The following is a 279,618-nucleotide window of genomic DNA, read 5'->3' as shown; positions in this document are numbered from 1 at the left end:
TACAGGTTAACCACATATCGTCGCTGTTGAGAGGAAACCACCTAACTCCATTATTCTTTCATGAATCAATGCTATTGAACACCTGTTATGTCGTCTGTGTGTTGGTTAAAAAAATATTGAACCAATCAAAAGTATTCAATAGCGATTCGGACAAACCTCTTAACTCCATTGTACCCTCAAACTCTCTGCTAAAGCAGCCAACTCCACCACCTCTCCCCCTCTCATGCAAGTAATTGACAATTTAAAACTGTGTGTCGTGTTGTAAAGACCCATCCCTTATGGGATTATAAAACATTCACTTCCCACACAGAAACTTATTTTTTTGACATGAAAAATCACTTCTAGATAAGAAGGTGGTGAACATCACACCAATCTGTTACCAGAGTGGTAAGGTGATGTGTCTTGATCTCTACAGTATGTGATCTTTATCACATAGAGATAAAGATCTCTATGTGATAAAGAAAATGCCGGTCTCATCAGAGAATTTCACAATGTAATTTGGGGCAGTTTTGCTTCACACACGCAATTCATATTGCGAATAGTGAATAGTAGAATAGAATAGTACAGATTTAAATAATGCTAAATACCATTGGTAATTAAATCTGAAAAGTTGAAGTAAAATCAATAAATAAAAAAAGTGCATAATTATGCCTTAGTGTCCTCCAGGTCAATGGTTCTCAATGTGGCGTCCGGGGACTCCCAGGGGTCCTTGGGGGGGTTCCAGGTGGTCCCCAGAAAATGTGGCTGCAGCAGATATACATCTGCTATTTTTGAACAAAAATTAAGAAATATTGGAAGTATTGGAAAATGGTTTTTTTTCTTTCTTTTATTTAACACAAATCTTCTTTTCTGGGGGTCTCTGCACAAAATATCTTTGAGATGGGGGTCCGCAGCCGAAAACAAAGCATTTTAGGGGTTCGCAAGCGCATCACATGAAAAGGTTTGAGAACCACTGTTCCAGGTGTCCAAGTGTTGAGTGGGAGATACTAGCAACTGCATCATCAGTCCTCCTTCCTTGTTTATAAGCAAGCTGCCAAAGGGTTTAACTCTGAGTTTACGTCAGTTTTTTGTAGTCAATATATTTTTAAAAACATTTCATCACAATCGTGATTAGTGTGACAGCCTGACAGGCCTATAATCATTGTTCTCAACTGGGAAAGACTTTGGGACTGGAGTAATAACAGTTTTTTCCCCCCTTAGTATACAGTGCAGACAGTGTGCGAGTATAGTGAGCACTATTCAGCACAGGTTTTTTAAAAGGCAGGCAGAAAGGTCCACTGGATCTTCTTAGTGCATAGCTGACGGAACAGTGTTGCCATTTGCACTCATTGTAAGAGACTTTGGGGTTCTTTTTCTGTAACGTTGCGTTTTTTGGGGGGGCTTGTTCCTAAAGTGTAGTTTATTATTTGGGCTTGCTTCCTAAAAATTATATCATTATTTAAACCTAATCTAATATTTCCTGACAAATTAATATGTATTTTTCCCTAACCCCCCCCCCCCATCTGAAAATGTTTTGTGCCAAGGAGCCCCATACCAGATTTGTGTTGTTTGGAAGATCCCAAAATTAACACATTTATTTCAAGATTTCATTTTTAAAGACCGTAGCCGATCTACAAGCTCACTGCACATCGTATCATGGTGTGTTGTGAGCTTATCAATTTTCAAATAGCCGATGTACTGTACAGTATATAGGTTTAAAGTGCTCATGTGGCCTAGTTGCTTCTTTTGAGCTTGTCTTCCTAGACCTGGTTGCATATTTCTCTCTCAAAAAAGATCTGGCAACACTGAACAACAGTGAGCGCAGGAGGAGAGTAAGCATCAACACGCGCACGCACACACACACACACACACACACACACACACACACACACACACACACACACACACACACACACACACACACACACACACAAGGTTTAAATATGGAGATTTAAATATGGAGGTTGTTTCTGCCCAACAGCAACGATATAGCCTTTGCACTTTGACAGGACACATTGCTGCATCCAACTATCCAACTCAGGCTTTACCAGGAGGGCTTTCATGTGGAGAAAGCTGATCAATGATCAGCATAATAATAAGGCATCCAAATGCTTGTTATGACCCTGGCTGTAAATGTCAAGAAGAACAGAGTCGTAAAATGTGTGATAGAAGAACATTGTATATATACTGCTAAAAGCTAATGACCCTCTAATGAATTGCTTCATCATTACAGTGAGCTCACCATTTCTTATAAATGAACTATTATTTCCATTACTACTTCCCTGTCCCTTTGCACGCATTGGTCTGCTGTTCTCCACAATTCATTGTCCTTGATCCAGTAGTTTCACTTCCACAAAAATGACACCAGGACACACAACTGTTATTGTTTGCATACACATCACCAGCTTGCTACTGAAGTCTATATGTAATATTTGTATTTGTATTCTATGATTTAGAATGCATTACATCATAATGTATTTCAGAACATTTCTCTGATGCAAAATAAAAGTTGTAATTGTTTTGTAGACACTAAAGATGATGATAACAAGATACCACACTTACCACAGTATGTCATATGATATGAAATGGGTTTTGGCACTGAAAGTAAGCAGAACTCTGCGCTACGTTCCCATGGATCTGATCCAGCTAAATCCCTTTGATACAGTAAGTGTGGTTCTACTATCTCCACTAATTTGCATTGCACGTTCTTATCAATGGGAGAAACGGGAGATCCCGCACACTGTCTTCACAGTGTGCGAGATCTCCCTTAGTTTCCTGTCTCAGTGTGAGAGAAATGCTTGTGGCTGCCAGAGTCAATACTTTTCAAGCTGTTCTTCGGAACTTATTACTTCATGTATAGATTCATGTGTGTGTCTCTTGGATGAGTCTGTGGATAGCAGCATACAGTATACAGTAACTCTGTGAAGAGCTGCACTAGATATTCACTCCTAAAGCCTTAGGAGACATTGGCTAAATGGCCTGTCCCAACAAGTTGGTTTCAAAGAGAAGAAGGTAAAAACATCTGCACTAGTTTCAACCTAAATATTTGCCTAATGAAGACCTTCATCAGGCAAATATTTGCCTATGAAGACCTTGCTCCATTAAAGAACATGTGTTTTGGATATTTTTAGCTTCTTCTCCTTTATTCTTGCCTTGATGTCCAGCACCTGGCCTAAATACATGGTACCGGATGTGCACACAGTCTCCTCTGCGTATGTTTGTTTGGACTGTTTTTTGTTGCATGCAATTGTATGTTTGAGTCTGTAATGAAGATATTCATTCATACATGCATTCATTCATTCAGTTCTTATCAACAAAAAGTGAAGTGTCATGTCACTGTAACATTCACTGTACCTGAACATAGTTTCATATCTATGTTGTCATTGTATTGCATGGATTTATATACTTCTAGAATCCACAGTGAAGAATGGCAGGTAGAACGGGGGAAGAGTTTGGTAGCATGAGCGACACACACACACACACACACACACACACACACACACACACACACACACACACACACACACACACACACACACACACACACACACACACACACACACACACACACACACACACACACACACACACACACACACACACACACACACACACACACACACACACACACACACACACACACACACACACACACACACACACACACACACACACACACACACACACACACAGTCACACAGTCACACAGGCACTCCAAGCATGCACACAAGTACACTTAACATTTGGGCCCTCCCAGATATTCCCAAGTCTGCAAAGTTTACAAACCAGTGTAAACAGAAAGGATTGCACCTTCCTCCTGAACGGACTAGACTACGGTACGTCCTCTCTGTCTCATTCATCCATTATGGAGGCTTCAAGTTACCTAGTTGGTTTAAAGACGTACATTTAACACAGCTTTCTAGGAAGTGAAATAAAAAACAGATGAGGAGTACAACCAGATATCTGTGGAACTACTGGCTGCAGGGGAACAACCAGATATCTGTGGAAATACTGGCTGCAGGGGAAATCTCTTGAAGACTCTGAGGACTGGGACTCATTTGGAAAGCCCAAGATTTATTTTTGACCAGCTGAAAAGTTTGTGTATCAGTACAATGACTTTTAACCCATTACGACCTGAGGCCAATTCTACAACTGCCTTCTAAATCAGTTTAGTTCTCAAACTTTTTTTTCGTAATTCAAGACACTTTTCAAGAGTTTTCAAACTCTTGAAACAGATGTACAGTCTTGCAGCATGGCACGAAGTAACGCACTGTGATCTTGTAGATCTGGTATTTTTGAGCAAAAATCTAAAATGTAGCTTTGCCGGTTTTAATGCATGGACTAAAGAGGTTGGTTTTAAGATGAGCCATCCCAGGGGTATAAAGTTCACACAGATAGGACATTGCTCTTATCACATTGATTTTTTTCCTATTTCTTTTTACAACACCTAGCCTGTTTTTGAACTTTCTAACCCGTCGTCACAAGCCAGGGGGATGACCTGTTTGTTATCTGCTGGACGTAAATCAGTGTCCATAAATATGCAGCAGATTCCTCCTCCTCTCCCTCTCTGCTCTCTGGCTGTCACTCTGGCAAGAGGCAACAACATCATAGTGGCTTTGAAGTGTCTCCTTTCTGACACCTGGAGTTGACTTCTGCGACTTCTTCAACGAGGCCGAGATGACAGAGTGCTAGCAGTTGCCTAAAGCGCTCCGTCCCATTCTTTTGATAAAGACTTTTGGACTAATGATTAGCCACCTGTGGGTCTGACAGCAGTGAGTGGTGATCTGGATGAAAGCTGCTGTTGGGAGACCCATCCCGGAGAAGAAGCTCTGTATTGTTGCTATTACTTGGGGGGGAGGAAATCCCATAACTGACCATCATCATCATCATCATGGGTAAAGGATTCTACATCAGCAAAGCAGTGGCGTTGGTGGCTGCCGTCGCCGCCGTAGCAGCTGTATCCGCCATCATCGCGCTCTCTGTGGTCTACTCTCAGGAGAAGTCCAAGAGCGACGTGGAACCCACCACCACCGCCACCACACCTGCCACCACACCTGCCACCACACCTGCCACCACACCTGCCACCACACCTGCAACACCTGCCACCACTGCCCCTGCTACCACCCCCTCCGGCCCCAAGGAACCCTGGGAGCTGTACCGTCTCCCAACCGCCCTGTCGCCGGTCTCCTACACGGTGACCCTGTGGCCTCGACTGGTGCCCAACGACGCAGGCATGTACGTCTTCAGTGGCGTCTCCACGGTGGTCTTCACCTGCCTGACAGAGACAGACCTCATCCTTATCCACTCCAACAAGCTCAACCTCACAGAGCTGGACGGGACAAAGCACCAGGCCCGGCTGAAAGGACTGGGCGGTGTCGAGGCGCCGGGCATCGACAGGACCTGGCTGGAGGTCCCCACTCAGTACCTGGTGGTCCTGCTGACCGGTAAACTGGAGGTGGGGAAGTCTTACCAGCTGGACACAGAGTTTAAAGGAGAGCTGGCTGATGACCTGGGAGGATTCTATAGGAGCGAGTACATGGAGGATGGACATAAGAAGTAAGTACATGTGTTACAGTTATCTTCTTTGGTATGGCTTGGTTTTGGGGAAGTGTATTCAGGCATTTATTTTCTTAATATTGTTTTTTTTGTGATTTCTTTGTCACATTTTGTTGTTCAGCTTAGTTTGGTTCAGGTGATTTATAGTTTAATATACGGTAGTTGTAAACAGTGGTTGTAGTATCAGTAGTCTGAATGAAGTTCTGTGGAATCCCATTAACTGAAAATAAATCTTGCGCTCGCTCGCTCTCTCTCTCTCTCTCTCTCTGTTTTGAGAACCACAATATAAACTTACAACATGCTCAGCTAAACTGAGCTAAAGCAGGCTGGTTTAAGAACGGGAACTTGCAGCATAGGCTACTGTCTTGTGTCTTATGTTCATTAATAACTATGGCTTGCTTTGGTTTAGTCACTTTGGGGAAGTGTATTTGCTGAGCAGCAGCAGCAACAGTATTAGTAGTAGTAGTAGTAGTAGTGGTCATATAGTAGTAATATATGTTGTGTTATCAGTTGTACTATAGTCTTAGTAGTAATTGTAGTGGTTGTAGCAGAAAAGTCACATTAGTATTAGCCTCGGTCCCAGGCTTACTTATCTGCGAAAAGCATTAGTATAGTGCAGTAATGGTACAGTAGTCTTGGTAGTAACAATAATAGTTGTAGTAGCATAAACAATCTACATTTATTCTGCCAGCGAGGCAATCAAACATTTCTATGGGTTTAAAAATATATAAGAATTAGGGTGTGGAATCCCATTTAATCTGCACCATGTAACTTTTCTCTTCTACCCTGGATTTGAACCCAGGTCTCTGTGCAAGTTCTGACATTTTTACCATTGAGATAATAAATAATAAATGTAAACTTGCCCTTCAGATCCTTTGTCTAAGTGACTGAGACATGACCTTTGACACAATCTAAATGTGTCAATAGAAGAGCAGTATAATAAGTAGTATAGACAAAATACAACCACCCCAATTTAATACATTATATTGTATTAACATACTCTTATATTTTATAAACAAATCATGCTCTCTCTCTCTCTCTCTCTCTCTCTCTCTGTCTTAAGAACAATATAATTTACATGCTCAGCTAATCTGAGCTATAAAGCAGTGACTGTTAATGTGTAGTGCAGGGTAGGCAGGTAAGTTTGGCCATGGAGCAGTTTTTCAAAGCCATATAATCCATTGCTAGGACGTAAATTTGCAACACACTTATCTTGTTTATACAATTGTATTGCTATATAAAAGTTAATAACTAAAGATTTGTGTGGTTTAACGTCACACTGATAGAGCTCAAATCTGTAATTAAACGTTATAACATATAAAATGCTTGTGTAATGATATATGATATGATATAGTACTTTATTGTCCATTCGTTCAGTGAACACCACATCCTTGATTGTGGCACTATTAGGACATTCATTGAAAACTTAAAAAATAACATCTGGAGACAGTTATAGTATGCTATTCCTTCTTTTCGAAAGTTCGAAAGTTGTTTTATTTTGCTTTACAGCCACTTTAACTCTTAAACAACTTTCAAACTTAAACACCTGTGTGAACCAAGTGGTGCAATTCTCCCCCCCCCCCCTCTCTCTCTCTCTCTCTCTCTCTCATTAGAGACACAGCACTACCCCTCTCTCTGTTTCTGGCGCCCCCTTCTGGTATAAATAAGTAACATACTCAGGCTCAAAGACACACACAGGTACACAGGTACACAGGTGGACAAAGCTGGATGTAGAAGTGGTTGCACCACTTAATAACACAACATGCATTGGTTTTATCCAGTATCATCAATGCAAACTAAAGCTGCAAAGCCACATCCTACCCTCTGTACCCTGCAATGGGAACCCTACTGAATCTGAGATTACTAGTTGCAACTATTGGTTGCCTTATCACCTCCTCACTGCCTGATTTCTATCTATATATCTATCTATCTATCTACAGTATCTATCTATCTACAGTATCTATCTATGCACATGAAACTTGTCCTCTGCGTTTACCCAGCCAATCAATGTTGCCATGTCTGCTTACTATAAGCGTCTTTGGCCTTGTTTTCCTGTAAAGTCGCTTGAATATGATTAGTTGTGGGTAGTTGATTGATTGAATACTTCAATAACAGTTTATAGTTAGTACGGGGGGGGGGGGGGGGTCTTTTTTCTAAAGTGTAGTGTTGCTTACTATAGTATAGGTGTTTAAACCAGTGTTTCTCAAACATTTTCATGTCAAGAGCCCCCAAATTAATAAGTATTTGTCCGCAGACCTCCTCATCGGAACATATTTTGTGCCCGGGACTTTACAAGCTCACAATGAGACACACCGTGACGCGTTGTGAGCTTGTGGTTTTCATAAACCCGGTTGCTTATTTCTCCTGCTAAATATGGCAACACTGAATCCTATAACTACTAGAGCAGCGAGCAGTATACTTGGGGGGCAATTAGGGGTTAAGAGTCTTGGACACATTGCCTGGCCTTGAATCTATCAGTCGTATATTATAAATGAGTAACAAAATAATTTGTCGGGCCATATATTACCGCTGGCAGGCCAGTTGCCCAACACTGTTCTGTTCTTTAGCTACATAGAAGTGTCTATTTGTATGTCTCTAAATGTTTTGATGAATTGAACAATGTGGACCCTGTTGTAAACAAGTGTAATGCTTAATTGGGTCGTCCACTCACAGTTAACAGTCTTTGTATTGAGTTTGTGCTTGAAATTTACTGTAATTCTGCAAACTGTTAATAAATATTTCAATCAATAAAAAAAACTGGTTTAGTGTTTAAGTCTTCTGCCTTCATACCTGTGACCCATATAGCTACATAGAATGGTATTGCTTGCTATCGTCTCTCTTGGTGTCCCAGTATATCCACACAGTATACAAATCAGTGGTTGTAGCTTCTGGCTCGCTCCAGTGGTGATCTTACTAGAGCAGTGGTTCCAAAACGTTTTAGCTCGAGGTCCAAAAGAGAGGTTAGACGTTTGAGCTTGTAGATCTGCCATTGTCACCACTTCTTAAACGTAATTTTTACATTTATTCATAGAAATAATTACATTGTTTAATTTCATTTATGAAATACTTTTGAAAAACGTTGGAATTTTTTTTTATTTCGACCCACTAGGAATCAAATGAAAGGAGGAAACAACGTAAAGAAGGGGCATTTTCAACAATAATCACATGCTTAGACGAGAGCTAATCTTACTGTACTGTAGGTGCCCTGGTGGCTTGGCAGTAGATAGGCAGGCCACCGCCACAGGCATCAATCTGAATTTGAGACTATAACTTGGGATCTTGTGCTGCATGTTTAACTGCTGCCTCTCTCTCCCTCTCTCTCTCTCTCTCTCTTTCTCTCTGTGAATATACCGTACACTCCTGTGTTAATGTCATTCAGAAACACTTACAATTAACACATGGTTATTGGTTTGTCGTGTACTAAATATATTATTCTTTATTGCAGAGTACTGGCCACCACTCAGATGCAGCCCACAGATGCCAGGAAAGCCTTTCCCTGCTTTGATGAGCCCGCTATGAAAGCTGTCTTCCACATGACTCTCACCCACCCCATTGGAACTGTAGCGTTAGGCAATGCTATGGACATCGGTACGTTTGCATTTGAAATTTTGAATCCTCAGTGATCAACTGACCATGTGAGATAGTTCAGGCAGACATACTGGAGAGGTTTCACACATGCACTTTATGTGGGTGTATACAAATGCATTACTGCTACGTGCATTGTTACTACGTGTAGGCTACAGTAGTTTGAGACCTAATAACTGCTCTTCCTCTAACACTAGTCTGTGCCCTTATTTCCATACAGAAACGGTCAACGTTACTATAGGCAGTGAGATTTTACAACAGACCAGTTTTAACGCCACCGAGGTCATGTCCACCTATCTGCTGGCCTTCGTTGTTTGTGAGTTCGGATTCATCAGATCTCCACCAGAAGACGCTGTTCTGGTAAACTTATACTAACATTAGCACTTAGCAGTGATGTAAATAGGTTTTCAATGTAATGGGTCCTGAGACCTAAGGGTGGTCTTTTAGATGGGTCCCAGCCTTCAGGGACATTTTATGAGTCCTACTTCAACAACGTTAGATTACAGTACTGAGTACAGTATTGCATACCAGGACCCCCGGAGGTTGACATGATTGCATCCTTTCTCAATTTAGTGAGTCTAATGTTGCGTTCACACAGATTAAACGATGCAGTCTACCATTCAATGTCAAAGGAAGCCATGCAGCGACATGATGTTGCAAAGGCGCAACGATGCATGTATCTGCTCCAAATCAACTCACAACGCGTCTTTGCATCGTTTCATCTGCATGTGTGAACGCAACATAAGGATGCAGGCTATTTACATCACTGCATTAGCTCTGTTCCTAATGCTAGTTCTCTATTAAACTAGCTAGTTAAATGGTTCTGCTCGACCAACTAGTTAATTACCTTCACCTGGTGTGCCAGGTCTAAATTTGTCTATGATTAAACAGACAGCATTATAGAACGTGGTAGAAAGGCGAGGACCACTATTGTACAGTACTGTACTGTATTTCTTTTGTATTTTATTAGGCTGTAATTGACAGACGCATGCAGCCAAGTGTATAGAAGATTGAATTTGGGTTTGACATGTTTTACAGATTTAGTTGAAACACAATCCTTAACGTATTATTGATGGTGTAGACTCAGAGCCACGTTTCCACCTCAACATGACAATTCTTAATTTCACAAATAAACGACTCCTCTAAGCGCATAGCCTATCTCCACCAGGCCGAGTTGCCTAGTAGTCAGGCTCGTGTTGTGGGTTGCAGCTGTCAGGTCAAGCTGTAGCGCTTAGTTTACAACATGCAATATTGCAAAAAATGTAATTACTTAATACTTAGTATACTAATTAATTCATATATTTTCAGGTGAAATGTCAGGTCAGGATTTTGTTCAAAACTCAATGTTGCCCTCTACTGAACATAATGCGGAGGAGTGTATATTGTATAACCATAGTGAATAATGCAGTTGTGTTTACTAAAAACGAATTGAAGATTTAGATTTCTCACTAAATACTGGAGAGGTTATTAACATGTGGCTGTGTATTCAGATTAGGATATGGGCTCGGAGAAAGGCCATACTAGAGGGACAAGGAGACTACGCGCTGGAAAAGACAGGCCCCATACTGTCTTTCTTTGAAGGCTACTACAACTCCACTTATCCCTTGACAAAATCAGGTAAGAACTCATGTTCTCTAAATACTAGTAGACACACTTTGCCAAATGATCAGAGAGACAATAATCCCATTCGAACTAAAGAATTGCTGTCGTGTAAATACTCGTACTGAAGTAGTGCTTTAAATGGTGATACTGAGGTGGCCGGGGCCTGAGCTCTAGGCCTACTCATTCATGTTTTCCTCCATGTTTCAGACCAGATTGCTCTGCCTGACTTCAGTGCTGGAGCGATGGAGAACTGGGGTCTGATCACCTACAGAGAGACAGCCCTCCTCTACAACCCGAACATGTCCTCTAACGGAGACAAAGAATGGGTGGCTACAGTCATCTCCCACGAGCTGGCCCACATGGTACAAAGCCAAAGGCCTACTCTTTGCTCTTTTGAAAAAACCTGACTTAAGGCAGAAACTTCACATTTACTGCTGAAATGAAATTGGTTCGGCTCTGTCCAGACTACAATATGACGTCATTCAGAGGTCAGAGGAACTCAGTGCGGACTTCGGTGCGAGCCGTGAGTCCGAGCCATATTAGTATGAATTAACTTTTATAGACCCAAAAATAAAATTGGGTCTGGGACCGATCCTGAACCGATTTTATTTTGGCTCTAAAAGTGTAGTATGCATCAGCCTTGAGTCTAACTTGAGAGTATGTTGAAGAGCAGAAAGGAAGAAAAGTAGTAACAAAACCTTTGGCATAATGGTAAATTTGTTCTAATCTGACCATGTTCTCCTCAGTGGTTTGGGAATCTAGTGACAATGAGATGGTGGAATGACCTATGGCTGAACGAGGGCTTTGCCACCTATGTCTCATATCTGGGAGCCGATTCTGCTGAACCAACGTGGGGTGTTGTAAGTCCTGCTGTTTCTAAGTCTCATGAATACACCCCCCAACACACACGCAGTCACACGCACGCGCACGCGCACACACACACACACACACACACACACACACACACACACACACACACACACACACACACACACACACACACACACACACACACACACACACACACACACACACACACACACACACACACACACACACACACACACACACACACACACACACACACACACACACACACACACACACACACACACACACACACACACAAATTACAAAGTCCTTTGTAAAAATCATCATTGATTTGAAAGTAATAAACATCATCATAATTCTTACTTACAGTAACTACTCACTGGTCCATAGCATTAGGAGTTCTCCTAGCACTATGCGACTGTACATGTATTTTCCTCAATTGAACGGGAGCTGCAGGGGCACAATATTTATACACTCACAGAAAGTTGTAGGTTGCTGAAAGCCTAATCTCTGTGGTGGGAAGACTTTCAGCCCCCACCTTTGGCCAGAAAATGTTATATTCCACCAGACAGAGAAATTCATGTATTTACTCCAGTGCGCCACCTACAGACAGGTCAAACAGGTCAATGGTATTTGTCCATTGACCTGGTCTGTATCTGGCGCACTTGAGTGAATAAAACCTTTCTCTGTCTGGATTATTACATTTTCTGGCAAAGAAAGTGGATTTTTCACAAAAGGTGAGAGTTTTCCCACTGCAGAGAATATAGGCTTTCAAAACCCAAATCGTCTTTGTTGCGTATAGTAGTTTATTGTGAGTGAAGTGTACATTTGACATTGTGCACCTGTTCAAATGGGGGATATACGTACTGTCACATACAGAGTTATGGACCAGAGCTAAGGCAAAACCATGAACAGCAAATCTTGCTGTGTTGTTGTCCCTCCAGAAAGATCTGATAGTTGTGGATGCGGTGCATAGTGTGATGGGTGTAGATGCCCTGGCCTCCTCTCACCCTCTGTCATCTAAAGAGGACGAGATCCAGAGGCCTGAACAGATCAGTGAACTCTTCGACTCCATCACCTACAGCAAGGTACACACCGCACACAATACCAACTTCGATGAGGCAGTATTGCATTGTTTTAAAAAACATAAAATAAGGTCTTCTTCATTTCCTGAATTTTTTGTATTTTTCATTTCATGAAAAATTAACATTTTGGTTTCTCCCCGACAGCAGAGATATAACAACAGGTCTCTAGTTAAGCAAAGAGCCTGAGGTTAACTCTGAGAAAGGCACTGGGACATTCATTAATGTGCAAACAGACTATGTGCTGATCTGAAGGCCCATTAGAGTGGCCATATGAGTGTTTATTTACAATTGCAAGATCTTTAAATGAGTTCATGTTGTTTCCAGGGGGCTGCAGTTCTCAGGATGCTCTCAGACTTCATCACAGAGGATGTGTTCTCCAAAGGACTCGGCGTGAGTATTATGGGACAAAGATTGAAACATGTTTCAAACAACTCGCGACACTAAGTAGTTGAGCCAAAAAAATGGCTTATCTATCAATTACATACCCCATGAAGCCTAGCCTGGCTCCAGCCCTGAATTGCTTGCCACGCCCATTAAAAAAGTTCTGGCGATGAAGTGAATCGAGATGAAAATCCAGCGTACAAGAAAGTAGTGTCAGGCTACATGAAGCCTTCAATTCGTGAAGATTCTTTGGTGTTACATTCCTGAGCCAGTACTTTGATGACAAGCAGAGTCGACTCAATTTAATCTCCTACTGACCAGACACCCCGTCATCATATTATTGGCTCAGCAATGTACGTAAAAACAAAAACAAAAAAAAGAATTCAAGGCTTCATGACATGGTGTGTCGTGTGTGTAATTCACCCTTTGTCAAGTCCCGCCCGTGGTTGTGGCCCTCTTCGCACCCATTGGTTGCCGTTTAGTTTTTCAGTTGCTTACAGTATATTGATATTCTGTGCACTCAATTGTTATTTTAAACTTGGTGTCAGTAAAAAGGAACACCACAGGTGCAGCATGGTGACTGGGCATCATGTTTGTTCTTAGTTTTTTCCAAAAATTATGTTTTAGCAAAACATACGAGGGCGAAACAAGGCAGAAAGAGCCTGCTGGTTAGTCAGTCAGGGACCAATCAGAAGGCTGACAAAGGGTGAATTGATAGAAAATAAGTATTTTACTACTCCTTTAAAGGGACACTTCACCCTTTTTGCTAAAAAAAATATAAAAAATGTTAATGACGTTTAGAAGATTTAGAACACTTTTCTTTTATGTGTGTAATATGTAGTTTTAGATATTTTAGCAGTGTCTATGATGTCATGGACAATGGACACAATTCCCATAATGCTTTGGTGCACTGCCTCTCCTTGTGGATAGGGGGAGGGCTGTCTTACTCAGACAACATGTAGTCCAGGGAGTAAGTGAGCCCAGTCTATGAGCTATGACATCATAGACACTGCTAATTTCTATTATCTAAAATCACATAATATTACACACTAAGACCCCAGGAAACCCCCAGTGTTCTAAATGTCATTAACATATATATTTTTTGCAAAAAGGGTGAAGTGTCCCTTTAACACAGATCTTTATACAGCAAGTTGCTGCATTAAGAAATTAATTTACTCTCACACCTTTTCCATATTATCATTGTTCATCTCTCTGCAGACTTACTTAAACACGTTCCAGTACAACAACACAGTCTATACAGACCTCTGGGAGCATCTACAAATGGTATGCCCTTTTTTCGTAACGAAAGTAGTCCTTTTTTTCAGTTTTCAACATACTGTATGACATACAAGAGGAAAGTTACATAGTGTGTGTAACTTTCCTCCTCTACCCCGGATTTGAACCTGGTTTCCTGCACAAGTGCTGACATTTTTACCTTTTAGCCAATAGAGCTTGCCTGCTTAATCAGGGGATACATTGAATCTTTAAATTCATGTCAGATCCTGTGTCTAGGTAAGGCATGACCTTTGTCACAATCTAAATGTCTCAGTATAGATGAGCGGGGAGACAACATATTGTTATATTGTATTATACTTTACCATATACAGACTGAATAAAATGACATTATATTAATTACAAAAAGGTTACATAGTGCTGCTGTTCATTGGCTGTGTCAGATGTGATGGACTGTAAAGTTTTGTTAGGTTTAACCCATTCAAATTGGGAAAGCATCCTTTTTTTAGATCATCCTTGGCACGAAAACATTGGCAACTACTGAAGTGTCCCCCGGGTTCTATGTTCCCCACGTACCCACTTAGGGTTAGGGGAAAGTTTAGGGTTAGATTTATTCTTATGTTAAGGGTTAGGTTTAAGGTTAGGTAAGCAGGGAACAGAACCCAGGGAACATAAAACCTATAGAAGTTGTTGACATACTGTGACAGTAAAATGTGTGTGGAATACAGTATGTATCCAAGTGGAAGGGGGGCCCAGAAGATGTTGCAGAGTGTATGATCTCCTGTTCTATTGTGAATATACCGTTACATGTGCTATAGGCAGTAGACAGTGCTTCTCCCAGCCTGGGGTTGACCTACTCTGTGGAGGATATCATGAACCGCTGGATCCTCCAGATGGGTTTCCCGGTTGTGACCATCGACACCCGGACAGGACACATCACACAGAAACACTTCCTGTTGGACCCAGACTCTCCAGTGGACAGACCCTCTCCGTTCGAGTAGGAATCCGTTTAATCTTTTAGAATGTGTGAATGTACCATCGTTGCTGTCTGTCATACAGAAACATCCTATCTCCATATTCTAACTTTAAAAAATAATTGGCTAATTCATTCCTACATACTACGTCAACTACGGCGTCACACAAAAGCATCAAAAGTAGCCGATCCACAAGCTCCAAAAGTGGCGTGAAGCGACAGGTTTTGAGCTTGTCGATCTGTTTAATTAATTAATCTGGATAATTAGCCTATATCACTGCATATAGATATTCTCTAATCTCCCCAGGTTTTTTTTTTACTGTGGCAGATTTGTCTGGTTTCCACTTTGTCTGGTTTCCACTCTACCGGATTAGAACTCAGTCAGGGTTTTACTTTAGGAAGATGTTTCAGAATTTTAAAACGTATAACTTCTGTAATGTATTTTATACATTTTGTAATACCGGTATACATTTTTTTGTATATTCCATATACTTTACAGTATGTATACCTGCTTATCTATTTATGCATATGAACATGTATTAATGTACAGCATGTACTGTATGTGCTGTCCTGTCCCTAGTTATGAGTGGATTGTACCCATTAAGTGGATAAAGACTGGCAAAGTGCAAGAGCAGACCTATTGGCTCGATAAGAAAGAAGGTAAGACCTAATTCAAATATATTTAAGCAATAAGCCACGAGAGGTCTCAGGTTACCGGGTATTTTACACTGGCTGGGGGCGTAGGCAGTCCCGAGGCGCAGCCGAGGGGCTTTACCGTGACGGTAACCAGCCAATCAGAATGAAGTATTGGGACTACCCGTTTTAGAAAGAACAATAATATCTGCACGCCGGTACATTACGTTCCACTTGTCGTGTTGATCTTTTGATCGAAACTGAATCACCAACAAACACATAAATAAAGCTAATTAACAGTATGCTGTTGCTGACCTTATTATAATTTTATTTTTTATTTATGTTGAACTTGTGTTTGTCCTGCACCTGACACTGAAGTGGATGTGCATGCAACCATCTCCCTTATCTAATATTTGACAGGGGCCGGTTTTGAGTTGCAGCCGTCCGTGCTCTTTGAAAGCGGTTTTGAAGGAGTCTAGGGATTCAAATGTCTTAATTTACCTAATCTGGGTTGCACGTGGTTTGTTGAACTCCCTCTGTTGTTGTGATTGTCGACTTCGTTGACATTAAGGTATAAAGTATTTTGACAGGTATATGGGTATCTGGGTGGTGTAGCGAATCTTGTAGAGTCATGAGGCCCATTATAAGGTGCTGTACTCTGTCGTCAACCCCAAACCATTCCAGCCTATCAACATGGGCAGGGGTGAGGTGGGTTCTGGGAGTGAGGCCAAGTATTAGCCTGACCAGTTTGTTTTGGGAAGTCTGGAGCCTTGTTTTAAGGGCCTTTGAGATGCTGTGGTACCATGAGGTGCATTCATAGTCGAAGAAAACTTGTACTGTATGAGGGCTCCGGTTCTTCAAGGTGTTGACTAGTGAAGAGATACAGGAATCTTGTTCTTTTTTGGACTTTTTTGATTACATTGGTTATCGTGTGATAATATTAACCCTTTAACTGAGAAGCCATCTTCCTTGCTGAGATTACAAAGAGAAAAATCAACTAAATCAACCGAATAAAATCTTGTCCAAACTACACCAATGATTCGCCACACAACTCCTTGCAACATGCAACTATTTCTAACCATTATCCCCAATGGCAGTTGCAAGGAATTGCATTGATGTGGTTGACCTTAAAACAGTTTTGTTGCAAGGAGTTGCAAGTTGCGACTAGTTGCAACTGGTGTAGTTTGGGCTTAAGACTAGACTAGAAGTAAAACATTCATATTTTATTCAAAAGACTAATCAAAATATGCTGTCAAAATTACAAATCTATTCCACATCAGATACCAACACAAACATGACACTCAACACCAACGACTGGATAGTGGCCAACATCAACGTATCTGGCTTCTACCGAGTGAACTATGACTCTGAGAACTGGGAGCGACTGCTTTCCACACTGCAAACAAGCCCAGAGGTACAGAACACACACGCACATCTATTGCATTTATGTTTTAGCCCTAGTCCAAAGTGCAGTACAGTGTTCGTTTTGAATCAAATTGTAGTTTTGGTCTTATTTTAGACATCTGAAATGTTTTACTTTTAGTCTGGTTTTAGTTGACAAATTATTATACGATTTTAGTAGAATAAATCTACAATCTACATTTAGGTCACAATCTCACCTAATACTTCGGTAGACTCAATGTGTATGGGCGGAGAATTTGGGATTCTTGCATATTTAATTTGCTGCGGTTTGCCTTCACACTGTCATACGCAGCAATTGGAAACGGAGCAGGGGGGACCTTTATCAATGTGTTCCATTCATAAACTAGCCTATACAATGAAATCTATGGTGATAAAATTATACTCATAACGTGCATGTGTCGTGCCGTCTGGGACTGGACCCCCCCCCTCCTCTCTCTCGCTCTCTCACTATATGCACGCAGCCACACACTGTTCTTTTGGGCATGGAGGCACAGCGCTGAGCGCACTGATATAACAGACAGCAGCGCAAAATGTTTACACGTTTATTGAGATGAAAATTCCTACTCCCCACTAGTCCCCACACAGTGACAGCACTCCATGTTTACACGCACAGACAGACAGAATATTCTGTAGGCTATAATACTATTACACTGCACTGCAGTGTTTGTGTTTTCTTAAGCAATTTTGATTAATGCAATCATCCTCATTTCGATCAGGACTTCAGTCTCCTCATTCGACCACGTCTATCCACAGTAACGGGACATCTTTGTGCTGCGTAAAATATGCCTTCTCCGTCTCCAACTGTGTTTAGCTCCTCACCCGCCACATTGTTTGCTTCATTTCCTTTATTTACTGCGGATTGCATTCACACCTGCACCGAATCGTAATCAAGTGCGATTGGAAGCGAAGCGAAACCCCCGTTTTTGCTCGGAGTATAATGCGGTTCTTTGATACGCATTACGATTCGAATGAGCCTTCACACCTGCCAAACGAAGTGCACTTTCTGAAAATGCGCAGCAGGATTCGTTTTAATCGCAGCAAAGCTCTCTGGTATGAATGTGACCTTAGTCGGCCTTGGTGGCGTCGTAGTGTCTGATTTATACTTAGCTGTGCGACGGGTTGTGAGCTTGTAGATCGGCCAACATCGGCCAACATTTTCATCTAGTTTTTTATTTGTTGTTGAAATTGTCAGTATAATTAGGTAATCATAGTTTTAGTCAACGGAATTAACACTGCAGCGTTACAAACTTTCAAAATGTCTGCCAATACACATTGACTTTGACTAATTATTATCATTATTTTGTTTCAGCAAATCCCACTAATCAACCGAGCTCAAATTATTGACGATGCTTTTAACCTCGTAAGGTGAGAACATGGTTTCATAATACTTTCACCACATTGTGCATTTGAAAGGTAAGAGTTCACAACATATGGACGATGTCTTCTTTCCAGGGCAAAGATTGTGAACACAACGCTGGCCCTGAGAACCACACAGTTCCTGGTGAACGAGAGAGAGTACATGCCCTGGCAGACGGCCAACCGCAACCTGGACTACTTCTACCTGATGTTTGACCGCAGTGAGGTGTACGGACCCATGCAGGTTGGTGGTCAATAACCTAAAATGACACTAAACAACGTATGCACTCAAGCATTAAATGTTAGTGTTTTAAGTTTCAGAAGTAAAATGTAAAAATGTTATCTGATGTTCATTCATTTAGTTCTGTTTAGCAGAGTCCTTTAATGCCAAACACATACTGATAATGATTATAGAGACAATGTAGCTAAGTAAGGCTTCCAGATGAATAATTAATAGGCTATCTGTTACTATTGAATGAGAATTCATCTCTTGTTGGTGACATCAGTGAGTCGATGTACAGTACATATGTGCCTCATATTTATAGCCTCGCCTGGCAAGACTATATTATTGCCGGCAGATAAGATTTGAGTCTGGCCACGCGAGGCTACCTCATTTATTAAATGGTAGATATATATCTCTTCTTGAATTGCAACTCTTCACTGCGGCTTTTGTATTTTCCTTTCTTTAATCAACATAGAAAATTATATAAACTTGAGGCCTTTTCATTCACCAGGCTTACATTAAGAAACAAGTCACTCCTCTGTTCAACTACTTCAAAAACATCACAGACGATTGGACCAAAATCCCAGAGCATCATCAGTACCAGTAAGGAATCAGGATATTTACTTAAGATTATACAGCTTTTCGGTCAGGCAGAAACCTTCCATCTCCATAATTTCACTTTTTGTGTTTTTCTTAACGCCCTACTTGATCATCCTACAGTGTCATGCAGAAGCATCAAAAGTAGCAGATCTACAAGCTCGAAACATGGTGCGAGGCAATACGTTTTGAGCTTGTAGATCTGCCCAACAGAGGCGAACAGGAGGACATTCCTGTGTGTGACGTTTTGCTCATTTTCTGCAGGTACAACCAGGTGAACGCCATCTCCATAGCCTGTAGTACCGGAGTGGAGGGATGTAAGGAGCTGGTAACTGGCTGGTTCAGAAAGTGGATGAATGACCCCACTACAAACCCGTATGTTCCACTTTCCTTTCCTTTAAAGACGCATTTCCAAGTTTGCGTGTTCTAAGTTTAAGTTTGTAAACAGAAGAACATGTTCTCTGCAGTGAGAACTGCAGAGAACATATGTCAAACCCGATCTAGAACCTGAATAATAGTGAAGCCTCACGAGCCTCTGTCGTGGTCAAAACAGTAGTGGTATAATATGTACGGATTTGGGGGTTTTCTATAAGCGTGTATACAGAATTTGGGTGTTTGTGTGAGATCTGGATGTATAGAGACAAGGCCTACATAGAGACATTATTTGCCACCATGACATTTATGAACAAATTATACAGCCACCCTGTCACAACAACTCACAACAAACCTCAGCAACCACAACACACATAACATTGATGGCTTATTATGGTTATAAAGCCCCAAACCTCTGGCTCGAACCAAAAGGAAATAGCAATCATAGGATTATTGAGTGATCAAGAGCCACATACACATGTACTGTTCCCTGTTACAACTCACAACTTCAATGGCAGATACACCACAACATACAAACTGTAGACATACAAACATACAAACATCAGCATTCAATTCCAGAGCCATAAACAGAAACAACATTTCTGTTTCATTGTCACCCAGTCATTAGGTCCCAAAATGACAGTAATAGTACAACCGTTTGAATCACTGACACTAGTATGCAACTATGCACACAGCATACAACACAATCCTGCTGTGTCTACAAGCAAAAACAAAACAAAGTTCCTACCTTGAGCAGAGCCGTCATCTACTTGGCTTCATCAGTTGTGGAACCCATGGATAGTGACTCCAGTTCTCACACTAGTTCAGGAAGAGCCCTCCAGCTGTCATCTTATCTTCATCCTCCATACATCTGGCTAGCTAGCCAATACTTTCCTCCCAGTATCAATGGCACCGACCAGCCTCATTATCCTGGCTGCCGTCTTCTCACTCAGCCTTCATTGGATGTTTAGTGCACAACTGCACATAGCATTCTGGTATAGTGCAGTGGTCAGAGATTTAGGTCAGCCGCAGGCTCTAGGATCCAGCATCCACATACTGTAGCATGTCACAGGAGAATGGACCCAGGGCTGAGAAGAAGCTGAGCTTTGGGTTCTGGGGTCATCACCTTGGCTCGTGCACCTGTGGAGCAGGTCAAGAGAGTAGTAAGTAAGGTAGAAATAAAGTGAGCTGACGACCCACAGCCATGCACATACAGTACATACAACAATGTACACTAAATGAGAAAAAGAGGTTGCACTGTTGCACATCAGCAATGTTTTTCAGTGCTAGACCAAAACTCCAGCATGTATCAAAAAGTAGGAATTGAAAAAATCCCAAAAAGCTAGAACATCCACAATTTCAAATAAATATAGGACAAATATGGAGGACTTGAATGAAAGTTTGGATTTGCTTACCTTTTGGGGATTTCTTTTTTTCAATTCCTACTTTTTGATGTACACTAGCTGTACCCTGTCACAACTCACGAGCAAAAAGCAGACAAACATACACAGCCTGTATACGGCCTACTGCATCCTTCCGGTTACAACATACTGTATACCGTACACGGCGTACAGCCTAGTATACAGTACATATATCCTGTCACAACAACACAGCCTTATGTACAGTAGGTGTATGTATATACGTAATAATGTTAGTTTTATATCAGATAAATAATAGATTTTAGGAAGGAAGCTGTGTGGACTTTGGACATGCCTACATTATTAGAAGTCTAGAATCTAGACTTCTAGACTTCTATCTCAATTTATTTAAAGGCATAACCATGCACACACTTCAATGAATGAGTCCATATCAGTGTGGTTTGATTTTATGATCGTTTTACTGGACATCAAGGAACTGCAACAAGACAGTTAAACACACACAAAATGAGTGAGACACATGTTGTCCAGCTTGTATCACATGCACCAACAGGATGTATTGGCTTCCTCATTGCCTGACTGAATAACTGGACACTAACATTCAGTTTAAACAAAATAACAAAAATACATGACACCAAATAGTTCTGTTTCCACAATAGCATATCACTATCACAGTGAGTTGGAATTATTACATCAATAACATCAGACAGTTGTTTTTTTTTCAAACTTAACTTATGGCTTCTGACTGTAGTTTGTAATCATCTCTCTTATCATGATATGATGACTCGCTGTACGGCTGTAGTGCATGTGTGTAATGTGTATAGTGTGTGAGCTGCTGTACTACCTAAATAACTCATTTTTAGGGGTTAGGGCATTATGTAGGCATTGTAAAAACGCTAAAATAATAAAATAAAGGTTAAAAAAATCGCCAAGCAGTCACACCCCCTGGCGTCAAGTTCAAAGTCCGCCTATGTTGGGGCCTCCTCCAGTCACTATCACAGAGTTAGCATTAGCTGCTAGCTAAAATGCCAAACTGCTAAGCAGAACATGAATACAGTACTCTAAAACATTGTGGAGACACACGGCCACCTTTTCCACTATCAACATATATCCCCTGTTCATATGCTACTTTATATGTCTAAATTAACCCACTCTCTTATATCTCACCTCACCTGCAACAAGACAGTTAAACACACACAAAATGAGTGAGACACATGTTGTCCAGCTTGTATCATCACATGCACCATATACAGGATGTTTCGCGCAGACGAAATTAAAGCCTGAGGCTATACCTGACTGGCAGAAACATGCTGACTCACTGGAGTATATTGCCCCCTTGTGGCTTAGAGGAGCTATCGCTCTGTTTTGTTCTTGGCAGGAAAGAAACACAGTGACTATTTGTATTTGAGTCTAACATTACATAGAACAATGACAAAATGAAATACACTTATGCATGAACTTTTATATTTTTAACTATTTGACTTGTAATCCCATTAACTGCATTATGAACTTGAGTAAGAATATGAATTATAATGAAATAAACAACCAAAAAATGGCTTATCCTACATATAACCAAGTGTTCACTTTACTCCTTTTTCAAACTGTCAGAGAGCAGTTTTCTCTTCCTAACAACCCAGACTACTCCACTCAACTTCCATGAGGTGTAAAGTTCACTCTTTTTTACTAAAGAGTGAAACAAGAGTGAAACAAACAATAATGGAAGCCATTATAGCCCCAAAAAAGAACAAGGAAATCTTATTTGAAAAAGAAGGAAAAAAATGCTAACGATGATATCACTGCATATGGTAGGCGGATTTTTGAACTGTCCACAGCTCTCCTATTTGACACAGCCAGAACCTTTTATTTTTTATTTTTTTAACCAGTTATCACACGCATTAGTGAGAAACAATTATGAAGATAGGTTGAAAATGGGTGCATTAAGGTAATGACTGTTATTGGTGTTATTCTAGCTGTAAACATATCTATATATCCACAGCATCCACCCCAACCTGAGGAATACGGTGTACTGCAGTGCCATAGCAGCAGGCGGTGTGGAGGAGTGGGACTTTGGCTGGTCCATGTACAAAAACGCCACCATCGCCTCCGAGGCGGACAAGCTGATGTATGCTCTGTCCTGCACCCGACAGCCATGGCTGCTCAACAGGTCTGCACAGCAGCATAATAGGACTGAGTGAACTCAACTGAAGGGGTTTTGATTGATTGAATACAGTATTTTATTATTAGTCAGAAATGTAAACAGCACGTGGTACAGTAAGACGTGTCACTGCACTGGTCCTATGTATTCAATTTATAGCATAAAAATGTAAACAAAGTACAACAGAACAAGTTCAACAAGTACAAACACTATATGTTCAAAAGAATTACGTTTACTGTAGTGTGCTGCGCTAGTAGACTGGTAACATAACGCACATCCAGGGTTCCAGATCTTCGCCTCCCGGCCAGCAGTATTACCGGTACCTCGCCACATGGTTTTTTCAGGCCAATTTTGAAAGAAGACATTTGATCCGATTAGTATTATTCTAAATGGCATTACTAGGAACCGCATTATCATTGTCCATGGAAGTTATTTTACAGTCAGCCTTCAGAACTATTTTTATGGTACTTTTTGACTTGACCTTTGACCTCTGCGGTATTCTTTTTTTGCAGATATCTGGAATACTGTCTGGATCCAGAGATGATTCGTAAGCAGGACGCCACCTATACCATCGTCTACATAGCCAGTAACAGCATCGGACAGCCTCTGGCCTGGGACTTCCTCAGAGCAAAATGGGACCATATCTTCAATGAGTGAGTATACTGACATAATCCAGTTCCATATCTTCAATGAGTGTGAAGTCCAATCAATGAGTGAGTATAGGGTGCAGTAACATACTGTACTGTCACTGTACTGTAAACCAGGTCAATGACTCCCAACATTTGTTATGGACACTGGTGGCTAATGCAGTGTTGAGAAGGTTTTTAACAATATTCATGCTTTTTGCTTTCCCTTGTGTCAGCTATGGAGGTGGAGCCATTTCCTTTGGCAGCCTGATCAGTGGAGTGACCAAACGCTTCTCCTCTGAGTTTGAATACAAACAGGTATAGCTGCTATTTTGTCTCCCCATTTTTCTAATGAGTTAACTTTTCAACTAAAGTGATCTATTTTTTTAGATTACATTTATTTTTTACTATATCATTATTATTCTTTTGTGAAATAATCACACTATAGAATGCTGCTATAATATGTCAGGTGGAAACCTCATTACAGTATGTCCAAAACTGTTACTTTTTAGGATTCAAAAGTATCAGATCTATAAGCTCAAAATCTGTATGCTTTTGTGTGACGCTGTAGTATGATCAAGTAGGGGCATTCATTTACCGAAAAATAAATACATAAAATAAATACACAAAGTCAAAATATGGAGATAAGAGGTTTCTGCCCGACAGCCGGCCACGCTATTCTGATGTACCCCTTTTACTGAAGTCATTTTCATTCCTTCATCCTTTGCCATACAGTTGCTTCAGTTTAAAGAGGACAATGCGGAAGGTGGATTTGGTTCAGCAACCACGGCCCTGGATCAGGCTCTAGAAAGGACTAAGGCCAACATTGCCTGGGTGGCCACGAACAAAGAACAGGTCCTCAAATGGTTCACTGACAATGCTGCATAACTCATTTATTAATCCAAAGGACACACACAATACTGCCTTGCCTGTAAATCTGACTGTCTGAAATACAATTTAGCATGTAAAGAAAACATATTTTGTATAATCTATTTTATTTAAAGATGAAACCAGACGTTTTATTTTCACATTGTTTTGTTAATGTAACGTGTTTGAAGTTGGAGGCTTTAAAAAAAAAATTATTCTAAAAATTAAAAGGTATTTTGTGGATAAAGTTTGATAATGGATGTTGTCATATAATGTTGTCAAAAAACTGGCCAGCAGCACAACAAACAACATAACGTTAACAATCTGTCTAATGACATATTTCTATATAATCCAAATCAATCACTCAATGAAGTCCACTGTACAGTACAGTATGTGTCAGCATGGTTGCAAGGCTACACTTCACAATCGTCCCTTCTCCCTCACCACAGGCAGTATCACACATCCACAGTATCTACATAATAATATAGGTCTACATATCTACATCAATATTATGTGTGTTGTGGTTGCTGAGGTTTGTTGTGAGTTGTTGTGACAGGGTGGCTGTATAATTTGTTCATAAAAATATACCCAAGAGTCAAGACTGTCAAATTCCATCTCAACTTCCCACTGGAATCTGGATGGCTTTACATCAAAATTTGGTAAAGTGAATCAAGCAGAAAAAACAAACTTGTATAACCATTTAATCAGTTGTACATGTTTCATAATTGAAGAAAGGAAAAGGAGGGTAAAATAAATCATGGAGCTTCCATTATTTCCAAGTAAGCTCAAAAGCTTTACCTGTCAGATGTTAGTTTTAGTTCTTTGTCTTCCTCTGTGCAATATTTCTGTCTATTGATTGGAAACTTTATTAACAGTTTGCAAAAAGTACAAAGGTAAAGTTAGAGCATACAATAATGCTAAAAGGATAACACAAAATGCCCTGAAGTCTCGTTTCCATTGTGGTCCTGTGCATTCAATTCATCAAGACATACTGTATAAAGACATACAATTCTATAAAATAAATCATCAATACTAGGAGCAGTAAAAGTATATTTACAGAAAACAACAAATTAAGGGTTAATTTATTTTGGCAAGCTAGAAGACTTCTCTGGGTCCATTTACAAATTGCAGACAGGTGCTCTTTTATGGCGGGTTTAAAGGATTTACATTTGTCTTACATTTGTTTATCACTTTGACTCGTCACGATTCCATCATAGCCGTGAATGCCACATTTCCTGCCGGCCACCTCACAACCATAGGTCAGGGCTTCCTGTACACTTCCCCCTTCAGACAAAGCAAGAGGAGGTGTTAATGTTGCTTCCATAATCCAAGAAAAATCTCAAATCCCTCGTATTACTATAATTGTTGCTGTCGGGCAGAAACCTATATTATTCTAACTTTTTTTTCACTCTACTGTGGGTACAGTATGATAAATTTTCTACCCGACATAGACTATATTAATGTGTGTGTGTGTGTGTGTGTGTGTGTGTGTGTGTGTGTGTGTGTGTGTTGAATGGCCCACATAAAGGATATGTATACAGATACATTAATTAAATGCATTTCATTTACTTTTTGTTTATCCCTTTTTTGTACAGGTGATGGGTTTTTATTTAATATACCGGTATGCAGGAAAATATTTTGGTCGAAAAGTCAACAGGAATATAAAACGTGAATAAAATGTTTTTTTTTCTTAATGAGGTCTTAACATGTTCTGACTCAATAATGTATAAAAAAGCAGGTGACTCAAGGTAAACTCCACTAGTCTAGAATTGCTCACCATTAGACAGAGTATAGATGACTGCTGCGTTGAAGGTGTCCCCTGCTCCCAGCGTGTCAACCACCGCTTCAGGGGGAAAGGCATCTGAGTGGACGACCGAGCCGTCAGGACCCATGGCGTCAGCACCTTTCTCTGCCCAAGCACAGATAAGAATGGCCCTGTGGGTGGCCAGGATGGATATACCCAACGATTATTATACCTACAGAAACTAAACGATTATACAAAACTAACCAAATTCTAATGGAAATCCAAGGCACTCTGTTTCAGTGAAGTTTAAAACGCCTTTATTTATGGCTTCAGCTAGGCAAAAAGAAAGGTTAAAATTAAAGACTCTTGGGCCCTGATGAAGGCTTGACAGCCATTGGTCGTTTAGCCTTTTTTGCCCAGCTGATGCCATTAAAAAAAAAAGGCTTTTTAAACTTCTCTGAGAGCCTTGAATTTCCTTTGTTTATCTATTGTCGAACCCTCTCCAATGAGCACCTTTTTGCAGTTTTTGAGATAACCCACACGGGCCATGCAGCGCTTCTTCTTCTTTGTATTAACTAGGCGAATGCACAGCACACTTGGTTCTTGTCGTGTGTTACGGCTGCCTAATGACGTCAAGTTATTTCTGCTCCAGACCGGATCAGAACACCCACAATGTGGTATTGATCCCCCAGGCTACCTGTCTGGTAGGAATCAAACTGTAGTCTGGTGTTGAGAAGTACTCACCCTTTCTTCACCCTGCTGTAGAGGCCCCTGGCGGCCGCCTCGGCTGAGTGGAACCCAAAGTGCACGGCCACGTCCTTACTCACAAACACCTGGTTACAGAAGAACAAGGGAATTCAATGCAATGAAGGGTACCAGAGAGCAGGCATTGTGACGTACCATAACACTCATTTAGGCATTTACAATTTAGGCATTTAGCAGATGCTCTTAATCCAGAGTGATTACACAAATAAACTGTACATTGAAACTATACAAACTACAGGATGCCAGCAGGTCAACACATGAACTTGACATCTGTCAATATGCCATCTAAATGATTTATTTTAACCTTTGCATAAAACTGCAAGGTCGTCATGGATACAGCAAGTGCTACGGGCTAATGTCTAAGGTGGAGTCTGAAGAGGTGAGTCTTCTTATTACGGCGGAAGATTTTGGAGTAAGTCTGCAGTTCTAACTGCAATGGGGGGTTTGCACGTGCCAAGTGCTGTGAATATGAATTGATGTTTATGATCAGCATTATTAAGTGTTTGCAACAGGGTATGAGGTTGAGAGGACTCGTACCACATCTCCGTGGGGAAACAGCTGATACAGAGGCTCTCTCGTCTTCTCTATCTCCACGGAGATGGTGATTCTGTGTTGCTGTGGCAATGGGTTGTTATGCAGCACCACCTGCTGGATCATCTGCACCTGCTCCTCTGCATTACGGCCCTGAAAACATTTGGATCAAATGGTTATTTAACTAACATCACATTTTCAATGTCGCATGGACCAACACATGGAATTAGTTATAAAATTGACCCTACAGCAGGGGTCTTCAAAGTTTTTCAGGCCAAGGACCATCTTAGCTGAGAAATAGATGACGCAGGGACCCTCACTACAGGTTGTATAGAATTGGTGTTGCCGATTAAACTTGGTCATAGTGTCTGCGCTCCCCCCCCAACCCCCCCACCCCAAACCGCTTTGCAGAACACCTGCTGTGCTGCTTGGATTTTATGCTGTACCCAACACGACATGTAAACAAACACACAATGTCATTTAACTAAACATTGCTCTCAAGTATGTTTTTGAAAACAGCGAGAAATAGACGATGCAGTACCGAAATTTGTTTCCGAGGCGACTCGTTGTGCTCTGCGGGTCAATTTATTAATTTATGTATGAAGTAGCCGCGTAATAAGCGAGATAATGTATGGCTAGGTGTTTATAGATAAATAACCCTGTTGGTGATTTATCTATCAACATTGACCACCTAGCCATACATTATCCCTTGCGTATCTCTTATGTTTATTCTCATGAACACATAACAAAGAAGAGCACGCACATCCAATCCCAAAGATAGGCCGGCGCTGAGCGGGAAATGAAAGACTAGGAAAAACTAAAGAAAAAACACTCACAAAACCAACACTCTTGTTAACTTTAAATGTTATTCTTGTGAACTAAAAATAAAAGGTTTACAATGCAAAGTGTCTAGCAAATACACTTTAAACATTGCTGTATGCCATTCTGATTTCACTAGCAATGGTGACACACAGATATTGGAAAATAGGAATTGTATTCATTTTAGTTTACCATGGTGGTGAAGGTTGCCTGTACCCCTCCCTCATAAGGTACAGCAAGTGCTTTACTGTTGTCACCACAGTACAAATTACAGTCTAAGGATGCAATCACACTGAAGTTTGGTGTCATTGCACCCTAATGACAAGCCCAGTCGGTACTCACCTCCCAGTGAATCCATCTGTACTGACTGAGGTCCACCTTGGAGAAATCTGCTACTGACACATCTGGTAGGTTCCTGGTGGGAGGAGGGGGGATGGAGAGAGAGAGAGAGAAAATATTTATAACACACAGGCCTGATTTTCGAACAATCGAATATTTTTCTACCAAATCAAACAGAATAGTATAACTTCTTTGATTGGAATATAAAGAATCGGAACAGAATGCGACGCAACTAGGACACAGAGAAGCCAAGTGAACATCAGAAGAAGAATTGAACGGGGAAAAACATGCTTTGTATTAATTTTTAATTACTGTACCTGTAACAGTAACTTCCTTAAATCATGAACACCAAAACAATCAGATTATATGTCATGCTCACACCTCAATCATGATGATTCTTGGTGCTGTAGTGATTTATTTCCATGTTTCTGACATTATTTGGCAGACACATGACAATTTGTCATGAAGGAACATGAAGGAAGGCAAAACATAAAATAAATTATCAGTGCTGAATCTACTGACACACCAATGTTAAAGGAGTCAATTACACACCCCATGAAGCCTTGAATTCATGGGAGATTATTTATTTATTATTATTTATTCCTTAGCCAATAATTCATTGCTGCTCAGTACCAGAGACTCAGCCAGTCATCAAATTATTGGCTCAGGAATTGGACCAAAAAAAACAAACAAAAAAAAAAAACATGAATTCAAGGCTTCATGGGGTGTGTAATTGATAGAAAATAAGTCATTTTTATTGTGTGAACTACTCCTTTAATGTAGTAATGGCCGTATAATTACGGTAAAATTACTCCCACACCACTACAGAGGGACTGCTACAGTGTTGGCTACTAACTAATCTGGTCCTGCACCTACACCTACAATGTTGGTCAGTCAAGCAATCATCTCTCTTCAACAGAGTTAAGGCTTCGAGAGAGTGTGCCGGTTTCCAGTCACTGCATGCAACAGACACAGATATTTTAGACTCCATCTACTAGTAACTAAATTAACTAGTGCTTATGCCAGCCCTCATATTTACTAGGGGAAGTCTTCTGCAAAAGACTCTCCCTGCCGCCCCTAATTAACAATATGGACGTAAAATCTCCTGCTAGATTGTACTTCTGTGCCGGGTTGCAAAATGTTGTTTTGTATCTTAGGCTGCATCATCATGGCCTAGGGATGTCACGATTACAAATTTGACGATTAATTGTCACACATAATTGCAAGTAATTGCAATTAAAGATTGAATGTGTTTTTGGCATTGAAGAAATTATATTAAGGCCCATCCTTTAATATAAACAATACAATATTTAATTAAAATGTATAAAACACTGGTTGAAACATTACGCACGTTTAAAATGCATCATTGTTTTCATGACTATAATTTGGGAAGCATATTGCTTTGTACTACGCGCCACGTTTCAAGCCTTTAACTGTATATGAGTAGGATCCAAGTCCTCCGAAGGTCTGATCAGTTGTATATTTCTTGGGCAAAGGCTCCTAAAGCAAAAGCAATGTCTCTCCTAGTGGATTGTATAACTCAAAGTCCACTGTCAATAAACCTTTACAATGTTGCACAGGGAATCAAACGTGTGGCCTTTCAGCAACAGGACTGTCTTTGTGACTTTCTCTCTCCTTCAGTTCTCTGCAGTGGTTTAGCCGTCTCCATTAGACCCCGGTGATGAAATCATCATGTAATGCTCCGTTATCACTTTCATGGCGTCATTCTGCACTTGGGTCAGTATTTATACATGGTTGTGTGTGTGTTTTAACTGCCATGGAGTGCCAGACGGGTGGGGTTTACCACATACAGCAGTTTATCACTTTGTTTCCTTTCTACACAATTGGTTTAAAACTACCATCATTATTTAGTCAAAAATGAATATTACCATTTAGACACCTCAAAAACATGTTTTATTGTTTTCCGACTGCTTTCATGTATTCTGGGTTTGTTTCTGTTAGAATCTAACCAAATCCTTTACAATTCTACTGACTACAGTAGAATCTACAGTTCTACACTCTACAATTTTAGATGTCAGGTTTAAGTGTATGTATCTCACCCCTGAGGCACTACATTGCACTAAAACAGTGGTTCTCAACTTTGATGTAGGGGGAGTCCCCAAATGACAGTGAAGTGAAAACTTCACTGTCTTTAAAGACCTTTTTAATACCTCAAAACAAAAGACCATTACTGCATCAAAAGTAATCAACAAACTATACAATAAAAACTGGTGAAACATTGGCCAAATTGTCAAATAATCGGCCAAAACATGAGAATGTCTACAATGTCTCACAATGCGAGGCGTACGTTGTGAGCTTGTAGAGATATTTTCACAATATCTATCTGTGGAACAGAGTCAAACAAATTGTAATACCTCAACTCCTACAATTCCAAGTGCTTGTCAGGTTGTGGGGGTGAATATGATTATTTTGGGGGGTCGCAGCCTAAAAGGTTGAGAACCACTGCACTAAAACCCAAACACAAGTATTTGTAATGTACTATTTGATGCCACACGTGAACCCTCCTTCCCATCGTCTCTGTCTTACATGTCAGAGAGCAGGACGGTGCGCGAGCCGGTGGTGGGACACACCACGCAACATGCACAGGGGGTCTCGCCCACCTGCTGCCAGGCCACGGCAGATATGTCCACCCCTCGCCGGGAGAAATCCCCAACAATGAAACTATGGCAGCAAGACAGCAAGGAGAACAAAAAGAGAGAGCAAGAGACAAGATTGAAAGAGTGCAAGAATGCAAAAGAGAGGAAAGGAAGAGCCACTTCATCGGATCCGAGGCCTCGTGAATAAAGCAGCTGCTCGGATGACATTGGATCCGTTTGGAAGAGATGTTAGTATAATAAAACTAATCGTCTCCGTCGGGTGGAAATCATCATGTCCAAAACTGTTACTTTTCAGGACTCAAATTCAAAAGCAACGGATCTACACACTCCAAACACGTCGCTTCACGCCACGTTTCAAGCTTGTGGATCTGCTACTTTTGTGTGACGCTGTAGTATGATCAGGTAGGGCGTTAATTTATGAACATTACGAAGGAGGTTTCTGCCCGACAGCAACGATATCCTTATAAAACATCATTATCATCAGGAGCATTTAAAATGATAATGATGATGATGATGATGGAGATTGTACCAGTTCCAAAGAGCACTTATCCCAGTTCCAGTCAAACCAGCAGGGGGCGGAAGTAAGAAGGCATCGCTGGGAGACAGAAGTAAGACCCCATTTACCTAGAAAGGGACCAAGTGTGTTAGTATGGCTCCACCTAGAGAGCACGCTAGGGACCACAACACCAGTGGAGCAAAAACCAAGGATTATAGCAGGAACAACTCAAGATTTTACATGCAAAAAAGGACACACAGTAGCACGAGTACAAATATACGAACACATTTTGCACACTTGGATTTACATGCGCACGCACGCACGCACACACACACACACACAGACCTGTTCATGTGTAGGATAGTACGACTGCCTGTGGTGACGTTGCTGATAACGACGGATGCTGGGAAGGAGCACTGAGCATGCTCAGACAGGAGAGAGATGTCGATGTTGTACTTCTGGAAGTCATTGAGAACAAAGCTACACCACGAACACAAAGGACGGACGGACGGACGGACGGACGGACGGACAGACAGACAGACAGACAGACAGACAGACAGACAGACAGACAGACAGACAGACAGACAGACAGACAGACAGACAGACAGACAGACAGACAGACAGACAGACAGACAGACAGACAGACAGACAGACAGACAGACAGACAGACAGACAGACAGACAGACAGACAGACAGACAGACAGACAGACAGACAGACAGACAAGAGGAAAAGACATCAGAAGGCAAAAGACATCAGAAGGCAAAAGAAAGACATAAACAGTGCAAAATGGAGAAAATAACCCATAGCAAGGTAGAAGGAGGGAGACAAAGGCCAATAAAACACAATGATACAGAAAGCAGGGAAATAAATATTGAACATATCAATCAGATCTCCGTCATGATTCTTCAGGAAATTAAAAAAAAAAAAAGGGAACACTGTGAGACTCCAGAGACTGGCTGCTTGGAGAGAAGTGGAAGCTGTTAATAAACAACCAAATAACACAGCTTAAATCATTATAATTTCCTGAGTGTCCAAAGTCATATCAAATCAAAATGAATATCAATATCAGATATATCCATCAGGGTCACCTCAACGCTAACAGGTCAGGTAATGTAGGATGCTGGTGTTATGCCATCACTGTTTAGAAGAAGTGTATAGTTAGTTAATATGCAGGCATGGGTCTTCACCAATCACGGGAAATCTCAAGTATACAGCTTTTCTTCATTTCTTCATTTTTTGAGGGACTATAAACAGCTATAGTGTAGACACACGCTTGTATATCTGCTATTTTTGAATAGCCAACATGCGGACCACACTTTGAGAACCACTGGCCTATGCTATATTTTTTATCTGCCCTCATAATGTGTTGGACTGATTAAAATAGCATAGTCAGAGGATATTAATAAAATCTGGGAATACATTTCTTACCAAGAATTTTCTTCACCAATGTGTTTGTAAGGGTGTCTACTAACATATCCCATATTGGTTTCTATTCAACCACCCTAGGGGAATTTTTGACAGCTGCTGAAAGTTGGGGTACCAATATAAGGCAAAATGTTCTAAATTTCATTATGCTTTAAGTAGCATGTGACATGTCAAACTAGGGGGTTTTCATGATTCTGAATCGATTCCAAGCATTAGTTTTGCATGAAAAACACTCCTTGGGCTAAAAACGGCCACAGCCGTCATCACGAATGTGTTGAGGTCAGCACCTTTAGGCACATTTGGATTTGGGCAAGTGGCTATGACCGAATTTAGCTCAAGGAGTGTTTTTCGTGCAAAACTAATGCTTGGAATGCTTGACCATAGACCCCCTAGTTTGGCCATAGCCACTTGCCCAAATGTGCCCAAATGTGCTGACCTCATCACATTTGTGATGACGGCTATGGTCGTTTTTACCCCAAGGAGTGTTTTTCGTGCAAAACTAATGCTTGGAATGGATTCAGAATCAGAAAAAAACCCTAGTTTGACATGTCACATGCTACTTGAAATTCAGAACATGGTTTTTGATGGTACCCCAACTTTCAGCAGTTGTCAAAAATTCCTCGAGGGTGGTGGAATAGAAACCAATGTGTGATATGTTAGTAAACACCTTTACAAACACATTGGTGAAGAAACTTCTTGGTAAGAAATGTATTCCCAGATTTGACATTATTCTCCCGGACTAGCAGAGCAAATTAGGTCAACCTTTTCCTAAGTGACAGTTAGTTAGTTAGCAGTTAAACGTACTCACTCAGCCACAGGCCCGGGGGCTAGGGACCCCATGAACGCGCACGGAGCCCCAAGAAGCGACAGCACAGTGCAGGAGTTGGACGCGTTCCCACCTCGCTGCCATCGCTGGGATGAACACCTACAGCAGCACATATGAATGCAAGGGATTTATTACTGAATGAACCACTACAATGGCAGTGTAAATCCTAACCACACCAGGCCAGCTGGTCAATATTGTAGACTGAAACCGCTGAATGCTGAATTTTGTGACAACTATAATATATTTCATTATAGGCCTACCGGTATATATAATATGTTTGTGTAGCTACTAGCTAGGGTACGATTTCAGCCAGGAGAGAGAACCCCTCAGCTTGATTTTTAAGTGTTCCATGTAATTTCACTTCAATGTCCTGTCTGAGTTCTATAATCCTGCTAAAATTGGTATGATGAGTCCTGAAAATGCTTTAATAAACAACTGGAGGTTACTGAACAAACACTTTATAGCAATGTAAAGTTATTTAACACATATTTTAACCAAAGAAAATCACTTTAACCTACTTTAATGACTGTGGTCTCATCTTGTTTTCCCAGACAGTAGTAGGCCACAGCGACCTCTAGAGTCACAGAATTCAATAGGTCAACAATTTCGATACACCTGTCCTGATTTATGAAGTTTCTCGTTTAGCGTCAGGCGACTTGATGGAATCTGGTAGCAGTCAGTCATTAGGGACTATAGTACCCACTCAGTGCACAACTGCAAAACAAACCATAAAGATCCTGCGCAGTGGCAGTGGCTTTCACGAAGGGCCATCCATGCACGTTTTTATAATAATAAAAAAAAATATATAATAATATAAATAATAATAATTCCCTATATCATAATACCGGGTAGTTCATCAAATCCGAGTTGTGGCCATGCAACTACTGTTGCTCACGCAGTCCATTGACTGACTGTCGGTCATGGATTGAATATCAACCACGTAGCTGTTTCGATTTCGATCATTATTTTGTTGCCCAAACCTGCTGTCTGTGTCCTCTTCCGGGTATCTGTCGACCACATTAATGATGTCCAAACATACCAGACCGATGCTGAGGATCTTCTTGTCGCCCATGTTGTTCTGTGTGTCTGACAGTGACACTTGACATCCGAATCGTTTGGACTTTGGACAAGGGACCTCTCATTATCTGTCTTTAGCATAGCAATGGTTTCGGCTTTGTTGACAGTTGTACGTAGGCCTACGGAAATGGCCGAGCTCACCCGAAGGTTAATAACGGGTTGTACAGGTTGTACACATAGACTGTAAAAAATATGGACAAAGCGTTCCGCGGGTCTAACATGAAGGTAAAATGAAGCCTGTCAGTATCCTTGCAATGGAAGTCGCCATCTTTCTAGATCCGTTTTGGCCCAGCTCAGGCCAGCTGGCCCATTGGCTGGCCCAGACAACGAGGCGGGACTTCCCCCTTCTTCTTCGTTGGTTTTTATTTTGACTCGAGTGGGTGGGGGATCCCGTTTATAGACTGTAACGGTAGCCACGCCCCTCAGAACATGCGCGACTTTATGGTCATTTTTTTTTATAAATGGGACCATACTTTTCCAAAAAGAATATTATGACATTAGAAATGAGACTTTAAACTAGTGACTGGAAGCAAAAAGTATTCATGACCATGTTTATTAAGGTAATACATTACAGTCTAGGTGAAGTTGGGCCAAAATACATGGACTTCTATGGGGCTATGGGTTTTTCTGTCACAACAGGCCATTATATGAAGGAAATTTCATTTCCTTAGTGGCTTCACAAAATATCTCTCTGACTGCCCCCCTTTTGGGGGGTTGTACACGATATTATTGTAGTGTACTGTGTTGGTCAATGGTGTTTGTGATAAAGTTTCCTCCAAGGTGGAAAGTAGCAAAGTAATTCCATTTCAACATCTCAGAGGCAAATTGGCCTATTATACTTTTACTACACTAATTATTTGAACTTTATAGTTACTAGTTTGTATATATATTGATATTACAAAACATTATTCAGCCACAATGCCACATTGTGGATGAATAATGTTGTACTCTGGGCTATTTAAAAAATATTTTATACATTTTAAAACTTGAGAAATGGGACATTCTGCACCATGAGTAGTTTTACTTTTGGTACTTTTTAGTATGTTTATGCCAATACATTTGACATACTTTTTAAGTGGTGCACTTCATTGCTTTGTGTGTGCCTGCCTGACTGGCTGGCTGTGTCTGAGCACGAAAATAGCATTTGGTCGGTTTTCAAAACCAAGTGTCACTGTTGTGCAGGTGCAGCACACATAGCCTATACATATTAACTGTATGATTTCAGGTGTATCAGTACAGTACAGTACAGTAGAGGGACCCCCTGGGGACCCTCACACGGTAACTGTCATTTCTCAACCATTTTGAACGCGGGGCGGCTCGCCGGAACTGGCCTGGCCCCCTGGGCGTGTTCCTGGGGGTCTGGATGTTCCGGGGACCCCCACACGGTGACTCTGTCATTTCTCGACCGTTTCGGACGCAGGGCGGCTCGCCGGAACCAGGCCGGCACCCTGGGCGCATTCCTGTGGGTCTGGAAGTTCCGGGGACCCCCACACGGAGTTGCACATGGGTGTGATTTTTAAATTCAGAATACCAGACTTTTACATGTAGCCTAAAAGAGTATTTCTAGATTGTGGTATCGATAATTGTAAAGGAAGAAGAAAATCACTAATGGTGTTATTTTGTCTATTGTGTTTGATTATTCCTCACACTGATACATGTGTGAGTCTTCCATAAAAATCCTTCTGGATAAACAAGATTGTGAAAACAATTCATTTATTACTCGTTTTCTTTTTTATAATAATAATAATAATAAAAAGATTACAGACAATTTTTACAAGTCATTTATTTTTTTTGACCAAGATGTATACATCGGCAAGTTACAAGTTCAAAATCACCTAGAGAAAAGTCAAACTTACACAGATCATTGGATCAGTATGTTCAGAGACCCAGTGCATACTATTTTCCTTTATAAACAAGAGCACAAACATTGTGTTTTCCAAAAAAAACAGTTTAGTCTACAGACAGAGTAGACTATCATTGTGAAAGAGTGACATACATGCTATCATCTGGTTTATAAGCACACTGTCAAGACCCAGATTATCTCGATATTACCAATAAGAGTATTGGTTAATGAAAGGCCATAGTCAGTCCAATAATTAGCACACTACAAGCCTGAGACATTCTGTAAGCGATACAGCAAACCATAGGCCTAGGGTTGGGATCCTTTAGGATTTTAAAACCCATTTTGGGCGGGAACCCCTTTTGGTGTTTTAAACATTATGTTGTAATTTAGCTATTGAAAAATAGCAGATCTACAAGCTCATAGCGCGCCACCGAGTGGCGTGCGACGAGCTTGTAGGTCTGCTATTTTTGAAAAATCGTGAAAATATTTATTTCAGAAAACTGGAGGATTTAGAAGATTCTTTATTTATTTCGTCGACAGGCCTAAATGGGTTAACGATTCCGGTTCCCTAACAATTCCCTATTAAAGGTCCGATTCCTTAAGGGTTCCCTTTAACGATTCTTATAGGGGGTTCCAAATGGACCCTATGGTGTACAAATGGAAGAAAATGGACCCCATAGTCCATAGGGGTCCATTTGGTTCCATTTGTACAGTTATCGTGGTCGTTGAAATTTAAAGGTTTGAGATGAGAACCACCAGTATTATAGCAGACGTGTAGTCCACATACCTGCTCCTTACAGTGTGATAAAAAACGGTTCTATAAACAGTTCCAAATGTGATGGAACTGATTCCGGTTCCTCCGATTCCAGATCATCCCAACTCTACTAGGCCATGAAATATTATCATTATGAGTGACTACAATTTTACAATGAATTGCTTTTGACCCAAGGGTTATGAACTGCGCTGTGACTAAACATGTGCTTACAAGACAGTACAGGGTCAGTCAGACTATATCAAACAATGGTAAGGCACCACATACATGCTCTCATCATGTTCATAAGCACACCGAAGATGAAACAAACGGCTTGTAAAAGTGTAAACTATGAACTTGAATAACAGTCTCCTTTTCTTCTCCATTATACTCTAATGCTTTTGAAATAAGTCACCAGTGGGTATATTACAAAATATGTACATTACTAACAGAATGTGTCTGATTCATACTGGAATCTCTTGCCTGTTATCTCACTGCAAACAATATGTCCAACGCTATTATTCAATTTCTGTCAACCAACTAATGCAATACAGGAATAGACTTTGCAATTTTGCCAACTTAACTTCAATTACCATCATAGCCCACAAGAGGGAGCAAAGATATTGACCCCTGACTAGGGACTGTGATATATTCAAGTGTTCTTGAAAAATATATATGCTTGGCTTGGTGTGTAAAAGAGGACCCGTATCCCTTACACTTTAAGGGTTGTGTATCATGAAATAAATTAGCATTTCTATCTACTGTAGGTAGAACAGCTTATATTTAAAAGCTGTTGGTGTTCATGAATTTAAGTGCTACAGTCATGCCATAAGTAAGGGGGCAGGGGTTCAATATTTGCATTCATTAAAGTACCTAGCCCGTTTAGCATCTGTATTAAAACAGGTGAATGGGTTTTCAAAGTCTTCCAAATTTTGTTCTACGGCTGTCCTCCAAGGAACTCTTGCAGGAAATAGCGCGAGTACATTATACTTCATTTGGGCATGCATCTCATTTGTAAATTCCTCCAGATCACAGACGACTGATGCAACTACATTAGTTGCTGCACCACTCCCTTGTAGTTTTGCAACAATAGCTGCACACATGTTTTTGATGTTTCCGGACGGAAGAATTGACCCACTGGTCTCAAAATGTCCCGTATCTGACAAAGACTCGTCAACTAAAGAATTTGGTGCTGTAAATTCCTCAAAATCAATACCCGAAGGGCCATCGGGAGGAAGCAAATCACACCTCAGAGCCGAATTACTCTCAAGGTAATTTTGAACCTGAAGACTAGTGTCCACATCCAGATTTCTAAATCCAGAATATGCACTAAACTGTGTTCTACACGTTTCTTGTGCGCGTATCAATCTGCTTTTTGGGTTGGGACAAAAGCCATGGTCAAATCTCAGATGTGTTAGGAGTGACTGACTATTTGTATACAACGCTTGACATTTAAAACAAGACAACATCCTAGAGTCGTTGTTCAGTAGTTTTGCCCGCAGCTCTTTTACTCTGGGGGATTCTTTTGTTTTTCCCACATCAATTTTGTAGATGGTTGTCTGAATAAAAGTGTAGAAGTTAAAGAGAGCATCGTCATAGTTTAAATTAAAAACAAAGTGAGCTTTGAAAAGCTCATCAAATGCACTGAGGGAACCAACCCCCTGACAGGGGATCAGTTTGTTGTTGACGGCTATGTAGAAGTTGTCAATCTGGCCTTGGCTTCTTCCAACAGCAAGGAGGTATGGCTGTCGCCCTCTTTTCCAAAGATGTTCATCAATGCTGCTACAAGACTATAAAGAAAGAAAAACAAGCATTCCAATTACATCCTAATGATCCTAATAGGTCCATGACACAAGCACTCACGGCTTACTCCTCTCAGATGGAATAAAGCTAAATTAAATCTCATGGCGGAAAATTTAATGATGATGTTTTAGGTATTAACGTTCAAAAACTTATGTTGCTGCTGTTCTACATTCAGCCAAACGATTGCTTTTATTTCTGAGACATTCATGTTTAATGGAAGATGCTTCTGAACATGTAGTATTCATTCTATTGCGAGTTGCCACTTCAAATATTCTTTAACCCATTCTGACCTGAGATCAGATTCATACGAGGTTTCCACTGGACACACACTGGTCTGATGAACCCATTCTGACCTGAGATCAGATTCTAAAAATGTCAGTCGTTCTTCGATTTTTCAAAAAATAGCAGACCTACAAGCTCGTAGCGCGCCACTCGGTGGCGCGCTATGAGCTTGTAGATCTGCTATTTTTCAATAGCTAAAGCATAACATGATGCTAAACACCAAAATGGGTTCCCGGTCTGAATGGGTTAATATTAAAATAACTAATAGTAAAAAATAGCCGGTCTACCAGCTCACAACATGTCGCTGTGCGGTGAGCTTAGCGTAGACCTGCTATTTATTTTGTGCGTAACATGAAATCAGTCGTGGCGACTGACAACTTTAATATATGCCTATGTGATACCACATACAGTAATGGCCTATATCTGTTTCATCTCACCTTATGGTGTACCACAAGCCTGTCAGCAGCTTCTGCGGCGCTGATCTTTGAAGCTCTCTTCCCTCCAGGTGGAGGCGGAAGGAGGTGAATGAGCAAAAGCAGGGTGGCCATGTCACTGTCCCAGTCTGAGAATGAGAGAAAGGCATCTATTACTATAACATACAGCATCTGTTAGATGTATTGAGTAGAAGACCGGTGGGAGCTAGCTCCACTGATCTCATTCCCCCACATTATTTCAGATTATATTCAATCAATAAATCAAAGACTTTTTAACTAGAATTAATGACCCGTTTTAACTTATGATGAGTTGACATGCTCTTGTCTGGTTGTACTACCGTAATTTCCCCATCATTAATTTAGTAAAACTGAACAGTATAATATCTCACTGGAATGGTCTTCACTATCCGTTTCATTTTTGGCTGACAACAGGAGCGAGCGCACAGGAGGAGTCAACGTCAGGCCCATGGCTTCTTCAATTATTCTTGGCTTGAATGCAGTGTCCCACCTTTCTAACATCCTAGCGGCCGTTTCAGCATTGAAGAGCAGTGTGATGTCTTGATTTATCTTTAAAAAGAAAATACAAATTAGACAATTATGTTCACAATCTACTATCATAATACACAACTCCCACCCAACTTACAAGTCCTTTGGTGTCCAGAAATCTGGGGAAGATTTGTATAACATCCAATGTTCTATCTGGGTCGTGGACAAGACCATGCCTGTGATGGAAGGTCTCCTTCATTTTGAGGAAGATCTGAGCTTCATCAGAAGAATGAGCCAAGAAGGCTATGTTCTCTCTCACAGCATCCTCATCAAGATGCTGGTCCTCCTGGTTGGTAGATCTCTTCAGCGAAGGTCCTCCCAATCCAGAGCAAGTGTCACTCCTCTTGGTGGCACGCTGAGACGTGTTCCTCTGCACTGTCTTAAGTCGCCATGCAAGGTAGCCAGTTCCACTCTCAGCGTCATAGAAATGCTCCTGTAACATTTGGAAACAACATTTTTAAAAGTGTAATGATCATGATAACTAGGGATGTGCCAAATGGGAAATTCTTGGCCGAAACAGAATGCCGAATATAGGAAACCGAATAGCCGAATGATAAATATTATATATAATTTATTTATTTTGACCAGTTTTTGTACCATTGTTGGCATGGCCCTACCTTTGCTGTAGAGCTACATGATAATGACAAAAGACATGATTACATTTGATCACGTCATCACACAAAACAGTAGTTTACGAAAGGTAACCCTGTTTTTTTTACTATTCGGAATTCCGAATATATATTCAGAGCATCCCTGAATGATAACTACCTGGTCAAACCGTACATGTAATAAATAGATTATACTCACATAGCCTTTATTTGAGAATGGATCCCGCAGCAATGGAAAAAGTGTCACAACACCAAGAGCATATTGCTCTCTCTGGTTCCTTGTAGGAATCCTCCTTGAAAAGCAAAAAACAAGGAATGTGTGTAATACACTCAAATGTATTCAATGACATTCAGCTCCAGGAGCATAATAAATATAAATAGAAAAATATATATTTGTGTGTACTTGTATTATATTCAAAATAATATGTGAAAAAAACAAAAAAATACATGTACGCACACACACAGCCAATAAACACAAGAGTATGAGCACAAAGAAATAAATCACTGCATAAAAGTGATGAATGGGCTTACCCATGCATCTCTATCATGTGCTCGACCAGTATGTTGACAAGAACTCGTCTCGTTTCACTCGATAACATGTTCTTGGTGCTGTATTCAGCAAGAACGGCATCTCCTCCCGCTTTCTGCTTTAAGGCAGATAGGACCACCTTAAATTGGAGAGTAAAACATTAAGAAAACTTTACACACACACACACACACACACACACACACACACACACACACACACACACACACACACACACACACACACACACACTCACACTCACACTCACACACACACACACACACACACACACACACACACACACACACACACACACACACACACACACACACACACACACACACACACACACACACACACACACTTTAATCCATGTACACAAAGAAAAGAAAGAAAGAAAGAAGTCCACTCTACCTCTTTTGCCTCAGATGCTGACAGATCTACCATTAGTGTTTTGGATTTCTTGGGAAGACGTACAGGAGGTCGGTCCAGACCAATAGATGATAGACTTGACAGAGCATCTGGAGTGGTCATAAATCCTGATACACACCAGTCCATTAGTTCAGTCAGTGGTTCTCAAACCTTTCCATGTCAAGAACCCCAATTGATACAGTACATCACCCCGTGGACACCATTTGAAAAGATATGCCAGGGAACACCAAAAGAGACCATTTTAAAGGCTATATAGCAGAGATCCTGAACCAAGAAAACACAACTAAATACGAGGGGTGGACACCAGAATATACCTTCATTGCGGTCTCTGATGGTGAGCATCATGTCAGGCTTCGCCTGAAGTAATTCTTGCAAAACGTCCTCATCCACCTCAGTTTCGGATTCATCATAAAAGTGCAGGATGGTCTCCGATGGCAGCCCAAACTTATTCTGAACTAAACAACAAAGCATGGATATTAAATCACATCAGGATATAACATTAGTACAGAAAACTAAGAACACGTAGAATCATACAGTGAAAATACTCACCCTCATTAATGAAGTCAGCGTAAGTAAATCCATCATGAAGCTTGAGGAATTTTTTGGAGTTCAGGAATTTAACCTTCACCAGCATGTTTCAAATCTAAAAAGAGAAAATTAGTATTGTCAATGTTACCTGAGGCTATAAACATTGACTTGACAATGTCAAATGTGCATATATGTGCAGCGGCACCGGCAACACTTCAGCCACAAACTATTACTGAAGCGAGAAATCTGCAAAACAGGCGCAGCAGTCTGTAACCTCATGTAACAGTCAGAAAAATGCTGTGTTAAGAGGAAAAATTAAACTTAAATTTAAAAAATTTAAGACGAGGGAGAAGAACAGACCATTCATGCAGGCTCAGCAATCCCTGCAGCATAAGGAGATGTACGCCTCCCTTTAATTTCCACATAACAAAACTTTCATATGACAACAGCCAAAAGTTAAATTAATATATGTAAGGAAAGTAGGAAACTGTCACAAATTAATACTGTACATCTCAACAGCCTGTGTCAATGGTGGATGGAACAATGTGGTGGATGCGCCTGCTGTTGGTAAGATATTAAGATCCATAAAAAGATATCACACACACCTAACACCGGGGGTGTTACCTAACACCCCACAATGTCAACATCGACCCGCAAGCTCACAGTGGACAAGTTGATCAGCCCTATATGTGTCTGAGGTTCTGACGCACGAAAGTGAGGTTCTGACGCACGTCAAAATTAAGATTAAACCAGACACCCAAATCACATCAATAAATCTGTGAAGTTTCAGTGCCACACGCGCAGACGTGTGCATCCGAAAACCTTTACCTACTAATTACCTAAATATTCTGTATTGTGAATGTGCTTTTACTGAAATATTAACTTTGAAAACATGGATCAGATTTTCATTACTTTCCACATATTCAGAAATGCAACTAGCGACCCCTCCAAGATTTTTGATTACCCCTCTGGGGCTGATCTAAAGATTCTCAGGATTATTATGATACCTTGATACCTATTATGACTCCTTGCCACTTTCAAAAGCAACATTGGAAGTCTTTAAATAACTGTCTGCCCTCACATTAGTGTGAATGGTTAGAATGACATAAAAATAATTTAAAAAAGAGAAGAAATGTATACATTCACTGTTGTATTTTGGGCCGGATTTGACCCAGAGGAGTGTGTTTTGGAGCAATTGTTTATTCTTCTTGTCCAATGAATTGATGTTTACAATAGTTTTTGTATATTGTGTTTGGATCCTAAACTACAGTATGTACTAGACTGAAAAGTGACAGACTGCATGTTGTTAGTACACTACATTTTAAATAGTTGACTTCATTGTTTTTGAAGATGTTCAAGTGACCTCTTGAACACCTGACAGAGGTGTAGCACACATGTCTCATGTCTGGGCCCGTCACAGACACTGATTTATTAAGGGCCCAGACATGTGTGCTACACCTGACCTCTGTCGGGTTGCATGCGTCAGAAAACAAGTCAGAAAAAACACAAATATTCATAACACATCATGCATCATAAATAAATGCATGGACGGGGGCAGATCATGCATGTAAACAAAGCATGTCCATTCAGAATCTATTATTCTGCCACAGTATTAAGTTTGCACGGTTATGGCTTGCAAGACACGTTAACGTTACACGTAATTATACCACCATAATCAAATCTGTGTTTGATTCGCTTTACTCATCATTTATAAATTTAACTTTTTTTACTGTTGAGCAAAGCTCGTAAAACATGCATGTCATGGTTGATTGAACTATCTCATAGCTAACTGTTTCCATTTGTTGTGCGTGCACAATACGTTGCACACTCGTTGCCCATATACCCAATAGCACTAAAAAGAATTGCAATATCGCCATCTTGAGCTGTCCGGCGACTGGCGTGAGCCTCCTGCAATTCGTAAGTGTGTGCATGCCATGTTTCTCATCACTACCTTCTCATAGAGCTCTGCTAGAACACCGTGTACCTTCCATCACATGAGCATCTTCCTCCTCTGCACGGCTAGTTCCTGCTTCTCCTCCTGCGTGTGTGTGCGTGCGTGTGTCTCGGTCTCCTCATGGATGGTCTGCTGGCTGACACATGAGGAGACAGGAGCGTGGAAAGAGCGGTGGGTGGGCGGGGCCCAAAAAGAGCAGATGTATACGCTAAAAAGGCATCGCTACCGCGACGCATTGTTGACTTGTAGATCTGCTCTTTTGGGTAGAGCGAATTTGGCATAGATTCGAATTGGTATTTTACCGCCATCTTCTGGAGTTTCATTATTCTTGGGACTTCATTATTATTATTATTTTAAAAAGACGAGATTTTAATGAAAACTATCCTATAATACAGGCAAGCATGATAGAAAAGAAAAGAAAAGAGCGACCAGAACTCTCAATCATGGCTAAATAAGTAAAACAAAATATCTGTACATGTTTTTTTTAGCCTAATTCATCTAGAAAATGTCTCAGACATGCAGTGAATGGCATGATGACAGGAATAAATGTTCTAAACATAGGGCGACCAGATGCCCCCCATTTCCAAGACTTTTCAGGCGTCCCACAAATTGAGAACCTGCACCTGTGACTGGCATGTCACGTGGCAGGCATCAGTGTTCAAATGCCCTGGCTTTCTGTTGTTGTAAAGCTCTCTTGTCCCTTTTCCTGCAAAGATGTTTTTTAGCCTGTTAAAATAACAGCCATTACCAAAATTATCATTTAAAACAAAACATGAGACGCCAGAGGGGTTTAATAACAAAATGATTGGCAATATCAGGCCATATGGTCGAATAGGTCATCAGGCATTAATAGTAATTTAAGTGGCCTTCCGAGCGGTCCACCGTCCAGGCACCTAGGCTGGTAATCCAGCCTGACAGCGTGTCACAGATTCGAGTCCAGATCCTGACGACCTTTGCATGTGTCTTCCCCCCATCCCTCTCCCCCTTTCCTGTCAAGCTACTCTTAATCTATCAATAAAGGCAAAAATATCATACAAATAATTTGTAACTTAAGTAATACGTTTCTAACCCCATCCCGCCCCCCACTCCACAAGCGATAATTCTGTCTCTCAAATAAACAGTTTGGATCTGGGACATTTATCAATCTTTCTTGGTGCAATTATTGGCCCTGAGGCTCAGTGTGGGCCAGGGATAATTGTTTTGTGTGTGTGACCCTCACACACACACACACACACACACACACACACACACACACACACACACACACACAAATAATACTGCGGGGTACTGCGCCCGGTGCGTTTTTAATTCACTAATAAATTCATTAATAATCATTAATGTGTCAAATCAAAAAAAGGGCTTCGTTACGCCCTCCATATGGTCAATGCCTGTGTGAAAAGTGGGAGCGATTGGTGCAGGCAATGAGGAGCTACGGCGGTGTTTCTGACACACACACAGACACTCAGACATTGTTAGAATTATAGTATGATGACTACAGAGATAATGTAGATTATGCGTGAGTTTTGGACAACATCTGTAGGAGTGGGAATGATATATCTTGAACAAGATCCAGGTTAACAAAATGTTGACTCGAATAAACAAGTGGGACTGTGGGAGCATATATCAGTGTGCAGACTTAATTATTATTTATTCATGTTGTTGACCTTCTGTTTGTCTTGGAAACTTAAGAGGATGTATAAGAAGCACTGTCTCTGTTAGGGTCAATGAGGCCCCTTCCCCACTTCCTTCACAGGTGTTACCGATGATACTAATGAAGGCTTTGTTCTGGTGAAACCGAGTCAGGGTGCTGCTGATATTGTTCACTGGAAACACTGCTATACACCAGTGGGTCTCAGAGTGTCTTTGAGTGGGCTCCAAAACTCTGAGAGTGAACAAAATGGTAAAAAAATAAGAAATAAAAACGCACGTGCATGCATGCGTGTGTGTGTGCGTGTGAGAGAGGGAGAGAGCTAGAGAGAGAGACAGACTGTCAAGAGCAGTGGGCAGTTAGATCCTGCCCAAGGGCTTATATAGCTCAATCATTAATCACTTAAACCCTATATATAATTCATTCACCCCAAGGGGTCCATACTATACAAATGCAACTTGTTGTTGTGCAACGTGTTGTTGTGCAGAGATGTAGATCGGCATTGTTTTTGCTGAATGTTTGCCCCCATGCAGAATGGTTCTTGTGGTTTAAAGCTGTGGTTTGGAGTGGAGTGCAATAGTGGTAGTTTAGGCAGCAAGTAAAACACACACAATGTGAAACCTGAAATAAAGATAATACAAGTATGGACAATAAAAGACACATAAAACAAATTAACAAACATTTCAACAAAACAACAACTGCTTGTGAGAAATTCACAAACTAGACTGGGATGATGCCACATGTGACCTTGACGTATGCCCCTCCCCCCTCGCGAAAGAAGAGGAACATTGTGGAATGATCATAATATACCTGAGTCTGAGCCTAATATACATTGAATCCTTGACTACTCGCTTGTCGTGTGAAATGTGCTATATAAATAAACTTGACTTGACTTACCGGTATGCTATGATCATATACCAATATGCTAGAGGTTCTCAGCAGAAAACCGATGGATTGTGCAGTCTCAGTCTGAATAAGAATGAGACATTACCCCAGGTGACGGAGTTTAAGTATCTCTGGGTCTTGTTCACGAGTGAGGGGAGGACGGAGAAGGAGATCAGCTGGAGAATCGTACAGCAGGGGCGGTATTGCAGTCGCTGTACCGCACTGTTGTGACGAAAAGACTGGCTGGCATGATTGGCATCTCCCTTAGAGATAGCGTGAGAAGTTCAGTCCCGCGAGAGAGACTCGGAGTAGAGTCTCGTCCTACTACTTCTTCGCTTGGAAAGGAGCCAGCTTAGGTGGTTCAGGCATCTGGTTAGGATGCCTCTCGGGCGTCTCCCTAGGGAGGTCCTCGAGGCACGTCCCAATGGGGAGACCCCGGGGCAGACCAAGGCGCATGTTGGAGGAAACACATCGACTCACTGGCCTTGAAACGCCTCGGGATCCCCCAGGAGGAAGTTACAAATGTTGCTCTGGAGAGGGAAGTCTGGAGCTCTCTGGTGGAGCTGTTGCCCCTGCGACCGGACTACGGATAAGCGGTTGAAGATGGATATATGGATAAAGGCTGCATGAAGTTTCATGCGGCAATATATTTCTTTCCCTCCCCAATTTAGTGACTGCTGTTGTATCGAGCCCTCGGGAGAGCGCAGAGCCTTCCTCCTACTCCTTCCGCCCAACACTCCCTCCTGAGTCCTGACAGGTGTCGGCCCAGCCAGTATAGGATTACATGCAGCGACTATTAATTTATCTCCCACCCCACCTGCATGGCTGAACACAGTCCAAATGTGTTCTTGCAGACGCTCGATAAAGCCGGATGCACCACAGTGGAATGGGTGGATTCGAATCCTCAAGATCCACGGTGGTGGGCAGGCACTTTACCGTTTACCACTGTTCCAGCCGAGCACCCTCCTGCTGCATATTGCAGCAAAATGAGAGCCATAGTCCATGGCAGTGGCAGGACTCAGGAGAGTATTTGTAAGTCCATTTTACCACTTGAAACCACAACACAATATCTACAAGCTCACAACTCATCACTCTGACTGACTGATGGTCAATGAAGTATAGAGGCTTTAGGTGGTTAAAAGGGAAGAAAGAATGGTCTGCCGCAGTGAGGAAGGTTGACAGTAAAGTGACATGACTGGGTATTGTGTCTGAGTAACTATCAGACAGTGCAGACAATGACAGAGAAGGCGAGAGAGAATAAGAGAGTGGTATAGACTCAGAGAGGAGCGGTGAGGTGAGAGATGAGGATAGAGATAATATCAAGGCCGGGCTTCTTTTTCTTGTGGAAACGAAACGCCTGCAGTCTCCGAGGCTATATCAAGGGAAGAGTGCACAGTAGAAGCCTTACAATTGAGCAAGTGAATTATTTTTAAAGATACATGCCTACATGATGAAGGGGAAATGGTAGGGAATGTCATGTTTTGTTTTTAATAATGTTCTCGTTTGTACCGTTCAATTATCTCGTATTCTTGTTGTTGTGTTGGGAGTGAAGCCCTGTATGTGTTTCTGTGTAAGAAAAAGAAAATGATCACCATTATGTCTAAGATCACCATATTCTCTATGCTGAAAAAAACTAACTCAATAGTGAAAGAAATAGAACTTGAGGCAGGGATAAGCCTGTCATTTATTTTAATGGCCGTGGCTAGACAGGGATGATGAAGCTTGAGGAGAGAGAGAGAGAGAGAGAGAGAGAGAGAGAGAGAGAGAGAGAGAGCAGCCTCTGCTGCTTCAGTTGAGCTACTGTAACTGGTACCCTAGGTTATTCAAGGAAGCTCCTGTTGCCTAACATTAGAAGACTGATGTTAAACTGGCCACTTCCAAGTTAGTATATAGTCAACAGTAGCCTACATTTTGCTGCATGCTCCCATGTTCAATGACTTTTGACCATTTTGACCTGCTTAAACAACTTTTTGTTTTTTGTTTTCTTTTTTAAAGATATACAGTATATATATTTCTTTCTGCCTATATGGATAGGATATAGTGGAGACTAGAGACAGGAAACAGGGAGAGAGAGACTGGGAATGACACGCAGCAAAGGTCATTGGAATCGGCACAATATGTGGTATGCGGCTATGCGCCTGGACCGCTAGGCAAGTGGGCGCCCCCAAAATCAACAGTATTATAATATAAAAAAATCACACACGTGTGAAGTGAGGGGAGCAAATATATTAAAGTCTAACTCATGTTGATATGGTGATGTAATGGTGATGTAAAACAAACGGTGCCAACACAAACATTAAATGCCATAAACATTAGAGACAATATGACGTAATGAGGGACAATATGACGTAAATTTTCCCTTCATTGTCAATGGCGTTTTAAAAACAAACATTAAACCTGTATATAGGCCCCTCAAAAATAAATAATCTGTACATTGAAAACAAACTATAGGATGTCAGGTCAACAAATGAACCTGCCATCTGACTACATAAACATGCTATCTGAATTACATTTGAACCTTTGCCTAAGCCTGCAAGGTTCCTTCTAAGCTGGAGTCTGACTCTGACGAGGTGAGTCTTCAGTTTACGGCGGAAGATTGGGAGTGAGTCTGCAGTTCTAACTGCAATGATATATCAATCACTCGTCAACAGTGCAGAATTAGCAGAATTTACTTGTGGCGATGTTCAGTGAGCAGATGATTATATAGTCCTGTACAAAGGTGAGCAGATGATTATATGAATAATGTACAAAGGTGGTAAGGAATGTCCAAACTGCCCAAATTAGAACATATTGAGTTTGCCACCCTCATCATGCTTCTATTGCCACTCCAAATGAGCCTGATGTCAGCAGTGATGCATCCTCTCTAAGCAGTGGTGGAAGAAGTTCTCAAATATCCAATACTGCAATGCAGAAATACTCTGTTACAAGTAAAAGTCCACAATTGAAAATGTACTTCAGTACAAAGGTATCAGCATCAAAATATAAAGTATGTACCAAAAGAAAAGCACTTATGCAGAATGTCTCATTTCACAGGTTACAAATGTATAACATTTTATTTTGAAAACAGGATATCTATACAAGCTCACAATGCGCACTGGCGGGACATGTTGTGAGCTTGTAGATCTGCTGCTATTTTCAAATAGCTGAAATAGGGCTGCAGTGGTTAATGTATGTTTTGTAATAATAATCAACAATCTACAAAGTAACTAGTACGTTTTCAAAGAATTGTATTGTAGTAAAAAGTACAATATTTACCTCTGAGATATAGTGGAGTAGAAGTAAAAGTATTGAAAATTGGAAATATTCAAAATTCCACTTAATTACAGTGCTTGAGTAAATGTACTTAGTTACTTTACACCACTGCCTCTTAACCATCAGCAGGGCCAGAACGTCTGCTAACTGTGACTGTGCATAAAACAAAGAAAGAACCAAAGCAATACGGTAGTGAATGGAAGTGTACAGTATATACTGTAGTTAGCCTAATTAGATGGATTTCCTATCTGTCTCTGGGCTGTAGTGATGATAGGGACTCCTAGAAGGAGAACAACACAATGTACTGTACGGTGGTACAGTAGGGGCCTGGGGTGTATAGTATGACGGTAGTCCAATATACATCGTTCCACAATACTCTTTTGTGGTATAATCATCTCAGTCGGGTGTAAACCTCATATGTCCAAAATGGTTACCGTAATTTCCGGACTATAAAGCGCACCTGAATATAAGCCACACAAGCTAAATTTATGGGAAAAAACGAATGTGTAGTTGTGTACATGTATCCGCACTGGACTATAAGCCGCATAGAGGCCATAGGCCTCACTCACACCTTCGCAACAGACTGATGTATGCTTGTTGTATACAAAGGTAAAAATCCATAGATTAGCCGCACCGTTATAGGCCATATAGGCCGCAGGGTTCAAAGCATGGAAATTACGGTACTTTTCAGGAAGGATTCAAATTCAAAAACAGCAAAGATCTAGCTTGTGCCGTGTTTCAAGCTTGTAGATCTGCTACTTTTGATACTTTTGTGTGATGCTATGTAGTATGATCAAGTAGGTTAGAATCTTTCCAGTTTTTCATGTGTCTATGAGGTGACAATACTTCATTAGACACCCTGGAGTCGTTTTTATGTGCAATGGTGTATTAACTTCCTGGAGGCTGAACAGGACAGTTAAACGGGCCAATGAAATAAACAGTAATATAGTGACATCACACTATCAGCCCCTCCCCTAACCCCTCCCCCTTTATCATACAACTACAGCTGTGGGTGCGGCTTCAGTTCAGGTGGATCACCACCCACCAGGCAAACCAGGCATACTTAATGAACTGGTGGGCGTGCCCACATAAAAACAACATTTTAACAAATACTGCACACTTTTTGGAAAAACATTATACGTCCTTATATAACAATAAGACCTGATGATCATGTTTTAGGGTGGAAAAAAATCACGGCACTCCATCTTTAAAATAGATTCATGATGCTCAGACACTATAGTGTCCTATAGTGTCGATGAAGCTCTTTGTAAGATGTAACTGCGGATACCCATACTGTCGAACCAATTCTTTCAATAGCCTAGTAATTATCTGAACCACACATGGTGGATATATATCTATCTGTCACCAGTACATACTTGGATCTACTATTGATCCAATAGTTTTAGGAAGATTGAGGAAGTAATTTGTTTCCTCTGGTAACAGTAAATGAGTACTGGAGATGTGAAGTCAGGATCAAATTGTAGTTTTCAGAGCTCACTTGACATTTGTATTCAAGAAAAATCATGTGAGCTTTGGAAGCCAATCATAGCCAATCAGGATGGAAGATGGGAAATGGTGCAGATACGTGTTGATCAGATGACTATGGAGATAGTGTATACCGAATTGTGTGATGTATGGATAAAATGTGTACGAGTAATCTACAGAAATGTGTTTTGCCTTAATCGGCCTCATGGTGGCGCTATAACAGGTCGTTGAGGAATATTTGGGGTGCATGTTGGCATCCAGGGAGTGTGTGTGCAAAGTTTGGCATGGTGGAGACAATAACAAACAATGGTGTGTGTGAACAAGTAACCAGCATATATTTTCATAGGAAAAATAGCAAAATATCAAGTAGGGAAAAAAAGCGTACCAGAAGGGATTACTATACTAACAGCATCTATTTTATCAAAAGCTGACAAGAGGAAGAAGAGATCCAAGGAGAATGCTGTGCTAGGGGGTGAGGTGGAGTCTGACGTGGTGGTGAGTCTTCACACTGTGGGGGGAAATTGGGAGTGAGTCTGCAGTTCTGACTGAGTAAATTTCACAGTTTGTGAACCAGGAGAGAAAAGAGTCTAGAATGTGCAAAGTATTGGCCAGGGTGTTTTAGGGGAGGCTCGAACTGTGAGTCTAGTATTTATGAGGTTAATTGAACATGGCCCACACCGCCCACCACTGTAGGATGAAAGAGGGTGAAATCAATCAATCAATCAAATCAAGCTTTAAATCAAATCAAGCTTTATAGAGTGCATAACTGTATATCCTCAATAGACTGGGCACGAGCCCCCTGCATTTTAGCCTGGTTGTATTGGAATGAAGGAAGGACGGACGGATGGACGGACAGAACAAAAGATGGAAAAGCTGTAATCAGTGCCTCCAGGGGAGGGGCACATTAATTAAAATGCTGCTAGAGGTGAAGTACATGCAGTACAAAGACTGACAGCCAAAGAGACAGAGAACAGGGACATACCAGAGGAAGCTTAGAAACAGGGAGAATTTGAAATGCAGAGTCTGATTTGTGAACCAAAGATTGCCAGGCACAAAAATCCCCATAACATTACAGAAAGAAGTACAGTATGAGCAGTGAGCACTCCTAAACCGTGTTATGTTAGCGTCACTTATGACACAAAAGGAAAACGTTTGGTATGAATATCATTCAGAACTATACAAACCTTACCAGTATCACTCTCCTTTCCTTTCGTTCCTAAACTCTTTAACTGTTTACTGTTCCTGATCAAGCTGTCTTGACTCCAACCAGTCAGGATTCAAACCGGCTCACTCCAAAACACTAAAACAGCATTTCATGCAGTCAGACAGGTTGACTCACAGTGGATGTCTGACTCACAGTGGATGTATTCCCAACACCTCGATTACTACCAACAACACCCTGGTTGCTCCGGTTTCAACTGTCAAACTATCCTTCAAGGCACTGAAGGTGTATTGTACACTGAAGGTGTATTGTACACTGAAGGTGTATTGTACACTGCAGCAACCACTCTATCCTGTACATTTGCACAAGTTACAACATTTGTAGGATCAGCCACTTCCTCAACAAAGAGATTGCAGCTCCTTATCCAAGCCTCAATCATCTCCAGACTTGACTTCTTGCTGGTCTGCCAACATGGTGTTTGTCACTTCCCCCTCTTCCCAAGTGGATCATAAGGATTCAACGACCTGCCTCTATCAGCACCTGTCTTGTCCGCCTGCTGTGCCTCGCCCAATGTAAGGCTATCTCCTTTATTTTCCTCAGTAGTCAGTTTGTCGCCAGATTGTTTTTGGGACAAACTTTCCTCCCTCCGCTGCAGGAGACCATCTTAGTGCAACCTTTTGATACAACAGCAGTGATTTCACATTGCTGTTGTAAAGTAGGACCTTTGTTCTTAGGGCGTACTGCTGCTTTGACCTTCCCTAGCCTGGCTCTGATGTATTTTTGGGTTGCGTTGTCTTAACTGATGATCTCCAAGGTATTGTGAACTCCTCTGCTGCATACTTGACAGTTTGTTTTGGATTCATGCCACTTACCTCAGCCACTCTGAATAAGCGCATCTACTAAATGCCTATATTGAAAATTAGTAAAATGTAATTGCATATCTCTGTGTCAACTTCACAGAGACAAAGTCTAGCTAATTACAGTGAAGGCATTTATCCAGCCAGTTCATGCTGAATAAAGTGCCTCTATGGTAATTGTGAGATAAGGATTCAGTTATGGCCCTGAAGCCCAAAGCATTGATTCAATCTGCAATACACAGTCTTGAATGTGCCTGTTTGAACAGCCTGAATTAAATTATCTGAGGGATCACTCACTATAGCTTTTGTCTGCACAGCCACGTACTGTACTGTACTGTACTGTATGAAGTTGACAAGATAATACAGTTCACAACATTAAATACTTTGCTTAGGCTTTAATGTCAGCTGCTATAGCTTAAATACAAATGCAGGCTTGTGATGGTCAGCAGTTCAAATTCCCAGGCTAACAGGGAAACTCACAATAATAGGGTTGGGAATGAGGAATGCTCTGCCCTTGAATGGTTAATTGCTCTAGGTGTTACTGTAAAATGTGATAAAGAATAGTGCTGGCTTGAAAAGATGTGGGTTGGGAGGGATTATTTATTATTTACGATTACTATATTTTTCTCTTTTTTTGTCAACGGTGGTTGGTGCTGGGGTTTGGGGGTAGGATTTAAAAAAATGAGGAAGGGTCAATAATAATAGTGTTGCTGCTTACCGGTATCAGTATACGTGGCCATTTGAAACATAGGCCTGTTCAGAGCAGACCAATTGCTTGGCTCCCGGAAGTGCTGCTTGTCGAGAGCTCTGGTAAGGCTTCTTGCAGCATTCTTGAGAAGCACTCATCCATATCCAATCGACTTCACAGTTCACACTTGACACTGTTATCCCACGGGCTCGTGGGTCGACAAACATTCTCGAGATATGCTACGGACAGACAGACAGAACGGTGGTATGGCTGCTTGAGAAGCACTGATCCGATCGACTCCACACTCGACACTGCACTCCCTTCAATTTACACAGCATTACACCCACAAGTGGGTAGTTGATCAAACAAACAGGTGGTATTGTGGCATTGTCCCTCACCATAACCAACCACGACTTGTGTCGTGTGCATCTTACTCAGTCAGAGAGAACGAGTTGGAGCAGACTTTCCTGAGACTGAGAGCAGCGAACAGGGGCAGCATCGAGCACTCAAGGCTTTGTTTCATGGTTGCTGGATGTTAAAATTAAGGAAACCTGGGAAGCTGGTTGTATTTCCGTATGTTTCCCTCTAGAGACAGAAAGATATTTAGCCCTGGAATCTATATGACAAGATGTATTTGATTATGCAAAATCTAGGACCCCCGGGCAAATTCTGATTCGCATTATACACTGGAAGGAATCTCATGGAGGCCAACCCTATATACATTATTATGTCAGCAGGGCTCCTGGTGCATTGGCACATTGTTTCACCGTACATTATGCAGTGTGCACATTCACTCTCTTTTCTCTCAATGTTTTTTTTATTGAGGCTCTGAGATTTCACATTTTGTTCAGTTGCAGTATACTATACAGTGCATATAGAACCATCCATCCATCTTGAACCGCTTATCGGGTCGCGGGGGCAACAGCTCCACCAGAGTGCTCCAGACATCCCTCTCCAGAGCAACATTAGTGACTTCCTCCTGGGGGATTCCGAGACGTTCCAAGGCCAGTGAGTTGATGTATTTCCTCCAACTTTGCCTTGGTCTGCCCCGGGGTCTCCTCCCAGTGGGACGTGCGTCGAGGACCTCCCTAGGGAGGCGCCCGAGAGGCATCCTAACCAGATGCCCGAACCACCTCAGCTGACTCCTTTCCATGTAGAACCACCCTTTAAAAAAACACAACATAGAAAAACAAGTACCACAATACAGACATTTTGTTAATAAAAAAATTAAAAGTATGTACACCACCAATCTTGACATGATTGTACATTCCAGGTTACCAGAATCTTTTCAGTTCTTCCACATACAGGTATTCCGTTCCGTTCAATAAGGTACAATGAAGCTCAGTCTACTGAGTCCACTGCATCCAACATACACTCTATCATGATTCATGCATGTCTGTGGAGCAATATGTTCCTTCCTTTCTTCTAATATTTATTTATTTATTGTTAAATATGTGCTCAGTATTTTGTGAATAAATTGAGTTGTATTCACAACTAAATGTTGTATTGGGTGGAAACCTCATGTCCAAAGATTCTAATAAAAAGATTGCGAAAGTAGCAGATTGGCAAGCTCAAAACGCAGCATATATCGGCTACTTTTGATGCTTGTGTGTGACGTTCTAGTATGATCAAGTAGGGCATTAACTAAACAAAAATATGGAGATAAGAGGTTTCTGCCCAACATCTTGGAACTGACATAGGGTTGTAAACATACATAGGATTGGAGCATTGGAAGACAAATGCATGAGCAAAGTGTTGGGGGAAATGCATAATGCATCGCTTTCACCCGTCCCAAAGGGGAATTTTTATTACAGCTGGCTTACCATGTCAAGTAATGCATTCATTTAAGAATCCATGTTACAGTAGCCTACATGGAATTCATGCACACTAATGACTATTAATTATTTTGTATTAACACTAACTATATTATTATTATTTTATCATTTACTATGAAATTGTGCATTTCCAGTCAGTCAGTCAGTCAGTCAGTTGTTTGCTTGGTTGGTCACCCCAGGACCATCACGTGACATCATCAGGGATGGAGATCCCTGAGTCATCAATATTAAGCCCCCCCAGGTTCATCTGCACTGGTGCCAGTGCAGATGAAACTTCTTCCTTCTCAACACTAGATGGACAAGGTGGAGTTGGGGGTGGAGGTGGAGGTGGGGATGGAGGTGGAGTTGGGGGTGGAGGTGGGTTGCTTGTTGCAAACTGAAAAGAGAATGACAAGTGTCAGAGGCAGTGATACTTAAAGGCAGAGTCCAATCGCCTGATTGGCTGACTGCAGATTGGCCAGATGTGCTGGCTTCTCAAGCTGAATGAGAACAGAGATCTTCCTCATTGAACATTCGCTAAAAGCTACATTTGTTCAACATCAATGGTCTCCAAGTCCACATCTCTCCAGCTCTTTAATGAACAGAAAACACATTTCCAGGCTTCGCATCACATATAGGCTATGATGCAGTCTGACAGCCTGTGGACCTTTGCTGTGTGGTCTTAATCCAGAGTGATTTATAGTAAGCAAGGTAAGCACAAGGTCAAACGATAAAATGCACAGCAATAGTAATCCACAGTAGGATAATGTAGGAAAACCAAGAAACTTTCCTGGCAATATATAAATAAAATAACATGGTAGCTAAAGTAGTAAAGTATCTTCAGATTGGAACGATTGAGAGTGAGTCTGCACACACACACACACACACACACACACACACACACACACTTTGATGGGGGAAAGGAAGCTCCTCAATCAATATTTACATTTTACAAGCAACTTTACAGAAAAAACAAGTGCAAAGTCGCTTATAATAAGCACATATGGCAACACTGGTTGAGACTAGATAAATAGAGTATTTCTTGGCTTCTCAGAAATGGGACCACTATAGTTTTGTTTTTGTTTGTTTGTTTTTACAGCATCCAAGAGTGATGCTGGGCCGGGGATTCGACTTTCATTTTCTCACTGCTGTTTTCCTGCTCTGGCCCGTCTCTCCTGCCGGGCCTGTCTGACTCATCGCCAACACACACACACAGGACAACGCTGAGACAAACAGCTGACAAGACAGGGCTGCCCACGCCTCACCACAACGCATCTCAAATGACACTGAGGTGTTAGGGCATGCAGAGAGAGGGGGGGATGGAATGCTATGCTAGTAGTCAGAGAGAGAGAGAGAGAGAGAAATATGGCATAGATATATAGGTACAGTAAGGTGAGACAGAGAACTATACAGAGTCAAAGACAAAAACAAGACATGCAGACAAATACAGTACACTCTTTTTTATCATGCATGTTCCTTTCTATTATGTATTAAATATTTTCTCAGTATTCTGTGAATACATTTGCTTGGACTTCTACTCAATTTAGCCTATACCTTCATCCATTTAAAGGTTAAAAGTTATTTATTTTATTTTATATATAGGCCTACCGTATATGTTTTCACTGGCAGAGGTCTGAATTAAGCCATATCAGTATGAAGTCAGACGACTGGCAGACTGCACTCTTTGAAGTAGCTTTGTGGGTCATTTCCAGATCCTACATCTGGGAAGATAGAGATATGCAGCCACAAAGAGGATGGTATGAATGACCTTTTTCTTTATTTCGTTCTAAGGCTGCAAATGTTATTATTTCAATTATGCAAACTGCCATAAACAAATCATAAAATAAAAAATAAAAAATGAATACTCTACTGTCTAGCCTGCCAATTTTTATTGATCCAGCCTGTTCCAATTTTTCGTTTACTTTTTTTCTGATTGCCTGATTATATTAAGTGTGCCTCTCTCTTTGGCTCTTGCCTTTGCCCATCCATGAGTGATTCTAAAACCTTTAAGCTTTTCATGTCAAGGACCCCCAAATTGATGTATTTTGCACCAGATGCCCATCTGAAAATGTTTTGTGCCAGGGACAGAAGAGAAGATTTGTGTTTAAAAGACGTACAAAAATAAGAAAAATAGCAGATGTGCAAGATCGCTGCTATTTTTTTAAATAACTAATACATTACATTAGAATAATTAAAATGTATGGATAAAGGGGTTCTGTCACAGTAGCAGAATGTACAGTAACTAGATAAAGTGCCCCTCGGGGCACAGGTCTCCACCAGGGCAGGTCAGGTTGTGGCCTCCTGGTGGCGCTAATAGGCCAATGTGAAAAGGGTGCCATTTCTTCTCATGTCTTGGATGGCAATTGGATGATATGAGGCATTTTGTTCCAAAAATGGAAATTGGAAAAGTCCACCTGCTGGTATAACAGGCCAATGTTAAAAGGGTGGGATATATTCCTCAGCCTAGTAGGAAAGTCTGTGAAAGATTTCACGTAAATTGCACCGGGTTAACGGTGCCGGAGATTAGCTGGTAACAGACAGACGGACGGACGGACGGACGGACGGACACACACACAGACACACACACGGACGGAGTGCAAAACATACTCTCTCCCCATGACTTCGGCCTGGTGGAGACAATGAACCCAAATAATGCACATTATCATGTGTAGCAGTAGTTCTCAGGGTCAGGGTCTTGTGGGGTTTCCAGGGGGTCGCAGCTACATGGGTTAACATTTTAACCTGGTTTTGCACACACACGTGCGCGCACACACACACACACACACACACACACACACACACAAACATGCTATACATACATGATTCCATTTGTATAGTTTATATACTCAATATTGCAAAGCGAGTACATAGCTACATATTATTATTATTCTTCTTGGACCGACAATCTTGCAGCCAATTAATAAAATTGCTCATTGGCCATTCTCCTATACCTCAATCAAAGCAATCATATCTTTCATGAATCAAAATACCTCTGCTCTGACGATGTTATCTGAGGGCGCGGACATTTTGAAGAGGGCGGAGTCTGTCGAGTGTGGGATGGTTCTTCTCCACTGAAAGGGACAGTCCGTTTGAAGCGAGCACTGCAGTAGGAAGAGGCACTGGAGACATTTTTAAGCCCTGATTCGACGACGACGGTCCTGTGAAAAACTACTCAGGGTAAGGTCTTCTATGTCTCTCTTTTCCTCAATTAGAACGCAGTTTTACATTATTTCAACTCTCGATCTGCCAGAGAGTCTGACTTTGATCGTCTAGTTCTTCGGTCGTCGTATTTTTAAGCCAATTCTTTTAACCTTCATCATCATGTGTAGTTGCTTTATAAACAATTGCAAGACTTATGGGCTGTCCTTTCAATTTGCTTTTTTTTAAAAAATAGAACGGTATCTAGGTTGTACAAATGCTTCTTAACCTAAAACGTGCGAATAGTAGCGAAAGGCAGTTGGTGAAACATATTTCTCTCGTACCGTGCTGCATGGTTTAATTCCCTGCAAAGCCAGCGGGCTTATCATGTGCTGTTGCAGTGGGCTTCGGTTCAGCACCAGGGACAGCGCATGATGCGCATTTCAGCCTCTATACAACAACGAGTTGGACTGGAACAAATCACGGCAAAGACAGGACACTGTCACCAGAACACACTGAGATCAAGCTTTAGGCTACCTTTGGGACATTATCACGTGCTGTTTTTGGTGTGTCCTCCCTGAATAAAGATATGCTGCATATTGGAATTCTCTCTCTCTCTCTCTCTCTCTCTCTCTCTCTCTCTCTCTCTCTCTCTCTTCAGTCGGGGTGGTGTGGGGGTTTGAGTCTGACACTGGCCTGTAGAATAGAAAGTAACGTTGTGTCAAGTAGATTCAAGTGTCTGTGTCACCTGATCAACTGCAAAGGAAAATATCAGTTTTTTGTTAGCCCTCTTTTCCCCTCAGCTTGTTGCAATCAATCTGTAGAATGAATGTTGTGCTGTTCAGATTTGGGCAATAGGTACAAATAATAAGCGCTCATCCAGCCAACATGGCAAACAACAGAAAGAGGTTGTTTGTTAAGTGCGCCATTTGAATTGTGGGCCTTATACTATATCTACTATAGAGTGGGCTGATTGCCAACTGCCAAGGTGTCTGTCTGTCTGTCTGTCTGTCTGTCTGTCTGTCTGTCTGTCTGTCTGTCTGTCTGTCTGTCTGTCTGTCTGTCTGTCAGTCAGTCAGTCAGTCAGTCAGTCAGTCAGTCAGTCTGTCTGTCTGTCTGTCTGTCTGTCTGTCTGTCTGTCTGTCTGTCTGTCTGTCTGTCTGTCTGTCTGTTCCTCTCTACTTTTCCTCTCTTTTTTGGTTTTAGTCGGTTTTCACAGAGACAGACTGCAATTCCCAGAAAACACCAACAGGGTCGCTACAATATGGTGCTAGAGAGAGCTTGGGAAAGACTGTGGGCAAAGGCATGTGACGCAGGTCTTCTTCAGGCAGAATGGGAACTGCAGCTATGCTGTTGTTGACACAACTATCTGGTCGACTAACCAGTGCAGCCCAGAGTTTAGAGGCATTTCATTAGCCAATATGGGTCTGCTAAGTGTCAGAGCAGAAAAGGACTCAGCTGATTTAAACAGATCAATAGTGTTTTTATCTAAACAGCGAGGCTGTGATATTTTGTAGGATAGCCCATTCAAATGAGGAAAGTATCTGTCATTTTAGATTTTTTTCCCCGCATTTGGTATTCAAAAATAGCTGCTGCAAACTTGTATATCTTCTATTTTTAGAAAATCTTGAATCTTGTGAGAGAGCGACTGATTTAGGAGGAATTTGTAGAATCGATCTCAGGTCTTAATGGGTTAAAGGGCAAGTTTTCAACTGCGGGAGTTATTATTATTATTATCATTTATTTCTATTCTATAATGCTGCACATGTTTGTGTATGCTGAGGTTCTCTGCCAGCCCTTATAGGCAAATGATGATTCATTACTCCGAGGTCATTTGACAAATCCTTGGTTGGTTGGTGGTTGCATCATCAAAGTAGCTCCAAGCCCTCTTGGAATGAAAGTGTGCACAAGTCGCCAATTGGCAGGTAAACGGTAATTCTGAGCTTCATGTTAAAATCAGAGAGTGTAGACAAAAAACAATGCCCTGTGCTGAGTCTAACAGAGAGCTTCACTGGAACAATTGCAGTGAAAATGCTAGATATCCGCCTACAGTACTTGGACCTGTTTTTTGCAGCAGGCAAATTGAAAATGTAGACCCTATTGTAAACAATATAATAATTGTAAACAATTGCTTTATCATGGTGTCGTCCACAGTAACCGTTTTTATATTGACTTGTGCTTTCGTTTGAAATGTATCCATTCTGCATACTGTTAATACAATTTTCAATCAATCAAGGGGCACCCACTGGTCAGGTGGTTTGGGTCGCGTGCTGCGTGTGAGCTCTGGCCTGGCGGCGCGTCACGTGTTCGAGTCCCGTTCATGACGACCTTTGCTGAGTGTCTCTCCCCCTCTTCCTCCCCCTTTCCTGTCTGTCTTTACTAATAACTATCAATAGAGGAAAAAAGCCAAAAACTAATCTTAAAAATCAATCAATCAATCAGGCAGTTTAGGAAACATGATAAACAGTCACTGTTGAAAATCTCACCCTCAAAAATTTTACACCAACCTCAAAACACTTGCATCATGCTGCATCATAGCACAACCCCCACACTCTGCATGCATCGCCATACTGTACCTCAACCACTGCATCCAACCTTAGAACTCCATACTTTCTCTGTCATCAACCCCTGACCTCAAACTACTGAATCAAACCCAGTGCAGCCTTTAATATTGAACCATTCCAACCCCTCCCCCCTATTACAGCGGTTCTTAAATTTGTTCATGTCAAGGACCCCTAATTATTTACCTCAAAGGTTAGTGACAGGTATGTAGGACAACCAGGAAGTTATAAATGTTCAGAAAGGGATCATGATATCAGATCAAAGAAGAATTACCCCTAAAATGAATATAATACAAATGTATTTGGCTGCAGACCCCCCCCCCCCATTAAAAAGAAATGTGCCGCCTGGGCCATGGCTCAGTGGTCCAGGCACCTTGGCTGGTAATCCAGTCTGGCAGTGTGCCGCGGGTTTGACTCCCGATCCCGACGGCCTTTACTGCATGTCTTCCCCCATCTCTCTCCCCATTTCCTGTCAGCCTACTGTCTGTCCCTCCATAAAATATATAAAATAAAGGCGAAAGCCACAAAAAAACTATAGAAAAAGAAATGTGCCAGGGACCTCCAGAATCAAAGACTATACTAAATATATTATAAAATCCCCAACCTCAACTCCGTACTAATCAACCTCAACTCCTGCATCAAACCCCACTCCCCAAACTGTGTAGTCAATCCTAACCTCAACCACGTCTTCAAACCCCCTACCTCTTAAACACTGCATCAAATCCCATCCCCCAAACTCTGCAGAAAACCCCCAACAGAAACGTTATCAAATCCCCAACAGAAGCACTGTATCAAACCCCCATCCTCTCCAACACTGTATCAAACCCCCAACCTCAAATACTGCATCAAACCCCAAACAGAAACACTGTATCAAACCCCCCAACCTCACATACTGTATCAAACCCCCAACCCAAAATGCTGCATCAAACCCCATCTTTAAATGCTGCATCAACAACACCCCACCCCAAACTCTGCACCAAACACCAAACCTAAAATAATGCACCTAACCCCCCAACCTAAAATCCTGTATCAAACCCCAACCTCCTCAAATACTGCATCAAACCCCAACCTCAGATGCTGCGTCACACACCACCCCTGAACAGCACTGCATAAAACTCCAACCTAGAATGCTGCATCGCACCCCACCCCCAAACTCTGCAACCAAATCCAGCCTCATCTACCGTAACCACAGCCTCAAAACACCAAGCAAAACGCAGCCTCAAATACTGCCTTCACCACCACCCCCACCACACCCCACCCCACCTACCACAATGCCTCAGCACCATGCCGGGACTCATGCACACGCACACACACACGCACCGACACATGCATGTACGCCGTCGCACACACATGCACAGGCAGGACAGGAACCTTTTTGTATTATTTCTTTGCTAATGACCTAGTCTCACTCCCAGGGATCAATCAAGTTTTATCTTATCCCATTAGCAATCATTATGTGGCGTGTGCGCACGCGCGTGCATGCGTGCATTCGTGTGTGTGTGTGTGTGTGTGTGTGTGTGTGTGTGTGTGTGTGTGTGTGTGTGTGCGTGTGCGTGTGCGTTTGCATGTGCGTGTGTGCGTGTGCATGTGCGTGCGTGTGTCATTGTGTAAGCTTATACTTTCAGCACTTTTCTCCAGTGTGTAAACAAAGAACCAACTAGAAAAAGTGCCCCTCGGGGCACAGGTCTCCACCAGGCCAGGTCAGGTTGTGGCCTCCTGGTGGCGCTATAATAGGCCAATGTGGCCAATGTGGCAAAGGGTGCCATTTGTTCTTACACCATTGATGGCAATTGGATGATTTGAGGCATTTTGTTCCAAAAATGTGTTTTGCAAAAGTCCACCTGTTGGTGGCGCTATAACAGGCCGTTCTGGAAAGTTTGGGGCAGAGGTTCATCGTTGGCATCCAGGGAGTGTGTGTGAGAAATGTGGCATCGACCGGGTTACTGGTGCATGCCGGAGATTAGCTGTTCACAGACAGACAGACGGACGGATGGACGGACGGACGGACGGACGGACGGACGGACACAGAGTGCAAAACATACTCTCTCCCCATGCCTTCGGCCTGGTGGAGACAATTACAGTACAGGCTATATTACAAAGTAATGTAGCAAAGACAGATGTTTATTGAATGCGACATTCTTCCAAATGGATGTGCAAAACAGTTTTCTTTTTTTTCTTAAACTTTTTTCTTTTTCTTTTTTCTTTTTCTTTCCATTTTAAACATGCCTGTATCCATCCATATGTACTAGAAACATCTAATATTGAATGCAACATACAGTTTAATATCTTACTGATATTACTGATCAATAATACCAAGCATCTGATACCAATCAGTGCAACCCAAGACAACAGAATGTTATTACTCCCACGCACGCACGGACGCAGACACACACACACACACACACACACACACACACACACACACACACACACACACACACACACACACACACACACATCTGAGGCCCGTGGCAGAGGTTTGTTTTCGGAGAAGCCATCAGAATGTGATCCTCCTCCCTCGCCTCTCTCACCCACCATTGATCTGAATGACAGTGCACAACACAGCAGCGGTAAGCTGATCTCCATCTGTAGACAGTCTGGAGCAGCGCCCAGGACAGCTCACCCCCAAAGGCAAGGGCACAGCATGGATGGATCCATCCATCCATCCATCCATCCAACTATCTCCATTGATCCATCGATCAGTCGATCACGCACGCACGCATGTGTGTGTGTGTGTGTGTGTGTGTGTGTGTGTGTGTGTGTGTGTGTGTGTGTGTGTGCGTGTGTGTGTGCGCGTGTGTGCGCGTAGGGGTGGGGTAGAGCGTAAAGAGAGAGAAAAGCTGAGTGAGGAAATACCATAGAGAGAGAAATGAGAGAGAGACGTAGAGGAGGGAGGAGGGAGGGGGCGTTATGCAAGTGATCCTTACCTTCTGCTGCAGAGGTTGCTGCTGTTGTACGTGCACCCCCCCACACACACACACACACACACACACACACACACTCACACACACTCACACACGCACAGCTGATCAATATGAGATTAGGGTGCTGTGCTGATCTGTATTTCCTCGGTCTTGTGTTTAACAGCATGCAGATGTTCTTTACTGGTCAGTTCTTTGCTGTGCTGTTTTCTACATATTTTTTTTACATATATTTCTGGGGCTATAGACCAATTCTTTGTTTAAAACATTGGGACTGAGCGCACGGGTGACTGTTTCATGTAATCAATTCCCAACAGATCTCCAAACCTGTTGTTTTGGGGAGCGCTGGTTTCAGTGCATTCAACCTCCTCTTGTGAGTTGGCTAGTGAGGTGCACCCTAGGAGACATTTATACTTCAAAGCCCGACAGTATTGCGCACAGAGAACAGCTGATATACAAGCTCACGTCGCATCGCAGATGCGACCGGTTGTGAGCGTAGAGGTCTGCATGCGCGACACCATCGTGGGATGAAGCATGAATTATACTTGATGGGCTGCAGGTGTGCGTGCAGCAGTGCACAAATAGGCTCTGCTGCCGTGTTGTTCATGAGCGTACCTCCCGTTCTTATGACTGGAGGTGTGGTTTTGAGGACAACTGTTTTGAATTGCTATTATTGTTCAAACACAACAGAAACCAAGGATTATATATTTCAAGGGCGAGAGATCACAATAAAAATCCTAAAAACAGCATCTGAAAGTTTGATGGGGCATTTTTTACACGTGAGTGCAGTTAGAACTTTTCCATTGCATCTTATGAGAGGCAGGGTTCTTGTGCTGCCGCTATGCACGCGCATGCTGGTGCTTATCAGTGTGACGTCGTCTGTTAAGGCGTCTATTCTGCCTTTATTTGGACTAGAGCGGTGCCCGTTGGGCACTGGTCTACTTGGAACAATTTGCAAGTTGGAAATTAATGCCTATGTCCCTTTTATGCCCATATATTGCCCCTGTTATCTTTCAGGCATGCCCACATATGGAGTATATGCAGATGTCAGAACAACATTGTGATGTCAGAACAGGCCATCTCCATACTATGGAGATGTCCAGAGCCCGGGCAGAGGCTTTTGTGACGGTTCTGGACAACCGGCGATCCGACACCGGGCACTGCACTGAGCTCCCTGTGGTGGTGTCGAACGTGTGTGCCAAATTTAAGTCGGTGGGGTGAACGGTTCTCGAGTTACAGTATGTGGATTACAATAATACGCATCAACGGTCGTCAGGCTTGGTAATAACTCGCTGTCAGGCTGCATTCGAGCCTATGTGGTAATTGTGGTATGTACCTTAAACGCTAGGCCAACCGCCCCTTGCCACACTGTTTTCTGAACTGTTCTGTGCCATTCTCTTCTAGCATCGGAGGGAAAGCCAGTGGGAAGGAAGGGTTAATATGTCGTCTTAGCAATAAACCTCCTGCTGGGGGGGGAAAGGGATTTTCTTTTTCTTGGAACATACAATAATGCCTACAGTCTTGACTTTGGAATAATAAAATTTATTTTAGACAAGGGAGGCTAATTGGCAAAATGACATGATCTGCTCTGTTCAGTGTAGCGCCTGCGTGTATGTGTTTGGTTGAGGACTACTAGTGGCACAGATTAGTAGTGGCTCTTTATCCCCAGTGAATGGCACACTGGCTTTACTAGCTCTAATCCCTCCGGGGAGAGATGATTGCTTTGAATCTCCTGTACACTACCAAGCTCCGTTCTGCCTCGACACTTCCTCCCCCACTCACCCCTCTCTGTGTATCTGACCGTTCCGTACCGCCCCCCCCTGCTCATCTGGCTCCCTGGTTGGCTCTCTCTCTCTCTCTCGCTGGGCGTTGTTACCTTCCCTTAAGGCCTATTCACTCCAGTTTTAGGTGATAAGGTGACTGTTAGTGTTAGTAAAAACAGAGATGTGTTCGGTGTGCAGTGAGTTGCTTATCACAGCGGCGTGAGGTCATGTTGTAGTTTTCCCAACCACCGTGGTGGTCCCCTTATCACCTAAAACTGGAGTATATAGGCCTTTCCTTTGCCTTATTTAATATCTGAGGTATAGCTACTGTACCTACCACAATCAATCAATACATCCCTTTTATTTTATAGTGACCATGACAAATCATGAGAGGTTCATCTCAAGACGCTTTGAATATGGGAGACAGTTGACCATTTCATTTTTGGTTTTAGTGGGTTTTCACAGAGACATACTGCAATTCCTAGAAAACACCAACATCACAGCATTATATAACCAGGACATGTAGCAATCTGCTATATCATCCTTGTTTATTACATGGAATGTGGTAATTTATGGCAACCCCTATAAGTGCAGAATGGATACATTATCAATTAATGATTTGTTTGTACTAGTATGTCTAGTATTTCTGTATGTATTTAATTTACAGGTTTTTTTATGTTATCCCAGAATCATTATAAATGAGGGTGGTCCCCTCCTCAGTGTGTGGGCTTTCTATCCGTGGAACCCCAAAATTGTCGACACGGCTATGCCTATTAGGAATGTGATGACATGTTGTTATTTGTTGTTAAATGTCATTCGTTTTATGACTAGGACACTGTGTTTTTCCAGAGCAGATGTCTCTATGTGTCTCTTCAGTGTCTCCCTGGGGAGCGGCCATATTGTCCCGGCAGGCATGCTGCATGTTGACTTGGGACTGTTATCTCATGAATCCCTTGTCCTGTCCTTCGCCCACATTCCTCCACAGGCTGCCTGGCAACAAAACAGCAGCATCTTATACTCCAAAATCGTCCTTGATCTAATTCTAGCCTAGATTTTATTATGAGGAAAGTCGTTCAATCAGCTTGTTCAAGGACCTCAGAATGTGCCCTTTGCTGGGTTCAAATCACTCTCAATCTCGTATGTCTCACCCCATGTTTCTCTCTATTGTACTATAATAAATCAGATGTGACTTATAATTGAATATGAACATTAATTTTCAGTTTTTTGTAGTACACTTATACTTAAAGGACTGCAACTCCCATGAGTTTTGCCACTGACATGCTTTGGTTCAGGTGTGACGCATTCATCAATCATATTGCTCTATGCCTGAAGGTCTATGATCTATCACAGTTGTGTCTCTTTTTAATTGTTCAGCTTTTTGTGTTAAATTGAATAGAGAATGTGAATTAAGCAGACAGATATGTATTGTAGATAGTGATGAAGACAAAATGAAAGAGCAACAACAATTCAGAGAGAAAGAGAGTGGAGAAGGAGATTGTAATTTAGGCTAAGCATCCAATCACTGATGAGGTATAAACACCTTGAAGGACTTTGACCCAACCGTATTGATATTAAGTGTTTTGTTTCAAACAGCTTAATAGTGAAAAGGGTGGGGAGCTATAGTGGCCCCCTGGGGACCAGCATCCATCCTCTAACTTCTAAAAGGTCACTTGTGAAGAACATGGTTGTTTATCCCGGAAGATCACCGGTCCAGTTAACACCTGTCCATTGATGATTGCTGATTGAAACTGGTGTGACTGAGTGAGTGAGTGAGTGAGTGATGAGCTGTGAACTGATGCAGTACCTGTGACCATACAAATGCATGCATACTGATGCATACAACCAGATACAAATACAGACATACAATAAACCTGGGTTACAGTGTTACATGTTTTGTGCCAGGGATCCCCAGAGGAGATGTTCAGAAGCCTGCATGCCGTGCTCATGTGAGCTTTATCTGCTTTTTATCTGCTGTTTTGGAGAACCACCGTTCTAAACCAATGTTCTATTTTCTGAAAAAAACATGTTGCTATATAAATATATATATATATATATATATATATATATATATATATATATATATATATATATATATATATATATATATATATATAGCTAAATTATAAAATGACATGTATGCTTTCCCAGTTTTAATAGGTTAATAAAGACAATAAGGTATTATAAATGCATGGCATTTATTTATTTTTGCCCCCCTGAAATTAAAGGGAAGAGGAATATTATTTTCTGTAATATTTTCTGCTGAACCTACTTTTAATTTACCATTTCAGGTTTAGATCTTTCCTTAAGACTAGACAATTCTATAAACTAGGCACAGCAGATTCTGACAAAGAATCTTTGTTTTTTTAATTTGTTCTCAATTGTAAAATGCCTCTAGACTTTAAACAGATGGGTACAGAATTAGCTGCTGCATGTATTCCTGTGTGTGTGTCTGTGTGTGTGTGTGTGTGTGTGTGTGTGTGTGTGTGTGTGTGTGTGTGTGTGTGTGTGTGTGTGTGTGTGTGTGTGTGTGTGCACTGCACGTGTGTGTGTGGGTAGTAGTAGTAGTACATTGGGTAGTAATCACTATGGGTAACTGACTGATTGACAGAAGACTATCCACTCCCTCACTGTGCTGCATCCAGTGATGTTACTGTATCCCATTTCTTCATTCTGCTTTCCAGCTATAGCTCAACACAGAACCATGCGTCGCCATTTCCCCCACAGCCAGCCATATGTGCAGTTGTTTTATGTTACTGGACGAGTTCATTCAAATCTAAAGAAAACATTGCTTACTTTCTACAGGCCCGCTTTGAAGCCACTTTTTCGGCAAATTCAAATCCACCATCTTGAAGTTTCCGGTCCTGAAAAGCGACCGGAAGTGACTGCTATTGGATGCAACCACAGCGAGGCCGGGTCTTCTTCACTCGGTAGAACCAGAGCCATAGAATAGAATAGAGTTACGACAACTCCGTTCACTTAATGGGTCCAAGCTCTTCTACATAGACTTCTATTGAAAAGGGACAACCGGAAGTTTACAGAACACATTGGAGTCTATGGGCTCGCGCAAGTACATGAACCACGTGATCAGGCTGTTTTCTGCCCCCTCAATGTCGTAACTCTGTCTTACTCTATGGCTCTGGGTAGAACCAGCTAGCTGCTAAAGTCCGGCCCAAACCTCATTCACTTGAATGGAGTAAAAATGCTTCTGCAGCCAACATCTGCAGGGTCATTAATCAGAACTGCATGCGGATAATAGCAGAGCTTCATGCCGGCCGTTTTGTAACAGTCAAAACAGAGGCTCTCTGCAGGAGTGTGCTCATTTAGTTCAATTCTGTGATTTATATGCCCCAATGGTGTCAGTAAAGTGTTTTAATTAGTCCCCGTCTCCTAGACTGTTGACTAACATAAATCGAACTAATGTTACACCTTCATTCACGCTCTCTAATGCTCGACATTTTAGAACAAGCATAAATCCATGACCGTCTAATTGGACCAACAGAGCAGTCAAGGGAAGCAAGAAAGTCCTTAGTTAGTTTAATTACCATTAGCCACATGAATGTCCCTGCACTGGGAAAACAAACATTTGCCCAAAAATAGCACATCTACAAGCTCACAATATCTCAATTATAGCTAGCCAGCTGTAACCATGCGTCCAGATGAACTAAGAAGAGTGGGACATTTTCCACAACATGTTATAAAATAAAACATTTGAAAAATAGTCTTGTGATGTAAAGTAAACATAACATGATTAGAACATGCTTGAACATTCGCCAATTAAGGCTAATTATTCCTACAACAGCAACAAACTAGAACTGCACTCTGTCGAGTGCCTACTTGTGCGTTTCACACAAGTAGGCCATAAATGGCCTACTAGTGTACTGTCGACCGCTACGAACTTTCAAATCTCAATTCAATATTGAGTTATTAGGTTTAGCTATGTGCTACGTACCTAGTCATTGGAGATATATAAAGATATGTTTCAGTGTCGGGTGGATTAAAGGTAATGCTTCTATGTATGTATTTAATCTGAAACCTACCTATATTACGTCACCATCGAGAGCCAGTTATACCCTGGCATTGGTACATAGCTTCATTACGTCACTCTCAAATCATGCAGCCACGGCATACGCATCGGAGCACCGGACAAACAACTTTACTTGCGCGCTCTGCACTTGCGCAAGTAATAACTATACAAAACCTGTTTATCTAATCATTTTGGGCATATAGACAAGAAGTTGAAGGATAAATGTAGGTCTGGTAATGATGTAGGCCTACCGTCCATGTTCACATCATAGACATTATAAATTATACATTATAGCCTACATTATTACAGTCCCTTCAAATATTTTATTTTTTACAGTACAAAATAGCCCATTTTACAGTAGATCAAGGTGTCCACTCTTCCTTTGTTCCCACTTCCCACTCTTCTTGTCTGTTTGTTGTCCGTGTCCGTGTGTGTGCGTGTGTGTGTGTGTGTGTGTGTGTGTGTGTGTGTGTGTGTGTGTGTGTGCGTGCGCGTGTGCGTGTGTGTGTGTGTGTGTCCATACTATGTAATGTGTATATGTGTGTGCATGCTGCAGGCGTGTATAGCGGTGTGTTGTGGTGTTTGAATAGCTTGGCTTCTCCACAGTGTGACAGTTCCAGGACAACAGCCCAGTCTACTGGCTGCTCACGTGTACTGCCATGTGTTCATATAGGTCAGCTTCACTATGTCTGGCCCATGCATATATTACACAGTTTATGTACAGCTGGTGCGTGCGTGTGTGTGCGCGTGCGTGCGTGCGTGTGTGCGTGCGAGAATGTTTTAACCGTGAAAGCATTCATCTTAGATTTATTATTCACAAACGGCAGAAATACAAGCTCATAGTGCGTCACTTCATGCCATCCTGCGAGCTTGTCATTGGTTCGACAAATGACTACCCACCTCATCTCCTAACCTAACCATAACCGCAAGCACGGGAGCAGACGCTAGTCCGACATGTGGATGAATGTCTGACTAATGCCCTGTCTGAAAAGCGTCCACCCCCCTGTCAAAGTCAAAGTCGTACGATTTGTCACACACGTTACCGCAGATTTGTTCTACGCATTTGACCCATCTCTTGGAGCGGTGAGCCGCCACCAAGGAGCAGCCTGCTGCTGCTTAGTTGATTAGTTGATTTCACCCCCCAATCCAACCCATTGATGAGTGTCAAGTAGGGAGGCATTGGGTCCCATTTTTACAGTCTTTGGTATGACCCGGCCGGGGATCAAACCCCGACCTCCCAGTTTCAGGGTGGACACTTTAACCACAAGGCCACTGAGCTGGTCTGAGCTTGTACATCTGATAGTATTTTAGTTTAGCAAAGGTTGTCGGGATTCGGACTAGAACCTGTGACACATCATGCTGGATTACCAGCCAAGGTTCCTCGACCGCTAAGCCGGCCGGCTCAGGCCACATCTAACATTTTTGAACGTTGAATCTTGAAGGTGTGAGAACTACTGATTTAGAAGGAATTTGTAGAATCAGCCTCGGGTCTTAAATTGGTAAAAAAAAAAAAAAAAAGGCTTACGGTTAGGCTTATAATTAGGAAAAGATTCAAGTTTTGGGCTCAGTGGTTGGGGTTACCGTTATTATGCCTGATTAAATCAGGCATAATGATAATAATAATAGTAATAATAGTTTAATATATTAATTAAAATATATACCGGTATGTATATATATATATATTACACATTATGTGTGTGTGTGTGTGTGTGTGTGTGTGTGTGTGTGTGTGTGTGTGTGTGTGTGTGTGTGTGTGTGTGTGTGTGTACACAGCGTGTACACAATACCAGTGCGGAGCTGTCCTACTTTCTGTCTCCAGTGCTGCGTGCGTGCGTGCGTGCGTGCATGCGTGCGTGCGTGCGTGCGTGACCCATGTAAATGATAAGGTGAATTATTAAATGGTTGTCACAGACTGAAAATGGCCGATTTACAAGCTTGGAGATCTGCTACTTTATATGATATATGATTTCAGTTGAACACGTGATCCAGTGTGTTGTTGAAAAGGAAATATGGGACAGATTGGAGAAAACGTTCAACAAAACAAAATCCAGAATAATTCCTAACATCATATTTTTAAATCGAGGGCTGAACCTCAAGTGGATGCTGGTTGAATCCCACGTTCCACCAGTTAGCCTATTTGTTTAACAACTGGATCTGTCAGCCGATCATTTTGTTCCTATTCAATATGAATGGAAAAGTACTGGCTGGCTTGCCTTGGAATCCAGCCAGCACACACTCTATCCCATAATCTATAACTGTTACAGTATATTATAGTAGGCTATAGGTAACATGGGTATAAATAATAAACCCTATTGATCTTTGGTGCACCAAGCTCAGCACGCTTGTAGCTTGAGTTTTCTATTTTTTTATTTTGTGTAATGCTGCATTCTCATGGAATCAGGCAAGCGGTAGACAGCAAACAGCAAAACCTGCTGGATGGCACGGAACGGTAAAAAGATAATTTTAACATTTTTGTTGTCTGCCGTTACCGTCGCCCGTTCCGGCTGCCGTGCCGTCCTGTTCCGTTTATCGTCCTACTCCCGTCCACAGAAATTACTTTAGAAATGGCTTTTTAGCGATTTCTTTTTTACTCAAATCTATGCTTCTGGAGGTCCCCTGGCACAAAAGATGCTGTTGTAACATATCACTTTGGGGTGTAAAAGTTTGAGAACCACTGGCCTATTATACTGTGTATTTCATTGCAACCCCCCCTCCCCCCACAGACACACACACACACACACACACACACACACACACACACACACACACACACACACACATGCACGTACAGTATGCTGTTGCATTAATAATGTGGAGCCAGCACCATCCAGTGAATAATAAAACATGCCTTTCCTTTGATATGAGACAGACAGATGTGACATGGCAAGATGGTGGCACTCTGGCCCCTCCTCCCTACTGCTCTCTCTATCTCTCTGTCTTCTTCTGTCCTTGACACATTTGCTTGGCTTTCTAACTGCCCGGTCGTAGGGGTGAGGGGTCGAACAAAGACACCAGAGGAGGGGGGTTGTGTTCTGGCTAATAACTATAAAGCTGGGGTTTCAATCCACTGCAGGTTGCAATTCATTCATGTGAAAACCAAGGCTTATTGAGTGACATCCGTTTGTGGCCCCCGATGATGATTACAAATTTAAAGCTGGCGATTAATTGTCATACAAATAATTGCGATTGATATTTAATTATCTTTCTGGCATTGACAATTAGGCTGAAGCTCACAACATGTCGCAAAGTGATGTGTTGTGAGCGTCTGAGTGAAGAAATGGTGTAGAGGGAAATCAGGGGGAGGGGTACTGTTGTAGACCCCTGGGGCACTCCAGTCAGCAAAGTATAGGGTTGTTTTCAATTCATGCAGTGGACGTGTGTGGAGAATAGAATAGGGTCGAGGTTTTCCCATACTTCTGAAATGTAGCCTTTGATCTTTCTAAAATGCAGTATGCTTTTCAGGAGTTCATTCTGAGAAACTATACTATTTTACATTGTCCCAAGGATGCCAGTGATGTGAGTCAACAGAAAGATAGATAACTTCTATTCTAACTATTATTAATATTATTATTACTTGCGCAAGCAAGTAATATTTTTCGTCCAGTGCTGTGTATGTCGCCGTTTGATGTGTATGCGCCGTGCCAGCGTATGACGTACTGACTACTTGATATGGCAGTGGTGTCAGATTACATACATGTATACATAGGGGCATTACCTTTAATCCTCCCGACACTAAAAAATATCGTCATTACGTCACCATCGAAAACCAATTAAACCCTGGCATTGGGTCCTTTAATCCACATCTTTATTACGTCATCATTGAGAGCTAGTTGTACCAGTTATACCCTGACAGTATACCGCTAATCAACTTACAAATTACATACACATATACATAGAGGCAATACTACTTCTTTACCTCCAAAAACTAGGTACAAGGCAAATAGCTAAACCTAATAATTCAGTATCTCAAACGTTCTTTCACAGAGAAGCTGAGATTTGACAGTTTGTAGCGGTCGACACTAGTACTTGCGCACTCTGCTTGCGCACTAGTAGGCCATTTATGGCCTACTAGTGTGCAACAAGCAAGTAGGCACTTGACACAGTGCAGTTCTAGTTATTATTATTATCAGTAAGACACCCTGAGGGCGAGAAGCGACCTCACCCTTCAGACTGCTGGGCGAGCGCTGGCACTTTGGCAATCTTGACCATCAGGGTGAAAATTTGTGTCAGATCCTGTCTTGTGTAGACAATCTGTCACAAATTCCAAATTCAGACCAAATACAACCACCCCAATTGTATAAATGATATTGTATTAACATACTCTACCATACAGATTGGATAAAATGACATTTGACATAATTGCCACTTTAACATGCGCACACACACACACACACACACACACACACGCACCACGAAAGCGGCCAAGTTGACCTCCTTTTCCATCAATGGCAAACACACACACACACACACACACACACACACACACACACACACACACACACACACACACACACACACACACACACACACACAAACATGCACGCACGCACATACACACACACACACACACACACACACACACACACACACACACACACACACACACACACACACACACAGACGTCCTATTTTCTTCCAAATCTCTGTTTGTGTAAACAAACCATGGCAAGTGATTGATGGTGGAAGGGAGGGGTTGATAATGCCGGCAGTTTATCACTGACAGCCTGTCTAGATGGAGAGAAGGAAGCAGGATGTGCTCTGACCTTCACCATGCAGACTGTCCCGTTTCAGCAGAAACATAGTCACTCCCGTCCGTCACCATCCAGTCACTGCTGAAGACGAGGGGTCCTTCCTATAATTGATTGATTGATTGATTGATTGATTAAATACTTAATTAACAAGCCCGGACGGCTTGTTTCTATTGTGGAATAGGACCACAATTTGTGGTCCTATTTATTTAATTAATCAAGACATAAGCCATACAATACTATGTATACAAGATCATCGATTCTAGGAGCAGTAACAGTATTATTTACATAAACACAGTGGGGAGTCGGGGAGGGCATTTATTTTGGCAAGCTAGAAGACTTGTCCGGGTCCAGATGCAAATTGCAGACAGCTCTTTATGGAGGTTTTAAAGGAGGGTATTTTGATGGCAGCCGATCGCTACAAACAATGCAACACGTTGTGAGCGACACGTTGTGAGCTGGTAGATCTGCTATTTTTGCCTAGAGTCCTATTCCCCAGAATAGGAATGCTGCTGGGCTTCATGTGGTTCAAAGATGCTGCCTGTAGGTTCTAACTGATGTAATTCATTATTGTCAAAATATGTACAAAACTATACTGACGGATGTGGGATAGGGAACCGAAAGCAACATGTTTATTGTAACACAACAAGGGCCTACCAATATTCTAAATGATAAACTCACTAACTGTGCAATATTTGACTTCATAGACACTTTGTGAAGTAAAATATTGCACAGCTGACATTGTGTGTTGTTACTCCACTAACTTGTAATGACTGACACATTGTGTGCGTCAGCTCATCTAAACATTGACAGTTATTAGCAGCTACAAAGCTCCCCAAGCCCCCATGCCTCATTCATTTGTCCTGGCCTTGGTGGACAGACTGCCGGCAGTATGGTGAGTTGGCGATTAGCCAACTAGCTTGGTAAGAATGAGACAGCATGTGTATGACGCAGTGCTGCAAATTATATGGGGGGGTGTTGTTGTTATCAGTGTGACCTAACAGTACACTTTCATTCCTGTTTTCTTCTCTATTGTACCACACTTTCATTTATTCCCATAGGCTTCCCTCACCCCCCCCCCATCTCTCTCTCACTTCCTCTCTCTCCTCCTACTTGACCTAGCCTGGACGACCATGTGGTCTTATACAAAGGTTAAAATGCAAACTTAGATAGCATGATATTTAGACAGATGATTAGGTTCATTTGAACTATTAACTATTGCTACATTCTTGGTTTACATATGATCCTAGATTACTGGGGCACTACACTATCTCTATGCTTTTGATGTATGTGTTTATCTGTGAAGTCGTATTGTCTGCTAAATGCCTAAGTTGTACATTGTAATAATCATACACGTGCAAATAGCTCATTCAACAGCAACCTCTAATCTTAATATTTGAACATCACTAGATGTTTCTCCCCCGCCCCCCTCGCCCCTCCAGTAGGCCTACTGCTATGACAGCTGATTCCGCTCCATTCACCTGCATGCCTTAAGGAGAAGGCTTTCTTACCTTTATTTGCAGTTGTTACGTCCCCACCAAAGAGGTCCAGGTGTTATTTTGTGCAAAAGTGCATTAGTGGCTATTTCCCCTACCATAAGCCCTCAATGAATTGCATTGAATTGAATGGGGCTACGGGGTGTTGTGCTAATTTGCTTATCTCTTCATAATGTCAATAGTATCCCAAGCGGCACACTTTACTACTTATTTCGATGGAAATAAGCTAATTAGCACAAAAACCCAACCCCCATTGAGGGCTTATGGTAGGAGAAATAGCCAATAATGCACTTTTGCACAAAATAACACCTGGACATCTTTGGTGGGGACGTAACAACTACAAATAAAGGTGAATGAAGGGCCCATCATATCACTATGCTGGACATCTGTCTCATTCTGCTCAATGAAGGGCCCATCATATCACTATGATGGACATCTGTCTCATTCTGCTCAATGAAGGGCCCATCATATCACTATGATGGACATCTGTCTCATTCTGCTCAATGAAGGGCCCATCATATCACTATGATGGACATCTGTCTCATTCTGCTCAATGAAGGGCCCATCATATCACTATGATGGACATCTGTCTCATTCTGCTCAATGAACGGTCCATCATATCACTATGATGGACCAAAAATATCTTCTAAAACAGTTTTCAGCAAAACGTATGTTACTATATCTGGTGCTCAAACTCTGTCATGTCAATGACAAATAGGCCCACGGGCTATTTGGCAGTGGGCCCCCAACTTGGGCCCCCATTTTGTTCCAGGCACCCCCAGAAGCAAATAACTGCAAAATGTTTGCTCTGAAAAATACATGCAAAGATGTGCACACATTTTCAAAAAATTTGGAAAATAGCAGATCAGTTCACACAGTAGGCTTGTAAATCAGTAGGAGTTCCAGTTATATCTAAATGAACATATAGCCAACGCATACACGCCTCATCAAACCAGGGTTTCCAGGGGATTTCAATGTAGGCTACAGTATATCGTTTCCCACGTCTGCAGTGCGTGGGCAGTATTTCTCTTTGTTGCCTGAAATAGCATAGCCATTGGATTCCCGGAGTTCCATTGGTATGCTGCTGTATGTAGATGTTTTTAATCATGTCAGACTCTAATCCACAAGCCTTCTGGAGTCACTCTAAACTCCGCTCTGCTCTGCTCCCCTGTTCATGCTTCCAACTGAGGACAGACAGACAAACAAACATATACAGCAGATACAGTGCACACAGCGTTAATACACTTTTAACATGGAAAGTGCGCACACACATGCATGCAGCAGCCATGCACACAAATATGCACACAGACACATACACATTGATGCCGGACTAAGTTGATGTCAAAGGCTGGAAATTATAGTTTCTGTAAATGTACATCATGTATGAAATTCTAATAACCAATAGGACATGCTGTCTGATGCAGCTGTGTTGACAGCCATACAGATGGAACGATGTAACAGATGTATAAGTAAAGCAAGCCTTGCAGAGCCATGAGGCCCATGGGGCAGGAGCCTATCTCCTGTTTCTGTATAGTGTGAGGCAGCTTGATATACAAGTACACCCCCTGGACATGAAGCTACAGTAGTATGTCACAGGGAGGGACTTAGCCCCATTCCAGCCTTGATGCTGAGTGCCAAGCAGGGAGGCATCGGGCCTCATTTGCATTTGGTGGAAAGACAGATGTACAGTATGAGAAATATAAATGGATACATACGGTATACATAAACATATTGTTACATACATACGTACACACACACACACACACACACGCACGCACGCACACACACACACACACACACACACACACACACACACACACACACACACACACACACACACACACACACACACACACACACACACACACACACACACACACACACATTTAACATCTTTATTTGTATTCACATTTTACAAGAATATCTGGTGTATTAGCTGTGACATCTGAAAAAGCATCATTTTCATTATTGTGCATGAACATGGCAGTTGAAACACGTGAGTGCTTATACATTTTGGCAGATGATGAAACATATGAACTTATGTCCTTAAGTAATAGGTAAACAATTATGTCGTGCCTAGCAATGTACATTCCCTTTTATACATAGCAGCCATTAAGAATACTAGAATTTCGGCCCCCTTCGGGGGCCTCATCCCAGTGTCGTTGCAGCGCAATATGGGAAGAAAGAAATTGCTGGAGTTGACAGACTCCACTTCATGTTTCAGCTGTGTTTTTAAACTCAGTAGTGTGGCCTGCACACAGCGCACACTCGCAATTGCAGCTGGAGGGCGACGCGACACACACACACGCCAACACACACAGAGCGATGTGTGGATAAATCACTGAGATTTGGGAAATGTGTTCTGAATGGGCCTGAATATATGTGTGTAGGCTGCAACAATGATTTCATAAAGTGTAGTTTAGTTTGAACAGGCAACTAATGTAGTGATAGATTAATTGAATGGGCCTGAATAGATAGATAGATAGATTTCTTTATTTTTGTGTCATGCACCAAAGGCGCCCAGCCCACATGGGCTTACAGGACACACCATATCATTGCATTGTGTACAATAAACAGATATGTTTTGTTGATATTCCCTTTTTTTTTTTTACACAAACAAAAGATTCCACTTCATGTTTTAGTCTAGTCGCTGGAGGGGGGTCTCCTGCACCCCCCGGAAATATACTTCTAATCAGTGTTTTCTTATTGGAAAAAATGTGCTGAACATGATGAGCTATGATAAAAAGTTGTCAAAATGTCCCACCTACCTCAAAACCCCCTTTTTGGTATATGGCTCTGGCGAAATTGTGTAAAGGCAAATATTAATTCACTAAAATTACATAAATAGACATGGTAGTCTGAAATTGGTCATGAAGTATCTTGACACATAGGGGTAAGTAGCAGAACAGGATTTGGGGGGTTGCTACCATTATATTCTGAATTATGACCCACATCATCCTCAAAAACACAAAATAATATGGTGTCCGCTTGGCTAATAACAACAAAGATGGTTATTTTCCAACACATTATGCTGAGAATCACTGCCTCACTTGTAGAAAACTTCCCATATCCCTAAGCTTCAATTTGAGCCAAAGATAACCTTTCTATCTTGTAAATTACTCTTTCTGTAGCCAAAATTCTGAACTATACCTCAAATCGGTGAAAATTGTATATTTAGTCAGTATCAGCTATACATTTGGAATAAATTAATGAATGACTGAGTTTGAACTGACTCCACATCATGGAATATGTCTTACTTGAATAAGCTATGTTAAAAAGTTTGCAAAGTGTCCCATCTACCATTTTTATGCAAATGAGTGGCTCCATTATCAAAATAATGGATTTTCACTATAGCTCAGCCAATATTGCACTTAAATGAACAAATAAGGTGTATAGACCTATGTTTTGAGGGTCAAGGATCTCAGTGAAACTATTCTTAAAGTGACCACATGTGCCCGTGGCATGCTGGTGTACAAATCAGTGCCGATTAAATATCTATCTCGTCGGCTTCGACACACACACACGCCAACACACACAGAGCGATGTGTGGATAAATCACTGAGATTTGGGAAATGTGTTCTGAATGGGCCTGAATATATGTGTGTATGCTGCAACAATGATTTCATAAAGTGTAGTTTAGTTTGAACAGGCAACTAATGTAGTGATAGATTAATTGAATGGGCCTGAATAGATAGATAGATTTCTTTATTTTTGTGTCATGCACCAAAGGCGCCCAGCCCACATGGGCTTACAGGACACACCATATCATTGCATTCAATATTGCATTGTGTACAATAAACAGATATGTTTTGTTGATATTCCCTTTTTTTTTTTACACAAACAAAAGATTCCACTTCATGTTTCAGCTGTGTTTTTAAACTCAGTAGTGTGCCCTGCACACTGCGCACACTCGCAATTGCAGCTGGAGGGCGACGCGACACACACACACACACACACACACACACACACACACACACACACACCCACACACACAGAGCGATGTGTGGATAAATCACTGAGATTTGGGAAATGCGCACGCAAGCACAGAATGCACGGCGTTACACATACACGATGTGATTTGGGAAAAGCACTGAAAGAACAAACGATGCACGGGCGTGCAAGCGATTAAGCACGCACAGGCAAATGTTTACACACACACACACACACACACACACGATGTGATTTGGGAAAAGCACAGAAAGAACAAACGATGCACGGGCGTGCAAATGATTAAGCACGCACAGAAGCACGCACAGGCAAATGTTTGGAGAAGCTGAGAAGCACACGCATGCAACATGCTGTGATGACCTGTTTTGGTTTCTTTTGCGTGACTGGCTCGCAAACGTTTGGCGTGTGGCGTGTATTGAGAAAGTGCGGAGCGTTTTCGTCGTGGCATGATGTATTCCAGTCCAGTTGTTGGCGGTGGCAAGCATGAGTCTTGTTTGTTCACTTTGTTGTTCACGTTGTTGTTGTTGTTTGTAGAGTGGGCGAGTCCGTTTAGTAGTACAGTGGGTCGGTCACACACAGCACAGAGGAGCAGTGAAAGGGGGAGGAGGCTCTGTGCTGGTGGAGAGTTTGGCAAACATGACGATTTTGACGTCACAAAAAGTTGTCCCATGGGATCGTGTGGTGATGTAAAACAATATTTATAGAGTAATTAAGACATTTCTTTCAATTAAATGTAGCCTATATGTATTCTGGGAGTGTGCCGGATTTATTTTGCATATAGAGATGTGTGGTAAAAGTGTGGTTCGGTCGGAGAAAGCTGTTGGATAAACGGCCACTGTGCTTATGTACCCCTGTCTATTAGGGTAGCAGGATACTGTACTGCACTCCTTAGTATTGCACTGTACTGTAATGTTGTCCTCTGTACTGTACTTTACTGTACGTCTTTACTGTACTGTACTGTACTGTTGTTAGTGTTGTTATTGTTTTTTTTCTTATAATGATTATTATTATTATTGTTATTATTATTACATGCATTATTGTTCTGATGTGAGCTTGTTTGTAAATGAGTGAGTTTACAAAGAAGTTTATTGTTATTATTATTATTATGATTATTATTATTAGTATTGTTATTGTGATTATTACATGGATTATTGTTGTGATGTGAGCTTGTGGCTGACTCACTATCTAGAAAATAAAAACATGGCACTTCATTTAAAATAGGTTACAGACCCCTGTTATATGCGCTTGTTTTGGGATTATTTTTATAGACCTATTTACTTGTTTCTATGAGACATGGCAACGCCAACAGCGCAGCGAAAGGCATCCACGTCTTTCTCTTGTGAAATGCTGAGATTAGAAACGACCATAATTATTTAATTTCTCAACCTTTAAAAAAAATAGACATCTCCATAATCCTTGGGAAGTGTGTGTAGCAAAAGTAGTCGGCATTGTCATGGTTGAAAGTATTCATGCAACACTGACGCTGTAAGCTGTGTGATGCTAACGCGCTAACACCGTTAGCATGGTCTGTGTTGGTCAAAGGAAAAAGGATAGATATGAAACTACTGGCCAAAGTGTCATACAAAACACAACACCTAAAATCGGAATGTGATGGTGACCTATTGAGCACAAACAGACAATCATGATTTGCTTGCTGGACCTATAATTAATTTATGTGCATTACATTTCCACCTCGCACATATAAATCAAAAGCAAGATGGATGCTAACGCGCTAACACCGTTAGCATGTTCTGTGTTGGTCGGAAAAAGGATAGATATGAAATTACTGGCCCAAATAAATGTCATAAAAACACAACACCTAAAATCGGAATGTGATGGTGACCTATTGAGCACAAACAGACAATCATGATTTGCTTGCTGGACCTATAATTAATTTATGTGCATTACATTTCAACCTCGCACATATAAATCAAGCCACAGTGCAGTCAGAGAGTAGTTCACAGGTCACACACAGGAGCAGTGAAAGGGGGAGGGGACTTGGGATGGCAGTGTAGAGTAGGCACGACATTGAGGGGTAGAAACCATCCCGGTCGCGTGGTTGATCTAACGCGTGTGTCACTGTGAAGGACTGGCCCCATTAAGTGAACGTAGTTGGCGTAGTAGACGGCAACATGACGATTCTGACGTAGGCTGTTGAGGTTGAGCAAGAATAGCGTGTTTCAGAAAAGTAATATTTAAACAGTAAAGAAGACATTTTTGGCGAATGCAATGTAGTCTATGTCTTTTGTGGGAGTGTGCAGGTTTTTTTTTGCATAGAGAGATGTGTGGTGGAAGTGTGGCTTGGTCGGAGATAGAGCACGAATGAACGGCCAGGTGCTCATGCACCCCTGTCTATTAGGGTAGCAGGATGTGACAGTGTTTCTGTAACTGGAGTGTGGTCATGGTGCAGACAATGAGGTGGAAACATGTTAGGGTACCACAGAGAGAGATTGAGTCTGGTTGGAAGGACCTGTAATCTGGCTTTGACTGTAAAGGTGACTCCTCATCGACAGCATAATTCTTGAATACACACACACACACACACACACACACACACACACACACACACACACACACACACACACATACACACACACATACATACAGTACATACATACATGTGTGCTGTATTTATTGTGACACACGCACGCACTGTACAGACCTACTGTATACAGACATTAAAACCATAGCCACAACACTGACATGCTCATCATTGCAGACATGTTCATCTGTGCTTGCAGCAGGGTGCAGCAATAAAGCAGTGGGGCTGCAGCTACAGCAGATATGCTGCAGGTGGTGCTGCGATTTGAGCATGTAATCACATTCCATGTTATATCATATTAGGTCATTCAGAGTGCTTTGGAGGTGGTTGGTCTTCTACAGAGCAAAGGTGGACATATATAACATGGGTATGGACAATAATTGTCCCTGTTTATGCTGTGTTAAAATGAACAGACTTGCATTTAGAGAAGGAAGGAGACTCCCGCTGTGCAGAGCAGGAGGTTTCTTCCCGCCAGAAGCCTTATCTCCTGTCAGGCACTGACGGTGCACTTTCAGGCTGGAAGTGCAGTGCTCTATCTGAGCTCTGCGGGACCCAGTACTGGCTCTCCCTGCAAGAAAGCAGTCACGTTGTTACTGCAGTGCAGTCAAACAGCGTCTCCTCTCGCTCAGACAAGCTTGCTATGGGGGTTTAGGCAAATCAGATCGCGGCTCGTGTGTAAACAGCCTCTCTCTGAGCCAATCCAGGACTATAGTCTGTTGTTTCACCCACATTCAGGTCGGTTTGATGGTTGTATAGCTGAGATATTTTTGATGAAAAAATGATACATTTCCTGCGATTAATTGACTACTCAACTATTTTTGGGGATCATCATCATCACCATCATTATCTTTTACAATGAATAATCTAGACAAGGTTACAATAATATGTAAGAATGCTGCAACCAATGCCCTAAACACATACACATACATACATACATACATACATACATACAGACAGTCAGAATGACAGTAGAGTGAGAGGAAAGAGAGAGGATAGAAAACAGTGATGTGCAAATCCTCTTTTCCATGCTGCCTTTAATCTCCTGATGGGCATGTGTGCGTGCATACGTGCGTGCGCTCGCGTGTGCGTGCATGCATGCCTGCGAATGTGCATGCACACTGTACACAGACACACACACGTGCATTTTAATAGGCTATATATAGGCTATATGTAATGCAGTGGCAGCAAGAATTGGTTCTTGCCACAATGTTGTATACATTTCTATGAATTCGATTAACCTTTATTTAACTAGGTCATGCTATTAGAACTTGTCAGCCCATTATGAATTATGTCTTTTTCAGGGCTGACAAATCTCATTGCGTGGCATTAACATGCATGGCTGAGTTTGGTTGGCGATGTAAACATCGTTTAGCTCACCGGTAGATGATATTTAGGTTGTTCCACATTAAACCTGAAAAGTCACAACGCAAATATCCAACCAGACACAATACAACAACACACACGTCAAAGGAGGGCGTGCCCTAACCCTAACCCTTTGAGAAAAATGGTATAGGAACGGTTAAAAAATACTGGATATTTACTCGCGTTTGGGAAACACTGTCCTTAGAGCAGAAAGTACAAGACTGCAGAAAACACTAATGTGTGTATTATTCTCTGTCTCCAGACAGAGCAGACTAACATACAGAGGAGCTGCTTACAGACAGCAAGCAGTGTGAGGTTATACAGCAAGGCTGTAGGCCTATAGTGACTTTAACAAGGAGATAAAGGTCAGATCTATAGAGGCCAGTAAACTGGTACAACGGCACAAAGGCATTTGCTGAGCAAGGCTTTTAACCCCAAACGGATTCAAAGCCGTTTCTTACAGCTCACCCTCCCACACCCTGTGGATTTGCATAATTGTATGAATATGAAGGACAGTGAAAAGAGAGAAAAAAAATAACATTTAAGCAGAATTGTTCCTCAATGAGGTAAAAAAATTATAATAATATTGTTTTGTGTTTGAGTCACACTTACATAACCAAAAACATATTTTGAGTTTCATGTGAAAAACTAATTCAGGATTCCTAGCACGTAATATTTTACTCCAATAGCAACTGGTGATTTTCAAAATTGCCTCAAGCTTTGTAATCACAGAAGGAGTCTCATAAAGATGAAAATGGAGAGAGAGTAGTGCATTACTTGTGCCTGTTGATGCATAGTATTCTTGTCTTGCAGGGCTCATGAGTTGTACCTGTTGTTTCTTTGATATACTGCTACATTATTACTGCCACAGGAGGTCAATGAGGTGTTCAACAAGCCATGGGGAAACAACTCTCACATATGAGACATAATGAGAGAGAGAGAGAGAGAGAGAGAGAGAGAGAGAGAGAGGGAAGGTAGAAATGTAGAGATAGAAATGTCGAATGCATTATGGGAGAAGAAATCAGGAGAGAAAGGAGAGAGAAAGCGAGAGAAACGCAGGAAGATTGAGTGCAGACTTCAAAGCAATATGATGAAACATGATGAGCTATTGACTCATAAGGGAGACGGGAGAAAATTGCATTGGAAGGACGAATGTGATGAGGACGCAACAGAGGAAATGGGCGAGGAAGGAGATATGACGTGGAAAGGCGAGAGGCGAGACAGTGAGAAAGAGTGGGAAGATGAGAGTGAATTAAAGCGCTGAACACGTGATGTTTAATGGCTTCCCGTTCGGCGCAGTTGCTCTGTAAAGGATGCTGGAATTCATTCAGCACACGTGTCCTCACTATAGTCAGTGTTCTCATCAACAAAGAACGCAGCCGCATAACGATATCATCTCTTTTTAGCACTTACTGTTACTGTGCATAAATCAAATACATTTGAGTCAGTACTCCAATGGTACTGAATGTTGAACTGCTTCAGTGGCCGTTCTGAAAGTGTGCCCCATTTGGATTGGACCGATTGCATAGCCCCACCGGACGCTGAGCTTGTAGATCTTCTATTTTTGTCGAATGTTCACATATTTTCACAATTGTTTTTTTGTCTTTGACGCTAGGAGGGTTCATGGGTTAGTACACTAGTAAACCTTATCAAAATACATTTCCTGAATGAGTTTGAACTTGTGGAATGTGGATGTTACCGTTTTGTTCATTACCGCCCCGGGCCCATCCCCCACATCTTCTGTAGTGATATTTTTGGTGGCTACTATGGTGCTAAAAATAGACAGTGTGGCTTGATGTCTTTTTCAACAACAAGCTATCCGATGGTCGAAGCAAGGACCACCGGAAGCCGAACGGAAGCCCATCAAGCGTTGAAAGCCTTCTTAAAGATGCTTCCCTACAACTTGCGACCAGACACAACAGTGTACCCCCTGCCCATTTAACAGCAGATTTTACAGTGTGTCTGCTGTCAGACGCCGGTGGCAACTTAGACCATTTGCAGGATTTGTGTACCGTTTCGCCTGTATTGGCTCCAATCGGAATGGTGTATCTTCCTAAATTAACCATCATTGATATAGAGCCTGTTGCCCTGCTTCTCAACATGTGTACCCATGATAGACCAAAGGGATGTGGACCAGGGAAGATACTATAGACTTTTGAGGCCATCAGGCAGAGGCTCTGAGCCACTCTGCTACACCAGCGGAACTGCATCTCGTTTGGGCCAAGAGGCCAACCAATGGTGTAACTTCATCAGAGTCAATGGCTTTATTGTGTTGTTCACACTGTTGCGGTCCAGCCAAACATATGTGGACGAAGAGAGAAAGAGAGAGAGAGAGAGAGAGAGAGAGGAGAAAGCTTTTAACTGGCTGTATTTTCGCTACATGCCTCGTTTCCTTTCCCGGCATACACTGAATTATTAAACACCCTGCATGACTCCTCTGGAGAAATGGAGTGATGACGGAGAGAGGGAGAAAGAGGAGGGGCTGAGAGAGAGAGGTGGGGCTGGGAACATAATGGGAGACAAAATGAGAGAGAGAGAGAGAGAGAGAGGAGAGGATGAGAGCATAATAAGAGACAAAATGAGAGAGAGAGATGATGGTGAGAGATAGAGAGGTAGAGAGATAGAGATACTAGGGAGGGAGGGGGTAGATGGAACGATAGTTCACCCATGGAACACCTCTGAAAAGAACTGTGTGTGCATGTGGATATGTGTCTCTGTCTGTCTGTCTGTCTGTCTGTCTGTCTGTCTGTCTGTCTGTCTGTCTGTCTGTCTGTCTGTCTGTCTGTCTGTCTGTCTGTCTGTCTGTCTGTCTGTCTGTCTGTCTGTCCGTCCGTCCGTCCGTCCGTCCGTCCGTCCGTCCGTCCGTCCGTCCGCCCGCCCGCCCGCCCGCCCGCCCGTCCGTCCGTCCGTCCGTCCGTCCGTCCGCCCGCCCGTCCGTCCGTCCGTCCGTCCGTCCGTCCGTCCGTCCGTCCGTCCGTCCGTCCGTCCGTCCGTCCGTCCGTCCGTCCGTCCGTCCGTCTGTCCGTCCGTCCGTCCGTCCTTCCGTCTGTCTCACTCTCTTCACTGCACAACCCCAGACCTTTGGGTTTTTGAGTGGTGCAACCACTCTTATAGACAGCTATGTGTGTGGCTGTGTCCCTGGGTCCCTGGCTGTGTCCGAGCACAAAATTTGAGTTATAGCGTTTGTTCACCACCAAGTGTCCCTGTTGCACAGCCTAACACACAGACACAGTACAGTACAGTACAGTACAGTACAGTACAGTACAGTACAGTACAGTACAGTACAGTACAGTACCAGGTCTGATTTATCTAATGTGTATCAGCCTGGTGGGAAGTCTCTTATGAGAGACACGATGAGAACAGATTGCACCAGCTGACTCCAGGGACTTCATTAAAGGTGAAGAGAACAGGAGTAGGAAGTGGGAACGAAGGAGAGCGGAGCACTGGACAGAGAGGGGAGAACATTTCTCACTTTCAGCTTATTGACAGTCAGTCTGACTCTCAGTCTGCTGTCAGACATCAGCTCTGTCATTGGCTGAACAAAAACTCCTGTGTGTGTCTGCGTGCGTGCTGGCGTGTGTGTGTTCATATCTGCAATGGTGCATGTGTGGCACACAGCCAGGTGAACAAAAATAGCCCCATATTCTTCATCTTGATTCCGTCCACTTGCTGTGGCGCTCCATGAGAGGAAAGGAGGATGGCGGATTATGCGTATGTGCTCTATGCACAGCAGCCATATTGGAAAGACATTTTACTTAATTCCTTCACAGGTCTTGCCAATATTACTGATTAAGGCTCTGTTACATGTCTGGTCAAACAGAGTTAGGGTGCTGATATTGAACATTGCTCACTGGAAACACTCTGCTACACTAGTGGGTCTCAAAGTGTGGTCCAAGTACCCTCATGGTTCCTTGAGGGATAGTATTTAATTTTCCTGGGAGCAGAGAATCAGTGTGCGGACATCCTTTTCAGGGTTCCAAATGACCCCTTACAGGTGTGTAACTCTGAGAGTGTACAAATGGAGCAGCTGTGAGCTGTACATGCTAAAATGAAGCACCATCCCAGTCTTGAGGCTTAAAAGCTCCCATGTTCATGTGCACAATGTCAACAGTATGGTCGGTGAAATCCCTGCAGGGTGCCTAACGTGAGTGGGAGTACACAGAGCGTCTTACATAATCAGCCCTGGCTGATGTTGTCGAATCCCTCTGACACAGCTCGCATGAGTCACGATGGCGGTTTACTATCCTTGTCCATTTGTTATTCTGGAAGTCATGTTCTTTGTGCTTCACTTGTGTCGTATATTGTTGCATTTAGTACTTTTTAACACTGAAATAATACAGTTAATACAGTACAACCCACTCCTCTGTGAGCATGTGTTTAGATGCATTACTGTATTTCTGTGAAAAGAAAGGCAATGTCCGCACACGATAGGCCGCTGCCCTCCCACATTTTATGTAACTGACAAAAGCAACGCTTCGCCCAGGGCTTCATCAGGTTTTTGTTGCTTATTGTCACGTTATCAGTCTGTTGTATACTTTTATTATGTAGTCTTGTCCTAGTGTTTCCTGTTTTCCCTAGTTACTGTTCTGCCTGTCTTGTCTCACCTCCCTGTGATTACTAGTTTTCTCCACCTGTGTCCCAGTCAGTCAGCCAATCCCAGTGTTGATTGTTGTTCTGTTGCACCTGTGTCTAGTCTTTATAAACCTCCCTGTGTTCAGTGTTCCCTTGTCAGATTATAAATCATTGTTACTGTGTTTGTCCTGCTGCACTTGAGTGCTACTGTGAGTTTATATTGGACTGCATCAGTTTGCCTGCTTGGTTCTGCTTCTGGGTCCTCACCTGACACACCGTGACACTTATTTTCAGTTTGGGAGAGCAGTCTGTCATGCACAACACATTCCCTTGTTTTTCGCCAATTTTTTGGACCATGCACTGTTTTGAAAGAAATGTGAGGATGTGCATATCTTATCCAAATATTTATTGTAGCACTTTGAGATTTGTCCATTCGATTGTTGTATATCCTTTTTTTCATAGATGTATATCTCCCTGCTTCTAGCAGTGTGCTGAGCAGGGAGTGATATATAGCTGAGCCTGATCACTAAGATCAAATATACAGTAATATGCATTTACAAGTCACACTGTCCTCAGTCTATCTGTGGGTTATCTGACTGATCTCTGTGAGCACGCATTATCTCAGACAGAAACGGAATACTATGATCTAAAGCATTTGGTGATCTATCAACCGATTTGAAAGATTCATTCTTGGGACACGTACAGCTAGACTCCTGCCGAGCCAATGCCGTAAAGGAACTGTAGCTTGCCAGCATTCCATGCTGCATCTCCTCTTGGTAATGAGTGTGGAAACGATCCATATTATAGCGCTACACCGTGCTGTTCAGCATTCTGCTGTTGTTTCCCCCTTCCTTAATCCTCCATGGCTGTGTGTGTGTGTGTGTGTGTGTGTGTGTGTGTGTGTGTGTGTGCGTGCGTGCGTGCGTGCGTGCGTGTGCCAGTAAATCGTTGCTGTCGGGCAGAAACCTCTTATCTACATATTCTAACCTTTTGCGTTTTTTTTTCAGAAAATGAACACCCATACTTGATCACACTACAGCGTCACACAAAAGCGTCAAAAGTAGCAGATCTACAACCCCAAGCTTGTAGATCTGCTACTTTTGATGCTTTACAATTTGAGTCCTGAAAAGTAACATACATATTAATGAGGTTTCCATCCGACAGAGAGATATATATATAGATAGACTGAGTGAAAAGATCTGTTTTATTGAACCGAGGAACTGGGTGAACACGATCCTCAGTGTTAATTACAGTAAACTCTGAGCGTCTACAAATAAGACCTGTTTGACCCTTAGGGGTCCTGTTTTTCATTCCATTCGTGCACACATTTCTGCATAATGACAATTTAATTTAATTTTAATTTTAATGTTGCGCTTCATGTGTGTGTGCGTGCACTTAATTGGATATTCTTGTACATGACCTACTAACCACCGCCTCCTCTCTCTCTCTCTCTCTCTCTCTCTCTCTCTCTCTCTCTCGCTCTCTCTCTCTCTCTCTCTCTCTCTCTCTCTCTCTCTCTCTCTCTCTCTCTCTCTCTCTCTCTCTCTCTCTCTCTCCCCCAGCAGCATCCAGACCTTCTGGTGTAAAGATCATCTGTCATCATGGCTGACGAAGCTGATATGCGTAATGAGCTGACTGACCTGCAGGCCCGTGCCGACCAGGTGGCTGATGAGGTAAGGCCCGCATGCACACACACACACACACACACACACACACACACACACACACACACACACACACACACACACACTTTTAAGACATTCCCCCAAAACAGGCCTTGTTGAAAGCTACGTTTTTTTATTGTTGTTTTAGACCAAAAAGACCCTTATGTTACGGGCGGGGCTATTCAGACCAAAAAGACCCTTATGTTACGGGCGGGGCTATTCAGACCAAAAAGACCCTTATGTTACGGGCAGGGCTATTCAGACCAAAAAGACCCTTATGTTACGGGCGGGGCTATTCAGACCAAAAAGACCCTTATGTTACGGGCGTGACTATTCAGACCAAAAAGACCCTTATGTTACGGGGAGGGCTATTCAGACCAAAAAGACCCTTATGTTACGGGCAGGACTATTCAGACCAAAAAGACCCTTATGTTACGAGTGGGGCTATTCAGACCAAAAAGACCCTTATGTTACGGGCGGGACTATTCACACCAAAAAGACCCTTATGTTACGGGCAGGACTATTCAGACCAAAAAGACCCTTATGTTACGGGCGGGACTATTCACACCAAAAAGACCCTTATGTTACGGGCAGGACTATTCAGACCAAAAAGACCCTTATGTTACGGGCGGGGCTATTCAGACCAAAAAGACCCTTATGTTACGGCTATTCAGACCAAAAAGAGCAACATCAGGCATTTCGTTGCTGTCGGGCAGAAACCTCCTGTCTCCACATTCTTAAGGTGGTTGCACACTGGACACGTTTTTCGGGGAAAAAACTACGGAAAACGCAGCTAAAAATCCGAAAAACGCAGCAGTATGCAGGGACCTTAACTGTTTGTGTTTCTTGGTAAATTACAGTAATACCCTACTTGACTCATACTGCTGTCTCACACAAAAGCATCAAAAGTAGCAGATCCACAAGCTGGAATTGCGGCATGAAGCGACGCACTTTGTATTGAGCTTGTACTGTACATCTGCTACTTTTGTTTGCTATTTTCTTATTTGAATCCTGAAAAGTAACAGTTTTGGACATAATGAGGTTTTGGTTTCTACCCGACAGAGACGATTTACTCATTTCTCAGTCCGTTTCTCCACAGTGGCAAAGTTCCATGGCAGTTTGCCAAAAGATATGATTTGGGAACAGTTTTGAAAGGTTTCATTCATTCAAGGGTCCAATTATTTTTTATAGTGTACCAATTCTACTACTAGCCCAAACCTTTAACGACAAAAGAGAAAATCGAAAGTACTCTGACCTTCTCTCTGTAAAGAACTTGAAAGCCTGTGGTAAATTCAAACCAGAGGACCTTTAAGCAATAATGAGAAAACTTTTCAAGTTGCCCTTCACTAACATATCTTGGACAAAATCCTATACTCAGGGTTTATGACTGAGTTTGTCATATCCATTGAAATGACTTGCTTTATACAAGCAGACATACGTACTGTAGGCACTACTACAGATTATTTGTGGTATACTTGTTCATATACTGCTCTCTTTCTAATAGGCTACATAAGGTTTAGGCTATTACAGATAAGCTGCAGTACTATGAATTTGTTTAACGTCTTGATAATTAAGCAGGCCTTGTTTTTGTTTTTTTTAGATTGATGGCAATGCAATTGAGAAACTATGTGATGGTGTTTGGGAGGGTTGCATGATTTTTTTTTAAATTAAATAATTTTATTTATGCCACGTTAAATCTGCGCTGTAACTGAACCCAGTTTATGTAAGGTGACATTATTTTACCATTAATGAGCTGCTTGCTTGCTCAGGGGATTAATTGAATCTTGACTATCAGGTCAAAATCCGTGTGAGATCATGTGTCTAGGCCAGACATGACCTTTGATACGATCTAAATGTCTCCATATAAGAGCAGGGAGACCAAATACAACTGTATATGTTACAGTATATTGTATTAACATCATACAGATTAGACAAAATTACATTTTATTCATAAAAAAAGTTGCATGCGGTAGTTCCACTTTAAGGAGTAGTAGAAAGGGCCACAGGTCTTGAATTGGATTAGAAAGCAGGACTTCACGATTGTGTGACCAGTCCCCCTATGTCATTTTTGAGCAGTTTGCTCTCTAACTTTCACCTCTAGGAACAGAGATAGTGTGCTCATCTGTAATGAGATGATAGAAGCCCAGGAAAGGCAGATAATTCTGTGAGGCAGAATAATAGACTAGACTCATTAAACATTCATGAGGAGATAATGTAAGAGCATGCAGCAGAAGCTCCTCAGCTATAAGGGCATTAAGGGGAGACAGGAAGAAGGCAGGAGGGATGGAGAGAAAGACTTTTGGAAAAGAAGAATGCAAAGAGATGGATAGAGGTTGGGTGGAGGAGAAGAGGAGCAGAGAGTTGAGGAGATTGTGAAGTGAAGGAGTTGAGGCTGGGTCTAGGAGAAAGGGGAGAGAGGTGACAAGCCAAAAGGCAGGGTGGAAGAGAGGAGGGAAGAGGGTGCCTGAATTAAGAGGGATAATATTAAGAGGGTTACTGGGGAAGGAGGAGAGGAGAGGAGAGGAGAGGAGAGGAGAGGAGAGGAGAGGAGAGGAGAGGAGAGGAGAGGAGAGGAGAGGAGAGGAGAGGAGAGGACTGCTATTCATAGGATGAGAGTTAATCAAATGACTTTCACTGAAATATGAGTAAAGGTTATTCTAAAATAGAACTCCGTTCCACATGGATAACATGATTACAATTTCATTTTTCATTTTCATCTTGGTCAAGCATTAACTTTCATGTTTTATTTGATAATATTGTCTCACACCAAACTCAATACACAAGAGAGATTGTTATTCACTTCAACCAATTTGCCTCTTTATGTGGAAAAAATGCTATTTTCCATTTAAAAACAGATGACAAACAAAAACAAAAGGGTGTTGAAAAGTAATTTGTCAATGAAACAATGATGCAAATGCTTTCGTTGAATACAAAATTACATAATGACTCTGTCCACAGTCACCTCACAAAATTTGTGATGTACTGTATATCGCTCACATGTGTGATTTTCTTAACTATGTGTTCATTGCCCATCGGCACAGATGCACCAAATTAGCATTATATGTTGTTTATTTTGCAGTACGGAACAGTCAACAGTGTCATTGACATTTGTCTTTCTGCACAACAAAGTTTATGACTGTACTGTATTTGTCCTTGTGTGATGCTTTCACTAACTCTCTCGCTCTCTCTCTCTCTCTCTCTCTCTCTCTCTCTCTCTCTCTCTCTCTCTCTCTCTCTCTCTCTCTCTCCGACCAGTCTCTGGAGAGCACTCGTCGTATGCTGGCTCTGGTGGAGGAGGTGAGTCCAATGACACACATCACATTATCTACTGGACTACAATAGTCTACATGATTAAACACATCCTCTGCTCCACTCCTCTCCTCCACACTCTCTCTCTCCCTTACTGCCTCTCTCTCCATCCTCCCCTCTTCTCCTCCACATTCTCTCGCTCCCTTACTGCCTCTCTCTCTTCATCCTCCCCTCCTCTCCTTCACACACTCTCTCTCTCCATTACTGCCTCTCTCTCTCCATCCTCCCTTCCTCTCTTCTACCTCCTCCTAGAAGCGACTATTATATAGACCACAAACATGAGCACTTTATACATACTGAATACATGGGCTATTTGAAAATAGCCAATCTACAAGCTAACTACAAGCTTAAGCTAACTCATAAGCTGTTGCGCTTATTATTGCGCTTAAGATGTTTTCCTACTACTTTGTCACTGCGTAGATAATAGATATCAGTCTGGAATCTCTGTGTGGAACCATGCATTTCCAACGGGCGGATCTAAAAATAAAATTAAAAAAGCCTGATATTGGTGCCCCACAACTTCGGAAGCGAAATCCAATCACAACCGAGCGGGACCAGGCTAATCTGTAGAAGGCAATTATTTTTGGTTGCACTGGCATATTTGTCTGGTTTCCAGGCTTTCTTTGTCCTACCTGACACCAGGGTCTAAATGTCTCAATGGAAGAGAAGAGAGACCACTTCCAACAACTGAAAATGTGCCACTATACCTGCATAAACCATACAGATTTTAGTTGTTTTCACGCAAATATATTCCGGATGGCCTTTCACCTATTTGCTGTGCAAAGGTTGCAGCTTACAATGAACATAACCAGCAATATTGTATCTATGTCCTCCTACTTGCCTATACTTGTTCCCAATATTAAGACCACTTTCTTCATATCTTTTCTCCAATTAGATTTGTTATTTTACTTCAAAGAGACACACACTCAGATCTTTGCGAAAGTCATTAATTATTTTGAGGTTCCAACGTAAGGCACAAATGCAAAAAGAACCACCGCTCATCTGCTGAAAAAACTTAAGTGAGGTGCTGGAGTCACAAAGGGGTAACGAAAAGAAATAAAGGGAAGCTCTGCACACTCAGATCTGTGCACAATCAATGTATTTATTTAGCAAGACCCTCAGGCATAATCAAAAAGGACAAAATATATGTTCATCACTTGATTGGATGATTGTTCACACCTGTGTCAAACATTTCAATTAGAATGATAGCTCATGGGAGTTGTAGTTCTCAGTGAACCACAAGTCACCCAAAAAGACACTAAAGGCTCATTCATAGTCTGGATTTTCGGTGGTGAGGTAACCACCGAACTACAACATGACGTCACAATATTATGATTTTGATCTTTGCGTTCAGGATCTGCTTATACATACTCCCTGTTCAGCCTGTAGAAATACATCTATAATAATGACGAACCCCCCCAGGGGAACAGAACCCTTAGGGAAAGCAGAGTCTACTGGTGGTGCTGGGGTGCACATACTGTACAACATCAGTGGCAGCACTGACAGCAAGAGGAAGTACAAATAATCAGCTGAGCTTAAGTAATACGTTCATTATTAACTAACTAATTAATACTAATAGTAATTTAACTAGTTAATTAATAACTTAATTAGTGACGTCTCGACTGGGGCCAGATCAAGTCAAAGAATAGCCCAGAATATCACCTGATTTCAACCAACATAAATTCTGCCCACTAAGACGGATGTCCCTGGATGAATCAGAGAGAGTCCGAGTGAGGCCAGAACAACTTAAGTCATATCATAACTAGTCAGATCTGGCGCAGAATAAGCTATATTATTATTTCTGGTGAAGACGTCCTGGAAATTACGTAAAGATCATCCCCATATGGGCTGTGATCTGGCCTAGTCCTGTGTTGTGTGTGTGTGTGTGTGTGTGTGTGTGTGTGTGTGTGTGTGTGTGTGTGTGTGTGTGTGTGTGTGTGTGTGTGTGTGTGTGTGTGTGTGTGTGTGTGTGTGTGTGTGTGTGTGTGTGTGTGTGTGTGTGTGTGTGTGTGTGTGTGTGTGTGTGTGTGTGTGTGTGTGTGTGTGTGTGTGTGTGTGTGTGTGTGTGTGTGTGTGTGTGTGGGGCCCCTCAGCACTGTCTGTGACACTTGATATTTGGGGATACTGTCAGGAGAATGTTGTTTGGTCACTAAAAGTAATATGACCCTTGTCCTCTCCTGGAGGAGTTCTGTCCTCAGTCTCTTTTTATAACAATGTTTTGATGTATGCAGGCTGTCTATTTAAAAGTATAGACATAAAGTTAACTAAACTGAGAACTGAACCCTGCAGCCCATAAATATGACTTTGCTGTTGACCAAACTGTCTACCCAGACACAACCTGTGAACTCACTAACATTATTGATTGTACCCGTTCATTGTAGTGACATATTTGATCTCTCTTCAAGCAGACAAGGGTGGGCATTTCTATTTCAAGTAGAACATACAGGGGGAGGCTACATTAAGCCTAAAGCCACCATTAATATACAGTATTTGAATAATAACTTACCGGATAAATGGACATTACTATACTACTGCTACAACTACCAGGGCCGAATTAAGACTTATTAGTGCCCATGAGGCAATGTTTCAGAACCATGGAGAGCACCTTCATTTTACCTAACCAAAGTCAGTCCACTTGTATGCATCAGGCCCACTTTTCACATGAATTACGTTGCGATATTTGATAATTTCAGAGGGACTGCCCTTGGTAGTGCATGGGCAAACCAGTGATAGCTCAGAGGGACTGCCCTTGGTAGTGCATGGGCAAACCAGTGATAGCTCAGAGGGACTGCCCTTGGTAGTGCATGGGCAAACCAGTGATAGCTCAGAGGGACTGCCCTTGGTAGTGCATGGGCAAACCAGTGACAACTCAAAACTAAAAAACCTTTTCAGGAAAATATCAGGGAAGTGTGAAGAGTTGAGTTGTCTTATCTGTACGTTACATGCGCGACTGCTGTCAGTAAAACGTATGAAATAATTACACCATAATAATAATAACTAGTCCATACCCGGCATTGGCTGGCAATATGTACTGTACACTCAAAGTTGGGTTATGCGCTGTCTACACAGTATGCTGAGTTTGCTCATTGAATCCTCATGGTGTAACAACCTGGTCATTTTCATGACGTTGAGTCATACGTAAGTCGTTACCACAACCAGTAGAAGTCTGTGCGTGTTTCAGCGAAGCTATCTGTGCAAAGAAAACGACGTCCATGCAAACATTGCGTGTGTGAGTAAACTATCTGTGTGAGTGATGTGGACATGATATATCATTCCAAAGTGCTCCACCGCTCATAAATGCATTGTGTTGACACGGCTCTAAAATCTAAGTCCTTTATAAGTCTGTCTCTACTACTACAGTACAGTAGCAGGCTACAGTACTACAGTGTAATATATAGTACCATGCATGAAATATAGTTTTATTGTACTGTAGAGTTATTATTGCTTTATGGGCTATATGCCTTTATATAGCCTGTCGGTCTTTGACTGAGTGTACAGGAAGCAGCTCAGTAATGCATTCTAAGTTAATGTGTCTTAAAGGACGAACTTCCTCCATGTTCACCGGGCGGTGGTGGCTCAGGGGTAGAGTGGCTGGATGGTAAACGCAAGGTTGCCAGTTCGACCACTCCCCCAGAGTTAGTGTCCTTGAGCAAGACACTGAAGCCCTAATTGCTCCTGAGGTGCTGGTTGGTGCCTTGCATGGTTTCCGCCGCCATCGGTGTATGAATGTGTGTGTGAATGGGTGAATGTAATGCACAATCTATGTAGCGCCTTGGATCAAGACGCTATATAAATGCACCATTAATATATAAATGCACTATTAATATATAAATGCACTATTAATTCAACTTACCTTCAGAGATATTGCTGAGACATTGCTAATACTGTTTTGGCTGCTGACATGTGAGCAGACCACTAGACTTTGTATGATTTATTTCATTAGGTTGAAGATGCTTTCGTCAGCAGGCTATCTACTCCACACTGTTGATCTGGAATTCCTTTAGTTTTTTCATAAAGGACATGACAGAACAAAAAATACCTCTTTGGTCTCCAGGCAACAGGAGTATACTGTATTATATTCACTCCAACTAGATGTAATGTATGGGTTGTTACACACTCTGCAGGTTTAATTTGCGTAGTATGTGTGATAGCACTGCTTTATACAAACCTGACGTGTTAATAGCATTGTCGTAGTATTGCCAGGAGGTAGGTGTGTGTGTGTGTGTGTGTGTGTGTGTGTGTGTGTGTGTGTGTGTGTGTGTGTGTGTGTGTGTGTGCGTGCGTTTGCAGCCTGTGTGTTAATCAGGCCCTGACGCATGATTTGGGATCGCACTGAAATTATTGGTACACCACGCCCACCGAGGCGCTGCTAGAGTCCACTCCGCACCAACGAGACCAGCTCCATATCCAGCCCTCAGTCAGGCTGACTAATGCAACTCCGTCCTTACTCCCGGCAATGGTGACTCCATTGCCCCTCCAAACAATCCAGAATGGCACACCTCGTCGTCGTCCCCCCCCCCCCCCCCTTTATGTTCAGTTCACTGCCTTCCGGTTTTGTGAAGCCTCAGTACAATTACAGACATAAACCAACTCTGTTCCTCAACACAGGAACGCTGGTCGAGCCTTCCTTCCCAAACTTTTTCATGTCAAAGACCCCCAAATTGACACTAATTAGCCCACGGACCCCCATTTGAAAATAAATGCCAGGGACCCCCATAAGAGAAGATTTTTACGGCTCTAGCAGTGATTCTCAACCCGTTTAATTTCAAGGACCCCTAGTTTGACATGCAATAGTCTCTGGGTTCCCTAATTTTAGATATGGAAGTCAGTAGTAGAAAGCCTCAAGAAGCAACATGCTGAGAAACATTTAAAACATGTTATCCTTAATTTAAGACTCACTCGTACGCTAGAGTATAGTAGCACTGATTACAGTCAATGAGCGAAACGTTTGCAGCACAGATGTCCTACATTACAAACAATTTTGCGTTAAATCCAAGCACTGCCTGTAACAACTTTGTTGTTCATGAATATTCAATTTTCTAAACATAGCCTATAGTTGACAGAAACATCTTAGCACAATTTACAATTTAAGAGAGTGACACATACAGTAGAAGTGAAGTGATGAAATGCAGAGAGACAGTGTAGTGCCTCAGTAATCTAGGATCACATACAGTAGATAAAATGCAGAGAGACAGTGTAGTGCCTCAGTAATCTAGGATCACATACAGTAGATGAAATGCAGAGAGACAGTGTAGTTGTAGTGCCTCAGTAATCTAGGATCACATACAGTAGATGAAATGCAGAGAGACAGTGTAGTGCCTCAGTAATCTAGGATCACATACAGTAGATGAAATGCAGAGAGACAGTGTAGTGCCTCAGTAATCTAGGATCACATACAGTAGATGAAATGCAGAGAGACAGTGTAGTGCCTCATATACAGTAGATGAAATGCAGAGAGACAGTGTAATGCCTCAGTAATCCAGGATCACAGGTAAACCAAGAACCTAGCATCAGTCTAAACAATAATATAAAAACATTATCTGTGCTTTGACAATTTTAAACCATCCAAGCCCTCTGCTCAACCAGTGAACTTTCAGTATAGCAGGATAAGACATGTGGAATGTAGGCTACAGAAGAAAACAGCAATGGGGCGAGTCCATCGGCTCTAATGAAAGCAACTCCTCCTGAAGGATTTGATTATCCTCCATTTTACAGGCTTGTGCTACATAATGCCTCAGCATACACTCCACAAACTCCTTGGTGACTGTCAAAGATCGTCGGCGACTTGGCGCACAAATATATTCCCATGTTGAGCTTTACAAGCAACATGCCTGAGATTTCTCTGCGATTGGATAGTTTGTTGTTAGGCCAACTGGGCCAACCGGAGACATTTTGTGCTCATTATTAAGGCCTGACCACTCTGTTGCGGGCAGGCCAATAAAGACAAGTATAGGGAGAGGGAGAGAGAGTGTAAATCAGACGGAACACAGAGAGAGAGAGAGGGATGGCAGGGGAGAGCATGTGAAGGACATCACCAGATATCATGTCAGTAAAATGTTGATGTTTCAGTGGTGGAAAGTAATGACGTATATGTACTCAAGTACTGTACTTATTTAAGTACAATTTGAGGTACTTTTACTTTACTGGAGCATTCCCGAGATTCAATACTTTTACTTTTACTCCACTATTACATCTCAGAGGCAAATGTTGTATTTTTTTGATTATTATTATTACAAAACATACTGTACATTAACCACCATTTGATAGTAGCAGTTCACAACAAACTTGAACTTATAGATCTGCCACTTTCAAAATGAAAGTGATATGAGACATTTTGCATTATGAGTACTTTCACTTTTGGTACTGTAAGTATATTATCTCGATGCCAATACAATTTTGTACTTAAATGTAAAGACATCTGAGTAGTTCTTCCATCTACAGTGTGCAGGACATCACCAGTTGTCCTCATAGAAACCATTCAGTCCGTGAAATGTTGATGTTTGTTATTGGAATGCAGGGAGTCAGTCAGTCAGACTACATTATGTTAGATGCACGCTTTGCATTATTGCACTGCAAAGCTCCCAGATGCCCCCAGGAAAAGTCTTTCTAAACAACAAACGGTAATTCAGTTGATTTAACTTTCAAACTCAGTTCATTTTTTGTGCGATAATTCCTTTAAACTGCTGTTCTACACAAAATGTGAGTGTAATGAGGAACGCTAATTATATTCCGTTGTGTTTAGGGCAATATATAGTGTATACAGTATTTGCATACTAAAGTGAGTTGGCTAGTATGCAGCAGTAGGCAGGCTATTACTTCCAAGTACTACTGTATACGTTGTCAATAAAGATTGATTATGACAATCTCTTATGGCCAAGGAAGGTTTATTCTATGTCGTACAACCCTGTACCGAAAGGGCATTTTGTCCCAATGTGCTTCGCCTGCACTGCACTTCCCAATCCCTACCCATGTATAATCTGTAGTATAAAGATCACAACTATTGCAGAAACGTGATACCAGTCAGCAATATATGAATGAATCTATCGTTTTTGTCAATACACCAATCAACTGATCAATCATCTTTTTTTTTAAGAACACTTGATACCAACCTGCCTAGTCATGTGATTCACGAGTATCACATGATGGCTTTGGCATTGGGATTGACCAATAACAGAGAGCAGTGGGAGGTCATGTGTTGGAGGGGTGTGGTGGTGAGGTCATCTTCACTGTAACCCAGTTAGAATAGATCTGCAGGTTTAGGAGACAACACTGTAACCACGGTGATAGAAAAATCAATTGCAATCTGCTGAGGAGTTACTGTCGGTGGACTGCATGCTCTGTGTGCTTCACGGTTCTTTGTCTTCCTTTATTGTCTTTGTCGGGTGGAAACCTCACATGTCCAACACTGCCCTTACTTTACTTTTCAGGATTCAAATTCAAAAGCAAGTAGCAGATCTACAAGCTCGAAACGTTTGAGTTTGCGGATCTGCTACTTTTTTTTGTCTCCTAAAATCCCAATAACCCATTTTTCACCCAGTGCCAATTGCCTAAAATGTAATCCTGGGTGCTACTCTCCCTTTGTCAACCTGGGGAGAGCCCAGAACTGAGCTCATGCTTCCGTCAATGCATGAGGAGTGAAGTGAACAGGCCGCTTCTTATCACCTGACAGGCTGTCTATGTCTATCTGTCTGTCTGGTCTGTCATGTACATGGGGATTTTGGGAGGAAACCGCAATCCAACAAACTTCACAGCAGGCCCTGCACTTATTGAGCTATATAAGAACTAGAGTGAAATTAAAACCCTGTCCCCAATCATTTCAATGAATGTTGCTCACACAGCTCATGCTCCCCCAGACGTACAGTATATATATCTCTCTCCTCCGGCCTGTACAGAGCATGCACAGCAGTGTCCTTAGGCTTTATGCGTCCTACATCACAAGCTACCCTCATGCCCGTGGTGGCATGAGTCAGTCCAGCCACCCGGATGTGGGCCCAAATTTGCCCTACCAGAGTGGATTTGATTATCCTCCATTTTACAGGCTTTTGCTACATAATGCCTCATCACACACCTGCACAAACGCCTTGGTGAGATTGATCTGTGATTGGCTAGTTTGTCGTTAGGCCAACTGGGCCGACCGACATTTTGTGCTTATAATTAAGGGCTGACCGCTCCGTTGCGGGCCATAAATACAAGTATAGGAAGAGGGAGGAAGAGAGAGAAGAGAGAAGAGGAGTATAAATCAGAGATATACAGAGAGAGAGAGAGAGAGAGAGAGAGAGGAGAGAAGAGAAGAGAGGAGTATAAATCAGAGATATACAGAGAGATGCGAGAGAGAGAGAGAGAGAGAGAGAGAGGAGAGGGGTTAGAGAGGGAGAATGTGAAGGACATCACCAGAGATCAGTTGCCTCCATACATCGACCATTCAGTCAGTAAAATGTTGTTTGTCATTGGAATGCAGGGAAGTCAGAACCGATCTCTTTATCTACATTACGGGTTAGATGGATACTCTGCATTACGTCACAAACTACCCGCCCATGAGTCAAGCCCATTGGTCGAGCCACCCGGGTTTGTGGGCTCAGATTTGTGGTACCAGAGTGGGCCACCTATTGCTTTAAAGAAAAGTGTTGTGTGTGTGTGTGTGTGTGTGTGTGTGTGTGTGTGTGTGTGTGTGTGTGTGTGTGTGTGTGTGTGTGTGTGTGTGTGTGTGTGTGTGTGTGTGTGTGTGTGTGTGTGTGTGTGTGTGTGTGTGTGTGTGTGTGTGTGTGTGTGTGTGTGTGTGTGTGTGTGTGTGTGTGTGCGTGCGTGCGTGCGGCACGCCATCAGTCTGTCAACATGAGTGTTTACATTATCTTTTTCAACAGATTACATGCCAGACATCTGATACAGACACATGGCCGCTGGCATATGTTTCCCAGTCGATTTGATTAATACAAACAGTCATATCGCTCTGCTTGTTTAGAGGCTTCGAGCACACTGTTCTGTCTATCACTCGTCCTGGAGAGAAGGTCAAACCACAGTTTGATACAAATTAACTGATGCAGAACATTAATGGCCTTTAGGCATTAACAGTGCTTCAGGGGACAAGGTTGAAATGTGTTGCTGTTGCGTGGAGCCATTACAGTTGTTAATGCCATTAGTGTAACACACAGGGCTCTAGATGAAGCAAGGACCCTCACAACCTAATGTATAACATTGTGTTGCAGATTAAACTTTTTAATAGATTTAATAGATAGCTTCATAGACTTATTTGACAGTACTGTCGTTGTGTAGCGTTGTGTTGGATTGTATTTTCAGACGACTTAACTTAAACCCTCTATACTAAAAAACTTGTACTTGTTCTGTTTTTTTCCCACCCTCTACAGTACACCAAACCTCTTAGCCGAGTTGTATTTTCAGATAATGTTCCCCTCAGAGTAGTTCCCCTCGTGCGTGCGTGCGTGCGTGCGTGCATGCGCGATAAGCAAGGAAAACAATGTTTTACCATCTACGGATTTGTTTCACTCAATAGTGATTTATCCACTCACTCACTTAACACACAATCAATATTTCAAGTGACAAATGACAAAACATTGCTACAAAGTGAAATTAAATATTATTGGAATGGATGAAAAAGACAGCAGATATCAATAATTTGATTGATTATAAGAATGGATTAATTAAGTGATGGTCACAACAAACTGTCTGTCTGTCTCTGCACTCACTGTATTTTTTTAATTTCAAATACTATTCTGTTTCTGGGTCATTGCAATCTTGTCAAAAGAGGCCGGTCAATAAATGTTTCAGTAGGTGGTTGCAAATGCTTAGAATGCCTCTTATTTCTTTGTTATTGTGTTGTCACAAATTTTAGGGACAAAACCAATATTATAATTTTTTCCACAATCTGTTTATTGAAAAAACAACAATAAGCAAGGCTTTCACAAAGACAAATACTGTAGACACAAAACTCAAATCAAAAGGACAAGACAAACAAGAATGAAGGGAAACAAAAAATATATAAATACTAAAAACAAAATAATTATTATAATAATAAACTACTGGTAGAAGTTATATGAATATTAGTCGATCCGCCATCTGACATGCCTCCGCATTATAAATGACTGACTGAACAATTAGTCTGAAATATCCGGGAGTCTCAGCTCATTACAATGTTTAAAAAACGGGTCCCACATTTTACAGAATTATTTCAGGGAGCCACCCAGCAAGCATCCGATTCTTTCCAATTTGACAAAGTTAAGTATATCCACAAAGTGTGTGATGGGGGTGTGGGAGATTTCCACCTTTAATCAAACGTCTCTAGCTAGTAGGGTAACATGTTGCTCTCTTCCAAGGAAGAGAGCAACATTGTAGGGAAAATTACACCCAAAAAACATCTATATTCAATGTATTTGTATTATTAGACTTAATTGCACAATACATGGGGATGAAACAGAGATACGTACAGTATCATAACGTTTTTGATATCTCAGCATTGTAGTTTTCATGTTGCCCTGGTGCTCATTAGTAGGTCGGAGTAGTCAGCCAGAGTGCAGGAGAGGCACTTCACAATGCACTGACTAGACCCTGCATGGAGATCGATTGCTGAGGTGGAGCGCCACACCTAATTGTGTGTATGGCGAGTGCTGGTGTCCCCTAGGCCTAGGGTCTGTACTTGGCCAATGGCCAATCTACAAGCTCACAGCAGTTTGTAGATCTGATATTTCCATCAAATCTATTTTCGATGAATATTTGCCTGTTATCACCCACAATAAGCTAGCGTTCATATGGTTCAAATATAATAGAAATTATTCCCTCCCTACTTTTCCCTACTGACTCCTAAATAAATAAATATCAATACAGTACTTGTGTCACTTGTGTCACGACACTGAGAAGCATTGAATGAGAGGCCTATTGAGACAGAATATGTGTTTTTCCACTAACTTTGATGCCAGCTAATGAGCATATTAATAATACTCGCACTCTTCGAATGCAATCCATAATAGATGACCCTAGCGCTCTCTGTGCTGTGCTAGCTGGGTCTAGAAGAGCATAAGACAAGATCAATCGCTCCCCAGAAAGAAAAAGAAGAAAAAAGAAGATTTTCAGATGACAATTTGACACACACAGCTCTGTTTGCTGCTCTGACTGTTCTGTTCTGTTCTGTTCTTGGTCTGTTTACTGATCTGTCATCTTTTTTTCCCTTCTCTTTTCCCCTTCCTCAATTTCTTCTTCCTGGGCTCCCCTCTCCTCCCACTGTCTGTCTGGGCGTCTGTCTGTCTGTCTGTCTGTCTGTCTGTCTGTCTGTCTGTCTGTCTGTCTGTCTGTCTGTCTGTCTGTCTGTCTGTCTGTCTGTCTGTCTGTCTGTCTGTCTGTCTGTATTAGAGTAAAGATGCTGGTATCAGGACTCTGGTCATGTTGGATGAGCAGGGAGGTAAGTCAGTAGAGACAGAGCTTCCACCCCGGCCTCTACTACTACTACTACTACTACTATTCTTTCAGCACTTTGTTTCCCTGCAGTGCATTATCGCTGATATTCTATGCTTTGCAAGCTAAAGACAAATCGGCATGTCCCATATATACGCCTACAGTGCATTCTGTTTGAAAAGGTTCATCCTATATTAACCACTTAAACCCCATAATTTGATCAGAGTCCCTCGGGGCTATAGTGTATGTTCTGTTTTCTGTTATCGTAGGGATCAATAAGCTCACAGCGCGGTGGCAACGCGTGCCGTCGCAGCGCAGCGTTTTGTCAGCTTATCGATCGGCAATACAGATACTGGCATTTAAGTTGTTAAAATTGCCTAGTATTTTACAAATGTACTATTTCATTCAATTTCTAATGAAACCCAGCCACACAGTAGGCTATTGAATGTAGATGTTTATTTGGCTACTGTAAGAAGCTTGCCAACCTCTTCGCCTCCCTAAGCTATGCCTGGTTCTTAGTAATGCTAATGCATTACAATTGCACATACTGCAACTATATTATTATTTATAAAAGTATTATGATTTACCGGTACCTTTATATACAGTAGCTTGTTACTACATGACTTACAGGTTTTTTTTGGCATGTATGATGCATTCTAAAATTCTTTGAGCTAAGTTTAGATCTTGCATTAACCCGATCAATGCTTCTAACCTCTGCTTCTTCATCTGCTCTGTCATTGAAAACCTGGTTCCCATGGTTACCACGGGGAATCATTTCCCCCCTGATCGACTACGGGGTCAGGGGTCACACAGTGATAGATACCTTTAGCGCCGTCCTCTTTAGCGAGGAGGGACACCATGATCATTTTGACTGGTAACGACAAACACGCCCCACTCTCATTCACTCTCCATCCACTCCAGTACAACCGTTGTGTCAACCGTTGTACGTTGACCCTTCACACACAGTCACATCCTTGCTGTTACGTTAACATCAGAGGTTGTGCACATGGAGCCGAATGGACCTGTAGTATGTAATGGAACACAGGGGTTAGTATGTAATGGAGCAGAGGGGTTAGTATGTAATGGAAGTTATGGAACAGAGGGGTTAGTATGTAATGGAGCAGAGGGGTTAGTATGTAATGGAAGTTATGGAACAGAGGGGTTAGTATGTAATGGAGCAGAGGGGTTAGTATGTAATGGAGCAGAGGGGTTAGTATGTAATGGAAGTTATGGAACAGAGGGGTTAGTATGTAATGGAGCAGAGGGGTTAGTATGTAATGGAGCAGAGGGGTTAGTATGTAATGGAAGTTATGGAACAGAGGGGTTAGTATGTAATGGAGCAGAGGGGTTAGTATTAATTAATGGCGCAGAGGGGTTAGTATGTAATGGAACAGAGGAATTACTATATCTCGGCTGCTGTCTGGAAGAAACCACCTAACTCCAAAATGTTCATTTTTCATTTGGAGTTGGGAGATTTTTGTCGACTAATACTTTTCATAGTAGGTTTCAATATTCTTTTAACCAACAAACAGACATAAAGGGTATTCAATAGCATTGATTTATGTTTATAATTATTAATATGACATTTTTTAATTTTCAATTGAGTTAGTTGGAACAGAGGAGTTGGCGTCAGTATGCAGTGTCACAGAGTATCAATGTAATGAAACAGTGGGTAGTAAGTGGGTAATCTAATAAAGGAGGTAGGCTACAGTACCGGTGCCTATAGAGCGTCGCAGTCCCTCCCCCTTTCAGAACGACGAGTGGCCCAGGAAATGAAATGCAATGCATTTCTCCCATAGGATTTTCTTTAAGTATTTATTTAAAGACGGTTACGCCGCGGACAAAGCCAACTCGGATCGTGACAAATCATGACAATGAACACAATGTTTTGGGCCGATCAAATAATTTATAAGAAGAAAAACAAAACAAATAGTGTTGTCTCCTGCCTTTATTTTCTCCGAGTTGGCTTTGTCCGCGGCGTAACCATCTTTAAATAAATACTTATAGAAAATCCTATGGGAGAAATGCATTGCATTTCATTTCCTGGGCCACTCGTCGTTCTGAAAGGGGGAGGGACTGCAACGCTCTATAGGCAGGTAACAGAGGAGGTGCCTGAGTGCACTGGATTGAAACAGAAAAGAGAGCAAAACAAGTAGGTTGAATTTGACATTTTAAGCATGGACAGGAAATGAGGACAGTTTCCTTGTCCTCTTTTCTCAGTGTTCTTTGGTTTTGACTCAGTCCTTAAACATTAGTAAACATTTAATTTAAACAGAAATAGCTGAGTCTGTAGAGAGGACGTCTGAGAATCGAAAGGTCGCCATGCAGTTCAACCCTCGGCTTCAAGAATCAAGATGTTTGTATTTTTCACTAACAACTAACTAGCAGCAAAATGTTGTTTTGCAAAAGAGTGTGCAACATCCTAGAAACCTATAGGCTACATAATACAATATTTTGTAAGACAAGAAATAAAAAAAAAATATATATATACGGTATACTGTGAGAAACAAAGGTACAGGTACAAATTACTGTAGGCTACAAATCTAACGTCCCTGAGCAAGACGCTTAAACAGCGCCATCAGAGCCATCTGATCAGCATTCTGTTGTTTGAAGCTGTAAATGCAATCTCTTCTCTCAGAAAAACTTACAGTCGAACGTTTGACTTTGACGTTTGGTCAAATCCTTCCCAAGACGTCACTGACCCGTTTGCTGTCTTGGTTAGCGAGAATGTGATTTATTTTCCATGTAGAATCAAATGTATTTCTTCCCCATCAGAATCTGTCATCTGAATCAGTTTTATTGTCACATGACAAGTTTACAGAAGTAAAGAAGCGGGTGGGGGTCCCCATAAAAGAGCATTGATTTATTTCCAGTGCATTTGTGCCCTTCGCCTTTGTACATTTGTAGCCTTACAATCACAGAATCAGTCACAGTATATAGTGACATTGTTTATAGATCATATTAGGCCAGTGCAAAGTTCTGGCCCCTGCTGTAGTTTGGCCTGTGAGGTTGAAAGACCACTGACTCTGCAGAATGCATTGTGCTAGACTAGAGAGATCCCGCAGCTGCCAGTGGCCAGCAATGCCCAGCATCACCGGTCTAATTCTCCCACACTGCTGCACACCGGGTTTCTGTTATTAGGAAGTTTAGTGTCTTCCTAATTCATTATGTCAAATTATTTGAAATAATTACTAAAATCCCCGTCCAGCAGTGTCAGCAATAGAAGCGACTGTATACATAAAGATTAGAAATAGCTTTATTTGTGTGTGTGTGTGTGTGTGTGTGTGTGTGTGTGTGTGTGTGTGTGTGTGTGTGTGTGTGTGTGTGTGTGTGTGTGTGTGTGTGTGTGTGTGTGTGTGTGTGTGTGAGATGTTAGACAGGGTTGATAACAGAGTTTAGGGGTGAGGTTTTGATGCAGCAGTTTGAGGTTGGGGTTTGATGCAGTGTTTCAGGTTGGGGTGGGTTGCAGTCAGAGTTTGGGGGTGAGGTTTAATGCAGCATTTGAGGTTGTGCGTACGTGCGTGCGTGCGTGCATGGACGTGTACAACCAAAGACTTGCTCCTCTCCCTGTGCGTGACCCAGCAAACGAACTGGTCTGCCGAACTTCTCTCCTCTCTCTTCTCTGTCTCTGGCTTCTTTCCGTCCGTCTTGCCTGCGGTCCCCAGAGTGGGATCCGGCCCACTCCCTGCTGTTAACACGCAGCAGCAATCAATTCATAGAGTCAAATTACTCCAGCATCTCAGCACATCACCTCTGCCCCATGACTTCCTCTCCTCTCTCTGTCGCCACATCTCAATCTGTCTTTCTGTCATTCTGTATTTTTATGAGTCGTCGTCGTCCCCCACACACACACACACACACACACACACACACACACACACACACACACACACATATACTGTAATTCCCTCTCGTGTGTGTGTGTGTGTGTGTCTCTCTCTCTTCTTCTCAGTTTGTCTTTCCGCTCTACCGTCTTTCTTTCTCCCCCACTCTCTCCCTTCCATGCCCCCTTCACTCTCTCTCGTCACATCTATTAGATTTGGTACAATTTAATGAGCTTCGCTGGCATTGAAGTTAAAAACAGATCATCAATCAATCTTCGTGTCTGTCCTTACTCTGAGCATATACTACTATAGTCTGCAGGGATGTGAAGCATGGCAGGCTGGGTAGTTTACATCAGGAAACCAATGAGTCAGCAAAATTAGTCCCTCCCTACTATTCCCTATTGGCTCAGAAAAACACTGGCCTCTTAAAAAACGTGTTGTCTGCCGTCTGCTCTGAACAATAGGTTACAGCATATAATTATGCTGTTTCATATATAGACTTGCTGAGACGCAAAGGCTGGTATATCAATTAGCTCTCCACCTCCGTTATCACACAGACTTGCGTACTGTACAGTACCTGCAAGCATGATCAGAAATACACATGCACACACCCACATGCACTTATACATCATGCACATATGGATTTGCACATACAACACTGTACACACACACACACACACACACACACACACACACACACACACACACACACACACACACACACACACATGCGCTCGCAAACAACATCCATATGTAAAATGTATGCTCTCATGTAGTGGTGAACGACCTTTGTTTCCGTCCCAGCAGTAGCTATGTAATGTAATGAGACCTTAACGTCCACACTCATCCGTGCATGATGACCTGAATTACACCTCAGTCAGCTCTGATAGATTACCTCCTGCCTCAAGAAACATGGCATGAAGAGGCACACCATTTGCGTCGCCCACCTTCATCCAAGTGCGTGCCTGCGTGCGTGCGTGTGTGTGTGCGCTCTTAGTAGAGTGTCAAACGTTAGGTTTAAAGGTTAGGATGAAGAGAAAGGTCATTTCTAATTATTCAGGGGGGTTAAGTTAACATTATGATTAGGCATAGACACGAAGCGAACCCACACAATAAAGTTGATTCTGAATCTGATAGCCCTATATTTGTACATATCAAGAGCTTATTGCCATTGTGCTCAAGACTATAGATACTGTACAGTATAGATAGCAGTGAGGATAGGTTTAGAGTCAGAGTTTAACAAGCTATACACGTACACACAAGATCCACCCTTTCCAATTGGCACCCTGATGCCCCCTGGTGGCACTTTGAAAATGTGTGGGCTAGAATGATCTCATGCAGCACTGACTCATCCCACCCAGGGACTAGGGAGGGACGCAATGCCTTGACTCAGACCTGAGTCCAATCCCTCTTGTATTTAGATCAGTTTTAAAAATAAGGCGTTAAACGTTATCAACGTTTTTTAGGCCAAGCCCCACCCCCCCACTACAAACATAACATTGTAGATTATACTTTTTCACAGATAGCTTCATAGATGTGTTTGACAGCAACTATCAGTGTTGGATTAATGTTAATCAATGTGTATTGTACAGACATTTAACCACATACCTCAATGCTTTGTAAACTTGACCTGGTCTGTTCTTTTTTCCCCTTTACACTAAACGTCTTTGCCAAAAAATGCCGATCGACAAGCTCACAACACAATGCCTCGCAGTGCAAGGTGGTGTAACTTGTGAGCTTTATGGTCTCTCCGTAGTGACTCTGAGGACCCCCTAGGGATCTTAGATCCCCTGTTGAAGACCTCCAAAACAAGGTATGACTTAAGTATAAATCAGGCTTTATTCACACTCAGCTACAGACAAGGCAGTGTTACATTACGTATTCAACAGGGTTCCACAGAAATGCAGATCAAATGTAATATCGTAGGATTATTGGAGAATTATGTAACCATAGCAACTCAACAATAACCCAAGTCTGTGCTTTCTGCCGATGCTGCAGCGTCCCACACCCGCCCACCAAAGAAATCATAAATAAATAAAGCATAACTCTTGACGCCAGGCAGGGTTGATTTTGTGAGCACATTGTGTGAAATGTCTTCTCATGCACACTGGGGGTTGAACAGCTAAGTATACAAGCTTGGGGGCAAAGGTTTGGACACTCAGGTAGGATTTAAAAATGAATTGTAGCATAAACCTTTCTGTGTCAAATAACCTACCTACCTGCTGCGTTGAGTCACGCTGTGAGCTTGCAGATCAGCAAAGACATTTAGTGGAGAGGAGGCCAGGAGGGGGAAAAATGAGGGGACCAAGTATAGGCCTGGAGAATAGGGGTTTAAGTGGTTATATGAAACCGTACAACCCAGTGGTCCTATTACCCATCGCTCACTCTGATTGGCTGTGTGACGACCACTTACGTAGTCCCATAATCCATAGAGGAATACATTATGGACAGGCAGGTGTGGTGGAGGTGATAAACATGCCTCTCTCTCTCTCTCTCTCTCTCTCTCTACATTCATCCTCTCCTCCAATCCCTCGCTCTGCCAGGGATTAGCGGGCAGGGCTAATTAAGGATTGTGAGTAGTAGTGTGCCGGGGGAACTCCAGCAGGGGAAAACCTCTCCTAATGCCACACATTAGACCCATATCTGGCACACGTGGTTCATCTGGATAGCTTCTACGATACAGCCTTCACTAAAGTTGCTGCATAGCAGTGCTACTGGACTCTACTTGTTCTACTTTACTTTGTCCCCGTCTCTATCTTCATTCTTATTGTTCACAGAAAGTAGTTCAATAGGCCTACTTTCCCTAGAATATAATTACCCAGGAAGAGAGATGCATTAAATAGGTGCCATGCACGCAGGCACCTATTTAATGCTTACTGCCTTGCCCTTAGTGACCTTGCCTACACTTGCATCGTGGCGCTGTAGAGCACAGCAGACTGAGCAGACCCCAGACACCCCAACCCAACCAAACCCAACCCAACCCACCCCCCCACCCCCTCCCCAAAAAAGCAAACCAATCAAAATTCATTTCACTACTCTCATTGCCTTTGTCCTCACCAGAACAACTTGATCGTGTCGAAGAGGGCATGAACCAGGTGCATGCAAACATGAAGGAAGCGGAGAAAGATTTAAAAGATTTCTCAGCAGGAAACTGCTGTGGTCAGATATGCCCATGTATCCAAAAGTAGGTACCGTTGGGGTGGAGCCCCGAGCTCCAGCCTGTCCAGTCCAGTGCTGTGGTGCTGGTGGTTTTTGGTGGTGATGTTGATGTCTGATGTGTCTCTTGTCACAGTCAATGTCTTTTTTTTTTTGTCTCCACTTCCTTTGTCTTCCTTTCCGACCCTGCTCTTTTCTCCCTCTTCTTCTTCTTCTTCTTCTTCTTCTTCTCTTCCTCACGTGCTGTCGTTCTTTTGATGTGGATAAATTACATTGTGTTGGTAATCAGAGCAACTGGAGCGCATCGAGGAGGGGATGGACCAGATCAATAAGGACATGAAGGATGCAGAAAAGAATTTGAACAATTTAGGAAGCTTATGTGGTCTTTGCTCATGTCCCTGTAAAAAGTAGGTGCAAGCCTGCGTTTTGCCCGACTTGCATGTGTTTCAGTGGTGCCCGTTCGGCCTGCCTTTCTATCTATGTGTCTGCCTGCTTCCTAGTAGAGCATGGTGTGATCCATGGTGAGAGGGAGCCAGGCCAACAGCCAAACTTAATGCTGTCCACTCCAACACTGTGTGTGTGTGTGTGTGTGTGTGTGTGTGTGTGTGTGTGTGTGTGTGTGTGTGTGTGGGGGGGGGGGGGGGGGGGTACGTGTGCATGGCTCCACATGCTTGTTTTCATTCTTGCATCATGCATGTGTGCGCATGCGGATTGTGAGCCGCACTACACTATATAACACAGTGGTTTTCAACCTTTCAATCATGATTTTTCTTTTTTCCCCCCTTCTTTTTGTAAGAAAGACGCAAAAGTGTTCCCTTTGAGCTTGTAGGATGCTATTTTCACAATATTTAACTGCGGAACCGAGTCAAGGAAAATCCTCAATTCCTACATTGAGAGCTTCGGGGTGGGTGGTCCCCAGTTCAAATATTATTATTTTGGGGGGTCACGGCCTGAAAAGGTTGAGAACCACTACTATAACACACATTGCACAACAGTCCACATCATTCACTGATTCCAACCTCTATGGCTGCCATTCAGAGCCCTTCATTCCTCTGTGAGATGAGAAATGATTCTCTTCCAGGCTGGGAAGCAGCATTCGGGTCACAGTGTTTCCTTTCCTACTGTATAACCCCTTTCTCTCCGGATCTCCTGTCAGTCGCCTCACACTGCTCCGCCAGGCACTAACATTGTTGAATCTTACCAGAATTCACCAATGTAATTCCAGTTACGCAAACATGAAGATCTCCCAAGTGGACTCTATAAATGAAGGAGATTTTCATATTTGATTAATCTGTCTGGCTCTAACCAAAACATAGCACAAACCATGTTTACCCTACATGTACTGTACCTCATGTCGCGAGGAAACATTAGGGAATTTCTGCTGTTTTGGGGGATGTTTTGGCACAACCATGGTCACCAGGAGCGTACCTATGTTCCTTCAGCCCTGTGTTCCCTCATAACTAACACCAACCCTAAAGCTAACCGCAAGCCTAAACCTAACCTGAAGGAACATAATATAGGACTGAGGGAACATAGGCATGACCCACAGTCGCCCATATTTCCTGGCCAAAGAAACTGTGTGCCATTCCCTCACCTCAACAACAGCCATGGTTTGAGTCTGGTAAATACAAGGAGACTTCTTTGGTGATTTTCACCTCCAGGCGCTGGAGGTGAGGCGCAGTCTTTACTATGAGGGAATTAATTGTTTTCACCTGATATCCCAGGTCTAAATGAGTCCCTGACTAGACATTTGCAAATCATTATGCCTAACTTGAACCTTGTATTCCAGGAGAACAGTGTGCCCATTTCACACGCATCTTTCCACCAGGAACATAACCCTGAAAAACAACGTGTTTTTTGGTCGAAGACAAACTGAAATGTCTAAGGAGGTTCTTTAGTGTCTGTGCTGTTTTAATCAATAATTAAACTGGACTCCTTACTAAAACAAAACTAAACAAATATTATTTAGACCAATGTCATTCTGAGGTGGCCACATAACAGCTGACATATAAAAATAATGAATTCGAGCAATGCCCTTCATAGATTCTAGAACAACGCAGATATTTAAACAGTATTTCCACATTGATTCTCCATTTAGGTTCTGTTTTCTGCCACTCTTGAATTAGGATCTTGCTAAAAAAAGTGCTGGGCCCTTTGGCTTGATATAATATACTTTGGTTGCACACTGCCGAAAATAGATGATTATCTCACAATGTGTCGCACTGCAGCGTATTGTGGGCTTGTAGATTGCCTATATTACTAAATATAACAGATTATATATTATTAAATATTAACTTCATAAGTCACATGATGTATGAAGTTAATATTTAATTATATATTATTAAATAATATCTTCCAGGGCCCCCTGTCAGTGTTTAAGTCTCAAACTGAAATGTATAATCAAAGCCAGAAAGAAAAAGTGACTATTTTGTTTTTATTTTATTAAGACCTCCTTAAACATCCGTTTCCCTGGTAAAGCTTCTGATGTGGATGTAACTATTTGTTATTGAGTGTCTTTGCCTATACCTTCAGGACCATCCTGTTCAGAGTCTTAATCATACAAGGTTCGGGGCCAACTTGTCAACAACTTTGCATAAACAATATAGGATGCTTCCGTTTTAAAAGCCCAAGCTCTAGAATCACGCACCGCTTGTATGTGTATGCAGTTTCTGATTCTAGAATTTATAGTATATTACATCGCAACCCATAAACATATTGTCTCATATTGTCATATGTTCAAAACACATTTCAAGCTTGTATATCCGCTACATTTTATGCTTTTGTGTGATGATCAAGTAGGGCGTTCATTTACAAAAATTAGTATGGAGATGAAAGGTTTCTGTCCGATATCGACAATATTACATTGCATCTAACAGTAAACAGTAGGCTAATTGACCATGTACAGTAAACATATGGTGGCCATTGTGCTCTTGCTTCATACTTGAGGAGGTGGAAGAGGAGAGGGGAAAAGAAAGACAGATTATGTTATCACATCTTCCTTCCTGACAAGAAAGCTTGTGCCAAGTTTGCCACGCTCTTGTATGATGCTCTCTGTTGTACGTGTGAACAGCCAAACTATGGCCACTCAGCCATGTCTGAGCACAGTGTTTTTTATGAATGAATGGTTGAGGCTGTTAAACCTTGTGATGATGGTACAGTACACTATATTGATGCCTGAGTGTGTTAATCATTAATGCATTTACAGTGTCTATAAAACTAGTGCATGAATGAATCAGGCATCAGTGTGCAGTTTGCTGTCGTTTTGGCTTTGACCTTTTTTCTTCTTTCTTTTTCTTTTTCGTTCATTTTGTTTTGTTTTTTGTGTGAATTGTCAGAAGGATATGTGTACTATATGGCAATTCATGAAAATGACCAATCAAGTAAAAAAGCTAATGATTATGTAAGGTTTGCCTACCTCAAGTCTATTCCAGTGGTATCCACTATCCAGCTCTCGTCCTGGGGACAATAGTGCATTTTTTTTTAAATTCAAATTCATAGCCATTGAGTGGAAGCTTTGTATGTCCAAATCTGTTACTTTTCAGGACATGGGAAAAATAACTAAGCTGTCACAGATCTAAACTAGAGCGACTGCCTGGTGAAATACAGAATGAAAACCAACAGAATTCTGGGTCCCCAGGACAAGGATTTGAGAACCTCTGGTCTATTCTACATCTCTTGGATCTACCTTAGTGACTCCCAGTCATGATGAGCTATGTGAGGTTCATCTGATCTATTAGACTCCATTAAAGTAGCAGCTGGTTCAAAAACTGTGCTGTTTCTTTTCACCTGCTTGGAGCACGGGATGGGTGGATAGTATGTGGGGTCAGGACATTGCAGATGCTGTGCACCAGGAAAGGCTTTGAAATCTTTCTGGCATTCGTGGTAGAGTTTCCATGTGGGAAAAGGCCAACCCCATCTAGTACCCCACCTCGGGTGAAAATAAACACAGAACATTTATTTTCCGCTGCTATTTTGACACGAAGCTGTCCATCCAGTTGAAATGAAGGGCTGTATACTCCTCACCATTATCACCCATGTTTTTTTTTTATCTTCACAATGCCGTACACTTTGGGATGTATGTTGTTATTGATTTTGTGCAGTGGCTCCGAGGGGATTTATTATTATCTCAGTAGAACTGAGGATAATTTAAAATGATACTGTGCTCTGGTCCTGTTCCCCTCCATGTGTGATTTTATACATTTCTACCCTTCTCTGTTTCTCTGTGTGGACATGTCCCCTCCTTCTGTGTCAGTCCAACCTGTGTGTGTGTGTGTGTGTGTGTGTGTGTGTGTGTGTGTGTGTGTGTGTGTGTGTGTGTGTGTGTGTGTGTGTGTGTGTGTGTGTGTGTGTGTGTGTGTGTGTGTGTGTGTGTGTGTGTGTGTGTGTGTGTGTGTGTGTGTGTGTGTGTGTGTGTGTGTGTGTGTGTGTGTGTGTGTGTGTTTGTGCGTGCGTGTGTAACATGAGAGAGAGAGCGAGAGAGAGAGAGATTATACTGTATGCTATTACGTCTTTGTTGCTTGTCACCTTGTCGTTGTGTCTGTCGTCTTTGTGTTCATGTTGGTCTATATGTGCTTGTGGAAGAAGGTTTAATAAAGCCTTCTTTTTTTTCTCCAAGTGCTAAACTAAGTGCTTTCTAAATGTTTTTGAAGTAAAGTTACTTTCTGACACAAGCAACATGTGAGCTTTTTCCTGCTCAAATTCAATTGATCAGCACACTTGATCAATTATTCACCAATAGCACTAAATTGCATGTACATGTCTCAAAACCTATGTTGCCTGGTGTGTTGCTTTGGTAGGCAAATTGGCTGAACAGTACATGTCCTGTATATGTTGCATTGTACTGAATACATTTTACATTTTTTTAAATTATTGTATGATGTTTAATAACACTGCCTGTCCGTGTGTTAGGATTAAGGGTGGGGGACAGGCATGGGGTGCAAACCAGGATGGAGTGGTCAACAGTCAGCCAGGGGCCCGTGTTGTGGATGAACGTGAACAGATGGCCATCAGTGGGGGCTTCATCCGCAGGTGTGTAGAAGGGAGATTGTAGACGAGTGTGCATGAATAGCTGTGTGTAGCGTGTGTGCTGTGTAGCCTACGTGCTTGCGTGAGGAGAGGTGTTCTGGTGAAGATGGCATATATACTATACTGTATATGCCTTGTCTTATCTTAAAGTTTAGCCGCTCGAGTCCTAGAATCTCTATTATGAGGGGGGAACGTTCACCGAAAATAGCCAATCTACAAGCTAGATCAACTTTTCTGGTATGTTCTATGGTAGCTGCATAGCTGGTGATCTGCTCAAACAAAAATGCTCTTAACTCGCTGAAATCTTGACAGATTTACGGTTTGGTTTAATGCAAAGATTATCAATGTGGCTATGATTCAGGATGGTTCATTTTATTATGAAAGTATATTATAAGTATGCAGTATCATGACTGACATTTATAACAAACCAAGCCGTTTGAAAATCGGTTGAAAATTGAACAAGTTATGGTTACATGTACCAGCGGCGTATACTGTATCTATTCTACGTCCAAGCATAGGGGCATACGCCCCGCCTGCCTCTGATTGGCCTACCGACACTGCCGGCCTTACCAGACTTTCCTCCGAGGTGGATAGCTATGCTACTGTAGTGTAGGCTATATGTTGGATAGTCTGCCAAGAGGTTACTCTGTGGTGGGATATACCGTAAATAAATACTACAAGTACGATATAATACAAGAGAATGACAGCTTGGCACGCGCGACGGTTTTGTAGAAGAGGCAAACTAATATATTGTTTATGCTGTTTATTTTACATGTGTACAGTGTAAACTTGAAACATTGTAATGTAAAAAGGTCTCTTTTCCCTTGATCTTTATCTTTTTTATTATAATAGTATTAGTTTACTATAATTAGATTAATACACGATAATCAACAGTAACACTTTCATTTAGAACACACCCAAATCAAATCATAAAAAATACGTGACGTGTTCAATCAATCAATCATTCAATCAAAGCAAACGGCATAAACAATATTAGTTTGCCTCTTCTACAAAAGTTACTGTTACGCGTGCCAAGCTGTCATTCTCTTGTACTGCCTTTATGGTTAATTTCATCTGCTCCTTTGCGTTGCCAGGGTAACAGACGACGCGCGGGAGACAGAAATGGATGACAACCTGGAACAGGTGGGCGGGATCATCGGGAACCTGCGTCACATGGCTCTGGACATGGGTCAGGAGATAGACACCCAGAACCGCCAGATCGACAGGATCATGGAGAAGGTACGGAGGAGGAGGGCACCCTGCATGGGACACATTTAATACAGGATCATGGAGAAGGTACAGAGGAGGGCGGCACCCTGCATGGGACACATTTAATACAGGATCATGGAGAAGGTACGGAGGAGGAGGGCACCCTGCATGGGACACATTTAATACAGGACCATGGAGAAGGTACAGAGGAGGAGGGCACCCTGCATGGGACACATTTAATACAGGACCATGGAGAAGGTACGGAGGAGGGCACCCTGCATGGGACACATTTAATACAGGATCATGGAGAAGGTACGGAGGAGGAGGGCACCCTGCATGGGACACATTTAATACAGGATCATGGAGAAGGTACAGAGGAGGGCACCCTGCATGGGACACATTTAATACAGGATCATGGAGAAGGTACGGAGGAGGGCACCCTGCATGGGACACATTTAATACAGGATCATGGAGAAGGTACGGAGGAGGAGGGCACCCTGCATGGGACACATTTAATACAGGATCATGGAGAAGGTACGGAGGAGGAGGGCACCCTGCATGGGACACATTTAATACAGGATCATGGAGAAGGTACAGAGGAGGAGGGCACCCTGCATGGGACACATTTAATACAGGACCATGGAGAAGGTACGGAGGAGGGCACCCTGCATGGGACACATTTAATACAGGATCATGGAGAAGGTACGGAGGAGGAGGGCACCCTGCATGGGACACATTTAATACAGGATCATGGAGAAGGTACGGAGGAGGAGGGCACCCTGCATGGGACACATTTAATACAGGATCATGGAGAAGGTACAGAGGAGGGCACCCTGCATGGGACACATTTAATACAGGATCATGGAGAAGGTACGGAGGAGGAGGGCACCCTGCATGGGACACATTTAATACAACCAGCATTGGCCGAGTGTGCTTTAATCTTCTGACTGCAGTACGTCACCCCGTTACTTATCTGCCATTCGCCATGATGTTGCCTTTTTTATGTCGGCCAACTACATTTGCGTACTTGTCTTCAGTCAATTGCGGCAGGACGTCATAAGCAAAAATCAACACTTGTGGATGTAAAGAATGTCCATTAACACCGCCTGCCGATGCAGCATCTCATTTTAGAGGGGGTCCAATACACAGGCAAAACATTATACAATACAGTGCAGTTACACAATAGACAGTATACAATACACAATACAAACATGTACAGATAGTTAGCTTGCTCATCCTCTCCCACCCACTCCCCCATCCCCCCAACTCTTTTTAGACAAATAAATGGTGTACAGTACAGTACAGTACAGTACAGTACAGTACAGTACAGTACAGTACAGTACAGTACAGTACAGTACAGTACAGTGACTTGTATAAAGGTAAATACACAGTAGTACAGGCAGTGTTAGTAGCATGAACACCAGGAAATCCTGAAGCGGCCAGGAGAGGTCACAGATCTGAGCAAAAGAGTCAGATTGTTCCAGTCAAATGGGGCTTTGTAGTGCAATGACCTGCGTCCAGATTCAGACAATATTCTTTTGGGAATAGTAAAGTAGGCACGTTGTGTATGTCCAAGTGGTTATGGGGATGTACATAATAATAGCAGTGACTGTTTCAAGTATGGAGGGCAGTTTAGGTGCACACATTTAAAGAGGAATTGGTACCAGTCTTCTTGTCTTAGGATGCAGCCATTCAAGTGAACTGTATAGGGAACAGTGGTGTGTTCTGTATGAACAGCTCAATACAAATCTGCAGAGGGAGTTGTGTAATACATTGAGAGGTTTGAGAATAGTTTCTGTGGTGTTCTGATAGACAGCGGAAGGAGTACTTGGGGTTGATTGAGGGGTATAGTGCAAACACAAACTGCCATATGTATTTTTTATGGTAAGATCCAATGTTTAAAGGAAAGTTCTTGGTCAATTGTGATACAGAGGTATTTAAATGAGTCCACTTTTTCCAGACGAGAACCATCTTCAAACTTAATCTGTAGATCAGAAGAACTTTCATCACTGCGTGAGTGGCCGAACAGCATGCTACAGGACTTATTTTTGTTCAATAAAAGCTTGTTGTTTTGAAGCCATTTTTGCAAATTATCCCAAAACATACTGATAAAGTTCCCCCATTTTCCCCACATTCTTTTATTTACTTATTTTGTCTTAAAATGTCCAAGTAGCATTTGACAACTTTGACAACAAATGTCCCTTGATTATATGATTATTAGCAGAATGATTGTATACAAACTTATTTTTACCAGTTCCATCCCAGGTCTGAGGTTGTGAGGTTGTGAGGTCTGAGGTTGTGAAACAGAAGGGGCGGTAGGACACATTAAAAGGGGGAAGGGTGCAGAATGCAGGGGTGAAGAGGTAAACAGATGGTCGTGTACTAGACAGGCGTACTGGGACAGGACAACAGGAGATAGGTCATGGCATTTCCTCCCACTGTGGGTACAGGCCAGGGAAGGCTTGATAAGCTGTGTGCCATAACGGGCCCGACCTCTCTTATTTTCTCCTTCCTTCTCCAAAAAACCCTCTCTCGTTTTCCATCTGTCTAGTAATAATATTATTTATTGTCCCCGCCTCACGGATATTCATCTTCACAGTCTATTCCAACAGAAAAACACAATATAAATGGTGCATTTACATAGATTTATTTACTTACTGCGCTTTACGTAGATTGTGCATTGCATTCACCCATTCACACACATACACCGATGGCGGAGGAAACCTTGCAAGGCACCAAGCTGCACAACGGGAGCGGGGGTTCGGGGTCTTGCTCAAGGACACTTCGACACTAACTCTGGGGGAGCCCGGAATCAAACTGGGAAGGGACCGCCCCGTAGCGGATGATTATCCTTTTATCTGAAATGGCTTTATTGTTCATATTTATTTCCGTCTCTCTTCCAGGCTGATTCCAACAAGACCAGGATTGACGAGGCCAACCAGCGTGCCACAAAGATGTTGGGCAGTGGCTAAACTGAGAATCAAGAAGAAGAAGTGCTTTCATCTCATGTCCCAAACCCTCTCCCCAATAAACCCCCTCCACCCAACCACTCACACATCCACCCAACCGCCCACCTACCACCACCACCACCACCACCTGCACCCAGCGCTCTTCACCCTTGCTTGACATCGGGTGACGCTTTTATCGTGGTAATGTACTCCATAGAGGTTTGCACACATGCACATATCAGACCCTATTCCTCTGCCCTCCTCCTCCTCATCCTCATCCAGCCCCTTCCTCCTCCCCTCCCTGTCCTGATGTCAACGTCGTTCAGTGTCGTCTGTCTTTGGCTTTTATTAAAGAAAAAAAACGATGATGATAGTCCTGTTGTTCCACGTCCAACACAATCTATGAACCGACCCCCCCCCCCTCCCCAAAGCTGCCCTTCTCTTTGTGAGGTTGTATATACTGTAGTGCTTCTGTGATGGCTTTTAGTTGACCTGTTCTATCTCTTCATCATGTCTCCATCTCCATCTGTCTATCCATGTATCTCTTCTCTCTCTGTCTGTTACTCTCTTTATGTCTCTCTTTTTTAAGTTTATGTGTAATATAAAACCTTATATCTCGTTTCAAACGAGTTCGACTAAATGCAGGAACTGCATTTAACCTATTATCATCCCCCCCCTGTCAGTTTTCCACTGTTGTCCATGTAAAACACACTGAGTATGTATCTATCTATCTATCTATCTTAACTATCAGCATAGATGTTGTGATGCTAACTGATAATAACACCACATATTCACTAATATGATTATAGCTCTCACACCTTCCGACTTAAGCTCTTTTCCCTGTGACACTAAGTAAAAACCCTGTTATGCGTAGTTAAATATAACAATTAAGTATATATATATTATATATATTGCCAACCATGTTCAGTTGCCCCAACAACAAATCTTTGTTCTTCTTTTTGGGCGGCAATGCACTGTTTTAGAGGAAGCAAAGCGACACTATTTGAGCCATGTTGACAGTGAAACTGCTTGACCGTGTTTATCATACCAGTGTTTTAACCAAGTCTTTGAATGAGACAGTATGCTTATGTTATTGGATCGTACACTATTATTCAGTGTTCTTTATCCTCAGGGAACCAAAACTGATCATCTTAACCCATTTAGGACTGAGGCCGATTCTAATTCCTGACCTATAAGTTTTCTGAAAAACTTCAAATATTTATTAAAGAATTACAAAAATGTTATGCTGCTATATATACTGTACATAGCAACAAGAACCCCAAATGGCTTCCTGTCCTAAATGGGTTAAAGAAAGGGTTGAAAGGTCAATTTGATGTATTGTTTGTTCTTTGCAATACATACAGCACATTATGTACTGTAAATTATTATATTGTTGCATGTTGTGCAGAAAAGTTGGACTTGGGCGTGGAATTTGATATGCAGTTATTGAATACAGTATGTAAATAAAGTAAATAATATTGGAGGATATTATCCACATTATAACAGTACAGTATACTGTACTGTTATAATGTGGATAATATAACACATTATAACACTATCGAGTGAAAAGGGACAGAGCTTAGTTGAGTGTGAGATTCATGACCACAAACCAAAGCAGTGAAGCTGTGCAGTTAGGATCACAGACAGTCAGTCACACACAGACATTGGCAGGACTACATTACCACCGATTCAAATCCTGACAGTTATAAAGCTGTGCATTTAAGTGTGTTATGCATGTCCAATGGCTGCTCGATATTACTGAATAATTGATTTTAGCTTGACGAAAATGTCTTAACATGGCGACCGCATGCTCCGTATCTAGAAGACCACACAAAGGAGAGACCCATGTTTCCTGCGACCTTTTGCAATAGTGCCACTCTTTTTTTTGTTTCACGAATATATACCTTTCCAGACTGTGACCATCATTGTAAAATAATAATATTATGGGGAAATGCCAATAATAAAAAAATGTCATAACTGTAGAACAAAACAAGGGGTCTCTTCTGTTTCTGCGTTATTGATATGACTGTGTACGGCGTGGTATTATTATTGCTTGTTAAGCTTTTGTTTTAGCTGGATACTACAAGGAAAATTTACCTCGAGATAAACCTACAGGGAGCAACGTGGTTCAGATTCTACATCACTATTGAAATAGCTATATCTGATTCTTCCACATTTGATATATTATATCAAATCAAATATTGTCTCTGTCGGGTGAAAACCTCATGTCCAAAACAAGTTTTCAGGAATAAATAGCAATAGAAAAAGTATCAGATCGACAAGCTCAAAACGTGTTGCTTCGTGCCACGTTTTGAGCTTGCAGATCTACTATTTTTGTGTGATGCTGTAGTATGATTAAGTATGGTGTTAATCTAACAACAAAACAAAAACAATTGTTAAGGAGATGAGAGATATCTGCCCGACAGCAACAATATAATATCTACTATAAATTGGTCATTGTCAAAAACAGTGGGAGCAGAGTTTGCAGTCTGTGTTTAAGTCCCGGCCCACATGGCTAAGAAGCACTGTCTGCAGATAGTGATATCTGATCCAGGAAAATCTGGTAGCATTAACATTCCTCAAACTGACTCTGGAGGTCATCTCCCTTCAAAGAAAGCACTCAGGTCCACCGTCCACAGTCAGATATCACATTTTGTTTTTATCTTAAGCCCTAATTTATACTCTGTCACCCTGTATTGCTCACTGGAACATTAAGTGAGCGATTCAAGTATAAATGATAGGTTTATGGATCTCTATGAAGAGTAGATGAGGTAATCTCTGTGTCACTTTGCATCTAATCTTACATCTTCACAGGAAATGTGATGATAACAATGTCATAATAAATTGTATGTAGAGATAGATTATTAGATTCATATATCAAACAAAAGGAAATGCATGGCATGTATTTAATTCAGTCTGACACGAAGCAGGGATATAACATATGCCACACCTGCCATACAGATCAATGGCCAAAGGGAGAATATCAAAAGCAGAGACATGGTCCATGGTTGTAATCAGGTGAGCTTAGGTAGACCACCTATTTGGTCAGCTGCTTGGCACGTCAGCCTACATCGGCCACAACGTGTATAGGCTATCTCATCGGGCAGGCTCGCAGGTAATACAATGCATCATTTTATTTGTCTTGTAATACAGCATCTGGGAGGTTCTCCTCTCGTGACGAAGAAAAATAGAGGAGAGAGAGAGAGGGAGAGGGAGAGAGAAAAAGAGAGACAGACTGAGAGAGAGAGAGAGAGAGGGAGGCGGGACAAGTCAGACATTAGTCTAATGGACATCCACTGCAGTGGCCTGGGCTTAGGGCAGATTACAGTTAGCCACGTCACTAAGAACATGGATACACAAAGTATATCGCCCGCACACGCACGTGCGCACACACACACACACACACACACACACGCACGCACGCACGCACGCACGCACGCACGCACGCACGCACGCACGCACGCACACACACACACACACACACACACACACACGCACAGGCTTGAGTAAACATCAGATATACACATAAAAGGGTAATCCTCTGAACCTGAACCAAGTCATGTTTTACATGAAGGATAATGTAAATAAAATGTAAGAAATTTCCAAGTAGCCTACATTAAAGAATATAACACAGCAAACATGAACATGCAGTGTAGAGAGGGAGGGAGGGAGTGGTTAGTGGTTTATGGACAGAGGCCCAAACCAAATTACCTCATCCCCAGTAGGCTTACACTACACACAACATATGCTGACCATGTAATAAGCAATAGGGATATGTGTGACCGACCAGAATCCTTTTGGAATAATCTCCTGTTCCTAAGAATTCATATTTAAATGTTGGGGACGTACAGCCATATTTCTGCATGCCTCTTCTGGTCTTGCTGCATGTCTGCTGCTTTAGCAACCCCCACACTGCTGCAGTGTATAAGTCATGCATGACAACTATAGGTCTTGTCAACAAGTACCTACAGCGCCCCCAGCTGCCGATCTGCTGTAGGTGCAGTGATGCTTTTATTATCAGCACTGTGGCTAGCCTGAAACCGTCCAAGATCATGAAGTCTTCACTCTTCAGTGATGCACAGTGTTTGTTTTTTGTAACGGCCAATTTTCACCTTTGTCCTATTGTTCTTAATTGGCTCGTTATTTCACAGGTATGGGAGTGATCTTACGCAGGCTAACGCAGCAGTAGGACATAACACAATTGGAGGTCCAGTCGTTATTCTGGTTTGGGTGTATATTGGGCCTATAATATATAGGCTATAGGCCACCTATAGGCTATATTGAACAAAGTTTGCTCAGTTGAAATGAAATGAATAATGAACATATCAGTCGACAACATACCAGTGATATTGTATAGGCATTAGCAATTATCTTCTGTCTGTCTCTCAGAGACAGACAGAAGATCTCTGGCTTCTGCCTGCTGGTTATTGGTATAGGAACAGTGCGTATGCCCACTGCCCAGGGATGGCTCGTATGTATGGGCAAGGGGGGCTGAGCCCCCCCTATCTTATGGAGTAAAGATGATAAATTATTATTAAAATGTTTTAGAATAGATACTTTTATATTCTGGTATAATCTAAAGCAGCAACAGCATCAAATAGATACAAGAAAAAAACAAAATAGGTCAAAATGGGCTGATTTTTTACAGCCCAAAATGCTTCCATTGGCTTTCATTGCGTTGAATGATTGACAGCTGCCAAGACACGCCTGCTTGGTTTACTTGCCATTGGGGCTAAAATCTCTCAGCCCCCGAGCCAATAGAGGGCTGTGCTCAGCCCTAATGCCCGCCTCAGACCGTGAGGTCATTGGCTATTGACCAATCACAGCACCTGCTCGTGTGTGGTTGTTTATGTGAAACTGAAAGAATGGCGGGTGGAAGTATTTTAAATGAAATGAGTTTATTATTTACTTTATAATCCGTTTTGTCCCGTGTCCGTGGAGGGGGAAATGAAGTTAAGAGACTGGGAGCATATCGTCCATTTTGGATCATATAACAAAAGGAAAGGATACGAAGAATACGTTTTGTGAGTTTGAAATTCTTGCTTGGGGCAGACAGCTGACCGGTGACCGCACACCGGACCCACAGAAAGGTATTGTGGTCTGCTTCATTCATCTCACAAAGTTAAGAAACATAATCGCTGGTTTAATCACATTGAAAGTGGCTCGAGCACTCATTGAGTTGGGGAGAGAGAGAGAGAGAGAGAGGCTGTGGCACTGCCCCCCAAACCCTGTGTCCACTGCACCTTTGTGACCCTCGCCCCGGGCCTTGTGTTATGTGTTGATCACATAACATATGTTAATTTTGTATACTATGTTGATGACTTGAATTAGAGTATATGACTTTTTTGTGATATCCTTTAATAGGCTATTCAATCAATCAATCAATCAATCAATCAATCAATCAATCAATCAATCAATCCCTATAAGGATAGGGTTGACATTGCTCTGTGACCTTGACCTTTGTCCAATTTAGAAAGAAGAAATCACACCTGTGTGAATTGAGGGGCGCTCTTATCGTACATCATCATACATCATCTCATTCCGGCCAATATTGCCAATCACAATTTGCGTCCCCCCCTTTTGTCATCAATGTTTGTTACGCAATGTTTGTGTTTATACACAAACACTCAAAATTGTCCATTCATTGTCAATGGCATTTTAATGTTTGTGTAGGACAATGTTTGTGCACACACACCAAAAGCTGGACATAAAACAAAGTAATAAGGTAGTTCCTGACCCTTCCCCAACTCATCTGCCAATTTGGAGTTTGACCCAAATCAGATTAAGACTGTGAGTTGCCGGAGTGACATAAACAGATACGGCATTATACTGCATTACACTGGATGTCCTGGTACCTCTCCACCTCTACGCCAAAGTCCATCGTCCATGGAGTCCTGGATTATACTACAGCTCAGCTACAGGAGAAATGATGAGACTCATGAACTGATCCAGGACCGTGAGGACACTCTCACAGGATCCAGGCTTTTGATTCCAAATTTCCAAATGCAGACAGAGGACTGTCTCTGATTCGGGAGCCTCAAGTGTTGGTGTTCAGCAAATCACTTCCGGCGCTCCATAACAGTTTATTGTCAGACTCGGAGCTAGCCTACTATAAAGCCTGTGAAGTGAACTTAAATAATAATAATAATAATAATAATAATACATTTGGATTTGTATAGCACCTTTCATGATATAAGATGCAGCTCAAAGTGCTTTACAGAGCAGTAAAGAAGAAAAGAAAAGGCATTAAAATTAAAATATTATTAAAATAATAGCAGTGAATAAGGCAAAACAGTGAGGACATGAATAACAAGGATTTTAAAAGCAAGTGTAAAATGTCTACATAGCTGCCTGTCGAAGGTATAGTGGGAGTTCATTCCATGCCATCGGCCATAGAATTGCCTCAAGGTCTTATTAAAAATCTATAGCTTGAATGTTAATTCTGTCAGACCAAATGTGGTGGGTGGACAGATTCATTTTCACCAATCAGTGATTCACCTGTCAGTGCACATGGGAGGAGCTTGCAGAAGGGGTTGGGTGTGTCATGTCTGAGTCTGCCACACCAATGAGTTTGTTTGAAGATTGTCCATTTGTTACAGCTATGTGACTTCCTTGAACCAGTTTGATATACAGACCTGAAATATTTGGAAGCAGATAATGCACTATTTGGTAGTATTATTATTGGACACATGGTGGTAGGCTTTAGATTGTCAGCACTGAGTGTGTACAGTGTGGTCACAGGTGCGGTAATTAATTTGGTAGGACGCAGGTAGTGGGGAGCCAAACCATTCTTACCAGACAGACAGAACCACAAAGTGAATCGGAGTGTAATGTTTTTATAATTACTATGATATATGTGATTGGCAAAGTTTTATTTAATAATAATTAATTTTATTTATATTGCACTTTTCATTCACAAGGAATCCCAGAGTGCTACATGGTTAAAAACATATAATCTATCATAGAAGGTTAAAAACAGGGTTAACAAAAAACAGTGCAAAGCGACAGTTCAACACAAAAAGGCCTTCCGAAACAGGAAGGTTTTCAGGCCTGTTTTAAAGCATTCCACAGTCTGCAGCACTCTCAGGTCCATGGGGAGGCTGTTCCATAGGTGTGGTGCTGCCGAGCAAAAGGTGTGGTGCGCAGTTTGGTGTCAGGAACCTGGAGTAGGAGTTTGTTTGCAGATCTGAGGGTGCGAGTGGAGGTTGTTTTTGGAGGGTTGATTAGTGTCTGTAGGTAGGGAGGGGCGTGTCCGTTTATGCAGTTGTAAGTGATCAGCAGGACCTTGTAGTCGATCCTGGCTGTAACAGGGAGCCAGTGCAGTGTGAAGAGGATGGGTGTTATATTAAATGTTTTAAATTCTATTTTTAGTGGTTAACCATTACCATTCATTACCATATAGCCTACAATACATCATTTGTTGACTACATTGGACATCAAACTCACAATCCTGACACTGGAAGTATTTCACTTTAAAACACTTGTGACAGTGTGATTTTAACATCTACTAGTTTCAATCCGGCGTCCCTATTTTGGGCATGTCATTGTCTACAAGCTATCACTGAGCTATCACAGTAGGACATTATGCCCTCTCTCCATTTGGCTCATGTGTCATAAAGTATACATTGTGGTTTGGTTGTTTATAGGCACCAACTTGTTTTCCAACTTTATGTTGAACTTTTCTTTCAGAACGTGCTCCATTTCATCATCTGCTATGTTCTTCATGTCTAGAATATCAACACCCTCCTCAGGCCTGAAGGTGACCTCACTGTAGGTCCAGCCAATGAGGGCTCGGAATCCTGTGGCCGTCTGCAGAGAACAGATCGTCTTATTGGTGAAAAGTGACTTTGGATCTGTTTGCAGACGGTGGGTGGTCTCCAGGAAATGATCAACGCCGCGAGGCACCAGGGAGAAGCAGTAGATCGTCTTTGTTGGCTTCTTCTCCACAAGACTTGAAATGGCAAAGTCCGGATTCAAAACCACAGGCTTTCTCATCGTTTTCTCCAAGACCCAAATGTCCCCTTGTTCTGTGAGGCGAAAGACACCGGCGGCTTGCACTTGATCTTCTCCAGAAACAAGCTCAAGGGGATCCCAGATTTGATAAGACACTCCAAAGCTCACATCCGCTATGTACGCCTTCCCGTCAATGACAACTTTGTTGATGAGGTGAGATTCCATGGGGTTGTAGTCGTTGTTGAGGCTGTTGAACACCCTCGCGCCCAGCGTTGTGGGGTCGTAGCCCAACTCCTTCAGCACCCAGGAAAACAGAAGGTTGTTTTCACAGCACCAGCCGCCACGGCTGCTCCTGATAATTTTGTTAAAAATGACCTCGAGGTCCATCGTGTTCTTCTCTCCACAGTGGATGCTGAGGTTCTCGAACGGGATCGTCATGACATGCTGCCTGTGGATTGACTTCAGTGTTGCGAGGTCTGGTCTTTCATGTGGGCCGTGGAACCCAATCCTCTTGAAGTACTCCTCCAGATTCATTTTGCCCTACAAAATATATGACATGAATTTAGGTCCTCTTTCCTATCGCACCCCCCACCTTCAAGTATTCTACTTTTAAGTCCTGCTCCCGTTTGACTTATACTATTATGGGAAGAGAAACTTTTATATTCAATATATTCAATAATATATTTTATATTCAATTCTCCCAGTAAGACGCCTGGGGGTGAGAAGCGACCTTGCGTGCGATGTCACGAGACCTGGGAAACGAGACCTGGGCACCATATGGGGCTTTCCCGGTATAGGGATTTTTAATGATTAATATCGATCGTTCCATCGCTCCATCGATCGAACGATTGTTCCATCGATTGAAACGATTGTTCCATCGATCGAATGATTGTTCCATCGATCGAACAATCGAACAATCGTTCCATCGATCGTTCCATTGGAGAATGAACATAAAATCACATCAAATAAATAAATCCTTGTGGAACTTAAATGCAGTGCAAGGCATGTTGGGTTACAGGTGCATGATGGGAAGCTGAGTTTAAGTGTAAGAGTGTAAGTCATGTATTATTATTTTTGTTTTGTTTGTTTTTGTACTTTTTAAATGTATTATTATTATTATTATTATTGTATTATTTTTTGTCAAAAGAATACGCGCAGTGTTAGATGTGAGCACACCGAAGGCGTGTGAGCTATACGTTATATGGTTAATCATGGTTGATCAACTATACGAAAGACCCAAACAAGCACCCAAAATCTGCCGGAATCAGTCACCAAAAGATATAGCAGCGGAAGCTTATTATAGAGATTTATATTCAGACTCAAATGCTGCCTTAGGAAATAATCAAATTCTTAAAATGTATTCTCTAACAACATGTTTACAATCACTATAACAGAGGAGGAAGCATTTGATATGATTAAAAAAACAATAACAGAACAGGAAGTTTTCAAAACCATACAATCGCTGAAAAACCAGGAACAGATTTCCTGTGGTGGAATTCTCTAATAGCATGATTTTTACATGGTGGTAGCCCACCATCTACAGCAGTGCTTCTCCCCTCAACCTGTGGGTTGGGAAGACGACCCCCATTGTTCAAGACTCATTTGTGGGAAAAGAACATTGAATGTCAAATAGTCTAGTCCCTGATGTGTCTTTCTTACAGGGCTCTGTGGATTAATTTACCTAATTCCTTTGTTGCAGTTGCTGTTGAATTGAATAGGAGGTCCAAGCAGGCATATTTCCTTCTTTCCATTTATTGATCAGCAATCAGTTACAGGTTACAAGCATTCGTTCCATGGTTACAGCATATTGAGGCCTTCGTCCCAGGCAGAGCCCCTAGGTTCCCCTTCTCTCTCTCTGCTGTCCCTCACTCTCAGTTCTAACTGATTCTCCGTTCCATCTTATACATTTCTAATCTGTGGGTGTCACCTTGTTCCTGTGTGTGTGTGTGTGTGTGTGTGTGTGTGTGTGTGTGTGTGTGTGTGTGTGTGTGTGTGTGTGTGTGTGTGTGTGTGTGTGTGTGTGTGTGTGTGTCAGTTGACCCTTAAGACTCTGTCAATAAGTTACCACAGGTGATCTTATTTTCAGAGCATTCTTCAGTGATAAAACCTCATCCTGTCCACTATATGCTAATATGACAGGATGTACTCACAGCTGTTGCCAGCTTTATCTTAAAGTGCCCCTAGGCTATCTTAGTGACTATCCTAAATGACCTCTTCACTCAGGCTTCCCTGCGTGTGACCTATAGGCCGAAGTGTTAGGCTATGTGAACAATTATGACATATGTAGAGAGGCATAAGCTATCAAAATATACATCATATCCCCCCTTCTGGGGAATTACATATTCCCCAGACATAATTCATATTTCATAAATGACCAAAATTATTTTTCAAAACATGTTCACTTTTTTTTTTCTCAAAAAACTCAAAAATGTTCAAATTCCCCAAACTGTCTCCCTTCATAGGTAATTACCCTCTTCCCCCCTGGATACTGAGAAGGTAAAACACAGTCAGGTTAACACAAAACTCAAAACAAAACGAACACAATCAAATGCTATGTTATTTGACATCTCTGTTAGACAATGACCCTATCAGTCTTATCTTGCCCTGCGACTGTTTTAGACTCACATACTGGTCTTGACATAAATGTCCTGATTTGAGAATTCCTCACAGCAAATAAAACTTAAAATATTAAAAGAAAACTGTATATATAATTAAACAGAATGATTAAAATTAATTCAAATATATAAATGTTCCCCAACATTCTTTCCCATACAGACAGGCCTGGCCAGGACTTCAGTATACACTCACAGACACACAAACACTCCTTGCACCTCTGACCCCCCTTCCCCCCTGCCAGCTGAGCAAGGGAGAGGGAAGAGAGGCCGATCCCTGTACCTGTATGGACATTAATATTTGTGTGGAAGTGGATTCCAATATCGACTTAATAAGAATAATATTCCCTTATAAATATCCCCTTCTCCCCCCCTTAGTTTGTGAGTAACTTTCACAGAATAATGGACAGACGAATGGCCCTGCAGAAGCCATCATCTAACCCATGATTTGGAAAGGCACACACAAACCAAGAGCTAAAACAATATTTGTATTACTAATTAGAATATAATTCTTATTTCGGGATTGGATTTCACTGTGATATTCAAGGAAATTCTAAAATACTCATCTGATCACTATTAACCTATCTTCTTTTTTTTGTATGACAATGAATAGAACTTATAAAGCAAATAAAACCGTTTAGGACATCATTCCTAAACTGAAAGTCATTAGAAAGTCTTTCTTTCCCTAAACTAAACCTCAAAGTATCAAAAAAGTATCAAAAAACAAAACAGGGTGACAATACATTTCCTCAGTGCCCCTAGCTAGAGCAACATCTAGAAAAGGTCAGTGTCGGATGACAGCTAGATGACAGATCTAAAACCATGCTTTCAATAGCACAGAGAGGGGCGTGTCAAGTCAACTGTCTCCTTTAGCTGTCCAACTCATTGTTCATGAGATCCGGTCAACTTGACTTCCCTCAAAGTTTCCCGATGTGGTTTCTGGTCACATTGTCCAGAAAAATGACCATACTGACCACATTTATGACAAACTCCTCTCATTCTCCAGCTTTCTGGGCTGTGACGTGTCAGTGGAATATATCCTTGCTGAGATGCAGCCCACTGATAGGGTGGCACAGGTGGCTGCCATCCCCCCTGTTGCCATCTCTGCTGTGGCGGTGGGTTTTCCCACTGCGGCCTCTGTGGTGGCCCCAAAACATCAGGTGTCGCTCGTACTCTCCATGGCAGAAGTGGTCGCTGAGGTGCTGTAGATTGTTGCTGACCCATCCCCTGTTGAGTCTGTGGCATCGGCTGCTGCTGGTTCTGCTGTTGTTGAGGGACCCCCTGCTGGTTCTGCTGTTGGTTCTGCTGTTGGTCACCTGTCAAGACAACAGTGCAGTACCACTGCAAGTGATTCATCCCGCCACATCGAAAACAGCCTGTGTAATTGGAGCTACGTGCAGCATTAAAGCGCCGACCCTTTTGACCTCTTGGGGGTCCAAACTGGTTTTGCGGAGTTTCCATCATAGTGGTCACAACTGTTTCCTGTACAGCTTGTTGCGCAACTTCCAGCTGGGTCTTGGCCAACAGTCGAATCACCTCTGCGTGACTCTGTTTCTGCTCATCTATTTTCTTGCGGAACAGTCCAACCCAATGCACAATGTGATCGATGTATTGTACGAAGGGCAATCTCGCCAGACCAACCACTGTCTCCAAGTTGGCCCTGACCTTTTCAGGAAGTCCCAGTTCAATTTTCGAGCGGACAATAGCCCGTTCCATCTCATTACGCTCAGGATCTTTTCCTGTGACATCCATCCATTTTTGAGCAACCCTGGCGTAATAGTCACGTGGATTTTCGGAGTCTCCCAGCGAATCTATCGTAAAAGTATCCGGATGCATATTGTAAGGAAAAATATATTTCAGTGTACTCCACAAAACATTTCGGTGGACTGAAAAAAGGTCCGAGTCCCCCAGGGTCGAATCCACATGCTGTGCAGCTAGGCCAGCATGGATCAGAACGTTTTCCAGGCCAAGTGTGCCAATCTTACTTGAAAGTAATTTCTTAAATTCTGCCATAGTCAACTGAGTGTCCACCATCAAGGCATCAAACTTCCGACACCACTGATATGCTCCTTCCTCAAGTGTTGGCAACTCGTTCTGGCTGTACTCCATATTTCTGCTCTTCACCATCACCGGGAGCATCCTGTTGTCCGCCTGTCGTTCGATCTCCCCCCTGGAGTGTCGTGGAGAGCTCGCCTGCCAGTCTGCAGGGCCCCTGTAGGTGTCGGAATGGTAGCCCTGCTGTGTACGAGCTCCACTGTCCTCCTCCTCTTTCTCCTGTTGAGTTGATCCCACACGTCTCTCCGTGCGTCCAGCAGCTCTGTCACTGCACTGTCTGCGCTCCAGCTCTTTCAGCTTCTTAGAACGGTGATTGTATAGCTGGACCAGGTCACTTTCTTGACCTTTCAATCCAGCCAAACGCTCCTCACAGTACGTAGTAGCGGCTGAATCCGCCCTACTCTCCCGCATAGTCTCCATCGTCTCATTAATCTGCCTGCAAAGAACATTGAGACTATTGCCCAGAGAGTTCAGCACCACGACAGCGTCCCTCCTCTCTTCCTTCTGCGACTGGCTGTCGCTATTGTCACTGCCACCAACAGAAATGGTGCTCATGGCCGGATCGGAGCTTGTTATCTGGCTATCATGGGCAGAGGTACGGCTTCCCTCATCCCCTGCATGTACTGTACGTCCCTCCACTTGAGCTATAATATCCCGAATGTGCGGGTCATATCCCCCAAAAGTCAAAGTCTTTTTGCCCCTTGGCGCAGCCACCGGAGAGTAGCTTCTGTAGATGTCGTCACCTCCATGTAAACTGTCTCTGTGGCTGTGGCCAGCCTCATCCTGCAGGTCAGTGAGGTCACCCAAATCGAGGATCAGATGCGCCTCTTTCATCAGAATTTCACTCAACTGTGTTTCTATAGCACGCATAGTGTGTCTCTGTGTCCTTAATGCACTGGTCAAGTCCTCTTTCAGGCAACGTACCCGTTCCAGCTCTTTCTTAACAGAGCATCGAGTGTCGCTGTCCTCTGGCCGTTGCTTTGATGTCCTCATGTCTCCGCTGTCATGAACTTTCACCTCAGCCTTTGCTGAGAGCACATTGCTGTGGTCCACAATGTCAATGCACTGTCGCTTCTTGTCCGGTACTGACTCACTGACATTGGGGCCTTCCTTACAGAACATATCTAATACTGATAATTCAGTCTTGCGTTTGAGTTTCCGCTCATTCGTTTTCTGATCTGCTCTGTATCCATGCACAAGAACCCTTATGGCATTGATGACTTCTGCATCAAAAGTACCCTCCAGAGGCCATGGTCTGTCAATGTCCGGCCAACGCTCATTAAATTTCTTTGAAATCTTCAAAATATCCTTGCATGAAACTGAATATTTCTCTTGGACAATGTCCACTGGGATTATCCCTGTGTCCATCATATCTACTAAATAGTAAATAATCTAGACACTAAACACTAAACTTTCACACAGTCACACTGTGACACACTCATGCTGTGTCTCCTCTCACTCAGTCACAGACATGCATACTCATTTGCATATACTATCCCCACAGAATGAGTAGATAGCCTAGTCAACAAACTCACTCCAAGGAAAACATGCAATACTTTCTCTAAATGAGAAAACTACTGACAGTAACAATCTGCAACTCAAAAAATAAACATAGAAATGCCTCTATTTTTTTAGACTAGCAAGTCAAGTCACTGACTGAGGGAAGAGATTGACCCCCCCCCTGCATGCACTCCACACAGGCTTCAAATGCACTCAATCACTCCCTCATTTACATTATTCTCAATCAAACATCGTGATCTCACTCACACAGGCTTGTAATCTTCTCATTTAAACCCCTGGCCAGACTACCCCAATTCAAGCTTCATATGACCTGGCAAGCAGTTGCTTCTTCTGACACCTTTAAGATGTACCAAATCAAATTTCACCACCAAAATAAAAAAAATGTCAACCGTAGACAATGTCTACCATCGCTATGCCTTTTTAAATGAGAAGATACCATGCCGCAGACACTCTCATACAGAGACGCTTGAAATTACTACTACTATTTAGTAACATTATTTTCCAACCCTTCAAACATAACACATTCACATCACACAATAGTTTCTTAGACTACTACCCTTGACTCAATCACTCAAAAGCTACACAATGTGCTTCTCTTACACATATTGGAAACCATAATGGTCACCCCTACATCCCACACACTCATTTGCATACAACCAAACTCATGTAATCAGTAGATTAGTAGATTAAACTCACTCAAAGCAACGGTTTTATCCTACTATCAAATTACTCACCCAGACTATATATTTATTTTTATTTGTACTACTAAAAAACCTGCAGGATTAACAATCCTTAATTAAACTATATTTTACCTAAATGTAACCATTTCCAATGAGAAATGCCTTCTCAGTTACCTTCTAAATTTAGCTTGGACCCCCAAATTAAACCCACATTTTTAAACCTGAATCGTCCCCAATCTCTGAGTTTTGGAGCACAAGACAACAAGCCATAGAGCTGTTGTCTCCGTCAAATTGCACATGAACATCCGCCATAATATCTATATTATCCTTTTAAGAAAAAAGACAATCTACTTTTTTAAACACCCACTGATCAAAAAATGAGGTGATAACCATTCCGTTCAGACGATCTGATTTGAATAGCCATCCCAGCTACTATTTCTCCAAAAGGCCTAATCCCAAACCATATTACTATAGTGAAGTTAATAGTCTCCTATTTTGATTACTATATGCCAAATGAATACTTTAGCTCCACATTTTAACACAGAAAATGTCCATTACTGCACCTTAAATAATTTCTTAAATTTAATTTCACACTCCTATACACTCTAACGTATATGACTAGCCATTTTATAATTCCCTTATCTAATTTAGTTCATTTATCATTTCTTAACCTCCTACTAACCTCCCCCCTTGAGCCATTTCCATCATATGGCTCATGACAGGAATCTCAAAGAAAACAGTGCAAAATCACCAGGCACACCCTGTATCATCACATGCCATCTATAAATCAACACATCACTCTCAAAAACGTGTAAGTCACCGGACCGCACAATCAAAATATCAACAAAATACTTAATCGAGAATTCTTTGGCATTCAACCATAACTCACAAAGATGCCCTATACCAGCACAGACTCATAGACAGACTTATAACCAAACAAACAAATGAATGAAGCACATACACGCACAACCATACCATGCATAGGCTACACTACCATTTAACTCCTAAACTCTATCCACTCCCTAACAGAAGCAGACTCCAATAACCTAATCACTAACCTAATCAATAACCTGCCTAACACAGCGTCCAGATGTACACTATGGTCCTAACACGTACGCTTAACACAAGAATGATAAGCCTATTCCATCACTCCAACTTCACTTCAGTCCTCGGGTCCCATCCAAACTCACGTCAAAGGCAACAAAAAAAAATCCACAGATACGCAGGTCCGTTTTGCGTGGCGCAGAAAATCTTCACCAACATTTCTCCAACATCGGGGCGCCATTTATGATGTGTCTTTCTTACAGGGCTCTGTGGATTAATTTACCTAATTCCTTTGTTGCAGTTGCTGTTGAATTGAATAGGAGGTCCAAGCAGGCATATTTCCTTCTTTCCATTTATTGATCAGCAATCAGTTACAGGTTACAAGCATTCGTTCCATGGTTACAGCATATTGAGGCCTTCGTCCCAGGCAGAGCCCCTAGGTTCCCCTTCTCTCTCTCTGCTGTCCCTCACTCTCAGTTCTAACTGATTCTCCGTTCCATCTTATACATTTCTAATCTGTGGGTGTCACCTTGTTCCTGTGTGTGTGTGTGTGTGTGTGTGTGTGTGTGTGTGTGTGTGTGTGTGTGTGTGTGTGTGTGTGTGTGTGTGTGTGTGTGTGTGTGTGTGTGTGTGTCAGTTGACCCTTAAGACTCTGTCAATAAGTTACCACAGGTGATCTTATTTTCAGAGCATTCTTCAGTGATAAAACCTCATCCTGTCCACTATATGCTAATATGACAGGATGTACTCACAGCTGTTGCCAGCTTTATCTTAAAGTGCCCCTAGGCTATCTTAGTGACTATCCTAAATGACCTCTTCACTCAGGCTTCCCTGCGTGTGACCTATAGGCCGAAGTGTTAGGCTATGTGAACAATTATGACATATGTAGAGAGGCATAAGCTATCAAAATATACATCATCCCAAATATAATATAATATAATATAGTTTCTAGAAATACAATATATCTCAAGTATTTAGCTGGCATTTTAATATTATTGAATTTGCATTATAGTGTAGGACATTATAGTGTGTATAGGTCTATGCCTATGTTAAAGTATCTAAAGTAACTAGCTGTCACAGCTATAGAGAGCCTTAGAAACTGTGCAAATAAACCATTTCCACGCGTGACAAAACTCAAATGACACATCTTCACAATTTTCATCATTTTTTCATCAATTCGCCTGCACTAAAAACAAAAATAAAACAAAAACACACTTTACCTTTTTCTTATTCGTGTAATTCTCGGAACGTTTCTGCAGCTCAAGGTTTTAGTTTCACAGACTTTGGCCTTGAAGAAACGTTAACAAGTTAATAGGTTAGATATAGACAGTAATAGCGTTACTTCAGTACTAAACCCCATGGGAAACATTAACACCCTGAAGACACATGATTTGATAACACAATTCGGTACATATGTCATAAACATGTGGCATAGTCTGCATATAGGCTATTTCCACCTGCTTATAGTGCAATCATAGCCTATACATACCCCAAATAACAAAGACAGATAGCAAAATAGTCCGTTTCCAGATAGGCCTAATCATAATGTGAATACCGTGGACAATGTTAAACTGAGGAGCGCATGCGTTTCCTTCCCCCTCAGCCCTCACATGACTCTTTTCCTCATAAAAGCGGTTATAGGCTACACTACTATACAGTAGGCTATAGCTTTTGACAACCAATATTGGTTAAATATATATAGGTTAAATATTCATATTTAACCTAAAGATGAAGTGTGCCAAAATTGTGACATGCACGCTGTCTGTCGAGTCTGTCGACACACTTTGAACTATTACATCGATGGCTATATAGCCTACTCAGCTGACAAAGTGTGACAATTCAACTTTTTTTCAAAGTTTTAAACTAATAATTCTGTCAATCATCGTCTTGCATTCCGTATCAGGGGCTGGATGCGTAGCCGTAGGCTACTTCAAAAACTGCAGCTTACCTCGGTTGTCGTTTGATTTGTCATTCTATCATGTCTGTCTGTGTAATTACTAATGTTCAATAACTATAACAGTCACAGTTCAGTTGTAGGTTTTAGTGTACTGCACTGCCCTCTACTGGACACGGACGGAGCATGCATTATTTTAACCTGATTCCCTTCACTCAGTGCAGTGTGAAAACCTTTCACATTGAACCTTTACCCATTTTGTACAAATCGCCACAACTACTCAACGCAGCGTCCGATTGCGGTGAAACTGTAGCCTGGCTAATAAGCCAGACTAATATCACACAACACTGTCGCGGCTGATTCCTATGGAGTGCTTTTAGTGATGATTTAGTTTAGAATTATTTAGATTCAGTCTGTTTTCTTTTCGCAGATAAGTAAGCCTGGGACGGACGTAGCCCAAAATTTTAGATTCTCGTAGAGGTTTTTTAGAATCTAAAATTTTGGGCTAGGACCGAGGCTAGATTCAGTCTGGTTTATTAGCCAGTCAACGGGAGTGTCATTACTCTCTCCTTCTACTACTCTGGGTTACGTAAACCTACTGGCCAATCACAGCGGCCGGCGATGGCGCAACCGGCTGTCCTTGTCCTGAGTGTCCTCCTTCCGGGTTGGTAAATAGTAAATGTGTGTCCAATCGACCGTTAAATACACATTTTATGGATATTTATGCTACTGTGTAATCACTCTTCTTGTGGGAATTATTCAAGTTATTTGGTCTCGACACAAATATCACTCGCTGGGCCTGGGTGCAAGGTTTGTAAACTCACGTATCCCAGACCTATGGCTGCATGGCTTTATTATTAGCAAACATGTTATGTATGTTTTCCATTGCTTCATTTGTTGTGCTTGTTTTCCACAGATACAAAGAGCGCCTAACCCTAACGCATCTACAATGGAAAATGCACGAACAGACACATTTTTGATAACCGGGGGAAGCGGGTACTTTGGTTATCGGTAAGAAATATTTAAACCCTTCTCTTTCTCTTCGTAACGATAACAACAGCACGGAACACGTTTGATTCCGACTCTACAGTCTGGACAGCTTTCTCCACTTAAAAAATGAAAAAGCTCTGTAAATTCCACAAGGGGGCATTATAACACAGGTAATGAAGCCCTCACACTTTGGAGCTAATGCTAGGACTAGGAGGGGTTTTACGTCTAATAATAACAGGCTAATATAAAGCACAATTTATACAGTGCTTTTCTTGGTACTCAAAGTCACTTCAGTTTAGTAGAATATAAAAGTAAATAATCTGTACATTGAAACTAACCCAGGTCAACAATGAATGAATTAGGTGGGGAATGCATGTCTGAAAATGTGTGTTTTAAGGGAGGCAATGGTGGGCCTGGGGGCAGGTAACGGTTTGATGTTGATGTGAGCTGAGAGAGAGTTTTATAGGCGGGTAGCAACTGAAAAAGCCCTGTCACCCCAGGTCCGTTTCTTAGTCTTAGTGATGTCCAGGAGTTTGGCATGAAGCCATTTCGCTCTGGGGGCCCACAGCCAGTCGTTAGTGTTATTTCTGGGGTCATTGACATGGAAATGTTGAGAATCCCATTAATGCATGAGTTGTGTGTTTGGCAGTTGTCTTCCAGTACGTACATTAAAGCTCTGTTTCCTCTTCCTGTAGCCTGGCCTGTTCACTATGTAAAAAAGGTACCAAAATCATTCTGTTTGATGTGACACCTCCAAACAATGAAGAAATGCCAGAGGGCATTGCGTTCCTGCAGGGGGACATACGTGAATACGCACAAGTCGAGAAGGCTGTCACAGGTGTGGACTGTGTGTTCCACATCGCCTCTTACGGCATGTCTGGCAGAGAGCAGCTCGACCGCCGTCTGATCGAGGCGGTGAACGTACAGGGCACGGAGAACGTGCTGAAGGCCTGTGTGGAGAAGGCCGTGTCCAGGCTGGTCTACACCAGCACCTTCAACGTTGTCTTCGGGGGCCAAATCATTGAGAACGGAAACGAGAGCCTGCCGTACCTGCCTCTCCACCTCCACCCCGACCACTACAGCAGGACCAAGTCGGTTGCCGAGATGGCGGTGATGAAAGCCAATGGTTCTCCCCTGAAGGAGTCTGATAGCGCTGCCCATGCGGTACTAAGGACTTGTGCCCTGCGTCCCGCGGGGATATATGGACCCGGAGAACAGAGACATCTTCCCAGGGTCGTCGGCTACATAGAGAAGGGGATCTTCAGATTTGTTTATGGGAACCCGAGCAGCCTGGTGGAGTTTGTGCACGTGGACAACCTGGTGTCGGCCCACAAGCTAGCTGCCCTGGCCCTGACCGCAGAGCACGAGCACCGCTCCGCCGGTCAGGCCTACTTCATTTCCGACGGCAGACCCGTCAACAACTTTGAGTTCTTCCGGCCTCTGGTTGAGGGCCTTGGCTATGATTTCCCCAAAGTACGCCTGCCTCTGTCGCTCATTTACTTCTTCGCCTTCCTCACAGAGCTGATTCACTACCTCGTCGGGCCATTCTATAACTTCCAACCCCTGCTCACTCGCACAGAAGTGTACAAGACTGGTGTGACGCATTACTTCAGCATGGCGAAGGCCAGGGCAGAGCTAGGCTACGAGCCACGGGAGTACAGCCTAGACGAGGTGGTGCAGTGGTTCAGAAGCAGAGGGCATGGGAAGAAACACCAGAGCTCCACATTCACACGTCTGCTGTTGGACGCTCTGATCATCGCAGGCTTCACCGCTGCCGTTCTCTCCTACCTCCCCGTGGTTGGCAGCTGGTGATGGTGCTGCAAGCCAGTAATGCTAATTCTACAGTCTGTTGCATCAAGATCAATACACGTGAAGGCTTATTTTTTAACTGTGGTGCCTACAAGCAGGGCTGTCACTAATATGAAAATTGACGATTGGTCTAATTGTCGCGCAAATAATTGTGATTAATATTTTAATGGTGTTTCTGTTGTTGAACACTGGAACATTATGAATTGTCTTTTAGGCTTTGTAAACAAAATGTGCACATTTATTCGTCATGAATTACGACAAATAACTGATCGTTTTGAGTTTGTAGATCTGCTATTTCAACTATTTTTGAAAATGTTTAAAAATATGTGAACATTTTTCGACGGTCGATTATGCAAACAATAATTGCGATCAACTGATTATGTGATAATTGTGACAGACCTAGATGACCGCACTGTAAGCCAGTAATGCTAATTTTACAGTCTGTTGCAAGTCAAGAGTTTTTTAACTGCGGTGTAGTATAATTAATGAATAAGTAAAGAGATACATTTTCACCCTTAATTCTAGATGTCCAATTAAGAGTTAATTTACAGATATATTAGAAATTATGTATTCAGGCAGTAGAATATTATGTATAATTGTAATGTGGAATTATTTTTAGAAGCAAATGTTGGACAGAGTACATTTTGGAGTGTGTTAGATGGAAATGGAATACATAAATTGTGCTTTGTAAAAAAGCAGCCAGATGTAAGCCAACTCGATGAATGGTTAAATGGTGTGCATGTGAAAAATAGTAGGTACACAGTAAAAACCTCAGTGTTAAATTATTCATTTGTAACTCGGGGTGTGCAAACCCTTCTGGGTTCATTTGTTTACACATGTATACGTAGAGTTAAATAAACAGTGATGATTTTACTGTGTCTATGTATACCAGCATTTTTGCATTTACCATTTTAAGGACAGCATTTTACTGTCATAATTAGCTATAGCTATATCAACTACTACCTCTTTCTCTGAATCATTTGGGTATGAAACTTGTGTGTTCTGTGAGTGGGAGTCATGTGGACCATCATGTATACATGATCTAATTTCTTATTTAGACTTATTCTAGCAGACTACAGTACAAACTAATTTCTGAAATGAATAAGCTTCATTCTAAATAAAATTATATGAATTGTATTTGTTTTGTTCCATTTTAATTTGATTTGCTCTTACCAAACTGGAATGTTGTTACAGTATACTGTTTTTCATCTAATTAATAACATTCATTTGCTAATTTGCCAGTAGTTCTAGTAGGCCTACCTCACATAAAATATGGAAATATCTTGGTCATTGTAAAAAATCAAAACTGTTTATGTAATTGTAATGATGACAAACTTGGAAGGCTAGTGGACGGTCAAGCCATCTAGCAAATGTAAGGGATCTATAACAAAGACTTCATCCACCTTGACTTTAATGGCCTCGTGTGTATCATCACATTTATAAGAATGGCATAATGCACGTTAAGTGTATTATATGCAGTAAATAAGTTGGGACAAGGTGAACAGTCCTTTGTGCCATTTTAGGCTGCCTGAGATGAATGCACAAGTACCTCTGAACTATCCCTTTATTGCTGCATTGAAATGTGTGATCTATTGAATTCCGTGACTCTAGAGGTCGCTGTTGCTCAACGCTGGCTGTCATTGGTTACTGTTATTAGTTACTACTTCTATGAGGGGTTTCTTTTTAAATACACGATTACAACAATATATTTTTGATATAATATATTGTACTTAATGATTTAGCATGATGGTAATGACAAACATGTTTTAGTTGTGTCTGCACTGCAGTAGCTAGGATTAATGCTAGATACATAGAGGTCCATATTGGACACTCACACTCAGTTGTCATTCCTTCCTTCACTATGAACAAACAAAAATACTAACGGTGTGATTGTCATTATCTTCGACTGCTCTTATCTGTTGTCGAATCTGGTCCTCAGATGACAGTGAAGTGAACAGTGAAGTGACTACCTAAAAAATACCAAATTGTCAAATAAACGGGTGGAGGTCCCAGTTCAAATATGATTATTTTGGGGAGTCTAATATATAGCCTAGTCGTATTATCTTGTCTGTGCATCAAATACCCCAAACTACTTATTTTGTTTCGGATACAAAAAACGAATAAGTCTGGAGTGAGAGGGGTCGCAGTCCTCAACAGGTCACTAACTTCGGTGTAACACCAGGCTCCCCCTTGCTGAGTTGGTCTCAGTCATTGTTTCTATCCAACATTAAAACCACATTCCAGAGAGGCGCAGAGCGTCCCGGTCTACATCCTCACATTCCTCCAACACGAACCAGTTCCCTGCGCCCGACGCTCTAGATCACCCTTTTCCGGACGCGTGGTGCGTGCAAACTTTTGTGCAATCGCCATTTGCGACTCTCAAAATTAATTACTACGACTTTTGATTTCTTTATTTAAGGAACCCAAAAGGAAATCTTGGAGGTAAAAAACTAACACGAGTTGAAATTCCTCCGCGCAGCGCGCCATTGACTGTAAAAGACCTTTCAACTTAACAAAAACTGAAGTTGACAAACGGATCCCGAAACTGTGAGAAGCGAGGATTGTATTTTTTTTTTTTTTTTAATTTTTTTGGTGGGGGCGGGGGGGTTGTTTGTTTTTTTATGTTTTGGTTTTGGAGAAGATCCGAGGACGATGCAGCGCACGGTGGTTTCCGCCGAGTACATTGTGGGTTTGGCTGCTGTTGTAGAAGGCAGCGTTTTGTTATGATTTCCATGTGAAACCCACCGTGGTCTGGTCTCTGGTGTCTCAGAAACATGGAGCAGTACGAGGAGGATCTGGGACTCCGGGCCAGTAAGATGATGGAGGACCTTTCCCTGTACGAAGCTTACAAAGACGGGATGATGTACAAGAACGCGCGGCGGGGAGGAGACCTGGTTATCAGCCCCGATTTGGATTTCTCCGCTCCGGAGCACAAAAGTAAGCCGATGAACGGCACCTCCGTGCTGCAGCACAGCACGGTGGAGAACAACTACTCGTGCGCGAATAAAGTGTACACCGCGGCCACGGCTCGTCCCGTGAACGTCCCCGTGGATTTCTGTGCTCCTCAGAGAGACATTTATAACAACAACAACAATAACGACGGCGAGAGCTGTTGCACCACGACGTCCGAGGTAGCTCTGCCGTGCTACGGCGGCGCTCCCGGACCCGACCGGCACCGGCGCTACTCCCTGGAGGTGCAGGCACACCGCTACAGCACCGGCTGCGCGCTGGACACCTTGTCTCTCTCGAACAAGCCGGTGGCTCTGCCCGGCAACAGGTGCAACAGCGTCTGCATCACGACCAACCACGACGGCAGGTACCACGCCACCAGTCCCCGGTCCAGCCTGGCCTCCTCGCTCTCCTCGCACGAACAGAGCAGCAAGCACGCCAGTCCGAGGTCCAGCATCAGCGCCGGTCTGGGGGTCCCACCCGGCCCCGGGCAGGACCGCTACACGAGCCCCCGCTCCAGCCTGGTGCACTGCGAGGGAAGCAGCAGCGCCATGAGTCCCCGCTCCAGCTATGCAAGCACGGCCAGCGACACGAGCAAGCACTCCAGCCCCAGGACCAGCCTCAACAGCTACGACTGCTACAGCAAGCCCAGCAGCAACCGCACCAGCGGTATCAGCATGGGATACGACCAGCGGCACACGAGCCCCAGGTCGAGCACCGCGAGCCAGTACTCTTTCACCACCAGCCCGCGGTCCAGCTACTCCGACTCGCGATACGTGCCCGCGGGCAACCACGACCTGGACGGGGCCGTTCTGCACGGCATGCCGGTGGCGAGTCCTCGGTCGAGCATCTGCAGCCAGGACGGCAGCGCGAGGGGTCCCGGGACGACGGCGAACTGCGTCGTGAGCCCCCGGTCCAGCATCTCCAGCCACAGTTCCAGGAGTTCCCGCAGCTCCAGAGGGTCTATGAGCACGTACCCCGATCTCCAGCTGCCCTCGCCGAGGTCTTCGATGCTGGGAAGTAGTTTACACGAAGACACGCTACTCCAGGATTTCGGAGACTCCAACGGGATGCACTGTCGCGTTCAGCTCCAAGCGGAGTCCCAGCAGCAACAAGCCCCGGCACCGGCCGGAATGAGCGCGGAGGTGACCTCGGGTTGTCCCTCTTCCTTCGGTTATGGCATGTCTTCGAAAGCAACTGCCCCCGGCCAGAGGTTTAAGCTGCCCTACCAGGTCACCCCGTGCCGAGAAAGTGGCCCTAGTCAGGCGGAAAGACGGCTAGAGGCACTTACACTGGAGCTGGAGAAGGAGCTGGAGATGCACATGAAGAAAGAATACTTTGGTGAGTATTTTAAAGAATAAGCAATTGTGTGTTTTGACAAACTGCTTGGTGCGTAATCGGCGCAATTACGCGCAAATGCGATTTGCTATAGGGCCCACATTATTAGATATTTTGCCTATATGTAACCACTAATACAAAGTCGTTAAAATCATATGAGGGTGAGAAAATTAAAATATGTTTATTATATTCATTCCTATTAATGAGGAAATAACTTGAGCTTGAACTTGTCCTATGACCCTTTGGAGGATCAGCACCTCGGGGTTAAGCCCATGGGGGCTGGGGGCCTGGGGTAGCTCCGTTTGGAACCTCAATATAGCTCCTAGATGAGGTTCCGTCCCGTGATATCCCCTGCACGGATCGAAATGGGGTCGACCGTCGAGCCGTCCACAAACATTGATTAAAACCTTTTCACAGTATAGTTTCCAAAAAAGGTATCAGAAGCAAGATACAGTTGTTGATAAACGTAACGCCGGCACGTAACATTTTACGTGCTGTGCTGCGTAACAGACAGCGTAGATATTGAGGTTACAAACGGAGCTTGGGCTGGGGTTGAGGTCATGTCAGCCTCATTCACACAAATCACACACACAAGTGCAGAAGCGCAATAATTTACACGTAAAGGACAAGGTGCTTTGATTTAAAAAGTTGGCTTCTTGGCTCTAGTCTGATAGTAATCATGCATTGCTATTGAGGGCTTCTTCAGTAAATATGTCTTGTTTGCTGAAGACCTGGAGAGACAGGGAGACCCCTGTTATTGAGAAAAGACTATATTCATGAGTTTCACCTGCCATGTTGGGGACCAACACAGGTGTTTCAATTTGTCTGATTGGTGTAGCCATAGATAGAACATTTCGTTTTGTGCAGTTACAAGAGGATAAGAGCATGACAGGGAAGAGGAGAGTGGGGGAGAGGAGACACAAAGTGCAATAGTGCATGATATATAATCTGCATCATTACATTAAGAGTAATTTATGTGTGAAGAGAGACCATTAAAACAGTTCAATCCAGTGTCAATAGGCTTAGCTCTTCTTTGGGCAGTCTGATTGCTGCTAGATACAAACAGAAGAACCCCAGTGTTGGGTATTTATATACTTCCTTTCTAGATACAATTTCCCTAACCCTATAGCAGACATGAAGGGTGCAAAGCTCAGGTAAACACACCCAAAGAATGAAAGTCACCTGGTTGCATCTCCAGTATATTAATAAGAGAAAAAATCACACCTGTGTGGAGGTGCGCTCTTATAATACCAATAATAGTGGTCCCATTGGCCAAGGGTCTCCACCGACATACCGACAGCTGATTTGGTAAAGCACATATGACGTAAATTCTTCATTCATTGTCAATGGTATTTAATGTTTGTGTTAACTTCAGACAGAATCTACACTATAGCTGTTATAGGATGGGCTAGCCCCTCAATAATCACACCCGTGTGAAGTGAGGGGCGCTTTTACCATCGTACATCATCCTTTGTGTAGGACAAAAATAGCAGATTTGCTCGTCTACATATGACGTAAATTGTCAATGGGAATTTGTTTAGGACAAACTGCCGAAAAACCTATGATAAATGATCAAAGTTGTCACTAGTCTGAAAATTCAGAGACAAGAACTTACTAATAATTCAAAGTAATTCAGTAATACATTTTCCCTTCTGTCCTTTTCTTTTTCTTTGTGCATAAGAAGTAGCATCTCCATGGCAACTATTCGTGATGTGTACTTTTATGACTGTGAAACATTATATGCTTTTTGTCGATAATATCCTGTGCTTTGAAATAGTTAAAGTGACACCGGCTTCTTAACCACCACAACAACGCATTACTATGTTATTACTCTTGCTATCTTCCTGCAGTTTGTTACCATGTTATTACTCTTAATCAGTATTCCTGCTATCTTCCTGCAGTTTGTGCCAAAAGGGTTTCATTCAAGAAAAAACAGCCATAGCTTTGTTAGTTTAGCAAGGTCTGTAACCTGCATATCGTTGCTGTCGGCCAGAAACCTTGTATCTCCATATTTTTGTAAATTAGTGCCCTACTTTGTCATACTACAGTCAAGTGTCACACAAAAGTAGCAGGATAGCCGATCTGCAAGCTCACAACACGTCGCAATAGCAGTGAGCTTGTACATCTACTACTTTTCCAATTTTTACGTTTTTAAAGTGAAAGTGGAAGTGTGTGGGTTTTATAAAGAATACTGAGCCAATGACAATTATTATCAAGGGCTGGTTTTTTCATTGATTGATACATTGATTGAATACTTTATTGACAGTACAGAGGTACAGTTATACAAGAATGCTAAAAGGATAACACAAAAAGCCCTGAGCCCTTGTTTCCATTGTGGTCCTGTGTATGCAATTCATCAAGGGGGGGGAACTAGTTGCAAATTGCAGTTGCTCTTTTACGGCAGTTTTGATGGAGTGGAGGGTAGGGCTATTTTGTGACTTCCTAAAAAGTAACAGCTTTGCTGCTTTTTCACATACGTGGTTTCCGCCTGACAGCGGACGGTATAATTCGACATTATCAGCAACAGGTCCTTCTGTGGCCAGTCAGATAACGGTGCATTTTGCAGGGCAATACTAATTTCTGTCTTGGCAGAGCTAACGTTTACACAGCACTGAATGGAACCTTCTGTTCTGCCGGAGCAGATACCCTTCAGTGATTCAGCAGCCAGCAGCGGTGTTAGTGCTGTTGAAAGGGAGCGCTGCAGTCAACCTCTGGAAGACCTGGCCGATCTACAAGCTCACAACGTGTCACATTCGTGACGCGTTGTGAGCTTGTGTTTGTGTATCTTCTTTTTACAGTCATGCCACACCGGTGTGCACTGTGCAGCAAAGTATAAATCAGGCTTTAGAGAGGGACTGGTACTAACAATGCAAGGGTTAGACATCCCATTGCTTCTTGTATATTCTCATTTTTGGAAGGCTGGAAGACTTGTCTAGGTCCAATTGCTGCTTACAGGTGCTCTTTATGGAGGTTTTGAAGGAGAGTCGGAACTCTCACTTTTTGATGGCTGTCGATAGGGCATTCCACATTTTGGTGGCATAATAGTGGAATGAATTCCATCCCCATGTTTGTGCGGAATCTGGGGGGAATGTGATCAGTGGAGCTCGCTCTGGAATTGTGCTCGTGGGCGTGAGTCACTTTCTTAAAGTATTCAGGTATAATACACAACAGATCAATTTAGTAGTCATGGAGCGTGTTGTCATAACCTAGACATTATAGATAACCCTGGTCGAAATGGTCCAATACAGGGGTTACCCGATAGCTGACTGGTTAGGGTGCATGATGCCACATGGGCTCTCTAACATCTGACAAGCAATTCCCAGGTTCAATTATTGGCTGGCTGTACCATTTGCTGCATGATGTCACTCCTCTGCACGCTCTCTCTCTCTCTCTCTCTCTCTCTCTCTCTCTCTCTCTCTCCTCTCTCTCTCTGTTTAATTTCTCTCACACCATACCTGTAAATAAAATGACAATGCAATGCAAAATGATGTCTGCTATATGCAAGCCAATATGTCTACCCCCAATATGATACTGTTGATTTGGGCTGCACAGTAGTATATTGTGTAGTATTCGGTGTTAGTATTGGAAATGCTAGTTTCCATGGCAATATATTTTAAAGTTTAGAGCAACCCGCTATGGTATTAAATCAAGCACACTGTGGCTGTTCACATTGAGCACTGAAGTTCACAGAGTTCCATTTCTGCCAGGAAGGTGCATAGTGGAAAAATGTGAGCAAAGCAGTAGGCCTACCCCTAAAATACACTTCTACAGATCATAGTGAGACATAACTGTCAGTGGCATTTTTAATAAAACTATCCATCAAATGCCATCTAGTTCACCTTCAAAAGTGTATAGTGAAATTTCCACCATTGGACATAAAGCTGTTAGACTAATGTCACTGACTGGTCAGAGAACAGTGGTGTGTTTTGTATGCATTGCACTTGCACAGACTAAGGCTGAGACGGCTGTTCATCTGTACCACAGGAGCAGGTGAGAAGGAGGGGAGGGAAAGAGAGAGGGGGCGGGAGGACGGAGGGAAGAAGAAAGAATGCAGACAGAAGCCAGTGTTGCCATGTCTGTTTATTATAAGTAGCCCAGAGGGAAGCACGCACATCTATAAAACAATATCTTCAGGTGCTGAACAAAAACATACGTACAGGATTAAAGAAAGGAAGTCCACACACTGTTCTACAGCTCCCAGGTATAATTTATTAGAACAACGTTTCGACCTACAAGAGGTATGAAGAAGAGCTCTTGTAGGTCGAAACGTTCTAATAAATTATACCTGGGTTTGCGGACTTCCTTTCTTTAATCCTGTTTATTATAAGTGACTTTGGGCTTGCTTTTATGTAAAGTTGCTTGAAAATATTGATAGTTGCGGGTTATGGTTGTTTTGGGCTTGTTAAGTATAGTTGCTTAAGAACACTTTTTATGCCGGGGAACTTTTCAGAATAAAGGCGCTAGACGCAGAGGTGCCCACACTTTTTTGACTTGAGAGCTACTTTAAAAATAAACTAGATCTACCCACCAAAGAAATCCAATTGCTGCAAATAGTTAAACAATGTCCTTGAGTGGGCTTTGGAATAGTGGCGATGGCGTTACATATAAGACTAACGCACTTGGAATGGGAATACAGAGGGAACATTTTGAATTGGTAGGGTTTTCTTGCTTGTATAACAGGCCCTTTACATTTAAATAATATATTTTTAGGGGCATGTCATGTGGTCTACCTGCACAGGCTTTATGAGATCTACTGCAGGGGTTCTCAAAGTTTTTGGCTGGGGCCATGTCTCGCGATTTTGATCACAGATTCTCCTCTCTGTCAGTCAGTGTTGCCATGTCCACTTATTATAAGCGATTGTGGGCTTGTTTTCCTGTAAAGAAGTTGCTTGTAAATATTGGTGGTGGGTTGCGTGTTTTTGGGTTTGTTTCAAATGCGTAGTTGCTTATTTGGGCTTGTTTTCATAGACCTGGCTGCTTGTTTCTCTCACAAAATCTGGCAACACTGCTGCCAGTGTGCCCACACTGGTTGCCCCGCGCTCTGCCCGCTCTGCCTGCCCGGCCCCTGTGTGGCCTCCTGTTTGTTGTGGTGGGCGAACGAGCTGTGAATCAACAGCTGGCCCAACACAGACTGCCATTGAAGCCAGTTCAGTAAGAGCTGCCCCACCCCCTTTATACCCCGCCCAAGTCCCCTGCCAATCCCTTCATTAACCAGCCGGTGGGGTGTCGGGGAGCACCAGACACTTGGCACACGGCCTTGGCTGGCGGGCCAGACATTGGTTTGTGTGTGTGTGTTTGTCTGTGTGAGTGAGGGGTGGGGGACTTGGACTGTTCACCTGCCCAGAATTATAATCATTAGTAGTCATGCATGCACGCACGCATGCACACACGCACGTCACATGCACACACAAACACACACACACACACACACGCACGCACACGCGCACACACGCACACGCACACACAGATGTTGAGTTGTGTTGTGTTGCCTTCTATACTGCCTCCCCCTGGTCAGCTCGGGCGCCTGATGGAGGGGAAACGTCCCCCTGTCAGCTAATTAGAAGCGGCCTGCTCACTCCTCATGCATTGAAGGAAGCATGAGCTCAGTTCGGGGTTGGCTGAGGGAGAGTAATGCCCAGGATTACAGTTTAGGCATTGGCACCGGCCCGGGTGAAAAAATGGGTTACAGAAATTGTGGGATTAAAAGTTTAGAAAAAGCTAAATATAAAACAAGGTGTTTCTCAGGTGGTATTCAGACAGGGATTGTGAGTGATTATTTTGTTCAAATAAGTTCTAAATAGCTCTATATTTCATAGTAATCAATAATCATCTGTATAGATTAGGGAGGCACGATATTGAAAATTGATACAGATATTGTTTCCAGTAGGGTTGACCTTAAACCTGTGTACTGTAGTGCAGTGGTTCTCAAACCTTTTTATGTCAAGGACCCCCAAATTGACACTAATTATCCTGCGGACCCCCATTTGAAACGATATGCCAGGGACCCCCCATAAGAGAAGATTTTTACGGCTCTAGCAGTGATTCTCAACCCGTTTAATTTCAAGGACCCCCAGTTTGACATGCCTTAGTCTACGGACGCCCCATTTAATGGCATTTCTAGCTCTGGAACCCCCAATTAAGATTGTAAAATCAATGTTAATTTAACTCTGAGAGTGTTATTACTGTCACAGTCACAGACTTTTGTCATTTATTGTACAGTCTAGGTCTTGTATTTCTATGTATTGTTCCCTGGTCTAGTTTTCTTGGTTCTATGTTTGTTTGCTCCAGCTGTGTCTCATTTTGTAATCAACCCTCATGTGTATATCTGTCTTGTTCCCCAGTCAGTCCTTGTTGAGTCATTGTATCCTGTCACCTGTTTCAGTTTGTTTTAAGTTGTTCATGTTCACCTGTCTTCTGAATTAAAACACCAATTCATGGTTTTGAACACTATACATGCCTGGCTGTCCTGCGTTTGGGTCCTTACCTCACCTACACATGACAATTACAGGCCCATAAGGGTCCATTTGGTTACAAACTATCATTTAGCTGGGGACCCCCTAGAACTCCCTCAAGGACCCCTAGTGTACATGCGATTCTGGTAGCAGCTGCATAGTAAACAGTCCATTTACTGATTTATTAGGCAAATCTATCTCCCTCACATGTAGGACCCTCAATTATTGCATAAATCGCAATTATTTGAGATAACCGTAATTCTTCTTTACATAATCGTCATGATCATTACCATGTCAAAAATGCGCATATTGTTTTCAAACGTAGTGGAAATAGCAGATCTACAAGCTCAAAACCTGTCGCATCGACTAATACCACTGTTGAAGTATAAAGGTAATTCAATTATGTAGGTTATTTGTCATAAGAACTGCCTTCTGCAACTTTTAGCCTAAAAGCCAAAGAGAAATTAAAATAAAAAAAGTTATTCTCTTCCAATGTTCAACGTCAAACACAATTAAATCGTTATTTGCAATTATTTGTATGGCAATTAAATGTTGTAATGGTGAGTATAGGGCTGTGAAGGTGCGAGACCAAGAATCACAGTGAGATGAGTACTATTTTACTTTTAAATGGAGTGGGTGTTCTAGTGTTTTGTCTTCACTGTCAGAGAGACAGACAGTAGGAAAGCTGAGAGGGAGAGAGTGTAACCATGAGAAGTCTCTGGTATGATTTGATCCTATGCCTAGATGTGGTTTTAAACAGTTCAATATGTATCTCTGTCGGGTGAAAACCCCATATGTCCAAAAGTAGAAGACCAATGAGCTATTTGAACTTGCAGATAACTACTTTTGATGCTTTAGTGTGACGCTGTGCGGCTGTAGTATGATCAAGTAGGGCATTTATTTCAGAGAAAACACAAAAAGTTAAAATATGGAGATAAGAATAAAGTAGAGGCTGCCAGTGCCTGCCAGGGCCCACAAGGGGTTGCCTTGTTGTGGGCCCGCGGCCTAGCAAGTTTGTTTCATCAAACAAACTGAATAACACTGAGTGACTGATAACAAAATGTCACGAAATCTAGGGAATCTCAGGAATGTTTTGATGGAGCGTGACATGCTTCAGTGGGGATATTGAATCGCGTGTTTTCCAACACTAGTTACAGCTTATGGCCCCTACACACTGTAGGAGTTTTAAAGTTGTCGGCGAGTCATCAGATCGTTATGTATTTCATCGTTGTGGCTTTCACACTAAACGATTGGTCGCTGACTAAGCATCACACACTGCAAGTTCACCAAGATGCGATCCAGACCCGATATAGGCTACATCATTTGTTTTTTATTCCAATTAATTTTGACATCTCACGCACGTGCAAGATACCGTGATACAAGCGCGAGACCGACACAGGACGCTGGACGCATCTCTCTCTCTCTCTCTCTCTCTCTCTCTCTCTCTCGCTCTCTCTCTCTCTCTCTGCGTGTGGGACCATCTAGCAGTAAACACAACCACGATATCTTGACATATCAACGTAATAATCACTCGCTCATTTCTCAGTTACGTTGTTCTTTATGTAAACCACAAATTGAAGCACAAAAAACACTCTATGATAACTGCTGTCCATTGAGCTAAAGATAAAGAAAGCCTATGGATAAAAGTTTTCAGTCGCCATGACTGATTTGAGTCATTTTGATTCCATAGAAGCCAGCATGTCTTCTAATGGAAGCATGCCGTACACTGAAAATGTGCCGATCTATAAGCTCACAGCATGTCAGAGATCTACAAGCTCACAGCATGTCACAGATCTACAAGCTCACAGCATGTCACAGCGCCATGTGTTGTGAGCTTGTCGGCTATGTCCGGTTATTCGTTATTTTAAGAGCATTTGAAGTGGTCAAAGTAGCGATAGGCTATAATACACTTTTATATTCCCTGAACATGAATGGTCTCATAAAAGCAAAGGCTTAAACCTCAATGTGTGATTTCTTCAATTACTGGTTGACTGTATGCAGAACAGCAGCAACGTAGGTTTAGAATGACACCTAAACATCATCATTACATTTTCAGTCAGAAGAGAACACAATTTATTTTTCTCACATGCTTACAAGATGAGAGGTATTATGAAGAGATATTCTATCAGTAAATAAAGTAAAGCTATTTCACTTTCTCACCCACGCCCCTCTCTTCCCACAGCTTGTCTCCGTGCAAATAAAACGGTACTTGCCCAATTCAGTATATTGATAATCTTGGGCCAGATCATTAATTGTAATTTTTTAACACCAGTTGAGCACTGGCGCTTTGGCATGGGGGGGGGGTTCAGATCAACATATGAAATAATTCAGTACTGGCCATATAATTGTGTCTTCAGTGTACAGGGTTTGATGAGGTCAGATCAACAGGAGTTGCTGGCCGGCTCCATATATGCAGATCTAGGTGATGATCCATGTATGGTTATCCAGGGTTAGATGAGGTCAGTGTCGTGATCTTCATATATGGAGATGGCCATATATGGTGGCGTGACGTGTCACGAGGTGTGACTATATGGAGGCGTTAAAGTTTTCCAAGATGTCACGTGATATGGACCATATATGGAGGTGTGACGGACGGATGTGAGATGCAGGATTTCATAGTAAATGCGACCTTCAGTCACAACAAGCAACAATCTGCTAATATTGCTTTTTACTCTTTTCAAATAGAAGATAGGCCTACCGGTAGGTTTGAAGTGCTCATGTGGCCTATAATTGTGGGCTCTTTTGGGCTTGTTTTCATAGACCTGGTTGCTTATTTCTCTCAAAATCTGGTAACACTGGCGACAAGTTAAAGTGGCATGAAACTACAAATTGATAGCCTATACATGTTGCTGTGTGACAGGCGTGGCGCTCGCCGCTACAAGGAAAATAAAGTTGATCTGTCCGAAAGTTTTGTTTCAGTGCTCCAATGACGCAGTGAAGTGTCAATCAATCATGTTTTGGTTTCACTGTTTCCACTCTACTCTCATTTTCTCCCACCCTGTCATTTCTCTCTCCCACTCTCTCTCTCTCTCTCTCTCTCTCTCTCTCTCTCTGTCTCTCTCTCTCTGTCAACCTTGAACCTTGAACCTTGTCTCTCTCTCTCTGTGTACAATTCCTTCTCCTTTCCGTAAATGGAAGAACAAAAAAATAACCTCCTTGCCAGTAAGCAGTACCCTGTGCTGCTATTGGACCCTTCTCATGTATCCAGTGTGTCTTGAGCAACACTTCCAACTAGCGGTGAGACTGGTGACTCAGCAGCAGCAATGTAGTGGAGTGCGCTTGGTTGTTTGTTGCTGTTATCGCCGCCAGTGTGAATGCAGTATTACTCAGGTAATTACTGGAGTAAAGTCACTGCTACACACTACACAGGGACATTGACAGACCCATCACACTGTACAAACGAGGGGCTGTATAATTATGTCTAGATAATAAGTAATATGTAATGTCCTGCGTGATTTGATTGTTCCACTGTGAGAGGGCGAGATGGGTTCTGGTTATTAATCCTTGTGTAATGGCGAGAAGATGAGTGCAAGGTGCAACAGCTGGCAAAATAAGATGTTTTTAGTTAGTTGACATGATTCACGATTATATGATTGTGTACACATTTTGATTACTACTGCTGCTCTCTAGTATGAACATAATATACACAGACAGAGAGACAAATTAGAAAGTGCATATAAGGGCGCTCATGTGGAGCAGTGGTAAAGTCCCTGCCCTGGAGGTTGTGGGTTTGAATCCAACATGGCGCATCCCGGCTTTGTCGGGCGTCTATGCGAACACAATTGGCCTGTGTTCGGGGAGGGTAGCCGGATGGGACGGGGAGGGTGATATTGGCCCATACTCCTACAGTTTGGGCCGGCACCTGTCAGCAGGGAGTGTTGGGTGGAAGGAGTGGGACGAAGGCCCTATGACGTTCTCCTGGTGGGGGCTCCTCACTGGCAGGTGAGTCAGTACTAGGAAACAGCAGTGACAACACAGAAATGTGTGTGATGGGAATTAAATGGCATAACGATATGGCTACTCTTAATCAAAATTTTAATGGAAAGTACAGTATATAATTAAGTAAAGTTCCGTTAAACTTGGTAGCTGTTAAGGAATGCGAGCAGCTGACAGACAACTGTCAGCTGAGCCTGAGGTGACATTATAAGTAGAGTTACTTTCTGATACCACCAATATCACAGTGCCATCTGGTGGAAGGCTCAGAGTGCTGCACATGCATTTTCAATGGCGAGCACCTTTAGTTCGAAAGCCGAATTGGCAGGATACTGCCAGTCAGGAAGTAAAAATCCACTATGTAACATGTCCCGCGATTGTCATTTAATCCACCCAAAACATACTTTTTGTAAGCTAGGATCATATTGTTTAGAGAAATGAGCCGCAAATCAAGCTTGTTTTTGGAGCTTGAAAAGGCGATCTCTGCATCCGGGGCCTTTGGAAGACAGGCACCAAAAGGCGATTTCGGCGACCAACAAGTTCATGATGATGATTTACAGTAATCAATTATTTTGTATTTTGAATGCGTCAGTTGATGTTACACTACTGTTTTCTACTTAACCCTTGAACTCCCGTTGATGGTTTTGACGTAATTAACGTCAAAATACAGCACTCCTGTTGACCGAATTGACGGAATTGTTTTATTCCCTATAATCGGGGGATTCTTTTTTAATGAATTAGCATGTTTATAGCAGGATCTCATCCACCTAAAATCTCAAAATGCGATATTCGGGGCTTATTTAGAGCTTAATTTGACTTAGATATGACGATCGCACGGAATGGGGGACAGATCACTGTAACACACAGTGAAGAAAGCTAGCGGATGTTGACATAACACCCGTTGAACCGGAAATGATTGACGGTCAGATTCGGAATTCAGACTTTTATGCCGTTATTGATAGGACTTTAGGCTGACAGGAAATGGGGAGTGACATGCAGCAAAGGCCGTCAGGATTGGGCCTCAAACCTACACCTCAGCCTACATTTTAGCCTAGGTGCCCGGAACGCTATAGGTCAGTGGTCCATGCCTAGTTTTAGTTTTTTAACTACAGTAGGAGTTGAAACGTTTAGCTTTTAAGCCAGCCTGCCCTTTTTCGGACACCGACTTTGAGGTTAAAGCCATTTGTATTCTTACCTTGAGGTTTCACTGCATCTCTCACTATAGCGAGCATAGACTGGCAAATTAGCAATTAAAGTGGAGGCAGAGCTACTACAGCTCACAGGGCAGCAATTTATTTCCATCTGTTTGCCAAAGGCTATCAGTGATATTTATTTTGGCCCAGTGGTTACAACGATTAAGATGATTCAACTCTTAAGCCTTTCTCCATATCACAAATAAATTGCCATCGTTTTCTCGTGTTATCTTTGCTGAGTGCAGGAGTTGCAGTCACGAGTTCAGGCTGCAGTAGGAAATGCCAATATTTGACTATGATTCAGCTGAAACTGTATGTACAAAAGGCCCTGATTTTACAGTGAAAACATGTAACCTTTAGTTAGTTTTCCAGTGCCCTTGTCCCTTTATCTGTTTTCATAATGTCACGTGCTGTAGTACAGTTGTTGGGAAAGGGAAATTATAGCTTGAGATAACTGCCGACAAGGGAACCAAAAGGAATTTCCAAGATTACATCACCAAGAGCGGAGCTACAGTAATCTGTGTTCTTTTACATTTTGACAATGACTTAACCGTCAGATGTTACTTTTTCTTAATTTTCAATTTCATTCATCGTCGTGAGTGTGTGTCGAACGGTCAGACTCGGACGGGGGGTGGGGGGGTTGGGGGTGATGGTGCTGTCCTGTACACGTTGTGACCCTGGACTAACCCCACCCAGGCTTTGACCCCACACTCCCTGTGGAATGTGACCCTGGTGGAGGCAGTGCTCTGTGTGAGAGTTGGGAGGTCATTAGTCCACTCAGTGCCTCTGCTGCTGCTGCATCAAAACAGTTTAGTGTCTTTTTCTGCATGATGTTTTGTCCTCACAAAGAATCACCATAGTTTGTTGGGTTACATACATGCAGTGTTGCCATGTCTGCTTATTATAAGCAGACAAGAGTTAAACAACCACATTGTACAACTCATCTCTCCTTCAGCGTCGAAGAGCCACGATAAAATCACATCTATTTGGCCAAATTTATGGCACCAATTGTAGCAACAAAGGTATTCAAAAAATGAAAACCAAATAACTATAATATACAGATTCCGACCCATAATTGCCTATCGGTCAATACAGAGTACCTATCCAATGATCTAGGAATAAATAAGAGGAATTCCATTCATAATTGGTAAAGTGCAGCTACAATTAAGTTAGTAAAATAATAATGTAAATAATACAGCAAGAGTAAACATGATTGTCACTCATACTTTCAAGTTCAAAATACTGTTAATAGATGTACATTCTTAATCCACTTGCAAAACAATAAAGTGACGGATTAATGATGGAAATGATCACATAAACCTTTTCTCCCAGTAGCTATATGTTCCAGGGCTAAAGATGTCATTATCAGCACCTGAAATGTAACTAAATGTAAAAAAAAAAAAGAAATTACAGTTCTCAGCTACCTCACCATGACTGAGCATGTTTTGCAGAGAAAATAGCACATCTACAAGCCCACAACGTACAGTAACATGTGTTATACTGTACATTTGAAAACATGTGAAATGGGGCTTTCTGCATAAAGAGTACGTTTACTTTTGTACCAATACTCTTTTGCTTATACATTTTGAATACTGGACTATTCCTACAATAGTGTATTGATACTAGAGCTGTCAAACGATAAAAAATGTTAATCAGATTAATCACAGCTTAAACATGTATTAATCATGATTAATCACCATTCGAACTATGTCCAAAATATAAGTTTTCCTGATTATTGTTGTGGGAAATGGAATGTAAAGATAAATGACAGAAGGCAGATATATACATTTAACATACGTATATAATTTATGTATATTTTATTCTTTACAAATCCAGTGTGGCAGGATTGTCTCTCTGTGTCTCACCCTGTTTTCGTGCTATGTGATTTGAGCCTCTGTCTATGTAAATTGTGCAGCCTTTTATGGCAATTGCATTACAATTTTTTTTTTTTTATATATATATTTTTTATCCCACGATTTTGTAACCCATTTTTCACCCCTGTGCCAATCATCTACTGTGATCCTGGGCTCTACACACCCTCCGCCAACCTGGGGAGAGCAACGGACTTAACTCATGCTCCCTTCATGCCTGAGTGTCCAAGTTGCTCCTTTACACCTGACAGGGGGGAGTTTCCCTGGTTGGACGTAGCACGTGGAAGGAACACGTTATTCCAACCAGTTCCTTTCCCCTCCATCAGGCGCCCCGGCTGGCCAGGGGGAGGCAGTTTAGAGACCAGGATTACTGCATGTTTTTGTGAGGGTACCTACCCTACAATTTTTAATCTAATTATTTTCACAAATTAATTAAAGTCAGTTAATTTGACAGCCCTAATTGATACATTTCCTTTTAAGTAACAAACTTACATCACTGTTTAACCAATGCGTCTCTCTCCTGCAGGCATCTGTATTAAGTGTGGGAAGGGAGTGTACGGAGCCAGTCAAGCCTGCCAGGCCATGGGGAACCTGTATCACACAAACTGCTTCACCTGTTGCTCCTGTGGTGAGTGCCGCTTATTACATGTACGCTGCTCCTGTGGTGAGAGAATAGCCTTTTTGTTGCTAAGCTACCACACGCAGCAGCTCCACTGACTGCACTGACTGCACCTCCTTGAGTGCATCCATGGTGTAATTGAGTCTAATTTATATCTACTTAAAAGCAGTGGTCTACTCTTCAATGTTTTTTCAGGCCAAAGGACCCCATAGCTGATTGAGAGATGAAGTAGGACATACATATTGTGTAATATTGTGTTGCAGATTAAAACGAAAAGGTTTCTTTAGAAACCCAGGTTTTGTAATTAAAGTGAGCGAAATACTGTTTCCCTTGCGCAGCAAAAGGGCAGAAACTTAATTCATGAACTCCCTCAGTACATGTAATGCAAAAATGTACTGTGGGTTTAAGAGCGATGGCGTCAGACGCTCTGCTCCTGGAAGCATGTAGTGAGTGTCTACGTCACCGCATCTTCATTCGAACACTTTCCTTCTGCCGAGCCAAGACAGAAGGGTGTTCCGAGTGAAGTATTTCGCCCACCGCGGTCCCGTCGCTAGTCGCGATAGAATTAACCATGCCTCCCGTTGTTGTCGATCGCCTCAAGAGTGTTTTGGCCAAATCTAGCTACTTCAGGATAACATCCGGTCCGTCGCTAAATGTGCTCCGCTGCTATAAACCGCTGGGTGCTATGATTTAATGGGGTGTGTTAACGTCAAGTTCCATATATGTTGCCCACCTTGCCCACGTAATGTTACAGTACCTTAGTACAGAGTTATTTGGTTACAAAAATGCTTAGTTGTAGCCTATAATCCATCGCGAGTCATGCATCATTGATTATGTGTCCAAAAGAACAGATCTGCAAGCTGTCAACACGCCATGAAACGGCGTATCTACAGCTTGTATGTCTGTTTTTTGGGGGGTTGTTGGCCTGAAACATGTTACGCATTGGAACAGGCCATGTGTTTGATAGGCTGATTGATGTAAACCATAAACGTACAGTATTTGATATTTAATAGCCTAAGTCACTTGTCCCGACAAATCGACGATATAGCTGTAGCTCTGTTTTGGACCATTGCACGAATAAGAGTTGGCGTTACTTCAGTGGAAACTAAATGGAGATACCTATACTTTAGACTCCTGTCCTGAAAATGGAACCATGAGAAGGTTGGAACTTTAACAGTCAACGTGAGTAGTACCTGCCTTTCCTCCTGAAACTGGCTGTGGTGACTGAACAGCGGGGAATCGTTACGCACAGGGCAGTGTGCAATTGTCATTGATTTTATTGATACTTAGAAGCAAGGAGCAGCGGAGCCTGAATGAATGTCTACTATTCTGATAAACATTCATTATGTGCATTTTTCATTTCGGGTTGGGTATGTAGATCATCAACTGTATATCGCCCTCTCTCTCTCTCTGGCTCTCTCTCCCACAAACACATCTCAATCTCGCATCAGGGCCCGTGGGACATTCCCTCCGCCAGTGCTCGTGCTCGTGGCTAAAGACTCGAGACTCGACTCGTACTCGTGGCTAAAGACTCGAGACTCGACTCGGACTCGACCCCAAAGACTCCTGTTTGACAGCACTGTATAAGTGTATGTTGGATAATTTGTCAGTTTAACCACCTAAACCGCCAATACTTGCAGTAAACTTGACTTTCACTCTGTGCTTGGTCCATGCTTTAAACCTGACTTTCACTCTGTACTTTTTTCCACTGAGTCTGCACCAAACCTCTTTGCCTAAAATAGCCGAACTGCAAGCTTATAGATCTGGTTCGGGTTGACATGTGAGACAGACAGGTCATGAACCAGATTCAAACCCAGGATGTTATATATGTGACATGTAGTACACGAAAACAATATGGTTGAATTACCGGAAGAAGGAAGGCTCATCATCTTGGATCTGTTTTCTGCACATTAATTGGCAATTGCCAAATGTGCTACATTCAAAGGGGCACACAATACATCAAATCAGCATTAGTATCATCGTCAGCCATGTTGTCTCAGTGTGTGAGTGTGGCCTAGCTAGAGATTGTTCTTTAATGCTTCCTCAGGGAGAAGTCTGCTCAGTAGAACTGTGTTGTTTACACTCCGACAGGAACAAACTAATGAGGACAGAAAGATATCAAATATTCCTACATGTTTTTTGTTCAAGACAATGAAATGAAATCAGTCCTTCTCTAGCTGGAGTGAGTGTGAGTGTGTGTGTGTGTGTGTGTGTGTGTGTGTGTGTGTGTGTGTGTGTGTGTGTGTGTGTGTGTGTGTGTGTGTGTGTGTGTGTGTGTGTGTGTGTGTGTGTGTGTGTGTGTGTGTGTGTGTGTGTGTGTGTGTGTGTGTGTGTGTGTGTGTGTGTGTGTGTGTGTGTGTGTGCGCGTTTGTGTCCGTGCGTGCGTGCGCTGGGCTTCCCTGTCACCTGAATCCATCCCTTGTCTCCTGTTTCCATTAGAAACAAGAGGAAGATGTCGGCAGTGAGTTTTTTTTGCCAGTTTACCCCTATTCATGTGTGTGCCATACACGGACACCGATCCCCTTTGGCTCGGGAAGGAATGCATATAATTTACATGTAACTGAATGCCCATACTTTCCGATTTATTGTGCGCTTGAAGAATGAGGGGCAGTGTCCAGTTCCCGAGGCTGGAAAAAAATGTACCCTTGACCTGATTTCAGTTAGAACTTCTCTCTTTTGACATTCTTGATTATGTTTGGTCGGTATTATGTTCGGTCGGTTTGATCAGAAGTTAACCACTGCTTGTTTTTCTATTATTATTATTATTTCTAACATATTCCCAAACATAACTATTCCTAAACATGTTGTAAGTCCAGGCTATGCAAGTAAATTGTACTGCGCATGTGCTCATGCAGAGAGAATTACAAGTACAATCGTGCAATGTGCTTCAATTCCTAGTACATCCGCATTACAAGCATGACAATAGTAATAAATAAATAGATGTAAGTGTAAGTGTTCAGATTTTCCTCTGATCCTCAAAGATCACATAAGTATGTGTGTGTGTGTGTGTGTGTGGGGGGGGGGGGGGGGGGGGGGTACCAGACAAGAGGACAGATGGGAGCCTGAATGAAGGTTTTGTTTATCATTTGTTCTGAATCAAAACATGGGTAAAATGATTGAATTGAGGGAAATTAGTTTTCCAGCTGGTTTTGATATTTCCCACAGAGTTTCACATTTGTCACTTTGTTTGGGAATCATTAAACATCATTAAACATGGTCTCCATATGACTGTTATGATGAACATACTATGAGAACTCTTGTTAGTATTTGCTGGACAAATTACATCCACAATTATCGAGCAAGCTATAGCCTATTCGGGTCTCTGTTGATCTCTTCACAGGCCACCTCTCCTCTCAAGTTGGTTTATTGCTAACGTAAACTCTTTGCTGTATCATTTGACCCCTTCTGAATGGGAATGTTTTCTTTTGAGCACTGTGTTTTGGAGGCCTCTGAGAAGTTTAGTTTCGAAGTGCCTACACTTGTCATAACATAATCCAGTGATTTATCAGGAACTACGCTCTTTGTTGCCTGTTTTCTTTTTTGCCCTTGTTTTTTCTTTCTTTCTTCTTCCATCAACTAAAATCTACCAAGGAGAGTACTGTCCGAGAGTCTGGCATTCCAGAGAGAGAGAGAGAGAGAGAGAGAGAGAAAGAGAGAGAGAGAGAGTTTGCTGAGACATTGCTAGCTGGTAGCCTTGGGCTTTGTTTAACCATGCATAATTGAGCCCTCCTCTTGGCTTACTCCCATGGTTGCACCCTTTTTTCATGAAATGGCCAGGAATGCAAACTACCCCCCTCCACTTCAGTCGGCCTTCCCTGGAGGAGGACCTCAGTCAGACAGCCGCAAAGTGTACTAGACTTTTCTTATCACTGACGGGGCAAGCCTGGCATGGGCTCTGAGCACACAGCTTCATGGACACATGCTCACATTTACAGCTCACATAATATACATGTGTGCGTGCACACACACGCACAGAACAAGCACACATTCTTTGTAGCTGTGATGTAGTCTAGTGACGCGAAGCGACGCGGTTTGAGTTTGTCGATTATTTTATTTGAATCCTGAAAATAACAGTGTTGGACATATGCGGTTTCCACCCGACATATTAGACGATATGTTTCAGACAAATTTGGATTGAATTAATTCATTCATTCATTTAAATCGTGTCTATACTTGACATGCTCGCCATTATTGTCCTGGTCTAGGCGAAAGGTTACATAGAAGGAGGCTTGTGACAAGTATGACGGTGGTTACTTTGAATCCTTTGGAAAGAATCTGAAGAAGGAAAGTGAATAAGTAACACCCCGTCACTCAACAACTCTTGTTGAGTAACTCTTGAGTAAGGTTCGTCTTGCCTCTCGTGAACAAGAGGCAAGGCAACACCCAAGAGTGAGCATACTTTAGGTGACCAAATGTATCATGTGAATCAAGGTATTGGTGAAAAGAGTGAGTACTTACCAAACCTCCCCTGAACATTCAGTTATTTTTGGAGTTTGTATACTATTTTCTCATTGCATGGCAGCCCATTGTCTGCTGTGAACCTGATGGGGATTCACCTCTGTTCCAGTAAAGCCCTGCCTGCTCATCAGAGAGCTGACAGTACAAGAACAGAGCTCCATGCTTTGGGCTTCTGAAGTCTGTTTAGTGTTTAACGATGAAGCCGGTTCACTCACCAACACCAGGCTGATCCAACCACCTGGCACATACAGTAGGAGCTTTAAAATCGTGTCTATTATCATGTATTATCATGTTAAAGCGACATTGATCTTTGATAGAACTTTGTGTAGCTAGCACTATAGCTACCTGGTAATGATATAAGACCAGATATTGTCTGTCAACCACCAGCAGCAGAAGCTTCTGTGCCCTGCCAGGGGGCGAACAAGGAATTGCATTTTTATTTTATTTTCTCTCCCCTTGCCATTCGCCCTCATTGTATGGCAAAACTGGTCTCGAAATATCGTTGCTGTCAGGCAGGAAACTCTCCATATTTTTCGTCAATTAATGCCCTACTTGAGCATATACTACAGCGTCACACAAAAGCAATTCTCTCCATATGTACTGCAGTCCCTGCTGCCAACCCCCACTGTTGGTCTGTTGACAACCAGCATGCCTCCTCCGATACACGTAGGCTCCAACCACTTCCTTCTCCTGACAGTGAGAAGTTTCAGTGGGAGAGCGAAACGTAACACAATGCATCGGCTCGCTCCCCAGTTCCTCTCCCTGCCGAACAGGCAGTAGGACTTATTAGTGCAGACACAAGGACACAATCCCTGTTGAGTTTTTTTTATTTATTTACCTCTATGCCCTCCAGAGACACCTGCATCCTAGTACTTACTTTTGGGAAGGGGAAAGAAGTTCTCTAGTGTCACAGAAATTGAAAGATCACCAATGTTCATGCTGTACATACATACTAATAGACAGAGAACCAGGACTCATTTGTGTGTGTGTGTGTGTGTGTGTGTGTGTGTGTGTGTGTGTGTGTGTGTGTGTGTGTGTGTGTGTGTGTGTGTTAAAGGGAAAAGCAATGGACAGAGAGGTTGATAAATCATTCCCCCAGACAATGAAAGATGCAACGGAAATATGTTATTCAAGAATGTTGCCAAGCCCTACACCTGCTCTAAAGAACCACTCCCTTTTAAAGTCTACATCTGACTGAGTGCCCCCCTCCTCTGCCTCTGTCAACACATCCATCCATCCATCCATCCATAAATCACAGAACAGTTTGTTTTGATCTCCGGCTTCTCCCTGTGTTCCTCCTCTTCATTTCCCTCCCCTCTTTCTCCCCTGTCCTTTCCCCTGTCCTGCCACTCTCCACTTTTCCCTCTTCCTTGCCTGTCATTTTCTCCCACCCTGTCATTTCTCTCTCCCACTTCTTTGTCCGACCAACCCCCCCATCTCTCTCTCTCTCTCTCTCTCTCTCTCTCTCTCTCTCTCTCTCTCTCTCTCTCTCTCTCTCTCTCTCTGTGTCTTCCTCCTCTCCCCTGATTCCTAATCTGTCTCTCCCTTTATCTGCGGTCTCTTTTCTCACGTCCCATTCCTCATGCGTCTCCTGTCTCTCCCTCCTCTTCCCTCTGCCTCCTGTTTGGTTCCCTCCCTCCCTACATGGGCTGCAGGTAATAAAGGTCCATTTGTTCTGGAGGAGAGAGGAGGACAGACAGGGTGGGGCTGGAACTTGAGAGGTGCCTCTCTCTCACTCTCTCCCAACAAGAGGAGCCCATCTATGGCCCCAGCCAGTCAGTCAGTATGTTGTATGTCTCTCCCGAGCCACACTTAAACATCACTTTATAGCCTTTATGCAAGCAAACATCCTTGATTTTGCGAGCAAAAGCCCTTGATTATACAATGGAAAATGCAGGGGTTTTATATGAATTCATGCAGTGAAATTGTGTGGGAAGGTGGAAAAAAGGTGATTCTCCCACTTTCTAGGCTACTATAGTGTTTCATACGGCAGTGGTTCTTAAAGTGTTGCATACGGCAGTGGTTCTCAGAGGTCGGGTCTAGGGGTCCTTGATATATTGTTGTTTATGCACTTTTAAGGATTGCTTGTTTGAAATTTCGTTGTACCTGTACAATGACAAATAAAGTTCTATTCTATTCTTCTATATATATATATATATTTTTTTTAATGTCGCTGTCTGGCAAGACCTTTGTTTTGATTGATTGAATAGAACAGTTTGCAAAACGTACAGAGGTACACAGTTGTACAACAATGCTACAAAAACAGATACCTACAATAAGCCTCTCCAACCGACTTACTTACTTACTTACCGCAACACGTTGTGAGCTTGCAGGGTCAGCTATTTTCCCTACTTTTTGAGTGACACTGTCGTACGACAAAAAAAAGATAGAAATATGGACAGATACAAGATTTCTGCCTGAGAGCCACAATATAATGAGAGCGTGGAGCCAAAACATCAAACAGTGTGTGTGTGTGTGTCTCTCTCTCTCTCCCTCCCTCCCTCACGAGGTCTGTGTGTGTTGTGGTTGTGAAGCTCTCTGAGGGGTGAAGTCACTGGATGGCTGTATATTGAGCTCACTGTGCTGCTATCTCTCTCATGTGGTGTGTGTAAGAATCCACCATGAATCCCTGCTATCTGCACACTAGGGCTGCATGATATCAGTGCATTCTTACCACCAAGACAGCAAACGGGTGACGGCTTGGGATGGATTTGACCAAACGGGGCTACGGGCACCGCAGCGCCGGGGTCACACGTTGACTAGAGGCGAGGCGAGGTACAATTTCGTCCTTATCCGGACATATCACGAGTGGCGCTGAGTCGGCTGAAACGCTCAGCATGGCGACTTGCTTGGCGGTGCCTCTCGTGACTCAAGGCCACTTCAGACGGCACACACTTGTTTCTTGTGAAAAAGTTATATTTCACTAAAAACACTAGAGACACTAAACACTAGAAAATAAACTATAAGAAGGCGTCTATCTCCGTTACAATGCGCTAGACCCCTGGGAGATGGATTGCTGAGGTGGAACGCCACACCTACCATCAGCTTCCAGTACTTACCACACCCAAGCCATCGTACTCACGTGCTGCATTCACATGGCACCAGGCAAGCGGTAGACGGCAAACGGCAAAAACAGCTGGAACGGCAAAAATATTAAATATTGTAACATTGATGCTGTCTGCCTTTACCGTTGCCGGTTCTGGCTACTGTGCCACCGTGCCATCCTGTTCCGTTTACCGTCCTACTCCCGTCCACTAAATGACTTCCGGTTTGCCCGATCCCATGTGAATGCAGCAATACACTGAGTTGGCACTGCCCAGGATTGAACCCATGCTCTACCGACTGAGCTACTCCGACCTAATATCAAATATTCAATGGGCATCCCATCTGTACAGAGTGGTGCAACTCCCCTCTCTCTCTCTCTCTCTCTCTCTCTCTCTCTCATTAGCAGGCAACAGTGCAGCACTGTCTCTCTCTCTCTGTTTCTGGCACAACAGTGCCCCTACTGGTACTCATACTGGTGCTCATTAACCAACACATAGGTGAACAACACATAGGCGGATACGGACATTGCTGTTCCTTGGAGTGGTTGCACCACTCAAAAAGGTATTCCCATTAGCTCAAGTGTCTGTGTCTGTGTGTCTGTGAAAAATACGTGAGTCATGGGAAACAAATGTGGAGCCACAGAAAAAAGTGTGGGGGAAAAAAAAGGAAAAACCCAAAGTATCTGGAGTGTAAAATCCCAATCCGGGAACCATTTGGTCCCCAAATAAACTGCATGGAAAGAAAATGCCACATGTCCCTCAGTGCTCGCTCAGAGGCTGCAGAGTAGGGCCCATAGAAGAGGGAGTGATCATTCTTGGTGTAGCAGCCTCTTTTTGACTTTTTACAACGGCTAGGCCACTCTTTACATGTGGCGGTTGTGGTGGTGGAAGCGGGGCATTACAGTACTTGATGTGTTCGTCGCAGGGGCATTGAGGCTCAGACCGTCGGAATGTTCAGTACAACGGCCACCGGAATGCTCCGCCAAACAGCGGCCTCGCCATGGCAACGCACCGGCCCCTGTGTGTGTGTGTGTGTGAGTGAGTGCCCTCGGTGGACCAACCTCTCTCACTCCTCCCGTGAAAACATTATCAAACCGCTGACAGGCAGCCATTTTAGGACTATTGGGCCAAATAACCAGTTTTTTAAATTGTCGATTGGAGTGGGAAATTCCTCGTTCTATAAAACGTAGCGCTAGGAGGATGAGGCCCAGCCCTCTGCAACGCTCTCTGCTGACAAAGAGCCAGAGGAGAGAGAGAGAGAGAGAGAGGGAGAAAGACATGGAGCCCCCTACCTCTCTCTCTCTGCCTCTCTCTCTCTCTCTGTTCGGGGGAGGAGAGGGGGGGGGGTGATAGAGGGGTGCAGGGGGCTGGAGGGGTGGGGGGGTTTGAATGGGACCAGCTAGTGACCTCAGTCAGAAAGAATGTTCCCGTTTGCTCAGTCGACCCGCTCCCCATAGCAGCGCACCACACCACACAGTCATCAGCTCTTTGTGTTCACCTTCCATCCAGACCTTTGCTCTGCGGCACGGCACAGGCCAGCCAGAGAGACAAAACTCTCTCCACCGCTACGGCCCACGTTAGAATGAATGGCATGGTTTTCCATCCGTTTAAAAGCTATCCTGCTAGCCCATCACACTCTTATCCTTTAGTAGTCCCGTGGAGGAACAGCTTGTTTTTCCCCTTTCAGTTGGAAGCCCCCAAAATGCTAATTACTCCTCAGTCTCAAAGTCTTAAAAGTCTCACCTATTGTGCGGACGGCATTCTTGGGCCGCTCTGGCCATTTATGTGGGTGTTAATGTATTGCCGTCGGCCCGGCATTGTGACACTGTGTGTGCGTGTGTGAAATACAGCGTTTGCATAAATTTTAGTGTTATAAAAAAGGAGGGATGGAATGGGGTGGGTGCGTGGGGGGAGTCTTTCCCATGCCGGGACACCCATTAAACCAGTGGCAGTTCAGGACAGCAATTATTTAAAACAGATTAAGCCTACAGATTTATGGAGTCCATGTGCGTGCTTTGACTGAAGACATGGCAGAGAGCGTGGTAGAGCTAGGTGTCACCAACCACGGTAGTGAGCGTTGACAAAGTGTCATCAATATTATCTGTTTTCTTTAGAATTCCTTAATCACACTGTACCACGCTATGCTTTGTCGTACACCACACAATTGGAATCTAGCCAATATATAAGCTCGCAACAACACGCAACACGTGATCTTGCAAAAGATTGGTTATTTTAACAATTTGGGCAAATTCTTTAATTTGTTTTTCTTTTTTAACTTGAAAATGGTTAGGATATGCCCAAAATAGGTACACCAGGGTTCATTTGGTTTAAAGTAGTATAAGTGACGTTTTAAGTTTAAATTTCATGTGTTAAATGTATATTCTGAGTAATTATAGACTCTATAGGAGAGAAGGGAGACCCCTGTTACTGAACAAGCACTCTAGCAGTGGTTTTCAACCCTTTTCATATCAAGGCCCATTATTTATTCTGCATTTGAGCCACAGACAACCATTTGATGAGATTTAGCCTTAGACCGTAAACTAAAGAATAGGTAGGCCTACACATTTCTATGCTGTATTGATGTTCCATAGGAGAGATAACAGGCGAACCATGATCAAAATAACAATTCTGCATTCTCTAATTGTGTAGACTTCTTGTAAATGAACTTAAGTAATGCAGATATTTAACAATCATTTAACTCTTGAGAGTGTACAATGAAACCAAATGGACCCATAAGCGTCCATTTAGTTTCATTTTACAGATGGAGGTTGAGGGAGAAGGCTTCATATGGTGCTTGTGTGTTACAGAGCTGCTTTCTAAAATAAATGACTCGCCTGTTGCATCTTCTTCTTCCTTCTCTAGGGAGGCGGCTGAGAGGGAAAGCTTTCTACAACGTTAACGGAAAGGTCTACTGTGAAGAGGACTTCCTGGTGAGTGCAGTGGTGTGTGCGTGTGCGTGTGCGTGTGTGTGTGTGTGTGTGTGTGTGTGTGTGTGTGTGTGTGTGTGTGTGTGTGTGTGTGTGTGTGTGTGTGGGTGGTTTGTAGTGATTGACAATGGAATGGAGGTGAATGGAGGTGTGCGTTGCCTTTATGTTTCCAGCAGCTTAAGGTTCTGTATCTATCAATGACAAAGGCTACAGTGCAGTGCATGCACATCCAAACTCACAGTTGCTGGACAAACAAAATAAAGTCTGCAACACTTGCTATTTCTCAGCTCCCCTGGTTTATTTCTTCAACGTTTTGATCCCGCTCCATCTTCCATTATTCATGAAGAAGATCCAGCAGGAAGCTGGATCTTCTGAAAAACAACCGGTTATTATTTATTTCCTGTTCTTCCACCTCTGTTCTGAACTGATGGATGGGGTGGTGAATAAATCAGCATGGATTCTTTCAACTAAAACTATGACAAAAAATGTTCGTCGACTACCTTTTTTCACTGACGAAAACTAAATAACAACGAAGCTACGACGACTATAACTAAGACTGAGTATTGACAATTTCGTCAACAGATGGAAACTAGACTATGCTAGGGGTGGAATTAGTGCAGAAGAGATCCGGTAAAACTAAAAGACAAGTTTGGTTGCGCTCTTGTGTTGTGCTCTGAAAATAGCAGATCTACAAGCTCACATCATGTCGCGCTGTGCCGTGCTTGTAGATCGTCTATTTTCAGCATGCAACCAAGTGTAAAATCAGGAATTACGACGCCATCGAATCCTGCCAAAATACATTTGTGTCGACAAAATCAACTGTAGATTTAGTTGACTAAAACTAGACATTTCAGATGACTAAAATATGACTAAAACTAAATTAAAATGTATTCCAAAGGCTACGACTAAAACAAATCAAAATCTGCTGTCAAAACCCACACCAGTGGCGATCACGCTGGATGTATTGGCTGCAATAACCTCCAGCCCTCTCTGGAAGAAACAGACAGACGCCGCCGCTATTAGAGAGCCCAGCTCCGCCCAACCAGTTCACACTAATTTCCCCTAAAATTACCGCACAAGCTGACCTCTGAACACTTACAATTAAGAGCTGGAGGAGGACCCTGCCAACAGCTGGAGCTCTCAGGGCTTGTTGCGGTCCATCTGTCTCTGCTGCACTAAGACAGCCTGCTCCTCATGCTGCCTGTATACATGTAGACAGCCTGCTCCTCATGCTGCCTGTATACATGTAGCGTACACCTTCCAAATGTGACGCACGCCGTTTGAAACATTCGATATCGACTATCGAGATATGGAAAAGGTTGTTAATTGGAAGTCCGATCACAGTAAATAAAGGCATACACAGTATAGCGTGGGGGTCCTGGGGGAACATTGTGGAATCATGTATTGTGCATAATTTGTGGAAGATTAGATATAATTGTGACACTGTCAAAATTATGTATTGAACAAGAAAACATTTCCCACACACCACTTCTGGCCAAGAACCCTTTCAGCAGTGATTCTCAAACGGTTCCATCTGTACACTCTCAGAGTTACAGACCTGTAAGGGTGCACTTGGCTTGGGACCCCCTCAAGGAAACCCGATGGTCTTGGACCCAATTTAGAGAAAAACCGCCTTACAGTAAACATACCATAATTCAAAAAGCTTGATTGTCTCCACCAGGCCGAAGGCATGGGGAGAGAGTATGTTTTGCACTCCGTCCGTGTGTGTGTGCTTGTGTCCGTCCGTCCGTCTGTGTACAGCTTATCTCCGGCACCGTTAACCCGGTCGATGCCAAATTTTGCACACACACTCCCTGGATGCCAACGATGAACCTCTGCCCCAAGTCCCCAACTTTTCCAAAACGGCCTGTTATAGCGCCACCAGGAGGCCAACTTTTGAAAAACATATTCCTTAATAATAATAATAATAATAATGAAAGCCTTAAATCATGAACAGACCGTGAAATCTTTTACAGACTTTTCTACTAGGCTGAGGAATATATCCCCCCCTTTTCACATTGGCCTGTTATAGCGCCACCAACAGGTGGATTTTTGCAAAACACATTTTTGGAACAAAATGCCTCAAATCATCAAATTGCCATCCAAGGTGTAAGAAGAAATGTCACCCTTTTCACATTGTCCTATTATAGCGCCACCAGGAGGCCACAACCTGCCCTGCTCTGGTAGTTTATGTCAAACCTGTTGCTCATTTAGAAATGATTTGCCAGATCTGTTTTGCAAATGTACGCTAGCTTCTTGTCAGTGACGTAACAGGACAATGAAACGTAACTTAAGGATTACCAACATGGGGATGTTGAGCATACACAGTGGATCACATTCCCATCAATGCATGGTTAACCACTTAATACATACATAGGTCATTGACCAGAGACCCCTAGGGTTCTATACTAGGCCCCCTCCTTTTTGAGGGGCATCCAGTTTTAGTGTATGTGCCAAAGCTTTGTCCTACACAAACATTAAATGCCATTGACAATGATTTGACAATTTTAAGTGTTTGTGTAAACACAAACATTGCGTAACCCAAACATTGAAGACGAAGTTGAGGACGCAAATTCTGATTGGCCGGAATGAGATGATGTATGATGATGATAAGATTGATCACTTCACACGGTTGTGATCTTTTTCCTTCTATAACAAATATCTTCACCAAAAATAGGTGATATTCAGGTCACACATTGTGCAATCTGGGAAGCCATTCTTTCTACATGTGTAGAAACAGGAACTCGGTTTATCTCCTCTTCGTTCTTAGTCCACTTCATCTCGGGTGCTTCTGTGTTTATTCCTACTAACAACAACACTACATTTGGTCAGTTCAGAGGAATGCTCCAAAATGCTTTTAACCGTGATTGCACAGTTTCAATTGACTTGTTGTTCTGCTTAAGTTTTTTTGTAATTTACTTTGTATAAATGATTTGGATTGTGTTTTATTGTAACCTCAGCTACAACTGAGGGCTTACCCTCAACTGTACTCCTGAATATAAATGAAGGTGGTGGTGGTGGTGGTGGTGGTGGTGGTGGTGGTGGTGATGATGATGACTACATGTTTAGGGAAGTAGTGCTGACAGATTCAACTAGTAGCAGCATCTGTCTGTCTTGAGTGATTTTCCATTCTGTCTTGAGCGATTTCCCATTCTGTCTTAAACAATTTCCCATTTTACCCAGCAGCTATTTCAGCTGAATGTTGTTCACCCAGAATATGGACACCTTTGACGTGGTTCAGATTGATCCCTGCTTTAAGACGAGGGGGATGTGACTAAAACCTTCCGCCTGCTTCATCTGGCTATAGTATTGACGAGCAGTGCCTGTCGAGGGGGACGGGCTGATTGGGGAGTTGAGAGGGGGCTTGGAGGGGGGGGGGGGGGATCTGGCAGATGGTAGGTCTGGAGCAGTGGGAAGGGAGTAGGGGTCAGATCCATACGGACCCACTCTGCCACCACCAACCTCCACCTGCTGGTGAACTGAGACGCCACTCCATTTAATCCCCCCCACCACCACCGGCCCTCTCCCCAGATCCACAAGTCATCAGATCATGACCCCCAGGAGCATGTGCCTCTACAGATGGCCCCCACTAGCCCTGCTGGATCCGAAGAAATCCCAGGAGGAGGAGGCCTGTGTGGATGTGTCCCACGTTGTTTTGTTTCCTGTGCCATCCATCAGACCGCTAACCCCAGTGGAGCAGCTCCCATTTGCCAACAGTATAGAAGACTGTTATGTTATGTGGTTGTACTGGGAAGAAACCGTTAGCCAACGGTAGAAGTGTTGTTAAATAAGAAAATGATGTTGCGCAATGCACATCAACAATGAGTTTTCTCAGTGGACTGCAGTGCTAGACCCAAAATCCAGTATACATTTAAAAAAATCACACCCGTGTAAAGTGAGGGGCACTCTTATCATCATACATCATTTCATGAACAACTGAATTTATGTCTTCAGTTAGCCGATTTGCTCGTCTACATATGACGTAAACTTTCCCTTCATTGTCAATGGCATTTAATGTTTGTGTTGCCACACATGTACGTCATATTTGAGGCACATATGACCTAATTCCGCCTTTCATTGTCAATGGCAAATATGAGATGTGAGGGGACAAAAACAGGAATTTAAAGAAAATGTCTGGCCTCCAGAGGCCTCCTCTGCTGCTCTTCCAACTCCTGTATCCGTTCCTTTACATGCTGCTTCCTTAATAACAAGCTCCACATGGCTGGCTGCCACCGACGCAGGTTTATAATGAAGGCCAGACCTGGAACTGCTTTGTGATGGTGGGCCAAAGAAGGAGTGAGAAGGATCACAGCCAAACATTCTTCATTAATAGGATTGTGCACTTCTGTGCCATCATATTCATCATACATACCGTACCCTCCCCCGCTCCTCATCGTATTCAAGGATTGTTCATGATTCATGTTTGTGTTCATGCAATTGTTCACCAGATCGTGGTAGTGTAGTCGAATTCAGTTGATGCCTCAGAGAAGTCCATTTTGTTGCAGGTATAGAGAAGACAGCGGGCATTGGGTGAAACGAACCCCTGCTTGTTCCCCTTCCAGCTAGGTACTAATTTTGCTTGACCGTGACGTAGCTCCTCTACCACCAAGCCAGTTTTATTTTACTGCTGCCATCTTCATCCCCATACTGGCCGTCAGCAACTCGAACGTAACTCGTACGGCGCAGAGTCGGCTCAATCGAACTTCGCAATGTTCGGTACGTCGACTCGCTCACTTTAGCTCACCCGGTGGTGCTTCTCGTGGCTCAAGTACGCTTGAGACGGCACGGCTCGGTCACGTTCAAATACTATACTTTATCGACCCACATTTTGTCCGCAGGTGAGAGGCACTTCTGCGTTGGCCACAGAAGCGGGCTGTGGTTATAAGCACAAGCGGTTTAGGCTTTACTACTGTATGTCGCGCCTCAGAGACCTGATGTTTGCATAGGAAACCCTTGTGTTATCTCAAGGACAACCCACTGCGGTTCCCTTACAGGTTGTACCATGCAGCTTAACACAAGCACCTGTTTGGACATCCTCCAAATACTACTATAGGCATCCAGTGTGTACGGCTGAGTGAGGGCACTCAAGCCCATCCTTAGAAAAATTGAGTTCTATGCATCATATAGTATAATATAACCTTTCCATTTTAGGCATTTAAAAAAGGCTAAGTGCCTTTATAGGCCAGTCAATCTAAGCTTAAAAGTTTTAAATTGCAATAGTAATTGTTTTTGTATGATCCTTAGGGTCATCCAAATAACATATTAAAATTTGATTATTATATAAATTTTGGATCTTGGCATATTCAGGGGTTGAACATTGGGGTACCATTGAAAACCTATACAAGGCAAAAATGTCACATTTGAATTATGCTTTAAGTAGCATGTGACATGTCAAACTAGGGGTTATTCATGATTCTGAACGCATTCTAAGCATTAGTTTTGCATGAAAAACACTCCTTGGGCTAAAAACGTCCATAGCCACTTGCCCAAATGTGCCAGACCTCATCATATTTGTGAAGACAGCTATGGCCATTTTTAGCCCAAGGAGTGTTTTTTGTGAAAAACTAATGCTTGGAATGGATTCAGAACCATGAATAACCTCTAGTTTGACATGTCACATGCTACTTAAAGCATACTGTAAGAGTAAAACATTTTAGTTTGGCTTCCTTCAGACAATGCAACAGCATAGATAACATAACATCAAACATCAAACGTAAAGTAAAAAAAGAGTAACATATGTACTGTATATGTGCATGTTTTCCCTGTAGTAGCAAAGTTACCCATATGGAAAAAAAAGTAGAAGAAACATATATGTTGTCCTGTTGCCTCCAATAGTAAGTATTTACATTTTTTATGTATGTCATTTACATGTATGTCATGTAAAGTACATACTAGATTTTATATGTGAACTCTTGAAAGTGAATCCTCATATAAGACAATAAAGTGAATCATGTATGAATCAAGTAAACAACATGTATGTGATCTATGAGGTAAGTACATGGCAAACTGTATTTTCCTTACATGTTCCATACAATGTTTGTAGTTTTAAATTATATGAGATATATCCTTTCCATATATAAAAAAAATACCATTATAGTATGTATTTTATAGTTTGTAACCATTTCATTTACAAGAAAAGTATGCTTCTTTTATATGATTTTTATAACATTGTTATATGTCAGCCAATACATTATACCTTATAGTTATAAAAAAAACATATGTTTTATCTATGACTATATATAAGTTTTTATATGTGAAGTGTATGGTAGGTATAAAAAAAACATATGCGCTATAGACCCCTGGGAGATGGTTGCTGAGATAGAGCACCACACCTACTATACCATCAACTCCCACTTCCCGCATCACTTGCCGCACCCAAGCTGTGCTACTCATACGCTGAGTTGCCAGTGCCCAGGATCGAACCCACGAACTTGTGGTCTTAAGGCGAGAGCTCTACCGACTGAGCTACCCAGACACATCCTGACATATGTGAAGTGTTTGATATGCTCTCTTTATGTTTTTTGGTTTTTTTTAGAAGATTCTTATAAGTTACCATAGCAGTATAAAATAAAATGCATTGGGAGGTACATGGGGGGACAATGGTGGTGACACTGGCTGGGGGGGCACTGGCTGGGGGGGCACTGGTTGGGGGGGCACTGGGGGCTTGTGTCACACTGGGGGGACACTGGCTGGGGAGGACACTGGCTGGGTGGGGGGCATCACACTGGGGGGACACTGGCTGGGGGGCACTGGGTGGGGGGTGTCACACTGGGGGGTCACTGGCTGGGGAGGACACTGGCTGGGGGGGGGGGGGGCACTGGGTGGGGGGATCTTAAATAATGTAGGAGTCATAAAATGTAAAAGGGAATACAACTCATTATTTTGTCATCTCATGTTATTTCATTGTAAGATTAGGTTTTGTTTAATTTGGATGTCTCTGTGACATACATGGCCTGTATAATGTATTGTATGGTTTCTATACAATATCCTATCAGATTTTGGTTTCACTGATGTTTGCCCAACTCTACAAGTTTGACAACACACAATTACTAAGGATTTTGTATGTTGATTTACTGCAGTAATTATTTATAAGTTCATATGTATTTCAATTTATACTAATTTACTAAGAATATTGTATGTGGATTTACCGTCACATATAGGTCTTATAAGTTACAAAATTATATAGGTTTCACTTTACAAAAACTTTATATGGCTCTTATATGTGCTTTGACTGTTATATAGTTCCTATAAATGACAAAATTATATAAGTTTCACTTTACAAAAACTTACTATGGCTCTTATATGTGCTTTGACTGTTTTATATAGTTCCTATAAATGACAAAATTATATAAGTTTCACTTTACAAAAACTTACTATGGCTCTTATATGTGCTTTGACTGTTTTATATAGTTCCTATAAATGACAAAATTATATAAGTTTCACTTTACAAAAACGTATTATGGCTCTTATATGTGCTTTGACTGTTTTATATAGTTCCTATAAATGACAAAATTATATAAGTTTCACTTTACAAAAAAATACTATGGCTCTTATATGTGCTTTGACTGTTATATATAGTTCCTATAAATGACAAAATTATATAAGTTTCACTTTACAAAAACTTACTATGGCTCTTATATGTGCTTTGACTGTTTTATATAGTTCCTATAAATGACAAAATTATATAAGTTTCACTTTACAAAAAAATACTATGGATCTTATATGTGCTTTGACTGTTTTATATAGTTCCTATAAATGACAAAATTATATAAGTTTCACTTTACAAAAAAATACTATGGATCTTATATGTGCTTTGACTGTTTTATATAGTTCATATAAATGACAAAATTATATAAGTTTCACTTTACAAAAAAATACTATGGATCTTATATCTGCTTTGACTGTCATATATATTAACTACAAGTTTCATGTAAAACATATACAAATTTAGTATTTTTTTTCCATATGGGTAGTTAAACCGTGTGTGTGTGTGTGTGTGTGTGTGTGTGTGTGTGTGTGTGTGTGTGTGTGTGTGTGTGTGTGTGTGTGTGTGTGTGTGTGTGTGTGTGTGTGTGCGTGTGCGTGCGTGCGTTTTTAGTTTACGGGGTTCCTCAGGCGTCCATCCTTGGCCCCCTCCTTCTTTCCCCCTACAATACCAGGTCCACAAGCTTGCGTTGTGAGCTTGTAGATCTGCTGTTTTTGCCCAGTATTCACGTATTATATCATGAAAAGGGATGCTATGGTTCAAGTGGTCAAGGCCACTTTACCCTCTAGAACTGGTCCATGCTGCCATTGGATGTATCAGCTGGAGGAAAATGGATGGTAAAAGTAACCCTCTTGATGTCAGTTTAAGAGCGCTGTAGCACCCCCTATGGACAACACTATGGCAGAAAGTATACAGCCTCCCAGTGTACTCTATTACAGGCTAGGTTGTAGACATTGTTTTTAATTTATATATTTATTCTCAAACCATAAAGCAACCATTGCTCTCTTGCGACGACCAGGAAAATAATCCTCACAATGTCTATTTCTAAAATTCTACTACTTGTGTCCATTTGGCCCTCAGTCACAAGTACACATGTGTGCGCGTGACACACACACACACACACACACACACACACACACACACACTGAGTGGGGACTGGAGGGGAGGAACAAGGGGTGCGCTGCCTGGAGCAATGTGGTAACCAGGTCTTCGCAGTGGGGACCCCATGGAACCCACCCGAGGACCCAGTGGCGTAAATTGACCTTTTTCCGCATGGGTTTTCAGATCAAAGGGCCACTGCCATTCGCGTGGCCCAATAGCTCAGCATTTCTGACTTTATTTATATATGTGTATATATATATTTATATATGTATGTATATGTGTAATTATTATTATTATTTTCCCTTAAATTGCAAAATAACACATTACAAGCTCCCAACGCATCACAACCATAATTGTGTCTCACCTCACACATTTTAACCAAACAACTCAAAAGGCCATATTTGACTGCAGAACCATGAATGTGCTCTTTCCTATCTGTCCTCCCACAGTACTCTGGCTTCCAGCAGACAGCAGAGAAGTGTTTCGTGTGTGGTCACCTTATCATGGAGATGGTAAGAGCCTTATCAAAAAGTATACACAATAGAAGAGAGCCCACAGGACTTAGGGGCCATGGGAACGTGAGTCGTGAGCTTCCAATTCAAATGGGATACAATGTGTGCGTGTGTGTGTGTGTATATATATATATATATATATATATATATATATATATATAGTTGCTGTCGGTGGGCAGAAATTCTCATCTCCATATTTTAACTTTTTGTGTGTTTTTTAATTGTGTGTAAGTAACACCCTACTTGATCATTATACTGTATACATAATGTATCATAGGACATGAAAAGCCTCATTACTTCACCTACGAACAAGCCTCCGGAGTTGTTGGTGTTATCCTTTAAGCAGAACATTTAACCTGTGTTGTTAGTAATCACGTGTTCAATAGGAGGGTTTGTCACAAGTCACAACACGTCGTTTTTCTACATCCGTTACCCGGTTTTCGGCTTCCGGTGGAACCTTCAAAAAATACTGGCGGTTAAGCGATAATTATTGAATTAATAGCTGGCAGTGAATGTGAACCTCAAATCTGTGATTTCCGGTTGGCTGTATGTGGAACAGCAGCAACATATCAACATTGTTTAGAAGGATAATGCCTAAACATCCTTGTTAAACTTTAATTCATGAGATTATTTTATTCCATGTGTGTGTGTGTGTGTGTGCGTGCCCAGATCCTCCAGGCGCTGGGTAAATCCTACCACCCTGGCTGTTTCCGGTGCGTGGTGTGTAAGGAGGGGCTGGACGGAGTGCCTTTCACTGTGGACATGGAGAACAACATATACTGCGTCAAGGACTACCACACGTGCGTACGGTACACGCACACACACACACACACACACACACACACATCACCATGCCCACCATCCATTATGTCGTCTCTGTCGTTTGGAAACCACATACTGTATGTCCAAAACAGTGTAACGTTTCAGGATACAAATTCAAGAATAGAAGAAGTAGGAGATCGACAAGCTTGTGGATCTGCTACTTTTGATGCTCATGTGTGACCAGTGTTGGTAAATATTACTTAGGAGAGTAATATGTTTACTTTACTTATTACTCCTTAGAAAAAGTAATAATATTACATTACTTATTACTTGGAATCAAGATATTCCTTTATATTATTACTTTATTACTTTTCCACCCACAAAAGAACACAATCTGTTTAGCCAGCTCCTTTTACAACTGAATCCCATTCATTGAAGTCTAAAAGTCTCCTATCAGCCAAACTGAATAATTGCAGGATATAAAATAAAAATAGTCAACAGTCTCTCATCAGTCTTTTTCTGCTGAATATTCCACATTTGGAATTCAACATCAACAATCTGAACTGCACAGTGCACACACATCTCAAAACGGACAGTATATATTGTATACATAAATAACAAACAAAATAAAGCAACAGTCTCTGACCTTTTTGAGGCAACCTAGTCTCTTTTTTTTATTTTTTTATCAAAGTTTTTTTATACATTTTTCACACATGAAAATATTATACAACATTTTTCGAGAAAAAAAATTCCCCCCCCTTTTTGATGTAAAACATCATTAATCCAAGATTTAAAGGTTGGTGGTATTTTCTCCTTCCATTTAAATAGTATTTGCCGCCTAGCCAAAAGAGATGCGAAGGCTATCATATTCTTGTTTTGCAACCTAGTCTCTTAAAGGGATAGTTCAGATTCTTTTTAACTTAAACTATGAAATACTTGCCATTAATATACAGTAGTGGTCAAAACTGTATTCATTGATTGCCCAAGTCCCGTGGTGGGAGTTCTGCTCTGGTTTTGGTCAATATTAAAGTTCCGGTCATTTTGAGGGGGGCACAGGGGGCCACGCAGTAAAAGTAAATTAATTCACAAAGCTAGCGTCATTTTTATTGTTGACCTATTTCTAAAATACTAGCGCAACTTTCGTTCAACTTTGACCCCTCTAGTATCACACAGAACAATTTTTTGGACGTAATGATATGGACACAAAAAACATAGTTCTGTGTGATAGAGGGGTAAAAATTCACGAAATATTTTAGAAATAGGTCAACAATACAAATGACGCTAGTTTTAATTTTAATGCGTGGCCCCCTGTGCACCCCACAAAATGACCGGAACTACTTAATATTTCACCAAAACCAGAGCAGAACTCCCACCACGGGACTCAGGCAATCAATTAGTACAGTTGCAACCACTATATTAATGGCAAGTATTTCATACAGCTTAAGTTTAAAAAATCTGAACTATCCCTTTAAGACTGTTGACTCACGTCCAACTCCGTGTTGTGTTTCTCGTGCGAACAGATGCTTCAACACATTGTGTTTTTTTGCCCACGAAAAGTTTACAACGGACATTAATATAATTTCTTATACGAATTTGTAAACTCGGCCAGTGTTTGTATTGGATGAAGGACTAATGTTTAATTCATGCGTAGTTGCTCGCCAGGTTGTCATGTCCCTACATTTAGCTGATCCACAAGCTCACAACGCGGCGCAGTGCGGTGCGTTATTATGAGCTTGGAGATCAGCTATTTCCGGCGGGCAACAACCGGCCCGCAACTACATCTGAATCAGCTTAAATGTCCAGATTGTAACGGGAGCTGTGCTGCTGTTCCTCCGCAGGGTGTTTGCTCCGAAGTGTGCCTCCTGCAATCAGCCCATCCTCCCTGCCCAGGTAAACACCTGTGACCTCTGACAGTCTCTCAGCCCATGGTCTGGCTCAAGGCACCGTTTCCCAAACACTGGGTCGTGAGTGACCCATGTTATGGTCACGGATTAAATATCAATTTTCTTTCCAAAAATGTCTCTACAAAATTTGTATTATGATTATTGATTAAGAAGTCCGAAATTAAAAAGACATTTGTGAGCTTTTATATCAGGTGGGGTTTTTTTTGCTAAAAAAAGTTTTGGAACCACTGGCATATAATAAGGGCCTGGGCATGTCAGATTTTCACCTCATTGGTTTTTAATTGTATATCGATGTCTTTTCACATCACCTCTTGAGTACTGCTGGTGCCAAATGTAATTCTGTTAAACTGCTTACATTTCTGCTCATCAGTGTCCTGAAAAGAATTCTCTGCGAAAATGATAGGCTACGGTTTGTGAAGCCGGCGGAGTATGTTGCCATAGCAATGGTGAAAGGCACCCTCTCCCATTTGTCCTTGCTTTTAAATGATGGCCATGTTTACTACCACTGGTGTCGCGTTGGCATCTCACATTTATCAACATGCAAACAGTGTGTATAAGAGACGGTCACAGAGGCCACGGCCGGGAGTGACAAATGTGCTCCAGCATGCCTGTCCTCTAGTGAAAATAGCAGATCAACAAGCTCACAGCGTGTTGCCTACGTTGTGAGCTTCTAGAGCTGCTATTTTCACTATTGTAGTTTGGTTGGGACACAAGCTAAAAAGGTCTCAAAACATACACAATACTCTTCCTACTTTGCTGGGCCAAATCCATCTTTGTCCCTGTTGCTGGTGTAGAACAGTCAATGTACCTTTACTGACTGTACTTACTAGAGTTGTTCCGTTGTTACTCCCTAAAATGCTGGTATCGGCAGGTATGCCAGTCTATGCCATTCCGATACCACGTAATGTGTCGCATGATGACATGACATTTTCAGTCATAACTTATTTTGTATTTTTGAATGATTCGGTTGATGTTGCACGACTGTTTTATACTCTTACCGTACTAGCTACTATTTATTCCTAGATCAGTGGTTCTCAAATGTTTTAATTTCAAGGACCCCCTATAACTCTGAGAGTGTGCAAATGGAACCAGAGTTCTCAGAGTTACACAGCTGTAAGGGTCCATTTGAGAATCACTGTCCTAGATACTTTAAATTAGATACTTACCTGTTGTTGAAACACGCATGCGTGGAAAATCACTCCCTCGTCCTGTGTGCAAACTAGCAGGTATCTCGTTCCCATGCCCTGGCCTCATTCCAACGCAAATACATTTTCATTTTCCCAAAACACTGTCAACCGCTCTGATCATGGAAGCCAGTTAATGACCTTATTTTGCATTGTGCTGCATTGTATACCGTATTCTATTAATGTATGGTCTGGATGTCTGACTGTTTCTCCTGTTAGGGCTCAGAGGAGACCATTCGTGTGGTATCTATGGACAAAGACTACCACGTGGAATGCTATCACTGTGAGGTGAGGGGGTGACCCAGGGGGGAGGTGACCCAGGGGGGTCAGCCTGCATGCTATCACTGTGAGGTGAGGGGGTGACCCAGGGGGGAGGTGACCCAGGGGGGTCAGCCTGCAGGCTATTACTGTGAGGTGAGGGGGTGACCCGGGGGGGAGGTGACCCAGGGGGGAGGTGACCCAGCGGGGTCAGCCTGCATGCTATCACTGTGAGGTGAGGGGGTGACCCGGGGGGGGAGGTGACCCAGGGGGGTCAGCCTGCATGCTATCACTGTGAGGTGAGGGGGTGACCCGGGGGGGAGGTGACCCAGGGGGGTCAGCCTGCATGATATCACTGTGAGGTGAGGGGGTGACCCAGGGGGGTCAGCCTGCATGCCTAAAGCCTCACGTATGCTTTGTCACAGTGTTCATTTTGACATCACCTTTACGTTTTGTTGTAGTCATAATCTTTGAACAATTCCATTTAGTTTTAGTCACATTTTTGTCATCTGAAATGTTTTTAGTTTACTAAATATTATAGGACTGGCTATTTTCAAAGCGCGTCACACGTGACGTGTGGCGGCAGCCAAGCATAAAATGACTGCTTTGTTGTGTCCCACATGATGCTGTTGCTCGGCAGGAATAACATATTCAAGTTCAAACGACTCATCTCCTCGCAATGCTGTGCTTCTGTCTAGACTAGGCATGTTTATAAACCACTGGGTGATTCATCATGCCAGTCTGAAGGACTAGAGAAGTTAAGCCCACCACACACCGGCAGCCGCCTCCATTATTTTCAATGAACCTATCGCACACCGGCTCCGTCCGCCGCGCCGCCGACGGTGTGCGATGGGCTTCAGTCAGATCCATACTATACGGACAGTTATTCAGAAACCTACAGTATGTAATGATTTAGAGTTGTTCACAAAAACTCACACATACACAAACATAGGTCTGTTATACACAGACCACCAAGCATTCGTACAGTTATAGACATACTGTGCAAGGCTTAAGGCATACATGTTTGCGTGTGCATTTCACAATTTAAGAACTGCACCTAAGGGTTCACACAGACACACACACGCGCACACACACACACACACACACACACACACACACACACACACACACACACACACACACACAGAATAGAGGAAGCCTGCAGTTGTGCTAGGCAGATCCCAGGTGTCAATGTGTGATGGTGTAACTGAGCTCATGGTGTGCATGTTCAGCAAAGCCATGGATTCCTCCTTAGATTAAGAAAACATGAAACAACACCCGCACAATTCACACGCACGCACGTACGCGAGCACACACACACACACACACACACACACACACACACACACACACACACATACACAAAGAGAGTGTACAGCTAAGTGAGTCATTGATGAGGCACATTCCAGTGTTGAGTGCTGAACTCAGCTGGGGATGTGTTGTTTAACCTGGACTTGTGAAATCCCATCAGTCTGGTCATGGAGGTCCCTGAGGCGTATCTATCTATCCACTGTGTTCCCACACACGGATTCATGTTCAGTCAGCTCACATGGACATCTGACTAATAATAACCATCCATGTGGTTCTGCTTTCTGCTTGACGTGTGTGTGTGTGTGTGTGTGTGTGTGTGTGTGTGTGTGTGTGTGTGTGTGTGTGCGTGTGTGCGTGTGCGTGTACGTGTGCGTGGCTGCGTGTTTTAGAGATGCCAGACATTAAATAAGGAGGTATTTAAAACTTCATAAGCTTAACATGGTAATGGAACCAGGAATGATGTAAACCGTGGCTAATCATCAGCTCAGCTCCGAGGGCCAAATGGTCAGAGGAAGGCTAAAGTCCAGATGAATCACCCAAGTTCCAGAACATTCATTACATATTTAAGGATATATAGGAGGTTAGATAAGGTAATAGCTGAAGGGGTCGGGGGCATATTCTGCTATTGTGTAGATTTGAGCAAATTGGCTGTTTTCGTCCTACACATTGACAATGAATGGAGAATTTACGTCATATGTGTCTGAACAAATCGACATGTTACGTCATGATGACGTACGATAAGCACGCCCCTCACGTCACATGGGTGTGATTTTAAGTCAGAATTTAAGAAGAATAACGCTCGCCCAAGAACATGCTCGCTCGGCTCAAATCCGCCGACCACCACGTATTCCTAAACGTAACCTCAGCAAGTATAATGTAAATAGGTCGGCCAGGCTTATTGTCGGTATTAGCCAGACCAGCTGGGACATAGATTGATAACCTCAGTAAAACTTTGCATAAACCTAACCTTATTCCTAAACTTAACCTCAGTAAAACTATGCTTAAACCTAACCTAATTCCTACATTTAACCTCTGTCAAACTATTCCTAAACTTAACCTCAGAAAAATTATGCCTAAACTTAACCGTATCCTAAACATACAGTAACCCACCGTAAAACTATGCCTAAATGTAACCTCAATAAACCATGCCTAAACATAACCTTATTCCTAAACTTAACCTCAGTAAAATCGCAGAGCGGTCCGTGGAAAAAATGGGGACGATAATGTACAAGTAGCTGCTTGCATTCTCATCAGATTCTTGGGGCTTTTATTTATAGTATAGTACAGTCTACAGTGTAGATATGACAGGAAGCAAGAGACGGGGAGTTACACGCAGCAAATGTCCTTTGGGCTCAGGAATCGAACCTGTGACTCACTGTCAGGCTGTATCAGAGCATATAATGATATGCGCCTTAACCACTAGGCCATTGGCGCTCCGCATTCTCAATACAGTTAAGAGTTAACATGAACTGTACATAATGCCGTTCATGAATGCACCAGGTGAATTCATGCCACATTGTTCACACACCTCTCTCCCCGTCTCCCTCCCAGGACTGTGACCTCCAGCTGAACGACGAGGAGGGCCATCGCTGTTACCCGCTGGAGGGCCACCTGCTCTGCCACAGCTGCCACATCCACCGGCTCAAGTCCGCCTCAGTCCCCGGCCACCCTCCGCCCAGCTACCCCCTCCACGTCACCGAGCTGTGAGAGAGGGAGGCGGGGTGAGGCGCCGGCGGCTGGACGCCCGACCCGAACCAACCTCGACTCCCAGGTGGCCTGAGCAGGAGGAGGAACCCCCGTGGTGACTGAAAGATGGGGCATGTGGAACCCGCTCAGCTCTCGCCAACGAGCACAACGCTCCCAGGGATAGGAGGCTTCTTCTTCTGGCTGGCCTCTGCACTTCTCCGTGGGCCAGTTTACCCTCGAGGGAAGGGAGAGCCCAGGCCAGGCCACAGAACTGGACTGCTCCCACCACAAGCCCCTGTCATCATCACATGACCATGGCTGGGAAAGAGTCCATGGCACCCCGTCCTCCCACCTCTACCCCCCCCCCCCCGTTCTGCGGTTCCTTCTTCCCTCTCTGACTTGGATCTAAAAGCCGAGGCCTCCGGGGGCCTCTGATGACGTCACAGGCCTGACCCCTTGCACATTCATCACTAAGAGAGGGGGGCCTGCGGTTGGTTGGCGAGGGAGAAAAGCAAATGATTTCTCTCTGTGTTTGTCTCCCTCCTTCCTACCGCTCTTTTCATTTCGCTGCGTTGGACTGAAGCAGTTATGGTGAAAATAGTTTCCGGGCCTCTCTTCTCCTCAGTGAGAACAACACACTGCGCTGCTGCGCCACCTCACTTGGAGGGATGGCGCTGCTGCCTACATTCCATTGGCTGATTGGCTGGACCTGGCAGGCAGCACCCAGGGTGAGCCTGCTGGGTGCTGGACCTGGCAGGCAGCACCCAGGGTGGGCCTGCTGGGTGCTGGACCTGGCAGGCAGCACCCAGGGTGGGCCTGCTGGGTGCTGGACCTGGCAGGCAGCACCCAGGGTGGGCCTGCTGGGTGCTGGACCTGGCAGGCAGCACCCATTGGGCCTGTGGGTACCTTCGAGAAGGCTTCTCACATGGGCAGCTGTGCCACACTGGCCTCTGTGCACACCTGGCATTAACAGAAATATTGAGATTGAGTCCATTTACACTTAGCAACAAGCACGATTATCTATACGGTCCTCCATCCAGAACAATTATTGCAGGCTGTCTGGATTTCATGTTCCATTATGCTCTTACTGATAAAAAATGTATTTTTTTGATAAATTATTAATCTGAAATCGCTCGGAACAGAATCGCCTGTGTGCACTTCCTAGTTACAACTGTATGTGAATGTGTTCTTTCCCATTCACATTTTTATGTGGATTGGACTTTGGACACACATCACATTTACATTTTCCTTTTTTACATGTTTCTGACCACATCTGGAGAAGGTTTTGGGGCGAATGGATGTTCAAAGCTTCCGACGTACATTTAATTTAAAACAAATGATTTGTTTTTTTTCTACAGTAGCTCTATCCAGGTACAATCTGCTCACCCAGAAATCGTTAATATCAGGTGTGTAAGAGGGCCTCTGCTAAAGGCACCAGACATCCAGCATGGCAAACGGTCGGACTCTGAGTGACATTCAGCCACCCTTAAACCTCTTCAACCATATGTTGTTGAGCGGAGTCCCTCAATGCTCTATACTAGGAACCTTTCTGTTTTCACTCTACATTGGAATATCTTAGCTGAAAATAGCCGATCAACGTTTATAGTCGATCGGCTGTTTTCTGCTAAAGTCTCTCCCACAGATTACAGATGCTGGGTTTTAAGTGGTTAAAACCCTATTATATTTCGCTGACAGGGGTCCCCCCCAGCCCAGGGGTCTGTACTCAACCCTCCCCCTATGCCAAATCTCTTCGCAGGAAACAGATCTAAAAGCTCACAACGCGTCAAATAATTGCGACGTGTCACGATCTGGTCCACCTGCAATTTTTCACTGATGTTTTTACCGAATGTTGCGCCTATTATGCTATGCCCAGAATAGTGAAGCTAGAGTTCATGTGGTTAATACCCGAACCCTCTGCTACACAACAAACGTATCACAGGCCCCTGGAGCGGCGCCCCAACCACCACAGACATTCCAACCTGGTCGTCTAGACGTGACCTCCAGACATTCACAAGCAGTGTCTTAATTAATGACTATTATTATACGAGAGGAAAGAAAAGGAGACAAGAAAAAAAATACCTTAGATGCACATAGATTGTCTTTTATATATGAATATATATTTTGCAGATGGTTTCCACATACGATCTTTAGAAGTAGTTTCTTCTGTTGTTCTTCTTGTTGTTACTTTATTCTTAAATAGGCAACACATACTGTAATAACCAGAGAGCCGTTGGGGTGATGTACCATTTCATCGCTGTCAGACATAAACCTTGTATCTCCATATAAAATGTTATGTTTTTTTCATAAATTAATGCCCGAGTGTTAAAAGTGTTTCAGTGTGGCCGTGCTTTTTTTGAGGGGCCTCCTATATTCAGCTATTAGTGTAGATTTTCATCCTGCACAAACATTAAATTCCCATTGACAATGCATGGAGAATGTTACGTCATAGTGTCTGAGCAAATTGGCATAGTCATAGTGTATAGTTTACGTCATGATGATGATAAGAGCGCCCCCGCGTGTGATTTTCTTTTCCCATTTCCTGGTAAAAGTAACGGTTTCGGACATACAAGGTTTCCTGCACCCGACAGCGATGATTTCTCTGTGCTCATAACTTGTGTCAGACACAGATCCACAGGCCTTTTTGAGGGCCACACCTGAGGGAAATATTGTACTGTATACAGAATCGCAGCTAGTTTTGAACCAACACGGACTACTACACTAGGGCCCCTTTTCCACCAAAAGAACTTCTATAACTCGTTCCGTTCTTTATTTTTTTATGATGGTTTATATCACATCTGCATCTTCCAACCTGAATAGTGACACGCCCACTTTGGTTCACATTTTAGGGTTAGGGTTCCAGTTCCAACTTTTAGGGAACTGAAACAATTCATTTGGTTCAAAATTTGACAAGGAAAAAGGACATAACCGGTTCAACCATGGTGGAAAAGGAGCCTAGGTGTGTTTTGGGGAGTTTGTGTCAGGAAACAAAAGAGTTCAGAACAGTGGGTTGCCCACATCCAATTTGTTGCTGGTGCTGGACACAAAGTAACAGTTCAAAAGAGTAATACACATCCGCACAACAGCATTGCTCGTAGGTTTTAACAGACAACATTCCGTGGTATAATGTTTTCGGCCACTGCTGTGGCCGAAACGTTGTACCATATAATATTTTCGGTGTTTAAAGTAAACAAAAGGGTACCAGAAAGTTCAGGAACACTGATCTATTTCATCGTTTCTCAACACCAATGCTGTCTCCCTTTACGGGTATGTAACCTTTGAGATGGTGTAAATAGGACCAAATGCTCATGGGTCCATTTGGTTCTATTTGCACACTCTCAAGAGTCATGTGTAAAATTGTGAGGTCCCAGAAAAAGTCCCAAAAAAAGATTCAAATGTGGCCTGATAATGAAAAAGAATCATTGATGTATTTGACGCTCAATTGAGTAAACATTTCTGTGGATGAGATCTTGACCTGACATTGCCCAATATGACAGACAGCTGGTACTCCAAGCGAGTGAAAATCAAACACTGAAGGGTGATTTTATTTTTTGCCGAGATATTATAATCTGACAAAGGTCTGTTGTTTGTGACGCTGATTGTTGGTGTGTTTTCCAGACACTGGTTTATTAGTCTAGGGCTGGGATATATCTATATTATATTAAATCATATCATATTACACGCTTGAATGCTTGATTCTGATTGGTCAATCACTGAATTCAGCGGTGGGTTATTTTTGAATAGTGACCGCTGAACTCAGTCACAGACCGTTATCTAATCAAAGGCTCAGAGCACCTGGCTCATATCAATCTGAGCTGGTTGATTTTGTGCTGTTACGAACATGGCAGCCATGTAAACAAAACAATGTCATTTACAGATATACATTACTGTCGAGAATGTTTTTGAAAACATTTGAAGCGAGAAATAGACAATGCAGTAACCGATTGTTTTTTTTAAACAGCCGGTCCTTGCATCGCGAGCTTGAAGATCAGCTATACGATTTTTTTTATCCCAATATCGAGGTATTTAGGTCAGAAATGTAGTAATATTTAGTCCATATCGCCCAACCCTAGTTTAGTTATACAAGCACTGAGAGTAAACAGAGATGCCATTCGTCCTCTTCCTATCCTTGTCCAGCATTATGGGTTGCTTACTTGTTTTGCGAGGAGGTCCCTGAAAACTCGGAGTTGCTGGTCCCACCCGTGTCTCCAGGAAGGCCCCCTACACTTGTATTGTGTGTGTGTGTGTGTGTGTGTGTGTGTGTGTGTGTGTGTGTGTGTGTGTGTGTGTGTGTGTGGGTGTGTGTGTGTGTGTGTGTGTGTGTGTGTGTGTGTGTGTGTGCGTGCGTGCGTGTGTGAGTGAGTGAGTGCACGCGCAGGGACATGGCACATGCAACTTACTGAAAGCAGGCCAGGCAGCAACACAGTATCCATCAACACACACACACGACAGTGAGTACTTGCTCTTACAGATCTGCATCAAGAAGTATTCACTAGCAAGAAGCTGCATTGTTTTGTTTTAAGCTGCATGTGGTGCATCAGATGGAGTTTGACTTTTGCATTTGGGGAATCGAGACACTGCTACTTTTGATGCTTTTGTGACGCTGTAGTATGATCAAGTAGGACATTCATTCACTAAAAGAAACGAAAACGTTTATATGTAAGAGGTTTCTGCTCGACAGCGATGATATACACTATCTGCCATTATTTGCTACTTTCAACCTGGTGTTCCTATTGACATGATAAACAATTGTCATTGTTTAATTGCAGATTTACAAGCTCACTATACTGTAAGCTCTACCTCTGGTCCCATGTGACTGTCCTATGTGTCAGACCTCACCCATCTGGTACCCCAAACAGATTAAAATAAACACCAGAGATGTTCAGATATGCTTTTTGACTCAAGTCTCTGGTTCACAGCAGCACACACACCAGTCCACATGAAATACTACTGACTCTGTTAGGAAATGGGGCTGAAATAGAGATTAAAAAGCCACAGGCATAAAGTACTTTCTGACAAAAGCTCTGATGTAGAGATTAATTTTTTTCTTTCCCCCGAATGTAATTTGTGTGTTTGGCAAATCCCACCCCCAGCAGCTGTATAATTGGAAAAGCTAAAGGAAAATGAATTCCTACATATTTTCATTGAGACATTTGTTCCCCTTGATTGTGTCATTTGTGACATAATTATTTAACCTCAGAAAACCGTAGGCCGTACACGGTTTCTCATCAAGGAATGTGTTTTGTACTTGTGAGGACGTTTGAACTGAACATCAGTCTGTCTATAATAGCACAATGTGTCTTCTATATCCAATCCCACATCTGGTCAGTTAAAGGGATATTACACTTTCAAACATGTTTGGGGTCTACTCAGGCATTTACAGTGAGCACTCCAGTTGCTTGATTCAGTATTTAGATATTTGATATTCATTTTTACATGACACGCCCCCTTCTTGTAGTAGACTACCCATTGTAGTAGACCACAAACACGTTGAAAGTGAAATATCCGTGGTCACACTGAAGTTTAATTCTACCTATGAGGGTGGATATATTTTTTGTTTTTGTTTTTTTTACAAAATCCACAGATGGCAACAAACTTCCCCATTCCAGTTGAGGAATCCGTCCTCATAGGTGACATTCCAGTTCGGTGTGACTGCGCCCTCCAGCAGAAAAAAAGAGCTCAATTATGGCAAGATTGTATCCCTCTAAAAGATGTCTTAATTCACCTCTTTTAAAACTACTACTTCAGTTTCTATGGCATAGCACAACGCTAGTATCCCTGTATATAAAGAGCCTAGTTTTTGTTTTTTATATATATTATATTATATTTCATTTTCTTTCAGAAATCACTATGAAAGAGAAGACTTCTTCTCTTACTTTTTTTAGTTCCAATAAGCACATCATTGACACCTGTCGTCACATGACTTTTGTATCGTTAAATGTTTTGATTACCTAGACGGTTCATAAAAAAGGAAACTAGATCTATTTATCTAAACATGGAAAAAGTCTAAAGTTATTTAATGTATTAAAAAAATCGGGACGTATCATTTAACTGTAGATGATATAATCTGCTTTTTCAATAAAGTGGTTTTGTAGCTAACTTCAAACGCCGTTTTGTTGTCTTTGCTTTTGTTTCTGTTTTATTTTCTTTCTTTCATTATTAATTTATTCCACCTTCTCTCAGCAGGGCTGGCACCTCTGAGGGCCTCTGGGCACTGAAGCTCGAAGGGCCAAATGATCAAAACTCTTGGCCCTAATATGGCTCCATAACCCTGCACATGTTGGCGGTTTTGAATATCACGATATTCGATATATTGCGGTATTCAATATATAGCAAGAGATTTCATCAACGATATATCACGGTATCTGAAAATGAAAAAATATCCTGAAATTTTGTATTTATTCCAAAATCAAACTGGCCAAGAAGTACATGAATCTTGCCTCCTCCAAACAGTAAAACACTAACTGCAACTTTGCAACTAGTCCACAACTTGTCTGTCCACAACAACTGCTAGCCTACTACTACTAACTTACTAACAATATCACGTTATTGGGAGGACAATACATATATCGCGGGAGGAAGTATCGTGATATATTACGCGATATCGATATATTGGCACAACCCTATTGTTTTTGTGACTGCTGCTGCTGCTGCGTTAAAATAAGTTTGAAACTTATTTTGTGATTGTGTGGAATGTTCACCCGAATCCTTTGGCTGTACTTACAGGTACCTGGTTGTTTGCCATTATATGCTATCTGTAATTTGAAGTGCTTGGGTATTGTTTCAGATGACATGCATGTTTTTTTTGTCAACATAATGCAGGAAGTAATAAAATGCATGAGGTGTCTTGAGTCTTAGATACTGTTTCACCACTTAACACAATTATTATTTTTAGGGCAGCGGTGGCCTAAGGGTTAGAGGAGCGCCCTTGTTGCCGAAAGGTTGCCGGTTGACCAAATACATATCAATTTGGGGGCCCTTAACTTGAAAAAGTTTGATAAGCACTGCCTAACATTTTGCTCTTTCTGTGGTCACTAAGATGTTCCTCCTACAGTGGTAGTTAGGGACCTAGGCCTCCTGCCCTGTCTTCCTGTTGGGTCATGAGGAGGAGCTGATGTTTGCTCTGGGAATGATATCGCCTTCAGATCAAGACTCGTAAAAATGTTGGTCCATAATTACCTCCACACACGCATTGGCCTCTGGCACGTCATGTAAGGACTTAAACAAACCCCTGGGCTGGGAGATGCAGGCCCCCAGCTCTGCCCCGATGGACAGATAAACCCTGAGTCCGAGAGAAAAACACATAATGGTCTGCAATCTAATCACCTAAATACAGTCAATTGTTACAGGAATTTGTTTTCGTGGCACTCTCTGTGGTTTTGAAGGAAACTTGACTCGAAGATGAAAAACTGGTGGTAGTTGACAAACATTAAGTTAAGTTGTAACACAAATGTAAAGAAAGAGTACCAATTCACAGCAGCGAAGTTCATGAACAGAACAGCCACAAACAGAAACTGCATATAGTCCCTTTGGTAGGCTACTGTGGAGTCTGACAACCCAAGTGTCTGTCCTGGGACTACTCGCTATGGTAGGCCTACTACTCTCATACTTTGTAGAGAAAGGTCCTTTTGCACACCTACTGGGACTGTTGTGTAGGAGCAGGCAACCAGTGCAGCATGAAACAATGGAAGTCCCGCACGCTGTCTTCACTTATAGCAGTAGTTTACAATGTTTTGGTCTAAACTACCTTCATCAGGTATCCCTGATCCCTGATTCAGAAGGCTAGCTGTGGCTTTGATAGAATTCCTTTGTCAAATGACAATGCACCTCAACAGTCAGTCCATTATAATGTGTGCACTATGAATACCGGTAATCTTTTATGTTTGCAATTTAGCCTAACAAGCTAAAGACTTCTCTTCAACTGCAGTGTTTGGTTCATATAGCTAAAGAGTCTGATCGTTTACTTAATCGTAATGAAGCAGCTGAACTATCCCTTTAAGCAGCAAACAGCACAGGTTTCTATTACTTGGTTGATGGATGTGTCCATGGCACCCCTGCTGTGCCATGTTGTACAAGATTTGCGCTAATTGGAGTATAAAGTAGGATGATTACAGTAATGCTCCGGTTAATCTCTTTAACCACATAAACCGTGTCTACTTTGTTGACCAGGGATCTACAGCTCCTTTTTTTGTGAATGTCATATTTGCACTTGGTTCTTTGTGACTGCGTTAATAGTGAGGGAGGTGGTTAAGTTGGCATTCAAATTAAAGTACTTTTAGATATCTTTGAATCATTATCTATAATTTACAGGTATATAGCTGCAAGAAGATATGGATGTAGGAGAATTAACACACACACACACACACACACACACACACACACACACAATCCCTGACTGCTCCAGCTTTCAAATTAGTGACCTTCTGGTAAAGGAAGGCTTTCGAAATTCCCCAAAAATTCCACATTTAGCAAACAAATTAAAAATAAACAAAAATAGGATCTAGAAGTTCACACCGCATCGCTCTGTGACACATTGAGAGTTTGTAGAACAGCTATTTTCGGAATAAGCGACCCCGTACTCTATTAGAGCTGGAGAGGTGGCATACATGAATTTCTACACATGTAGGAATTATTATTTCAACGCAAAATACTGCGTTCAAGTTCAGGAGACAATTCTCCTGAATGCTTGTCTTCGGGTATGGCATGGAGACGGGGGCATTTGCATTTCTTTCACCATTATAGTAAATGCTGCATTCATGGTCTGAAGATGGCAGTTTTTACAGACAGGTAAAAGGGCAGGAGCTTGAGCCCCCTTTGATGCCTGTGTGCATGTGCCTGGGCCTGCACGTTACATAAGTTAATTAGCACCTTAGTTATTTTAGTTCAGGCATACAATTTGCACATGAGTTTACGTGTGTATTCCCTGTGTAGGATATCAGCCTGTCCTACTCTCCCTCAGTGTATTCCCTGTGTAGGATATCAGCCTGTCCTACTCTCCCTCAGTGTATTCCCTGTGTAGGATATCAGCCTGTCCTACTCTCCCTCAGTGTATTCCCTGTGTAGGATATCAGCCTGTCCTACTCTCCCTCAGTGGATTCCCTGTGTAGGATATCAGCCTGTCCTACTCTCCCTCTGTCCTACTCTCCCTCAGTCCTCTTCTTCCGGTGGTGCTCCTTTGTTTTCCTTCCTAATAAATGAAAACAAAACTGTTACTTTAGGGAAGTTGTTTGTATTTATACAACGCAGTTTCGGGAGAAGAGACCTCCTTCTGCTTGACCTTAATCACTCCTCCCTCCTTATCAAACTCACCTGCCTGGCTGCCTTTCATTATCACCCTGCCAATCCCCGGTGCAATCACCACAGTATAAATACACCTGCGATCTCTCAACTAAGTTGTTTGTTCTGCTCCACGACAGACCAAACATGGGTTGTGAGTACTGCACTTGTAGATCGGCTATTTTCACTGTTCTTCAAAATCTCCATCCTCCTCCACCCCAACCTCCTTCCGCCTCGATTCTCTAGGAATCCAGGGGGGGCAGTGACAGAGACTACGCCCTCACCCTGAGTCTCACCCTACCTTGGGTTCCTCACTCCACTCCGCATTCATCTCATTCTGTTTCAATAAACTGAAGGCGAAGGTGTGGTCTCTTACTAGTGAAGGATGCAAATAAATTAAAAAAATAGCAACAAGCTCAAAATGTGTGTCTTCGCTCATCTTTTTGAGCTTGCAGATCTGTTTTTGTGTGACGCTGTACACTATAGTATGAGTAGGCCTAGGGAGCTAATTTACGAGAAAGACGTACAGGCGGTTAGAATATGGTTTCTATATAGGTTTCTGCTGATAGCAATGATATATTAGTTCTATTCATTCCACTCATCGCCAAATCATTGAACAATAACCTCAGTTGTAGTCGTAGATGCTTCTAGCCAGTGAACGTCACGATTCCCTAGTGATATTCCTAGTTTTTGCATTTTGGCTTTTTGCCTGTACTCCTCTCCTGTGCCTCAGATTTCACCTACCACCTTGTTGCTCTGCTCTGCCTGCCTACCACCTTGCCTTCCGCATTCCCAGTTTGTGTAAATAAACACCCTTGAACTTTTAGTACTTGTCTGTAAATTCACTAAATTGTCTGTGTCTGCATTTGGGTCCACCAGTTATTTATTTGTATACTGTGAGTCTGTGATAACGTCCAGTTGTCAGTGCAACCATGAGAATTAATCTCATGCCTACTGAAACTAAATAGAAAAAGAACATTACTAATGTTCTGCATGTGCATATTGCTGACAGAATATCACAGTAAACATCCTTAGTGTTCTTTATACCCATTTGAAAGTCAGAGAAATGTAATCAAATGGACATGTACTGTAGGCCTACTGTGTGCAGTACAACAATAGATAAAGCAGTCAGGGGAAGCTGGAATGCACAGCCTGTTGCCAGAGCTTCTCATCAGAGAGAATGGAGATGAAAGCCAGCATGGTGTTGCCTTTGAGCGGTATTAATAATAACTCAACATTTGCAGGCGAGCAGCACCGATGAGGTGTTATTGTGAGGAAGTAATATAGCCTACTTTTACTTATACATCTCAGGAGATGATATTGTAGGCCTACTACTACTCTCTATATATTTTTTTAAATCTTTAGTTACTATAGTTACTTTTGAATTATTATTACAAAACATACATTAACCACCTCAGCCGATGGGACATTCTGCATAAGGATTGAGTACTTTTAGTAAAGTACATTTTGAATAATGGGACTTATACTTGTAACAGTGTGTTTCTACAATACATGGCAGTATAGTATTGATACTTTTATTAAAGTATAGGAAATGTAGTACTTGTTCACCCACTTGCGGATGGGTTTCAAAACTGTCATCACTCCAGACTCTCTGCCGGTACAAAGGAGGCGCTAACGCAGAAAATGCAAAAGCCCCATTTTAACCGTTATTTCAAATGTGCCGAGATAGCATCTCCTCCAGTATGTCTGACTGACACGCTGTGAGTGGACAGACTCTGTGTGTAGGTGGTGGTGTGCGTAGGAGTGAGACTGCAGCCTAGCTGCCCTCCCTGTGTGTAAAAAGTCCTCCTGAATCCTGAACAGTGGCGTTCAGTGTGGAGGAGAACTCTGGTGTTGGTTGACAGCTCTGTGAGTTGCGGGCACAAAGCAGTCTTTATGTGTAGCGAGGGTACCGCCCTGTGACTCAGGGAGCTCTCTTGTGTAGTGTGTGCATGTGTGTGTGTGTGTGTGTGTGTGTGTGTGTGTGTGTGTGTGTGTGTGTGTGTGTGTGTGTGTGTGTGTGTGTGTGTGTGTGTGTGTGTGTGTGTGTGTGTGTGTGTGTGTGTGTGTGTGTGTGTGTGTGTGTGTGTGTGTGTGTGCGTGCGTGCGTGCGTGCGTGCGTGCGTGTGTGTGTGTTTGCATGTGCACATACGTGCGTGCGCAGGCCCCAGGGGACCCAGTGAGAGGTGAGCTCTGTTACACTGCACAAAAGGAACACCTTCCCTTCAGAGCACACTGGTCCCTCCAAACTGCCAGGAAATGGAGCTAAAGTATGCTCACTGCAGGATTACCTCATTCCCCTAGAATCTTTGGTTACTGGCACTTTTCTTTTTTCCTTCCTTTTTTTGTCCAAAGAAGCAGTGACAAAAGACAAAAAAGAAACTCTGCCACCTGTTCATCAGCTGCCCGACTGTAGCTTCATATTATAGTAAGCTTTTCATGAATCAAATCTTTCTCCAACACGTGGTGCCGGTTTTATTTCTATTGTGCATAAGAGAGTTTACTTTACATCAAGAGTAACTTGTATGGTGGTGACATAATGTGCCTTTTGTTGCCCTCTCTCCAGCAACATGGAGATTAAATCTAATTAATTTAGACACTCTATAGCCCACCTTTGGAGTAGAGTAGAACCACAACCAATGTACTGTCTGAATCCAGTGGCGCTGTGGAGTTCGGGTAGCAGCAGTAGGCCTGTTTACAGAAGGATGTTGGCTCAACTCTCTCAACCAGCAGGGACGTTTTTGCGATTGAGGAAAACAAATGAGGAACACCCAACCCCAACAATTTGTGTTGAAATGCCCTTGAGCAAGGCACTCAACACAAACATTGCTAGACTGAGATTGAGACTGAGATTTTGACCATTGGTTTAAAGAAATATAAGAAATCAGAATCACCTGTATCACTACTGTTTGCGAAAAGGAACTTCTTCTTCATCTGGGTTTTCTTTTCTGAAACATTCACGCCTACACTACCAGCACAATCAAGGGGTGCGGGAAGGGCACCAGTATACAGTCTACGGATTAGCATGAGTTTTTTTGGGCCGTTGATATTATTAAGGTATTTTAATAAATGCATAATAAATGGCAAATGGCGCAGGTCACTTCAAGATGTTAGAGCTTACCGGGGAGCAGATGCCTATAGCGACCACTACCTAATCACTGCTACCATCAAACTCAAGTTGAAGAAGTCAATCCCTCAAGGCCACCGGCAGAAGAAACTGGACATTGCAAAACTGGACATTGCAAAACTCCAGTATCCAAATAAGAACAAGGAGTAGTTGAACTCGGCCGAAACGGCTTCAACACACTAGAGGCTTCTTCTGAAATGGAAGAAGAACCCACCATAAACAGCAAATGGAAAACCATCAAAACCATATACACCGAAACAGCACAGAAGGTCCTGGGCTTCAAACAGAAGGGGGCCAAAGAATGGACCTCGGCTAACACCTGGCAGAAAATTTAAGAGAGAAAGCAGTTGAAGGCAAAGGCTCTGAATACCAAGTCCCAACGACTCCTTGAGAAAGCCAACATGTCGTATAAAATCACACCTGTGCACTGAGTGGTGCAACTCCCCCCCCTCCTCTCTCTCTCTCTCTCTCTCTCTCTCTCTCATTAGCAGGCAACAGTGCTGCACTGTCTCTCTCTCTGTTTCTGGCACAACAGCGCCCCTACTGGTACTAATACTGTCATACTGGTGCTCACAGTCATATAGGTGCATGGGTGGGTTAACGTCACATAGATAGGCGGACACAGACATTGCTGTTCCTTGGAGTGGTTGCACCACTCAAAAACAAGGACAGAGAGGTGAAGAGGTGTGCCAGGAGAGACACCTGACAAGTGAAGCTGAGAAGGCTGCAGCCTATTATGGAAACCTGGGCACAGTGTACAAGATCACCAAGCGACTCTGTGGCAAATGTACAAACCAAACTGCCCATGTTATGGACAAGAATTACCTAACAGAGCACGAGCAAGCAGCCAGATGGGTTCAACACTTCCAGGAAGTAGTCAATCTCCCTGAGCCAGAACAACGAGCCAACATCACAACAACAGACAATATCCTGGAAATCAACATTGACCCCCCTGACTCTGCTGAGGTTAAAGCCGTCATTCAAACCCTGAAGAGTGGCAAAACATGTGGCATTGATGCAATCCATGCTGATATGCTGAAGGACGATAAATCTTGAAAATCTCCAATAATGAACTGTATAAACAAACAGGGAGCCAGAGCATCACCCAAAGAGATTACACATCGACGCCTGAGATGGCTGGGACATGTGCTGAGAAAGGAGCTGGACCACATCACAAAGGTGGCCTTAAGATGGACACCACCAGGCAAGAGAAAACCTGGGAGGCCCAAGACCACCTGGCGCAGAACTGTGACGCAGGAGCTGGAACAGATGAACCTGTCCTGGGGAGAGGCGCAACATGCTGCCAGGGATCGGATGCAATGGAGAGCACTCATTGAAGCCTTATGTCCCATAGGGGACGAAGATTAAGTAAGTAATATATGGGCATAAAAAGGACAGACAGATGGACACATCGTTCCTGAGTACCATACTGTATCCACCCACGCACGCATGCACGCACGCATGCACACAATTAATTCTACTATCATGGCATAAAAATGTGTAATGCCCTACCACCCTGGCACCCTCCGTCAAAAACTATAGTGACACACTATAGTACCTCCTTCAAAACTAGTGCAATTTGCAACTGGACCTAGACCAGTCTTCTGGCTTTCCAAAGGAAATTACCCCCCCAGGGCCCCCACTGTTATTCTGTATATACTTTCACTGCTCCTAGTATTGATGATTTCTTTCAGTGTCCTTATACTGTATGTCTTGATGAATTGAACACACAGGACCACAATGGAAACAAGCCCTCTGGGCGTTTTGTGTCATGCTTTTAGCATTACTGTACAAGTATTCAATCAATCAATCCATCAATCAATCACAACAACATTCTGCCGTCACTTCACCTGCCAACTACTGGGGATCTGAATAAACTTGAACTTGAATCTGCATGGGAGAGAGACTTTTGGCCAGCCATAGAACGACAGAAGGGACCACCCAAAGATGCCTGCATCATCCCCACAGGGACTGACTGACTGCTGCTACTGCTGGCTACACTAAAGCACCACGACAAGCCTCTGCCTACGCACTTAAGATAATCTTTATATAACTCCAGTAGCCGTGGGAAAAATGGAACAGGGCCCGACTCAATGGCCCTCCCTTTCTTGTTTTTGGGGGTTTTTTCTCAGTTTTTTTTTTACAGCCTGCAGGCACACAGTCCAGTATGTATATGTCACCACCACAGCCTGCAGGCACACAGTCCAGTATGTCTATGTCACCACCACAGCCTGCAGGCACACAGTCCAGTATGTATATGTCACCACCACACAGCCTGCAGGCACACAGTCCAGTATGTATATGTCACCACCACAGCCTGCAGGCACACAGTCCAGTATGTATATGTCACCACCACACAGCCTGCAGGCACACAGTCCAGTATGTATATGTCACCACCACAGCAGTGTCAGCCAGAGCATATGCTCTGCCTGCCAGCCAGGAGAAGTGGGGAGGCACTTGTGGAAAAAGTCAAATATTTTATTTTACTTAAAATCTTTTGAAATAATTAAATGTAGGAAACGAAAAAAGGTGGATATTTACTCACGAGCTACAAAAACGAGTCCGAGAACATTCATTCTTAGACTAAAGAATGTTAAATTAGTAATGTCCACCCTTCCATCTCTCGTCGGAGAAGCTGTTGTAGAAGCTGTAAGTATCGTTGCCATAGCAATCATGGCATCGGGTTGGAGACCCTGATCCGGCTTGGGGTTAAGGTGTGTGTGTGTGTGTGTGTGTGTGTGTGTGTGTGTGTGTGTGTGTGTGTGTGTGTGTGTGTGTGTGTGTGTGTGTGTGTGTGTGTGTGTGTGTGTGTGTGTGTGTGTGTGTGTGTGTGTGTGTGTGTGGGTGTGTGTGTGTGTGTGTGTGAGTGAGTGAGTGAGTGAGTGAGTGAGAGAGAGAGGGGGGGGGGGTATAGAGAGAAGATGACTGTCAGGGGCCAACTAATAAAGCATGAAGAGGAATGTGAGGGCATGCAGCACCATTGTTCCACAAACATCTCAGGAACGTGCTTGTTGAGACATTTTCATGTTAGTTCAGGGGTCTTCAACGTTTTTTCAGGCCAAGGAGTGAGAGAGAGATGAAGAAGGCACTACTATTGTATAAAATTGTGTTACAGATTTTTCTTATCATAGCGACTTGTTTGACATGAGCACCATCATCAGTGTTGTTAATGCTCTCTCCCGAATAGTGATTCTAGGGTTCAAGAGGTTAATGTAAAAATAAAATAAAAAAAGTTCTTGTGACTTTATTTGGTGGAATTTAACTCTGAAGACCCCCTGTTGAAGACCACTGTGCTAGTTGATTCTGGCTTCCAGCGACTAAACCATTAGTTAAGGAAGGCCTTTATTCATGTCTGCTTACTGTTGAGTTAATTTAAAATTCAGCCACCATGGCCTATATATAGTATACAGTTATACAGTTAAAAACAAAGTAGTAAACATAAACCTGTGGTTTGTTACAGTTTCTACACTACAAACTTTATAATTCTAGACATTTAGACATTTCTGTTGGAGGATAAGCCCTTGAGATGTAATTGAGGTCATGAAAGAAAAACGAAAAATAAAAATATTAATTTGTATATTGTGGAATTCATAACTTTTAAGAAAGGATATTTTATCCTCAAACCAGATTCAGATTATTGCTTCAATAATGCGCAGCATTGTTTGTAGTAGGAAGTTGGGAGCTGTGTGCTGAGAGGGGCAGACATAAATATCATATTAACAAAAGGAAATCCACATCTATTAAGAGCTTTTCTCTATATGCTGCTCGGTTGTCAATCCTTCCTTAGTAAATGCATTGATGACAGTCCCCCAAGTGTCGTACTGCACAGTTGGAGAGACTTTCACATGTTTTATGGCTACGTTGTACTCTCGTACCTTGGCCAAAGTTGTAGAAGCATAGCTGCCATTGGTGGTGCCTATAATGATGACTGGTCATATGTATATAGGCCTATTGAGAGTGACAGAGGATGCCAGATAGTTATCATACTAATTGCGAGGCAGGGGATGGATACAAAATGGCTGAGCTCTATATGGGAGAGTTTGCAGCTAAATTGTGATGATTATTGTACTTGGTGTGATAAATATGTTATCATTTGTCTTCCTTTTGTTCTTATGTCTATTTATTATGTGGTGCTATGTGCCCTATGTGTTGTCATGTTCATGTTGTATGGTCCAACCTTTTGTTTAATTAAAATATTGAAACAGAACTGGAGAGCATATGTCAACATATTCATGATGTTTTGTATCTTCATCAAAGACAGAAATAAAAAAGGTCCAAATAACAGTGTTTGGAGTCAAGTATTGTTGCCCGGCAACACCATGGTAGCCTACTGTCAGAGTCTAGTTTTCCTTTTCTTTTATTCTCTCTCTCTATTCCTCTCTATTTGTCCTCATCTTTGCTCCAGTAATTGGATCCAGCAGCTGTTAAGAAGAGGAGGACATATTTGAGAGTTTTGGGGAGCGTATGGAAACAACAAACACATCCCAAGGGGGCTCAGCTCAGGGTCAACAAAGACCCTAAACTGTGAGCTCTGTAAGAAGTGGTATGATGTGTTGAACAAATGTTGTTTGGACTTCTATCCAAGTCTTAAATAACTGATAAGTAATGAGAACAAAATGCAACACCCAACAACTCCATGATATTGATGAAAGATCTGGACGCCAATAAGACTTTTTGGAGATTATGCCTCTTAAATTGTGAAGTGTTTTTCAGCTGTGCCTCAGTACGCCCTTATCCATTTATATAGCTCTGCTGTCGGGAAGAAACCACTTAAAATATTTTTTTCAGGAAATGAAGAAAACCATATATTTTTAACACCTCATCAAAGTTGGTGTTGTGAATTTATATATTGTCAAGTCGGAGGTCGGAGAGGTGGCTCTTTTAGCAGACAAGGTCAAATGGAGTTTTTGTGCGGTTTTGTCCCACGTGCACGTTTAAAATTACTACTTTTGGTTTAATATCTTCGAAACAACACACAGACAGTGTTCAAACTGATTTATGGAAGAATAAATCTAAAATAAAAAAATGTAGTTAGGTGGTTTCCTCCGAATTAACATTTCTCAATATAAATTTATAATGTATTCATTGACTTAACTACTAAAATACATTTTTGTCACTTTTTTTGTATTTACTATGGAAATATAAGACCTTTACTACCTGTATGGACTGTCCTTTCTCCATGGCGTGGGTCCCTGCTTGGACCTCGCCTCTCTGCATGCTGCCTTCCGTCTGTTGACCCAGATACCTGAGGAAGGGCAGTTGGACCAAATTGTAGCCTATTGACCTTATGCACACGGCTGCCATCTTGCCAGCAAGGTGCTAACTAGGTGCAACTTCCCATTGACAGCCCATTCATCCAAACAGAAAAGTCTTATCTAATTGTATTAAACAACGTCAAACTCACCAACATTGCAGCTGTACAAAAATCTGCAAAGTGTTTGTTTCATAAAAATCCACCGTAGACTGTTATGAGCTACTTCCTGTCAAGAAATATCTTGCAGGCGATTTATTTTCGTTATCAGTAAAGCAACCTCCTGCTGCCTCCTGCATTATGTGGCATGGGCCACCTTAGATAACTACATCTCCCAGAGTGCACCAGCAAGATGGCTGCTCATTTGCCTGAGCTGAAACACCTGGAAAGGCTGGAGGGAGCACTCTCACAAACAAAGTACCAGAGACAAATCCAAGGAGGCCAATGGTCGGTGATGTTTGTTTTATTATATATTCATTATGTTGGCAATACTGATGTTGGCAATACTGCTTAATGTGGTAAAAGCTAATGTGTTTAGTATACTAGTTTGGATCGGGAAGGAATTCACATGGCATAATTGCTTTCATCTTGTGTTTGGAAGTCACTTTGACATGGGGGGTCAGATCAACATATGGAATGAATTCTGTACTGGCCATATATGGAGTGTGTCTTGAGTGGTTTGATGAGGTCAGATCAACATTATGGAATGTCAGATCTCCATATATGGAGCTGACCTGTTCTAAGGGGGGCAGTGTCTTGAGTGTACAGGATTTGATTTAGGCCCAGGTATAGAGCCAGGACTTAATTTTCAGGCCTGTTGAGAACTCTTTCACCGGCTGCAGGGCGCAGCTGCAATAATACCTTTGGGGCAGGCCCGTCTATAATTTTTAAATGGAGGTTTGGTTTGAGGTCAAATGTAGAGTTGCTGGCCAATATTGATGACATCAGGGATCCCCATATATGGGCTTAATATTGATGAAATCAGGGATCAATGCCTGGGGTGACCAACCAACCAAACACACTGATGGGAAATGCACGATTTCATAGTAAATATAAATACTTTGATGCTGTAAGTGAACCTGCATTTTTTAAAAGACCTGTGAGGATCTCCATTTTCACCATGCAGGCAGGCAGACAGTGTGTGTGTGTGTGTGTGTGTGTGTGTGTGTGTGTGTGTGTGTGTGTGTGTGTGTGTGTGTGTGTGTGTGTGTGTGTGTGTGTGTGTGTGTGTGTGTGTTTGAACCATAGACTGTAAAAAATATGGACAAAGCGTTCCCCGGGTCTAACATGAACGTAAAATGAAGCCTGTCAGTCCTTGAATTATAAAATGCCATCTTTCTAGATCCGTTTTGGCCCAGCTGGCCCAGACAACGAGGCGGGACTTCCGCCCTTCTTCTTAGTTGGTTTTTATTTTGACTCGAGTGGGAGGGGAATCCCGATCATAGACTGTAACGGTAGCCACGCCCCTCAGAACATATGCGACTTTATGGTCGTTTTTCTAGTAATGGGACCATAATTTACCAAAAAGAATATGATGACATTAGAAATTAGACTTTAAACTAGTGACTGGAAGCAGAAAGTATTCATGACCATGTTTATTAAGGTAATACTGTCTAGGTGAAGTTGGGTCCAAATACATGGACTTCTATGGGGCTATGGGTTTTTTTGGGCCCAATGACAGCGCCACAACAGGCCATTATATGAACTTTCAGGAAATTCCGATTTCCTTAGTGGCTTCACAAAATATCTGTCTGACTGCCCCCCTGGTTTGAACAGTTAGTGGGAGTTAAACAGATTCATGTTTTACATCTAGTTGCCACTAGATGACACTGTCAGTGCTGAAGTAGCATATTTTGTCAAAATGGTCAGAACTGCCATTCTGGATAACATTGTTTCATGTGGCAGTGGACTTATGTAGACCTATTCCATTGTGTATAATGTCTTACAAAACTATCATATTTATAATTTAGCTTTACACTATTGCTGGATTTGAATTATAATTTTGAGGTTTTTTGAAATTTTGAGTTTAAAAATAATCAGTCTAGGTAGTGTATATATAGTTATGTTCACTGGACTGGAGGTATGTGAACAGTGAAGTGTTATGCAGTTTGCTTTGTCTTTACATGACAAAATAAAGTAGGACCCATTTTGACTGATGGTGTTTTCAGATTATTGTCCAAAACTGTTACTTTGCAGGATTCAAATGTAAAAGTAGCAGATCGACAAGCTCAAAATGTGTAACTTTGCGGGGCCTTTCTAGCTTGCAGATCTGCTACTTTTGTGATACCTGATGCTATCAGCTCAGTAGACTGCCCGCACTGAGACTGGAAGGTTGGGGTTTGATCCCGGCTGGGTCATACCAAAGACTCGTCACTGCAGACTGCAGTTACAGCATCAACGGTTGGATTGGGGTAAGTCCCTGCGACAAAGTGACATACTAGCGGCATGGGGTGTACTTGTACATCAAGCTGCCTCACACTACAGAAACAGGAGACAGGCTCATGGGCCTCATGTCTCGGTAATTTAGGAGAGAGATTTCTGCCTAACAGCAATGTTATATTATGTAAAAGAATATATATATATGCAGATGAGTTGGTTATTCATTATGTGTGCAGACAGTTACATGTCAATCTGTTTCTAGGCAACACGTGCTCATTATCCTTTTACTACCCCATGTATTGTATAATGGGAGGAAATTATTAGGTCTGCGCTTATACTGTAGGTCTCTGCATGAGAACCGCATCTATTATTTTGCATGGGTGACTGACGTTTCGACTTGCGTCTTCATGTACAAATCGTATAGACTGAGGCGGCCGTAACCATGACAACAGAACCTACTATTAATAAATAAATAAAATAAACAGGTGGTTTCTCATTTAGTTTTTTCCTGAAAAAATTAACAGGTGGTTTCTTCCCGACAGCAGAGATATTTAATGTCTTGCAGACATAACAGGCAATTTCGGGTGAAAGGTTTGCAAACCTGATTTATGTTCCCAGGACTGGAGTTAAGAACAGAAATAACTATTACAGCCCCTGTCCTAAAGCACTATTTCCTCTTAACAGCTGCTGCAGATCTAACTACTGGAGTACATATGGACAAACAATAAAACAGGTAGAACGAAAATCTTAGACAGTGTCATGCTGTTGCCAGGCAACAGTACTTGACTCTAAACACAGTTACTTTGGCCTTTATTTATTTCTGTCTTTGAGACAACATAGTATTAGTGAATATGGTCAAGGTTACAAAAAAACTTTGATCATTTACAGTACATTTATGGATATGTTGCAACAGGTTGACAGAATGCTCTCCAGTTCAAAACAGCACAATATTTTCAGAAATAAAGAAATGCATTCTCAATATTTACTAAAACATTAATAATGGCTGTGATTGTTATATTTCAACAATATTCAAAAATCAGTACAGCATCAGAATAGCTAACCTACCCCATTCACTCAACATGACACCTCTGAGTCTGAACACAGAATGTGCATGCAAGACCAGGCAGTAACCAAGTAATTACATTTATCAGATTGACTGTTTTTCCTCTTCCAAATTAGTCATGAATGCAAACCTTGCTATGTAATTTTTAGTGACTATGTCTTTTTTTGTTTGTAACTATGCATTGCAATGACACTACCCCCTACTATCAACAGCAGGCTCCATTTTACTGTGTTATATCAATAACAACCTCTTTGTACTTGATAAGGTAGTATGGGTAGCACTGGCAGCTATCAAAGACTGCATAGATGGAAGGCTTTGTCATGCAATCCACACAGGTGCCAAAGCGGTGGGGGTCATCGGGGGCCCGTCCTGGTGGCCGGCGGTAGCTGCTTTTTCCCAGGCTCGTCTTCCCCACCAGGACCTTAGCCAGGAACATGTGCTGGACCCCATCATCTGACTTTGTTGAATACGTGTTGCAGTAGGAGGCTTTGCAGGAAAAGTAAGAACCTTGCCCATAGACCGATCCATTGACCCCCGTCAGACGCGGGTCAAAGTTGTTGTGGCAAATGTATTCCACAGCATTGATGGATGTTCCATGGAAGAGGTGTCTTTCCACCGGATCCGCTGAATCGGAGTACTGCTTCAGCATGTAGGCCTTCTGCCTGCAACACAAACATGCAATATACAGTATGCAAACGGGCACAGTCTTCAAAGGATCAAATGGAACGAGGAGCATCAATAGATGTTCTTGCACAATGATTTATGCTTTATTGCGCAATGATTTATGGCTCACAAATGTCTATAATTAACTCATCAAAGCAAGCCTTAACCACTTAGAGGGAAAATAACTCCAAACAAACAAGTATTAGGGTGTTTAAAAGGATATTTCACTTTAAAAAAAGAAAACAAATAAATTGGTTATTGTATCATCTACTCAGGCTTCTGCAAGTACCCCAGACAGTTAAAACATTATTTTAATATTTAGTTTGGAAAAGAATAAGGAGGAGGAGGAGGCCGGAGTAGACGGTATATATACACCGGTGTATATACATATGGGAGCAGCTAAAATGAATATAAAATATCTAAATACTGAGTCAAGCTAATTTATTTAAAAAATCACACCCATGTGAACTGAGTGGTGCAACCACCCCCCCCCCCCTCTCTCATTAGCAGGCAATAGTACAGCACTATCTCTCTGTTTCTGGCACAACAGCGCCCCTACTGGTACTAGTAGTCATACTGGTGCTCATTAACACACATAGGCGGACACATAGACAAGGACATTGCTGTTCCTTGGAGTGGTTGCACCACTCAAATGTTTGGGGTGTTCAAATAAGCCTGTGTAAACGATACAATGACCTTTTTTTTTAAAAAAGATAACAGGCCAAATCTTGCACTAAATATCTTATGTCTGTTGCAACACAGGACCACAGACAAACCTTTGGAACTTGTCCCAGTGGAAAAGGTTCTGTATTTGCTGGATGCTGACAATCTCCACCTGGGAAATGCTCTGATAGAACACGTCTTGGACCTTGAGGAAGGCCTGTGTGCCCGTCGGGACATCCACTAGCCTGTAGTCCTGGTGTGGGACATGACTCCATACAGGGGGGTACCAGCAAGCAAAGTCCTCCAGCGGGTTCACACTAAAGTTGGTCTCAGGAGGCTCACTGGGAGCTGGAATGAGGGTGTGCAGAATTCCTGTCCTGAAACAGAGGTCCGATGTGAGTACCCAAACACAGGACACATGAGGAGATCACAAGGAGTAGCCTATCAAGATCTAGGAATACACTGGGAGATCAAAGTACTCCGAATACACAATAAGAAGTAACTGAACACTATACTGACGATACAACAAACGGGCAAGGAAACACTGGCATAGGCTAAAAGACTGACAGGACACAGCAGGTGAACAACAGGACTGGTGACTCGACAAGACGGGCAATGCAGAAGCTACCAGCGAAGGCTGGTAATACTAGGACAGCACTAGACATCAAAGTAAAGGTACATAAGTGTAATAGTAAAACCAAAGATGGGTAAAATAAAACCCTTACTGAAACTAAAACAAGTACTACACATTACATTACTACTTAAAAATGAATGGAACACAACTGAAATGTGAAGCACTAACTAAAACTAGGAAACAAGGAAACCGGTCAGTAAAACGCACGTGGCACACTTACTGATCCAAGTATCGCTGCATGGATTCAATGGAACGGGAAGTGGGCCTGCATCGAATGATTTTTTTAAATCCTGTGTTGACATTGGTTTGAGTCATCTTGGTGAAGTCCACAGTGTATTTCCGGGACCCGATGTGGAAGCTGCATTCCAGTTCCTTGTCCATCTTCCTCAATAGCAACTTGGACAGATCCTAGTAGGACACATTAGACCTTGTAAAATGTGGAAATGGACAGATCTTGCGGCACCCCAGGCAAGACATAAGGCACCCACTTTGGGAAGTGATACACGATAAACTATAATGGTTAATGGCGCATTGGCTCTATGTGAAATTGTGTAGGGGAAACCCATTTTCATGGTGAATCTATTAGGCCTAGTGCGGTCATGCTGGTTTGAAGCAAGGGTAGATAGCTATTTCAACCAATCAGATTGCCACAGTCAGCCACAGAGGAAAACAAATAATGATTGCCTAACCTCTGTGTATTCTTGCCATGCACCTCCGTCCCGCCAGTAGATTTGCCATTTTGTGGGGAACAGAGGGTTCTTCGTGGGGTCCCTGGTGTTAGACAGTCGTCTCACCCCGGAATACTTGGACCCCATCTGGAAGCTCACCTCCATCAGGTCAAGATTCAGGCTCAGTTTGTGTAAACTAAAACAAATGCAGGATACATCATCATTGTACGATTGTCTGTGAAATCCATAGAATTTTGTTTCCAGTATAAATGAAGTCCCTACATTATGAATACAATGAATGAATACATCCTGAATGGGAATTCAGCAGAACATGAACATGCAGTTACATGTCACAGGCCAATGTAGGCCTATATAAGAACTAGAAGTGAGTTTGAACATTGAAAGAGCTCTGTTTGAAAGAGTATGACTATTGTATAAAATAGACTTTTTCCCTTTTTAATTAACTAAATATGTGCAAGTGCAACATTCAAGGATGTGGCCTCTAAAAATAATTACACAATTACACTTTTGTTTTTCACTTCTGTTATTATGAGTGTTCTTCAGTACTGTAGTACCACCTGGTATGGATGTTTGTCTGCAGCCCTAAAGTCACAACTGCTGCAACAACTGAACATTTGTTCAAAGATTGTTGGACAACAACTTCAGAAACTTTATACATCCACGTATGATAACAGCATCCTAATGTTAGCAAGGAATATCGCCTCTAATACTAAGCATGTGTTGTATGGAGAATATAGGTTGCTACCTTCAGGAAGGAGATATGGTGTACCAGCATACAATAAGGTCAGACTAAAGAGGTCCTTTGTCCACCAGTCGTCCTTGAGGAGTTGTAGTAGCCACAGGATAATCTAAGCGGTGGATATTGCTCTTGTCTTCATGTCTTTATGTACTGGATGTAAATTGTCTTGTTCTTATGTCAAATGTGTGTGTATATATGTTCTGCATAGTGCATACTTGGCTGCTGTGTCGCAAGACAAATTTCAGTGTGAACTGACAAAGTACTATAATCATATCAATTTAAATTAAATTGGCCCTTGATTTTGTTTTGGCCCACCATCTAATGCTTTAGAAAGAAAATGGAATGAGGTCAAACTTACTTGCTGACCCATGCTATAATAATACCTCAGTACTTGCATGTGACTGCCATGACTTAAAATTTGTTTTATTTTCATAATCTCAACCCGGTTTCAGACAATATGACCAGTCTTGAGAAAACATGCTCTTACACCTTACATTAATTAGCCATTACTCACCCATCCTTGATATCAATCTCATCAATGTTGACATTACTATACAGCCTCTCCAGACTGAGCTGGCAGCGAGGGTTTAGGTCAACCCACTGGCTGGTGGCTGTAAGCAACAGCTGCCAGTGGAAAGGGTTTAGAGTGTGGTGCATGTCACAGCTCTCCCCTTTATGGCATGAATTCAAGAGAAACTCGTCACAGATCTGTATGTCACAGGGCTGCTTGGTGTGGAAATCCTGGTATGTGAGTGCTGGTTTGTCCGGGGCGGAAGGCCTGATAGAGATGCGTCCTGGGGACAGGAGGAAGAATAAAGCTTTCTTAACACCAGTGTTGGGTGGGGTTGCTGGCTGTGCCTGGGTGATGTTGAAAGGAGGGAGGCAGGATAATGACTTTGTTGTCACCGGTGTCCGGGCAAGAGAGGGCTTACAACCAGAGTCCATGGGGATACTTGGGGGGACGGTGATGATCTTGGAGCTATTCTGTGGGTCTCCATGCTTAGGTTGGGGTTGGATAGGAGGCTGGTTCGTCGTGGAAAGATCATTACTCAGCCTGCAGCGTTTTGCCTCGGCTGCCTGTGGTTTGGACACTGTGCAGGGCATTGGTGTTATAAAAACATTTATGTTGTAGGGGCTCACAGACCAGGTGATATGCACCTGATGAGAACTCAGGGCGTGCCACACTGGGAGGTCAGTGTTGGTGCCTGGTGGGATTTCAAGGGCAAGAAAAGGCACCATGGGCTCATCCTGTTTGGCTGGACTTGGAATGTCTGGGTTTTTAGTTCCCTTATTCTGTGTGCAGGAAGAAGGGTCAGCCATCGTCAGTATTCTGTTGAGAAATGGAATTGTTTATGTGGTCATTTGTTTATTTCTACAGTGCACCAACAGTACAACTTCCAAACCTAGAAGGTAAACGGGGAAACATGCAAATCTTCACATTTTAATAAGCCTCAGTGCTCTTCTGATCCAGTCTAGTCTAGCCCATGCAGCAGTACTGTATCACATGCTTGCACTGTTTTCCGTATCCGCTCTCTGCACTAGACACAGAACGGATCCCTCGCAAAGCAAATTGACCCAACATTAGGCTACTCTAAAAGAGGTGTTATTTAATAAGGAGCTGATGGCTGACCCATATTATCGACGGCTTTCAAAAGGCTATCAACGGTCTTCAAAGGGTATGGCTTGCAACCCACCCCGAAAGTAAGGGACTTTCTCTGTGACAAGGTGTGTGTTGTCAGCTGTGTCATAATATATCGGATATAGAGCAGTGGTTCTCAAACCTATATTTGGCCACATTTCCCTTATGTCTTAATCCAAGTAGTCGACCCCCTTATTTGCCTACTAAAATAATTAAATGATTGATTAATAAATCATTTTGAAGAATATAATATTACAAATAAGAAATGGCGTGAAAGAGTTGCAATTAGTGTCTCCTGAGTAGGTTGCTGTCTACTTGGTTTTTAGTCTTTTGTGCAAAAGTGTGTGTCTAATTCCAACATTGAACGTTTTTTATTTTAAATTAGAGATGGAGTAGTTATTTTTGTATTTTAGCACTATACGCCCCACCACGCAAAGTAATCCCATATAACTTTTAAAGAGAGAATGGAAGGTTAATTCGTCTGAGGACGACCTAGAGAGAATGATCATTTTGGCTTATTATAGAAACTTAATATAACGTATCATTATCTTAGTTTCTCAAGTCATTAGGCTAGTCATCTCTGACATATACTTCAAAGGTGTTGTACAAGTTCATTCAACCTTACAGTATAGCTTAAGAACTCTCTTTCTCTCTCCCTCGGTTTGTCGCAAGATATTGTAAAGGCTTTTCAGAGAGCTCTTTTTATATTTAGTAAACTAAAATAAGTGTAAATGCCACATGATAGGCAAATTAATTTAGTTTGTATGTTATATGAAATGTGTTAGTCATTTAAAAACTTACATTTCAGATGCTTTCTCCTGTCTTTCGGTGAAGTAGAAGTTTTCGGTGATATCAAAATCCAAGGAAGTGGATCAGTGCTTTAGACAGGGCAGGTCTATTCTCAGACTCACTCATGCTTACTGTAGCTACTAAACGTGGCCTTGAAGAGCAGTGGCCTTGGCAGAATGGAATGTTCTCTCCCTATACAAGACATTTACAATATATCATATTTAGCACTGTAAAAGAGGAAAATAAGAGAAGGGCCTAATAATAAGAATCAACCTTTCCAGTGTCTTCTTGCATTTCTGGAAGAGAAAACATATTCGACATATTACTTTTGAGAAACAAAAAGTAGCTGTACCAACCGGGTTTCTGAATGTCGGTGTTTCGGAATGGGGGTCTGTTCCCAGTTTGACCCCTAGAGTCAAACTCTAGAGGCTGTACCAAAGCCACTGGCACCAATGACGTACAACACTGAAAATGTGTGAGGGTATGAAACAATTGGCATGAGGACTAAATTGGGGAGGGAAAAAAGGAATAAAAAGCACACAAACAGTGGGTGGACTCAATTATTTGCAGTAATTTTGCAATGTTTGAATTTGCAAACCATTTTTATTTGTTTTGCACAAATGGAGTTTGGAATAAAAGTGCTCCATTTGGAGATGAAAGTAAGATTTTGTGTCGTTTCATCTATTTATGCAGTGCACCAATTTATATGCTTTATATGAAGGGGAAAGGCTTCAGAGTATGTAATTGTCCATCTGTAATGGAAATCAATTGGAATTTACATGAAAATCCCGTTTTGAGGCAAAAACTCTATTTGGCACACTTTGGGAACATTTGCTATCCAAATGGCTAAATTTTAGAGTCCGTCTATTACAACTATGTCTAAAATGGCTGTATAATTGATGTTCTGCCCTCACTATACGTTGGTGTACAGTCTGTATGGCTTGGCAGACAGCTAACAAAGTTCCCAATAAAGCTCCAAAAGGCAGTAACTTGGTTTAGGTTTTTTACTGGTAATAACTTCAATTTGTAAAACTGCAATACAGAAAAAATAGAAAACACAACATTGGTGTCATATACTGTACAATCATGAACCAAACATTAGTTCTTTGTATGCATCACACAAGATTACAAAAATAACATGTTGTACTCACTGTACTAAATGCATTCAACATTTTAGAAAAGATCAAACCAACTTACAAGCATATTGCTTTAAGAGCCGGCTGGCTTGAACTGAATTGACTCTGACCAAACTAATCACCTCATTAACTACCCTGGTGAGGCTGACCAGGTGAGGAGAATTACTAATTAGGCTAAGGAACATTGGTGTCCATTACACATACAAGGCTTAAAGGTAAACTACATAGAAAGTAAACGGCACAATTGCTGTACTTCAGTTCTAAGACGCCACATTTGGAGGAAGTTGGAACTGCAGTTCAGAAGTTGTAGAACACATTATGTGCATCCTTGGTCTGCTGGTAAATGGTATAGTGATGTTGAGTTATTCTCATTCAAATCAAAGTTACATTTCTGCTGTGGTTACATCTGCTGTCCCTCGTCCTGGTGGAGGCCACCACTAAACTTCCACTTGATATAATTTTTTCAAGGTGTCAACTATCCATAGAAAACCAGATTGTACATCTAGGCCTTGTAGTTATGGAGTTATAACTGATTTAGTTTGGGTATGTAATATCAGGCGAATAAAAAAAAGGACCCTGGGGTTTAAGTGGTTAAAGGTGTAGTGCACACATTTAGACCATATCCGTGGTCATCATATGGGCATACCTAACAATGGATGCCAAAAAATGGGCAAATTCTAATTTTTGTGTTTTTATATCAAAAGTCCATAGAGTTTTCACATGTGTAGAATCCATTCCTGATGTATTTTCTTTATATAATGCTGTACAGTTTTGCATGTTAAAGGTCAGGTCATGGTTAAATGTGTATACTCTTGGACATTAATTGCACTGCGTCACGTTTAAACTGAATAGATTTGTATGATAAACGAAACGGATGGTTGCATAATGTTTTCAAGATGCATTCCTGCCTCTTGTTTGTTTTTGGCCTATAAATGGATGCTGGGATGTCTGGGGATTTGAGGGTCTGGAGGAGAGCAAGAGTGACCTATGATGACCCTATGTAACATTGACTAGAAACAACTACGGTTCAGTTAAATCTCACAGTCTAGTAGTGCCATCTAGTGGCCTTTTAAACCTTTAAGGATGGGATAGCTGGATGAAGCATAATATGGAGTATTTTATATAAAACTAGATAAAGTGTCCCTCGGCACAGGTCTCCACCAGGCCAGGTCAGGTTGTGGCCTCCTGGTGGCGCTATAATAGGCCAGTGCCATTTCTTCTTACGCCTTGGATGGCAATTGGATGATTTGAGGCATTTGGTTCCAAAAAAGTGTTTTGCAAAAATCCATCTGTTGTTGGCGCGATAACAGGCCAATGTGAAAAGGGTGGGATATATATTCCTCAGCCTAGTAGGAAATTAAGTCTGTGAAAGATTTCACGTAAATTGCACGCTGCGTTCATGATTTGAGGCTTTTTGTTAAAAATGGGCCAATCCTGCAAACTTTGAAAGCCAATGTTAGCCAATTTGGATGGAATATGAAATATCAGACAGATCTGTCTTGAACACATGACTAGAGATAGGCTATTGTGTAACTATTTGCGGGATTTTTGGACAGAATCTGGAGGAGTAATATAAAAAATGTGTTTTACAAAAGTCGGCCTCCTGGTGGCGCTATAACAGGCCGTTCTGGAAAATGTGGGGCAGAGGTTTATTGTTGGCATCCAGGTAGTGTGTGTGCAAAATCTGGCATCGACCTTGTTAACGGTGCCGGAGATTAGCTGGTAACAGACGGACGGACGCACACACACACACACGCACGCGCGCAAGCTTGCTTACTTGCTTACTTACCACACACACACACGGACTACTCTCTCCGCATGCCTTCGGCCTGGTGGAGACAATGAATGATCTCAAAGCAATCCAGATTTCCAGAATAATGTTTAGTTTAAACAAAATGTGTGTGGACACATAACTAGTAACCAGAATATAATTGTGAAAGCTGTTAAAGCCTCACTTTATTTATGAATGAAATCTAATTTTGCATTAACTACTGTTCAATGGTAAACATTTCTGCACATTTCTGCACAGGTAACCAGGTTCAAATCCGGGGTGGAAGAGGAAAGTTACATTGTCCTGCTTTAATATCATAGCATTAATCAGAAAACACAGAGATAAATTAGAAAAGATTTTTTGTGTGAAGATGTTTATTTCAAAAAGCTAAATTGAATCTATCCGTTTCAGTCTATGTCCCTTGGCGTGCGTCTCCTTGTGCTCGTCTACTTTTTTGTAACCTCTTCCTTTTGCACCTCTTTCTTGTGCACCTCTTCCTTGTGCACCGCTGCCTTGTGCACTTCTTCCTTGGGCTTGTGCACAAGTTTAGGTTCAATCTTCTTCTCATGCTTTTCGTGGTGCTCATGGTGGTCGTGAACACTAGAGGGACAGAGAAAGATTTGAACACCACTCCCACAATGCGGAATTGAATAAAGTAGCCTTTGCCCTTCACTGTAAACTAACGTAGAAAAGTTGGCACCATAGCTAGTCTGCATGACAGTAAATATAAAGTGCCACAGCTTGATGAAATGCAACTAAGTGACCGGCTGCTTCTGCAAGACTCTCTTCATCCTTCAGTGTCAGCAAAACAGATCACCTCCATCACTCACTCACTCAATCGATTGACCGACCGACCGACAAACCGAACAACCAACCAACCAACCAACCAACCAACCCTTATTCATACACCAGTTGCAACTAAATGTGTTTAAGAAAAGGATAATTAAAAATTAAATGTTATTAAAAGCAGTTATTATTATGCAGAAGCCTAGTTAAATGCAGTACTAAAAAGGTTTGTTCTTATGATTTCCACAGATTTATATACCCGTAGATCCTCCGGCAGGCTGTTCTAGCTAGGACCATGAGAGCTAAAAGCTGCTTCTCCATGCCTTTCTGTTGGAGCCTCCGGAGTAATTAAGAGACCAGTTTCAAAGGATCTAAGGGCCGGACACATACGCATCGCAGATTAATAGGTGGGTGATTTAGTGATTTTAGTTATTTGATAACTAATAAAATAAATAAAACTAATATTACACATTACGCCTATAAAATAGGCGTAATGTGTGCTCTCCGCCTGGTATTTGTCAGCACACGTGTTGCTACATTCTGGACAAGTTGTAATCGACCAAATTACCAATTGCTAGACCAAACAAGAGAGCATTACAGTAATCCAGCCTGCTAGTAATAAAACCATGCATTAGCGTTAACGAGGGAGAAATAATGGTAATGTGTGCTCTCTGTCTGGTCTCAGTCACCACGTGTGTTGCTGCGTTCGGTTCTGGACAAGTTGTAACCGACCAATAGAACTTTTTCTTGGCAGACCAGACAGCAGAGCATTAACGGAACCAAGCCTGAATTTTTTTTTAAACATGCTTTAGCTTTACTGTGTCACCCTGAGAGAGAAATGGTCGAACTCTGCTGATATTTCTTAAATGATAAGAAGATATATTTTTGTAATTGTTGGTGTGGCCCTTCAGATTTAGATCTGAATAAAAAATGACGCCAAGGTTTTTGACCTGGTACTTGTAGACAATTTCTCTCCCCGGGGGCTCTGCATGTCCCAATGACTACAATGTCTGTTTTTTCTTTAACAGGGGGATGTTTTCTGACATCCATGTATTTATTTATGTTAGAGATGCAGTTTATTAAGGTGGCGGTGGGACAATCATCTGGGGATACAGAAATTCAGCATGTACTAAAATCAATTTTGTATTTTCTGATGACAGAGCCTAGTGGTGGTAGCATGTAGATGATGAAGAGAATAGGGCCCAAATGGAACCTTGAGGAACACCACATGACCACTTGAGAACTGTGCAAGAAAGATCAACAACAATCCATTTACAGCTTTTCTAATCATTAATTTCTGTATCCACCAGAGTTAATGGTCTTAAGAGCGTTTGCGGTGTGCAGGGGTCCGTTCGGAAATGTTATTAACTGACCTTGTTCGGCTTATAGTCATTCTGATGGTTGTGATCTTATCTTATAGAGGAGTGGGGGGAAAATAAGTTTTGGAATGTTATGACTTTTGTGAATGAGTTCAGAGAAATGAGCCTCTCTGATGACCCATGGCCCACGGAAGACAGCGGAAAATTGTTCGGGACGCTTACTTGAAGTGCTTCTTGATGAAATGGATAAGTCCATTGGTGGAGGAATCATGGGAGTGTACATCGTCCTTGTTCGCGAGTTCAGGCTCGATCTTATTGGCCAGCTGCTTGCCGAGCTGAACTCTGTTGTAGAGTATGAGAGAGAGAGAGAGCGAGAGAGAGAGAGAGAGAGAGAGAGAGAGAGGGAGGAAATGTCAGTGAGTTCAAGAGATGTACAAGGATGGTTACATAAAACCTATTATATATAGTGTTAATCATTTAAGACTCCTTTACTTACCCCCACTGATCAAAACTGTTGATATCCCACATAACACCCTGCACAAAGATCTTGTGCTCATACATGGCTGTAAATCAAGAACAACATTGTTAATACCTTGTTTGTAACAATAGTTCCATCAATTAATGCGCAGTTACATTATTGCTGGTAGCTTGTCACTCATGTTTTGCTCTCACCAATAAGTGCCCCCAGCATGAAGGGGTTCAGTTTCTTGAAGATGATTGAGTTGGTTGGCCTGTTGCCTTGGAATACCTGGAAGACATTTTGACAAGTCAGTTTCATCCACACTTTAGAACAGGGTTTCTCACGGTGTGTGTGCCGCACTGCCGCCGTGACCCATGTCACCCAAGTGTGTGCAATTTATCAATCTCACTTCAGTTTAACTAGACACTCTATTTGACTGCAGATCTTTCTTAGCCTAGAGTCTCTTCACCAACAATAGCAGATCTACAAGCTCACAACAATGTGATGTGTTGTGAGCTTGTAGATCGGCTATTTTTTTGTGAATGCTCCCCCCAGAACAGGAATGCTGGGGTTTAAGTGGTTGACACCTTAAAAGTACAAAAGTTATTTTCAGTTTAACTTTATAATGCAATTGTATCTTTGGGGGGGAAATATTTACATATTTAAAGTAAAGCTTTACTTCAGTGACAATGTAATTCAGGGGTGCTGTGTGTGGATGAAAAGGAAGAGGATATTTACAGGGGTGACCTGAGCCAAAAAGGTTTGAGAACCAATGCTTTACAATATGCCACTAGAGGGCAGCACTCCTTTAGTACTACTGGATTCTCAATGTTTGAGCTCAAGTTCAAATGAGTGCACTCATATATACACACCAGTGATATTCAAACAATTCACTGTCATCAAAGACAAAGACAAAGATCAATAAATACTACACTGATTGGAAATAACAGAAATATAGGCCTAAACAACTCTTTAGCATTAATTCTATTTAGCAACAGATGTACAGTAATTGCTAATTTAGCAGCACATTTTAAAGCATTTCTAGAGTCATCTGTTAACTTTTGAAATAATCTGGTCTCTCTCTTCACTTATGATTCTGTTCCCTCTCTGTTTTATACAGTATTTTATACTAATACTTTGTTAAAGCCGGAAGAAATCGGTGTAATTTTTTATTTTAGCGGTATATCATCTCTGTCAGGTGGAAACCTCATACTGTGTCCAAAACTGGACACAGTAACTGTGGTTAGAACGATCAAGTATGCCATAGGGTAGGCACGGACAGTTACCTCAACCGTCTGGGCACCTACTGTAGGCAGCCAAGCCAGCCAGACGGCGTGCCGTGGGCTCGACTCCCGAGCCTGACGGCCTTTTCCGCGTGTCACTCCCCATCTTTCTCCCCCTTTCCTGTCTGACTAGTCTTCCCTAACAATAAAGGCATAAAAAGCCCCAAAACTAATCTTAGAAAAAAGGGGCAAAAAGTATGCCGCAGGGTGTTGCAGACCACTTTTCAACCTATCTTCATATAATAGGTCCTCACTAATGTTCATGATAAAATACCACAATTTTCTCTACTCTGTGTCTGTGGTCAGTTCAGAAACCCGTCCACCAGTGACATCATCGTTAGGCAGATTAATTTTAAACAAGATTTTTTTTAACGTTAGAACGATGGCTACTATTTTCACATTACTTTTCAGGAATAGAAAGCATGCAGTTTCTATTAGCTTAGATTCCCCATTGATGATGTCACTGGTGGACTGAACCGTTTCTGAACTGCCCACAGTCCTCCTATGAGACACAGACTGAGTAGAAAACAATTGTGCCATTTTTTTCATGATCATTAGTGAGGACCAATTATATGAAGATATGTTAAAGTGGTGAAGTGGTCCTTTAATTTACAAAAAAGGAAAAAATACTAAAAGTTAAAATATGGAGAAATCTAGTATGCAAAGGTTGCATAATAATGATGCAATGAGAATACTCCTTAAAAACCCAGAGGGGGCAGTGCTAGTCACTACTGGAGTGAGGACTTGTTCAAGTTCATGCAATGGCTGGATGTATCTGAAAACAGTATAATTGTGGCTCTCTCAAATCCCACTATGAGCTGTTCACGCTATACATCCAGAGTTACAGACTAAGGGTGCACTGGTTAAAATCCCTGTATGTTCTGCCTGTGGGTTAAGTTATAGTTATGTACTATTTATTTTACATATTTTTAATGATCTTATATTGCCTGTCGTGTTTCTTTTATGTTGTTGTACGTTGTATATGGATCTGAGTCCGCTAATAATGTTTGAATTTAATTGAAAATTAATGTCTCTGACCAACAGTAACAATATATCGCAACATAGGTTTTTCATTATTTGTAGAATGGGTTAAAGCCCTTGGATATTATTACATGAGTCTTGATGTAACTCACTTTGTGTGGCAGGATCTTCTCCAGGTCCTCTTCGCTGGCGCCGCTGGCCTCCAGCTCCTTCCTGGCTTCCTCTGTGGTCTTTCCCATCATCAGAGCCTCTGTCTGGGCCAGGAAGTTGGCCAGCAGGATCTACAAGCACAACACACAAGCCCAGTCCAGTCGTTGTCAAACATCTTCATGGCAAGGACACCCAAATGTTGTTGGCTTGTACAGTAGATCGGCTATTTACAAATAGCCAAATATTTTGTAATATTAAAAACTAAAGTTTTCAAATAATCGTAGAGGAGTATTAAGTACAATATTTGCCACTGAGATGTAGTGGGACTGTGGGGTAGAAGTAAAAGTATACATTTGGAAATACTCGAGTGAAGTAAAACATACCTCAAAATTGTACTACATTACGGCACTTGAGTAAATGTACTTCCAGTACTTGGTTACCTTATGGTGCAGGTTGTCTCTGATGGGGTGCTGTGACTGGGCGGGGATCAGGAAGTCGCAAGGGACCATGCGTGTTCCTGTGGGTGATACAGGTGGGTTGCAGTGTTGTTTTTGGCAGCAAATTTCTATTTTAGTTTAGTCATAGTCTTTGGAATGAAACTTCATTTAGTTTTAGTCATATCTTAGTCACCTGGAATGTTTAGTCTAGTTTAGTTAGTGTTAGTCTGTGTTGGTCTAGTTTTAGTTGACTAATGTCACAAGATTTTAGTCGACTAAATCTGCAGTTCATTTCATCGACTAAAATGTATTTTGGCGGCCTTGATGCCGTCGCAATGGCTCATTTTACACTTGTCCACTAGTCCCTTCCTAACATTTTAGTTTAGTCTAGTTTCTATCTGTTGACGAACAACACTGGTGGGTTGCACACTGGTGGGTTGAAGTTTGTCAGTCAGTGAGTGGCACATTCAGTGCATTCACAGTCCGAATCATCAAATATGAACCAACCAGTTTATTTTTTTATTTTTTTTATTCCTGTTAGCATTACATGGTTATTGATTATTAGTAATGCAATGTTACATCAGAAGTCAACATGAGTGAATTCTTCACAGACTAACATCACGGTACAAATACATTTGTTTAGATTCAGAGTAGTGACCTAAAAAATATGTACTTTTGATGTCAATCCACGGGGTCACATGACACTGAAGCTTTGCTTCACTCACTACATTTGGAGAGTTTTCACTTAAAAGAAGATATCCAACATTTGCTAAGTATATACTATATAGTACTTCAGCATTTTAGTATTTTAACCACATGAGCTCTAAGGTTCCTATATTCTGGGCATGTCGTAATGGGGGAATATTCGGGGTGCCCGCTGGCCTAGTGGTCCAGGCGCATGCCACATACAGGTTCTGGCCTGGCAGCGCAGTGCGTGTTCGAGTCCCGTTCATGACAACCTTTGCTGCATGTCTCCCCCCGTCTCTCTCTCCCTCTTTCCTGTCATTCTTCACTTCAATAAAGGCAGAAAAGCAAAAATCCCATCACTGTGTCACGTCGTGAGATTTGGTGTAGGGGTAAAGGGCCGGCCAAGTATTGACCCCTGGGAAACCCCCTGGTCAACAAAGAATATAACTGTTACCTCTGCTTCTGGTTTCGGTAATAATGTATTTTTTTCGTGAGCGGGTTATCATCCCTCAGCTCAACCCTCACCCTGGAGGGCCAGTGGTCCACTCTTTGTCTAGTCCCGACCCGTTCAGCATGGGTGACCCTGGCCTGCCAGGAGTACCATACTCCTGCCGACATAGCTCTATGGGTCATGGAGACGTGCAAACCACTCTACCACGATATGGTATCCCAACAAAGAATACAGTAGGGGTTTAAGTGGTTGAAAATTAACTCTGCCCTGGCAGACCGTACCTTGGTGGATGAGCTGGTAGAATGCGTGCTGCCCGTTGGTTCCTGGCTCCCCCCAGACAATGGGTCCGGTGTGGTAGTTTACACGGGTACCATCTTTAGTGACGTACTTTCCATTGGACTCCATATCACCCTGCATAAAAATAATTAAGAATGTCTTTGTCTGCAGTAGATTTGCTGCTGCACTGATGCAAAGCAAGACATGTATGCAATGGTATTGTTGCGAACGCGGTGAGCACTTACTATGAGACCTAGCAGATCATGTCTGTCTGTGTGTGTGTGTGTGTGTGTGTGTGTGTCTGTCCCGCTTTTGTTCCCATATATGGAGCTGAGTGATTACGTCACCATGACTCAGCCATAACCATATAAGGAGTCCCCAAAGCAGCTATACGTCCAAAACCCAAATATGTACGAGCTGCGTTCGCTTCCCGCGTTTGCACGTCTTACTGGTATACATTAATCTGCTGTTTCTGAATGTCTGGTCCGGGGACCCTTATGGGTCTCTCTTATTGATCTGTAACACTGAGAGTGTACAAATGGAACCAAATTCACCCTGTAAGGGTCCATTTATTGTTTGTAACAGTGTAGGCTAAATGGGGACCTTTTTTTTTATGTTACCAAATGGGAAATGTTCTAATGCATATCAAACTGGGGGGGTGTTTGAAAATGAAAAGGTGAACCACTGCATTAATTGTTCTGTGTATGATCTTCTGTGGTACATGATTGTAATTCTTTAAACAATAGCTATAGATGTTCTGTGTTTTGGTAAAAGAGACACTTTTAAACATGTGGTTTGACTTTGGCTGTGTTTGTGGCTTTTCACTGAGGTGTTTGTGTGACGTGTATATAGCACTGGAGGACAGACCTGCTGGAAGTAAGCAGGGAAGCGGTGCATGTACTGGTCATAGGGAAGCATGGCGTGGGTCTCTGCATGAAAGAAGTTGATGTACCAAATACCCAGCATGGCCAGCAGAACAGGGGCGTTCTTCTCCAGAGGGGCTGTGCAGAAGTGCTTGTCCTAAAGAGGAGTGGAAGGTAAACATATTCACACAGGCTCTACTGCTCTCCGCGGTGGTTTTGTAATTGTGCTACAACAGTGGGAACTGGGATGTGTACATGGTAGAGTACATTAATACAATATACGTAACTTATACAATTGGGGTGGTTGTATTTTGTCTGCCTGCTCTTCTATTGAGACATTTAGATCATGACAAAGTCCAATTTTGACAAGATTCAATTTATCCCCTGAGCAAGCAGAAAAGGCTCTATCAACTCTCAATGGTACAAATGTCAGCACTAACGTAGGGAAACGGTTTAAGATCCGGGGGAAAGGAAAGTTACATAGTGCAGCTTTAAACAAGAAATGCAAAGTTGCTTCATCTGATTATGGTGTACCTACCATATAGTGAGCACCCTCCAGAAGATGTTCAAAGTTCTCCCAGCCTGGCAAGGAAAGGCATATCAGAGAACAACTATCCATGTCACAGAACAGCTACAGTATAGATGTCACAGAACAGCTTGATGTGAATGTTCAGATTGAATTATACAGACATAGTTCATAGATAGATTTATTGACCGACTGATTATGCCAAAAATGATGTTATTTTCTATCAATTACACACCCCATGAACCGGCAGAGTGTCCGGTAGGAGACTCAAAGAGGAATGTGACAAAAACAAAAATAATCTCCATGAATTCAAGGCTTCGTGGGGTGTGTAATTGATAGAAAATAAGCTTTATTTGGGTGAACTACTCTTTTATGGTAGAAATATGCCTCAAACTACTGCCTTACAGCTGCTGTGTCTATCTATCTGCCCATGGTCCATATATGGAGCTGGCATGTTCTGAACTTCTGACATCACACCACTCCATATTTGGGTGCCTGACACAGAAATCCTAGGAATAAGGGGACACAGACACATACGGAAATCTCCATATCTGGGCATAAAAGGGACACAGACAGATGGGTCGAACGGGTACTCTACATTTCCGGGTTTTCCAGAACCAGCACAAAAGCCTCATTTGGCATGCTTGACAAAGAACTCCATATATGGGCATAAGAGTGACACATAATCACTGGGTGGAGCATGCATTTCTGGTTGTCCAGGACCTGATCACCCCTATATCTCCATATATGGATCTGGCTTGTTCTGACATCACAACATGGGCACCGCTCTAGTGCTTACAAATGGAGAGAAGAAGAGGTCTCCCCCTATAGAAAATGTACATCCTCTGGTAATGAAAGCTAATTGTAAACGAGTTCTGAAATGATCTTTCATACATACCAATGTGCAGCGCAATGGACATTCCAATTGCGGACCACAGGGAGAAACGACCACCGACCCACTGGAAGAGAAGGCACGCATTGTATTTATATTGGCCACATGATGTCTTACGTCATCATTTAGTACCCTAAACAATTAAAGTCCATAGACTTGGCTGGCAAACAATTTATATCATAAGTGCTCAGTCTAAACAAACAAAAAATCCCATCGACTTGGCTGCCATAGGACATAATCTTCAAAAGCCATGCATTGGAGGGGCTAAAATACATGAAAATAATGAATTAGAACTAGAACTGCATCACAGTACTTCCGGTTGAAATGCAATAACATAGATAGTGTCATGGAGTTTTGTAGATCGTGCATTAACGGCCGAAAAAGCAGCTATCATTCTTCGCATAATACTTAGCAATTTTTGTGTAAAATGTGGAGTACTTTTCAGTTTGCGTGTGCTGTGAGACCCAGAGCAGAGCTGACTTGAACTCCATGGCCATCCTCTCGGATTAGCCTGATACGAGAATGTTTGCATATTTTTGCAGAGGGTTTCATCTGGTTAAATATCACGGTATGTTTCTCGCTCTTGGTCATGGGACAAGGAAACGCACACGCTAAAGATGGCACCAGATGATCATTCAACACATGTTACAGGTGACATTCTAACACGAGAATATCACCTGTAATTTATACTATACTTGTAACCGGCAGCAAAACTTCCATGAGGGGCAGGTTTCCCTGTCATATAAAGGGCATATTAGCGCGTCAAATACAAGTAAATCCAGCGCAGCGATAGTTCATTGAGACACGGAAGGCAGTAGGTTTAATATATAATCCCATAGTAGAGGAGGCTGAACAAACAAAAGACACGCACATCTATACCTATAAAAAAAAAAAAAAAAATCTTCTTAATATATAATCCCCCCTTCATTCTCTATCAGCAATTCATTCTGTTCCTTTAAATCAGCTGTTTCTTTCCATGTCAACTGCCCTCATGCTATATGGATGCATTGAAAGTTATGTTGATGTAATGTATTTTTGTTATGCTCTGCTCTGGGGTTTGTTGTTGATATCAGAGCTATGTGTCTCGATACACATACTAAATGCAATAGCTTTGCAATAAATGGTTAATGGTCATTCTGAGCTGAAGTGTTTCAATGAACTATATGTAGATACCTGACCTTTTATGCGACCGCAGCCTTTACTGTAACCTCTGCGGAAGAGAAGGTCGCGACCAATAATAACACACCTCAGAGCTGTGCTGCAGAACGAGGCTTCTGATTACCAGGCAGCTGCTGGCCAGAGTGCCTATCCAACTGCTTCACAGGTCAAAAGTCTAGCCTATTTATAGTTCCTCTCTAAGCGCTGCATCATACGGGACCTAGTGTGTTTCGCTTCAAAGGCTTCCTACTGTAAGTACACTCACGTCCCAGAACTCGAACATGTTCTCTGTGTCAATGCCGAAGTCCTTTACTTTGGGCTGGGGGAAGAAACAGAGAGAAAGATGATGGTAACTTCATGCTGTATGACTATGGTCAATGGTTAGAATGTTTTGAAATGCGGATTGACTACATTTTCCTTGGTAACAGTGCCTTGTGCATGAATTATACTTGAACTTACTGCGTTGGTGGAGAGTGCCACGAAGTGCTTAGCAACAGCTTTTTTCTGTTTAGGTCCAAGAAAGAGATATTAAGAACAGAGTATAGATATATCTACCAAATGTTTATGTGCAGAGAATGCACAGCTGCATTCTTGGACCACTCAGAACTCACGTCTTTGGCATGCTCAAGGAACCATGCCTTTGCAGACTCAGCATTGGTAATGGTCTCTTGGGTCGTGAATGTCTGCAGAAGAAATACAAAGTTACCTAACCACAAAGTGTAAACAGTGTCTTTGGTATGACCCAGCCGAGGAATCGAAATTCCATCTTAAGTAGGCAAATGTATGCAAATGGAGCACCTTCGATGCGACGATGAAGAGGGTGGTCTCCCAGTTGAGCTTCTTCAGGGTCTTGGCAACATGTGTTCCGTCAATGTTGGACACGAACCAAACGTGGGGTCCGTCGTGTGAGTATGGTTTCAGGGCTTCAGTCACCATCAGGGGGCCCTAAACATTCAATTAAACAGTTACGTGACGTTACGCTGCAATTTGTTTGTGCTAACATATTATGAGTCAAGTAAGTGTAAGCAAGTGTTTTAGTCTTAGCCTTAAATAGATTTTATTTTATTTTTGACATGACATGATATATTTTGTATTGTTCATTACTATGCAGTATCCCGTCTAAATAAACAAATAAAGTAAAGTATGTTCTGATATTATTAGAATGAATATTTTGCATTGACCATACAGTCAGTCAGAACTCAGTTTACTCACAAGGTCAGATCCTCCGATCCCAATGTTGACGACATCAGTGATTTTCTTTCCGGTGAAGCCCAACCACTCACCATGACGAACTCTCTGTATTAACACAACAGACAAACACAAATGAGTTGCATTGTGATGCATTGAAAGCTTGTAGATCTGCTATTTTTGCCAAATGTTTGCCTATTTTCACTGAATGTGCAAAGTTCCCAAAAGAGTGACGCTAGGGTTCTATATATAAGTGAAAGTTTGTTTACTTAGTTCAGTTTGTTTATTTACATAATGAATAAAGCATATAGCAGAAATATGATAAAACCACAGTAAGGTCATTATAGGATTGCATTTTCTTTTTTTAAATATGACAAACTACTCATCACTATGTGTGCGTGACACACGTATCATGTTGATTGGATAACCATCAGGAATAGGATAACCATTCAAGAGTGTATTCAATTTGTGGTCCTTTGGAATGTGTGTGAGGACACTATTTAAAACATGAGGACATAAATATTTGTCAATGGCCAAATCGATTACTCTACTATGTGAAAAACAAAGTTGTAAAAAAATAGGGGAACAAAAGAAAGAAAACACTTGTAAAAAGGGTACTTGGCTCAGGTTTCACTCACGTGGACGAATCCCTTCATCTTCTCCAGAACCTTGTTGACTTCTGGCATGACATCCTTGCCATTGAGCATGATGGGAGTGTTGGAGCGGTTCCTCAGAGCCACGTGGAGAACAGCACGGTCCTACACACAATTTACAATGTAGGCATTTAGCAGATGCTCTTAATCCAGAGCGATTTACAGTAAGCAAGAACAAAAACATCATAGAAGGTAATACATCATAGAAATCGTCATCATGAATCATATGTAAGCTAAGAACCTAACAGTGGAATAATGAAACTATGCATATATATTAAATAGTGCTATGTCTACATAAAATGTAGAAATAGCAGCAAGTGCTACAGGCTAAAAAGAAGACGGAAGAGGTGGGTTTTCAGATTACGGCGGAAGATTCGGAGTGAGTCTGCAGTTCTGATTGCAATGGGAAGTGCATTCCATAGTTTTGAAGCCATAAGGGTGCCATAATGTATACATGTATTTAAAAGGGGGGGCTTTTTTGTAAAATCCCAGCCCACAATACCTTCATATATTAAAAAAATTATGTATGTATGTAGGTATGTATATGTATGCATGTATTGTTATGTTATGTTATGTTTGTTGTGGACCCCAGGAAGAGTAGCTGCTACTTTGGTGGCAGCCAATGGGGATTCGAATTAACAAAGAATATGGGGATTTACAGATAAAGTATTCACACAGAGTGTCAGAGACCAATGTTAATACAAACTATGTATCTACTGTATAATGCACACCTCAGTAAAGTTGATCTTCTCTGCATGGAACATCTTATCCCTGGCAGCCTCCACTCCTCTTGCCTTGGCCTGTGGACAAAACACAATATGGTGAATAGTGTGACGATGATCCTAGATGATATCTGTACAGTGCAGTTGGTCGTGTTCATTTTCAGAAGTGTCTAATGAACGAAAACTTCAAACGACTTCCAAGGAATCACAGGATATCATGCCTGCTGCTCAATCACAACAAATCAAGACGGCTTTTGAATAGTGGTGTGGAAAGATGAACACAAATAATGGCTTATAAATGCTAGCAGTGGAAACATTTCAAGTACAATCAATCATGCTTGACAGACATGAATTTACCAGCTCCATCAACATCTTCATCACTTCCTCGGTGACAAGGTTCTTAGAGTAATCCAGGAGGATATCTCCATGATCAGACTTCAATGTTGTGCTGTTGAAATGCACAATGTTCAGACTGGATTAAGACCATGTAAAAGCGAGACAATGGCTGGAGGAAGTTTGGGGCTAGTTTGCCTACACACTGTGGGATAATAGAGACAGTGCAGTGTTGGGCAACCACCTCTTTTTGATCTACCAGGTGTTCAGACAACCATTATAAACCATTATTGTTTGATGGTTTGATATTGCATACGTTTCACCCGAGATAGTCAGGGGTTGTGTTTACTACCTTTATTATTCATATTAAATATATATATATATAGATTGACTCGTTCTTTGTTTTATTATTAAACAATATATTAAGAATTTGCTCAGACTTTTATTGAAAGGATAGCCCCTTGAGATGCAGCATCTCATTTTAGAGGGGGTCCCATACACAGGGAAAAACGTTACATACAGTACAGTGCAGTTACACAAATAGACAATAGACAATACAGACATGTACAGATACAGTTAGCTTGCTCATCCTCTCCCACCCCCCATCCCCTCAACTCTCTCTGGACAAGCGTATTGAGAGTACAGTACAGTACAGTACAGTACAGTGACTTGACTGATTGATTGATTGATTGATTGATTGATTGATTGATTGGCATTGGGTGATCACACAAAAATGGCCATGTGCTTGAACAACTAGGCCGGCCCAGGCTCCCACACAAATGTCTGTGTTGTCACTGGATGCTGTTGTATCCTACTGGCTCACCTGCCAGTGAGGACCCCCCACCAGGAGGACGTATAGAGCCTTCATCCTGCTTCTCCTGCACAACACTCCCTGCTGACAGTTGCCTCCCCAGCCCGTAAGAGTACATGCAATGACAATTATCACCCTCCCTGCCCGGCTTCCCCCTCTGAACAGGGGCAATTGTGCTCGTGTAGACGCCCGACAAAGCCGGATGCACCACAGTGGATCCTACCCACACCCTCTGTGGTGGTGGGTAGGGACTTTATTACTGTGCCACCCGAGTGCTTGTCAGGGATCCTCTAAGATCAAGCTGGTCTTAAGAAGACTCCCATATGGAATTGGTGGAAGTGATTCATGAAGCCGTCTTGCAGGTGTTCAACATTTGTAATCAGAATAACATAAATTGGGGGTTAAGGTGATTTTAGAAACTAATAAATAGACTTTAAATCACTCCTCAAGACTAATTTATTTTCTCTAGTTTTTAATGTTGTTTGAGTCTACAGATGTTTTCTATTTTATTTCATAACGTTTTCATTGTTACATGTCCTGTGACCTGTTATTGCACAGGCCTGTTCTGTTGATGCTTATACAGCACTTTCGTCACATTTGATTGTTGTGCCATATGAATAAGGTTTTAATTGATTTTATAATAAATTAAGTATATTATTATTATTATTAAGATGAAGTATATAACACCACTGTCACTGAAAATGGTTGACATTAAGAATAATATGAACACATTCAGCACAATGGAACACAAGTTCCATTTGCAACATTTGCGAGTGCTGAACTGAGACGCATACCTGAACTTGTGGAACCTCTCTGGGTCGGCCTCAAACATGTGCCTCATGTTGAGGTTCAGGGCATGGGCCTTGTACCATTCCTGGAGCTTGCGGAAGATGGGGTCGTGTGTCAGTCCCATGGTGTCTGGTCAAGAGGCTGTGGTCCGTCCTGCTTAACGTAGCTGGCTGAGTGAGCAGTGAGCAGGAGGAAGCCAGAGCTTTTTGAAGGCTTGGGTCGGACTGGCCCCTCCTACAATTGACATTATGTTCAGGGCTCATGTACAGTATGGTGGCATGTACATAAGCCCTGAGATACACTGTGATGCAACCGTAACGCTTGTGTGCAGTGGTTGTCACTTTGTGACGTGATATGAGCTTGTAGATCTGCTATTTTTTGAAGAATCTTGAGAATTTGTGCAAATCTTTGATTTCTCTCTCTCTCTCTCTCTCTCTCTCTTTAAAAGTGAACACTTTTAACATATATCTTGGCTTGTGGGGGTCCCTGGCACAAAACCTTTTCAGATGTGGGTCCACGGCCAAAAATATATTCATTTGCGGGTCCTGGGCACTGAAACGTTTGAGAACTATGGTGGTGTAACGTAGAGATGTCCCGATACTGTATCGGGATCGGAAAAGTATCGGATCGGCCCTCATCAGTCGGTCATATCAGCCTTATCAGGTATCGATATCGGCGAATATGCCAGTCTATCCTCCGATCTGACACAGGGGTAAGGGGTTGACACTATGGCACGTAAATAAAAAGTTGGGGTATGTGGAGTTTGCTTTGGAGTTGCCCAAACTGCAAGTGCACATTAAGGAGTCTGCTATAAAACACAACACGAGATATACAGTATAGCTAGATAGCTATAAACATTATTCCCGGTCGGTGGACTTTTCTTTTTGTATTATAAATATTATTCTCTGGTATCGGCTAACACAGAAATTGTGGTATCGGGATCGGATCGGAAACTAAAAAAGTCTATCGGGACATCCATAGTGTAAAGCAGTGTTTCTCAAATGGGGTACGTGTAGTGTACGCCTAAGGGTATGTGGAGAGGCTATACATTATGTGAGAGAAAGAAAGAAAGAAATAACAAAATCACACCTGTGTGAAGTGAGAGGCGCTTTACCAACCCTTATCATCGTACATCATCGCGATATCATAACATAATATCATATGCCGATTTGCTCAGTGACAGACGAAACAAACATTAAACTCTGTAACAGAGTTTAATGTTTGTTTTGTCTGCCATTAATAATGGCATTTAATGTTTGTGTTAGTGACAAAACACACATTAAACTAGACAAGACAAACATTAAACCTGTATATAGGAGGAGCCCCACAAAAAAAAAGAACAAATTCTAAAATGTTGATTGGTAAAGTGTTTACCAAATCAAAAACATAACTAGCAATCACAACTGTTTACTGAATAGAAAGCAATTTTTGTTTCTGCTATTATGACATTAGTTTTGTTTATTTTTTACATAGCCTATTATTCAGATTCAGAAATCAAGGAAATGGGGTACTATACTACTGAAGCCGAAAAGGTTGAGGACATGATGTGCTGTGTCATACTGTAAATCTGTCCTATCAACTGCAGCCTAAATGCCACATGTATGTCTGACTGTGAGGAACTTAAACCATTGCAGACAGACAGTTGCGGCATGCAGGGTTAGTTTAGGTTAGTGTCATTTAAATGCCAAAGTGCAAAATATTTAAATTTTGTTTCCATGGCAAAGCTGAATGCACTATAATGTCCTGTTTTGACAGTAGATGATAGAATAATTATTACATTAAACCACATAGCCATGATTTAACTTATGAGAGGTTTGTTGTCACATATCCATTGAAATGTACAAGGAAGTATAATTCCCCAATCAATTTTGGTGGCATCACCAAACAAACAGTAAAGAATGCAACTCAGACAATCACACTAACCATAACAGCTATATGTCCTCAAAATATGTATAGAAACATACATGGGTATGTTACTGTATGTCATCATTGCCATTAACATCAGTTTGAATAAATGTTTTGTAGGCTATGTAGTTATACGAGTATTAATTGACTATTGATGGATTGTACAGTGCATATCTGTTATGTGGTATAGTGCAATGCATTGTTTATAATGCATAATAATGAGTTTATCATATATGGATCAATATAGACCTATATAATGACACGCTTAAGGTGGTTGCACACTGGACGCGTTCTTCGGACGATGAAGAAACGCCGCTAGAAATCCGAAAAACACGCTTGGTGTGTGGGGACCTTTATTGATGGTTGTGGGATCATTTGTTTTTGTTTTATGTACTGGATTTTATTACTTGTTTACCATTGATTTACTTTAATTGCAACTGCTTTTTGCCAAACAAAAGGGTTTTCCCCTCAACTGTTCTTACCGGTAGTTTAAATAAAGTTGTTGATGACATGTTGCAGATTCAGCTTCAAGAAAGGGTGGAAGAGAAAAAACAAAAAACATGTCAGTTATCGTCATCGATATGAACAGTGTGAAAAATGTAGGCTTCGTATGCTGCATGTGGATGATATACACAGTATAAGGATTTGGTCTGGGTGTGTGTGTGTGTGACTGTGTGTGTGTGTGTGTGTGTGTGTGGGGGGGGGGGGGGGGGGGGGCTGGGGGGTAAGTAAATAGTACACACAATTCCAATTGAGCTTTACTGAGTTGTCTAGTCAAATTGTAGTCTTGTTTTGTCCTCTAGTGTTTGATGAACAGTATTACACCTCCGTGCTCAATACAGAAAAGGACCACCAGAGGGCAACAAAGTCCACAATTTACCAGTTTCATTTACAAAAAAAATAAAAATCCTATTATACAATTTCAAAAGCAATGGCTTAATTATGTGAACTTGTCAACTTTTGCACTGGATTTAGATTTTGGATCTCTGTATACACTTCGCCATACAACGGTGTAGTTAGTAGCGCATCAAAATAGCCGAATCAAGCCGATGACCGATGTACAAGCTCACAACGCATCGCGGAGCTTGTACATCGGCTCTTTTCGATGCGCTACACCGTCGTACGACGAAGTATGTAATTCTCTAACTGAAATCCAGCCAGCCAATCACAGCGACCGTTCCCTCCGGCCTATAGGATCCAGACCCAGACGCGCCCCTCTTCTACTGCCAACCTAATCTAGTGTTGCCATGTCCACTTATTATAAGCGATTTTGGGCTTGTATATCTGTAAAGTTGCGTTGGTATTTTGCTTTTTTTTAAATGTTTTTTTGTTTGTTTGTTTGTTTGATTTATTGAACAGTTTACAACAAAAAAAGCACAGAAAATACAGTTCTATCTTACTGTATTGTAACGTGTTGTAACTAGACTACACACGGTACACCAAAAGATGAAAGGATTAAACCCAATAGAACACTATGGCTAATATGGCTATTGGCTTGTATTCAATTCATCAAAGTATGTTTCTAAAGTGCACTTGCTTGCTTCCTAATGTTACTTTAAACCAGTGTTTCTCAAACAAGTCAAGAACCCCCAAATGAACATGTAATGGTCTGGTCTGGTCGTCTGGACAACAATTTGTTAATATTTAATGCCAGCGAGAATACAAGATTTGTGTTGTTAAAAATGTTTAGTAAAAATTCCACATTTTCAAATTTTCTACAAAATATATTTTGTGTGGAAAAACAGTGAAGGGCTCGCTTCTTCTGGGCTTGTTTTCATAGTTGCTTGTTTCTCTCGCAAAATACCTGGCAACACTGACCTAAACCTTAGTCAGTGCAGTGCGCCCCCTGCAGTTCGGAAGGAGAAACGTCTGGTTGGACGCACACAGACACACACACACAGACAGGGGATTCGCTGTCAAGGAGGGTGGATGCCTAGAGCTGGTAAGAAGCGATGCGGTGATTAACTACTCAACATTTTTTGCATTGTGTTTTTTCAATGAGTCTTTGTGTATTTACTTATTTAACATTTCCAGTTACTGTTTGCATTGACTGTCGTTGCAGTCGCTATAAGGCGGTGCTTTCAAGTTAACGCTACTTTGCGCTTTCTCTCCACAAACGCTGGGAATCGTGTCGCAGAGAGCTAGCAGGGTAGCTAAGCTACCGCTAGCTACGTGTCACGCCGAAATGGACAGCCTATCGAGTTCTGTGACTCCCCGACAGTCCGGTAGCTGGTTTAGTTTTTGTCCGACAGTCCGAGGGCCCTTTATTATGGTAGTTGCATGTACATTTATAGTATTTCTGAGGCTTTCCATTAAAGCCAGACGTAGACAATGTCATCATAATTATTTCGCTACAATGCACATTAAATAGCTTTTGGAATATTCTATCCGATATTTTTTATTTCAGCACGTTAAAGTGATATGGTGTTATTATTGTGACATACATAGTCCCATCTCATCGTTGTTACTTGTTAGATAGAATGAGTTTGTCATATTCATAATAATGAGCGACGGCCCTGGAGTCACAGAATTAGATGGGTCACCAGTTGTGCTGCAGTATGATAGCTATTAGCCTGAATATACCTACCTAGTGTTACATAGAAACAAACCAGTCAGCGAGTGTCAAACTGAGGAATGCAACGCAAACAATGTACCGGCTTAACTAGCCGGTCTGTTTACTGTTGCTTTGACGTGTGTCACTGATGTTCGTGTGTTTAATGTTGTTGTAATGCTGTTGCTCTGGTACCTACCGAGTCGGAGGTCTTGTCAGCCGATTTTTTTGTGTTTGGGGCGTTAAAAGGCCGTATTAATAGCTTGCGACATAGTGCTCCCATGACTTCGGCCATGTCATCTCTGGGAGTTTCGGCGAAACTGGCAAACTGCGGCTGCTTCCTGCTAAATAGTGGTTATCCAACCAGCTATAACTGACCATTTACCTAGTTTTTTTTAGATTTTAATCTAAACGTCTTAACAAAATACTCTCTTTAACCAGCTATATTTCATTATCTGTAAAATAGTGTCTCAGTAGTATCTCAATCTAACTGATCAGCTAGTTGGTTGATCTCTTATCTAAGTATCTTAGTTGGTTTGATCTATCTCCAACAAGGCTTCACAGCTGGGTTCAAGAGGGAATCACACCCTCAAATCATTACAGCTGTTATGTTGGGTAACACTGCACATAACAGCTTACTTACTCTGTGTGTGTGTGTGTGAGAGAGAGAGAGAGAGAGAGATGTTGCCTCCTAATGCAATTACAGACAAATAAGCTCATGCAAGCACTGACATTCGACTTCTTTCAAAACCTTGTAAACTGCTTGTTTGTTTAGCATATATAGTTGCTGCTTGTTTGTTTAGCATGTATAGTTGCAGCAGAATATTATCAGCCTTATTATACACTAGTAGTGTTATTCAATTGGCACAGGTCTTGGCGTTAATGCAATTTTAATAGACTTGATATTTGAGAGGAGTTTGACTGAATATGAGCTGCATTTAACATTACATTACCCACCCCACTTCTGGGGTGGGTAATGTAAGATCCCTGCCTTACTTCTGAGGTCATGTGGAATGCATTTTTTGTTTGGGGTCACTGGAGTTTGGGAATATTTACAAATTGTGATCTGTTGATTGTTGTTCATGCATTTAGCAGAGGATTGATGAGTGTAGCCTTTGACTAAGTTGTGAAATCTATCGCTTAAAGTCAGAATGTTGACTACTGCATTCTCCAGCTGATTGGGCGTGGTCTTTGTAGAATGTCTGGGTGACTTGTCGTGATATTCATGAGATGTGCAAGAATAGGGTGTTAAGGTGGCACCACCATGGCCCTTTTGTCATCTTAACCCATTAAGCCCTGAGACCCGATTATACAACTCAATTAGTAGTTCTCAGAACTTCTCACACTGTCAAGGTTTTTCAAAAATGTTTGTGACACGTTGCAAGCCTGTTTATCTGATATTTTTTTAATGGCCAACGCAAACATCTAAAACGACACAAATGCTTTCCCAGTTTACTGAAGGGTGTGAAAGTTTCTCATCTATTCTTACACAAATGTGGGTAATGGTCGATCCTCTCAATTTCATTGGCAACGTTAACTGTTTGGCCAGCCACTGTGTTTTACTGTTTTCTATAGTCCTATAGGCCAAAGCCTAGGAGTTGACATCTGTCACATCTGTGTCATTATGGAAATAAATGCCTCGCTCTGCAGAATTCCTGTCTTTGTTTAGACGCATTCTGTCTGAGAGAGGGCTTATTCAGCCTAATACCCGAGCAGCCACTGGCCACTGCCACTGGACTGGATGAGGCCTCCATGGGTGCTGCTTACTAGGGTTGAATCAGTGTTTGACATTTTGTCTTCAAAGGAGATTTTCCCCCTGTGTTTCACATCTTATGTGCAGTTTTGGCTGCTCTTTCACCCCGGAAATGATACAGGTTTAGGAGATAAACAGAATCATTTTTTTTTTAAATTATTGTTTTTGTAGGTTTTGGCCTGATTGTCATGCAATTTGAATCAATACCACCTTGCCACTTTTTTTGTCATTGTTTGATCATATCACTTGTGACCAGAAGTATCACTTTTTGTTTAATCTACTTTGAATCCGGATGCATGTGTGTGACAAAGTCAACCTAAAGTCACAGGATGACTGTTTGAGCCTGCAGGGCAGCCCAGCACTGACAGCACTGTTCCAGAGCTATCTGTCTTCTCGCTCCTACTCAACTCCATAGACCAGAATGATGATATTTCCTTATACAAAGGAGCTTTCTAGTGTTTCTTGCTCAGGGCTCGAAATAGCGACCATTTTGGTCGCAAATGCGCCTGAATTTTAATCTGTGCGATCTCAAAATATAACTGGGCGCACCAGTGCTACTGCATATAATTACTGTAGTGCGACCAAAACGATCGCGACCGAAAGTGTCGCGGGCCTGTTCCCTCCCGCGAGATGATTTAAACGTGTAGAGCATAAAGATCTGAGCATGTAAAAAAAAAGTAAGTTCCTAGTCCATTCCTGTCCAGAGTTATGATTGTTTAAAGAAATATCTCCTTGGCTTCTTCTACTTCCTCTAACCTCCCGTCAGTCCGTGGACTGATTGGGTGATCAACATCAGCTGGACCTGAGGTCCTCAGCTGTGAGAGACAACAAAAGGGCTCAATTGAATGGAATGTGTGGAGTCACACGACCACATTTATGATGACGTTATGAAAATAACTTCTCATAAATATATACAGTAGGCCTATATATATATATATATATATATATATATATATATATATATATATATATTTTTTTTTACTTCAATCAAAAAGCAGGCCTACATAAAACAAAGGGTTTTGTAGCCATTTACAAATTCAGAAATTATAGCAGAGACAGTATTTAGAATTTAATTATATTTTCAACTGGTTTATTGCCACAAAAATAGCATCTCATACCAACTGGCTTGTAGGCCAGTGGTTCCCAAAGTGGGGTCCGGGGATCCCTAGGGGTCCTCGGTTAAATGATAGTTAGGAACCAAATGGACCCTTATGGGTCTGAAACTCTGAGAGTGTACTACATACTATGGGTAAACCAATTTCACTGTACATTTGTACACTCAGTTAAATTAACTTTGATTTTATGGGTCCCAGAGATAGAAATGGGGAACGGTAGCCTAATTCAGGTCAAACTGGGGGTCCTTGAAATGTAAATAACTGAAAATCACTGCTAGAGCCGTAAAAATCTTCTCATATGGGGGTCCCTGGCATATATTTTCAAATGGGGGTCCGTGGGCTAATGAGTGTCAATTTGAGGGTGCTTGACATGAAAAATGTTGGGAACCACTGCTGTAGGCTACAAGTGTAATAATAATGAATGTAAAAAATCGATTACATATTGGTGCTCGTAAAATTTTGGTGGGTGCTCCTAATTTTTTTCTGGTGCTCCTTCATTCTGAATTTGGGAGCACCAGTGCTACCAAGTAAAAAAGTTAATTTCGAGCCCTGTTGCTGAATTTGTAGTTGAATGTCACAATGAAATCTTTGATGTGTGGATCATGGGTGGGTTTGAGGTCGGGGAGGTGGGATAGTAACCAAAGCCAGATCCTAAAGGAGGATTGATTCTAAATGTCAGTGGAATTGTTTTAAGTTTAACTATATTCTACCAAACGCAATGGCTACACAATGGAGTGGCTATGAACTCAGACAGGCATTCCTTTGCTTTGCAATTGCAGCTTTTCTTTGTTGGAAATTGACTTCTTCAGTTTGTTTGTAATTTGTGTGTTAGTGGCTTGTTGGTTCTCTTCTCTCAGATGAACTTGACTCTGAACAGTACTTCTGAAGTCATGAAAAATGCAATGAATTCACACATTTTTGTTTTACTCAGGCCAGAGACTAGGCTAGGGAAAAGTTTGAGAATAAATTAACTCCATACTCCATATTCCATTGTAACCTTTAAAATTGAAATTAAAAAATCTTTTTTTAAATGGTCATATTCTTTAAAAGTTCAAAATGGTCATCATCAAAACATTGAAGAATTGAGTAACAACGGAAAAGTCCATGGGATTTATTTAGCAGAATGTTTGGTCTCGAGTCTGATATTGTAGGAAAACTCTTCCTGAATATTGTGATGATGTCAAGGCAATAACAACAGGTGTTGCTGTAGCAGGAAGGAAGTGTTAGAAGTGTTACCTTCTGTGTGTGGAAATAACTTCCACTCTCTCTAGGCACCACTTCACTGATATTAAAGCTAAGTTGACTGATGGGGTACGTGTTGTAAAATTAGACTGATCTGTTTATGTTATCTTGTCACTCTGAAAATGTACTCACCACAAAGCCTAGCTTAAGTTAGTTCTAGGCAACTGTCATCAGGCTTTGGCAAAAAAAATGTGTGGCACACCTAATTTATTATGGTTTGCATGCATGTAAATGTTTTTGATTTTTTAGACATTGCCTACTAGTCCCAATAGACCATATTCACATTTCACACAGCAGCCATATTCACATTAAGTTAATTAAACGCCACCCTGCTTTTTCAATGGAAAATGCCATGCAAACATGGCTGCCATGGAAAATAACAATGACTTTATTAAATGAGTACATTTTTGCAATGGAATGGAACTTCATGATGCGAAGACATAGTAGTTCAATGTATCCTTACACACTGGATACTAGGTCCAGTGCTGTTTAGCCACTTTTTAGGCACACATTTTCTTTGTTGCTTTTCTAAGACAATTTGATGATGCTGTGTTTTCTTAGTTCAAATCTTTAGACAAAGTTGGCATCTCTGTTGCTGGTTACATCTTTCTATATCACACACTGCTCGTGTTTACTGATGTGTGTGCTGCGTTGGTCTCTGTAGTACACCAGCACAAATGCAAAGGAAGGAGAGGCATGACATGGTCTGTTTGTTTTTGTGCAAAATCTAGTATATTTTATTTTGTCAATTGATTGCACATTGCACCACGGTGGATTCGAACCCATAACCTCCACGGTGGTGGGCATATAGACATAGAAAGCCAAGGTAGATGCCTCCTTTGGCTCTGGGGTGTGTCAAGTGAGGGCAAGCTTCCACGTTGGTGCTTCACTAGTCTCGTGTTGCCAGACAACTTGTGAGAGGCAACAGTCTGGCCAAGTGAGACGGATCTGACAAGTCCCGGAAAAGACTTGTTGTAATTGACCAGTAGTCACTTGAGTGGCAAAGTGGCGTAGCGTGCCTTCTGAACTTCCGGTGCACTTCCGCCCTCACTTCGATACAGGCTGCTCCAATGAACTGCAGCGGCAATGAAGCATAGATTATTATTTTTTATATCTAGTATGGGTGGGCAATCTGGGCTAAGTGGGCATGCACTTACAAGGTACCACTGTGCTACCCGAGCATTGTGACATTGTTTTTGCTAAGGGCAGAGATAGTCTTTGGATAACCCGTTCTTCCTTTTTGAGATTTACAAGCTCACAGCACATCACTCTGTGCTGTGATACGAGCTTGAGCTTGTACATCTACTATATTTGGAAGAATATATATATAATCACACTCGTGAAGTGAGGGGCGCTCTTATCATAATACATCACATTGAGCTCAGTTGAGCACATTCCGTGCTCATATACACATACACATACACAAACAAACAAACAGCTGGCTAACACCCCTCAAAAATCTGATGGTTGTCCACTGCCAAATATATATCAATTTGGGGGGCTTCGGCACGAAATAGTTTGGACGCTAGTACTACTTATCTAGAAGGCATTTGTAGTATCTGCCTCAGGTCTTAACGGGTTAATATTCTCATTCCTAAATCATGAATGCCTGAAATCCGCTTTTATGTCCCGTTTCCATGATCCAGTCCATGTTTTTCTCATTACGGAATGATGCCATTGGTTTATTAGGTGTCTAAATGGGGATGAGACGGAACAGACTGGAATGTGATTTTGAGGTTGGCCCGAGCAATGCAAAGGTCAGCCTGGGTAAGCAATGCAGTTAGCACTAGAGTTGTTCCGATACCGATAGCAAGCATACCGGTATCGGGAAAAGCTGCTGATACTGCCTAAAATGCTGGTATTAGTCCACCGATCAGAGCAACCCCTGCCTTCCTCCCCTCGTCGGTAGAAAACAGCGGAGAACACTGAGTCACCAAATTTGGAGCTCAATAACAGCCCTCTGGTATTGGTTAGTGAAATACAAGTTGGCTCCTATGCCAGATTTTCCAATGGGTTTCGCCAGGCTTTTCTTTTGGAGCTGAATACAAACAAAAATAAAAGCCTGGGTACCAAGACTATGAACGGGTTAAATCAACAAATAGACTCAGAGTAGAGATGCTCTGATCAATCGACCACCGATCGGTGATTGGCCGATCGGCCTCCAAATGAAATTACTTTTATACCATTTAAGTGGTATCAAAGTCAGATATATAGTATATCATTTTGCATCTTTGTGACAGGCCTGAACATTGTCCCCTTCCTCCCCACACACACAGGGGCAGTTCTGACGTGGGTTTTTACATCATTTTGAAAAATATAGAGAATGTCCCCTTTTGCACAAGATCGGTATCTGCCGATCATGAGAAACAATCGCAATCGGTCCCAAAAAACCTGATTGGAGAATCCCTAAAATAGAGACATACAGGATATACAGACTGTGTAAGTGATAGCAGGTATGTACATGCTGTTTAGAACATTGGCATAATATGCAGGTGTGTACTGTATTGTACACATGTTCTTTTAGAAACCTTAGCATCATTTGCAATTCTGTACCTACTCTAGCACCACATTAGCCTTTATATTGTTTATTATCGAAAAAACCCCAAAACAAGATTTGTTTTTTAAATAATTGTTTTGGGGGCTTTTTATGCCTTTATTGATTACTTACTGAAAAGTAATCAGACGGGAAAGGGGGAGAGAGGTGGGGAGTGACATGCGGCAAAGGCCGTCAGGCTCGGGAGTCGAGAGCTAACCGTCCGGGCCCCAAGATTTTACATCACAGTAGATTAAGCATAGCTTCATAATACAGACTTATCATAGTGGTCAAAAAGAAAACTATTGCAATATGATTTTAGCCACCTCAGCCAGACTTAACCATGTACATTTAGAAGAGAAGTAATAATATAAGTAATAATATGCATATAACATCCATTACTGCACTAAGTAAGTCTGAGAGGCTTATTGACGGTATCAGCCAGGGTGCGGGAGTCTATCCCCGTTTCAATGCACTAGACCTCTGGGATGGATTGCTGAGGTGTAGCGCAAGTTACCTACTATCAGCTCCCAGTACTTACCGCCATGGCTTCTTGGCGTGTATCCTATTGAAAAACCCATCACACAAAACTACCACACTGATTACGTTGTTGGGTAGTTTTTTGTCTGCTGGGCCGAGAGATGTTTGAGCCCCTACTAGTACACCCCGGTCCAAAAAACATTGCAGGTGCACAGCTGACTGAGCTGTTCCATTAGCTTGATGAATAACATCTCTTGCCCGTTCTACACTACAAAGCTAAAAAGCGGCTATATATTGAATGTACAAGCGGCTGGTGGGATTTGTAGATGGAGTGATAGGGGCCTTCTGGCCAGGGAGGGAAATCTCCCCGTCTCCTGGGAAACCATCCCAGGCTTAGCTTGTGGTCAGCTATTTGCTCCATCAAATTGAAATTTTCCCATGAGAAGCTCTAAAGATTGTATAACGTAGATCACATTGACACAATTTGATCAGAATCAGGACAGTGATTACAAGCATTTCTCACATTAGGAAAATGTCTAGATGTTTATATATATAATATATACTTGCATACAACAAACCAAGGTGCTGTATATATTCATATATACTTATCTATTCCTGTTGTATACACTACCCCTAGTGGTCTTCATATATTTTATATAAAATATTTATATTTTTATATATTTTATTCCAGGATGTTGCCTAGAATGAGGCGACCTTGAGATTCTCATTTATGTCATTAAAATGTACCTGTCCTTGGTTGTATAAACTCTAGCTGATCTACCAGCTCACAGCGCATCGTGGAGCAACACTTTTAAATCAGGCATGACTTGCCAAGTGGTAAGGGATGGGGTGGACCTCTTTTCTTGATCTGCATAGCCTAGTTGCTCTCAGATCAGGCATGACGTGCCAAGTGGTAGGGGACGGGGTGGACCTCTTCTCTTGATCGGCAAAGCCTAGTTTCTCTCAGTTTTTACTATTTACTCTCTAGGCATTGTGCCTTCTGGTATACTTCACTTTCCCATGAAAATTAAGAAAGAATCAATAATCTGCCGGCTGCATAATTTGGCGAAGATATTTTCTGACTTCATAATATCCTGTCTAACTGCCTGGGAGATTTTTCTTTATTTTCTCTTTAACTTTTGTCTAAAAATACAGAAGCCTAGTGTTTTGGCAGGTAGTAAAACCTTCAGTGTCAAACTGCTCAATCTAGGCTGTGTGGAAGCATTTATGTTCCCATAGTTTGCTATCAGTGTTTCATGGATGATGGGGAGGAGGCGGCTGACGTCAGAGCCTTTATCACTCACTGCGCCCTCTCACTTTTTGAAAGCCACCAGTTAGCCACATTAAATGAAGTCTGTTGTACAAGAATAGAACCCTCGAAGGGGAAATTTAAAGGAACATTGGTTCATACTTTGGGTGTTTCGGTGAAAAGCAGCCATAGTTGGGAGAATAGCTCTGAATGAGGTCGGGTCAAAAGGTTTTCGTTTTGGGCTACATATTTGATAAATTCATGTTTTGAACCGTGTACAGAATGTAGGGAGAGGATTTAGTTGTGTGATCCTTTCAACGATGCTCAAGCTATTTTCACTAACACATCACGATCATCTAGTACTTGTTGGTTGGTTACAGTCACCGTAATGAGAAAGGGAATGGCTGTATTCCTTCATGTTTTCGTGCAGACTTAACTAATCCATCATAAGTATGAGAGTTGTGAAAGTGGGATGACTGATGTTGAAATGTGGGCCTAATACGCATGCGTCACAGACTTATTTGGTCCTCAAGCATGTCCTTTGTTTTTCGCTGGCAGGCCTGTCTGCTATTTTTATTGGAGCCATAAGCTACTTACAGTGTCTGTTGAGACATTACAGGTTGGCCTAATATTATCCAGCCTATTAGCCAACTATTGTACCAGGCTGCTAGCTGCCATTCACTGAATCTCTCAGTACTTTCATTCAGCATACTTTATTATAGTTATATAAGAAATGTAGCACCAGAAGGCTTTTAAAAGTAAAATATTTTGTATGTACGTACAAATTAAGAGCATGGCACATGCAGAAGTACAAATGACCACCCTACGTTATTTAGCACACAAGTTCCAGAATCAGACAGAATGAGAATACATATTACCCACACAATTAATCCGCATTTTGTATTGCATATATGTTATGCAGCTGTGCGCGTGTGTGTCTAAATGTTCTTTTAATAGATAGAAGTTTATATATACTTAATTAAAGTTGTTTGTGTCAAATCTGCACTCGGGTGGCACAGTGGTACCTGTGTGTGTGTGTGTGTGTCCTTCCCAATTCCCATAACTTGCTATCGGTCGATACAGAGTACCTATCCAGATTTCAGATTTTTATTAAAGGTATAGCAACTGGAGATGCAGCATCTCATTTTCAAGGGGGACCCATAAAACATGAACACTACATAGAAACATACAGTACATACAGTACAGATCATATACACAGATTAGTGGTGGATATTGCTTGCAATCTCACGATAATATGTATCACGATACAGAGGCCACAATACGATATCTCGATTAAACGTTTATTCAAAATAATGACCATGTTGCACAAATACAATAAAGCACTTTCAGGCCCACAGAGATCTTTAAATTAAGATAAATGTCTAAACATCCTAACAAGGGGTCTGGGAAGGGAGTGCATTGCAACTTGCAAGGGGGGCTTTTGTTAAACAGAGGTATGTTTGGCAACACTGCGTCACCCAGATAAGTCATGCCGTTTATTGCCGTATCGATACAGTAGCCTCTCGATCGATTCACCTATAGTCTAGAATGTCGATTGATATATTGCCATATCGATTAATTGAATGCACCACTAACACAGATGGCTTGCTCACCCTCTTCTGATACCAGTGTGTAATTTATGAAATTTTAGGACAGAGTGGTTCTCAAAGTTGGGTCTGTAACTCTCAGAGTTATGGGGGTCCTTGCAATCCTCATTGGTCCTCCCTTGAGAACCACTGATTTTGTGTGTGTGTGTGTGTGTGTGCGTGCGTGCGTGCGAGTGCGTGTGTGCGTATGTATGGTGTGCTGCTTTCCACAATGCTCTACTTGTATTCCGTGGCCAAGTGGAGCCTGTCTCAGCTCCTGTCACACAGTTGCTTGCGGCACTTGTCCTGCCATGTGGCTCGACCCCCGCGACCTCTGTCTGTGTCCTCCCATCCTGAGACCAACTGTGGCTTCTTATCTTAGTCTCTAGTGGGCATCAAATTATTGGCTTAGGAATGCGACAGTCACATAATACAAAAAACTCCATGAATTCAAGCCTTCATGGGGTGTGTAATTGATAGAAATAAATACATAATTTTGGTTGAACTACTCCTTTAATCCCTGATTCAATATGGAGATGCATGGTTTCTGCCTGACAGCAACAATATGGCAGAAAACAATGTCTTCCCATATAGTCAACGATATTTGGCAGAAATACCACAATTTATTTTGAATTTTCTCATTAAATTTATCTCATAAGCGCACATTTTTTTAGGGCACAGGCTTTTTTTAAAGAAGTCCCTGCCTTTGAGTGCTACTTGCTTGCTTGCTCATTTCCCTACTGTGTACAGTCATTGATCGTCACAACATGACACAGTAAAAGATATCTTTACCTATTGTTCAGTAATATGGCTTTCCTGATGTTCTTATTATGGTCTCTGTTGTCAGTTGTAGCTCGTTTTGAATCCACATTATAAGTGCGTACTGGGGGGGGGAGCATTCCTCAGCTTCATTGGCAACAGATGTAGAGGAGGAAGCTGAACCTTCCGAGGGCTAAAATCGGTGTGCCTTTTGGAGTGTGGGGCAGCTGTTTTAGCCTGTGTGTGTGTGTGTGTAGGCTGAAATAGACTTCATGAGAGAGAGGGCTAGAGATAGCTGCATACAAGAGACTAAAAAACAGACAGAACATAGTGAAGACAGACAGAGGTAGGCCGTGACTGAGTCTGAGACATTACACACATGCACACACCCCACAGGGTGCTGTCTGTGCCTTCCAAAAGCAAGTCAGATAAGGAACTGTCAGTGCGGATCTGTCTTTCGTCATAAAGTGGAGGACGTTCATCTCTTCAAGACATACCTCGTGTCCCCTACTGCGTAGGACCCTCTCTCCCCCATTCACCTTGTGTACTTCATTACCATATACTATAATACTATACTGATGTCTTGATTTATGCCAAAAAGGATGCCGCTTATGTTTCTGCACTATTTGCAGCCCTAGACATGATCCACTACTGTCAAAACTCTGGAGTATTCAAAATAGGAACCAATATTTAATTGCAAATAATCACAACTATTAATTAAATTAGTCCACTTCCATGATGACAGAGTAGTATCTATACATTGTCTTTGTTGAACGGCTATTTCCAGTGCGTGACAGACACCAGCACGCAACTAAGTATGTATCACCCCTTAATACATGCAAGGATACACTTAAAGGAAAGCATATGGCAGGTGTGAATTTCAAACGGAACATTGCACACCACAATAGATTGCTCTGTTGTTGAGTAATGGACTGTAGTCGACAAGACGGGTCATAGAATATATCGCACAAGAATTGATTTGTGTAATCAATGCCAAGAAGATAGTCAGTGGACAGACAGTTTTGTAAGACTTTCAGCCCCACCCCCTCCCACAGTTGTCTGTGGCTAACTGCTGTTTTATATTTATATTCCCTGGAGCTCAGCGCAGACAGGTACATCACACTTGGTGAGCTTGACGTTCTGTAACTGGCGACAGAGAGCTCTCCCCAGGAAACCTAAGCCCCTCTTTCCTGTTGGAGCGGAGCAGCTGAGAGATGCACACACAACACACACACACACACACACACACACACACACACACACACAGCGTGTGTGGAAGCCGAGCTAACATTAGCCCAGAGAGAGCGTACACCCGCCGCCGAAGACAAGACACTACACTACACCAGGCCTTGGCCCTGTGCCAGCCCAGCGCAGACCGGGGGACCCTCCTATCACATGTGTTTGTTTGGGTGCAATCTGTAATGCAGTGTGTATGCTCTGGAACAAGAGGCTGGCTGCTCTGAAGCCAGCAGAGCTCATTAATATTGATGCACTTGTCTGCTTGTCTTGAGAGAAACTCTGTTCACAGAATTTATTTTACACAAGAGGCAGGAAAGGTGGGCTGCGCATAATCTCTTATTGCAAGCACAACATGGCCATGATGGTCTGCCACTGGCACTGACTATTATTTACGTGGAAATGTTGATTACATACTGTAGGTGGTGCAACATTCGGGGTTTCTCTGTGGCATACCCTCCCCCTTCAAAGTTGGTTCTGGCCGAGTCTGAGATCCATTGTGGCTTTGATGCCCCTTTTCCATCAAAATAACTTGGTTTCTAGAAAAGGGTTCCGTTCTGGATTCTTGGAACCTTGCTGCTTTCAACGGTTATGGTTCCAGTTCCGAACCAACTTTTAGGGTTCTGAACCAATTCATTTTCAGTGGAAAACTCTAAGCTGGGCAAATATTAGGCAGGGGAAAAGAACCGACTCGGTTCAAGCCCAGTGGAAAAGAGGCCTTGGACTCGGTTCCATTGTGGCTCTCAGACTTCATGTAACCAACCATTCATGACATCATTCATCTATGAAGTCAGGTCAGTTCTCAGCCCATTTAGAGCGTTGTTGACTTCCATTATATTGTTAAAGTTAAATATGTGAAAAGGTATGTGGGGAGAAAAACAGTGGAGGTATATATAGCTACTGTATACCTTCTATAGCCTTCAGAGAGCACACACACACACACACACACACACACACACACACACACACACACACACACACACACACACACACACACACACACACACACACACACACACACACACACCCTTTGTGCTGGTTAAGAGCCATTACTGTGTCAGCTATCAGCCATTGTAGGGTGCCTGGCAGCTTCTCACTGCTGCTGTAATCCCAGGGATGTTGGAGCCTGGGACCCAGCAGCCCACACTGCTCAGCAGCACGTCACCCTGCATAACGGCTCTCTCTAAGCTAGCACTGCTGTGCTGCATGTGGAGCTGGGCGATATGACAAAAGAGACATAACTTAGGCACTCGGTCCGGTGGCACAGTGGTAAAGGGCCTGCCCACCACCGCTGAACGTGTGGGTCTTCGAATCCACTGTGGTGCATCCGGCTTCGTCGAGTGTCTCTCTAATCCATATGAACACAATTGGCCCGTGTTCGGGGGAGGGAAGCCAGGTAGGTGAGTCAGTCGGGATACAACAGCAGTGATGGACACAAATGTGTTTGGTGAGGAATCAATTGGCATAACGACTACATTTGGGAGAAAAAGCAACAAAGGAAATGTGACACAACAATATATTACCGACAAACGTCAATACTCGCTGCGAGTCGCTGGGCCTCATCTATGAATCTAATGTAGAAACCAGCGTGCATCCGACCACAGGAATCAATTCACGACACGTGTCGATTATCAAACGTTTTTTTCCTGCTGCCAGCCACAGTGTAAACATTGTCTGTTCTTGATAAATGTGGCGGCAGTGGCTCAAGAGTTCGATCTCCTGCTCCTGCTTATGTCTTCACATTTGTTTGTTAGTAAATTATTGTTTTAATTTAATAGATATGTTCAGATGCCTGTCAGCTTCTGACTGTGCTGCAAGCCTGCAACACAAGTCGAGACCACGCCCTGAGACCAGATTTGATCATTCACTATACTTGCGTAAAATTGACGACAGATTGATAAATGCCGATAATAGTCATAGCCCATATTCTGGCATCTTGCCATTAAGTTAAAGGGTAAGACCACTTTTCTGGAGGTTTGGGTTGTTTTCTTACCTTATGATCAAACTAGTCCATTCTATGAATTTTTTCGCTCTGTTCATCAAATCATACCCGTGTGAAGTGAGGGGCGCTCTTATCATCCTACATCATCATGCATCATCTCATACTGGCCAATCAGAATGCCTGTGATTGGTTAGCTGATTTTCTTGTTTACATATGACGTACATTTTCCCTTCAATGTCAATGGCGTTTAATGTTTAATTTATGAATTATGACGTCATTTCTCCGTTCATCGTCATTGGCAAAACTTGAGACGGGCGGGACAACATTTTGCGGATATTTGACCGGAATTCTCTTACCGTAGTCAATGGCAAATCTTGAGACATGTGGGGGGAAACGGCTCTCAAAGTCACTCTTTTACTGCACGTGACACCAATGTTTGGTCTGCACACATTTTATAAATAATATATAATATAAACTTTTTTACAAAGTACACCACTGTGGTAGCCAGAGCTGTGCAGATCTTCGGTGCAAGAGTTAAAAAATATGTAGCAACGTCATCCCACAGGCAGGCCGGTGCTATAAACAAGAATGTGCTCCATCAACTTGCCTGGACAAATAAGGGTTAAAAACTAGAAAGAGGAAGTCTTCCTGTCTCCGTCTCTCTCTCTGCTACTCCCTTCACAAGGTCACTGGTTTCCCTTGGCCTGCCTGCATCTTTAAAGGACAACTTCACCCATTTTCAATACATCTTCATATAATTGGTTCTTAATGCTCATGATAAAATGCTGCCATTCTTTTCTACTCTGTCTGTGTCTCTGTCTCATAGGAGCGCTGTAGAAACCCGACTAACAGTGATGTAATCTTTTGGCAGTTTTTCTTAAACAAGAGTTCCTATTTTTTGAGGGGCGGTAGACCCTCCTATATTCAGCTATTAGTGTAGATGTTTGAGTTACACAAACATTCAATTCCCATTGACAATGGAGAATTTACGTCATATGTGTCTGAGCAAATAGACATGTTACGTCATGATGATATACGATAAGAGCGCCCCTCACTTCACACGGGTGTGATGTTTATTTTTTTATTAACTGGCTTTCATTATATCTTGCTAACTTTCCTGAAATGGAAAGCCTGCCGTTTCCATTAGCTTGATTTAGCCATCATCGATGGCTAAATGGTAGGTGCCGGGCGGGCCCCTCCTATATACAGCTTTTCGTCACAATACGTGTCACATTTTCCATTGACAAATGAAAGGAGAATTTACGTCATGTGTCTGAACAAATCAGCTTTTTGTGGCAACACAAACATTAAGTGCCATTGACAATGAAAGGAGAATTTACGTCATATGTAGATAAGCAAATCGTCTATTTTGTCCTAATGCAAACATTAAACGCCATTGACAATGAATGGAGAATTGACGTCATATGTGTCTGAGCAAATATGCTTTGCTAAACAAAACACAGTGCAACTGTTTTAATTCAGCACAGGGCTTATATATATATATATATCGGTATATATATATAAATTCAGTTGTCATCTTACATGATCATGGTGAAAAGATGAGTTTTTTAAAACATTTTATCATGGTTAAAACTTAAAAGATAATAACATAAGTTGACAAATTAATTAAGTATATTCACTTTTATTGGACGATGTACTACGACAAGAGCGCCCCTCACTTCACACATGTGTGATTTTCTTTTGCCTATTTGTGGCTGCCTACTAAAAATCATACTCTGGTGGCTGGTTATGATTGTGTGTGTGTGTGGTGTCCCGACTACTGCCACACAATAATGCATAAAGGGGAAACACTGGAACTTGAAGATAGGTTGAAAATGTGTGACGTCTTCCTTTTAAGTGTATGAGAGTCCTCTGCTCTCCAGGCTAGAGCAGGGACCATTTGGTGGCAGAGCATTTCTTTTTGCCCGAAGCAGGCGCTCTGTTTGTGAAAGGAAGCAAGGTTTGAAGGTCAGTAGAACATGGGCAGATTAACGCGGGTGCTGCTTGTGTGGTGGAATGTTTGTGACGCTAACAGAGCCTACAACACAGCCCACGGTGATGGCAGTGTCGTTGCCATTATCCTCAGGAAAAGCGGGGACTGGGGGGTGTACTGTGTGTGTGTGAGTGAGTGAGTGTGTTTTTCCAGGACTTGCTCTCAAGGTCTCCTCCCTTCTCCTCTTCCCAAAACAACGGTGCTTTGGGCATGGGACTGACAGATAACAGCATGATAGCCCTGCTGCTGTTGTATGGTAGTAGTGGGTATCTGATAGATTAGTCTGTGACTGAGTGACGATTGTTTTTTTTAGGTTGTGATATCATTGGAGTGTGTGCAATCATTAAGCCCTACTTGTGCAGCTGGTGGAAAATAAAATAATAACAATTTCATTACACTTATGTCCATAATTACTATTATATTTTAATGTACTATTCCGCTCCACTAGCCTAATTGTTCACTAGCCTAGAAGCACTAGTAAAAGGGCCTAGTCAACTTGGGTGCCTGTCTCTATCGATTACTCACGCCATGGTGAGTTGACTATATATTTTTGACTATATATATATATATATGGGGGTGAACTATCCCTTTTATGCTGATGAAGCCCTTTATCGTTGTAACTTTAGTTTTTTAAACTGAATGCTGAATCGAACACAGTTGAGCAATGCAGTTGAGGCCCATTTTAGGTGAAGCTGCTTTACTGCTAGCCTTTCAATCACGAAAATGAAAATAACTATTCAGAACCATAATATAGGAACTCCAAACTGAGCAACAGCTAGTATGTGTAGTGCTGTAAATGTTCAACAATGGAGGCATTGTGACTCCCTCTGAGTCTGGTTCAACACATTCATGTGTCATCGTCATCAACAATGGCCTGTTTGCAGCCGTGGCTCATTGCAGTTGTGCAGTGTTCTGTCTGTGTGACACCAGCCTGCGTCAGGGCTTTTCTCTGTTAGGTGGTGGTACCGCATTTGCAATCATGTAGTAACTCTGAATGGGGTCTACATATAAGATTGGACAACAAGCATGAAATCGTAAGCAAACTTCCAGAGAATCAGAGATGACTGAAAGCTTACTCCACCCCCCCCCCCCCCCCCCCCCCCCCCGTAGCCACAGAGGCCGGTAATTACCCCAACATATACAGTGCATGGAGGACGATGTCACATAGATCTAAACAGACCCTAAATGATAGGTGGCTGAATGTTAGCTAAATGGTTGGTACATGGACCATTTGTCACAAAACTAACCGGGTGCTAACTATGTTTTGGTTATTCATCCAGTTTCTTCTTTGTGTTGCCATGTACAAAAGATTCAACACGATGCTGCAAACACTAGCTAATTAATGGAAAATGTTTTTGTCAGGTAAACTCTCTGCTAAAAGTGGTGGGAATACTATTTGCAGGGGAAAAGAACCGACTTTTTGAAAGCAGACCTCATCCTTCCTGCTCACCCTGACAGTAACCATCTTTCCTTTCCTCCCATAGGAAATGACCTAGAGGCCTTACAGATACATTTGTGCTCTTGTCACCCAAATCTGCGTCTGCGGAGAGAGCAGCGAGATCTGGAAGCAGCACACTTGTTTCCACAGTGAGTTAATATCTACCTCAGGAGCCAGGAGGCAGGGCCGAGTTTCCAGAGAATCCAGACAGACAGAAAGAAGGAGGGAGCTATCAGCTGGCCACTTGCTCACTGCCTGCAGAAGAACCCGCTTGGAGAAGAGGAAGTGTGACGGACTGGATCTGTCTGCCCTTTGCTGAAAACAACACACACACACACACACACACACACACACACACACACACAGACTGAGCTTCGCTATTGGCCAGCACAGAGGAAGAGCCTAGGGAACATTGTCCCGGAGCCCAGAATTCACACGCCTGGTTTTTGTATTATATGTTCCCTCATTGCTGTTGACCAGTGTCTCTCTCTCTCGCTTCTCTTTTTTGTCTGCCCAAATTCATGTAGCTTTTCCCCCCTTTGGCTTACAAGCTTTTAAAGATTTTCTATTTTTATTAGCTGCTAGACTGGTGACGTTATACTGTATATCTTTATATGTACATATGTGTATATACTATACAGAGAAGGATTTTTATTTCTGCTTTGATTTGAAGGAAAACAGAAATGCACTTTGGAAGTTCCTCAGCTTCACAACCGTAAATCAAAGAGTGAATTTGACTTTTCTTTTCTGTCATTTATGATTAGTTTGCTTGAAAACACAAAACAAACAAAAAAAGTAAACTAGCTAACTTGATCGGTGTGTCTCAGCTGGTTCTGTGTACCGGGCCTGTCTTTCCTCAGCTGCAGCAGGGCTGCATGCCACTATTGGATGCTCAGCCTGCACTTCTCCAATCCCCTCCCACCTCATCATCAGTTTCTCTGCAGCCTCTCTCCAAAGGCATACTGAGATGAGATGGAATCCTTAAGCTCTCTCTTTACATAACTCGCATAGTTCCAGGACTTGTGTTTTTTTGTTTTTTGTTTTTTTTTGTAAAGAGAACAGGACTGTGTGACTTGTGAAAAGAAAAAAAGGACCTTGGTGCCGGCCCACCACCTATGTATTGTTGCAGCGCGCAGGAAAGTAAAATGGACTACAAACGGCGCTTTTTGCTCGGCGGGTCCAAGCAGAAAGTGCAACAGCACCAGCAGTACCAAATGCCTGAGTTGAGCCGGACCCTCAGTGCTCCCCTGGCTTCTTCTTCTTCCGCCACCTCCTCTTCCCCCTCCTCCTCCTGCTCGGCCTCCTCACCCCTGGGTGTGGTCGGCGGAATGCCCGGCGGCTGCCACCCCTCCGCCTCGACGGCCTCTGCCGGCGCCATCACGGCAGTGGCCGACATCCAGCAGGGCATCTCCAAGTACCTGGATGCCCTGAACGTGTTCTGCCGGGCCAGCGCCTTCCTCACGGACCTGTTCAGTGGGGTGTTCAGGAACTCTCACTACTCCAAAGCAGCTATGCAACTGAAGGACGTGCAGGAACACGTCATGGAGGCGGCCAGCCGGCTCACGGCAGCGATAAAGCCGGAGATCGCCAAGATGCTGATGGAGCTGAGTGCCGGGGCGGCCTACTTCAAAGACCAGAACGACTTCAGCCTGCAGGACGTGGAGGTGAGTGGGCCTTTTCCTTCAACTGGAAGGACAGTGTACATACAACACAGTGTACACAAGTGCATTTGACAGCATGCACTTTTCAGTCAACACACATTCATACATGCACACAATCAGACAATGCTGGCTTATGTCCAAATGCATACGTAACATATGCATTTTGGACACAAGCCAGCATGTCTGATTGTGACCCAACTAGACTTGCAATCATCTGCAAGCAGTGCAGAAACATGCACGCAGGCAAGGCAGTAGCAATATGTCAGTAGCTGTCAGCTGGTGTCACAGTGTACTTATTGACACAACCTGTTGAAGAATGTGGATCTTTGTTTCATTTCCATTGCTGCAAAACAGAACCTCTTGACATTCAGGCCTGTGCTGTTTGCTCTCTCACACAGTATTACTTTAACTCACATCCTGAGGCACTGGAACAGGAACAGCCATTTAAACTACCGTGCCATTTTTCTTTAGATTATATTTTAGTACTGAGGGAAAGGAGCTATTGGAAGAGGAGATGATGTGTGACATTGGGAAATGAAAAATGGGGGAGGAAGGCAAAATATACAGTTGTAATTCAATATTAACAATATTTTCTCTTGCAATAATTGATAGTGAAAACGAAATGATTAGCTCAACCTTAGTCCCGATGTCACTTTCAGCCACATCTTGTTCTAGTCACAGTGGTAAGATGCTTTGCAGCTCGTGATTCAGAGTTTCCTGGCACAAAATAGATTCTCACGCTCGGTGTTTAAGCTCCTGTCAGGATCTGAGGCTGAGGTGTGAAAAACACTGTGGAAGTGAGAGATGGAGCGAAAGTCGTGCTTTATCATGCTGTTTTTTGGTTGTTGTTGTTTTTTTACCACAACTACCGACCCTCCTGCAAATCTGTTGAGGTGTACCGGTAATTGTGAACCTCTGCTGTCAATAGGCTATATGCACAGGAGCCATATTGGAAATAAATTGGGACCTGGACCTTAATTTGAGACCCACCGGTGTAGCAGTCTTTCCAGTGAGCTAACATGTACGTTGATATAAGCATCCTGACTCTTGTTTGACCAGAATGGAACACAACCTTCATTAGCATAATTGGTAACTCTGCAATGGAAGTCAGCCACAATTTATTTCCAATATGGCTGCTGTGCATAGAGCCTAAAACAAAAAAGGAAGACATGTCATCTCCAGTTGACTTCGTTCTCATATACAGCATATAGCATATAGTGGACACCTACTCTATTCATTCCAATGGAATAAATAGTCTTTACCCTAAGGTCACCCAACTAAATATTGGACCCAATCGTCACAAGCCATACAGTTTTACCAACATTTGGACACTAAAATAAAAATGCCTTTTTTCAGAGAGACAAATCAGGAGAAAATAAACGTTGTCATCACGCTTTCTTTGTCCCAGAAACACAAGATCTAACGGGAAGGCAGTCTTGGAAGATCTTTATCTATATATATATATATATATATATATATATATATATATATATATATATATATATATATATGTATGGAATTGCTATTCTATGCCCATACAGTCTCCATTCTATTGGCATGTCTTCTCTGATTAATTAATAACTCATTAATTACAAATTTCAACAATGTAGATTGATATTCTTTATACCTAAATATTGATTTAACCACTTAAACCCTATATACCCTATATGTGCTCTGTAGTTAAATGTTCCCCTATTTTTCCCCTGTACAACACATTATCTTAGCCCAAAATAGCCGATCTACAAGCTCGCGACACGTTGTGAGCTTGTGAAGTTGTTCTATTTTCGGCTAAACGTTGGTCCTATGCCCAGAATAGACTAGGGATCCGACCATGGTTCCTGTGGTTAATTATTTATTAAAACATATCCATCATATTGGACAATTCAATAAACATATTACCCGGCACAGTGTCCAGCACATTTCCTCCCGTGAATTAAAATGAACAAGTTTAAATGGCTGGTCCAGTTCTCCAGGACCTTACTGGGATGTGGCTGCACCACAAACGGGAAACATTTTTGCGCCGCACTTGGTAATTTGCGACTCTTTGTGGTCTACGTTCTGCACACATGAATATTAAAAAGGAAGCCCAACTCAGTGAGAGTTCAGACGACTGGGATTGGCACGGCCACTCGCTCACGGCTTGTTGCTTCGGACATCGTCTGGCCAGCGCATAAAAGAGACATTTGTTGAAAATGGAGGCGGTAGCTGTTGCTGTACCTGGCACATGAAAAAAAGACAATAAACTTGATACTAAAGATGTTTGGGGGGTAGAAAGGCGTTCTGTTTTCACATTTATATTTAAGCCAATGGTTCCACTTCCCAAACGTTTTAGCTCGAGACCCAAACGAGGTATTGGACGTCTCCCTGAAACCCAAACTAGTGAAAATGGCAGATCTACAGTACAATCTACTATTTTCACTAGTTCTTAAATGTTTTCTTATTAATTTATTCATGGCATTGTTTTGATTATTTAGCTTTTTTTCTTTTTCCAAATCTTTTGAAATAATTTTGAAGAAATGTTGGACACGAAGAAAAAAAAGGGGGGGGGGGGGGTACAGTACCAATAAAAATGAGTCGAGAGACCTGTTTGGGAGACACTGCTTCAGACAATTGAGCTGGTAGTCTTGCAGTTAACACTTATTGTGCTCAGGATGTCCCCACACGTCTTTAAAATTACACCCGTAGGAGTCCAAAGGACGCCTGGAGACGTCTTTAGGTCGTTTTTAATAGTATAAAACGCGACCGCTAAAATATATTCTTTGACAGCGGCAGTTGTCTCTGCTAGGCAACACCTTGCTCAGAGCTAAGCTGCCTCTGCGTAGATTCATCATAACGCCGATGTTCTGTCCTAATTTCTGACTTCATATTATCATAATAACGCTTCTAAAGAGAGATCGGTTTTAAGACGGCGATGTACTAAAGGAAGATTTCACCTCCTGGTTTTGGGGGAAATGAAAGGCGGGGTTTTCAGAGTAAAATCCTTCTCATTTGCTTGGCACTCTAGCGTCTTTATTCTGAAAAACTGGCGGCATCATAAGTGTTAATAAGTGAGTGCAGCAGTCGAATAACGCTCTGCGTTAGTCAGAGACCAGAATACTGGAAAGTATGACTAAACAGAAATGTCATATGTCAACACAAACCCCTGACTACAGCATTCCTAATTAAGTTAGAAGAACTAGTTCACAAGGGATTCTCTGGTGGTCCCGACTCTCTATAGATAAGATGCATACGTCACTGTAAAAGGGATTTTCCTTTGTGAGCTTTAGAGTCAAAGCATACACTCTTGGCAGTCCCTCGCGAGACCTCTTCAGTCTTCGGCAGGAACCAAATAGGACCGTCCTACATGTTCAGAGTTTGGGGAGTTGTGGAATGTGAACCTTGATTTTTTTTTTCTCCTTCTCCCTCCCTCTCTTCCTTTTTGTCCCCTTTTGCCGAGAAACCCAGAAAAGACCAGTCAAGTTAGTGACTGGAAAACAAAACATGTGTGTTTTTATCTGCACTCGAGTTTGGCTCCCTGGCCAGCTTGGAGCGACTCAGCTGCCAAATATGCATGAAAATGTCACGGTTTATTAAGAGGTTGTTGGCTGGGCTCGTGAGTGAAACCACAGAGTGAAGAAGACCGGAGACAGACCCATGACCCCCCCCCCCCCCCCCCCCATGGCTACTGGAGAAACCGCCAGTACAACTAGTCCAAGCACCCCCAAAACACTATATGATAGAGCTGTAGCTATCTGTTTTCAGAACATTTATTTTAACTTATGCTGGTTATTTGATAATTGTGTAAGTGCACCTCACCCATACCTTTGTTTTTGAGTGGTGCAACCACTCCTATAGACAGCTATGCGTGTCCCTGGGTCCCTGGCTGTGTCCGAGCAAATTGCGTTTGGTTGGTTTTCACCACCAAGTCTCACTGTTGCGCAGCCTCACACACACACACACACACACACACACACACACACACACACACACGGAATTGCACCACTCACTTCACACAGGTGTGATTTTTAAAATATCTTGAGTATCTTGAGACTATCTGCTCTTGCTTTGTCCAGTATGTGCCTACAATATAAAAGTAATGGAACAATTGGCTCGTTAAGTTATTAAGACCAGGCAGGCACAATGGACAAGTGACGTGAGTCTCACAGAATAGGCTCTAGAAGTGACTACACCCCTCCCTCCACCAATCACACCTCCCCTCAGAACTGGTAAAAGGGATGCAGGTGTTCTTAGAAAATATGTGTAAAAAATGTTGATTGATTCACAACTACTTTCCTTGTTTGGACTTGAGAGAGGCCAAGCGTTCAGCTTTGGCTCCGTTACAGTCTTTATTCCTCATATTTTCCATGACTGTGGGATATGGCTAGGCCTGCCATATCACACATGCTAGCCATTATCTTCTTCTGTGGCCTTGTCCTCGTTTTCTCCCCCTTGCTCCATTATTAGAGAGCGGTTGGTTTGGGTTTCATTTGATCTCATTGTCAGTGTAGTACAAGCATGTTTAAGAAAGAGCAGCTCATGTTGTGCAATCGGCATTAGTAGGCACTAGGCAGAATGTATGATTTCTGCAATCTGCATTATTAGGCAATATGTATGATCTCTGCATCTGCGATCCGCAATAGGCAATATATTCCTATTTAAAATGTTTGTTTATCTTAAATTAATGGACTACTTGATCATATTCACACAAAAGTAGATCTACAAGCTCAAGATCTACAAGTTTTGAACTAGATCTGCTACTTTTGCTAGATTTGACTTTGAATCCTGGAAAGTACGTTTTGGACGGATGAGGGTTCCACCTGACAGACGATATTAATGATCAATAGGCAATATGTATGATCTCAGATCTCTGCAATCTACGGTACATAATTTGTATTAGTTGGCAGATTGCAGACCAATATGTATGATCTTTGCAATCTGCAATAGTAGGCTAAATATATGATGTGCAATTTGCATTAAGTTGCAATGCACACAGGGTTTAAATAAAAAAACATTTGCTAGAGCATTTGGCTTTTTTAGTCAGTATACTGTATACAATATGCTGTCTGCAATCTTATCGCCAATCTCTATTATGAGGCACTCGGTTTATTTATTAATTGTTTTTGGTATTGGCTGTCTTTCTGTGACTAAGAGTTTATCACGATTATCTGCCATGAGTCATGATTAGCAGCTCAGCATCAACAGCAGGAATTTCACATCAGGCTCCACGGCCTGACCCTGGTCCAGTGTTTATTATAAACTCAATTTTGGATGAACCGCCCATTCAACATACCACCAATTCAACATCAGACTTTCTGTAACGGATGCTTTCCAACACTTACCTGGACAGCTACCTTAACCCACCACCAATGCTATAGCCAACAACTCACTGAACGTTGTTGGCTTTGCGCTGTGTCTTGTACTTACACAATGGGTACAACACAGCGATGGTGGTGATATTTGACATTGTTGATGGCAAAAATAAAGTTCCATTTGTAACTCTGGGCGTTTAAAAATGGAATGAAATAGACCATTATGCGTCCATTATTAAGTTCCATTTGTACATGCCCGGAGTTAAATATGAACTGCTGAATGAACATGTGCCTATGTGCCTGCAAACAAAACGAAAACCCCAGGGTTCCTCTTTTGAGTAAACAAACTACTTTCTATTTACTCACATTTCACCTAATGGGAGCTCCTCGGTCGTCCCTCCCAGGCACGAGCGCCTTCAGGGGTGCGGAGGAGAAAAACATAAACTCAATCCCTGTCCCTTTTTCCCTCTACACCAAGTATTTTTGCTGATGAATTTGTGATAAATTTCAATGCCTATATTTGGAAGATTTCTTTTGACTTTATCTTGTAGCATTTTGGTGATGTGGCTTGATATGTATCACGTATGTATCTTGAGTTACCTGCAGTACCCTACATTTAAACTTTTTAGATCTGAAAGCGTTTGGAGCTTGTAGATCTGTTACTTTGCTATTTTTATCCTTTGAATCCTGAAAAGTAACAGATTTGGACAAATTCGTTTTCCACCCGACAAAGACGATTTTATATATATATATATATATATATATATATATATATATATATATATATATATATACACACGTTTGTCAGAACACTGTTTTTAGAATCGGCCTCAGGTCTAAATGGGTTTAAGAATGACGATAGACTGGTCTCGTTGTCCGTTTCGTCTGCCTTCAAACAGCCGGCGGCATATTCCTGTCTTTACAACCCCCGGCTCGCCGGCCTCAGGGATATTTTCAGTCCCTACCTGAAAAAGAACCCCCTGTGACCACTGGTGGAGCCTGGCGGTGTCCTGTTGCTCCTATTTTGCTAACTGTACAACAAACCGGCTCCTCAGACGTGGCTATTCTTTCATCTCCAGCACACAAGCAGCATATGCAAACATAAAATGTTTGTCTACCTTTTTTCACTGACAAAATCTAAAAGCTAAGATGACTAAAATCTAAGACTAAATATATTGACAATTTTGTCAACAAATAAAAACTAGAATAAAATGTTAGGGAGGGACTAGTGGAGACTGGAGAATAGATTGAGTAGAATGAAAAGATAAGCCATTTTTTGTTTGGTTGCGCTCTGACAACAGCCCATCTACAAACTCACAACGTATCGCACTGTGAGCTTGTACAGTAGATTAGAGCAGTGTTTCCCAACCTTTTTACTGCCAGGACACACTTTTCATAGCCAAAAAATCCCAGGGCACACCTAGATATACAGGGTGGGGGGGTTGTGTATGTGTGTGTGTGTGTGTGTATATATATATATATATATATATATATATACACACACACACTTTTTCCACACAGGTCTCCTCCCATCGCCATTGTACACATTTGCACAACATCTAACGCGAAGAAATAATGACAATAGGCTTCCCATCATGCACCTGGGACACACGTGATCGGGTGTAGCCAATCTCCCGGACACTCGCCGTCCACTACCATGTTTACAGGCAGGGCACTTCGGCATACAACGCATGCGAAAACATTTCCCCTAAATAGACCTTCTTAGAAATGAGTTTGTCACCTCAACAATGGTAATATATGTAATGTAATGAATTATTCTTGATTCATATGGTAACCCTACCCAGCAAGGAACATTTATGGTTCTTCTATCATTCATAAGTCCTTCCGTTGCATGGACTTGGACAGTCACATGACTTCCCCCCCACTGGTTTGCATCTACTTGACACAGGTCTATAGACAGGCTCATCAGCCTCACACACACACACACACACACACACACACACACACCTGGATTATGTCCATGTGTGTCCAGATGTTTTATTTCCAGGTTGCTTCATGCTTTGATTTGTGCTCCTTGAAAGGGCCGATTGGCTCCTGGATTTATAGTAGAAAGTGGACTTTCCTATTATGGAAGAAAGTTATTCAGTGTTGTAAACACTACGGTTATGATGTAGACTGCTGGTATTCCTGTACGTACCTCCCATATATGAAAAAAAAAGGATTAAGGCAAGAACCTGTTACCTAACAGTGAGATGACTCGAGTACATACAGTAATATCCATTGAAACCAGATCAGTTCAGGTTTATTCTGTTAGAACACAATAACAGCTGACTTACAGTGGAGGACGTTGTCTGAATGTCTTCTCAACATTTGTGTGTAATTAAATTTATCCATTGAACCGTGTGTGTGTGTGTGTGTGTGTGTGTGTGTGTGTGTGTGTGTGTGTGTGTGTGTGTCAATTTCACAGTGCCACGCTACGAGCTTGTAGATCTGCAATTAAAAAAAGAAATCGTTGAAGGAAATGAGCAAATCTTTGTATATATTAAAGCAAACATTTTTAACTCAAATGTTTTTCTTCAGGTTGTCCCTATGACAAAATCGTTTGAGATGGGGGACACGAAAAAGTTTGAGCACCACTAATATAGCATCGTAGTTTTTTCAGAAAGACATGTAGAATCTGATCTCAGGTCTTCATAGGTTAAGATAATTCCTCCCAATCAAGGGAGCAGCCTAAGGGCAGGCAGCCACCAACTGATGTGCTGTAGTCAACTTTATTCACATCACAGGTTTACAGGTGTAAAACGGTGGGTAACCATAGTTTTTGTTATTTCCATAAAAAGAAAGGGAAGGGGGGATAAGGGGAAGAGAGATCAATAAAAAACGAATTATCTACATATTTACCAGTTAGCTAGCTAACCGTTATGACATTTAAACAGACGATTAGCTGATACAGGTGTGACTATCCAGAGCATTTTACAATTACTCATCAACAGTAAAGTACAACTGTGTGAATTTGAAGCAGTTAGGCCTGTCACAAGTATCACATAATTGCCTAATCGCAATTATTTGAGATAATCCCATTTATCCCAATAGTTATTTGCATAATCGGCATAATCCTTTCGATGTTGAAAAAATATTCGTATATTTTCAAACACTTAGTGGAAAATAGTGGAAATAGTGGAAAATAGTGGAAATGGCAGATCTATGTGACACGTTTTGAGCTTTCAGATTGGATATTTCCACTAATGTTTTTTTCTCTCTAAGCATAGTTATTAAATTATTCAAGTTCTTTGTCATTATAATATGACCTGTGCGCCTTTTGTTTATGAAGCCTAGAACACACGCCAGAAACACAATTAAATCGTTTATTTGAGAGGCAATTAATCATCAAGTAAAATGTAAAAACCGTGAAGCAATGCGTTGTGATGCTTGGTTGTGTTTTTCCTAAAACAACACTTTTCTGTCTGTTTTTCAGGTGCTGGGACGCTGCTTCCTGACGGTGATGCAGGTCCATTTCCAGTTCCTGTCCCAGGCCTTGCAGAAGGTCCAGCCCGTGGCCCAGTCATGCCTGGCCGAGGCCCTTGCTCAGGCCCAGGAGCGCCGAGCCAACGCCCGCTCCCAGCAGGGCACGGGGCCCGGGCCCCTCACCGAGCTAGAGGAGGCCTCTCGCTCATGGAAGGGTGCAGCCGAGGTATGTAGCCACAGTTATGGGGCTAATAACCCCCAGTACTCTTCCTTGGTCTATGCTGTTGGAAATGGTCTGTTGAGGTGAAAAGACAGTCCGTTAGGCAGTCCGTTAGACATTCCTGAGACGTGCCAGGTCTTTAGGATTTCCAGCCACAAACTTGATAGTTTGTATGTGAATTTAGGTATATTGCCACGTTTTCATACTTCCTGGTGATCATTTCGTGTGATTCCGGGAGCTTTGCTAATCCCAGCAGGGCTAATCTCTCTGCCCTACTTGAGGTTTCTTTTGTTCTCTGCACTGAGCTAGAGGACAATACTTCCTTAGAAAGCCCAAATAACTGTGACTGTTTTTAGTTGTGACTTGTGAAACGGAAGAAAATGACCTCAATGTCCCCACCTCCTGTCCTACCATAGGTATCGCAGAAATGGAGGGTGACCATTCTATCCAAAGTTCCAAACTCCTCAAACGAGGACCAAACCCCTTAAACCAGGACCCTTAAATCAATGTGCAAGTTCGTCGTGCATGCTCCTGCCCATTCATGTACGTTCATGCACGCGTCACACACATGTATACGCGCCATAGATGTTACATACAGGCAACGACCGACTGACAAACATCAGACTCACCAGTAAGCATTGAATTTACCCACATAATGCATTAGTTAAAGGACCTATAACATAAAATTCAACTTTTTCTATTTATTTTGTGTTTTTGGCGCTCCCATATGTGTTTTCTATCCCCACAAATAACCAATTTTGAACAATCAGGCTTTCATAATCATATAAGTGCTTTAATGGAAATTGCTCTCAGGAACAGCTAGAAAAATGAAAAAATGTGTTAGGGTTAGGTTAACCCTAACCCATTTTTTCACCCGGTGCCAATTGCCTAAGCTGTAATCAGTGCTACACTCCCTCTGCCAACCTGGGGAGAGCCCCAAACTGAGCTCATGCTTCCTTCAATGCATGAGGAGTGAGCAGGCCTCTTCTTATCACCTGACGTAGAGCGTGGAAGGAACACGTTATTCCAACCAGTTCCTTTCCCCTCCATCAGGTGCTCCGGCTGACCAGGGGGAGGCAGTGTAGTGACCAGCATTACTGTATGTTTTTTGTGAGGGTACATGAAAGGACCTTTCAGAACATGCCAAACGTCTATGCAACCACTGAAAATCAACTAATCCAGTGGGGTACAATTTTGTCGAAATTTTTGAATGTTGAAAACCGGGACCTATTGGTGTTTTTAGGTATATTTCTCTGGACTCGGGATGCTTAGCTTTAAATTGGGACAATGCCAACCAAGCCGGGACGTCTGGTCATCCTATGTTGAGTAATATTCAAGCCATAACGGTGACATCAAAGAATATAATATGACTTGAAAGTATTTCTCCTTTCCCACTGATAGTAATTGCCATCATTGAAGCAGCACTCATAACTCGACAAATTAACAAAAAAAAACAGCATGACAAAAATAGCTGCTCCTCTGTGCTTTTTGTGGGCCAGAGAATAGTGGTGTGATTGATCTGGTATAAAGCCGTAGGCCTGGAGGGGACTACTGGGCTGGAATGTGCAGCAGACACACAGGCTTGCCTGGCTGGCTGGCTGCTGTGGAGTGGAGACGAGAGAGGGCGGGAGGGAGGCGGTAGCCTGGACTCCCATTTAAGCAGCTCTTAATATTTATTAATACTGTATATTGTTTTTACAGCCAGGAAATCTCTGTGAAACATGTTAGGGGGGAAGCGCAGTCAATTGAATTCGGTAGTAGGTGTGTCAAAATTGTGACTATGAAGGAAACTAAATTACATTACCAGAGTTTGAATGTGTTACCGTCAGTGTAGAGTAGTTGTTTATGTTGAATGTCTCATTTTGGAACAAAACGTTTTTTGTTTCATTTGTTTCATCCAGCAGTGTTTCTGGTTCATCTCTTGACGTTGGTGCTGGTGATGGAACGGTTGTTAATGCATCATTCTGTAAAGCCAGTGGTTACTAAATGAAACTTGTTGTCCCTCCGTGACCCAAACTTGGGAAAATACCCAATCTACAAGCTCATGGAAGTGGAATGTCTTTGTTTATTCATGAAACATTTCAAAATAAATATTTATTAAAAATAAAGATGTAGGAAACTAGAAATGAAAGCTTAATTTACTTGCGACCCAGTAATAGTAGTGTGTGTGTGTGTGTGTGTGTGTGTGTGTGTGTGTGTGTGTGTGTGTGTGTGTGTGTGTGTGCGTGTGTGTGCGCTGTGGTTGTTTGGTTCTAATGGGGATAGTAGTGAGCTAACGGTGTGATAATATGCTGCGGTGTTGTGCTCCATCCAGGCCACGGGGAGGCTTAGAGAGAGGGGCCGGGACGGCTGCCTGGCGGGCATCCAGGTTCAGCAACTGTTCTGCTCCAACAACACCACCATCCCTGAACACCAACTTAAGGATCTCAATGTGAAGATTGACAACGCTTTGCAGGTAAACGGACATTAAATGCTGGCATGTGATCTTTTTTTTTTTTGCCAGGTGCTTGAATTTTAAATTTATTTTAATTTTGCACATTATAAAACAATACATAAAGGAAAAATACGTAGAATACAATAAAAAAGTGCAAGGAGGAGGCAAGAAGCACAAAGGGATTATGCGATTATACATCAAAACATTTAAAGACATGATTTGAAAAACAATATGAATATAATTCATAGATAACTGCAAACGATGATTGCACAGTATAATAAAAGACAAAGGTCTACTCTAGAACATGAGTGACAACTTGATTATCAGTCCAAAAGCAGCCTGGATTACATTTGCTACTTCTGTACCGTAAAAACAACTGTGAAGACGACCTTAGTAGACAGTTTTTCATGATTACCTGCCTCTAAGCCAATGGGAGACTTACCCATAAAATCCATAGTCTGACGGAGCTAGTGGCAACAGAAGCTAATGTTATGCTTATGAGCTAACCCTGTAGCTGAGGAAAGCCATAACAAAACACAGAGTGAACCAACAGAACGTCAGAAACGAACAAAAACAAAGGCCGGGAGGTTGCGACAGAGAAACATAAAGGCTTTTTGGCAGAAAAAATGAATAATTTAATAAACGAAAAAAAAGGAAAACGGAGACGGCCAAGCAGCAGCGCTTGCTGCAGTCGGCAGTTATGACTAGTCATTCTTGTTTTTTACCTGTTGGATGACCCAGACTCTTCTCCCTTCTGGCTCCCAAACTTTGGAACAAACTCCCTAATGTAGTTAAAACTGCAGATTCACTTCCAATGTCCCGACATAATATGAAGACTCACCTCTTCAGACTCCACCTTAGCCTGTAGCATTTGACCTATAGCCTTTACGACCATGCAGTCTCATGCAAAGGTTATAAATGTAATTTAGATGGCATGTTATTTAGACAGCGGATGTCATGTAAATGGACACACATGGCATCTATTAGTAATATAGAGGGTATGCGCATGCATAAAGTGAATGGCAGATCGAGTGGCAAAGTGAGTGACAAAGTGTATTGAATGTTTAAAGTTATTGAATTCAATCAAATAGGACTTTTCTGTTTGGATGTATGGGCTGTCAAGGCCAGAAAGTCGGTTTTAGTCACTCAGTAGGCATTCCCGCATAACTCCCGGGTATGATGATGATGTCACACGCATACCCTCTATAGTGTCTAATGTACAAACAATATTATATTGTTGGACTCATGCTAGGTTTACCTATGATCCTACACTACACTATGAGACAGTGTAGTGAGGCACTACACTGTTCACTCACTGATATGGGCTTACCTTGCTTAATGAAAGTCGCTCTGGATAAAGAGTGTATGCTAAATGGCTGCATTGTTGGTGTCGGCCATGTCAGAATCTGACATTAGTGACCCACTTATAACGAGGACATGAATAGGGGACATGATTAGTTCCGGACGTTTGCAAAAGAACATTTGACCAGGATTGAATGTGTGGAGGTCGTCACACGTTCAAACTGTCTGGTCACAAGGCCTGCAGGGTGTTTTGGAAAACTGTCGGGCCATGATATGGTGTAAGGAGCTGCTTCTGCATTGTTGCTTTAATCATAATGTAAAATCTTGTTTTGCCTGTGACTCACATTGTTCCTGATTGCTGTGAATGTTTCCAAACTACATTAAACCCAAAACCAGTTATGTGGGGGCGTGTCCCAAACGTAGGCGCTGAGACATTTTCAGAGGCCATGCATGAACACAGATTGGGTAAATTGTGCTTTCCATTACAATTTTGGCATTTAGTACACTCTTAATCCAGAGCGATTTACAGTAGTGTTGAACTGTTGGTATGTCTAACAGTCTAAACGCTATGATGTAAAAAACAAATCTCTACATTGAAACTATAGGATGCCAACATATAAAGCTATCATCTGTCTAAATAACATGCTAGATTGCATTAGATTTGACCCTTTGCGTAAGACTGCATGGTCGTCAAGGCTATAGGTCAAGTGCTGCGGGCTAAAGTGGAGTGTGAAGAGGTGAGTCTTCAGATTACAGTGGAAGACCACACCACTATGTTGCTCTCCTATGGATTTAACCTGGGGAAAACATTTGTAGATCGGCTATTGTTGAGAAAGATATTTGTTGTTGATGATAAACAACAAAAGTGTAATCTGCAACACAATGTTGTACAGTATGTAGTGGGGATCCCTGCATCTCTCTCTCAGCCAAGGGCTCCATGGCCTGAAAAATCGTTGAAGACCAGCTTTCTAATTGCTTCTATCTAGTGCAGTGAAAAGTTGAGCTGCAGTGCAGTCCTGTACTGTCATGATCATTTCCCTGCTTGTACAAAGTGAACGGACTCCCAGTGACTGGTTTCTAGGGCTGGACAGTATATCACATTTTGATGGATCCTTTTTTACCAGTGACATGAAAGATTCAGTGCAGAGAATATTAAAACTTATCTGAACAGTGGAAGGGGAAAAGGATTCACCTTTGCAAGTCTGCATATCTTCACTGCATTCCACTAAATCTCATTTCTAATTTCAATAGATGTAAAACGTGGATGTATTTTGTGGAATATTGCAACGACGGTATATGTTGAAAATATATTAAGACAATATTGAGACATAATATATTAGACATTTTGGATCATGAAATGACTAGTGGAGAAGATGTCAGTAGAACTAATACAAGTAAAGTTTTTCCGGCTTGGTTCCGCATTGGTCACACATTGGTCATGGGTTGTCAGCTTGTGTGTTGGCTATTTTCGGCACGCAGCTAAGTATAAAGCAGGCATTACAATGCCAAAAATACATTATAGTTGACTAAATCAACTGTACTTTAGTCAACTAAAACTAGTCTAAAACATTTCAGATGACTAAAGCATGACTAAAACCTTTGCTTGTAACTGTATGTGTGTTGTGTACTTTCCATGGATAAATGAATATTCCTCTTTCTCTCTCTCTCCTCCAGGCCTATAGGGCAGCACTAGAAAGCATGGGCCACAGTGAATACGCACTGAAGGCAGGCTTTCACTTAAACCCTAAGTCTGTGGAGACAGCCCTACAGGTACGTTCATTCTTTATAGATATTCTAGAATACCAAGGATAGGACGGTGACTGTTTTTCCTTTTTCTTTTTTTTATAAAAAACTCACGAATAGATTTAACCAATATTTATTGTAGAATGAATGAAGTGCGCATATAATATTTTATCTTAGCGTTTGGCTCTGCTACATTTTTCTCCCTGCTCGGCACAATTAAACACCATCATTAAACATTAAGAGCAGGTAGATAGATATACAATAACAACCCCCCCCCCCCCCCCCCCCCCATGGAAATAGCAGAGCCCACCGTTGGCGTTGGGAGCAAACGGCGCATAACAACTACCAGGAACCATATGCAGAAGGAAGGCAGGAAGAAGGATGAGCTTAAATACCCCGCCCAATTGGACTGCCACATCAGTGTGTGGCAGTCTGTGGGTCTTGCAAACACTGTATACACCCACATAGTAATGCAGCGTATTAACCCCTCGACAAAAAACACAATTGAATCGTTATTATCGTAATTATTTGTGTAATCGTCCTGTAAAATGTCATCATTGTGACCACCCTATGCATATGGGTTGTATCAGTCTCCTATACAGCATAGGTTCCTATGTGCATCATGTGGTGTTTATGTATCGGTGTGTGTGTGTGTGTGTGTGTGTGTGTTTGCAGGGCTGCTGCAGTGAGGCTGAGGCCCAGCAGGCGGGCAGGATGCAGACGGCCTCCCAGCCCATCCAGTGTGAGTTGCCCACCATTCCCCTGCAGATCGGCTCGCACTTCCTCAAAGGAGTGTCCTACAACGAGTCGGCCGCCGACAACCTCAAACTGAAAACGGTAAGGTACCCTACTAACCTCAAACTTTTGGTGATAACCTAACTCACTGTGGTGGTAGGGTAAACTACAACATGACGTCACTGAGCTGCGGTGATAAGCGACTCTCTATTTTATACTAACCACCGCAGTGGTTAGGTTATCACCTAAAATCTGGAGTATGAGTCCCGCTCAAACTGAAAACGGTACGGTACCCTGAACTCAAACTGAAAACGGTACGGTAACCTAACCTGAACTCAAACTGAAAACGGTACGGTAACCTAACCTGAACTCAAACTGAAAACGGTACGGTAACCTAACCTGAACTCAAACTGAAAACGGTACGGTAACCTAACCTGAACTCAAACTGAAAACGGTACGGTATCCTAACCCTGAACTCATACTGAAAACGGTACGGTAACCTAACCTGAACTCAAACTGAAAACGGTACGGTATCCTAACCCTGAACTCAAACTGAAAACGGTACGGTAACCTAACCCTAAACTCATACTGAAAACGGTACGTACCCTAACCCTCTGTCCCCAATGCCGTCCCAACACAGGGGAAGGAAGGCGGAATTACCTTGATGTGGGAGGTTGTCTAGCCTTGACTTTGATTGCTGGCTTCCCTTTTCTTTCTTTGTATGCCCCCCCCCCCCCCCAAAAGAGTTCCTGAAAGGTCTTGTTCCATCACATACACAAAATGCTCACACTCTCTCTCTTCCTGTCTCACTCTCTGTTTTTGTCTCTCTTTCACTCTGTGCCTGTGTTAGTCTCTCTCTCCCTCTCTCTCTCTCTCTCTCCACTTCCGTTCTCTCTCCACACACCGTGTGATTTATGTATCTTAACTATCTTTATATTTGGCACGCATTCCATGTTTTGACATCATGGGTTTTCTCCTTGGCTCCGTGTTCCACGTGAGGCCTTGGGTCGGTGTCCGTGTTCAGATCCACCTCATCACTGTTTACATGTAGGATGTTCCCTCATCTGTCAACGCAACACACACGGATAATCATTCTCCTAACAGTTGGTCTGGCTATCAACTACTCATGCACTACTGGTCACACACACACACACACACACACACACACACACACACACACACACACACAATGTGTGTGAAAAAGCAGCGTAAAGCATGTTGTCTATGCTTAATATTTCATTATATGATATTAAAGTATCTGCTTATATAAGCAGATACTTTATTTTAAATTGAATTAAATCGTTGGTGCGCCGATGGCCTGGTAGCGGTTAAGGCGCATGCCCCATATAGGCTCTAATGCAGCCTGAGAGCGAGTTGCAGTTTCGATTCCCGGAGTCCAACGACCATTGTCACTCCCTCTGTCTCCCGTTTCCTGTTATTCTCCACTGTAACTATCCAATAAAGGCAGAAAAATAAAAGAACAAGTCTTGGTACGTACTGGGGTTCATGAGGATGTCTTATCTTAACAGGGGCCTGTAGAATGTTTCATGTCTAAAGTTAATAAATAAATGTAAACGCCACCCATCATAAATTTCAAAATGCAAGGGATATATTTTTTTTCCTGCTTCGGTTTCACCCTTCTGCCCTCCATTGGAATTATATGTTACTGCATGTGTTTATACCATAATGAAATAAGTGTTTATAGACAGGGCTGCAAACAACTTTTTTTTGGTCTAGTACGCAGAGGAGCACCTGGAGAAGTTACTTGGTGCTCCCAAAATGCGGCCACCCGTCTCGCCGGATGGATAAAAGAGGGATGCATGAATAACTTATAGCAAAACGATATTCATTTGATGAGTGGGGAGTCAATGGAGGGTATTGCAACTCTAGATTTATCCCATTATAAAAAGAATCTAGAGTTAAAAATTGCCTCTAGGTCCATGTGTGGTCCAGCCCTATGGAATGCATATTCTAATAAAAACAACGTAATACTTCCTATGGATAATATGAGCATCAAAGCAATATTTAGATCCTTTTTTATTTTTTATTTAAATAACCAATCTACTAGCTCACAACGTGTTGCGGAGGCGACACGTTGTGAGCTTGCAGATCAGCTATTTATTTTAACATGCGACGCGTCGTACGGCGAAGCAGATGTCAGGCTTGATTGACAGCACAGAATGAATTTTAACAACATATGTGCACTGGCGCACCGCCTGTGTGCAGGTCTGTTTATAGACAGGTTTATATAGTTTAAAGGATTTTTGATCATGCAAAAAACACTATAGCAATGATTATCAGAATAACTTAACAAACCCTTTTTTGTTTTAACCAAAACATGGCAGCTAACCTACACAAGTGCTGTATCCACTGTAAGGAGGGCGATGACCCAGCTCTTCTTTTAATAATATACCTAGCAACTTGTTCCTGTTTTGGTTTGAAAAAGTAAGGCAGAGAACAGCCCTTCTCAAAACCAACCGCGTGCAGCATCTGAAAACAAGTCTGTTTCTGTGCTAGTCCAGTAATAACTGGACTAGCACAAGTCTCTAGGTTAGCTATTGACCAGTAGTGGCCCTTTCTGCCTTTTCTTACCATCAGCAGGACTGCGTGTTGTTGACGGCTCCTGGTCTTTGTTTTGTGGCCCTCAGCACACCACGCTGCAGCTGATTAAGGAGGCCCTGGGGCAGAACGGGGTGGTGGCCCCCTGCAGGGAGGACTCGCCCGTCACAGAGGTCCTCAACCAGGTGTGTCCCTCCAGCTGGAGAGGAGCCTGTAAGACCGCTGTCCAGCTGCTGTTCGCCCAGGCCGGACTGGTGAGTAAAAAGCCAACGAAATGTTTCAGAATAATTGGCTGTGAATTTCATTTATTGCGCTTGAAAGATGGGAAAGGTGGGAATGGGCGTTGGGGTTGTGCAGCGGTAACGGGCCTGCCTACCACCATGGAAGGTTGCGGGTTCGAATCCACCGCGATGCAGCCGGCCGGCTTTGTCGAGGGTCTACACGCGAACACCATATTGACCCGTGTTCGTGGGCAGGGGGATATTTGTCGCTGCACGTAGTCCTACGGGCTCGGGGTGGCCAACCATGATATGGAAAAGTATAATATCACGATTATTTTTCAAGCAGTATCACAATCCACAATATTTCCACGATTCTTTTTCATGTTGATTTTTATGGATATTTTTCAAGTTACTTAACAGTACAACCACCTACAAGTTAACAAAAGAAAAAGGAGTAACAGGCCATTTAGACAAAAATATGTATTTTTCGTGAATGAAACCGTTGTTCTACAGAACTATAAATTAAGCTATAGCACTGCAAATCATAGAATGTGCATTCACTGTATTACGATATATACAATATCTCTGAAATGGCATATCGTTGAGACATTGCATTGTCTTTGCAATATTTATCACCCACCCCTAGTGTTAGGTGGGAAGTGTGTGGGGAGGAATCAATTGAAGAGAAAATGTGGTAGTGTGGTGGGAAGTACCTATGGACAATAAAACTGAAATGAAAATATTTGGGTATTGTAGAAACTAGTTTGAATTGTATACAACATACCGTAGTTCCTGTCTGTCTGTTCATAGATGGACCTATAGACCCAGTGTCTGTTTTGTTTCTGACTTTGAGATTGTGTACTGGTCACGGTAATGATCATAGACCAGGTTCCCTGTTTGCACAGTCTTTGAATGTCTTGAAGGTTTGGGAATTAATGTGTCATTGCGTGTGAAAGTAATGCATTATTTGTTACTGTGCACAGATGATTAGAATAGTTTTGATAAATACTACTTTAAGAATTAGTGGTCTACTTGACTGGCACATTGCCCAGCTACTATAAGCACACATTACACTGACCAAAGTGATACTTTGTTAAAAAAAGAGAGGTGTGGGTCTTTAATTAGATTGAAATGTTGTAAGATTCATCTAGAGACCAACTTTAGATGAGTTAAGTATAACAAAAAAGTTTATTTTAGTATACATGAATGGGTGCATGACAAACGTGCACATTGATTGATTTAAGGCTCCCGGTTTGGTCACACTATTTTGGGGCAGTTTGAAGCCGTTGGCACACGACTTCAAACAGCCGTGGCAACAATCTCTGTGGGAAACACTTTTGGTTCACAAGCCACTGGTTGTGAGGAATTTGATTCACTGTATAGTATAGTATGTTCTGATCATGTGATTCACAGTATAGTCTGCTCTGGTCATTTGGACATTCCTGAATCTTTTGTGTGCTTATTATCATTGGTATAAATAAAGGTCACCAGCTAGTCTCATAAGGGTTTGTCCATTAGGCGAAGGATTCCTCATGCATGACTGCTCTGCTGTACTGTAGCTTTCCACTGTCAGGAGAGAATGTAGTGGACAAGACATAATGAAAACAGCTGTCTAGAACAGTGGTTCTCTGAAAAACATTTCAGGCCGCGCGACCCCCCACAATAATCATATTTGAACTGGTGGGGGACCCCCCACCGACCCTGACAAGTACTTGGAATTGCAGGAGTGGAGGCATTAGATTAGGTTTTTACTCTGTTCCACAGATCAATATTGTGAAAATAGCTGAATTACAATAGCTGAATTACAACGCAAGGTTTGCCTCTTTCTTATGTTGACAATTTATAGTATAGTAAGTTTCTTGATTATTTTTGATGCAGTAAATGTTTTTTTCTTTTCTTTTTAATGTATTAGAACAGTCTTAAGTCCTTAAATTGTCACAAAGAACATTACTGCATCAAAACTATTTAAAAACAGGTCAAATATTGGCAAAATTGTCAAATAATATAATAAAGTTCAAATATGATTTTTTTGGGGGGGGCTCACAGCCTGAAAAGGTTGAACCCTTGATGAACCCCTTATGTCTTGTAGAGTACAAGACATAATGAAAAAGGCTGTCTAGAACAGTGTTTTCCAAACCATTTCCCACAAATTTTAAACAAACTCAAACACTTTTCAATGATAATTTGAGAAGTAATGGAAATAGCAGATCTACAAGCTCGCAATGCGTTTTTGTCTGGTGCAACGCCAATGTGAACAAGCGCATTGTGCTTCACAGTGGCCCCCTTTCCACTGCGGCTGAACCGGTTCGGTCTAATATTGAGCCAGTTCAGAGTGTTTCTACTGAAAATGAATTGGTTCAGAACACTAAAAATTGGTTCGGAACTGGAACCAAAAAGTGGCCACCGGTTCTGTGAAAGCACCAAGGTTCCAATAATCTAGAATGGAACTAAATCTAGAACCAAAGTTCTTTTGGTAGAAAAGAGGCCAGACTGTTTTTCTGGTCCTCACAAGAAGATGTTTGAGGTGCGCTAGCCCTTCTTATGTCCAGCTTTCCGTGTTTGTGTAAGCACAAAATATGTGACACAGGCCAGCACTTTGGTCCTCAACTCGCCAGAATGAAATGGTCGAAATAAAATCGTGTGTGTGTGTGTGTGTGTGTGTGTGTGTGTGTGTGTGTCGGGGGAGGTTTGGCAACATGTTATCCATTGTTTGTCTGGCTTGTTGTAACGGAGATGTGGAGGTATGTTGGCTCCCTTTGGGGGCCCAAAGGTGTAAACAAACACCCTGCAGGAGATACAAAGGAAAGCCGACATTCCTGTAACATCTGGGCAAAGGGATGGGCCAGCCTTTGGGTGGATCCCAAAATCCTATCTCTACTCTATGGTGTGGAAAGAAGAGTTCTTGGTGAGAGTCTTTCTAAATTGACAATTTAGAGATTAGAGGCGTGACATGTCACGAGGCGTGACCATATATGGAGGCGTGACCATATATGGAGGCGCGGCCGACTGACTGACGGGAAACTCATGTTTTCATAGTAATCTGCGACCTTTGGTCGCAATAAAAATTGTCACACTTTCAAATAAGAAAGAGGTAACAATTTATAAAATGGCGACTATGATTATTTGGGGGGTCGCAGCCTGAAAAGTTAATCGTTTACTGGTGTAAACGATTCCCATGTTGAGATTACTCTCAACGCCCTGCGTATGTGCAAAGTTTTACAACAAATACACAACTTTCTAAAAAATCACTCTGCAGTTGGTCGTAGATCTATTATTCCGAGTTCTAGAGTGAGCATATACGTACGGGGTCAGCATCAGGGCTCTCCTCAGAGATGCCTGTGTGTTTATGCTCCAGTGTTTATTTCCTCAGTGTGGTCTGGGGTGTGATGCTGTGGGAGGTTCCCAGCCAGCCAGCCAGATCCACACTCACTGTAAAACAACAGTGATGGATGACCCCTTTACATTAGCTTCTTATCTGAGCCTAGAACTCCCTAAAATAGATCACACACAACAAACTCTGTCTCTCTCACGCATGCACGCTAGTGAAAAGTATGTTCGTGTGCACCATTATCCAAAAGACAAAGATCTCTATAGTGCCCAGCTTTGATCTGGGTTCTTGCCCCTGCACCTTGGGACTGGTACTGTCGGTATAGAGGAGTAATAGTAGAACGGATTTCCACTTACTGTGATATAAACGATATTGAGAATGAGTTCCATTTTGTTTTCTACTGCCCGTTCCCGTTGTACCATGTGATGCAGAGCGACGTGATGCAGAGCGACTTGCATGGATCTTTTAACATAAGATATTCGCACTGGCAGAATATTTAGAGAAAGCATGGGACAAATGGACAAAGACAACATACATCCATTTGACTGCTCATTCTCTCTCTCTCTCTCTCTCTCTCTCTCTCTCTGATCTATTCTACTCCGTGAAGAGTCACTGTGACCTTGGATATAAACGTGGTGGAAGCCAATTTATCGTCATTTATTTATTGTCTGGTTCAGGTTGAATGGGTTCCTGATGTTCCTGGAAGAACTAGAAAGATTTGCACTCACTAAAGTGCATACCTGGGAAAATGTTATAACTAACTATATGACAATTATGCAAAATAATTGTGATTATATCAAATAATTGTGACTAGACTAATATGTAATAATTGTGAGAGGCCTGGGTGCAGGCTGTTTTCTCCCCCCTCCCTCTCTCTCTCTCTCCCTCTCTCCTTTTCTCGCTCTCCTTCTCTCTCTCTCTCTCTCTCTCTCTCTCTCTCTCTCTCTCTCTCTCTCTCTGGACTGCTAGCAGCCCGGGGGCTCCGAGGATGCACCTGCTCTATTAATAACAATAGACGCACTTCCTTTTCATACAGGAAGAGGCTCCTCCCTCGTTGCATGGGTCTCAAGGAGCTACAGTCTCTTTCAAAGAACATCCAAATATATTATGACACAGGCTGCTGTTTATTTTTTTATTTTTTTTATTTGCTAGCTGGATGTTTCTGTTTTTCTCACCCTGAATGTCACCTCTTTGCATAGTCACAAATGGAGTCCGATCCTGATTTATAACTTATGTAAAGAAGAGTGGACTTTTTATTTCTATTTCCCACATAGATGTGTTATGTTGAAACTTTATATAAACGATATACTCTGTAGACTGCTTGCACAAGCAGAACTGGAGGACTGGCGGTGAAGAAATAGATGAATGAAGTGAACTTTATCTGGAGTTGTGCTGATGCAGTTTGTTCTCTCTCTCTCTCTGTGTGTGTGTGTGTGTGTGTGTGTGTGTGTGTGTGTGTGTGTGTGGTTCATTCTCGAGGTCGGCTGTACCTTTGACTATAGCCTGGAAGAAGCCTTTCTAACCAAAGTGCTGAAGTATCAGCAGCTAGTGCAGACCATCTCACAGCTAGGCTACAGATGTAAACTTTTAGTTTTTATCTTTGGCAGCCTAGGGCATGTGCATAAGTTGTGAGGGGCTTACAAATGGCTGGCCTTTCCAAAAGGAGAGCCAAGCAGTTAGCGAGGTACTGCTCAGTTTCAGCCAATATAGGAAGCCGCTCAATTTGGAGGCGCTGTTTCCTTTATCCATGATTTACGTTTGCTGCCCTGTGTCCGACATGTCAGCTGTACTGTATAACGATGCTTTGCCGTCCATGCACGTTGTAACTGGTTGCTCTCCTATTGACAAACTGCACTGGCAGTGTTTATGTCCTTTGTACAAGGTAATCCTGTACTTCTCATTATGTGGACATAAATAAACATTTCAAATGTGTGTGTGTGTGTGTGTGTTCTAGGTGGTGGTCGATACAGCTCAAATAGAGAACAAGGAGGCATATGCTCCTCAGATCACTCTAGAGGGATCCAGAGTGGTGGTCCAAGTCCCCTCTACCTGGTAAGGAAAAGCCTTGTCAAATGATGTTTGAACATTTATTTAAAAAATAATCTATTCAGCCTTTGTCGCAAAACGTTTCCATCCGAAGGTTGGTGTACGATGAAGCAGCCTGTTCCAAAGCTGCGCGATAATTTGTTTT

At 42.2% G+C, this 279,618-nt stretch overlaps 9 protein-coding genes across 14 annotated transcripts in view; 5 read left to right on the top strand and 4 right to left on the bottom strand.

Annotated features, from left to right (window-relative positions):
- The first annotated feature begins 4,655 nt into the window (after positions 1–4,655).
- On the top strand, positions 4,656–25,221 carry LOC308309577 (aminopeptidase N-like). Its single transcript, XM_080755486.1, has 20 exons — positions 4,656–5,535; positions 8,981–9,123; positions 9,341–9,480; positions 10,611–10,737; positions 10,930–11,084; positions 11,469–11,582; positions 12,498–12,641; positions 12,963–13,028; positions 14,238–14,303; positions 15,071–15,249; positions 15,806–15,885; positions 17,139–17,272; positions 18,590–18,645; positions 18,733–18,880; positions 19,371–19,462; positions 19,721–19,831; positions 23,201–23,368; positions 23,872–24,012; positions 24,222–24,303; positions 24,721–25,221. Exons 1-20 carry the CDS (start codon positions 4,871–4,873, stop codon positions 24,871–24,873), a joined length of 2,964 nt encoding a protein of 987 aa, XP_080611612.1. The 5' UTR covers positions 4,656–4,870; the 3' UTR covers positions 24,874–25,221.
- A 380-nt stretch (positions 25,222–25,601) lies between these two features.
- khk (ketohexokinase) lies at positions 25,602–35,563 on the bottom strand. 4 transcript variants are annotated; one of them, XM_080771785.1, is made up of 9 exons: positions 35,397–35,563; positions 34,399–34,515; positions 32,510–32,644; positions 31,598–31,732; positions 29,054–29,126; positions 27,899–28,045; positions 27,341–27,429; positions 26,630–26,787; positions 25,602–26,136 (listed from the first exon to the last, which is right to left on the bottom strand). In XM_080771785.1, the coding sequence occupies exons 1-9, from the start codon at positions 35,486–35,488 to the stop codon at positions 26,027–26,029; spliced, it is 1,056 nt and encodes a 351-aa protein (XP_080627911.1). In that variant the 5' UTR covers positions 35,489–35,563; the 3' UTR covers positions 25,602–26,026. The 4 variants fall into 4 exon arrangements, with proteins under 4 accessions (XP_080627911.1, XP_080627908.1, XP_080627910.1 ...); XM_080771782.1 differs by lacking the exon at positions 31,598–31,732; XM_080771784.1 differs by lacking the exon at positions 31,598–31,732 and having other exon boundaries at positions 28,007–28,045.
- A 1,710-nt stretch (positions 35,564–37,273) lies between these two features.
- Positions 37,274–45,318, bottom strand: LOC308312990 (uncharacterized protein). Of its 3 annotated transcripts, XR_013963828.1 has the most exons (11): positions 45,198–45,303; positions 43,268–43,361; positions 43,033–43,173; positions 42,701–42,825; positions 42,292–42,428; positions 41,960–42,053; positions 41,250–41,585; positions 40,996–41,173; positions 40,610–40,734; positions 37,838–39,877; positions 37,274–37,752 (listed from the first exon to the last, which is right to left on the bottom strand). XR_013963828.1 is itself a non-coding variant. In XM_080759828.1 (10 exons), exons 2-10 carry the CDS (start codon positions 43,350–43,352, stop codon positions 38,936–38,938), a joined length of 2,163 nt encoding a protein of 720 aa, XP_080615954.1. In that variant the 5' UTR covers positions 43,353–43,361; positions 45,231–45,318; the 3' UTR covers positions 37,274–38,935. The 3 variants fall into 3 exon arrangements, 2 of the variants coding, with proteins under 2 accessions (XP_080615954.1, XP_080615953.1); XM_080759828.1 differs by having other exon boundaries at positions 37,274–39,877; positions 45,231–45,318; XM_080759827.1 differs by having other exon boundaries at positions 37,274–39,877.
- A 14,764-nt stretch (positions 45,319–60,082) lies between these two features.
- LOC308312848 (synaptosomal-associated protein 25-B-like) lies at positions 60,083–124,561 on the top strand. The gene is made up of 8 exons (XM_080759587.1): positions 60,083–60,168; positions 91,632–91,739; positions 94,986–95,027; positions 106,398–106,446; positions 113,709–113,826; positions 118,328–118,447; positions 119,539–119,683; positions 122,557–124,561. Exons 2-8 carry the CDS (start codon positions 91,668–91,670, stop codon positions 122,623–122,625), a joined length of 615 nt encoding a protein of 204 aa, XP_080615713.1. The 5' UTR covers positions 60,083–60,168; positions 91,632–91,667; the 3' UTR covers positions 122,626–124,561.
- Positions 124,562–130,134: 5,573 nt separating this feature from the next.
- Positions 130,135–140,451, bottom strand: LOC308314251 (arylamine N-acetyltransferase, pineal gland isozyme NAT-10-like). The gene is made up of 3 exons (XM_080761786.1): positions 140,415–140,451; positions 139,687–139,754; positions 130,135–131,094 (listed from the first exon to the last, which is right to left on the bottom strand). Exon 3 carries the CDS (start codon positions 131,086–131,088, stop codon positions 130,213–130,215), a length of 876 nt encoding a protein of 291 aa, XP_080617912.1. The 5' UTR covers positions 131,089–131,094; positions 139,687–139,754; positions 140,415–140,451; the 3' UTR covers positions 130,135–130,212.
- Positions 140,452–141,023: 572 nt separating this feature from the next.
- On the top strand, positions 141,024–143,363 carry sdr42e1 (short chain dehydrogenase/reductase family 42E, member 1). Its single transcript, XM_080768781.1, has 3 exons — positions 141,024–141,170; positions 141,277–141,371; positions 142,046–143,363. Exons 1-3 carry the CDS (start codon positions 141,084–141,086, stop codon positions 143,160–143,162), a joined length of 1,299 nt encoding a protein of 432 aa, XP_080624907.1. The 5' UTR covers positions 141,024–141,083; the 3' UTR covers positions 143,163–143,363.
- Positions 143,364–145,218: 1,855 nt separating this feature from the next.
- Positions 145,219–194,175, top strand: wtip (WT1 interacting protein). Its single transcript, XM_080760963.1, has 8 exons — positions 145,219–147,449; positions 161,422–161,523; positions 171,879–171,946; positions 180,980–181,042; positions 181,712–181,842; positions 183,643–183,694; positions 185,112–185,180; positions 188,013–194,175. Exons 1-8 carry the CDS (start codon positions 145,934–145,936, stop codon positions 188,166–188,168), a joined length of 2,157 nt encoding a protein of 718 aa, XP_080617089.1. The 5' UTR covers positions 145,219–145,933; the 3' UTR covers positions 188,169–194,175.
- A 24,134-nt stretch (positions 194,176–218,309) lies between these two features.
- On the bottom strand, positions 218,310–232,895 carry gpib (glucose-6-phosphate isomerase b). The gene is made up of 20 exons (XM_080787891.1): positions 232,734–232,895; positions 231,153–231,243; positions 230,805–230,873; positions 230,059–230,178; positions 229,445–229,528; positions 229,031–229,177; positions 228,844–228,915; positions 228,692–228,736; positions 228,498–228,551; positions 227,081–227,141; positions 226,195–226,238; positions 225,661–225,813; positions 224,799–224,928; positions 223,383–223,459; positions 222,945–223,073; positions 220,741–220,816; positions 220,565–220,631; positions 220,291–220,410; positions 220,123–220,162; positions 218,310–218,563 (listed from the first exon to the last, which is right to left on the bottom strand). Exons 1-19 carry the CDS (start codon positions 232,850–232,852, stop codon positions 220,159–220,161), a joined length of 1,662 nt encoding a protein of 553 aa, XP_080644017.1. The 5' UTR covers positions 232,853–232,895; the 3' UTR covers positions 218,310–218,563; positions 220,123–220,158.
- A 3,640-nt stretch (positions 232,896–236,535) lies between these two features.
- The window catches only part of garre1 (granule associated Rac and RHOG effector 1), a 54,471-nt gene continuing 11,388 nt past the window's right edge, over positions 236,536–279,618 (top strand). The window contains exons 1-8 of the mRNA XM_080763957.1: positions 236,536–236,575; positions 254,557–256,174; positions 264,896–265,111; positions 267,420–267,560; positions 270,516–270,611; positions 271,260–271,421; positions 273,968–274,132; positions 279,382–279,479. Coding sequence (XP_080620083.1) covers positions 255,626–256,174; positions 264,896–265,111; positions 267,420–267,560; positions 270,516–270,611; positions 271,260–271,421; positions 273,968–274,132; positions 279,382–279,479 — 1,427 coding nt within the window. The 5' untranslated portion in view covers positions 236,536–236,575; positions 254,557–255,625. The remainder of the gene's footprint in view (positions 236,576–254,556; positions 256,175–264,895; positions 265,112–267,419; positions 267,561–270,515; positions 270,612–271,259; positions 271,422–273,967; positions 274,133–279,381; positions 279,480–279,618) is intronic.

This window comes from Protomyctophum bolini (assembly GCF_963924005.1).
Source record: "Protomyctophum bolini genome assembly, chromosome: 1".
In the NCBI taxonomy this organism is placed as follows: domain Eukaryota; kingdom Metazoa; phylum Chordata; class Actinopteri; order Myctophiformes; family Myctophidae; genus Protomyctophum; species Protomyctophum bolini.
This window is presented reverse-complemented; position numbering and strand designations above follow the sequence as displayed.

Excerpts from the sequence above, each read along its gene's own strand:
- LOC308309577 (XM_080755486.1), top strand. The coding sequence starts at position 4,871 with ATGGGTAAAGGATTCTACATCAGCAAAGCAGTGGCGTTGGTGGCTGCC. Across the intron at positions 15,886-17,138 it reads TTGGCTCGATAAGAAAGAAG|ATACCAACACAAACATGACA; the intron begins GTAAGACCTAAT and ends ATTCCACATCAG. Across the intron at positions 19,463-19,720 it reads CCAGAGCATCATCAGTACCA|GTACAACCAGGTGAACGCCA; the intron begins GTAAGGAATCAG and ends CATTTTCTGCAG.
- khk (XM_080771785.1), bottom strand. The coding sequence starts at position 35,488 with ATGGGCGACAAGAAGATCCTCAGCATCGGTCTGGTATGTTTGGACATC. Across the intron at positions 28,046-29,053 it reads ACAGATGGATTCACTGGGAG|GGCCGTAATGCAGAGGAGCA; the intron begins GTGAGTACCGAC and ends AAATGTTTTCAG. Across the intron at positions 26,137-26,629 it reads CATCTATACTCTGTCTAATG|GGGGAAGTGTACAGGAAGCC; the intron begins GTGAGCAATTCT and ends CTTTGTCTGAAG.
- LOC308312990 (XM_080759828.1), bottom strand. The coding sequence starts at position 43,352 with ATGCTGGTGAAGGTTAAATTCCTGAACTCCAAAAAATTCCTCAAGCTT. Across the intron at positions 42,826-43,032 it reads CATCAGAGACCGCAATGAAG|GATTTATGACCACTCCAGAT; the intron begins GTATATTCTGGT and ends GGTGTGTATCAG. Across the intron at positions 39,878-40,609 it reads GGCTTGTGGTACACCATAAG|TCTTGTAGCAGCATTGATGA; the intron begins GTGAGATGAAAC and ends CTTTCTTTATAG.
- LOC308312848 (XM_080759587.1), top strand. The coding sequence starts at position 91,668 with ATGGCTGACGAAGCTGATATGCGTAATGAGCTGACTGACCTGCAGGCC. Across the intron at positions 106,447-113,708 it reads CATGTTGGATGAGCAGGGAG|AGCAACTGGAGCGCATCGAG; the intron begins GTAAGTCAGTAG and ends GTTGGTAATCAG. Across the intron at positions 118,448-119,538 it reads AGTGGGGGCTTCATCCGCAG|GGTAACAGACGACGCGCGGG; the intron begins GTGTGTAGAAGG and ends TTGCGTTGCCAG.
- LOC308314251 (XM_080761786.1), bottom strand. The coding sequence starts at position 131,088 with ATGAATCTGGAGGAGTACTTCAAGAGGATTGGGTTCCACGGCCCACAT.
- sdr42e1 (XM_080768781.1), top strand. The coding sequence starts at position 141,084 with ATGCTACTGTGTAATCACTCTTCTTGTGGGAATTATTCAAGTTATTTG. Across the intron at positions 141,171-141,276 it reads TCGCTGGGCCTGGGTGCAAG|ATACAAAGAGCGCCTAACCC; the intron begins GTTTGTAAACTC and ends TGTTTTCCACAG. Across the intron at positions 141,372-142,045 it reads AGCGGGTACTTTGGTTATCG|CCTGGCCTGTTCACTATGTA; the intron begins GTAAGAAATATT and ends CTCTTCCTGTAG.
- wtip (XM_080760963.1), top strand. The coding sequence starts at position 145,934 with ATGGAGCAGTACGAGGAGGATCTGGGACTCCGGGCCAGTAAGATGATG. Across the intron at positions 147,450-161,421 it reads CATGAAGAAAGAATACTTTG|GCATCTGTATTAAGTGTGGG; the intron begins GTGAGTATTTTA and ends TCTCTCCTGCAG. Across the intron at positions 171,947-180,979 it reads ACTGTGAAGAGGACTTCCTG|TACTCTGGCTTCCAGCAGAC; the intron begins GTGAGTGCAGTG and ends GTCCTCCCACAG.
- gpib (XM_080787891.1), bottom strand. The coding sequence starts at position 232,852 with ATGGGACTGACACACGACCCCATCTTCCGCAAGCTCCAGGAATGGTAC. Across the intron at positions 230,874-231,152 it reads TGAAGATGTTGATGGAGCTG|GCCAAGGCAAGAGGAGTGGA; the intron begins GTAAATTCATGT and ends TTTTGTCCACAG. Across the intron at positions 226,239-227,080 it reads GTCCATTGCGCTGCACATTG|GCTGGGAGAACTTTGAACAT; the intron begins GTATGTATGAAA and ends TTTCCTTGCCAG.